This window comes from Sceloporus occidentalis, unplaced genomic scaffold, assembly GCF_023333645.1.
Source record: "Sceloporus occidentalis isolate IW3139 unplaced genomic scaffold, rSceOcc1.0.p SCAF_1, whole genome shotgun sequence".
NCBI classification, from domain to species: Eukaryota; Metazoa; Chordata; class Lepidosauria; order Squamata; family Phrynosomatidae; genus Sceloporus; species Sceloporus occidentalis.
Window position 1 is genome coordinate 117,388,440 of NW_028316981.1, and position 254,803 is coordinate 117,643,242.

General features: G+C 42.5%; 6 protein-coding genes across 21 annotated transcripts; 2 read left to right on the forward strand and 4 right to left on the reverse strand.

Moving 5' to 3' along the window:
• Positions 1-19,188: 19,188 nt before the first annotated feature.
• LOC149321999 (EVI5-like protein) lies at positions 19,189-89,865 on the forward strand. 3 transcript variants are annotated; one of them, XR_016281916.1, is made up of 21 exons: positions 19,189-19,413; positions 40,324-40,553; positions 48,731-48,920; positions 50,172-50,396; positions 50,591-50,665; positions 53,299-53,424; positions 53,577-53,720; positions 54,938-55,027; positions 58,296-58,393; positions 60,747-60,807; positions 61,400-61,453; positions 62,479-62,511; positions 69,411-69,551; positions 70,911-71,039; positions 74,403-74,543; positions 76,234-76,392; positions 76,811-76,957; positions 77,414-77,509; positions 78,549-78,644; positions 80,141-80,684; positions 89,569-89,865. XR_016281916.1 is itself a non-coding variant. In XM_089532732.1 (20 exons), exons 2-20 carry the CDS (start codon positions 40,372-40,374, stop codon positions 80,450-80,452), a joined length of 2,499 nt encoding a protein of 832 aa, XP_089388858.1. In that variant the 5' UTR covers positions 19,189-19,413; positions 40,324-40,371; the 3' UTR covers positions 80,453-88,277. The 3 variants fall into 3 exon arrangements, 2 of the variants coding, with proteins under 2 accessions (XP_089388858.1, XP_089388870.1); XM_089532732.1 differs by lacking the exon at positions 89,569-89,865 and having other exon boundaries at positions 80,141-88,277; XM_089532744.1 differs by lacking the exons at positions 62,479-62,511; positions 89,569-89,865 and having other exon boundaries at positions 80,141-88,277.
• On the reverse strand, positions 88,663-118,148 carry LOC149322000 (transforming growth factor beta receptor type 3-like). 13 transcript variants are annotated; one of them, XM_089532846.1, is made up of 18 exons: positions 117,973-118,141; positions 117,203-117,269; positions 114,082-114,209; positions 105,063-105,235; positions 102,009-102,125; positions 101,402-101,573; positions 100,609-100,768; positions 100,059-100,215; positions 99,533-99,722; positions 98,160-98,410; positions 97,357-97,536; positions 96,104-96,421; positions 95,300-95,432; positions 94,111-94,185; positions 93,387-93,497; positions 91,967-92,011; positions 90,718-90,812; positions 89,283-89,370 (listed from the first exon to the last, which is right to left on the reverse strand). In XM_089532846.1, the coding sequence occupies exons 3-17, from the start codon at positions 114,161-114,163 to the stop codon at positions 90,727-90,729; spliced, it is 2,250 nt and encodes a 749-aa protein (XP_089388972.1). In that variant the 5' UTR covers positions 114,164-114,209; positions 117,203-117,269; positions 117,973-118,141; the 3' UTR covers positions 89,283-89,370; positions 90,718-90,726. The 13 variants fall into 13 exon arrangements, 9 of the variants coding, with proteins under 9 accessions (XP_089388894.1, XP_089388920.1, XP_089388884.1 ...); XM_089532803.1 differs by having other exon boundaries at positions 105,060-105,235; XM_089532768.1 differs by lacking the exon at positions 90,718-90,812 and having other exon boundaries at positions 88,663-89,370; positions 105,060-105,235; positions 117,203-117,264; positions 117,973-118,142.
• Positions 118,149-120,158: 2,010 nt separating this feature from the next.
• LOC149322001 (dual specificity mitogen-activated protein kinase kinase 7) lies at positions 120,159-165,934 on the reverse strand. Of its 2 annotated transcripts, XM_089532859.1 has the most exons (12): positions 165,773-165,934; positions 157,729-157,776; positions 137,222-137,366; positions 136,407-136,473; positions 135,664-135,777; positions 135,204-135,323; positions 134,149-134,256; positions 133,177-133,356; positions 132,688-132,768; positions 131,498-131,640; positions 131,069-131,114; positions 120,159-129,182 (listed from the first exon to the last, which is right to left on the reverse strand). In XM_089532859.1, the coding sequence occupies exons 1-12, from the start codon at positions 165,894-165,896 to the stop codon at positions 129,045-129,047; spliced, it is 1,314 nt and encodes a 437-aa protein (XP_089388985.1). In that variant the 5' UTR covers positions 165,897-165,934; the 3' UTR covers positions 120,159-129,044. The 2 variants fall into 2 exon arrangements, with proteins under 2 accessions (XP_089388985.1, XP_089388995.1); XM_089532869.1 differs by lacking the exon at positions 157,729-157,776.
• Positions 165,935-170,334: 4,400 nt separating this feature from the next.
• On the reverse strand, positions 170,335-178,882 carry LOC149322002 (volume-regulated anion channel subunit LRRC8D-like). The gene is made up of 2 exons (XM_089506363.1): positions 178,804-178,882; positions 170,335-173,961 (listed from the first exon to the last, which is right to left on the reverse strand). Exon 2 carries the CDS (start codon positions 173,886-173,888, stop codon positions 172,722-172,724), a length of 1,167 nt encoding a protein of 388 aa, XP_089362489.1. The 5' UTR covers positions 173,889-173,961; positions 178,804-178,882; the 3' UTR covers positions 170,335-172,721.
• Positions 178,883-187,954: 9,072 nt separating this feature from the next.
• Positions 187,955-193,492, reverse strand: LOC149322003 (volume-regulated anion channel subunit LRRC8E-like). Its single transcript, XM_089506467.1, has 3 exons — positions 193,264-193,492; positions 191,346-191,484; positions 187,955-190,589 (listed from the first exon to the last, which is right to left on the reverse strand). Exons 1-3 carry the CDS (start codon positions 193,278-193,280, stop codon positions 188,340-188,342), a joined length of 2,406 nt encoding a protein of 801 aa, XP_089362593.1. The 5' UTR covers positions 193,281-193,492; the 3' UTR covers positions 187,955-188,339.
• Positions 193,493-233,696: 40,204 nt separating this feature from the next.
• On the forward strand, positions 233,697-249,671 carry LOC149322004 (CCN family member 1-like). The gene is made up of 5 exons (XM_089506568.1): positions 233,697-233,953; positions 236,212-236,425; positions 241,116-241,442; positions 246,447-246,652; positions 247,581-249,671. The coding sequence occupies exons 1-5, from the start codon at positions 233,897-233,899 to the stop codon at positions 247,887-247,889; spliced, it is 1,113 nt and encodes a 370-aa protein (XP_089362694.1). The 5' UTR covers positions 233,697-233,896; the 3' UTR covers positions 247,890-249,671.
• The last annotated feature ends 5,132 nt before the right edge of the window (positions 249,672-254,803 follow it).

Genomic DNA, 254,803 nt, shown 5'->3' on the forward strand with positions numbered 1-254,803 from the left:
CACTAATCTTAGCAACTTTAATTGGAAAAATAATTTAGCTGGATTGCCAATCAGAAGATTACAGGTCAATAATTTAAAATCCAAAAAGCACAATGGAGAATTCAAAAACAAAAAGTCTCTTTGGTCTTCACTAAAAACAATTGCATTTAAAAAAACATATATAAATTCCCAAAGGCACAACTTAAACTTCATTTTAAAAAACCCATGAGAGCATCTTGAGGCCAGAAAATAAAAACAAAATATTGAGCAAAAAGCTGCTTGCCTGTAAATTTAAAAATATCAAAAACAAGCTTGCATTCTCTGGTCAGATAGAATCCAGTCTGGCTGCTATTGATGTAATATGAACTCTCTCTACAAACACACACACACTTCCCACTCAAAGAAAAACAAACCATCTTAATGCAATCTCTTTTAACAAGCAACTTCATAGATCACCCTTAACAAGACATTTACTATTTTTTCATCTAAGTCTAAAGCACAACATCTATTCTATGAACTTAAGGGGAAAAAAAATCCTTTGCCTTTAAAAATAGTCTACAAAAATCTCAGCCAGAGGGGAAGAGAATTTTTTTTTTCCCCCAAACGTTTGGCCAAAACTCACCAAATACTTAACTTTCAAAATTACTATTAAAACCAATCACCAAAATCACACCAAAAGCTCTGAAAAGTACCCATGTTGGTGTGAAAGCCACCAGATTGGCAACACAAAACTCCATTCCAGGTTTTCTTTCCAACATAGCTTCTACTATTCTAGCTTTAGCCAAAGGAAAAGTTTTAAAATGCAAACCGTGGGCTTTCCCTAACCCCCCTTTCTCTCTCTCTCTCCAGCCAGAACTCAAACCGCTTCTCCATCTGCACCAAACTCATTTCTAAATCTTTCTCAGCCACTTAAACATACTCAAACCTTCTGCAACATTCTTGAGCCTTCAATTTCAATTCAAACCTTGTTTATACTTTCCTCTGTAAACATTTTCCAACCATTTTCCAAACCATTTTGCTTGCTAACTCGCTCCATAAGCTTTCTCCTTTCACACACCATCATTTTCACATCCTCATACCTTAAACATTTTCTTTTATCTTTCTCACAATTTTCTCCACTCTTAGATCAACTTCCAACCACAGTCCAGTTCACAAAATCAGGCCACAGCTTACTGGCTAAGCTTAAAACTCACTATTTTATTATTACTATGCCATAACAACAACACCACTATAAAGCACTTCTTTCTGCCCATCTTCTTAAAACTTTCACTGACAAAAGAATTTGCAATGTCTCTGGGAAGGCACAGGCTTAAAATTCAATTTAGATTTTCCTTTGGCTTTAAATGGGTATGCATTCAAATTTAGGGCGGAACTTTCCCAAAGGCACTGATCATTTAAAATCATGAAAACCTCAAGTTAAAACACCAATTTTCCAAAATTTATCTACAATACACACAAAGGCAATTTCCAATTTTTATAATTTAAACAATTTCAATTTCCCCAAACAACAAGTTTCTACCTCTGGGTTGCTCCTGGCCACTGTCTAACACACAAAGCTAATTCAAAACCCTCTTTTCTTGTCATGTGGGGGCCTTCTTCCCTGATTTGCACCTCTCTCTACAGAGTCTATCTCTATCTTTTCTATCACTTCCACAATTTGGGCCAAATCAATCTGAACCTTGAACACAGCTTCTTTAATACTAGTTAATCTCTCATCCTTTTTAAACACCAATTCTCTGCAACTATTCAACCCAGGTGGGCTTTTTCCAACAGTCTTATACCAATAGAAAATATACAAATAATCATTGAGTAACCCTCTTTCTGGCTCCAATGTTTTAGAATACAACTGCAAGACAATGTCAATATCTATACTACCCTCTCTCGGCCAATTTCGCAAAATCTGACTCCAAACATCTTTACACAAAAAGATTAATCGCTCCTTTTTCAAATGTTTCCCCATGCCTTTCCTAAACATTCATCAAAATGACCAACCATGTAATCCAAAGGAGTTTTACCTCCCTCAGCCATCCTTAGACACAAAACAACAAAAGACCACAAGCACAATTTAAACACTATAGGATTAGGATTTAAAAGTACACACTGGACAGATTGCAAAACCCACAAATCTCAGACACTACATACAGACAAATTCCACATGTTATGTACCCACGTTTTACTCTTTACTGGAGCTCAACAGTCTTTACTGGAGCCTCCACCACAACCAGACAGAATGAAACAAAATATCACAACCATAATTTATACTCACAATAGACCAATGCTCTCCTCCAACTCTCCACCAGCACCTAACTTCTAGCTATTTAAAACAAAATACCACAGAAGGGAAAGGTTTGCCACCACACAAAAGGTAAAACAATTTATTGGCACTTGGAGATCAGTAGATTAATTACCCCAGCACAACTGAGCAAGTGCCTTATACTTCCACATTGATCCCACACTTTGGCAATCAATACTTACACCACAATCTACCTCCTTTCAGTTCCCAGTTCCTTGCTTATGTTCCCTAGGGGCCCGGTTCCTGAGTTTTGGCAAGAAGGCTTCTCTGGGCAGAACCTTTGCTACTGGCTCAGCTAACACAGGGAGGGGGTCCTTTCTCCCACTCGCATCCAAAGATTTGGACCGGTCAACGAGGCTCCCTTTTTAGTGCACTTTTCCCTATATTTTTATACTTTACCTGTTCCTGAAGAGATGATTCTTTTTCTATTTTTTTTCTTTTCCCATTCCTTTTCCCCCCAGTGAATTTTCAAATTACTAAATGGTCTCACATAGGCTAAACTCTGTTCCTACCACTGAACCAATCCTTATGTTCAGCCCTTCCAATCAAGATGTTGGATGGCGCCAGGGCCTTCTCACAAGGGTCCGCTCAATGCCAAAAACACACAGAGCCTGCAGGAAGATAAGTTCTTCCACTCTTTGCCAATTCTTGCTTGCCTTTACTCCTGGCTGGCTCGCCAAATATGTAACAGAAATTTCAGGAAACTTAAATTTCTAGGATTGGCATAGCAATAGAATGGCAAGAGGACCTAGTAATTGAAAATCCATAAGTTTATTTCCTATTGTCGACAAAGGAAAACAATGAACTCAGTGGAATTCAAGTTCCAAAAGCTGAGACCCCGAACAAGACAAAATGGCTCTTTTTATATTATTCAAGACAAAGAAGCTTCTTCTATACACCTGATTGGCTAATTACAATTTAAACATACAGAATTCTTACAATCAGAACAGAAATACATGCATACATTAAAACTGCATCATCACTCCTTACCCCCTCCTGTAGGAATTCAGTAGCTTTCCTCCTAACCTTGCTTCTGAATGTCAACTATGTGTCCTTATCTCAGTAGTTTATGTTATGTCTTTTTACTGGTGCCAGCTTCCATCCAGGTCAAGATGCACTCCTTATTCCTTTGCTCTAGTTTTCTAAACTGCAAGCCTTTATTTCAAAAACCATCTCTCTGGCTGACAAAGGTGACTCCATCTTTCTATAGCTTTTTTATTTCAACAAGGAATATTTCCACCACACACTGAATTGCAATGAAAACCAGCCTCTGAAAGATATGTAGTGTTCTAAGAAGCCACTGTCTCTGATGAATCAAATCTTTGCTAATACATTAGAATTTGTGAATGTATCTCAGTTCTTCCCTTGAAATTCCTTTGTTCTACAACAGCCATTTGAGGTCACTGACTGAATATCCTGGAACACTGAAGTGTCTTGACACTGGCTTTTGTATGATGCCATTTCACATACCAGATTTGCATGCATTTATTCGCTTGCAAACAGACTGCCCTGTTTGTCCTAAGTAGAGTGCACAAAAGCATTGCTGACAGAAGATGGCACCTATCACATTAAAAGATGAGCGAGTAAACCCCTGGTGTTGTGGGTCACAAATTATATACATCTGTGTCTCCATAAATTATACATCCATGTCTACACACACACACACACACACACACACAGAGAGAGAGAGAGAGAGAGAGAGAGATCCAAGCCTAGTGGCTATACCCAACTTCTCATCAGTCTGTAAAAATTATATTTTAGTTTAAAAATACCTTTCTCTTGACAAAACCAGAACTCCAAATTCATTTATTCCAAATAATAAGTAACTTGCAATTATCCCTTTTTGCAATAAAAAAGACACATCAAAGATGCCTTACAATTGTAAAATAATGAGAGATAACTTCATTCTTTTTATGGTGTAAATGTAATGGTATTACATTTCTACTTACAGGCTATGTGTCCTCACTAAGTAATTTAGGTATGCTTTGTATCACAATCTAGCATTTGAATATTTTAATATGGTAATGAAAAGGCATTCCAATATTGTTATTAAAAGGAACTAATTTAACTGAAGAATTACCCTTTAAAATGGTAACTAGAACAATACTTAGAGTCCAATCCTGAAATGGCAATTGTAACAATATTTGAAATCAGCTTTACCACACTCTGTGTAATACAAGACCTTCTTTCTCGAAAAACCTGTATGCTTAGGTTCGCAAACATGCTGTTATTTGTCTAATAGTAAAGAACATTACATATGTACCATAGTAGTCAGAGTTTTTCTGTTTCAGTGCATGGTGTATATATCCCAGCAGAATTAATAACACTGGTGGTTTCTCCCACTCTTCCAGCAACATTATCCAAAGTGTCAACATGGTTTTAGAATTGAATCAACATATTTATTTGGAAAAATTTGATGACATCAATTTCTTGTTTTGTTTGTTTTATTTTCTACAGTTAATAACAACTATAACAATGTACTAGTACAATCAGTTACATCCCGTTCAGATTACTGCAGCACATTCTCTCTGGTGATGCTTTTGAAAAGTGTTCAGAAACTTCAGTTGCTCCAAAAACATGCAGCTAAAATGTTAACTGGGGCTGGTTACAGGGATCATACAACTCCACTATTACAACCAGTAATATCACTAGTGGGGTGCAGGGGGAGGGACCCACACCAGGTGATGCCTCAGAAAAGGGGCGATATCTGGTTGGGCCCTCCTCCCAATGCAGGGTGTGCTGTTGCTATATATTCCTTTTCTTCTGCACTGCCCTGACTCCCTCCAAGAGGAGGAAGCCAAGGCAGTGGAAGAGAAGGAGGGGCAGCATGCTCCCTCCCCTCCCCTCTCACTGCCTCACTTGCCTGTGGTGCCCACATTAAGCCTGGGTGGATGGCAGCTGGGTGGCCAAATGATGCTATCAGAGAGGACGAAGGGAAGGCAGGATAGGCCTCTGCCACTCCTGCCACTCGGCAGCCCTTTCTGGTGGCACAGTGGTTAAATGTCTGTACTGCAGCCACTCACTCAAAATCACAAGGTTGCGAGTTCAAGAAGAGCAAAAAGGCTTAAACTTGTCTCAGGCTTGCAACCTTCTGAGGTCGCTAAAATGAGTACCCAGATTGCTGGGGGCAAATTAGCTTACAGTTGTGAACCACTCAGACACTGCTTAGGCGGTATGAAATGGTATATAAATGAAGCTTGTTTGGGTGGCAGGCTGGAGTGGGGGAGGCAAGAAAAGAAGTAGTAGGAGGAGGAGAAGTGAGTGCACCCCTCCTGGCTTCACCATCACTGGACTTCCTCCATAGGAGAAAGCCCGGTGGCAGTAAAGGAGCAGGGGCAAGCCCAATCCCTCTGGCTTCATCATCACCAGGCACCCTCCTTAGGTGGAAACCATGTGGTGGCAAAGGAGAAGGGGCAAGCATGCCCCTTCTGTCCCCCTCACTGCCTTACTTGCCCAGCAGCCCTGGGTGAGTGGGTAGCCAAGCAAAGAAATGGGGGGAACAAGGGAAGCCACTGCCACCACACCCAGCAGCCCTGCACACCAGGTAACACCAAGCCTGGGGGCACCACTGATTACAACACCTCCACTGGCTCCCAGTTTGTTTGGGGTCTGTAACGGAGAGCACTCCCAGCTGTCCAATCAGAAGGCAGCTGAGGGCCAGCCAATAGCCTGTAGGCTGGAACTTTTGAAGATTCCGAACTGACAGTTGAGGAGTCAGTTGGAACCGGGAGAGTTTAGAACGGCAGTTAGGGTTTAGAATCTTGGGGAGAGAGGACTGAGGTCCAGGAGTTCCTGAGGGAATGTGTTAGTTAGGGGCTGGAATCCTGAGAAGGAGGGTTCCAGGGCTCGAGAAGGACGGTTAGGGGTAGAGTCCGAGTGAGAAAAGGGCTCCCTACCATTTCACTGCCAGACCTTTAGAAAAGGGAGAGGCTGGAGTGTGATATCCTGTGGGATATGGTTAGCCTTGGTGGCTGAGTTAAGAGAACGAACTGTCTAAAGAGAGGCAGGAAAGTCTCTAGGTGATAGAGGAACATCTAGGCAAAAGTGAAGTGACTATAGCCGAGTCAATGAATATAAATGTAACTAAGTAACCGGTGCCTGAACTAGCTGTTCCATAATATCATTCAGTTCAAGAAAGAGATGTTCAACCTTTTTGTTTAATAAAGTTTATATTTTGGTTTACATAAAAGTTTGTCAGTCATACATCTCAGCTCCACGCTACTATATAAAGAAAAGACCCTACTGCCAGCCATAAAAAAGAGGGTAACCGTTACATAATTGGTGGCAGCTGTGGGATAAGTAAAGCCCAAGCACCTACCATCTTTAAGAGGGGTTCCGTTACAGGGTCACAATCCAAGGTGCTAGTTATGACCAATAAAGCCCTATATAGCTTAGGTCCAGGCTATCTGACTGGCTGTATCTCCCAGTATAAGCCTACCTGGACTCTGAGATTCACAGAAGAGGCCATTCTCTTGGTCCTGCCACCTTTATAGATATGACTGGTGAGAAGAGAAGAGAGGGCCTTCTCAGTGGCTGCCCCAACACTATGGAACTCCCTCCCTAGGGAGGCTAGAATGGCCCCACCCTTGCTGTCATTCCATCAGAAGGGGAAGGCTTTTTTATTATTCAGCCAGGCTTTAAGAACTGAAAACGAGCTGTAAGTGCTGTCCTATTTTGATTGTATCGTTTATTTTTTTAAAAATGTTTTTTACACTGTATGTTTTAAATAAAGTTCTGTTTAATTCCATTTTAATGTGGCTTCTTGTATGTTTTTAATTGCAATCTTCTTAATGTATAAGGGCTTTATCACACCAGGATACTAAGGAAACTTGGAGTAGGAAACAGAAACATACCAGCTTGGGAATAGTCATTTTTGCACAAGTCTTCAAAAGTGCCGTGCTGTTGCTATAATCTATCTGCATTCTGTCTTCAGCATGCCAGCCTTCATAACCCTGCCTTTCTGCCGTATGTACTTCCCATCATGCCTTTTAGTCTTTTTCCCCCTCTTCAATTTCAATTTAAATTGTGTAGTCACACCAATAAAGTAAAAAAGAAAAGAAATTGGGGGAAAAGAAAAACAGCCTGTTTGGGAAGGGGTGGGAGAGGAATATAATCACACACACACACGAAAGCCAGCATAGCAGAATTGCAGTGGGAGGAACTTATCATACATGAATCAATAGTTGGAAAACAGTGTGATTGGGAGGTACTGACAGGCTTTGCCCATCAGTGAAAAGGAACACTTCAGAACAGATGAAAGATGAAGCAGCTACAGACACCGCATCATGTGATAACATACAGCTACAGATGCTACAATCCTAGTGCAATCCTGCTCTGGCGGCCTCATGTGATGGTCCTAAACCATCTTGAGAAAAAGGTGGGATATAAACAAACAACAATTTCTCTGTCCCCCAACACCATTCTGAGAACTATCAAGATGGTTTTGCATACGGAGACCTTATGAATGAGGAAATAAGGAGCCCCTTTTTGTTTAAGGTCTTGCTTGTCATTCACAGGGACATCATTTAGTAACAAATCTCTTCAGTGCGAATGTGTGGGCTACATAGTTCAAGCATGAAAACTATGTGAAAACAAAGAGTCTGATATATGCTCAGAAATGTTGACAACAAGGCCAACATTCTGGCTTCTAGCATTCAGGAAGAGTCCATTTGATTTGGTTGAGTGCTATACAAAAAACCTGGTGGGCTGAAGAAGAGGCTCAGAGGAGTGACTAAAAAATAAAACTGACTCATCATTTCTTTTCCAGTCCTACTCTTTTCACTTGCCATTTTAAAAAAAAAAGTAACAGCTAGAATCCAGACTAGCAGTGAAACCACTCAAGCATAAATCAGCATCTCACATTTACATATAGCATATATGTTTGAACTGTATAGCCTGTGCCTTTCCATTGACATAGGTTTGCTGAACTCAGCGCCATCTCCTTGCCATTTCAGCCATTATTGGACAAGAGACAGAATGATCTGTTTGCGTCCTTCTCCCATTGATATCCACACAAATTCCATTTGTAGCCAAGGGTCCGTTTAGGGGAATTTTATTATTATTGTTATTAGCTCAAATATTGCAAGAGGGGGCCTGCTACGACGGCCCTTGCAGAATCGTCTCCCGATATGTATACGGAGTAGACCAGGGGATCCCACTAAATGGAGCTGAGACAGACTTCTAGAATTAATAACCAATTTATTTATAAGGGGAAAAACACATACGATTCACTAGCATACACACACATATACAAGGCTCAGGAAAAGCATAGGTTAGCATGGAATAGGATTTTAGGCATCACTGGGGTGATACGTACCAGAATGTAGACTCCCTCCAGGAATCCAGATGGAATATGATGAGGATGGCATGAGGCTCAGCCATGGAATGACTGGCCAGGAGCCAGGAGCCAGGAGCCAGGTCAGGGTTCAAGGGGACAGAGCTTCCCCCTGAAGTACAGACTGGCCCAGTGAACAAGCAAATCTGGGAGTATTTATAGGCAAAATCTTGCTTCTGGCAAAGGTGCTTGATGGTGAGAACAAAGGTGTTGAATTACTTGCTTTTCACCTGGATGTCCCTGTCTGATTGTCTTAGTGGTCTTAAGCTGCTCGGACAACAGACCTGGGGAGGGGGCAAGAGCCTCAGGCAAGGCAAACATTTGCTCTTCCTGGTCATATGATAATCCTCTTATGCGACTCTCTAGATATGATGATGTGGGTGCCCCTCAGGGGTGTATGTACATGTCCTCATGCCTTGCTGGCAATGGTGGACAGGCTGTTAGAGTTCATCTAGGGGTCATTAAGGGTTATCATTTATACCAAAATATATATGGAGCAGCATGGGTAACACATTGAGCCTAGGGAAAGTAGAATTTGGAAAAGTTACTTCTTTGCTGGTAGATTCAACAGTGACCACATCTGAACACAGTGTAACAGATGACACATGGCCAGTGCAGACTCTCAGAAAACTCCTCCTTTCCTAGTCTCATATATGATTCTTTTCACACACGAACCCAATGGCATTTCTTCTCTCCCCCCCAATGCCCCCCCAAACAGTATTTCACTACTTACTTATACTGTATGCACATTAGGATTTATACATCTTCAGCCTTTTATTCCTTGTTTTTAATCCTAGTTACTTATTTTTTTTAACTTACAATATTCTTTATAGCCCATATTGATGTCATTTTGATATTTAACTGCATTTATTCCTAGTTTTTATAAGCTGTATATGATAATATAAATATAACAAGGAGTATATTCTCCTTACAGGGCACTGCTAATTCTTTACAGTCCACTAACATCAGCATAGCAATACTGTAGTATATGGCATCTCATGTGAGCCCAGTAACAAAGTTGAGAAGAAAATTCCAGGTTTTTTTGAGCAAGAGCAACATCAGACAAACCCAAAGCATCAACCACAATGTTGCCTCATATGCCATTCACACAGTGTGGAGTCAGGACCCCCATTTTAAACTTGGATAGAGAGTACCAAAACATGAACAACAGAAGATGATGCCATGCTGGTAGCCCATTGCACTGAAACTACTTGTTGTTGTTGTTGTGTACCTTCAAGTAGTTTCCAATTTATGGCAACCCTAAGGTGGACCTATAATGGATTATTCTTGGCAAGGCTTGTTCAGAGGGGTTTTGTCTTTGCCCTTCCTCAAGACTGAGAGAGTGTGACTTGCTTAACCTTACCCAGTTGGTTTCTATAGCTAAACAAGGATTTGATCCCTGGTCTAAAGTTGCAGTCCAGTGCTCAGACCACTATACCATGCTGGCTCTGCCCATACTACTACATCACAGCATCCCGAGTACCATCAACCACTGCAACATATTCAGTGTGAGCTTTACAATCTACCTTATTCAGGACACATCTGCAGCTCATACATACTCTGGTTCCTCTTTGGTTTTTTTCTATATACACACAGAGAGTGTGTTCCATCTTGCCCAGTATTATAAACTATGACAAGGGCTGCATCTACACTGCAGAATTCATGCAAGTTTTGATACCACTTGAACCGCCATGGTTCAATGCTATGACATTCTGGGATTTGTAGTTTTGTGAGATATTTAGCCTTCTTTCTGACTGAGCTCATGCCAAAACAAACCACAAATCCCAGGATTCCATGGGATGGAGCCATGACAGTTAAAGCAGTGTCAAACTGCATTAATCTTGCTAAGTAGCAGCAGCATGGGTGCATCTTCACAGGCATTTTCAGGCACAATTCTTTCCTAGCAACCCCTGGTAATCCCTGGCATTTTCCCATCCAAGTGTTAACCAGGCTTCGAAATCATATGAGATCAGGTGTTCTGAAGGGGACATGATGAGCTTATTTGAGAAGAAAGAGGCATGGAAAACATGTAGGCTCTTTCCAACAAAGATTCAAGTCCTACAAAGGAACGAATGCCTATCTGAAGCAATGGACTTCTTTGCCAGATCTAGAACTGGAAATTAGCTGCATGGGTTTGAATTCTGTGAAGATCTTTGAATGAAGAGAACCGGTTTGGATAGCATGGCCAGAAGCATTCATGTCAGTGGCAAAAGAGAGGATGCAGGCGAGGCAACACTTTCTCAAAGACATCTCCCCACCCACGAAGCCAGTGATCAAAGGGATGCAGTTTAGTCAACTATACAGTGCTGCAGCCAAGGCTAAAGTAGGTCTATAGGTAAGTAAGCAAAAGTTCTACAAGCGTGGAATTCTAGTTCTTGGAGGCAACCTGGAGAGACTGCAATTGCCAGGACTAATCAGATGATGTGAGGCAAGAACATGCCAAGTAAGCAGTTTGAGCTAACTGGTGGCTTCTCACGTGGCTTAGGATGCCCTTTGATCAATGTAGCCTTTGCCCACTCCACCCCCTGCACTAGATACTCACAATCACTACACTTCTGAGGTGATTGCATCTTCAAATGTATTTTTCCTCTTAAATGTTGAATGGAAGTGTAGCATTAAAAGAAAACCTCTTTTATGCTAATTTCATGACATAAACAGTCTCCATTTTACCACTAATGTGGCTGTTATTTGCACTGCATTTTACCTCCTGTAAGCAAATAGTATCTTGGTCATGTGTTGTGGAAACAGAACTTGGGGGGAAAATGTGAGAATCCCCCACAGGGGTGTTGCCCTGGGAGTTGTGCAAAAAATAACTTTCCCAAGTTCTGACATGGGACTCTTTCACATGAGGGGAAATTGGAGGGTTAAAGTGGTCCCAATGCAGAGTCATCCAGGGTTTCAGGACAAGTTCGCAGCTGCTTTTCACATGACGCTGCACGCAATCAGGAGAGATTCCAGAGAGAATGTGAATTCCATCAGGAAATAAGCAAATTCGCAAAATTACCAGATTTACGTTTCCATTTTGCTTGAAAATTGACTCCCTTCACGTAATGCACACTGTCTGAAAATGTAAGGCTCCAAATGCATTCGTTTTCCTGATTTCCCAAGCTCCCTTACTGTGCCAAAGAGGGAGAATCTTAAAGGGATTCACACACGCTTCCCTCGCTTTCCTCCCCTTTGCTGCTTTCCTACACTCTGTAGGCTCTAATTAAGGGAAGATCTTGTGGGAGAAGGCAGAGAGGGCATTTTGGAAGTCCTCCTGGACAGGAGGGAGACATGGAGGACATGCCCTGGAAAAGGAGGGCATGGAATTAGGCATGCTTATGGACCCAGTCCCCTCCTTTCTCTCTCTCTCTCTCTCGTGTGTGTGTGTGTGTGTGGTTTTGGAGTTTGCAAAGGGAAGCCTCATTCTGCCTTCCTCTGAAACACCTTTTGGGGCTTTTATGGCAAAGAGGATTCTGCCCCCCGGTATCCCCTCCCCTCTGCTCTCTGGAGCATGTGGGGGGGGGGCACTTGTGGGAATGACAGCTTCGAGCATGCATAGAAAAGTTATTTCTAAGCTGGCAATGGGGATTTATTTGTCTCCTTTTGATACCCAAATTCGCATTGGGCCCACTTTAATATGCTTTTAACCCCTTGTTGTGCTCTGTGTGTGTGATAACCAATAGCAAATGGGTTTGTTTTTGTGGGATGCCAGCACTTTAACTATTTTTGGGATGGAAGCACATAGGTCAACGTGTGATAAAGTCCATGGGAGATCTGCTTCAGAGGAGAGGTTTGAAGGAAAAGTGGTTACTTCTCCCTTGGTGCAGCATTCCCACTGTGAATCCTGCCTCCTCTGCCCTACAATTACTTTTAGAAGGCAAATATGTCAAGAGACCTATTGTCAGGCTGGTATTGTTTGACTTTGAGATATCCTAGCTGGTTTTAAAGCTGGGCATAGGATTGTACTATTTTACCACATTAGCATGGAAGAAAATCAGGACAAGTCCTTATAGACCATTCTGTGTCTTTTTTCTCAATATTCCTTTGAATGTCACATGTTCTAACTTGTAGCACTTAGCTCCAGCTTTCCAACCAGATGTGGACCATCTTACGACAATCCATTACTACTGTAGTTAGAATGTCCACTGTAAAACTCTATGGAAACTATACCTGAAGTCTAAATACATATTGTTGCATTGCTTAATCAAATCCCTTATCCTGTCAATAGTTTTTAACAATTGTTTACATCAAATCGTTGTTGACAATTAGGTTTCTTTTTCAGGGACTCTAAGAATTTAAGCTATTGAGTTTAGGGAAGGGAGTAGAGTTTAGCTGACTGGAAGCAGCTGGACGTAGGGGTGGGTCTCCACTGGGGTACCCTGATAGTCAACTTTATACCTATTCACTTTGATCACATTCTGTTTATATATCAAGACTACAAAGACATGATCAGTGTCCCTCTCATTCAAAGAAACATGTTACATTGTCTTAATTCATTAAGATGGCTAATATGATTTTAGTGTTTAGATCAGTTTTTACTTGATTTTATTTATTAGTTTTATTAACCAACAGTATGTTGAGGTGGGAGTAGGCGGTTGAATGCCCAGCTTTAGTGTAGTTCAGCATCTAAATCTGTTATGTGTGAAACAGCCACTAGCAAAATTAAAACATAGAGTAGGAACCAGCCAGGGGAAAACAGTAGATAGGATAACAAAGGGATAATGGCTTTAGGTTAAAGGAGCATTATGAATGCACAAGAACAAACTACAAGGAAAGCCCTTTAATATACGTACCAAGGGTAGTGTCTACAGAAAACAGTGGCAGAGCACAGCATAACCTTTGTTTTCAGTTTCAGCAGGAAACTATTACTGAATGAGCTTATTTCTGAAGCCTCACATAGCAGGCTATGGGGACCAGAAGAATTATTCCATGCAGTTATTCCCATCTTCTGAAGCACATCATGGATGAAGTCTGTGCTTTTGTTTATACACTTATCCACTCTTCTCTTTCTTCTAAAAAGTTATATGCCACTTATTACATAATGCAAGGTAATTGACAACCAACAACCTGATCTGTATAAACTGCCAGGAGAAATGAAAAAAGAAAGCAGCACAGTCAATCTGAGGAGCCACACACACACAAAAATACCACTGTACACTTTGCTAACACACAAGACACAGGAAGTAGAAAGCAGTCTCAGGATTTATGCTGCTTGAGCCCATACAGTAACTGGTCTTTGAGAAGCTGTTCTGAGGAAATTATTCAACATTAGTGCCACAAATGAGAAGGCTGTGATCCCAATGGAACTTCAAGTCATTTAGAATGTTACAGGTTAAAACCAGCCCCTGGAATTGGATCCAGAAGCAAACAAGGAACAAAATCAAAAATCAGATAAAATCAATAAATCAAATAATTCTGGTTGTCTCATTAAAGTCACCACACTGGTGGCAGCATTTTCTACTTGTCTCTCTCTCCTTCCCCTTCCCTGCCATGCAGGAATCCACAATCAAAGCACCCCTGATGGCAATCCAGCCTCTGTTTAAAAACCTCCAAAGAAGGAGACTTCACCACACACTGAGGGAGTGTGTTCCACTGTCAAAACAGCTCTTACTGTCAGGATGTTCTCCTAATGTTGAGGTGGAATCTCTTTCCTATAGCTTGCATCCATTGTTCCGGGTCCTAGTCTCTGGAACAGTAGAAAACAAGCTTGCTCCATCCTCAATATGACTTCCCTTCAAATATTTAAACAGTGCTATCATATCACCTCTTAACCTTCTCCAGGATAAACATACCCAGCTCCCTAAGTCTTTCCTCATAAGGCATGGTTTCCAGACCCTTCACCATTTTGTTAGTTTTATTAAAGTCATTTTAAATTATGGTCCTCTTCTCTGGGGTATTAGCTACTCCTCCTAATTTGGTGTCATTTGCAAATTTGATAAGCATGCCCTCTATTCTTCCATCCAAATCACTGATGTTGAATGGCAATAGGCCCAGGACAGAACCCTGTGGCACCCCATTGGTCACTCCTCTCCAAGATGAAGTCATTGCTGAGCACCCTTTGGGTTCAGCTGATCAACCAGTTACAAATCCATGTAACAGTTACCTTGTCTAGTCCACCTTTTACAAGCTTGTTTGCAAGAATGTCATGGGAAACCTTGTCAAAGGCCTTACTGAAATCAAGATATACTATATCCACAGCATTCCCTTCATCTACCAAGCTGGTAATTTTATCAAAGAAAGAGATTAGATTTGTCTGGCATGAATTGTTTCTCTGAAACCCATGTTGACTTTTTGTGATTATGGCATTGCCTTCTAGATACTATACACAGTATCGCTCCCAAGCATCCTTTCCGGCCTGCTTCCAATAAACAACCCTGGTATACGGAAGATCTCAGGGCAAGGAAGCGGGTCGCGCAACGACTAGAGCATAAATGGCGAAGACATCAGCGCTTGTCTGACAGGACACTCCTTCGCTCTCATTTGAGAGCTTATGGAGTGGCAATACGTGCAGCAAAGAATTCCTTCTATGCTGCACATATTGCGTCCGCAGAGTCGCGTCCGGCAGAGCTGTTCAGGGTTGTGAGGGAGCTAACTCGGCTCCCTCCCTCCCTGAGCCCTATTCTGGAGCCATCTAAAGCCTGCTGCGATGATTTTAACAACTTCTTTGCGGATAAAATCTCTCGGGTAAGGGCTGATCTCGACGTCAGTTTTTGTGCAGATCCTATAGGAGAGGTGTCCGAAGCATCCGTGGTCCCTGTTATACTGGATCACTTTGAGTTTGTTAGTACCGATGAAGTGGACAAGATCCTCCGAAGTGTTAGGAGGACGACTTGCTCTCTTGATCCCTGTCCCTCATGGTTGGCAGCTCAGGGGGGAGATGTGGTGCGACTAATGTTACATCACATAATTAACACATCTCTAAGTGAGGGTCAGTTTCCATCTAAATTAAAATTAGCAGTGGTTAAACCCCTGCTAAAGAAGCCCTCCTTAGACCCCCTGCTTCATAATAATTATAGACCCATCTCGCTGCTACCTTTCTTAGGGAAGGTGATCGAGAGAGCAGTCGCCTTCCAGCTTCAGTCGATCTTGGATGACACCGATTTTCTGGACCCATTTCAAACTGGCTTCCAGGCGGGCTATGGAGTTGAGACTGCCTTGGTCGCCTTAGTTGATGATCTCCGTCTGGGCATGGACAGGGGGAGCGTGTCCCTGTTAGTGCTCTTGGACATCTCAGCGGCCTTCGATACCATCGACCATGGTATCCTTCTGGGACGCCTGAGGGAGTTGGGAATTGGGGGCACTGCTTTGCAGTGGTTCCGTTCCTACCTCTCGGGCAGGTCCCAGATGGTGGAGCTGGGGGACTGTCGCTCCGATAGGAGGGCCCTGACATCTGGTGTCCCTCAGGGAGCAATTTTGTCCCCTATGCTATTCAACATTTACATGAAGCCTCTGGGAGAGATCATCCGGAGACATGGGACGCGGTGTTATCAGTACGCTGATGACACCCAGATAATTTTCTCTATGTCTCCGACTGATGCAGTAACTAAGGATGGCATCTCTCCTCTAGATGCCTGCTTGGCGTCAGTAATGGGCTGGATGAGGGAGAACAAACTCAGTGTGAATCCAGGGAAAACGGAAGTACTGGTGATAGGTTCCCCGGTTTCTGGTGGTGAGATCTGTCACCCGGCCCTGAATGGGGTCACGCTCCCCCTGAAGGACTCGGTGCACAGCTTGGGAGTACTCCTTGATTCGTCGCTCCAGCTGACTTCTCAGGTGGATGCGACGGTCAGGAGTGCCTGTTATCAGCTTCGGCTGATACACCAGCTGCGTCCCTACCTGGACCGAAAGGACCTAGAATCTGTTGTACATGCTTTGGTAACCTCTCGATTGGATTTCTGCAACGCACTCTACATGGGGCAACCCTTGTACCAAACTCGGAAGCTGCAATTGGTGCAGAATATGGCAGCTAGATTGGTCGCTGGTAGCTCCAGGTCGGACCATATAACACCTATTTTAAAAGACCTTCATTGGCTGCCTATTCGCTTCCGAGCTCAATACAAGGTGTTGGTTTTGACCTATAAAGCCCTAAATGGCTTGGGCCCAGGGTACTTGGAGGACCGCCTCTCCCCATATAATCCACCCCGCACACTCAGAACATCCGGGACTAAATTGTTGGAGGTCCCTAGGTCTAACCTTACCTGGACCTCACAGAGGGCTTTTACTACTGCTGCCCCTCTACTCTGGAATAAGCTCCCTGCAGAGCTTCGCTCCGCCGCCTCACTAGCTGTTTTCAAAAAACAGCTGAAAACATATCTATTCCGGATGGCCTTCCCACCTTAATTTGTCTTTCTATTCTCCCTGCCCCTTTTTCCCTTCTGACCCTGGATCGATGTAGCTTTTTGCATTCTTCCTCTGCCCCTGATATGTGTATTTTTCTATTCCACTGTTTCCTGTTCCTGTTTTTTGTTTTTTGTAGTAATGGTTTTAATTGTTATATTGAATTTTTAATCTGTATTGAAATGTTTTTTATAAATTTTGTAAGCCGCCCTGATCATTTCCATGGAAGGGCGGGGTAGAAATAAAATTTATTATTATTTTTTTTATTATTAGATGTTAACAGACTCTGTTTAATGATCTGCTCCAGAATCTTTCCTGGTATTGATGTCAGACTAACTGGACGATAATTGTTGGAATCCTCTTTTTTCCCCTTTTTGAAGATGGGGACAACGTTTGCCCTCCTCCAGTCTGCTGGCACTTCTCCTGTTTTCCAGGAGTTCTCAAAGATTATTGCTAATGGCTCTGATATTACATTTTCCAGTTCTTTTAATACCCTTGGATGTAGTTCATCTGGTCCTGGAGACTTAAATTCATTTAGATTAATAAGGTATTCCTCTACTATCTCTTTACTTATTCTGTGCTGAAATTCCCCTAATCTGTCCTCTGCTCCATTATCCTCAGGTTGAGCTCCCTTTAACCTTTTCTGAGAAGACTGAGGCAAAGAAGGTGTTGAGTAATTCTGCCTTTTCTCTGTCCCCTGTTAGCATTTTGCCATCTTCTCCACGCAGTGACCCTACCGTTTCCTTCTTCTTCCTTTTGCTGCGGACATATCCAAAAAAACCCTTTTTATTGTTTTTAACCTCTCTAGCAAGCCTGAGCTCATGCTGTGCTTTAGCTTTTCTGACTTTATCTCTACACAGGCTCGCTATTTGTTTGAATTCTTCTTTGGTGATTTCCCCATTTTTCCATTTCTTATACATGTCCCTTTTTAATTTTAGCTCAGTTGAAAGTTCTTTAGTCATCCATCCTGGTTTCTTGAGACATCTCCCATTTTTCTTCCTCACTGGAACTGTTTGAAATTGTGCCTTCAGTATCTCCCTTTTTAGAAACTCCCATCCATCTTGAACTCCCTTCTCTTTTACTATTGTTGACCATGGGATCACACTCAGTATTTCTTTAAGTCTACTAAAATCCGCTCTCCTAAAGTCTAGAATGCGTGTCTGACTATGCCTGGCTTCTCCTTTCCATTGTATAACAAACTCCAGGAGAACATGATCACTCCCACCTAAGGATTCCATCACTTGCACTCCATTAACTAGGTCATCCCTGTTGGTTAGGATCAGATCCAAAATAGCTGACCCCCTTGTTGCCTCTTCCACCTTTTGGACAATGAAGTTATCTCCAAGACAAGTGAGGAATTTGCTAGAACTTGAGGATTTGGCTGAGTTTGCCTTCCAGCAAATATCAGGATAGTTGAAGTCGCCCATCACTACTACATCTCTCCTTTCTGAGTGTGTGGTCATCTGTTCTAGAAGGGCATCCACCAATTCTGGGCCCACAACAAACTCCACCTCCCAGAATTCCATAGCCTTGAGCCAGGGCAGTTAAAGCAGTGCCAAGCCGGGTTATTTCCCCAGTGTGGATGCAGCCCCACTATCTCAGCGCTCGAACTGGGGGCATGCACCACTCTGCCTCTTCCGCAGCAGCCCTAGAAAGCCCTAAAGCGGGAGCTCTGTGACCTGAAAGGCTCCAGCAGAGCTGCCCTGGTTTCGTTTCATTGGCTGGCCGCCTCGTCACTCAGGCAAACAGTCCTCAGGAGCCCGCCCACAAGCAAAACCAGGGCTCCGCCGCGTCGAGGCCCGAGCAGACGCACTGCCTACTTTCCCTTCACCCAAACCCTCCTTTTCAGGCCTAAAACCCTCAAAACCGCCCCCTCCCATTTTAGCTCTTAAAACCCAAGAGCTGTCCGTCACGTCTTTCCCGGCCCGCTATTGGTCGAAACGACGATTGGTGGACAGCGGCTTCATATTCCCGCCCACCGCCGCTGCCACCTTCTTTCCTTCCTTTCTTTCTCTCGCGCGCCCTCGGCTGTCAGTCGCGTTCTCTTTCCCCCTTTCCCTTCCCTGAGCGGTGATTGGCTAGCCTTGGGCGAAACCCGGGTCCCGATTGGAGGAAACTGAAAAGGTAGGCGGGACCCCGTCGCGGAGTGGCCAGTCAAGGGACAGGGTGGGGGGAGGGGGCGGAGTCAGCCGGCCAGTCAGTCAGTCAGAGAGAGCTTTGGGTTGTGAGGCGTTTAATTGGGGTGGTGGCGGGAGGGAGGGAGAAGGAGGAGAGGGGCCTGTTAACGGCTGCTCCTCCTTGACAGCATCACCTCCGGCGGCGTCTCTTCCTCCTCCTCCTCCCCTCCATGGCCACTGCGGCTCCCGGCGTGGCCCCCTCCGCCGCGCTGCATGTGCTGCTGCTGACAGAAGGGGAGGCGGCGGCCGTCGAGGCCGGGCCCGGAGGCTTGGGACCCCCGCCTCCCTGAGCTGAAATGGCCGCCCAGGTAAGAGGCCCCTCCAGGAACACCTCCCCCGCCTTTTTGTGGCCCTTTTGTGGCGCTGGGCCTGGCTCCTTCTCCCTGGAAGCGTCCATAGACACCCCCACCGTTCCCTCCCTGCAGGGGAAGCCTTCCTCCTGCTCCGGAGTCCTGGGAAGCTTTCTCCTTCCCTCCCCCACCCCGCCCGAAGTCTCAGGACGGGGAGGCAGCCAAGTTCAGGGTCTGGCGCTTCCTTCCCATCCTTGCAGCCTGCGGGGCAGGGCCTGGGTCCACCCTGCTGTGCCTTGGGCTGTGGCGGTGGGCCTTTCGCAAGTCGTTCCTGGCGCGTTGCTTCAGATGAGGGTTGGGTTTTGTTTGTTTGCCGTGGCCGGCCCTTGGGGCTGAGAGAGTGTGGCTTAGAATCATACAGTCGTAGAGTTGGAAGAGACCTCAGGGGCCATCCAGCCCAACCCCATTCTGCCATGCAGGAACTCTCCCTGACAGATGGCTATCCAGACCTCCAAGGAAGGAGACTCCACCGCTCTCCATTGAGGAAGTGTGTTCCACTGTCGAACAGCCCTCACTGTCAGGAAGTTCTTCCTAATGTTGAGCTGGAATCTCTTTTCCTGCAACAAGCTTGCTCCCTCCTCAACGTAACATCCCTTCAAATACAGCATGCCCGCGTCATACGCGGGCGCGGCGCTCAAGCCACGGGGCGGAAGGAGTGGCGCGTTCCATTCAGTTGAATGGGCGCATGCGCTCATTGTGCCCTGCGCGCCGCCGTGCATGAGCCCCATTGTTTATAATGGGGCTTGAGCATAGGCAGAATTCGCCTTACGCGGTGGGATTCGGAACGGATCCCCGCATAAGGCAAGGGCCCACTGTATTTAAACAGGGCTATCATATCACCTCTTAACCTTCTCTTCTCCAGGTTAAACATCCCTAGCTCCCTGAGTCATTCCTCATAGGGCATGGTTTCCAGACCCTTCACCATTTTTGTCGCCCTCCTTTGGACACGCTCCTTTTTGAATTGTGGTACCCAGAACTGGACACAATATTCCAGGTGGGGCCTGACCAAAGCAGAATATAGTGGCACTATTACTTCCCTTGATCTAGACACTATACTTTTATTGATGCAGCCTAAAATTGCATTGGCCTTTTTAGCTGCCGCATCACACTGTTGACTCATGTTCAATTTGTGGTCTACTTGGACTCCTAGATCCCTTTCACATATAGTCTCCTTAAACCAGGTGTAGCCCATCCTATATCTGTGCATTTCATTTTTCCACCCTACCTTTCATTTCTCTGTGTTGAATTTCATTTTCTTAGCTTTGGCCCAGCTTTCTAGTCTATTCAGATCATTTTGAATTTTGATCCTGTCCTCAGGGGTATTAGCTACTCCTCCTAATTTGGTGTCATCTGCAAATTTGATTTGACTTGGCCAAGGTCACCCCCGGTGGGATCAAGCCGGGATTTGAAGCCTGGTCTCCAGAGCCATAGTCCAACACTCAAACTGCTAAACACTGGGTTTAGTGAAGCTAAGAGAATTCCGCATATACTCAACTATAAGTCGGCCTCATGTATAAGTCGAGGGCAGGTTTGGGGCCTAAAATATTGGATTTTGATATGACCTGTGCATAAGTTGGGGGTAAAACCTAGGGGCATGTAACGAAGGATGAAGCCAAGGAAAACGATGCCAAAGAACTTACAGAATTCCAGCAGGCATAACCATTTGAGCTCATACTAAAGACTGGATGGATGAGATGGTGGTTCCAGGGCAGATTACCTTGCCTTTCACCTCTTGCCTTTCTTTCTCCAGGGGGATGGTTCCTTTGTGATGTATAATGGGCCCAAACAGACAGACCAAAATAAAGCTGCTTCAGGTCACTTTGGAGGTATGCTGTTTAAATGATGCGTGCGTCCTAAGAAGCCAGAAGCCATGCCAAAACCTTGCTCCAGTCTTAAGGATTGAAGCACAGCTTTGGCACAGCATCTGGCCTTTTCAGATGCATATGTCATTTAAACAGCATACCTCTAAAGTGACCCGAAGCAGCTTTATTTTGGCCTGTCTGTTCAGTCCCAATGTTAAAGCCCAGTACTTTGACCTGTGGATAAGTGGGGTCGGATTTTTAAGGTCAATTATTTGACTAAAATTTCTAGACTTATACATGAAATTGGCCCAAGCTGCCTAATTGCCTCCCTCGGTAGGGCTGCCTACTTCTATGGAAGGGGTAATTAATAAGGCTGCTTTCCCCTCCCTCCCTTCCTTCCTTCCTTCCTTCCTTCCTACCTGCCAGTCTCCCCCAGTTTATTATGAAGGAAGAGGCTTCCTTCCCAAACTGTGAAGGTGTGTCACACAATCTGTGCTAATCCCCTGAAGTAATGGCTTCTCCTTTCTCGCTCCCTGCCAACTATGGAGTGGTTTGTGATTTCTTGCCCCAAGGCAGGTCACCAGTTATCATTTATTACATAATTCGAGAGTTGAGGGGGTTGTGCAACCCTTTTCATTTATTTCCTCCTCCAACCTGTGTGTGTCATTAAGTGTGCAGATTTTTGAATCCAGGCACTAAGGCTGAAAATAGGAACTTGATGGAGGGCTTCCAGTATGTGTTCAGCTGACCTGAGGTTTCAACCCTAGGCTCCCTCCAGAAGATAAGGTGAGAGTAGCTAGGCAAATAATGATGGTTACTTATGATGGCAGCATGTTGTGTGCAGTATTGGAGGCAATATAACACCCTATGAGCCAGTGTGGTGTAGTGCTTTGAACACAGGCCTGTGACCCTGGAGACCAGGATCCAAATCCTCACTTGTCCATGGAAACTTACTGGGTGACCTTCAGCAAGACACATTCTCTCAACCTCAAAGAAAGGCGAAAGCAAACCCCCTCTGAACCAATCTAGCCAAGGAAGCTCCAGGATAGGTTCATTTTAGGGTCACTTTAAACTGGAAAGGACTTGAAGGCACACTGCAACAACACTATGCAAATTGCTGGGGAAGAGAAGCAGGAGGATGTTGTTGTGTCCCATTGTCTTCTCCCCATAGTCAACTGCTTGACCACTGTGTGAACAGAATGTTGGATTGGGTAGGCCTTTGCTCTAATTCCTCCAGAGATTGTTCTTAAATTCCTATGCCCATTACCAACATCAGTTAGATGACAGACTTCCTTTTCTTTGGTAACTACTTCCTGACCCATCAGTGTTGTCATTTATTAGGAGAAGTAGTATACTTTGAGGCTAGAGATGCTCTTGGTCTAAAAGATTCATCTGTGTATAGCTTCTCTGTGATCATATTTTCATCTTTATCATTCTCTTCCATCAGAGAAAAGATGACGTGGCCATTGTCTTAATGTGAAATGCAAATTTGCAGACTTCAAACAAATTGAAGGACTGTGTTTGTTTTAGATGTTACCAGCTTTGTATGGGTTAAAGAAAATGTAATTAGTTTACCAGCTAGAATAACTCAGTTCTTCTGAAAAGAATCTTGACTCCTTTTGGTTCCAGACAATTTCACCTTCACTATTTCTATCATTCGGTCTCCTCATTGTCTCCTCTCCTCTCATTGAAATATGTTTTTTAGGTTGTTCAGTGATATTTCCATGGTCCAGTTCTAAGGCGGCAATTGAGCAGCCTTCCCCATGTTGTTGGACTGCAACTCCCAACATCTCTCACTTTTGGTTATGTTGACTAAGGCTGTTGGTAGTTGCAGTCCAACAACATCTGGAGAGCCTGATAATTCCTACTCCTAGTTTGACTGAATGTGCTCAGAAGATAGGTTGTCATTGTTTTGTTGCTTACAATGGAATGATCTTTATTATGTTCACTTCTGATGGATTTCAGTAATTAGGAAAGGCACTTACTGGTATTTTTCTTGATACAGTTTTTATACAGTGCAGCACCATTCAGCTATCTGTTCCTCACTGAAAGATTGCTGCATATATTTGGCTTTAGTATTAATGAATGTAAAATTAATTTGTCTAAAATAAGCAGCATTGTGAAGTTTATCTCCTTTAATTGTGTTTTGAATTGGGAAAAGAGAAGAGCTTTAAATAACCAAGTATTCATATTAACTGCCTAGAAGGCAGACAGCAGAGATTATCTATCTATCTATCTATCTATCTATCTATCTATCTATCTATCTATCTATCTATCTATCTATCATCTATCCATCCATATTTGTATTATACTTAAAGGAAAGCACAGCTGTTCTACACGCTTGCACACCATTAAATACCAGTGGAAGCTTTCTAATGTTATTAGGCAGTTGTTTTTAGCCCTAGTTGGAGTCCAGTGTTACAGCCTAAACAATGGGGGAACTGTTTCCAAACAGTATCTGCAAAAGAAGGAAGAAGTAATGTATGCATGGGTGCCAACTGTTGTTGAATGCCCTGAAAAATGTGTGGGGAGGGCATGCACAAAAATCTCAATTGACTATCATAGTTATTAAGTAGCTCTTGACTATAGCTCTTAAAAATGCATGTTACTGAAAATATTGTGGTACAAATGTAGTGTTGAAAACACTGTTCGACTTGGTAACACTGACTCATGAATGGTTTGTTTCTGGCTTCTCTCCTGATGTATAAGGCCATAGCCTAATAAACAGAAATTATAAAAGCTGTATCTGAGCTAGTGTTTAACATTTGGTGGCAAACAGTCATTTCTAGCTTCTATAGTTGAGAGTGAATGATTGCTTGGAATCTCAGCCTTCAGGTGCCCATAAGACTTAATATTTAACATCTTTGCTCTTGATGTCAGCAATGTGAAGTCATGTCACAACTTCACTGAAAATGGAAAGTGATTTCTTCTCTGAACTGTGGTAAACCTGGGATATGGAATCATTTTAGAAACTTAAGAGCTTTTTCAGCTATCGTTTTGACATTCACTGAGTGTTCGATTCTGTGGCGAACCAAGGCAGCTAACCACTTAACAAACTGGAATGTGTTGACAGTATCAAACTTTTATTATCACCATTTTGAGTCCTGTTAGCACTCCCAGTCCCCAGTATATTATATTAGCATGGCCAAGGTGTCAGATTTGCAGTCTGATTTAGGGTACATTTCACTGATACTAATACTTAATCTGTAGAACAAATAGAGTTGCCTGCTTGAAAGGTTGTTCTGTGCGTGTTAGTGCTTTTAGATATTGCCCATTAGAAATGAAATATGCAATTAGAATCATAGAGTTGGAAGAGACCACAAGGGCCATCCAGTCCAACCGCTGCCATGCAGGAATTCTCAATCAAACCCATCCAGCTTCTGTTTAAAGACTTCCAAGCAGGGAGAGTCCACCATTCCCCGAGGAAGTGTGTTCCACTATCAAACAGCACTTATTGGAGTTTTTCATTAAGAGTTTTTCATTGCTGTTATTCATTTTTGTTCAAATACTGGTTTGTTTACCATATCTTATTGTCTGTACTGTGGCTTAAGTGGTCTGTCATATATTACAACACATTAATCTACAGCACTAGTTGAATAGGTGAAGGAACTGGTCTTATCTATTTTAATCTCCTGCCATTAAAAAAAAACCAAATTATAAAGAAAACTACTTTACTTAAATTCTATAAATTATCCACTTTAATTTTGTAATTCTTATATGGTTGGGCAAGTGGTCTAAAAGTCATTACAGAACTATTTGCACCTAAAGGCACTGCTACCTATTGCTAGTGTTTATGCTGAAAACTCGTTATGCAGTAACACATACAAATTATTTTCAAGGGCATTGCAGGGTTAGTCTATTACAGTGAAAATACTGTTTAAAGATGTGATTTTACGCAGTGGTACACTCTAAAAACGAATGCAGATGCAAGATCAGTCTTCTTCAAGAGCAGAATTCTCTCATATTAGCTCATGAATAAATTATTCATGTTTGTCCCTGCTGAAAACCTGGCTGTAACAGAGTGAAATTATACACAAATTAAAATCCTCCCCTTTGCAATCCAGTAGATTGATAGTCTTTTTGTTGCTCCTTCTTGCCCAGATCTTGTACTACTACTATGCAGGACTTGATCTTAAGGGACAGGTAAACTACATTTTAAAAAGAATAGGGCGGCAGTATTGGGTATGACGCGTCATGAGGCAAGTCACACACTCTCAGCCTGAGAGGGATGGCAATGGCAAACCCTTTCTGAAGTAACTTGCCAAGGAAACCCCATGATAGGTTCGCTATAAGTTGGAAATGGCTTCAAAACTCACAGCAACAACAAAATCATATATTACATCAGTTTGCAATTGTTTTCAATGTTTAGGTAACTACTTGTTGACCTTTTTGGTAGAATGACTGAACTGTTAAAAGTTCAGTGTTTTGCATAACTTGTTTTTTCTTGAAAACATAGCCAGGGGTAGCCATGTTGGCCATATAGCAAACTACAATAACATCCAAAATCCACAAAACAGTACTGCCTTTATTGGGCCACCCAAAATGTATAAAATATATGTCGCAAGCTTCTGCATCAGGCAGAGGTGTTAAAAATAAAACAGGAGCAAAAATGACAATATTAGTCTCAGGCCTGCATTTTGTCAAGATGGTGGTGGTGGTTACTGTGCTTTTTCTTGGATAGCTTTTGAAATATTGATCTTGCTAGCTATGAGGGATAGCTTCCTCCTCCTCTAACTACAAATTGTATCTCTGCTGTGTTTTAGAAGATAGCAAACCCTCAGTAGTTTCTCCTGGTTGGTCAACAGAGTGTTCATTCCAGCATCTCCTCCCTGTCCTCTGTATACTGTGGCTGCCCAGAAGTATGCATATGTTTGAGACCGTGAAAAAAAGGAAAAGAGTGAAACCCGAAAATGGATACTCTTGCCTTGTATTCTCTTTTTAGTTTTTCCTGCTCCAGTGAAATATGTTCAGGCACTACTGTAGCATTAGTAATAGGTCTACAGAACTTAACAAACTCAAATGCTTACAAGCCCACCTGCAGATGCATACATACATAATTTTTCTCTTTCTTGGTAGAAATGGAAGGAAATAACTTGTGTAAGTCATCCTGTATGGTTGGCTGCAACTGATTGCCTACCTTAGGAGAAGAGTAGACTAGTGTCTAGTTATAGGCCTGCTCTACTGTGAACCAGTGCCATTAACATGTATTTAACCCTGCATCCAAAATGTTTGAGGTAAAGTTCTGGAGAGGTAGCTATGTAAGTCTGTTGTAGTATCAATGACACATAATCTGGTGGCATCTCAAAAATGAATTCTTATTGTTCCACAAGTATTTGAGCCTAGAGCCCACAAAACAAGAAGTAGTTTTTATATAGTGGTTAATAAAAAGTATCCTTACTGCCCTGAAATCTGCATAGGCTTTCTTATCATACACTAACAGTTGAAGAGCATCTACCTGTAGCTAAATGTGCATATAGTCTTGCAGTAACGTGTCACTGTAAACCTATCTTTTTAAAGACTTATTTCATATATCAAAGTGAGAAAATTGAGACAAAAAGTGTTGGCTTATATTCAAAATTGTGCATATAAACGTGCATTTAGTATTTTTATTTGGAGGCTAGCTGCAGTATCTGAGCCACACTGGTTGATGTGATAAATGACAGCTGCTGTCTCCTCCTGAAGCCATGTTCTTTCTCCAGTATGAGTGTTTTGAAGTAGTCTTGAACCAACTCTTGATGGCAAGGCTGCTTGCTTGTGCACTCTTCCATTTAAAACGGGGGTCGGAAAATGTTCTATTGCTCTTGAATGTCAAAATGCAATCTCTAGTGGGTGTGGAGGGTATTTCCACTATGTCTGGAGCCCTCCTGGACCTTCCAGGAGTCAAAAACATTTTTAACAAAACTTTTTTTTTGCCTCAAAATGCCATTTTGGCCCAGGGAGGCACCAGAATATGTCCCCAAGTCCCCTAGAGGGTGTTTGGGGGCAAAAAGTATTGATTTTTGTGGGGGATTTAGGCAGGAGGAAGTGAAGTGAGGAGGATGCAGCCCTCCAAATTCTCCCAAGGGGCTAATGCAGACTCCTAATATTTGAAAGTATGTGACAGCGAAGATGGAGTAAGTTTGTTTTCTTCTGCTCTAGGGAATAGGATCCGGAGCAGTGAATTCAAGCTACAGGAAAAGAGATTCCACCTCAATGTTAGGAAGAACTTCCTAACAGCAAGAGCTGTTCAACAGTGGAACACTCTCCCTTGCAGAATGGTGGTGTTTCCTCCTTTGGAGGTTTTTAAAAAGACAATCTGTTGAGGGTGCTTTGATTGTGTATTTCTACATGGCAGGGGGTTGGACTGGATGGCCCTTGAGGTCTCTTCCAAGTCTATGATTCTATTCCACTATTGCCCACCTTTAATCTAAAATGTAGAGATGCTGTCTGGCTTTATAATTTATTAAATTATTGAATTTATACCCCTTCCTTTCTCCTAGGATGGGATCCAAGGTGGTTTGCTGATCCTAAGTGGCTTGCTTACTTTCATATTGATTGCAGCCTACCTTTATTAGTGGTAACATAGTCTGTTGGTTTTAGCTGTAAGTAGAAATGAGAAATCTGTGTTTTCAAGCTGAAGGTATCTTAAGTACTTCCTATTGGTGAGAAGCTGGAAAAGGCAATAACTTCATTTGGGTTCCATAGCTAATAGTTTTACTTGAAGCAACTGTTTGCTCACAGCATCTGGCAAACTATGTATCAATGATTCCCAAACTTTGGTCCTCTAGATTTTTTGGACTTCAGCTCGCAGAATTCCTGACTATTAACCAAGCTGTCAGGGGCTTCTGGGAGCTGAAACCCAAAAGAACAAAGGACCAAAGTTTGGGAATCACTGCAGTACATAAAGACTTTCTAATTTAGTACAGTGGAACCTCGCCATACGCGGGGGATCCGTTCCGGATACCGCCGCATATGGCGATTTCCGCCTATGCTCGAGCCCCATTGTAAGCAGTGCGGAGGTGCGCGGGGCGCAACGGGCGCGCGCGCCCATTCAACTGAATGGGACGCGCCGCCCCGCACGCGCCCAGCAGCTTGAGCACGTACGCTCAAAGCCGCTTATAAAAAGTCCGCGTATGCGGAGGCCCCACTGTAGTCACTAGGTTTCTAAGCTGATAGGTGCATAATCTTAAACAGTGCCATTATAGTTTTACATATTAGCAGATATGGTTTTCATAGTTATGTTAGAATTCAAATTCTAACCAGACAAGGATGCCCACTTTCCCCATTATTATTTATATTTTTACTAACAGATATAAGAGAAGAAAAAGAGATTAGGGGAATAAAAATTAAAGGCTGTGAATTTATAACCAATGCATTTGCTGACGATATTGTAATCTCTTTAAGTAACCCTTCTGATGATGTTAATTTGCTTTTGGAAAAATTTGCACAGTTTAGTAAAATGACAGGTTTAAAAATAAATATGGACAATTCACTTTCTAGTTCAATACCCAGTAATATTTTATACACCCTTGTCACCATATGTTTCTGTCCCTTAAGCATTGTTTTGTCCAAAACATTTACTTCTGTTTCAACACCAGTGTCATTTTTATCTTTGTTATACCTTCCTTTTAATTTGTAGTAAAAAAGCCAGTTTATTTCAATTCCTTCTTTTTTTAGTTGTTCTTTTGTTTTAATTCCTTGTCCTTTTCCTATTTTAATGAGAATATCAGAATACCTAATCCATTTCTTTTTTTGGGGTTCCTCTGACCTGTAAAATGCTTCCTGGACCGAAGTCCATCTCGGTATTCCAGTATACCAAAACTTTTTATATTTTTCCCAGATCTTAATTAAAGTTCTCCTTATTATGTGTTTGTTCCATTCTTTAAGGTCTTTCCTTTCATAACATAGGTAAGCATGCCAACCATTTTCTAATTTAATTCCTTCTAACACCAACAGTTCTTCATCATTTAAGTTTATCCATTCTTTTATCCATGTTAGGGCACATGCGCTGTAATACAATTGTAGGTTAGGTAGCCCTAACCCACCTCTCTCCCTTTGATCTTGCAAATAAGTTATTTTAATTCTAGATTTCTTTCCTTGCCAGATAAAATCTTGAATATCCTTATGCCACAATTTGAATATTTTGCTAGATGTTATGACTGGAATGGTCTGAAAAAGAAAATTCATCTTCGGGAGCACATACATTTTTATTAATGCTATCCTTCCTAGTAGTGATATTTGTAACCTTTTCCACTTTTTTAGATTATTTCTCACTTTTTCCCATGTTGTAGTATAATTATTTTCTATTAGGTCAGAATTTTTACTTGTAATAGTAATACCTAAATATTTAGCTTTTTTTACAATTTTTAGATCCGTTTCCCCCTCTAATTCTTTTTCTTCTGTTTTGGAAACATTTTTTTGTCAAAATGCAACTCTTCTGTTTATTGATTTTAAATCCTGCCATCTCACATGCTTTTTCCAGAGTTGCCTCAATTCTCAAAATACAATTAGTGGGATTATCTACAAATAATACAATGTCATCTGCAAAAGCTCTTAATGAACTGATAGTTTTTAATCTGTACTCCTTTAATTTGATCATCTTCTCTAATTTTTTTAAATATAACTTCCATCATCATTATAAATAGGAGTGGGGACAAAGGGCAACCTTGCCTTGTCCCTTTATCTATTTTACAGCTTGCCGATCTCTCACCGTTGATTACTATTTGTGCATATTGATTTTTATAAATTATATTGACCCATTTTGCAAATTTGTCTCCAATTTCACTCTGTTTCAACACCTCTTTCAAAAAAAACCAGTTGGCATTATCAAATGCCTTCTCTAAGTCAAGCAATATAATACCCAATTTTTTCTCCTTATACAATTCGTGATATTCAATTATATTCATTAGAATTCTGGTATTGTTTTTAATCTGCCGATCTGGAAGAAATCCTGCTTGATCTTCGTGTATCCACTGTGATAAGGTTTGCTTCAATCTATCGGCCAATATTGAAACAAAAATTTTATAATCCAGGTTTAAAAGGGAAATTGGTCTGTAGTTGTCAATCACTTCACTATCTCTGTTTTCTTTTGGTATTAGAGAAATCAATGCATTGCACCAAGTTTGCGGGTATCTTCCCATTTCTATTTCTTTTATGGTATGATATAAAGGTGTTATTATTTCTTCTGCAAAAGTTTTATAATATTTAGCTGTCAGCCCATCTGGTCCTGGAGCTTTGTTTTCTTTTAATTTCTTAATTGCCACCCTTACTTCATCCTTTGTAATTGGAGCATTCATTATCTCTCTCTGTTCTGCCGTGAATTTGTTTATTTTCCCGCTTTTTATAAATTCTTTTATTTCTTTTTCTTTAATTTCAGTTAATTCTTCTGCTTTATAAAGGTTTTTATAATAATTTGTAACTATTCTTCTAATTTGCTTAGGGTGAATATGTTCTTTACCTTTCTCTTTCAGTTTAATTATAGTTTTGTTTTCTCTTTGTTTTTTAATTTTATATGCCAGTCATTTACCTGATTTATTGGCATGTTTGAAGTAATGTTGTTTTGTATATTTCACCCTTTCAGCTACTTGTTGTGTAATTTTTTGATTTAATTGATTTGCATTTGCTGACGATATTGTAATCTCTTTAAGTAAACCTTCTGATGATGTTAATTTGCTTTTGGAAAAATTTGCACAGTTTAGTAAAATGACAGGTTTAAAAATAAATATGGACAAGACAGTCATTTTGACTAAAAACCTAGACGATAAAGAAAAGGCGTTACTTGAACAATAAACAAGCCTCAAAATTGTAAAAAAGGTCAGATATCTGGGTATTGAAGTCACTAATAAAAATTCAGAATTATTTCAAAACAACTATAAGAAGGTGTGGACAAAAATCAAGCTACAGTTGAAGAAATGGAAAAATCTAAACCTATCAATGCTTGGGAGAATATCTACATTCAAGATGATGACCCTACCTAAAATCTTATTTTTATTTCCACACCTACCAATATTAACAAATAATAAACCCTTTAAGGACTGGAATAGAGACTTGGCGGACTTCATCTGGAATGGGAAAAAAACCAGAATTAAACTTAGATACCTTCAGGATGCTCAGAAAAGAGGTGGATTGTCACTTCCAAACCTGAAAATATACTACGAAGTGACATGTCTAACCTTATTTAAAGAGTGGGTTCAGCTAAAAGAGAAAGTCTTATTGAGGGTAGATCTAAAATTTGGTCTTCATGCTTTATGTATGGGTAGGGTTGCCATAATTGAGGACCTCCAAACCGGGACAAATGTAGGACAAGTTTTGAAAATGTAGGACTTTTTTTAAAAAAAAAAATTCCTGGCTAGGAAATTTAAAAAAAGGTCCTACATTTTTAAAACTTCTCCTCCTCCTACCGGACTGGGAGGAAGCCTCGGCCGGCTCCCAGGCCGGGAAGGAGGCGGGGGCCGCCCCTCATCGCGACGATCGCCGCGGTGGGAAGCGGCCTCCTCCTCCTGCCTGGCCTTGCGGAGGCCTTGGAGGACCCCGCGGTCGGAGCTCCGACCGCAGAGCCACCTCCAAGGCCTCGCTGGGGCCCGGGAGGGAGTGTCTCCGCGGCTGGAGCTCCAACTGCGGAGAGCCTTCCCAGGCCTCAGCAAGGCCTTGGAGCCGCCGCGGGGGCTGAGGTGGCCGCGGTGGGCGGGGCCGTCCCCGTTTGGGCGCCGGACCGGGACCGGGATGGCACCACCCAAACCGAGGTTGTCCCGCCCCCCGGCGGGATATGGCAACCCTATGTATGGGAAAGAAAAATCTAACAGAGCAGTCAATAACCACTGTATAAAAAAGCCCCTCCTACAAGTTTGGAATAAATATAAAAGGTATATAAGTGAAGGTATACCTATTTGGACATCACCACATGAAGCCTTGTATAAAAGTGACCCATGGTTAAATGAGGTTAACATACAAAAACTTGTTGAAACAGGAGGGGATGCAAACTAGTTTAAAAACCTTAGAACAGATTAGGGAAGATGGCCTACAATGTAGTTGGTTCCTTTACTGGCAGCTAAAACAAAGATATTATATGGACAATAGAAATATTGGGATAGACACAAATGAATCCAAACTGAGTTCCTTATTAAGTAAGAGTATTGGGCCTTTGTTATCTAAGTTGTATAAAATCATGTTAAAATATGAAATGGAAAAAGATGTGGTTAAAGATAACATGGTACAATGGTCTAGAAATATTGGATGTTCTATCGACTTTGAACAGTGGGAAACCACCTGGAATAATAGGCTGAGATATACCGCTAGCCAAGCAATAAGGGAGAATTACTATGAAGTATTTTTTAGATGGTACATCACTCCAGAAAAATTACATAAAATCTCTAAAAAGAATTCTGATCGGTGTTGGAAATGCGGTAAAGAAAAGGGAACGTTCTTTCATTTGTGGTGGACATGTGTAGAAGTTAAAAAATATTGGAAATTGATCCATATGGAAATGTCTAAATTGTTAAATATAAATTTAAAATTCACTCCAGAATTGTTTTTGTTAAATATTGTAGAGAAAGATTTGGAAAAAACACATGGTAGAATGATTTTCTATTTAATATCGACAGCTAGAATGACTCTGGCGCAAGCTTGGAAGCAGCTGAAAACACCTGAGATAGAAGAATGGGCAAAAAAACTGCTTGAAGCAGTTGAAGCTGACAAACTGACGAAAATCTTGTGTAGACAAAATACAAAGAAAATCTCAAAGGACTGGAATAATGTACTTAATTATATAAAACAACAATGGAATATCGACTATGATCCTTTTTGAAACTTTTTGTGTTACTGGAGGAAATAGTACTAAAGCAGAAGAATTAAGATTGTGTTCTGTTTGAAAGTTATGTATGCTTTATTGCTATTGATTTATAAATTTCAACCTCTGTATTTTGGTGTAGAAAGGATAAAGGTAGAAAAAGGAGGAAATACTTTATATAAAAGAGTTAATAAGCAGTAGTAAACAACAAGTAAAGACACAAGAGAAAGCAATTTTTTTTAATCTCAGGTGGATATAGAAATTTCTCTTCGGTAGTTATAGACGGAGGAAGTTGGAGAAAGTTTACCCTCCAACCGTTAGTTTTCTATGTTTAGAAAAAACATAGGGAAATATATACCGAGATAAAGTCCTAAGTTTATAATGAGCTGTCTAAATAAATGAGAAATGAGGAAGAAGTAAGTAATAATACTAAAGATGTCTGGGACATTACAAAGTTTATTATTTGAAGTCATATAGTAAAGTTTTGGAAGAACTAAGTACAAGCTAATATGAGATACAAATCAGGACAGAATGGAATTTATTTTATACTTGCTTAACGGATAGATAACTTCTTTAAGGTGTTAAGTATTTGGTTTATGTTATATGTATATCTTTTAAATTTCTCAATAAAAACTAAATAAATTTTAAAAAGAATTCAAATATATAACCATCTTAGTCTGGAAAATTCAGTATGCTGCATGAATTTGTGCAACTTGGTTCCATTCCTGTTCAGCAAAGAGAAAGGCCTTCTTTATTTGGAAGACTTTCTTGCCCCTAACAGCTTACATACTCTGCAGCTACAGAGGTTAGGACCCGGAGCAGTGGATGCAAGCTACAGGAAAAGAGATTCCACCTCAACATTAGGAGGCACTTCCTGACAGTAATGGCTGTTCAACAGTGGAACGCATTCCCTCGGAGTGTAGTGCAGTCTCCTTCCTTAGAGGTCTTTAAACAGAGGCTGGATGGCCATATGTCGGGGATGCTTTGATTTAGATTTCCTGCATGGCAGGGGGTTGGACTGGATGGCCCTTGCGGTCTCTCCCAACTCTATGATCCTATGATTCTACTGTTGCCAAAGAGGTACAATTCAAATACACAGCCATGTTTGTATGGAATATATCAGGTGTGGTACAGATGGGCAGCTCCGTGCTGCCCGTCTTTCCCCCTTGTCAGTGCCGCAGCAGCTGCACCATGCAGCACCAACACACTACCAAAAAGAAGCCACTCTAAGCGGCTTCTTTTTTGCGGCGCCATAAAACAGAAAGGGCACTGCCATGACATCACTTCCTGGAAGTGATGTCATCATGGTGGCCGCCGTGTAGATGGAATGCCAGCTTGATGGTGTCAGTGGCACATTCTAGGGTACCAGAGCGTGCGGTTGCTGCGTACTCCGGAACCCTAGAATTGGCGCTGCCATGCCACAAGGAGCCCGTGTGTACCAGGCCTCAATATGCTAAGGGATCTTGTAGCACCTTTGAGTCTGAGAGAAAGAAGTTTTTGCAGTTAAGTCTCAAGAGGTGCTACAACATCCATTTGTACATTATTGCCACATCAGGGAGCAGAGCTGGTTCACAGTATTGCAGTTTTCCTCCAAAGACCCTTTTATTATTGCTCATTATTGTCATATTGCTATCACTGCTTGATGATCTGTTTTAACTGATGTTATTCCAGTTAAATGTTTTTATTGTTATTATTTTGTATTGATGAGAGGGAGGGTGGAAGGGTGGGGTTTTTTGGGGAAATGTTTCCTTATTTTTTCTGTGACTTGTATTTGAAATTTTCCTTGCTGTATCCTTCAATCCTCAAATGGGAGAGGTGGAATACAAATAAATATTTTATTATTATTATTATTATTATTATTATTATTATAATGGAGACCCTCGACATGTTTTGGACTACACTTTGCGTTAGCAAGAGGCATTATTTAACACATCAGCTATCAGGCAATCTTTCCCCTGTCATTGTTATTAAATTATGAATTTAATATAAATAATGAACTGAGTGGATCTAGAATTCAGAAACATAGCCCTGTTACTCTAAAGAATCACTGTGTAGAGAGATCTTGTGGCACCTTTGAGACTAACTGAAAGAAAGAAGTTGGCAGCAGGAGCTTTTGTAGACTTGAGCCTTCCTCAAATGCAAGTCTACAAAAGCTCATGCTACCAACTTCTTTCTTTCAGTTAGTCTGAAAAGTGCTACAAGATCCCTTTGCATAGTTAAATTAGATTTTGTTTTGGAGCGGTTGTAAATACAGCTGCTGTCTTAGAAACCTTTACAGAGGTGTTAAGTTGATACTGCAGTTGGGCAAATGATATTTCAACATAAAATCATATCATGATGAAAGAATCAACAATGCCAAGCTAGCAAGGATTTCAGTTTGTGTTTGTATGTGTGTCTCCCATACTAGAGTTTTTTATTTGTTTTAGACAGTTTGCCAGCTCCTGTTAATTACCATACCCTCCCCTTGTAGGAACTGAGTACGTAGAAACTAATTTCTTTCAGCATGTCCACATACCTAGTGTTCAGTTCGGAACATCACTTGGATCACACACCAAACTAGCACACATTTTGCTGCCATTGAAGGTGTAATACTCATGTTACGTCTGTACACGTATGCACACACCTTCAGCAAAAATTATGTCATCTGATCCCATGTACTTAAGCACAATGAGTCCAAAGTAGGAGAGGAGTGTATAAATCCATATTAAAATTTTAATTTAATCATCATGACATGGGAAAGATTGCCTGATACCTGGTGTGTTAAATCATGCCTCTTGCTAATACAAGGTGTAGTCCAAAACATATTGATGGTCTCTGCTTTAATGAAAGGGACATTGGAAGAGAACTGCAATACTGTGAACCAGCTCTGCTTCCTGTTGTGGCAATAATGTGCTCAGGGATCTTGTATCACAAACTTAAGACTTAACTGCAAAAGCTTCTTTCTCTTAGACTCAATGGTGCTTCAAGCACAACACTTCCCGGTGGCATAGGACAGAAGGAAGTTACTGAGGTTGTCCTTTGATTCACCTTCTGTTGAATATATACCAAGATTCTCAGAGAAAGAAAGAAGAGAATCAGAAGCAGGAAGAACTAGGCAAGAAAGAGAAGTATGGCACATTCCGTTCTGTTTTCAACTTCATTTTTGCCTTTTCACTGAATTGTGATAAATTGTTTCAGCTTCATTGTTTGGTAAAAGTAATTCTTTAAAAGTGCCAGATAGCAGTAGTTAGAAAAGGTTTAAGAACTAATGTAATTTAAGAGCCTTGTTTGATCAGGTTAAAAGTCCATCCAATCCAGCTTCTTAACTGTCCTACAGTGATCCAGGGGAGACTGTGCAAGAAGATAGCCCTCTCCTGCTGCTGTTCCACTGTATTTGGTGGCATACTGCTTCTGAACATGGAGGTTCCATAAAACCACCGAGAAATTCATCCTCCATGAATGTTGCTAATGCTTCAAAGCTGTCTCAAAGCATTGTTCCCAATGGAGACATGCACGCGCCCACGCCAGTAGCCATGAACATGTCATTCTGCCATTGGGGACAGCAGGACTTGAGGTCCTGCATTTTTCTCATCCGCGAATACAAAGAGGTGACTGTACCATTGTGAAAATGTTGAGCTGAGTGAGTGAGATGTCATTGTTACGGTTTTTCATTACATAACTAGAAATATCTGCCAATATTCTACATTGGTTATTTAGTTATGTACAAGTAACTAAGTAACGTCTCATGGCCTGACCTCCCTTAACAGCCAGCAGCTGGATTGGGTAAAGGTCAGTTAGCTGCTGATTGGGGTACAAGGACGATGTTCCCAGCCTTTTCCAGCCAGCAAAGAAGGCTGTGACAAGGATGTTTGACAGGAGTTCTGCTTATTGCAGCCTCACTCGCTGGTGGTAGAGGGTTGAAAATGTCATTCTCTGTGCACCTCAATCAGTAGATGAACAGACTTGCTTCACCTGATCGGGGGGCAGGTTGATGGGAGGGGCATTTATATAATCTTAAAGTTCTACATAGTCTTACTGAATGTGGAGCAAAGTACAATTGAAAATCCACAAAGCAGTAATACCTTTGCACAAAATACATGATGCACGCTTTTGTAGTTCCACTGGCTTCTTCATCAAGCAAAGGTGTTAAGAATCATACTGGAGGAAAATTATAAAATGATGATGTTAGTCACAGGCTTGCATTTTCTCAGTACTGTATGTTATCGGTGTTCTTTGGAGGGATATTCACACAAGCAGGTCCCTCCACCAAGCCATGTGGCACTGGGAATGATTACAGATCTGTAACTCCAGGTTACAAATCTGTAACTGCAATGCGCATCGAAGCCAATATATTCAAAAAGATTTGCAAGGAATTTAAAAAGAGCATGAAGTGAGGATGGCTGAACAAACTCCTTCAGGATATTACTTTACTTATTTTTAGGTTCTGTGCAAAAGGCAACTTAATTAAGTCCTGTGAGTTTGACAGAACTGCTTAGTATACTAAGGAAAAGTGGTCTGACCTCTCTATTAGAAAGTGTTAGAAGCTTTTTCACAAAAGGACTTGTCCTTGAGTCTGAATTCTTTGTTAGCTTCAAAGTAAAGTGTTTGTTGCTATTGATAGGAAGGTCAGTGGTGCATTTGCAGTCTGAGAGAACACAAGATGTGATGTAGGGAAATCAATAAACATCAGCCTAGTTTTCATATACAGCTGATCTGTTGCATCTTGAAAGTTCTTCTCCCGCAGATGTCATCTTGCTGTTGAACCAGGAATTCATCATGTTTGTATTCTTTGAAATGTCCAGTTAAAAACTGATTTGTTTTGAGGCCTTGTTGCTCCAAAATGTTTACAAGATATGGCAGTATGTATCGGGGGCAGGGAGAGAGATTTGAAACTATACTGTCAGCCCTCCACATTTGCTGATTTGACTTTTGTGGATTTGATTATTTGAGGATTTGATTAATATGTTCTCTCTAGCAATCTCTAGGTCCTCCAGCATAACTCTACTGGAAGTTGCATAGTAGGACTTAGAGATTACTAGAGAAAACCCTTCTCTAGGCATTGTAGGTCTTCCAGTGTGATTCTGTTATCACCTTCTGGCAGATGTTGACCATAGAGTTGTGCTGCAGGACCTAGAGATTCCTAGAGAGGTGTTTTCTCAGCTAAAAACATAGAGGTTTTTTATTTGTAGTTTTCTCACTTTCACAAAGGTCTTGTGCCACTAACCCCAGCAAATGTACAAGGCCCACTATATATTGGAGCAAATAAATATCCTGAATAAAACATTAATCATAACTTCTTCTCCTGGTCTCCCTATATAACTTTTAAGTAAATTATTTGTATTGTTGTCGTATTAAAAAAGTACTAGTTCACCAAAGCTCACTTTTGCAAGTGCAAGGTAGTCCTGTCGATATCCTGCCTGTCTGGTTTGTACAGTCTGTCATGGTTAGTGCAATTCATCTGTGAAGGTCTTTTGTTAGGAATGAAGAATTTACAGGTCCTGTAAAGCTCAAGCTTGTGTATGGTTTTTGTTTTGTTTTTGAAATGGAGATGTCTGGATTTTACATTGTTCACAACTATTTTTTTCCTGGAATTCATATTTTTGCCCTTAATCTTACATTGGAAACTGTCATCTCTTGATAACAGTCTTGAATTGGTTTGCTTCTACCAGGCCTGCTATATGTACTCATGTATAAGTCTAGAAATTTTGGTCAAAAAATTGACCCAAAAAAACTGAGTCGACTTATCCATGGGTGAGTGTAGATACTGTACTTTAACTGTTATTTTAAAAGGGAAACATCACCTGGAGAAAGGCAAAAGCATAATCTCTCCTGGAATCACTGACCCCTCAACTATTCTCTCATCCATCCAGCCTTTAATGTGAGCACAAACATGCCTGCTGGAATTTTGTAAACTTTTTGCCATTGTTTTGCTTTACTTCATCCTTTATGGATGCCGCTAAGTTTTACACTCGACTTACAGTATTCATGGGTCATGTAAAAATCCTTAATTTTGGCCCCACAACCTGCCCTCGACTTATACATGAAGTTGACTTACAGTCAAGCATATACAGCAATATTACAGCATTTGCTTCTTAGTGAAAATAAGTTCTCATTCCCACTTACAAATAAATCAGTTTGCAATCTGAATTGATGGATTGATTTGACAGTGGAGCGTGGTTCACACTGCATTTGCCTCCATCTCGTTTTCTTGTTTTAAAATATATAGGTATTACTGTAATTTAGAAGCTTGATGAGTAAATTCAGATTGTTTGTCCCTTACTAAAACAAGCAGATGCAAAGCATCAACTCTGTCCATATATGTAATTATCTTGAGTGGAGTTAATTTGTGGCAAGTAATATACTGCCTACTCAGTTTGTGTTTTTCAGAAAGCAGAGTTTAACTTGCCGTGAGATCTGTAAATTCCTACTTGTGTTCAAATTAAGGTGATGAGCTGTCGAGTATTGAGTGCCAAAGTAAACACTTCAGAAATGAAGTGCTGATGAAATATCATTGTAGCATTTTATCTTCAGAAATGACATTGAATGTAAATATGTGTATCTCCTTTTTATTAAATGGTGAGAAGTAAACTTCAGAATATAAGAGCTGTGTTCAACCAGATCAAAGATCTGTCTTATCTACCATATATTATGTTCCCATTGTAGTCCATCAATTGGATATGGAAAGCTTTGTGCATATTTAGATGAGAATGTGCAATGCTTTCTTCTGTGTTGGTTGAACTGTGGAAGATTTAGCAGACTAGCAACTCTTTTATCTATAGGTACATCTCAGGGCCATATTTCTGTTTTTAAGAAACTAAGAGGAGCTGTACCTGATTGGGCTATAGGTCTGTCAGCATTCTGATTCCACAAAGACCAGTCAGATGCTTTTGGGAAGCTTTTAGTAGGCTGTGAGGCCCAGTATTCCTCACTCTGAAGGAGACAGGGCAGCTAGCAATAAAATGAAGCAACATTAAATGTTAATCTGTGATTTTATTTGTATTTTTAGAATTACAACAAATACTATAAAATAAACTAACAGCAGAGTTAAAGAACAATTAGTTTTCACTGTGCTCTGAAGGCTTGCAGAAATATATATGGTATAAACTAATGCCAGTCCATTCTCTGCAGACAGGGAATTCACCAGAGAGCCACCCTCATATCTTAGGAATTTGGGAAAAGGCTTCATGTTCTGTTTAATCGCTAGCAGCAGTTAAAGATCTCTTGGTCTGATCTATCATGGCAGTTTTCAGGAGACCATTGATGAGAGAATTGATGTAAAAGAGAACTGGCTGTTGCTTTAAGAGCTCTGTTTTCCACTTTCAGATGATACTTTGACTTTTCTGGAAACTGTATCTGAGGATTTTTTTTTTAATGAACATCCCTGTTACTCTCAAACTGCCTGAGATGGCAAGCCCAGCTATCAGCCCTGATTCTTCTTCCCATGAAGGACTCTCTTCTGTCAACTCTATGCCTGCTTGCTCTCCTACTTCTGATTGTGAGAACCTGAGCCCTGATGAGTTGGAACTATTAGCAAAGCTAGAAGAACAAAACAGGTGAGAAATTCTCAGCTTTCACTACTGCTATATTGCTGTTTAAAGCCAATAAATAGTAATGTCTCTGAACCTGGCATAAGCTACATTGATCGTATATCAGAGAAGATGAAACTAAAATGCTAATCCAGAGTTGTAAACCATTTTTCAAATGGAATCTTTCTAATAATAGAATCATAGAGTTAGAAGGGACCACAAGAGCAATCTAGTCCCACACATTGCCAAGCAGGAATTGTTGTTGTGTACCATAAAGTCATTTCTTATTTATGCTGTTCCTAAGGTGACTCTAAAAGCATACCATACATACTCAACTACAGTTGTCCCTCCCAGTTCACAGGGGATCCGGTCCTCCCCCCAGTGAATCAGAAAAACCACAAATATCCAAGCTCCATTGGCTATAATGACCACACGGTCCTACGCACACCTTTTTGTCCCTCCTGGCTTCCTGTCCATGGAATTTTTTTTTTTATATTGTAAGCTTGAGGGCAGGGAGCCTTTTAATTAAAAATAATAATTGTAAGCTGCTCTGATAGCCTTTAGGGCTGAAGGGCTGGGTATAAAAACCATAAATAAATAAATAATAAAATAAATAAATTCAAGACCACGAATGGGAAGTCTGAAAACTAGGAGGGACTACTGTATAAATTGAAAAATTTATGCCCAAAATTTTACCCTAAAATCCTGGGTCAACTTATATAAGGGTCAATACAGTAATGCTAGTTAAAAAAAGTCCTGAGAGAGGCACAACACCATGTGCCTCGGCAGTGATTTCTGAAAGAGCAGTCCAGGCAGGAGTGTGTGTATGTGTGTGAAAGAGGTGATTCTCTTCTCAGTCCAATGTTGAAACCTTTCCCTGTCCTCCTCCTCTTCTGGATCTCTCTCCCCACCAAACACCCCATTTAACTCTTCCTTCCCAATCCAATGTCAGAACCTTCTTTCCCCATCAAACACCCCATTACCCTCCACTTCCTTCCCTTCCCAATCCGATGTTAAAATCTTATCCTCTGGCACCAGGGAAGTGGTGTTAGGTGGTCAGGAGAGGTCCAGAGAAGGAGAGGGAGGGAAGGAAGTGCGTTTTCCCCTTTACATCCTTTGTTGCATACCTGTATGTTTTATCCTCAATTTATCCAAGAGACCAAAAAAAAAAAAAAAATTAAAAAAAATTCCATGATTTTGGCCCTAAAACCTTCCCCCAACTTATACATGAGGTCAGCTTGTACACAAGTAAAGTATACACAGTAAATACCCAAATACTGTACAGTGGACCCTTGTTATACGCTGTGGTTTAGTTCCAAGATCCCCCGTGTATAACAAAATCCGTGTATGCTCAAGTCCCAATAAATACAATGACATAGCAAAATGGTGTCCCTTATAAAAAATGGAAAATCAAGGTAAGTTTATACTTTTTTGGAACATTTTCAAACTGTGTATGCTTGAATCCGTGTATAAGAAGGGCCGACTGTATATGCTCATGTATAATTTTAGTAAAAAAAATTGACCCAGAAAACAAACCTGGGTCGGCTTTTCCACGAGTCAATGTAAGTACTGTACCTGAACTCTAATATATATATATATATATGAGCCATCCCTTTTCTCTAAACAGAGTGTTAAAAGGCAAGAGCTTAGTCCATCATGGGAGCGCCAAAAAGAAGCATGGATCCCCTCTGCTCTCTCATCCATCCAGCCTTTAGAATGAACACAAACAGTTATACCTGACAGAATTTTCTAAGTTCTTCGGCATCATTTTCCTTTGCATCATCCTTTACATCCTTTGTTACATACCCCTAAGTTTTACCCCCGACTTATCCACGGATCATATCAAAATCCATAATTTTGGCCCCAAAACCTGCCCTCGACTTATACATGAGGTCAACTTATAGTCGAGTATATATGGTAACCTAAAAGCACCAGATCCTGTCTAATCTTGGAAGCTAAGCAGGGTCAGCTCTTGTTAATACTTGGATGAGAGACCAGCAATGAATACCAGGTGCTGTGGGCTATGTTTCAGAGGAAGGAACTGGCAAAACCACCTCTGAGTATCTCTTTCCTAATAAAACTCTACAAAATTCATGGGGTTGCCATAAATTGACAGATAACTTGAAGGGGAAAACACACACAAGAGGACCCCTATTCTGGGGTTTACTTAACATGTTTTATTCAGAGGGAGTTTGCCTTGCTTTCCTCTGAGGCTAGAAGAGTGTGAGTTGCTCAATGTCAACCAGTGGATTTCAATGGCTGAATCCCAAAATCCCAGTCCAGTGCCCAAACTACTATATGTTCTGGCTCTCATAAAGAAATACATAAGTGAATAGTTTGATATGAAAACTGAAAGTCTATCTGATCAACTTTGGTAACAGCCTATCTCCATTTGATGGATGAGTGGACTAAATATAGGCATATATACTAATTTATTTAAAAAGTAATCTTTTTGAATACTAAAGCTGAAATCTGTATCCTGTTGTTCAAATGTTTTACCCAAACATATATTAAAGTGTTTTCTGAAGTCTAAAAATACAAATAGCAAACAGTTCTGTAACACCAAATGAATGATTTGCTGGTTTCTGCCTGTATCCTTTCACCCGCTTTGTTAATGTTCCTGCTAGATCTAATGCAATGGGCCCTTGCTAACCACTGGGATTTGGTATCAGGACCTCCCATGGATACCAAAAATCATGGATGTTCAAGTCCCGTTATATACACTGACCAAGTCAGCTCTTGTTAGTACTTGGATGAGATGGCAAAAATCAAGTTTTGCTTCTTGGAAGTTTTAGCTGTGATGGTTGAATCTGTGGATAAAGAATCCATGGGTATGGAGGACTGACTGTAATGTGAGTTTTTCAAGAAAGATTTTGAGTAAGACGTCCTAACAGACAGTAAGCACCTATTAGTCCTTATATTGTTCAAATGTCAGTGCTTATAGCAGTTTAGAGCCAGTGTGGTGTAGTGGTTTGAGGGCTGGATTACACTTGGAGCCCAGAGTTTGAATTCCCACTCCACCATGGAAGCCCATTGCATGACATTGGGCAAGTTAGTCTCTCAGTCAAGGGGAACCTCTGAATAAATCTTACCAAGAAACCCTGTTATAGATTCTCCTTAGATTCTCCTTTCTGTCAGAAATGGCTTGAAGGCACACATCAACAAATAGCAGTTTCTCTGCATGGGGCTAGGGGAGGAACTAACTTTAATTCTCCGTATTTGTGGATTCTGCATCCATGGATTCTATCATCCATGGCTTGAAAATGTTTTTTAAAAATCCCAAAAGTACACCTTGATTTTATATAAGGGACACTGTATATAATGGGATTTGAGTATCTATGGAATTTGGTATCCACAGGAGGTCCTGGAACCACATCTCAGTGGATACCAAGGGCCCACTGTAGATAATTTCAAAGAAGTAAGCAGGTAGACTAAATAAATAAGTAATTATAACTCTGCTTAATTTACCTTTTAGGTTTTTTTGTTCATGGATGTGATAACTGCTCAGATCATGTCAATGACTGTAGAGCTGCAGTTTCAGTAGCTCTGGGCTCCTTCTATTCTATGTCCTGCTTGATTTTCTGAATGGCCATAAGGTGGCATTGTAACATCAGATTATTATTACAGTGATAATGGTAGCCACCAATAATTGAATAGAGTAAACAGTGATTTTTGGGCCTTTATTACACAAGCAAAATTTGAAGTTATCCCAGGGTCAATGTGAAGGGAATGCAGGGGCAATCATAGGGTTTCAATCAGGAGCCATCTTAAACACAGTCGGGGGTCATACCAGGGTCATTCCAGGGTTGGGTAAATCCTCTTTTTCCCCCAATTTACCTAATCCTGGAATGACCCTGGAATGACCCCTGATTGTGTTTAGGATGGCTCCTGATTACATTTGGTGCTGTGTGATAAACAAACTTGAAACCCCATGATTGCCCCTGCATTGTCTTCACATTGCCTTCACATTGACCCTGGGATAACTTCAAATTTTGCTCATGTGATAAGGGCCTTGGGTATCTTGTTACTTGGCTGTTCCTTTGAAGTATTTGTAATAGCTATTTTGTTGATTCCAAAGCAATTTGATTTACCTGGCCACTTTTATCATGACTGTGATGATCAGAAGTGTGAAGTGGATAAAATGCCATGAATACTTTGCTGATGAGAAAGCAGAACTTCTGTTATAATCTGTGGAATCAAATTCTGCTGAGCTGAGAATAGAAAACAAGTTGTTATTATTATTTGTGTATAAGTGTACAAAAATGAATGACTGTGCAGAATACATTAAATGTAGGAAAATAGCCAGTTGATATATAGTTGATCCAGCAAGAGTATTCCCTTGAAAATTATTTGTTAAAAACCATTAAATTAGAATTTGATCAAATTCTTTAGTTCTGTGGTTGAACACACACCACCTTTATTTTAACAAAAGGATTTAAATTTAGAGGTGGGAGTGAACCTTTGATACACTTGGGACATGGAGCAAATTAGTATCCTGTACTCTTCCCAGATAAAGGGAGATTTAGTAAATCAAGGAGTGAGTTATGTCCTTTCGTCTCCTCTCCTACACCACTGAATGATTTGTATTTTATAAACAGACAAGCAAGTCCTGTTTATGTTTTGCATGCATTATAGTGACTTTGTGAATTCATCCATTCCACTTTTACTTCTGGGGATTTTTTTTAATTGCCTTACTTGTGGAGATATGAGAAAATTAGGGGGGAAACTGGGTTTTTCCTGTTTCCCTAGGCTTTTTTTAAAGAGAAATATATGGATGATGATTATGAAATACCTTTAGATTGTGAAGAATTTTTTAAGCTAAGTTGTTCATAGGGCTTAAATACCCTAATGGCACCAGATCCTGTCTGATTGCTAAGCATGGTCAGCCCTGGTTAGGACTTGGATGAGTGATCACTAATGCATACCATATTTTAGAAGAAGTAAATGGCAAAACCTCTTCTGAGTATTCCTTATCTAAGAAGATTATAAAACTATATATGGTTCAGGTCCAGACTCTTTGGCAGACTGTGGTGCGTTACAGACCGCCCTTTTGGTGCGGCCTGTAACCGGCCCTTTCCCCGCCGGATCGGGGCCTCAGCTGCCAGAACGGCAGCCTCTGAGGCCCTGATCCGCCGTTTTCCAGGCCGTGGGGAAGCGGCAAAAGGCCGCTTCCCCGCGGCCTGGAAGGAGGTGTCCTTGGGGCTTCAAGCCCCAAGGACACCCCAACGGCGGCGGGGACTCTCAGAAAGGGGCCACTCAGCCCCTTTCTGATTTGCGTCGCTGGCGCAGCCTTCACATGGGTGCGACAGCAATGCAAACCAGGAAGGAGCTCCGTTTCGGAGCTCCTTCCTGCTCTGCCGAAAGGGCGCACTAAGCGCCCTCGCGCAGTGCGACAACATCACGTTCGCGCCACCCTGTTTGGAGGTGGCACGTTCGTGATGTCGTCATGGCGGCCCCCATGTGGAAGGGGCGCCGCCATTTTGTACGGACTCAGTCCGTACTAGGGTTAGGGGCGTCCAGAAGCGACGCCCCTTTTTAACCCTAGTACGGACTGATTCCATAGTTTAAGGCACATCTGTAACGGGCCAGGATTTGGCTAGCCTGAAGAAGCAGAGCCCTCCCTCCAGTCCATCTGCCTTGGTCCAGGCCTCAGAGGGAGAGAAGATTGCTGGACCTGATCCCCTCACCATTCCCTTCTCCTTTTGTGTTGTGTCTTTTTAGATTGTAAGCCTGAGGGCAGGGAACCGTCTGTTATCCCCCGTCTATTATCCCCTCTGTTGTAAGCTGCCTGGATTCCCAGTGTTTGGGTGCCATATAAATAAATCCTATTATTGTTATTATTATTATTATTATTATTATTATTATTTCCCTGTATTGGCTGGCCCAGTCTCTGAAATCACCAGGAGAGGTCCTTCTCTCCGTCCCACCACTATCATAAGCATGGTTGGTGTGCATGTGAGGCAGGCCCTTCTCAGAAATTGCTCCCTTCCTTGGGAGGCGAGAATAACCCCCTCCTTTTTAGCCTTATTTTATTTAAAAAAGGTTTTTAAAACAAAGTTTTTAAAGAATGGGCTATGGGGTGCTGTATTGTTTTAGCTGAATGTAAGACCTTTTTAATTTTTTTAAAACTGTATTTTATTCATTTATTGTGTGATTTGTTGTGATCTTGTAATAGTTTAATTCTGTTTTAATGTTGGTCACTCATTTTTGGTATGTTTTACATTGCATTGTCTTTTAAATCATGAGTTGCTTTGAGTCCCAGTTTTACAGAAGGAAATGAGATATTGATAACAGTGAGGCATAAGGGGAGGTGGGGGGGAGGGAAAGGGAGAGGAGGAGGAAAAGAAAAAGAAGTTGACAGTCTACTAGAATCATAGAGCTGGAAGAGACTACAAGGACCATGAAATCCAGCCCCCTTACATGTTGCTCATATATTGCTGGCTGACCTTTACACCTTTAAGGTGATTTCTGAACATACCTAAGAAAGTGCCTTTCAGTTGATCCAGGAATGTGTTATAGGATTCTGTCAAGCATATCTTTTCTGCAACATGTTGGCAAGGCTTTTGCATGACATAGCATCTAATTCCTCTTGCTTGCTTGCTTCACATTCATCCATCTTGTACCACATGTAAAAGAAACTGGTCTGTATTTGGAAGTATGCTACACCATGAAATAGACACGTGAAAGGGTAGAGAGAAGCTTGTTCTGCTTTGAGGAAGCCTTCTGTTTTAGACGTTCATGACAATGACTAAAATAAAGGTTCCAAAAAACAGAAAATATTCATAGTAATAGCTGAGAAAAGAACACTAATTAGATAAGGTTTCATGTAGAGACTCTTGGCAATTCCCTTTTTCATCACCTCATTTTCTGAAAATGAGTGCTTACTATTTGTGCTTGACATATGGAGAAGACTAATTTGAGAATCCATAATCTCTTTTCCTTGGTGTTGCCATTATACTGATGGCATTTTTTTTTGCTATTTATCACAAAATGGAAAAAAAAGATTTCTTAGAGTTCAGCATTTGCAACAAAAATTAAAGATAAAGTAAAGTGGTAAATTTGTGTTTCTTTCTGCCCAAACTATATTTTCCACTTTAATATACAGTTGTCCCTCAGTGTCTGTGGTTTGCCATTTGCAGTTTTGATCATTCGCGGATGGCAAGCCCACACCATCTCCAGTGGTGGCACATGCATGCTAAGGACTTATGTTCCTTCCCTTGCTAACCTAAGCAAGCACAACCGAGCTAAGGCACGTGTATAGGAGTACAGAGACAGCAGATACTTTTAAAGAAAGGTATTTATTCTAAGTAGACAGAATAGAGCAATGAGATATCATTCATGCAAGGCCTCCTTGCCTTGCAGGTACAGAATGCATAGTTACAAGATGCTCATTTCAGGCAAGTCAAAGGATCAACATAACAAAACCTAGACGCACTAACTAACACATTTCCTAAGCTACTCACACAGAGATGGGTTCTGCAGTCCTTGATGGGTTTTTGGATGCAAGGAGCTGGCTGTCATTGCCTAGCTCAACTTGCATCCCTTAAGCCTCCCTTTTGGCACAGGCTCGACAGCTGGGCTTCCAAAACAAAAGACGATAGACCACATGGCCTCAGAGGCCTTTTAAAAACCTCTGGTGGAAGGTTCTTGGAAAACCCGGTCCTGCTCTACTGATTGGCCAGTTGGGCCTTAGGTGAGCTATGATGTAACTTCTCATTAGCATGTGATGTGAGCTCTTATTAGCATGTACCTCCCCCCAGCTTAACCCTTTGTGGTTTGAGAGGCGTCCTCAAATAACTGGTGGCCCAGTCATTACAATATGTAATAACTTTTCCCTCCAATTCATCAAAGTTTTGCAACTGTGGAAATGTACACTATTGAGTATGAGTATGTATAATATGCTGTGAATTATACATATATATGTGTATTAATGTCTTGCTAGTACTTACAGTATTGGACAAAGCGCCTCCAAAAGTGTTGGCATGACACAAAGTTTGGGTACAAGGGAACATTTATTTCATTTTATTTGGCAGCTCTCTGCTTATAACTGTATGGGTGTGAAATTTGTTTGTCAGCTGAAGAAGCAGGAGAGACCTACCTCTGTGGCACCTTCAATAGGTGTTGGGGTAACCTACACAAGTCTAAAGGTCAATGTCATTGTTGGCCTAGTAAGGATGTTATTGATTGTAGATGACATTTTCCAGGCTTCTGGAAGCAGATTCCAAGTCACTGCGCTCCATGAATGGCTCACGAAGGAACAGTGGGTCCTCTTTGGTCTCCAGTTCTTCTGCCTCATCCAATTTGAGCCATCTTGAAGAGGATACCTGGATCCTGTGGGGGAGGATTGTCAATGAATGGGAAGAATGGCGGAAAAAGAAGGAAAAACTGCTCAAGGTGAGAGAAAGGGTGTGTCTGGTGATGGCCATAGCTGAGGTGACATGGACTTATTCCCATTTTCTACAAGTTATGCTTGATTGGACTACCAATCTATTTTCCAGTTCTGTTTCCATACATTACAGTTGTAACTGTACAGTTGATAGCAGATGAGAAGAAGCAGATGCATTTTTGATCAATGACAAATGTTGAACGGAAAGAGATTGTTTCTGTAGTCATTTATCTATGTGAAACCTTACAAAAGATAGAATTGGAAATTGTGATTCAATAGTATAGAGCAAACCTGAATGACATATGACCCAGGGACTGCATGTGGCCCACCAAAGGATTTTGGGTGGCTTGTAGGGATGTGCAATGGCTTCAAGGTTTCTCTGCCACTTAGCCTTCTCCTGAGGAGGAGAGGAGGAGGAAGGGCGAACGCTCACCCTGCAAGGCTCCTCTGCCACCTGGTTTTCTCCTGAGGAGAAAGAGGAGGAGGACAGGCAAACACTTATCCTGCAAGGCTCCTCCACTGCTCAGCTTTCCCCTAAGGAGAAGGCCAGGTGGAGGAGGATGGACAAACACTTACCCTGCTAGGCTCTTCCCTTGCCCAGCTTTCTCCTGGCAAGGCTAGGTGGCAGAGGAAGAAGAAGAGTAAATGCTCACCCCTCAAGGCTCCTCCTTCATTCAGCCTTCTCCCAAGGAGAAGTCCAGGTGGAGGAGGAGGAGGACAGGAAAAGCTCCACTGCAGTTCAGCTTTTTCTTGAGGAGAGCGCCAGGCAGAGGAGGAGGGAATGAATATTAATAAATTCTAATATTAATTAGAATTATTAATTAATTAATATTTAATTAAAACCTGTGGCCTGAAGAAGTTTAGCCTATTTTAATTTTGGCCCTTACCTACTGCCAAGTTGTGCAGGCCTGGTATAGAGGTAAGGCCAGGGAACTGGATGAGAAACAAGGATTTTGCCCTAATAGCTGGCTGGTTAAAATATTGAAAACTTACATTCTTTGATTCTAATCTTAAAGGCAATCCTCAGTAAAAGAGAATTCAGAGCTTTTTTTTAAAAAAAAAAATACTAAGCTGACTTCCCAATTAGAAGCTGATTTCTGATTCTATAAAATTTTTGTTACAATCATAATAGAATGAACTCAGCATCTTCTTAGAGCATGACAAAGGCTAAATTAGCAATTGCCTTGTGATATAAAGTGGACTCTGGAGTTCTCATGTTTAAAGTCACTTGGAATTTTTCATGCTTTATTTTAATATAGGAGCTCATAAGGAAAGGAATTCCCCATCACTTCCGAGCCATTGTTTGGCAGCTTCTGTGCAGTGCCACTGATATGCCTGTGAAGAATCAATATTCAGAGTTGCTGAAGATGTCTTCTCCTTGTGAAAAGCTGATCAGGAGGGACATTGCTAGGACATATCCTGAGCATGAGTTCTTTAAGGGACAGGACAGTCTGGGCCAAGAGGTCCTCTTCAATGTCATGAAGGCAAGTAAGAGGCCCTGATAATAAACTTGCTTTGGAAAGTAACATCCACTGTTTGTTTCTTTGTGTGTAAACAGAGACATAGTATTTAATGTTTTTAACTTATGTGGCTCAGTAAATGCACTTGATGGCTGTGTTACTGAGCTCTGAGCAAATGGGTTTAAGTTTTCTCTTGCCTAAATTTCCATCTCTTTCAGGCTTACTCTCTAGTCGACCGTGAGGTTGGGTACTGCCAAGGCAGCGCATTCATTGTGGGATTACTTCTCATGCAGGTGTGTGTAATAAGAGATAGATGTTTGTCTGTGTTCAGGTGTTCATCATTACTCAGAAATTTCTAGGCAACTTTTCTGAGAAATTATTGCCATAGGTTCATTATAACATTCATAATCAAGTTGCTTGAATTGTATTATTAGTGTGGGCTACTGTGCAAGACTGGCAACATAGATCCTAAGCAGACTGGCTATAAAGGCCAGCCTGGGGGCGGAATCAGAGCATGGCGTCCACATGATGCATACCCCAACTCCATCCCCAGGGCAGCATGATTCTGTGTGCAGCTCTGCACGGCGTCATGGTGTTCCTCTGGCGCTGTGTCCACATGACGCAGCACCAAAGGAGTGCCTTAAAGTCGCAGCTCTGTGGCTGTCACACCCTTTCCCGGGCGCAAAAAGGAGCCGCTTTGGGGGGCCATGCTGTGTGGTTGCCACAGCCCTAATCCGGTGCAGCTGCCCCTTAGGGGCAGTCTGCACAGGCCCATAGTCATCAAGTTTTTAGTGGCAAGTATATCTAACCTCAGATGCTTCAAAGAAGAATAAGACTGTGTATTTTGAATTGAACTGTGCTAGGTGTGGTATCATTCATATGTCAATATAACATACAATAGGCATTTCTTAGACTTTGACTCAGAAAAGATTCTAAGGAATCTATAATCATTACTAATGAACCTATAATCAGGCACAACTTTTGTGGTATTGCTGCAAGTGAAAACCAATATGGTGGCTTAGGCAAGAGTAACAACTTCCTGAGAAACCCTAACATTATACAGTTGGCCCTCCATGTTTGTGGCTTTGACTTTTGTGGATTTAATTATTTGTGGTTTTAATTAATATGTTCTGTCTAGGAATCTCTAGGTCCTCCAGCATAACTACCAGAAATTGACCATAGAGTTTTGCTGGAGGACTTAGAACTTAACAGAGAAAATACTTCTCTAGCCATTTGTAAGTCCTCCAGCATGATTCTCTGATCAAATTCCGACAGATGTTGACCACCGAGTTGCACTGGAGGACCTGGAGATTCCTAGAGAGATGTTCTCTTAGGTAAAAAGAATGGTTTTGTGTTTTGTTTTTTTGAGTTTGTGGATTTTCCACATTCATAGGGTCCTTCACTCCTAACCTCAGCAAATGTGGAGGAACAACTATTCAAGGAAAGAGCAACTCTGTAACTAGTTGTGGTGAGTCACTAGGCAGAGTTGATTTCCCCAACAGCCAATCATGGTTCAGGCTGGCTGTAAAGGAGGGGCTGATGTGGGAAGAATGACTATAAAAGGGGAGGAGCCAGTCAGAGTGAGAGATATGTGGGTCAGTTTAAAAATCAGTTCAGAGCAGTTCCATTCTGAGAGTTGACTTTTGGGATTCAGGCCAGAGGACCTTAACAAAATTCATAATTCTGTTAAAAGGAAAGCAGTTTAATGGTGTAAAAGAAGGTGTTTAAAGGAAACAAGAAACAGTTTATTTTTAAAGGAGTTCAGTGAGGTAACTGAATAAGAAACAACTTGCAACTGTTAAAGTACTGTGACTACTGTAACCATATGATTTGTGAAACAACCTTGAAAAGATACAATCTTAACATACCATATGCTTGTAAATAAAGGTAAAGTTCACTTGTTTCAAAAGGGAGTACTGGCTGAATGAATTGACAAGAGTACAACACATATATCATTCTACCAAACACTAAACACATATAAGAGAAAGGCACTGGGGACCCCAAACATAATTCATTTAAAAGGAAGTGTAAAAGGGGTATATAAGGGGCAACTGTGAAGACCAAAGATTCAAGGGATGTTTCTGAGGTAAAAGGATTGCCTTGGAGCATTGGCAGGAAGACTACCTTGATCACGCTAGATCACATAAAATTAGTTGAATTTTATTCCTATTAGTTGAATACACTAATACAATCAATTGACATTTCTGTGTATTGACCAGGTTCTAACAGTATCATTCCACTGATGGGAGCAGTTCTAGCTACCAAATGTGGGGAGGGTCAGGATTCCCTCCACACACCATCCATCTTATCTGAAAGGCTAGGAAGCCCTCCAGAGCAGATTTCAGGGCAGTATGGAGACCTCCATAAGGGAGGTGAGGACAGTCCTTTAATGTTAGAAGCAACACACTAGTGCTGTGATGGATGCTGGTCTTTGCAAGCAGCTTGTACCAGAGATATTTTAAAAGTGTGTTCTTGCTCAATAGATCCTTTTTAGCTAAGACTCCTTGCACACTCCTGTGGCAATGTAGTGGTAAATGCTTAACTTGAACATTGTTCTAAATAAAGTTAGACAAAAAGAGGGGAAGATTGAGAAAGTCTTGTGGTATCTTTAAGAGTAACCAATTTAGTTCACCATAGGTTTTTGTGGACTGCAGCCCACTTCTTCAGACAACTGATGACTCTAATCTGATTCTGCACACTGTAATGGGATGCCATGCAATAAGTGTAGGACCTTTTGCAAGTAGAGAGTTTATGGTCCTTTCATGTACTCTTTCTGATTGGTTGGTTGGTTGGTTCTTTAAAATGGACATCCTGATGAGACTAGTGTAAAGCTTCTTCAGGTTTTGGCTTTTAGTACAGGATCATTCTGGTTTTATCCTTGAGTAAGCTTTGCAAAGACATATGCAAGTCTCTTGTCTGATTCTAGATGCCTGAAGAAGAGGCCTTCTGTGTGTTTGTACGGCTGATGCAAGAGTATAGGTTACGGGAACTATTCAAACCCACTATGGCTGAGCTGGGACTCTGCATCTACCAGTTTGAATACATGCTGCAGGTAAAATATTGCATCTGATGTGTTATCAAGAAGCATTTGGATCTTGGCTTACACAGCTGTGCAAGAGCTTGCTGCTTTGCGGGGCAGTTAGGCATAGAACTGTGATGTTAGGGTTTTACTGGTCTCAAGAGTTGTGTTCTATGTCTCTTTAGGAGCAACTACCTGAACTGAATATCCACTTCCGTTCCCAAAGCTTCCTTACTTCCATGTATGCATCATCTTGGTTTCTTACCCTCTTCCTCACCACCTTTCCACTATCTGTGGCCACTCGAGTGTTTGACATCTTCATGTATGAGGTAAAATGTTTGGTATTTAAAATGCAAGTGGGGACATAATGTGGAGAAGAGAAGTTACATAGCAAGTCAAGGAAATATTGTGGCTGTTCTTAAAATTACGCATTCCACACCATTGTATGGTATGAGATGGAGATTGCATAAGTATAGTGTACACATGTCAAAGACATTTTAGAATAAATTGGAATGAAGCTAGGGCCCCATACAGACAGGCCAAAATAAAGTTGCTTCAAGTCACTTTGGAGATATGCTGTTTAAATGATGCATGCATCCTAAGAGTCCGGAAGCCACACAAAAGCCACGATACAGTCCTAAAGACCAGAGCACAGCTTTGGCACAGCTTCCTGACTCTTAGGAAGCATGCATCATTTAAACAAAGTGACGCGAAGCAGCTTTATTTTGGCCTGTCTGTATGGGGCCTAAGTATGCTTTTTTGGGGGTTTGCTTCTACATCAGAAACTGATCTACTGCTATTAGACATTGCTGATACAGAGCAGATTCTGATTATTTTCCCATCTCCCCAGTCCTGCTAGTTGAGCTCTGTATAATAATTGTTGTTATTGTTGTGTGCCTTCAAGACATTTCCAACTTGTGGTGACCATAAGCGGGTTCCTTGGCAAGATTTGTTCAGAGAAGGTTTGCCCTTCCTTTCCCCTGAGGCTGAGAGAGTGACTTGTCTGTGATCACCCAAATGGCTGAGCTGGGAATCAAAACTTGGTCTCTAGAGTTGCAGCCCAACACTCAGACCACTACACCATACTGGCTCTGTAATACGGAGTGGATGATATATCTCTTCAAACCAACACAGAACATGAGAACATCACCATGTTTTTCAGCAGCTGGTACACAGAGACATGTTGCCTCTGTGATCATGACTAGTAGCTATAGCTAGCCTTATTCTCCATGAACTTATCTGAGCTCATTTCAAAGCTATCTACATAGCTGCCATCCATTTTAATATCTGTATGCTAGCACATACTTTATTTTCCAGTTTATATGCCAGTTCCTGCATAAGCAATTCATTCAGAATTATTTAATTCTGAGTTCTTAGTATGACATGACATTGTGGGGAAAGAGAAGCATCTTACTCTCCTGTCAAGTGTCTTCTAAGTTTGTTCATGTCTGTTCAACATAAGAAGTGGCAATTTGACAGTTATGCCAAACTATGAGAAACTCCCTTTGGAGTAGAGTCCATCTAACTTCTGTTGACTTATTTCCAGGGACTGGAAATAATCTTCCGTGTAGGGATGGCTCTTCTACAATTCAACCAAGCTGAACTGATGCAACTGGACATGGAAGGGATGTCACAGGTCAGCTCTACAGTGCACTGTGAGACTAGAAGTAGACTTGCTAGATGTCATGGGATGCAAAATTTTAGTTTCTTTTAGATTTCTGTATTGGGTTTGAGCAGAATGGTAGATTTCTGCGGGAGCGGGGAACTGAAATGGGGACCTGGCTTGAGAACAGTGACCCCTTTAACATCCTTGAAATACAGGAGGGCAACCAAAATGGTGAAAGGTCTGGAAACCATGTCCTATGAGGAACAACTTAAGGAGCTGGGGATGTTTAGCCTGGAGAAGAGAAAGTTAAGAGGTGATATGATAGCCCAGTTTAAATACCAAGGAGGGAGCTGACTTGTTTTCTGATGCTCCGGAGACTAGGACCCGGAGCAATGGATGCAAGCTACAGGAAAAGAGATTCCACCTCAACATTAGAAAGAACTTCCTGATAGTAAGAGCTTTTCGACAATGGAACACACTCCCTTGGAGTATAGTGGAGTCTCCCTCCTTGGAGGTATTCAGCAGAGGCTGGATGGCCATCTGTCGTGGATGCTTTGAGAGTTCCTGCATGGCAGGGGGTTGGACTGGATGGCCCTTGCGGTATCTTCCAACTCTGTGATTCTATACAGTCTCCTCAACCCAAACTATTTGGATCTGGCTGTTATGGCCAAGTGTCAGAGCCAGCTCCAAAGCAAACAAATCCAAAAGCCTAAGTATTAGCTGCTCCTCATTCCTTTGTAGTTTATATGATGAGGCATAGTCAGCTGTCTCCTTTATCACAAATTGGTATTTAAAAGCAGCTTTGGGGGGTGCAGGATAAGGTAGTATTGTTTTGTTCAGACACATCACCTGCTTATTTTATTCCCCTGTATCAGTATAGTGGTGTAAGGGATCTTCTGGGGAGGAGAGAATGATATCACAATAAAATAATCTACTGTAATAATAATAATAATAATAATAATAATAATAATAATAATGAGGAGGAGGAGCCCTGGTGGCGCAGTGGTTAAATGCCTGTACTGCAGCCATTCACTCAAAACCACAAGGTTGTGAGTTCAAGACCAGCAAAAGGGCCCAAGCTCAACTCAGGCTTGCATCCTTCCGAGGTCGCTAAAATGAGTACCCAGACTGTTGGGGGCAAATTAGCTTACTTGCTAATTAGCTTACTTGCTGTTCACCGCTATGATCTTTGGAATAGCGGTATATAAATAAAACAAATTAATAATAATAATAATAATAATAATAATAGGATTTATTTATATACCACCCAATCACTGGGAATCCGAGCGGTTTACAACAGAGGGGATAATAGACGGTTCCCTGCCCTCAGGCTTACAATCTAAAAGACACGACACAAAAGGAGAAGGGAATGGTGAGGAGGGGAGGGGATCAGGTCCAGCAGTTCTTCTCTCCCTCGGAGGTCTAGACGAAGGCAGATGGACCAGAGGGACGGCTTGTCTTCTGCCTGGCAGGCCTGGTGGAGCTAGCCTGCCTCTCTCTCCCTCAAGATGGAGGCTGAAGGGAGGGCTTGTCTTCTTCCAGGCAGGCCTGGTGGAGCTAGCCTGCCTCTCTCTCCTTAAAGATGGTGAACTGCAGTTCATAACTATTGTGCTGTGGGATTTGCTGTAAATAAAGTTAAAATGCTTAGAGGAAGAAGAAAATATTTAGTGAAGGTATTAGGAGCCTATTACCGTGCTATGATGACTAAACACGTTTTATTCCTTTTTTCCTACAGTAGTAGGAAATCTACTGTTGTAGATGCTAGAAGTGACATGATGAGGGTAGCTAGATACAGTATGGATGGGTTGGCTTATGCATTTTAGGTTGTCTCCAGTTCAGCTAAGTGACTGGCAGCTTGCAATGCTGAATTCCTGTTTTTCAAGCTTTCAGGGCTGCAGAGATAATGGTCAAGGTCCTAAATACATTGTGTTGCAAAAATCAGCTATAGAAAAATGCTAGTCCAAGGAGTAAAATGTATAAACAGTACATGACAGTGAAACAGATTCTAAATTGTTTTGCCTTCTGCCTTCAAAGCAGGGGTGGGCAACTAATTGTTGCTATTATTTTATTCATTTATGTCCCACCCTTTCCCCAATAACTCATGGTAGCGTACAACGTATTAAAACAATACAGACTAAAACTAGTGTTCTTTAAATTTTGTTAGACTGTGTCTCTCATAAGCCCAAACTACCATAATCAATTATGGAAGCTGCAATCTAGTGACATCTAGATACTTCTAAATACTAGATAGTGACTTGATACTTTCAAGTATGAAAGCTTCTTGAAAACTGATCCCCATTTCAGCTTTGTGAGTAGTCAGACAATAGACTTTCCCACCAATTAAATATAATTTGGGTCCAGTTTGTTTACTGGTCTTTATTACTGGTCTTTAACATAAGTCATTCTGGCCATCTTTGGAGTTGGTGGAGTAAAAGCATTTTTAAATAATAAACAGTCTTCCTATTTGACATTTCTATTGTGAGGCTTGTGCCAAACGTTTTTAAAAATTCTTGTGCTAAATTTAGCCTGCTTACACTGCAGGTACACCCAGCTTTTCCATGATGAATAATATTTTGTACAAGTTTCATTTTGTGTTGGGTGTCTTCCCAGACCACAAAACATCTCTGTTTTCTTAGGACTTTAATTCAGCAGCAGGATAAGATGGCTGAGGGAGAATGTTTTCTCTTCTGTTGCATTCTAGAGAACTAGAATGAGAAACAATAATATGATCTTGGCTTGCTTTAGTGTAGACCGCTTAGAGACTGCTTAGTTCAGTATGAAGTGGTATATAAATGAAGCTGCTATTGCTATTAGTGGAGCAGTAAGGATCTCCACTTGCTGCTTGAGAGAGCTTCAAACAGTGTAAAGACATGAACAGCTGTTGATTCTTTTGCATTGACTCTTGTGGATATCAAGAAGCTATGACCTACCTACTACAGTAGGAATTTCATTGCTTCATTTGTCCATTCTGGCTGCACTGTCTGACCCTTCCACATATCAAGTCAAGATATATTTTGTCCTATACTATATTGTATAGCCTATATAAACATATGGACCTCCCAAGTAAGCAAGGTTTAAAATTGCCTGAATGCTTTTGATAAATTATAATGCATGTGGTCAGTTATGGGTTTTCCACCTTCTTTCATTCCTGAATCCAGCTGATCATAATGTTGGAACTCTCTGAGAGTAAAATATAAGTGATCAGCACTTGGGCATCTTGTCACAGGGCATTAGAATCATGTTTGCTTTCAGAGAATGTAAGAGATCTATTCTGACTTGAGTATTATCTCTTTCACAGTATTTCCAGAAAGTAATTCCTCATCAGTTTGACAGCTGCCCTGATAAGCTCATCTTGAAGGCCTATCAGGTCAAATACAATCCTAAGAAAATGAAACGGTAAGTTTTAGCCCTCCATCATATTCAGCTTGATTGGAGAATACAGAATAACTTAAATTATCTGGAAAATAGAGAGACTAGGTAAAGGTGATGGGATGGATCAGCTCAACTAGAAGGCTACCCCAAAACAAATATGTGTAGGCAGTAAGCTACCCAAGAACATATAGGTGTAAGCAGTATTTGAACTTGTTAAGACACCAGAAAACCACCTGATGTTAAAATCAGTCTTTAGCAGGAAGAAATCCAAATGGCTCTTTATAAAGGGATGGGGTTGATTCAGTTCAATAGTTATTGGGGCAAGGGAAGAAGTGGTGGGGCTGTTTGGAGGTGGTTGAATAAATTCATAGGTCATGAATTCTACTTACTATAAAGTAAAGAGGGAGCTTGCCTTCTTTTAAAATGCTCATAGATTTGGGCTCTTGCTATGGAACAACATGAGAGGTATTCTAGAACAGGAGTGGGAAATGTACAGCTGCATGAGGCCCCAGTCTTCCTTAATTTAAAACCTTCCCTCCCACCACCACCAAAATTGGTGTTGTAGCTTTTCATTGAATTTAAGCAGCAAATGATCACTTTCGTGACATTTAAGCTCCACTTTCCCCCTTCCCATCAACCCTGGGCAAATCCTTCTGTAATTAGATTGCCTTTCAAAAATTTGTGTCTCCCTCCTTCCCTCCTTCAATCTTTGGACAAAAAAAATGCTGGGGCTACCAGCTAAAGAGGACAGGGTGGCACAACAATCTCACCTTTCCATCTATTTGTGTCATAAATAATAAAATAAATAAAACTTTTATTTCTACCCTGCTTTTTGTGAAAACAATCAAAACGACTTACAGGGTTAAAAGAATACACCATATATACACACACACATATATATACACATCATAACATGTTGCCACTGCTGGTATTAACAGCCAGTTCTACAGTAGATTAAAGCTAGCTATTTATCGACTGATCAGATCTCAGTTTTTAGAACTAGGCAGGGGGTGGTGGCTGGGGTTAACAGAAAAATTACCTGTAGTATAGCACAGATGACTTCCCTAGTCAGCCCTGTCCCACCCACATGGCCTGGCTCTGAAAGACCCAAAGCCAGGCAGTCAGGAAGCAGCCAGTTCCTCTGAAAGAACTAGCTGCTCATGGTAGCAACAGTGGCAACAGTTTATGAAGCGGGCAGTTGAGTAAGGCTGTACCTATTGCTGTTATAGACTAATATGTTGCAGAAGACTAGAAAATGAATGTGTCTTTGGGCCCGAATGCATACTGCTGAACGAAGTTAACTGTCTTCAGCTGACTTAATTGGAAATTTTGTTTAAACTTCCAAACTAGGGTCTCCTGAGTACATCTAAGGTATCCAAGAGAGAATAGTCTTCATTGGCATCCAGTTCCCTACCAAGATCAAGATAAAGGTTATATCACATGGCATAGTAATGAAATGTGATTAGAGAAATGTTGGAGTAGTATAATGCCAGCATAACTGTCCACAACAGTGGCTCTTCTAAACTCAGAATAAACACAACTGATTGCAGTTGTGGCAAATCAGTGGTTAAACATTGATTTTCCATCATTATATGAAAATCAGGGAAGGAATTCTGGCTCAGTGAAGATAAAGGGCCTACTAGCAAAGAGAGTTGAGCCTCCACTGCATCCGCACCAATTGCTTACCTTTCTACAGATCATTTCCCAGGCTCTAGTACCAAGACTGATGCTGACTGGGACAAACTGCTTAGGGCAAGGCTGGGGGGCTACATTGGGGAAGGAGGGGTTTAATCCTACTGTAACCCTGCTTTGCCCCTTACCCACATGCCATTGGATTCCCAGCCAAAGTGCCAGGTGGAGCTTCTTCACATGGTGCTTAGCTGGAACCTGGCTTTGTGTAGGAAGTGACAGGAGAAAGGGTGAGGCACTCTCAACCAGCTGCTGAGTCTTGATGCTGGCACCTGGGGAGGGCTGAATGAGAGTATGGAAAGGACACTTTATATTTCTAGTCTGTGATCAGAAATATTGGAGCTTCTCACTTGACCAACTTGAAGAGGCTTTGTGAAAGCTGTGTGCTGGATGGGAAACCTCTGCATGCTGAATTGGGCCCACAGTCTTAGAGAATTTGATCCTCCAAAATGTTGTTCAGCTATAACTTCCATAACACCTTGCTGTTGGTCATGCTGGCTGAGGCAGATGATAGTTGGATATTTCTTTTAACCCTAACCTGCCACTTTGTATGTGATTGCAGCAGGTGTCGATTTAAAAGCACAATTCTACTTCCTTCATATCAATTTTGACCATCAGGGTATGCTTAGAGATTAAACATTATTATGTAAGGAGAAGCCTGGTGAATTGCATTCTGCCTGCATTACAGACTGGAGAAGGAGTACACTGCAATCAAGAACAGGGAGATGGAAGAGCAGATTGAAATCAAGGTCAGCCCTCTTTCATGTAGTCTTGCACTTGTGTTGTGCACATTTCAGCAGAGCACAGTATTAGACTATGGGAGTTCTGTGTGCTTTGTTTCCTAAGTTACTATAGCCTCATATTCCACATACTACAGAGGCAAAACACTGGTCCTTAAATGATGGTTGATGTCTGTATTTGTTCTACATAGATTGTTGCATTCTCCCATGTCCTCTTATAGTTGTGCCCTGAACTTCTACTGTGGTAGTTTTTCCTTCTATCTATCTTTGTATTCTAGTTAAATACAAAAGAACAGTGACCTTGTTTTTTTAAAAAAAAATACTCATTGTTCAGTCAGTAGACCTGATAACCTTTTCTAATGGTAGGATACAGTGTATGATAGAAATTTAAAGGATTCCCACCTACTGAACTTCAGGTCTAGTCATTTCCATGTGTGAATGTGATATGATCTTTCCTTTCCTGGCTATTCAAACAGCTGATTGCGCAGATGGCTTTAGATTGGTATTCAAAATATCAATGTAATTTTGTATGCTGGCAATCACTTAACAAAAGCTCATGCTTACACATTAGAACACATGCTGATTTTGATCTTGCTTACAGAGGCTTCGTACTGAGAACCGCCTCCTGAAACAGAGAATTGAAACCCTGGAGAAGGTGAGAAGCGTGCCCAGCCGCATGAGAATCCACTTCCTCCGCTTCCAGACTAGTTTGACCACCAAAAATGAGACATTAAACAGCCATCACTCTCAGTTGACTATAGACACTATTCCAAGTGCCAACCATTAGTCTCTGCTGTGCATCTTCACAGGGACTGCTGTGGGCATTTATCTCTGAAGCCATTCCAAGGATAGAGAATGTGCTTTCCCAAGGCCGTACCTATTGACCTTTCTACATTGTTACCTTTGCTGGTAATGATGATGAAGTAAATCACTAGTGACCTGCTGCTTGGATGCTTTAAGATGGAAAAAGTAATGTGCAAGCCCTGTAGGAAAAGTTGCCAACTGGAAAAATGCATTCAGGAACATGGTAACTTGAACATACATAACTGACATTCTGGATAAGCAGCCATTTACCCTGCCTTCTGGCTGGCTTTATTGTGTGACAGTTGAACGTTAATTCTCTTCCCGCCATCTACCTCACATAATGTCTTTGTGCTAAATATTAAACTTTTACGTGAAAAATACCAAAAATCTTTGGCATCATTCTGATTTCTGATACAAATCTGAAGGAAATCTTGGAGAATTTTCTAGCTGCAGCAACTCCAGGAAGTCCTGACAGTAAGAGACTTGTGTCCATCTAGTTAAAATCTTTGTGTCACGCAAGCTTGGCTTCTCTAGTTTGGAGATGTCTTTGTCAGTCTGACATGCAAACAGAGTATAGGCAATCAGATGCAAGACTGAATTAAAATTCTTACGTGACAGGCTAATGTTTTCATTTATGGACAGGCAGAATTACATACATACACGTTCCACTGCTTCTCCCACGAAGAGAAGTGACACACTGCAGAGTTGGGACTGTTCTGGAATGGAAGTTCTCTTCTTGGGCTCTGTTGAGATCTTTGTCTTTTTCTTCTGTGTTTCTAGCTCTCGGTAGAGTGCTTGTGTGACCTTGCTGTTGTATCTTTTTTCTTTTCTTCATCTTTCATTCCTCTTCTGGATCTCCCTCTTCTGGGTCTATAGGAGAGTGCTGCCTTGGCAGATAGACTGATTCAGGTATAGTAAACCTTTTTGTTTGTTTGTTTCCAACTCTCCTCTTGGTGGTTCATTTCATTCCAGTCCAGCTAAACCACTTGCAACCTTCTCTCTATGCAGTGTTTGGAGTTGCTTGGCTCTTCCATCCAGACTAACCATTCTGTATTGGTTCTCAAGCTTTCCTTTGTCATCTTTAGATAGTCTTAGAAAGACACACACATTTTAAAAATTCTAGAATATTACAGGTCTGGTAGCTAATGCTGCAGGTGGCACAACCAGACATTGACACAACTCAGGATCCAGGTCATCTCCATGTAGTACTAACTAGAGCATTAGAATCAACATTAGAATCAGACTATATGGATTGTATGAGAATGCTGTACTAAACAAATAATATTCACTCCCTGCACACTAAGGATGAAATCTGTACATAGTTTTGCTTTGTCAATATGTGTTTTCCTTCTCCTGTGTTTGTGTTGATGTACAGATGATATGTTGAAAACACCTCATGCAAAACTACCAAGAAGCCTGTGCTGCTCACTAGTATGATATTGTTATGCATGTTCCTTGCAGGCATGTGTCTGAGTGTTGTGTTACCAAGTCTGTGACTTACAAGTATGTGTGCCGTCCTATGTTCCATGCAAACACATTCATGAGGGTTTATCAGATTCTGAGTAAATAGGTCTCTGGCAATAAGCGCCTTATTTGGGGGAGTGAAGGTGCTAGAGACAAGGATTTTCAAAGAAGAGTGATTTACATGGCATTATCAGTTGTGCCTGCACCTGTTAGCCAAGCTTTAGTGTCTAGCAGTCAGCTGTGAAGTCCATTCTCAGCAAAGATGCTTAGGATTATACCTTGCTTGAATGTCTAATACTACTTGTTTAATAAATATTGCTGTTGGATTTTCAGTGGATTTTAGACTATGGTATGTATGCATAGTATTGCAACCTTGCACAGCACTCATACTTAATTATTTATTGCTTCCCACCATTCCCAAGCCTCTGTCCACAGCAGCCTATAAAGAAAACAAATTTCAAGCGTCCTCAAAGGCTGTGTGCAGGGTTGCTATGGGAGTGGAAAAAATAGGAACCGCTCTTGAGTCTCTTCTGTTGTAGAGATTGCGGCTGCTTTCTTACTTTAAAGCAAACTACAAGAAGAGTGAAGTGAATCTGATGTCTTTCGCCTTCCCTTCCACTTTATAAGCTGATGCTTAGAAACAAATACAAATAATTACTGAGTAGTTTTCAGTGCTTGGAAAGAATCATCTTGTTGTGCTCTTCATCAGAGAAGCCTGGCCAGAAACAAAAGAAATTACCTGTCAAGTGTGCATAGTCTCTTCTTGCCTTTGTTTGGATGCTGCTCTTCTTTGTATAAAAGGCTAGGTGATTATCCCCAAGCAGGCATTCCTCCTACCAGGAGAGAAACTCAACCCCATGGCCTTAGTATTCGAGACACATACAGAATGCTACTAGGAAGGGTTCTCAACTAGAGTTCCATCTGCACTCCAGAAATAATTCAATTGGACACTGCTTTAATTGACATGGCTCACTGCTATTGCATTCTGGGATTTGTCATTTTGTGGGATACTTAGCCTTCCTTGCCAGAGGTCTGGGGCCACAACTAACTACAAATCCCAGGATTCCATATCATTGAGCCATGGCAGGTGGAACCTATGAAGGTAATGAAAATTCAGAACCATGGTGCATTAACTCCCCCTCTCAACAGTCCACAATAGGTTGTCATTGATTTGACTGCTGCAGTGATGCTGCTTTTTGTACATCTGACTTGTGTTTCTCAGCCCCTGGCATGTTGGATGCTGGTGATTTATTATAATCAAAGCATGACAAGGTTAAGCAGCTCGTTTCAAGCTTCTAATGAAATCTGAGATTTACAGAGTTAAAAACTAGCACAATAGACATTGACAGGCTGAGAAAATCAATTTAAAAGTATTTTTGGAAAACATTCAAAAGGGAACAAGCAGTGTATTTTCATTGTTGAGTATAAAGCCCTAATATGAAAGAGGAGAGCAGAGGACAGATGGACATGAGGTAAACCCATTTAGTAGGGTCATAATGGAGCAAGAGAATAATGTATAGCACTTAACTTTGAAGTGTGGTAGACAACCCTCCTTTGTTTGGGCATTCATTCTGCTGAGTAAGACCTTGGACCTGAAGGCACCACTGCAAGAGGGCGAAGAAAATGTAGGACTACAAGCATTCTGTGTTAATGTCCCCTTGTAGATTCCTTGGTGAAAAGATTCCCCAAATTCCTTTTCTGGGATTTAATGTGCACAGCAAAAATCTTCATTTATGGATTTCTAATCTTATCTTTGATTAGAATGTTAAAAGGACCCAACAGGTGCCATTGGGAGATTGATCCTTTGGTTTTTACCTTCATCTATGTATGGGGTGGAGAGTTACAACATCATACAGTATAAGCAGAATTTGCTATTGGCCAGAGGACTTCCTTTGGTAGCCTATGCTCAAAGTATATTCTAGCTCATGATGGGTGAGGGTAGGATAAAATGACTAGGCAAATGATATGATCATACACGCTGTGCATACATACAATTTCTGAACCTTTTTATGGAAAGCCATTTCTTGCCTATTTGACACTGGAATAGAATATTTCACTTCAAGTCAACTTCTGAAATAATGGATTTGATGCATATGGCAATAGATGTGAACTAATTCACACTGGTGCCAGCACCTTCCTCCCCTCTAGAAAAGAACCAGGAATGTTTTCAACAAGACTCCAACTGGGTAAATCCTGCATGTAGTTAAAGAAAAAGATGACATCCATACTGCCTCTGCCAAATGAACAGAGGTGCTTTTCTTCCTACATTATGCTCAACCTCAGGGACGTAGCCAAGGGGGGGGGGGGTTTCTTGGGGTCCAGACCCCACCCTTCCATGAGAAAAATGAATGGTGTGTGCTGCTGCGCTGCCGCGCCCAAGCCACATTATAATGGTGGCACTTAGTCTGGACCCCCCCCCCCTTCCTAAAATCCTGGCTACGTCCCTGTCATCCTGCCTGGGGTAATGTATGAATGAGTTCCTAGGGTGTTTTAAAGTCTATGCAACCCATATGCTAGCATTGTTATGGGAGACAGACCGTTCTCAATGTAAACATTTTTGCTTTACCTACTTCTCATGGAAAACTTCAGACATTTTCATTGATGCATTAAAAAGAGGGGTGACTAAAAGTTTAAAAGTATAAAGCTAGCAAACTATGACAGTTATAAGGCCACCCTTCTCATATGGCAGGGTGAAATCCTTGCTGTAAGTGACAGGAAGGGTAGCAGATCACACACTTGTGTGCCTTCAAGTTGTTTCTGACTTATGGATACCCTAAGGCAAAACTATCATCGAGTTTCCTTGGCAAGTTTCTGTAGAGGGGGTTTGGCACTGTCATCCTCTGAGGCTGAGAAAATGTGACTTGAGATCACACACTATACCACCCTAAAGGGTTGCCCATTGCTGGCTAGCCAGCTGTCACCAGCCAGACCAATACTGCACTCTGAGGACTCCTAGGCAGTACTGCTGAGTGCTCTTGTGTTCCTATAAATGCCACATCAGGAAAGAAACTGGTATGGCTCTTTAGAACAACCACCTACCATGCCTTGCTCAGCATAGATGACCACACTGGCAAATCTGTTGTAAATGCTGGAACAGAAGAATACAGACAGACGTCTTACTCTGAGGAGTCCTCAGAGTGTTGTCTTAGCCTGGCTGGGGCTCCAGAGAGCTCCATGGGAAAGCTGATAATACATTTCACCAAAGAGACCAACAAGCCCAAGTGACCTGTAATATTAGGGTCCTTCCTCAGAATGCAAGAGGCCATCTGAAAATTTCTGCTTTAATGCCATTTAGTCCATTCCTATTAACATTAATATATTTTGTTGGGCATTAAGTCCTTAGAGGTGAGGCAAGCTAAAAACTGCATGTAAGGATAGGACTGACAAGTTGATGGATAGGCATCTTCCCACCCTATTGGTTCACACTGTTCATTAACATGGTCCAAATGTGAAGTTCTTTGTGGACCATCTCATCAAACAAGATGGATCAGGAGATTATAGAAACAATGTAGTGGTGCTTCTGATGGGACCCAGACAGTGGGTACTTATAAAACCAGGTCGATGTGCTACTTGACATTATTTCCAGCAGAGGAACTGAAAAGGAACCATAGTATGTACAGATAATATTGTTCAGAGAGGCAGAGGTGTGTTCCATGTGGTTCAGTGACTAAAATGCTTGAACTGGGGAAAAGTTCATACTCCTTTCTGTCTCATTCATGCCATGAGTAAGTCAAAATATCTTATCCTAACCTACCACACTGGGTGGCTGTGAGCATAAAACTACTATTTGGAGCTCTGCAGAGAGGAGTCCAGATACAAAAATAACGTGAAGATGCCAGCCACAGATGCTGGCGAAACATCAGGAAGAAACTCTGCTAGAACATGGCCACATAGCCCGAAAAACCCACAAAAACTACAAAAATAACAACTGAAGGATCCATGTAGGAGAACATGATAAATACCAAATTAATCTGAGAAGTACAAAGACACAAGTTACTGAAGAGCAATGAATAAGCTGTGCTCATTCACTAGAATTATTTCAGTTTAAAGAAACAATATCTATGAGGCTACTTTAAAAACCCAGTTATACTGTATTGCCTTTACAAGATAGGTTCCTGCTTTAAATTGTTCCTCTTGGCAATTCTGTTGCCATGTGGTAGCTGCTGTTCATTTGCAGCAGTTCTTCACAGAATAAAGGTGATTTCACCTGTGCTACAGCTAAGATAATGGCAGTGCTGTGAAGAAACTTAGCAGCAGCAGCCACATAGTAAGTATTAAAACTACTCTCTAATAACACCCCCTTTTAAAAGGTTTCTTTGGAGCAGAGAGATTGGATTCTGTGTGAACTTTACTGCTGGCTGTAAATCAAACCTGACAATTTTGTTAACCTTTCTCTAAGTCTATTGCATTCCTTTTCTGGAAGAGCTGGACCAGATGCAAGCTTCCCTAGAACCCATTCCCCTCCCTAGTTGGAATAAGATTTATAGGGTTTTGTAATTCCCAACCCCCTTTACCTACTCTTTTCTTGAACCAGTCCAAATGTGTGACTTATTGCCTTATATTTAAATAGTCTGTTTCATATTTGTAGCCAAAACAGCTAGCAAGGCCAAAATGTGGCTAGATATTATTAGCATCCCCCCAGATAGTCCCCTAGCTATTATAAGCATTCCCCAATTAGTTTTCTGCTCAGCCATTGACTTTCTGTGACTTTGTGGATCGCTTTGGCTATATTCCCCTTATGACAATATGGTGGAGGACAAGTTCTGTCCAAATGCTTCTTCTGAAGACAAATACACTCAGTGTTACATTTTCAGGTGCTAACAAAAGAATACAAGTATTATGAAACATTTTCGTTCAGTACTGTACTGTCAGCCAAGCTGGGGTTCAAGGGAATCTGGAAGGCCACAGGATTCCTGCCTTGCTGCAGGAGGTGTTTTGGTATGAAAATGCAAGAGATTCTCTGCATACATTTCTGACTGGCTGACAGTCGGAGCTGATGGGAGTTGGAGTTCAGCAACATCAGGCGATAGTCTCAACTGCAGCTGTACATGCAACAGTGGCAGCTAGTGGTTTCCTGGCCAGTTTGGTAGTGAATCTATGCTGGGTTTTAGTACATTCTTTAAAGGAGCTTAAAGGGCTTAGGGGAAGGGTTAAGCAATTCCAATGATTCCTTTAAAGTTAGTTTGGGCTAAAACATGAAGCAGATTCTACAGTCAGGGAAGCCATCTGCTGCCACTGAGACTAAACTATCCCATTCAGATAAGGAAAAGGATACTACCTAAGCCTTCTAAGGGTGCATCTTCACTGTAGAAATAATGCAGTTTGATAGCACTTTAATTGTCATGGCTCCATCCTGCAGAATCCTGGATTTGTAGTTTTGTGAAGCACCAGCACTCTTTGGCAGAGAAGGCTAAAGACCTTGTAAAACTACAAATCCCAGGATCTCATAGGATGGAGCTACAAGACTTAAAGTGGTGTCAAACTTGATTATTTCTACAGTGTGGATGTACCCTAGATGCTAGCTTTTCCATACCCAGGAAGGAACTGACATGCTTTCCAGGGAGCAATCCTCCTCATATGCCTTGTGATACGGTGCACCTCTGTGCAGGATTTCATCACAGGTAGTTTTGAAAGAATGAATTAACCCTGAGCCAGGCTTTAAGTTTTAAAAAAATTCAGAACAAGTGGTAACACCAACTTTTGGATCCTCTCTGTGTGTCACTGACACCAGAGCAGTGATTTGGTAAGCCTCAATGATGAAGATGCCTGGTGAGAAATTTTACATTAACTGTTTATAGAGTTGCCAGAGTGAAAAGTGGAGAGGGCTCCTGCATAAAAGAGGGAAGTTCAGCAGGTGTTCCTTGTTACCTGGTTGCATGAAAAGCAACATTTGCTGAAATTCCCACCTATACACAAACATTAAAGTTGTGTTTAAGTGAGAATTTATACAGTCAGCCCTTCTTATACACTGATTTTTTTATACACGGATTCAAGCATAACACGGTTTGAAAATGTTCAAAAAAGTATAAATTTCAAATATCAAACCTTGATTTTCCATTTTTTATAAGGAACACCATTTTGCTATGTCATATTTAATGGGACTTGAGCATATACGGATTTTGTTATACACGGAGAATCTTGGAACCAAACCCCAGTGTATAATAAAGGTCCACTGTACTCACTTATTACCATGCTTTTCAACCTGGAAACCCTAACAGTTCAGGATTTTGCTTACTACCATGCAACAATTTTTCTGTTGTGATCCTTGTCTTTTATGTCATAGAAAAGCCTTGTAAAGATACACTTTTCTTCAGAAAATAGCTTCTAGTCTCTTTCCTTTATAGGGCCAAGTCACCCGAGCACAGGAAGCTGAGGAGAACTACATCATTAAGAGGGAGTTGGCTGTAGTAAGGCAGCAGTGCTGCACAGCAACAGAGAACTTGCAGAAGGCCCAAAGCACTATTCGGCAGCTGCAGGACCAGCAGGTAACAGGGTGATGTCACACATGATACCACAAAGTGGGTGGTGAGGTGGCAGAATTAAAGAGTTGTGGGTAAATTGGTTTGTTTTGGTAGTGGTGGTTTTCCTTGAGACAGGCCAGGCAAACCAAGGGCCTGACAGTTCTCCCTTCCCACTTCATGAATGTATTTATTCATATTATTTGTGCAGTTGTTTGAATTCTTATATGGCAGTCTAGACCTGATGGCCTTTGTGATCCTCCACTGTCATTGGCTGGAATGATGCCTCACAACAGCCAACAGCCGTAGCTAGCATTGCTTATGGCAGAGGGATGCTAGGAGTTGCATTCCAACAACATGTGGAGTGACATATATAAATACATATATGTACACTGTATAACATATGGGTACACTATATAAACATACCCATCTGTTACTAGTGGCTAATCCTAAACAGTTACAGTCTATTATGAAAAGCCAAACTACATATAATGTAAAAAATCTGTGACTAGTCTCCTCAGTTTTTACTCCCAAAATGCAACAATGAGGGAGGTTCCGTGGTAATTCAGCTACATTTCTCTTAAATCACATGCAGAAACAACACTAGATACTGAGAGACTGTGCAAAGGCCTCCCATGATATATACATGGGTGTCATTAAGGGAATGCAGAGCTGTAAAACTTACCGGGTGACAGCTCATGGGGGGGGGGGGGGTGAACACCCAGTGGTGTGGCTGCTCATTGTCTGTCCGTTTCCCACTGTCAGCCAGGTTGCTTCTGCAAAAGAGGGAAGGGTGGGGCATGGAAGAAGAGGATGCCATCATTGCAGAGCATTGCCCTGCCCTTCCTTCCCTCCTGCTGTCACCATCCCCCCAACAGACCTTTCTAGGTCTAGTCAGGTGGGCGAGGCAGTGGGGAGGCCACTGCCATCATTTCTCACCCCCGGCAGTCCTTTCTGAGCACCCACACTAGGTAGCACCAACACAAGTGACACCACTGGTTATATCTGTTTTGGTTCTGTCTTCCAGCTGTAAATATTTCACTTTATTCTAGTAAGAACTATTTGTTTTTGTGTGCCTTCGTTTTCAATTTGTGGTGACCCTCTCATGGACGTTTCTTGCCAAGATTTATTCAGAGGAGGTTTTGCCTTTTCCTCCTCTGAAAAGGCTGAGAGAGTTTGCCATCTTGGAGCCTTATGGGTTTCTATGGCTGAGGAGGGATTTGAACCTTGGTCTCCAGTGCTCAACTCACTACATCGCAGCGGATCTCAGTAAGACCAGTAGATTCTGTAAAAACAGTGAAGACAGCATTCTTTACTTCATGGCTTATGAATGGCTTCGGCACCTTGCAATTGTACTGATTCAGCAACGATCTTCCTCCCATGTAGGGAAATCCTCGCTACTCTGAAGAATTTGTGAGTCACCTGGAAACAGAGCTGGAGCAGTCACGCCTGAGGGAATCTGAGACTCTGGGTGCACTTAAAGAGATGCAGGACAAAGTGCTGGATATGGAGAAGGTACATTTACAAATGAAGTGGCATGGAAGGAAGGAAGCATGCATGCTTTAGGAAGCTAAAGCCTGAATTGGCTGGAGCTTCTCAGGAAAGTTCATTCACTAATACAGATTTCTTTGCATGGCTGATGTAAATGAAGATAGCAATACTGAAAACAACTTGCTTTCATTACATGTTTAATTATTCCATTGGATCCCAATTTAGATACATGTGAATGGGCTGGTTGAAGTGGTTTTTCCCCATCCCCACAACAGGCCTTCCAGCTGTTTGAATATGCTGCACAGAGGATTAGAGGACCCTGACGAATGGGTTGGGCTGTGGTGCTGGCAGAGAAGGAAAGACACCAAAAATGAGGCAAAGAGACCCACTCTTTGTAGAGCTGTTTCATCCATGGAAGGCAGGTCCTGGATCCCTCTGATAATCATGCCAGTAATACTAAAGTATGTGTTCAACATCTACTTTAATTTTACCACTTCAAAAAACTCTCAGAAGAAATCTCCACAAAACGATGATGTAGAACAAGAAACTTTGAGGGGGTTTTCCCCTCAAACATTGAACTTGAGGCTCTCTAGTGTGTGCTTTATTTAAAGGCATGCAGTTACCCACTACTTATTTATTAATTTGGTTTACATCCTCCCTACCTCCTGGCATGGGATCCAAGGCAACATAAACTATAGTTTTAAACAAAAGATAGCTAAAGGTGTAATAATGGACTGGATTTGTTATATGTTGGGTTATGGTGACAATTTTATTTGCTATTTTGTCAAGGTCTGTTTTTATTATAATTATTGTTACTGTCACTATTACTAACATTAATATTATCACTAGTATTTTCGTTATTACTATGATTACTTCAATTAGGCATTATCTATATATATGGCTAATAATAATAATAATAATTATAATAGCAACTCCTATTAAAAACAGTCACAAGAATCATAGAGTTGGAAGAGACCACAAGGGCCATCCAGTCCAACCATTCTGCCATGCAGGAAATTTCAATCAAAGCATCCCCGACAGATGGCCATCCAGCCTCCGTTTGAAGACTTCCAGAGAAGGAGACTCCAATACACTTCCAAGGGAGTGTGTTCCACTGTCAAGCAGCCCTTAATGACAGGAAGTTCCTCCTAATGTTGAGGTGGAATCTCTTTCCCTTTAGCTTGCATCCATTGCTCTGGGTCCTAGTCTCTGGAGCAACAGAAAACAAGCTAGCTCCCTCTTCAATGTGACATCCCTTCAAGTATTTAAACAGGGCTATCATATCACCTCTTAAACTTCTCTTCTCCAGGCTAAACATCACCAGCTCTCTAAGTCTTTCCTCATAGAGCATGGTTTCCAGACCCTTCACCATTTTAGTCGCCCTCCTTTGGACATGCTCCAGTTTCTCCACATCCTTTTTAAATTGTGGTGCCCAGAACTTGACACAGTATTCCAGGTGGGGCCTGACCAAAGCAGAATAGAGTGGCACTATTACTTCCCTTGATCTAGACACCATACTTCTGTTGATGCAGCCTAAAATTGCATTGGCCTTGTTAGTTGCCACATCGCACTGACTCATGTTCAACTTGTGGTCTACTTGGACTCCTAGATCCCTTTCACACGTAGTCTCATTTAGCCAGGTGTCACCCATCCTATATCTGTGCATTTTATTTTTCCGCCCTAAGTGTAGTCCCTTGCATTTCTCCGTGTTGAAATTCATTTTGTTAGCTTTGGCCCAGCTTTCTAATCTATTAAGGTCATTTTGAATTTTGATCTTGTCCTATAGGGTATTAGCTGCTCCTCCTAGTTTGGTGTCATCTGTAAATTTGATAAGTATGCCCCCAATTCTGTCATCCAAGTCATTGCTAAAGATAAATAGCACTGGGCCCAGGACAGAACCCTGTGGGACTCCACTTGTCACTTCTCTCCAGGATGAAAAAGAACCATTGTTGAGCACCCTTTGGGTTCGGCCAGTCAACCAATTACAAATCCATGTAACAGTTGCCTTGTCTAGCTCACATTCTATAAGCTTGTTTGCAAGAATGTCATGGGGAACCTTGTCAAAGGCCTTACTTAAATCAAGATATACTATATCCACAGCATTCCCTTCATCTACCAAGCTGGTAATTTTATCAAAAAAAGAGATTAGATTTCTCTGGCATGACTTCTTTCTTTGACACACGTGTTGACGTTTTGTGATTATGGCATTGCTTTCTAGATGTTGATAGACTCTCTATTTAATGATCTGTTCTAGAATCTTTCCTGGTATTGATGTCAGACTAACTGGATGATAATTGTTGGGATCCTCTTTTTTTCCCTTTTTGAAGATGGGGACAACGTTTGCCTTCCTCCAGTCTGCTGGGCCGTCTCCTGTTCTCCAGGAGTTCTCAAAGATTATTGCTAGTGGCTCCGATATTACATTTGCCAGTTTTTTTAATGCCCTTGGATGTAGTTCATCTGGTCCTGGCGACTTATATTCGTTTCGATTAACCAGATATTCCTGTACGATCTCTTCATTGTCACGTAAAACATTTTGAAATCCGTTTAAAACAGAGTGAAGATAATTAACATTAAAAAGTACCAGATGCCACATTAAAAGACCCTTCTGCCATATCTGATTAACAGCCAAAGGCCTGACTAAATGAAAAGATCTTTGTCTTCTGGCAAACATGGACCAGAGAGTGATCCAAGTGTGCCTCCTGTGAAAGGGAGTTCTACAGGCTGGAAGCAGACACTGAGAAGTTCCTCTCTCATGTTCCCACCAGATGTGCCTGTGTGGGTTGTGGAACAGGGAGACAGGTCTTCCCAGAAGATCTCAAAACATAGCCAGGCTCATATGGGACAATATAGTCCTTCAGGTAGCCTGGATTCAAGCTATAAGGATTTATAGCTCATAATCAGCACTTTGGCTGCATTCACACTATGGAAAGAATGTAGTTTGACACCACTGTTATGACTCAGTTTAGTGGAATCCTTGGGAATCGTAGTGGCACCAGAACTCTGACAGAGAAAGCTAAATGTCTCACAATACTACAGCTCCCAGAATTTCATAGCATTAAACCAAGAAAGTTAAAATGGTGTAATACTGGATTATTTCTGCAATATGGATGCATTCTGTGTGGAAATAGACTACGTGCCAGTAAAGCTGGTGCAACAAGGGTGTTTCTTGCAACCAGCACCTAGCTGCACTTTTTTGGACCTGTTGAAATTTATGCACATTTTCCAAAGGCAGACTCACATACATTGAATATGTTGAAACAATCCAAACAGGATGTTTGAAGCACGTGTCAGCCAGCTCTGACATTTTTAGAGTGGGTATTAGAAGTCTGAGCATGGGAGTTAGTCTGAACCCTTAAGTCATCTTTCTGACTTCCTTTCACTTTGCAGAAGAACAGCTTGCTTCCCGATGAAAACAATGTAGCTCGCCTGCAGGAAGAACTGAAGGCAATGAAGGTGCGAGAGACTGAGGCTATGAAGTCCTTCAGGGAGCTCCAGCAGCAGGTGAAGGAGCTCAATGACAACTGGCAGGTATGTTCTACCTAACAGAATGACTGTCTATTTGGCAGCTGTCTACTTCCTTGTTACGACTGGTAAGGATTTTCACTGTTCCCAACATGTATTGTTGATAAGCCTTTTAAAATAGAAGGCTGTAGGGGCTGAATATTTAAACTGCATAGCACTAATATCAAAGCAAGGTAACAGAGGTTGTTGGTTTTTTTAAATTAGGTACAAAAGTACTTATGTTGTTGCTTTGTGCTTTCAAGCCATTTCTGGCATAAGGTGACCCAACAGCAAACTTATTGTGTTTTCTTGGCAAGATTTATTTAGAGATTTACAAATCCTTCCTCTCAGGCTGAGAGAATGAGACTTGTCCAAGGTCACTGACTGACTTTCCATGGCTGAGTGAGGATTTGAACCCTGATCTCCTGGAATTCTAGCCCAACACTCACACCATTACACCATGCTGGCTCCCCTTATGACATATTAGGGAATAATAAACAGGGTCTCAAAATTTCTAATTTTTTTAAAGGTAGTAAACAGTGTGTGGTTATTTGGGAAAAGGAAAGACTGTAGCCCATTGAAAGTGTCCATGGTCTACATTCAGAAGGTCCCAGGTTCACTTCCCAATATCTCCAAGTAAGTCTGGGGAAGACCACTGTCTAAACCTCTGGAGGGATGTTCCAGAGTGTGGATAATGCTGAATCAGTGGTCCAACTCAATAGAAGGCTTTCACCTGTGCTTTTCTATGGCACTTGATACAGTGTTCTTTTATTTTCAGAAGATTTTTTTATATGAACTTTCTGCACTTATTTTAATAATAACCTGGGTTTGAATTCTCAGTCTGTTTATCTTGTTTGAAAGTTTGAAAGTAGAAAAGATAAAAATGAGACATGAATTCTAGAAGTATGTAAGAAATCTGTTTGGTTGCATTTTAATGCAAATTAATCAGATTTGTCCCTCCAGAATCTATGTGTCAATTGAAACCAAGGAACACAGTGACACACACACTGTGTTGAATTTTGTGGGGCAGTTTGCAAATCAAAAAATGTATACAAAAACATATAAAATAAGGAAACTTGGACAGAAAAATGAACTTACTCAGGCGAAAGTGTACACAAAACTGAATTATATGAAGGCAAATCAATCACAAAAAAATACATGTATTTGCATACAAATTGCCTGAATTTGATGTGTTTGAAAATATGAAACTGTGGCGTGTGGTTGCTGCAGCCCCGATCCACCTTCAGAAGTGGCGGCTTAAATCGTCCCTTAATGATGAAAGCCTGAGTTGAATTTCACTTCAGGGATTCCTCCATGTAAAGTTGGGCCTTTGAAATAATGCTCTTAGAAACTATTGTTGATGTAAAAGAAACATTCTAGTGTTCAGAATATAACATCACTTGGTGCCATCAAGTGGATTTTTACAGGAAGTCTAATACTCCATTATTGATTTGTATGCTCCCTTTTTCCTGTGACATATCAGTAATAGACAGAATGGAAACAAGAAATTGTGCAGATTGATTTCCAGTCTAACTCAAAACAACTGCTGTTACTTGTGCCAGTCCCTTACCCATTCTGAACAGTGCTTCAATAGTGTCATGTCCTATTCTGTGCTTCAGTAGTGTCATGTCCTATTCTGTTGTGTCCATATCTTGCATTGATCAGTACCCATGAAGACTTAGACTTGGAGGTTATCATTCTGGCTTCCCTAATCTAGGCCCATCTGAGTCGGACAGGTGGGAGATGGAAAGACTCACCTCGCAAGAACACCATGAATGACCTCCAAGATGAACTGATGAGCCTTCGTCTCCGTGAGACACAAGCTCAGGCTGAGGTCCGAGAACTGCGCCAGAGGGTAGTGGAGCTTGAAACACAGGCAAGTGAATATTATTAACAAAAGAGCATCATTTATGCAAATGCCTTAAGAAATTGTGCTTTTTCCTATCTATTCTTTTATGAAGAAGGCTTGAAACTTACTTAAGGTATGTCTGCCTGCTATATTAAGTGTGTTGTTTCCTTTCTTAATCAGATGAAACATGTGCCATTTTGAAGCCAGTGGAAGAGGACTGTGTGTTTTTCTGTGTGCACTGAAAATACTGAAGGGATCTAAGAGAAGGATATGCAGAACTTCTAAACATTACTTTTTTGAATAGCAACTCCCAGAATCCTTCAAATAGCATGTACAGTAAATTTTCCAGACTCTGGGGATGTGGTACACAGAGACATGTTTGTCATAAGTGTGTCTGGTTTTGAAAATACCAGATTATCAGGTTGCCTTTAACCCTGTCTTCCAGGATCAGATCCACAGCAACCATCTAAACCGGATGGAGCAGGAGTGTTCTGGGCTGCATGAAAAGGTTCAGTACCTTACTGCCCAGAACAAGGGACTGCAGACTCAGCTAAGTGAGACCAAGCGCAAACATGCTGAATCCGAATGCAAGGTGAGGTCTGACATGGTGCTGTGCAGTGGTCATATGCTGCTTTGCCCTGTTCTTTCATACATAGTGCAAATGAGCCTTATTGAATTAGTGCCCAGAGGACAAGAAGTCAAAGCAGAAACTGTGTGAGTTTCCAGATCTTTAAGGCTAATAATTCTTGTTGCTAGTGAGGCAGAGTGTTCCTTGTACTTGTTGGAATTATAGGCATTGGTACATGACAGTTTGCAAATCAACCTTATTAAGAAGATGAGACCTTACTTGGCTTTCATCATTGTCCTGTTTTTATAGAGTTCTCTCTGACCCTGGAAATTCTGGACAATGGTAATGATTCTTCATGGCCATCTTGTCATACAAAGCTGCCAGTCATGGGTTGTGATTGTGTCTGACCCTCACCCGGGGCTGATCTGCTTGATTAGGCTCTGCCAGGCAGCTGTCATTGATTTTAAATTTGTGTTGCAGAGCAAAGAAGAGGTGATGGCTGTGCGCCTGCGAGAAGCTGACAGCATGGCTGCTGTGGCAGAAATGCGGCAACGGATTGCTGAGCTGGAGATCCAGGTGAGGGGCAAAAGAAGATTAACAAGGAACCTGCCTTTGATCCAGCACGGCATTTTATCTCAGGAGTAGTTGGCCAGAATCCTCTATGGCAGTTACAAATGCATAACCTGGAGTTACACACTCATGACTGTTACATATTCATGATCTCCACGTACCTCCTAGTTTAGGGGCTATATAGATACCATGAAATTCCCTTATTCCCCAGTTACTGGGAAGCAGCCACCACAAGAAACGAAGGTCTGTTCCTCTGTCAATCAAGAAGCAGCTGGCTGATGGTCCTGATCTCCCTTTGTGCAAGTGAACTCTGGCACAAGGGAGAATTGCAACATACGTCCTGCTTCTTCCTGTTGCACCAGTGTTCACTCAATGGGAAGGGGTGGAAAAGGCACTCAACTCCCAAGTGACAGAGGAACAGACCTCCATTGCTCACAGCCGATGCTTCCCAGTAAGTAGAAAGGCATGTATACACAGTAAAGGAGTTCTTAAAAACTCAGAAGTTTCTTGGTTGATGCAGTTGTTTGAGCTAAAACCCTAAAGATACTGGGGCAGTGCCTCAATCCATATGTGGCTGCCCAAAGATCAAGATCTGCTGGGGGGCCCTCTTCTGTCCCACTGATGAGATCAATACACTGATAGGACATGGGAGAGAGCCTTCTCAGTAGTGGCACCCCAATTATGAACCCCCCCCCCCGACACCTTACTAGCACCAGCAGTCTGGTCATTCAAGTTAAAATGTGGGTATTCATCAAAGTCTTGGACCTCATTAATTCATCCCAAATATGGTTGTATATAGTTTTTAAAAACTTTTAAAACTTTAAGATCTGTTCTTAACTTCTATTGATGTTTAATAGGTTTTTAGTGTAATTAATTATTTTATTCTTTTAAACTGTTTAACTTGTTTTAATGCTATTAGTAACCACCCTGAGATATTTGATACAAATATATTAAAATAATAATAGCAACAACAACAATAGTAATAATAGTTTCAGTCAAACATGTGACTCTTCCAAATTCCATTTCTTCTTCATTCCACACATAGAGGGAAGAAGGGATGATCCAGGGCCAACTGAACAATTCTGACTCCTCCCAGTACATTCGTGAACTCAAGGATCAAATTGATGAACTCAAGGCAGAGGTGAGCCCAAGTGGGTGCAAGAAAGATGAGAAATCTGTAAATGGTCCATGTTTTACAACTTCCCAGTTAGTCTCCATGCCAAGCTATAGCCACCTATTTTTGATGTAAGTACCAAACTGAAGAACAACATCCCTGCAGGACTACTGTTTTCTTCCTGATCAGAAGACAGCTTTTAAGATGCCTGCCTACCAGGTTTGCAACATAAAATGTCAGAATTATGCCAAAGGAGCATGACAAGGGAGGATTCACACATTCTCAGAAGCTGCTTTTGTAAGAGCAGGCATTTAATAGTAATGAAAGGCATAGTATTCACATGCGTGTTTTAAAGATTCCCTCCAGTTTGTCCTAATAGTAGCTGTTCTTGCCTCATTCAATTCTGTCAACCAGTCTGCTCTTTCTAAGGCAGAGCAGGGATAAGTTATGACTCCTGAATTCCCAGCCAGAATAGGTATTATCATGCTCTCTGTGGGATTGTTGTCCAAAAAAGGGAACTTGGTTATAAAGAGTGGGGTTACTATTGCTGTGTATCCTTTTATACATCTCCTCTTTTAGCAACTCTAGAGGAACAGGAGGATGTTTGTCTACACCGGGGTCGGCAACCTCCGGCCCGTGGGCCGGATGCGGCCCGCGGAGGCCTGGCGGCCGGCCCCAAGCTGCTGTTGCCGCTGCCGCCACAGCGGCCGCCCATCACAGCTTTTCGCCGCTCTGGGCGCCGCCATTTTGGGTGGCAAAATGGCGGCGAAGTCTCGCGCGACCTTCCCCGCCATTTTGGGCGAAAAATGGCGGCGCCCATAGTGGCCTCTGGGGCTATGGGCGCCGCCATTTTTTCGCCCAAAATGGCGATGCCCAGAGCGGCGAAAAGCCACAATGGGTGGCAGCAGCGGCAGCGGCGGCGGGCCTCTAGGAGGCCCGCTGCCATCTCCGGGGCCCTCCAGGAGGGTTCCGAGGGCAACAGGGGGCCTCTGGGAGGCCCGGTGCCATCGCTGGGGCCCTCCAGGGGGCCCTCCAGCGCTGGCGGCCCCCCCCAGCTTTTTTGCCGGTCTCTAACAGGGCCTAGGGCCCCGTCAGGGGCCAGCAAAGATGGGGAGGCCTCGCCCCCGGAGGGTGGAAGCACCGCCCCCGGCATGCGGCCCCGCCCCTGGAGGGTAGAAGCTCCACCCCTGGCTTCGGCCCCCCAGTCGCCTGAGGGACAGCAACCCGGCCCCCGGCTCAAAAAGGTTGCCTACCCCTGGTCTACACAGACAAAAGTTCAGAGTGAGTACTGATTCTGCTGTTTGAATACATATACATTTACTGGGGAGGGGCAGAACATCTGAACACAGTAGTTCCACAGGAGCTTCAGGAGGAGCATATATTACACAGAAGCACAGAAAAGGGGAACATACTCTGTGGTGGATACCTGCTCTGCACTGGAATGCCAAGAAGTTACCCAGATACTGAGTGCCATGTCTCTGTCACTGCCCTTAACCTTAATACTTCCTGTCTGTCTCCCATAGATCCGGCTGATGAAGGGACAGAAACCTTTTGAGGATTCCATGGGCTTTGATGGCATCCATATTGTGAGTCATCTGGCAGTGGATGATGACTCGCTGCATTCCTCAGATGAAGAGCTGCTGACCAGCCCCATGGTAGTGGGTGCCCTGCAAGATGTCTTGTACCCACTGTCTCCCCATAATGCACACTTTCTACGGGGTGCTGAGAGCTCTGGCAAGGACAGTGATGGAACCACAGATAGTGATCCAGATGATCCTGCCTCTGCCACTGAGCCCAATGGCGAGATCATCTTTGCAGAAGCTCTGGGCAAATGAGGACAGAGGCCTGCCATCCCACCTGCATCTGGAAGGCACTTGGTCCTCTGACCAGGCTGTACTGAGGGGGCCAGAGATAGAGACAGATTGTGTAAGATGCAACTGAGCAGCCCCTGTCGGGATGGCACAAGGGAAAGGCCTTGTCTACAGCTGGCCTGAATTACTTGGACCTTCTCTATTGATTGATTATTGTCTGCACTGCCTCCCCCTCCCCCCAGCTCTATGGTCACTGGTGAGTTAAAATCCAAACCCATGTATTGGGCTCATTCACATTTTCCCCACCCCACCCCTGTTGCCACAGCTTTTTCAATTTTCTTTCCCCAACCCCAGGTTTTTCACACTCAAGAACCTTGAAGGGGCAACAGAAGGAAACAGTCCACTAGTTCCATCAAATGCAGTCCGGTACTAATTAATCTGTCTCCTTGTTGCTCCTTAGAGAGAGGAGAGGGGCCAGTCTTCCCTTTATTTATATATATGTCCGTTCACCTGCTGTTCTGCATACATAGAAGAAAATCAAATGCCTCCACACTTGCTTGTGATTTTCAGAGCAGGGAAAGGACAGGAAAGAGTGTGTGTAGAGTGTGCTTGTCAAAGGAGGATTGCGTGCTAGAGAAAAAAATTATATTTTTGTTCCTGCATATATTATTTATTTATACTGTGTGATTGCCAAACCTTCTCCCTTAGAGAAGCCTTGGCATAAAGCTTTAAGTTCAATGATTGTGAGGGCCTTTCTGGAGCAGCCAGAACTGCTTCTGTAGCTAAAAATACAGAATCTTTTCTATATAACTGTGTTGTGGTAAGGGAGGTGTTTAGTATTATACCTTCTGTGGTTCATTTTGCCTGCAGCTGTAATTCTGTTGTGCTGCAACCATAACAGGAGATCTAGATGCTCTCTTACTCCCTATGGTAAAACAGCAGTTTTTCAAGGATTCCTTGCCTGGAAATGTGTGGAATGGTGCTGTATTCTTCCACAACTCCACCTGTATGGCTGTCTCTTCAAACACTAGTTCCAGGAAAATTCAACCAGTACCAGATTTGTTTCAGGTAGGTGACAGTCCTTCAAAACACCTAGCAAATATATTTTATTTAGGGATGAAAGCGAAGTTAATAAGTTCCTTCCTGAACTTTTTATTTGGTTCATTATTCACTAGGTCAAAATAACTGGCTTAATTTTCAAGTATCTGAGTAAGTAAGTTGAAAAATGCTTTTGTTGTTGTTGAGAAGCAAAGCTAGCATGTGGAAAGATGGGAATTATTGGGCTGTCAAGACTTGTGACCTTCCCCAATTTTTTAAAATGGATATACCCATACTCTCCTATATGTGCATCTGCCCATGAAGCAAATATGTGATTCCCACCTCCAAGTTTGCTTTCTAACACTAATGGAGTTGGGGCTGCAGGAGAGAGTCAGTGAGAGGTGTGTTGGCCTCTTGTACTCCAATGGCTAGTCCCATGTAAATGGCCTCAGCCTCCCCCCACTCTCTTTGGCTGTATGATAACCAGAAAACATGTTTGATTGTAACATTGCTCCTAGAAATGTCACTTGCATCAATAGCTGGATTTTTTTTTCTTAATTGGTCTGGGGAAGAAGAAAAAATATTCCCTTCTCACTGACATCAGCTTCTCACCTTCACTTAACTTGAAATTTACTAACTCAGCCCACCAATAGAAATGGGCAAACTGAGAATTCCTAATTCACAATTAGTCACTCGTGGTCTGCTTGAGAACATTTTAAAGGGACTGTGGCATGGTCCCCAACCCAACTGAAAAAAGTGCCATAACAATTTAGATGTCTGTATTATAGGGTGAGCCCTTGCCTATATTCTATGTTGATTTTACACTCCCCCTCTCAACCACACCAGCTGGGGAAGATAATTGCAAGTTTTGGTGCTATACAGCAGTTGGTACTCATAGTTCTCTCTTTCATTTTCAGGGCCCAAGCCTGCTAGTTTGATTCTGCCCCATTCCTTTAAGTGTTCCTTTAAGCATTCCTTTAAGAGGACTCTTATGTATTATACAAGCAAACGTGTTTTCTAATTATCGTATAGTCACAGTCTGATTTTGCCCCATTTCCCTTAAGTGACAAAGTCATCGCTTAAAATCCATAAAGTCATTTAATGTAACATGGTAATTAAGGCCTTAGCCAGAGCTATCCTGCTATCAGATACATAGCCTTGCAAGGTATTTAAATAAAAGCATTATTACAAATGTTCCTGACAGGGAATGAAGATCAAGTGGTACAGTATTAGGAAATGCCAAGGACTTCAGAATGGCAGTGCTGGGGGAAGATGTGTTTTCCTCAGCATGTGGGCCCTAAGAGGTCTGGCTTTGACCCCACCAAGGTGGTAGGCAGTTCCCTTAAGCAAGTGCTGGTTAATGAGAATCTTGTGTGCATTGAATTTGTGGACTAGTTTCTGAATTTGCAAGTTGAATGTTTTTGCCTTCAGGGAAGGAAGAATGTTTCTTGTTATGGACTAACTTTCTCTTCATCCATCTTTCAATACTCTTTTCATACACTGTGCTGTTTACTAACAAATATGCCTTTTGATTTTACCTAATTTCTAAATCCTGCAACATTATTTATTAGTAGTGTTCTGTAACAGGCTCACAGATCTTTCTTTCTGAAAACAGCTTCCTTGGCATGAGTTTATAATTCATTTCATCCCTTGTGAAGGAGGTCCTTGGATTTTCCAAATGTTATTGTGTCTTATCAACACAGCAAGCAAGCTTTGTTGATTGTTTTCGACTCCTATGTTGTAGACTCCTGTCATGAGATTAAATTAGCATTTGCTGAATCAGGCAGGCAAACCTACACCAGCCCAACCCACCTCATTGGTGGTCCTGAAGTTATTATAATTATGTATTTATATAAATAGGCCTGAGGAAAGGCTCCAGTTTGGTATAATCTTCAATATTTTAATAGATGTATTCTGTACATACTTGCTACACTTTATTGCCATTATTCAGTCTGTCCTCAGAAATCAACAACACAATATGTCGTCCAAACAGAAATTCAGCCCTGCACCTTTGCATGGATCTGCTTGTGTTGTTGGTCTGCTGGTGACAATACTTTAATTTTCGATCTGCTACCTTCTCCCCGGCCCCCATTGCTAGCAGTGGGCACATTTGTAGTGTTGGCTGGCCTGTGAAACTGTTTGCCAGTTTGTGCATAATTCCTAGCTGTTGTTGATGTTTGTTTGTGTAGTGCTAACTTGAATGCTTGCTGCCTCCAGGATTCCATGTCGGGAAGAGTTTTAATCACTGCTGTTTCTAATTCTAAAGTAGCGCCTTTGGGGGTTAGGAGTAAATGGGAGAAAGCCAGACTCTTTTAGACAAACTCAACTCCAAAATTTTTCCTCAACTTGTTTTGGTCAAGGCTCCCTGTAGTTGTTTTTATAATCTGAAAGTCATTTGGTTATGAATGTATGAGTTTGGTTTACTCTGGCACAACCAACCAATGTTTGTAACATTTGACCTCTTCTAATCTACACTACAGTTATTGATTCCCACCGTTATTGACATTTGTTACAGCATTTGAAACCATGGCCATGAAACAGTGTGATTTATTGTTATCAGTGGTTACCCCAACTACTTCACAGCTTCTATAAGTGCAGTGTTGGCAGGCTAGCATACTTGCTATATGGTCCAAATGTGAGCTTTCTCCCCAAAGTATCTGATCTCTGAGACCAGGCCTATGCAATACCATGAGAATAAGTCAGATGAGGTCCTTGACTTCTGCTGCTTCCCAGCAGAGAATATTTCTTTATAACCTTCTGGAGCACTGCGTGAGTAACCTAAAACCATGTAGTAAAAATCACTACACTGGACAACATGCAATAAATGTTTTAAAACACTAATTTATTTCTAATTGAAACCTAATAAATTCCTTCCAGCCAGGGAAATAGTAAAGGTATTAAGGGACTGGATGAGAGATGGGAGCAACAATTCTCATTCTGCTACTATAGAGCACAAGGCATTCTTCTGATTCAAGATAGCATGAGTTTAGCTAAATGGTAGACAGGGAGAGAATTCCCAGGGAACTGAATGATAGTATGTCATACCTAAAAAAAAATCATAATCTCATTGCTTATGGTGGAGTGATGCTGATCTTTCTTGTGTAGGCCTAGTCTTCAGTCCTTGACAAATAATCTGTTCATGTGCAGATAACACCCCTCCCCAAACAAAAAAAACAATGTTTTAGAAACTCTAATGACATGTCCAAGAACTTGCAATTTTTTTGTAGTTGTAACGATTAGCTACATTGGTAATAATGTGTTCAGAAGCTCCTGAAATGGAAAACTATATCTTTTTGCCTAATATGTGCCCACAGAATGGCAAAAATTACATTGCTATTTCCAAGTAGAGTAGACCCATTGAATCAGTGGGACATACCATAGAAGAGTTGATTTGGTGGGTCTATTCTCTTTTGAGCCAAGCCAATGTTCCACCTGCCTTGTTACACTAGACTCTTCCTGGGCACTATTGGTTTTGATCCGTGTTTTCTGCCTGGCTAGAGTCCCTTACCAGCAGGAACTTCTCTGAATGTTAGCATGAGGCACTGTCATGTCAAGCCATCTGTCATCCTTGTTTCCTGCCCCACAATTTTTTTTTAAATACACAATTATTAGCGCAAAGTGTTGTAAAGGATAGTGTACATTTGCTTACATATCATGGCTTTTGTGAGCTTTCTTCCTATGAATTTCCCTTTGCAACTACTCCTGTGTAGTTCAAACTGAAGGTGCCAAATACTTTAGCCCACTCAGTGCCCTGCAGTATGGGACAGACAGCTAGAGTATCCCATAAGTCTGGAACCAGGTGAGAGACAGATGGAAACATATCTGTCCATGCAGACTGCTCTCTGGTGCCTACCTATTTCTGCCCAAATGCAAATTTGCACAGACTGCATGAGAAGCCCCAAGCCCATTTCATCCCTCCTTGGGCTTCTCATGTGGCCCTCCAATATTCTCAATAGCACTGGGTTATCAGATTTAGGACCTTCCCTGTGCTCTGTAGCAGGCTGCCCATTCTTACCAGGGGGAGGCAGTAGGTTAGAGCAGCCATTTGTGTGGACCCAGCCTGTTCACTTGGGCAGAACAGGCTGGAAAAGGTGCTTGTGTGTGACTTTGATAGCTGCTGACATGGTTCAACTTGCACTTTAATAGTAATTCTTTCCCTTCTTCATAGAGGGAAAGTAATGTAGTGTTGTGTTTACACCAGCATAAGGAATGCACCCACTATCCTTCCAGCTTTGACACTGGACTTCAAGTCACTGCCTGGCTTGAACACATCCTTCTCATGTGCCACAACATCCCCTTCTGTAGAAGCAGGAATTTTTTTTTTTAATAATAATATTTATTTCAGTTTTTCCATACCATATGAGAAAAGATTTTCACTTTTCAGGAAGCAGGAAATTTTTGAATTTACTACTGTGAATAACTTTGGGTGACACCCTGTTAATTACACCAACCCCAATTCATGCCAGCCCCAAGCACAGGATCTAAAAGACACTGTCCTCCAAGAGATAGAGTAGAATAGGAACCAGAAGTTTGAACAAACCAAAATGTAGTCCTCAAGCCCTTGTTTTTACTCTTTTATAAAAAACTAATGGCAAACACAGACCTCCACGTTTTAAAACAAGGTGAGTTACATTGAAAGTAATACTGCTATTCACCCCATAGCTGTTCATTTTCTCTTCTGAAAATAGCTTTGAAAAACAACTCATGCCTAGTTAAGTCTGAAACAGGGCACAGCTGGCTTTGGTTGGCACTGGCACATGGGCACTTCTGAAATGTGTTATTTGCCCCTCCAACCAGTTTGCAATAAAAACATTCATTTACTATTGGAGCGGGTATGTATTGTATAAAAACAATGGCCACTTTTTAAAAGGTAGGCTGCATGGTACATAAAATCGAGGATAAATATGAGAATGACGAGGCAAATTTCTCCTCCATCATTAATGTTGCTGTCTACAGACTGTAAATAATAGCAGTTGCAAAGCTGAGTGGAAATTTCACTGTGAGTGTTCTTAGACTGTGCTGCCAGTCTTTCCCTAAATTTGTTATCCCTTCCCTTAAAAGACAAAAGATCTTTTCACTATTAGATAGGTTGTTTTTTTTAAAATACCATCATGGTGATGGGGGAAAACCTTCTGATTTCTGTGGAAATCAGAAGGATAACCTTGCTTAGGATTTGTTCCTGCAAAGGCACTGAAAGATTGCACTGTTGGGATTCTGTTGCTTCTCACTCTTCCTGTAAATGGGGTGGGGAGGGGGCTGACATGATGGGAGGGAGATTTTGGTGGCACTAACATTAGGCAGGAATTACATTGCAGTGAGGCTTGGAGAAGGCTAGGGGACAGGTTAGTGGTTTAAAGGAAGGAAAAGTGAATTCAGGTGGTAGAACAGATGAGTTTTAGGCAGAGGTGGGCAATACATTCTTTTTAGCTTTCAGCTCAAATTTTATCTGGAATCAGGTATGTTAGATATCCTAACTGCAAGAATGTCAAATTAAAGGTTGGTATAGAAAAAGATCTTGCAGCACGTTTGAGACTAACTGAGCAAACAAAGTTGTAGCATGAGCTTTTGTAGACTGACACTGCTATGTCTCTAAATTAAAGGTTGGTTATTAATCTTATTAATTTTATTTTAAAAAAAAAAACAAAATTAGTCGCATCAGACTGGATAAGAGAGCATGCTTGGAAAATCCCAAAACAAGAATATGGTCATGTGCATGTAAAAGTATGAAGGATTTTTACTCTTTGGATGGTAGTTCCTGAAATTCATTCCAAAATTACAGACCATTCAAGTACAGTGGAATTGGCTGGCATAGTTAGTGATATAAACCTGCCACCCCTCGTTTGCATATCTGGCCTCGATTTGTGTCAACTTGTGAAATAGTATGCATGAAAGAATATAAGAGTTGGGGATCAAGGGGAAGGGGTAGAGGGCATTAAATGCTGAATTAGGCCTCTGCTGGGATTCTTACCTGTGCTACGGTCTCTCCTGGCAAAAGGGAACCTATCCACATTTCATCTTTGTATATTAATGTACCCCATAATCTGTGCAGCTAGACCACTCACTACTAGTAAACAGCAAGCTGCTTCTATCCAGGAGGAAATTGCAGGTTACAGTGTGTGTTTGCTTTCCAGGTTGGAGAGCACCTTTTATCTCCTCACTGGCCCAACTGTTCCTGAAATCATGTGTTTAGTGTAACTGTGTACCAGAGTCCCTTCTATGCTCCTCAGAGTAATAAGTTTCATTCTTTCTAGCCCGTGACCATTTTAAAACAAATACTATTGTACAAAATATCTGTAATTTCAAAAGCAAAATAAACTATTTACACTGTCTTAATAACTCCGTCTCAGGCCTTGCAGGGGAAGGGACTTTGCAAATATTTGAGGGAAGCATGCTCGTCCACTTGTTAGTGCCAGTATGTTCAGGGTAAAGTAGTCAAGTGCTAAATTACAGTTATTTGCCTGGAGGAAGATACATATGTGTTATTCACAAAACTCTCTGTATGGCTCCAGAAAATCCAGATTAATATCCCATTTTGAAACACTCAAGAGCTCATGTAAATAATCAGATATTTTCAAGAAGGTTGAGCTCTGGTCATAGCACAGAAATGGGAAACCTATAAATACCAGGTGGAAGATCATAATGCATCATGCATGCTGGTGGGGGCTAATGGGTATTGGACTCCCAGTATCATTCAGTAGGCCATAGGTTGTCAACCCCCTTGTTGTTACGGTGTGTCTTCAAGTGGTTTTTTACTTAAGGCAACCTATCATGGGGTTTTCTTGGTAAGATTTGTTCAGAGGAGGTTTGCCATTGCCTTACTTGCCCAAAGTCACCCACTGGCTTACTTGCCCAAAGTCACCCACTGGCTTTCATGGCCAAGCAGGGAATCCCAACCAAATTAAGTTCCCCTTTAATGCTATGTTGTTGTAGTTTATGGTGAAGTTGATAGTTTCTGTACATACTATGAGGAAAATGCACCAAGGACCATATGTAAGATTAAACAAAGGGCATTTACTTTGCCCTCTCATAAATCCTCAAGTACAGTAATGCAGCCATTAATAGTCTGGCCTGCTCAATCAAGCTTGTAAAGAAACTGCCAACAGAATGTGTGGCATTTTAATAGCACAGCAGTCATTGAAAGCCAGTCACATCTGCTGGCTGAAATAATCACAGTGGACTCTTACAAGTCTGCTGTATAGCAGTTTAATAAAAGGCTACATCATTTGCAAAGTAGAACACCAGAAATGCCCCCCTCTAAAGTATGCTTACATTTAATTCTTGGGTTTTGGCAGTCATCTTTGTTTCCTCAGGAAGTTGGGAAGCCTGTGCTTCAAAGGTGCATGAAAGCCAGCATCTCTCAACAGAGATTAACATTCATCAGAAGAGCACAAGATATTACTGCAGGCAGCTCAGTAAACCTGTCAAGTGTGATTCTGTCCAAATTCCCCTCATGAAATGGCAGCCCCCCTCCCTTCCCACACACACACCTGGGCCTTTTGTCTTCTCCTGCAGTGTGTCAGTTGGCAGTTTCCCCACCAGGCCAGGCAGGGGGAGCAGCTGTCCTGCTACTTCACTGGGGAATGTTATGTCCTCCAGAGACCAGAGCAGGAGAGTTCCTCTTTGTCCAAACATCAGTGCAGAAATGAAGAGTCAAAAGGGGGGGGGGGGGGGGGGGCAGCAGAAGTGCCCAAAATAAGGCATGAAAAAGCTGTACTACTGCTGCCTACAAACAGGTTACTCATTTAAGCTAAAGCTTAGAGTGAATGTGAGTTTATGCAGCATGGATAATACCGGTTTAAAGAATGATGTTAGGTTGACATCTTCATAAGTAGGTGGCTTTGGTACTGGGGAACACAGGTTTGCTGGAACAAATGCTTGGTCACAGGCAAAACACAGCTGAGAATCTACAAAACAGACGTAGAATCAGCATGAGTAAAAATACACCACTTCCATCTTTCCGGCAACACCATTGTGGGTCCAATTCACTTCAACCTAACTACTATAGATATATTTAGTCACCACTACTACTTCACTCAGCTAAGTGTTTTGACTGAATGTGACACAGAGTCACTAAGTACCTCATTCGGCCTTTTTGTCTGCAGGGCTGAGTGAGGCAAGCCCTTCTGCAAGCCATTCTGTCTATGGAGATGAAGAAAGCCATCTGAGTCTATTTCCCCCAAGATGTAACTTGAGACATACTTCCAAGATGATTCTTCAAGTTTACAGTCTCCATTCTAGGAGTTAAATCAGGGGTAGGCAACCTGCGGCCCGTGGGCCGGATGCGGCCCGGCGAGGCCTTGGGACCGGCCCCAGCCCGGTCCTGCTGCCGATTGCCACCGGGGCCTTTGACCTCTCGCGCGCATGGGCAAGGGGGGCAATTGTCTATAGACACCTCAGAAACATGCATTTATATTAACATTTTTTTAAAAATCAGCAAATTTTTTTGCATGTCCTCCACTTTTTTAAAAAAAAGTGTCCACCATTTGACAATGTTGTCCTACATTTGTCCCGGTTTATTTATTTAATTTTTTTAAAAATTTTATTTTATTTTTTGGCTTCGGCCCCCCAGTTGTCTGAGGGATAGCAACCCGGCCCCCGGCTCAAAAAGGTTGCCTACCCCTGAGTTAAATGAACTACGTATCTCGTGGCTACAATACTAGTCAGGATTATTTTTGAACTTTTACGTTATTCAGGAGGAGTTTGGAAGGACAAAACCAGTTCATTTTTTAAATTATATTTTAGTAGTCCAATGAAAGTATTGACACCACCAGTATCAATACTGCTAGCAAGGTATTCCCAAGCATTTCAGTCATGGACCACACAGATATTATAGTCCCTATCTAGCTTGGCCAGTGATGGTGGAGGAGGATAGTGAAATAATACATTACATTAACATCTGGAGTGCCATAGCTTCTCGAGATATGTGCCCTGGGTTCTGTATGCCCAACAAGAACTGTGCAAGTCCCCAAGATAATAAATATGGGCAACAAAATTAGAGGCCACTTTGTATATCAGTTAGATTTTCTTGTTAATTTGTATAATTTAGGAGCCTAAGCACCTACATTTTTTGTATTTTCATGCAAAAAATGTTCAAGAATGGAAGGAAACAGTAATAGAATCAGAGTTGAAAGAGATCACAAGAACCATTCTGTGCAGCAGATTTAACCATTCTCCTTTAAAGATATTGCCTCCTTTCCCCATGAAAATTCCTGACCATCCTTACTCTCATTAACATTTTTACATCCAGCTACCTGTCTTTGTTACGGCAGGGAGCCATGTGCAGAGCTTGCTGCAGTCAGGGCTGAGGAAACTTCTAGGGACTTTGGAATGGCTGTTTCTTCAAGACCTGTCAGGAAGAAAAGAAAAAAGGTGCAGGGGTGACACCTCTCTGTCTCCCCATCCCATACTCTTTTCTTCATGCTATGAAGAAAAGAGAACCAAGTGAACCTACCCTTTGCTTTTTGTATATTTATCCAAGGTTGGGCATTAAGTCTCCACCACCATACTTAACAACAGTCATGAAGGCTACTCCTTTCTCTCTGTGATCCCTTGCACAGCTATATTCCCTGGACAACTGATTGGCTATGTGGTGTATGTGGCTGAGGTCCAGCTGCCCTTCCACACCTGCCATCCGCAACCTAAGGCTGCTCCTTCTTCCCCAGAGTTACAAAGGAAGCCAAAATATGCCCACAGCCCATCGGTAGCTGGGGGAATGCAGCTAGGAAACCTCATCTACTGCTCTTGGTCATTTGGGGGAAGAACAATATAGAAAAAGATACCAAATATCTCTTTCTACAATTTGTTGTTGCTGTGTGCCTTCAGGTCATTTCTGACTTATGACCCTAAGACAAACCTGTCATAGGATTTTCTTGGCAGGATTTGTTCTCAAGGGTTTTGCCCTTGCCTTCTTCTGAGGCTGAGAGTGTGTGATTTGCCCAAGTTCACCCAGTGGGTTTCTGTGGCTGACAGGGAATGTAAGTCCTGGTCTCCCAGTGCTCTAGTCCAGCACTCAAACTACTACAACACAGTAGCTCTTCCTTTCACAATACCCCAAACAAAAAAGTATAGACGCTGGATTATACCAGCATGCATTGCCAAAAGGATTCTTGTCCACATCTTTGCATGTTTTTCTGCCACTAAGTACAGGGGACAGTGGTGGTGGTAAAACAAAACCAGCTCAGAGGCACAAGAGTCATGGTTTGGGAACCCTAGCCATAGAGCACTAAGTGGTTCTCTTGCATAGAGATCTGACCTTTTTGTTTTATCCCACCCCCTGAAATTCCCACCTCTGTGCGCACCAAGTGCCTTTTTACTACAACTAGGCATTCCCCTTTTTTCTTTGGGAATAACCACAACAATAAAACCAATGAATGTTTGCCCACACAGACGTTTCCTAAAGTGGTCAACACAACACCCTTTATGATCAGGGATAGAAATGAATACAGCATCATAATCTCTGCCACTGAGGCAAGATTTTAAATGTGTAGCAGTCCTCCTCACCTCTCTCAGCTGTCGGTCGACTTCTGTTTCTGATAGTTGCCTCACCTAAGAGTTCAAGGCTGGCATTAAAGTCTAGAAATGAATGTTTCTAGATCTCATTGTTTCAGAGAAAGGCATAAAATGCATGAGATATCTGCTAAAAAAACAAAACAAAAAAGAAGCCCATGGATGAGGGTCAAGACTTTGAAAGGCATACAAATCCTGATTCTTTCTCTTGTGATCTCCACTGTCTGTCAATTGTGTCACTGTTTGTCCTTTTATTCCCCCATCTGTTCCACTTCTTTCTCCATAGTGGGGTCCACAGACCTTGACAAATATGATTAGGCAAAGAAAGCATATTGCTGTACTGGTCATAATAAGCCAAACATCAAATGTGCTGGACACCTAATCCCTTCTGTGGCATGAGACTCAGGCCAGATGGCCAGGCCATTGATTCCAATCTCTGCATAATCTGAGTTCATCACAGAGCCCCAAGAACCATGGTGCCATTATCTGATCTTGCCCAGAACTGGCCTGCAAGGAAAACATTGCCTCAACTTCCTCCATCTAGCCTGTGTCCTACCAAAATCAAGTTGGAGTATTTATAACTGAATAGCTATTCTTCCCCAGTTTATCTCTGACTTCCTCCTCTTCCCTCCCCCTGATGTTTCCCCTATGTCCTATTTGAGACTGTAAGCTTTTGAGGCCTAACTTAATTTATCCAATTTGTACATCTGTTACAATCAGCATTCTTTTAAATGGTTTAAGATAGTTTTAAATAATCTGGTTCTAAGTGATAAATGACTTAATGTATTTTTTTTAAAAATTATCATTATTGTTATTTATTGTCTTAAACTGATATTATTGCATACTGCTTTGAGATCTTTGGATATAACTTGTTGTGTGCTTTCAAGTTGTTTCTGACATATGACAATCCTAAAGTAACCCTATCATGGGATTTTCTTGGCAGGGTATGTCCAGAGTTTTGGCATTGCTTCCCTTAAGGCTGAGACAGAGTGGCATGCTCAAGGTCACCCAGTGGGTTTCCATGGACATGGGGATTTGAACTCTGGACTCCTGGAATGCTAATCCACTACACCATGGTGGTTCTACTGGATATAAAGCAGCTTGAGTGTTGAATTAGGACCCTGGGAGACCAGGGTTCATTTCCTCTTTTATCCCTGGAAGCCCACTGAGTGACCTTGAGCACATCACATGCTCAGCCTGAAAGGAAAACATGAATAAATCTGACCAAGAAAACCCTAGGATGGGTTCACTATAAATCAGAGTTTATTTGAATGAAAGTGGGGGGGGGGGGGGAGCTGAGATCACACTCCTCACTGAATCATAGGCCACAAGGACCATTTAGTCCAATGCATTTGCCATGCACATTACTAAAGCATTCTCAAGGCCATCTGACTGCTTTTAGCTTCATACCTACCTGTCTGGGAATGAATGAACCAAAGCCCACCAGTGAGGGACACACCGATGATGAAGGCTGAAAAGGCAATGCCAAATACAGCTGGGAGCTCTAGGCCTGGTGAAGCAGCAGCTACAGAGAACCGGAAACAGGGAGGGAAATGCATAGGGAAGTGAATGAAAACTGATTCTGTGGCGTTTTTACAGCTCTAAAATGGGGTGGCACAGAATGATGTCCCAGACTCAGGACTCCTGCTACACCCAACTCCAGAAACATGGAGAAAAGTCATCTTGCCTCATGCAGGGCTCGCCCTACCATGCATGAGATAGCCACTCAGGCAGAAGATTTTGGCTATCATAATAAGACAGGGAAAATCTTAGTTATTTAATTTATTAATGTTCTATTTTTACTTCCAGGGAAGGGGAGGGATGCATCTGGGGATCAGTTTCATATTATTCTGTTAAATAATCTTAGCCTCATGCAAGCCAAAATAATTTGGCTGGCTTTAGATACTATGTGCCTTGACTTAGATGGGGAGACCACCATTTGCTGCTCTGCCTCAGGTGGCAAAACCATTTATAGGAAGCTCACTAATGCCTTTCCCACTTCCGCTCCACATGGCTAGACTAGTCCTTGACTCCACTCCTCCTAGAGTTAGAGGTGGAATCCGGGTTCAGAGGAGGTCCCAGTCGCTCAATCTCAGGGGAATCAGACTAGCGAGAGAGGGTAACCAAAATGTACTTACTTGGGACTGGCTGTGTCTTCCACGAGTGGAGTGGATCCTTCAGTGCTTTTCCTTGATGGCTGGGTGGGAAATTATCTACAGAAAAGAAGGGATTTGGAAAGGGGACACCCTGAGAGAGTGTCTGCTTATGGACAGCCATAAAAAAAATAATACACAGTTTTATTTTAAAACATTTATATCCTGCCTATTCTCCAGAAAGTTATAGGTGATTACTAGCAAACACTTAATAATTAAAGGAGAGACTAATGGAGCTGGGTATGTTTAGCCTGGAGAAGAGAAGGTTAAGAGATTATATGATAGCCTTGTTTAAATATTTGAAGGGATGTCATACTGAGGATGGAGCAAGCTTGTTTTCTGTTGCTCCAGAGACTAGGACCGGGAACAATGGATGCAGGAAAAGAGATTCCATCTAAACCTCAGGAGGAATTTCCTAACAGTAAGAGCTGTCTGACAGTGGAACACACTCCCTCAGAGTGTAGTAGTGTCTCCTTCTTTGGATATCTTTAAACAGAAGCTGGATGGCCATCTGTTGGGGTGCCTCGATTGTGAATTCCTGCATGGCAGGGGGTTGGACTGGATGGCCCTTTTGGTCTCTTCCAACTCTATGATTCTATGAAAAGCAACCCCCTGTAAAGCAGGAAAAACATCACACACAGGAAAACAATCTTTAAAAAAAAGAGACACTTAATTGAAGTCCCTTCTGCCCAGCAAATATCCTGAACTTCTCAGCACAGACAAGCCTGGCAAATTCTGAGTCTCCAGCTTGTTGAGATCAGATGTTCAGGTCAGTCTCATTCTTGCCGGCTCCTTCTTCCACTCCCTGATACTCTAGAAGTGAAGGCACAGGGCACTCACTGGTTTACAAAAAAAGTCACTGCTATGCAGTTTGGCATCCATTGTGCCACTCTGAACATGCCTTAGCTCCCTTGATTCTGGAAGCAAAGCACTGTCCAGTCCATTTAATATCTGGGCGTGAGACCACAGGAGAATGCCAGGAATCTCCAGATAAGGCTAGGAAAGAAACCTCTCTCAAGCTCCTGAAAGCCACCATTGCCAGTCAGAACTGACAGAATCAGGCTAGATGGGCCCATGGTCAGACTCAGGCAGCACCTATGTAATTGTGAAGCCACTGATTCCAACAGTTTTCTTCTGACTAGTCTCCAGAACGCACTCCAATCTTACCACCTACCTGGTCTCAGACCTGGAATGGCAGCTCTGAGCGGAGCCTCCACTGTCACAATGATGGGTTTTGTGACAGTGCGTTGGAAGTGACTTCTGGCCAGCTCCACTTCTCCTTTGCAGGCCTCATTCTCTGATGGGCACTGAAACATAAAAGAATGCTTCACCTCTGGCAGAAGGAAACAGCCTGGACCCAGATCCTCTCCCATTCTAAAGAAACCCAGGTTTAATAAGCCCATTCTAGAGTGCTTTCACCTCATCCAAGGTGCTTCACTATGGTCTTAATCCTATCCCCTCATTTATTAGTTTATTTACATATGCAGTATACCACACCTTTTCTCCTGTGAATTCAAGGTGGCATATATGGCTCTCCATACACACTTTATCCTCATAACAAACCTGAAAACTAGGTCCAGAACCTGGATTCCCCAAGCCCCTATCCACCACTCTAACTTACTACTACCACACCAGTTCTTAGACAGCACCCTTCCATCACAAGGAAAGGGGTGCATCTAAGATTACTGGTAGGACAATGGTTCAGTGGCAGAACACGTTTTCCATACAGAAGACCTCAGCTTCAGCATCTCCTAACAAGAAGAACAGGTGATGGGAAAAATCTCTGCCCAAGACCGCAGTGAGAGGCTGCAAGCCAGAGGAGAATATCCTGATAGTCCAACTTGGCAGGGCACAGTTTCTTACATAATGATCTCCCACCAAGAGCACCAAGTCTCTAACAGTACACAGGCAAGAGGTGGCACAGAGCCACTGGATAGCTGCTAGAGATCAGTGTCCCCTTGCCGGAGGAGTCAGAGACCTTTGGCATTGGGCCTTTGGGCTTGCTGGGATCCTGAGGGTCCCTGCTGCAGAGCACCAGGTGGCAGTGCAGGAACTGAATAGAGTCATTGAAGCGAGGCTGCAGCAGGAAGCTCAGTCGTTGGCGTTCCTGGTAACCTGGAGGCAATGCCTGGCCCTGGGTTGCCTGCTCCAACTCTGACATGTTGACGTGGGCATCAACAGCACACCCGTGCTGGACCAGCAGATATGAAGAAGCCACCAAAGGATCAGAAGAGGGGGAGATGAAGCACCGCTGGATGGTGAAGCCAAGACACAAGTCGTAGGAAGCTAAGGAAGCCTAGAGACAGAAGGAAGTGCAGTTAACATGGAAGCACAAGAGTGCTTGATTCTCGAACAAGCTGAAAGAAGAGACAGTGACAATATCATACAAGGCAGCTGCTGTGGCACTGTGAGCCAAAATGGCAACTGCTTCCCCTAATCCCCTTCAAAGGTATCATCTGGTCAATTGTTATTGATACATCATAGATGGTCAAAGGCAGGCCCCATTGTCTATACTTCAAATGCCTAGGCACCTTGGATATCAGCCTCCTTTTTCTTCCACAGAAAGCAGTTACATGGCCCACCTCTAAAGTACCCTGGAGTGAGCTCTTAAGTCCCCCAGACCCTGAGATCCCTCCACTACCAGTCAAAATCACTGAGCCACATATTAAGGGCTTTTCCCATATAACAGAGCTCTCCTGTTCCTTGTAGAATTAAAATCTCTATTATGGGGCAGAGTTGTATATGCCACCAACAGTAATAAAAACAACATCTGCATTAAGATAAACCTAATTCTGAGGCAAAGTATTCTGCGAGTTCTCTCTGCTTCAGTGGAATCACAGTGCACATGTGATGTTTTTTTAAAAGTGATGTTTATAGTTTTCCCTGGATAAATCTTACTTTCTTAAAATTGCTTCCTTTATCCTGTTTGGTTTGGTACATTCAGCAACTCCCATTGCTTCTTAAGCAATGAATGTTTTATTCTTTAGGACTGAGCTCTTCCACAAAAATAATGAGGTAAAACTTGTACAAATGCTGGGAAACTACTAAAGGTTGAAATTACAGGGGATGGATATTGTCTTTTGGGGAACCCATTGTGGACAGATTAGGCCGTGAGGCCTGAAATCCCCTACCTCTGATACCAAGGAAGCTTGGGCTCATTTAGGGAAAAGACTCCAAAATCTAGCATTGGGTTCAAAGCCAATTCCTGCAAGGTAGAAATATCAGCTTTACCTCCACAAAGACCCAGCTGTTGGCAGAGACTGTACAGGGTCCTGGCTGATTAGCAAAAGAGTCTGAGCTGTACACCTCTAGGCTGAGCAGAACATTACCATGGTGGAAAGGAAGATCCTGAAAGGCCATGGTGGCTTCTTGGGGAGAGGTCTGGGTTGAAGATGATGAGGCACGAGAGACCTGCATGAGAGATATCAGCCCACATGGGATCTTCATGCACAGCAGTAGCCAAGAGAACATCCAAATCAAGGGCAAACTGCTGAGCAGAAAACATCTCCATGTGGGGAGCTAAAAGCGAACTTCTGAGTGAGCATCACCAGCTCAAAATTCTCATACACTGCCGTAATAAGTATAAAGCTCACAAAGGGAACTCTGAATGCTAATGGCAGAATCCTGGGATGGAAAAAGATGCTGGTTCCATTCCCAGCATCTCCAGAGAAATGACTGTTGGGTGACAGTACTAGCATAAGCCTCTGCTTGGTATACAGAAGAACCAGTTCAAATAGAGAATCCTCAGCTAGCCAGCCAGAGCAGTCTTTGACACTGCATAAAAACTATTTCAGATGCTTATCCAGTCTCTTGTCATGAGATTCTTCAGTGGCAGGAGAAAGTCTGCCCAACCGCCTTATCATCTTAATTCTGTTTTAACCTTTGTACTAAGAAGTCTTTGTTTTAGTTGTATTGTATTTTTAAAAGGTAATCTGCTACCCTGAATCCCATGCTGAGAATAAGGCAGGATATTAAACAAGCAAACAAAACTGAGTCTCTTTGTCAATCTGATGATGAAAAACTTGGGTACTCACTCTCTGAAAGCCCTGCTTTTCCTGAAGGGGTTTCTGCTCCCCAGTAGGACACAGGGTAGATTCCAGTCCCTCTGTTTTAGATGTGGGTAGCAGGTGAATTACAGAACTGTCTTCTTCTGAGATCTCTGGCCTTACCGTCCAGCTTGTTGTGATAGCCTCTGGGAACTGTTGTCTTTTGACTAAGAGTTTTGGGGGAGGCAGAAACAATGGCCCAAAGAGCTTAGGATCTACTGGTATAGTGGGTGTGGCCTCTAAAAAGAAATAAGAGATATGCAAATATGATGGAGCTAGGTGCAACATATCCAGCTGTTCCCTGCTAGTCAGAAGATGAATTCTCCCATTTTTTCCTTAAGTGACAGGTGTATAAAGTCTGTCAGAAGACAGAATCCCTTCCCACCATCTCCTTTCCATACTCAACATTCAAAGGGAAACAGAGAAATGAAATAATTTCTATAGACAAAACTAAGGCCTTTAAAAAAACTCAACACACAGCAGCATTGTTTAAAAGGAAATTTTGCAGCAATTCTCATCTCCAACAACTATGTGGTTGTTAACTTGGTTGAAATATTCTAAAAATGAAAAAGAGTGCCTTATTATTTTCATGTAGTCAGATCTGATCAGTTATATGGGTCCATCTCAATAGATTTTAAAGAAATAGTGTCTTGCAGCATAAAAAGGTGAAAGGAAGGGAGATGAAAAAGAGAAAAAATGTGGCAGCAAGTTTTAGACTAATTAGTTTGTATTTTGGCATGAACTTTCATGGATATAAACCCACTTCTTCAGATGCAGTACTGAGTGGTATTAAGGTCTTAGACTTAAAGCATATTTACACAGTTGTAGGAGTGGGACAGAATGTAATAGGATCCAGAAAGATGCAAATCATGATCCTTGTTCTAAATTTTCAAAGGGCTATGTAAGATGATACAGGTCTTTCGGAGCTTTACAGTCAGTGTTGATGTGTGAAAGTAAAAAATCTGCTTACCAAAAGTTAATTTATTCATGACATGTTTCCTTATTGGCTGGGATCATATAGCTACTGACAAAAAAAAAGCATCAGATAGAGCTGTGACCAGGAAAAAGATAAAGTCAAGAACTAAAAAAGGTCAAAGGCATTTGATGACCACAGAAACATACTTTTAATACTGGAGATTTTTCAAAATGGTAATGGCTGATGTATGTCTAAAGTAAAATCTAGTTCAGTCAGAATTTGGCAGGAATAGACAAAATGGTGCAAGAGAAAGTAGAGGATGAATTTGCAGGACAGATTTATAACACAAGTGCTGAAACAAAATGCCAGGAACATCTAGTGGACACTGTTGCTATGCTCAACCACTCTAGCAGATGCCTCTTTGAATCCCCCATGTTACACTTACCATTCATCCCAACCACAAGGAGAAACCGATTCACTCGCTCAGCCTCAGTATAAGATGTGAAGGCAGGCAGCTTCTGCTTTGCTGCATACTTCAAGGGATCCCTGATATAAGCCAACCCAGGAGATGTATGCTGGGTCACAATCAGAGGTAGGTCTGCTTCTGTGCTGCTAACAATGACTTTGTGTGAAGCCTGGAACGAAAACCAAGCCTAAGTACAAAACAGATATATGGACAAAAGCAACAGACTGCCAAAAGGGGAAATGGCCCAGGGAATCAAGTGGTAGCTTCCAGACAGGCTCCTAGAAAAGCAGCTTTACCCTTCACCAACAACAGAGAGAGGACTGGAAAAAACAAGTAAAGAAGGAGAGCAGCTCTTCTTGGGCCTACATATACACATATATCTACTTATGCACATACATATGTACACACGTGCCCCTCCCCAAAGTTACTACTGCCACCCTTGTCTAGGGAAGAAGAAAATTCTAATTAGCCCAGGGTATGTGGCTGGCCCAGGTCCTACCCATACCAGTACGTGCAGTTGGCCAGTGAGGCGGTGTGCCTGAACCCTCCATTGGGCAGCTCCTTCACTCTTCAGTATCAACAGCAAAGCCTGGCGAGGGGATCTTCGGACATCATGAAGCTCCACAGTCAGATGAGCCAAACTGGGCCTAGAAGAGAGCATACTGCCATCCCCACCACCAATATCAGACCAGGGAACAAAGCACACGGCAGAGGCAAAAAGATCTGACTGCATACCCAAGCACTGCTGAGAAATTAGATAATACTCCTTCTGTCTCTGCTGTAACAGTACTGACTGACTGCCTCCCAATCCTAGGCTCAATCCCTGATTCTATATCCTTTTTAATTTACAGCATACTTCATTTATAAAGACAAATCTCATTTGAAAGCGTTGTATCTTATATGTGGTTCTTCCTATCCTGTTTGATTCCTAAGCTAGTCCCTTCCTCTTTAACATGGCAAACCATTTCAGCTTTCTGCATATGTCTCTCACCATTATGTGGTATGGTTCTTATATGTTCAGCCACAGATTCACATTGACAAGCTCATGCACACACCTTGGAGCAAGACCTTTACAGAAGATGATGTGAACTTCCAGGTCCTGGGAAGGGTAAGAATTCAGACAGATTTGCAGAGGCTGAAGCTGGCGCTCAGAGGCAAAATGCAAGGAAGTGAAGAAATTCCTGTGCAACTTGCAAGTGGCTGGTGCAGTCTCATCTGAAGGAGAAAGGCCAGGAATTGAGAATTGCGGTGGTCACTGGGGCAGAGTCACTTAAAAGAAAGCATGGTGAGTAATGCTATCCTTTCAACCGCAAGCAGCTGTCTAATTCAGGGGGGCAAATCATGCAGGCCCCACAATTGGAGGAAATCTACACATTCCGTTCTTGGTTTTTCTAGTGAAGATCACTGCAGGATTAAAAAGGTTCTCCCTCCCCCCCCCCCCCCCCACATAAACAAACACACCTTGATCTCAGAGAGAGTGACAAGGGCTTAAACTTCCCCATACTTACTCACCAAGAACCGAGTGGGTGAGAAGATTGCATGTGAGAGCACACCTGCAAAACTTGGAAAAGTGCCTTTTTACACTACAACTGCTCACTGATCATGCTGGTTCAGTGATTCCAGAAGTAAAGTTCCATAGAAAGTAACTGTTCCAAGCTCTGTGTGTAGGTATGTGTACATGTATGCTGAACCAGGTGACAGTGGATGTGCTCTTCAGTGCCCAAAAGGTTATGCTTCCTCGTCTACCAGCTTGAACAGCAGACCTTTCCCAAGCCTGGTGGCCTCATCCCTGCTACAGAACTAGCATTGGCTTACAGTGTCACCCCTCTCTCTTCTCCTTGCCCATACCAGGCCCCAGGTGGATGTAGACAGTGTTGACTCCATGGTACTCAGCCAGAGATGTGATCCCTCCATGCTCTCTTCGTGCCCACTTGAGCAGGCCTCGAAGTGTCTCTGGAAAGTTGGTCTCCTTAGTGAAAACCCCAGGCTCAGAGGCTGAAACACTAGAGCCAAGGGAGACCTGCAGACAGGAGGGAAAGAATGGTGAAAGATACTGCCTGGCAGACCTGGCATTTCTCTGATGCCCTAAGCCGAGAAGCACTAAGGATTAACCGTGTTGCAGCTTAATATGGGAAATTTAGATTGAAATCCCACCTCAGCAATAGACTCACTGGGTGGCATGTTTCAGCCTCAATTCTTCCATCTCTAAAGTGGGAATAATAGTTACTTACTACACAGAATGGTTCTGTAGACAAGGCTAGACAATAAATCATGTTGTATATTTTCAAAGTGTTAAGTAGGTAACAGGTGAGTTTTCATTCTTATCTTTCCTACCCATAGCCCACATCTATTGCTCTTGGTTTGCATAGGGCAAAGGACTTCAACCATCCTCTTGGGAGTCCCTGAATAATCCCCATGGTGTTCTCAAGTTCTTCTGTCTAGTAACTATTCTTACCTGGAAGGTCCAATTTTTTCCAGGGGGAGATGGCAGCATCCAAAGCACAGGTACTTGGGAGTATAGCATGAAGACAGGAGCTCCATCTTTTGGATCTGGAGCCACCACAAGAGTTATCTGAAATGGGGTTAAGCAGTTTCTCCATAAACAAATGAAAAGGGGGAAAGAATGGGGAGAGAAAGAAAAAATGGACAGTACAGAAGGTATATAATGTTCAGTATACAGTACAGTATAGTATAGTGGTATAATGTTCAACATGAAAGCCTGGCTATTGAGCCCTCTTTGGTCAGGGATGGGCAACTTGTGGCCCTCCAGATGTTGTTGGACTATAGCTCTTACCAGCATAGCCAGTTATGAGAGATGATGGGAATTGCAGCCCATTAATGTGGAGGATCACATGTTGTACACTCCTGACAATTGGCTATTGGCTTTAGCCAATATCAGCGTAAATGGATACTCCTCTGTGCTTCAGACTAGCTGACTGGCAAGACCTGGCTACTGATTCATGCACACATGCACAAACATGTCCATCCTATCCCATCCCTCCATCTTAATTTTTCTGTGACCCCGAAAGATTTCTCTCACATTCTGAGGGCTCTGAAGGTGCTGTATCATCATTGTTTCAAACTGGCTCAGTTTCTGGGAAATCTTTCACTGCAGCATCTTAGAATCATAGAATCATAGAATTGGAAGAGACCGCACAGGCCATCCAGTCCAACCCCCTGCCATGCAGGAAATCAAAATCAAAGCATCCCCGACAGATGGCCATCCAGCCTCTGAAGACCTCCAGGGAAGGAGACTCCACTACACTCCAAGGGAGTGTGTTCCACTGTCGAACAGCCATTACTGTCAGGAAGTTTTTCCTAATGTTGAGGTGGAATCCCTTCTCCTGTAGCTTGCATCCATTGTTCCGGGTCCTGTTCTCTGGAGCAGCAGAAAACAAGCTTGCTCCCTCCTCAATATGACATCCTTTCAAATATTTAAACAGGGCTATCATATCACCTCTTAACCTTCTCTTCTCCAGGCTAAACATCCCTAGCTCCCTGAGTTGTTCCTCATAGGGCATGGTTTCCAGACCTTTCACCATTTTAGTCGCCCTCCTTTGGACACGCTCCAGTTTCTCAATGTCCTTTTTGAATTGTGGTGCCCAGAACTGGACACAATATTCCAGGTGGGGCCTGACCAGAGCAGAATACAGTGGCACTATTACTTCTCTTGATCTAGACACTATACTTTTATTGATGCAGCCTAAAATTGCATTGGCCTTTTTAGCTGCCGCATCACACTGTTGACTCATGTTCAACTTGTGGTCTACTTGGACTCCCAGATCCCTTTCACATGTAGTTTCATTCAGCCAGGTGTCCCCCATCCTATATCTGTGCATTTTATTTTTCTGCCCTAAGTGCAGTACCTTACATTTCTCCGTGTTGAAGTTCATTTTGTTAGCTTTGGCCCAGCTTACTAGTCTATTCAGGTCATTTTGAATGTTGATCCTGTCCTCTAGAGTATTAGCTATTTCTCCTAATTTGGTGTCATCTGCAAATTTGATAAGTATGCTCCCAATTCTTTCATCCGGGTCATTGATAAAGATGTTGAATAACACTGGGCCCAGGACAGAGCCCTGTGGGACCCCACTGGTCACTTCCCTCCAGGATGAAAAGGAGCCATTGTTGAGCACCCTTTGGGTTCGGCCGGTCAACCAGTTAGAAATCCATGTAACACTTACTTTGTCTAGCCCACATTTTACAAGCTTGTTTGCAAGAATGTCATGGGAAACCTTGTCAAAGGCCTTACTGAAATCTAGATATACTATATCCACAGCATTCCCTTCATCTACCAAGCTGGTAATTTTATCAAAGAAAGAGATTAGATTTGTCTGGCATGACTTCTTTCTCTGAAACCCATGTTGACTTTTTGTGATTATGGCATTGCCTTCTAGATGTTCACAGACTCTCTGTTTAATTATTTGCTCCAGAATCTTTCCTGGTATTGATGTCAGACTAACTGGACAATAATTGTTGGGATCCTCTTTTTTCCCCTTTTTGAAGATGGGGACAACGTTTGCCCTCCTCCAGTCTGCTGGGGTTTCTCCTGTTTTCCAGGAGTTTTCAAATATGATTCCCAATGGCTCCGATATTACATTTGCCAGTTCTTTTGGTACCCTTAGATGTAGTTCATCTGGTCTTGGAGACTTAAATTCATTTAGATTAACAAGGTATTCCTCTACTATCTCTTTACTTATTCTGTGCTGAAATTCCCCTATTCTGTCCTCTGCTCCATTATCCTCAGGTTGAGCACCCTTTGCCTTTTCTGAGAAGACTGAGGCAAAGAAGGTGTATTTCTGACCACTAAAAGGGAAGGGAGTTCAGGACGGATGGGAGCTTCTCAAAAGGGAGATACTGAAGGCACAATTTCAAACAGTTCCAGTGAGAAAGAAAAACGGGAGGTGTCTCAAGAAACCAGGATGGATGACTAAGGAACTTTCAACCGAGCTAAGTTTGAAACAGAACATGTACAAGAAATGGAAAAAGGGAGAAATCACAAAAAAGGAATTCAAAGAAATAGCAGGCATGTGTAGGGGTAAAGTCAGAAAAGCCAAAGCGCAGAATGAACTCAGGCTTGCTAGAGAGGTTAAAAAGAATAAAAAGGGATTTTTTGGATATGTCTGCAGCAAAAGGAAGAAGAAGGAAATGGGAGGGCCACTGCGTGGAAAAGATGGCAAAATGCTAACAGGGGACAGAGAAAAGGCAGAATTACTCAACACCTTCTTTGCCTCAGTCTTCTCAGAAAAGGAAAAGAGTGCTCAACCTGAGGATAATGGAGCAGCTTCTCTGCTGAATCTCCCACAATGCCTTTCTTATCTCAATTATTTTGAGGGGAACCCTTATAAAAGAGAGCACCAATAATCTCTCCACCTCCAGCATCCATCTCACCCCCTCACACTGCAGCAAGATAGAAAAATGTTGGCCTCAGCAACCCAGGGATGTGTCCTTAAATTCCTGCACTATGGGGCTGGACAAAGAGTCTGCAGTAACAAACACTTATACATACTACCTGGCCATTAGCTGGTATGCCACTACTCAGGCTGACAATGTGAACTTCTTGCCCTGTGGCAGAGCGCTCCTGGCTGGAGCATCCTGTGCCTTTCCGCAACAGCTCCCAGAAGCCCAGCACAGGTTGTGGAGTGGAAACAGACAAAGGGAGACACGCAAGATGGTGCCCGGCTTCTGCAGAGAAAAGAAACAGATTTTGTTTGTTTGTTTATTGGAAGAAAGAGAGTTTCAGGGAGTACATTTCCTAAGCTGTGGGTATAAAGATATACCTCAGTTAATAAAGCAGATGTGTTCCTAGGCATTAACAAAAAAAACTGGTACCAGGCAGAAATCAAAGACATAGCTGTGATAGTCTGGAAAATTAGTGTGCAAAGAGATCTTGCAGCATCTTTGAGACTGAATGAAAGTTACAAGTTGGTAACTTCAGGCAGAAATAACATGGAAAGAACAGATATAGGTTCTTAGATAAAAAAAAAAAGAATGTTCAATTTTTTTAGCCAACATTTTATTCAAAACTGTCAACATGTGCATGAAAGATAAAAGAAACAGATCAGGTAAGCTTTGCCTAGGAAAACAAAAGCATTTTGAACCTTCTACATACTACTTGAAAACTTCCACCAATATGCATCTGGGGATTTTTTTTTCTACTTTTTTACAATTTCCATTTTGGGGGCCAGACTTATAGAACTATATTTAAATATGGTGGTCAGGCAAGCTAATCTGTTCTCCCCTTTGCTATACATTTTACTGTTTACACATGCCCAGTAAAGAATTCTGGAGACAGTTGCTGTTTGCCTTGCCTGTTGTAGGCAGGAACACACAGATAGAGTGTGCTAGAATTGGATCCCATTCTTTCTCAATTCAAGCTTCATTGTATTGTTTAATGCAGATGTGTTGCTACAACCTGGCACAGGAATTCTGTGTTTCTGCAACCATCTGTGACCAAGGAGCCCTGGTGGTGCAGTGGTTAAATGCCTGTACTGCAGCCATTCACTCAAAACCACAAGGTTGCGAGTTCAAGACCAGCAAAAGGGCCCAAGCTCGACTCAGGCTTGCATCCTTCCAAGGTCGCTAAAATGAGTACCCAGACTGTTGGGGGCAAATTAGGTTACTTGCTGTTCACTGCTATGATCTTTGGAATAGCGGTATATAAATATAACAAATTATTATTATTTATTATTATGTTTCCAATACTGATGCTACTAAAGAAAACCTTCCAGCTAGAAAGAAGAGAAAGAGGAAAGAGGGAATTGCCAGTGTAAAAAGGAGCTTCTTTGTCAGAGGCTTTGTTAACTGAGGTACAGTCAGCCCTCTGTATCTACAGATTCTTTATCCACAGCTTAAAAATACTCAAAAAATATAAAAGTCAAAAAGCAAACCTTGACTTTGCCATTTTATATAAGGGACACTATTTTACTATGCCATTGTACACATATAATGAGACTTGAGAATCCACAGATTTTGAAATCCACTGGGATACTGGTACCAAACTGCAGAGGATACCAAGGGGCCATTGTACTTTTGCATCTCTCTCCTCCCAAAAACAATTTCTGGGCCAAAACAGTCAAACGTGTGAGGTCCAGATTTTACATCTGTTTATTTCTTTGCCAGATTTATTACAAGATGCAAAGAACAGGGAATATTTGGCAATGCCAAATATGACAGAGGGCAAGGAAGAAAATAACAAATGAGGCAATAGGACACAAGAGTCAGCACATGCTTTCTGATGCACACAAGGAAGTCACTCCAAATTGCTCTGCAGTGTGACTGGCATCAAAATAGGGCTCTCAGGCTCATATTTATTTTGTTTTTAGATCCTACAAATGGGATCTGGCACAAAATGTTGCAACTGTAGTATGTACAACTCCTAAGAGGATGGAGTGCCCATTCCATTTTCCAAACATCAGGTAGCCATAGTCCCCTCCAGAGTTGGAAAAGCTACTTTGATTATAATTCCCAGAGCCCCACAAGCAACATGGCCACTGCCTGTGCTGACGGAGATTATGGGAGTAGCAGCCATAAAAGTAACCTTTCCAAGGTTATTCCAGCTCAGATATCAGGCCCAGAAAAGTCCAGAGAAGTGAAGACAAGCAACCACCCAAAGGGAAGGTATTTTTACATACATCAGAGGAGTCACAGGCAGAATAGGGAAACTGATGAAGAAACACAACATCCAAATGGTTTACAAACCAACCAAGAAAATCCAGCAAATGCTGCGCTCAGCAAAGGACAAGAGAGACCCTCTCACAGCCGCAGGAGTTTACCAGATATCATGCAGCTGTGGACAAGTCTACATAGGTATCACCAAACGCAGTGTCCAAACATGAATCAAGGAACACGAGAGACACTGCAGACTGAGTCAGCCGGAAAAATCAGCAGTAGCAGAACATGTTATAAACCATTTGGGGCTTAAAATACTGTTTGATAACACTGAATTTCTGGACCATGCCAACAACTATCTGGTCAGAATGCACAGGGAAACCACTGAAATCCATAAAGAACTGGATAATTTCAAACGGAAAGAAGAAACCTTTAAAGTGAACAAAATGTGGCTACCAGTCCTGAAGAACAGCAAAATGAGGACTCGGCAAATGCAAATGAGAAACTACCCAGGGTCAGGGGCTTTCCCAGCAGACAATGATCACCAATTAGCAGACACTAATCCTCTTTTGCATATCCTCCCACCCTGAGGAGGCCATCAACAACAGAACAATACACAGATTAACATGGAATTCCTCCAGACCCAGGGTCACACAGTATGTATATATATCCAGCTCTCTTCTAAGCCAGCATTCTCTGAAGATGCCAGCCACAGATGCTGGTGAAACATCAGGAATAAACTCTTCTAGAACATGGCCACATAGCCCGAAAAACCCACAAAAAACTAACCTTTCCAAGATTTGCCTCCTCTATAGTATTCTCAATCCAGCCAATAATGCTAACCTGTCTCCATTAGTTTCCTGGTTTTCTTTTCCAACCGGGAATTAACATTTCATGTCTTTTCTCCTACAGCCATGAGCAACTGATTGGTCATAGTAGGAAGAGAATGGTAGACTAAATTGGTCTTTGGTCTGATTCAGATAGAGCTTTCTTTGGTTTGTATGTTATGAAGTGTTAATTGGGTTATCAACTGTTAATTGGGGGTGATTTTGTTTGTATTTTTGAATACATCTGTTTCTCTCAAGTGTGCTTCTCAGTGATTTCTCAGATAGTTCAATGCCAACAGGATTGGATCCAGTCTGGATCCAATCCTGTTGGCATTGAACCATCTGAGTTTCCTTTAGAGGGAGTGATTATTCATTCCCTTCTCTGAATTACTGTGAATCACCCCAAATTTGGGAAGAAGTGGTGGAATATGAACAGAATAGATTAGCTTTTCTTCCACTGTCACTTCCAGTTGTGAAGGAGAAACAGCTGGAATTAATAATTTAACATGGTAGAGTGAAAGCTTCCGACTGTATACAGTGAACCATGAGGATAACATATCACCGGCCTTTGAGCAAAACCTGCACCATGTATTCATTAGAACTGGCTTCTACACAGACACCGAATAAAATAAGAATGAAAAGAGTGAAAATGAGGCAGAAATAGTAGACTGAGGTGTATTGGAAGGACACATATTTTGAATTAGTTCTGTATAAAAGTTTTTGTTGTTATTGTAGTTATATTTATATCCAGCAATTTTTCCAGGTTGGGACTGAAGGTGGCGTGCCACAGTTTAAATAAACGTAATTAAAAATTCAAAGCATACAAATGTTTTAAAAAAACAATTAAATAAGCACAAAATTTGAAACCAATTAAAGCAAATTAAAACAATAACAACTAAACATCTAGTGTACAAAGTCTGTTTCCCCTGAAAAATCAATTCTCAAACGCCTGTTAGAATAGGCTTTTTGTCTGTCTCTGGAAAGGCAACTTCTCATCAAATGTACATGAGAGGTCCAGAGAGCAGAGCTTCCCCAGAAGATCTCAAAACACAGGCAGGTTCAGGCAGATGTGTACAGTCCTTCTAATAACCTGCATCAGAACTGTACAGGGCTTTACAGATAATAACCAGCACTTTGAATTCTTCCTAGAAATAAATAGGCAATCCAGTGAAGCTGTTGCAATGAGGGAGTTGTGTGCTCCCTGTAGCCAGCCTCAGTTAAGCAATCTGTCTGCAGCTTATTGGACCTTTTAAAAGCTATAGCTCTCCCTCCATTCCAGCTGCCATCACTGTGATCTCAGAGGGGGAGAAGAACAGCCAGCTTCTGCCGGACGTACTGCAATCTCCTCCTCGACTGCCATTCCTCTTTCCTTGTGTGCTGTGTTTTATGTAGACTGTACATCTGAAGACTAGGAACTGTCCAATTAACAATTTGTAAACCATTCTGAGTGAAGAGCAGGGTATAAATACTTTAAATAAACTAATTAAAAATTAAGGCAGAAGGAAGGAAGGACAGACAACCCAAAAGACAAACAAATGGGTCCTTGAACAGATCAAGCCCTTAACTCTCCCTGGAAGCTAAGATGATTGAATTGAGGCTGTTGTACTTTGGGCACATCTTGAGAAGGCATGAATCACTGGAAAAGACAATAATGCTAGGGAAGGTGGAGGGCAGCAGAAAGAGAGAAAGACTGTAGGCCAGATGGATAGATTAAATCAGGGAGGTCACAGGCCTGAAACTACAAGACCTAATCAGAGCAACAGAGGTTAGGGGGGCTTGGAGATGTCTCATACTGAGGAGATTACCGCACTAGGGTAAAAGCGTTCCCCAATGCGTTCTCACGGGCGCGAGCCTGGAATGTGATGAGGGCCAGAACGCTAGTTTACCGCACAGCGGAACGCCGCCGTCGCCGCCGGGCATTCCAAATGTGTTCCAAATGTGTTCCAGGGAGGCCATTTCTGGGAACGGTTTTGAAACTGTTCCCAGAAATGGCCTCCCTGGAACACATTGGGAACACATTTGGAACACATTTGGAACACCCGGCGGCGACAGCGGCGTTCCGCTGTGCGGCAAACTAGCGTTCTGGCCCTCATCACGTTCCAGGCTCGCACCCGTGAGAACGCATTGGGGAACGCTTTTACCCTAGTGCGGTAATCTCCACAGAGTCACCATGAGTTGAGGTTGACTCAACATCAGCTAACAACAACAAACAACAGGAAAGGAAGGGGTAAAGGAAAAGAAAACTAGCATGGCAAGGAACAGCTGGAACAATTTATTTTTCACCAGTATGCTACTATTTTACTTGCAGGGAGTTTTATACATGAGAAGTGCTTCAAAATATTAATCCCTAACCTTCTATCTTAAATGGATAAACCCCCACCTAGCACCTGGAGGCTCATTCTGCTCTCCCATTTTGTTGCTTTTTTTCTTAAAAGCTCTACTTGTAACAGTGTACAGTTGTACAGAGGAAAGAAACAGGATGCTGTATAAATGCTGCACCTGTGTTTTCATTGTGCTTGTTCAGTCTTACAAACAAGAGGAGGACCTTTCTCAATGAGTCCCTTTTCCCTGCCATTAAAATCAAAAACTTTGACTCCTAGGCAACTTGGAAAACCTTGGCTTGTCTTTTTATAGAAGCCACCCACATCCTGCAGGAACTGAAGGACCTCCAGCAACACTCTGTACGTCACCCAGAGGAAACATCTACCACAAGGCTCTCTCAGAACACACATCCAGAGCTGGAGATTAAGTATGTCCTCAAGTGTACACACCTGACTCTCTAGGAACATATTCCACAAACAGATCTTATGCAATGGAAGCAAATACCACTACCACCACCACCCCAGACAAAAATCAAAACAAAAACAAGAAATATTTAGCAAACCCAAGCGTCTCACTCTCATATACTCTAGGAAAACTGAACAGAAAGTAGATTCACAGCACAGAAGATAACTCTATCAGAAGCATCCATGGTGTCAAGAAATAAATTCCTGTCCAAAGTATTTCAGTTTTTCAGCAGGTTAATCCAATTCATTCATCCTCCACTAGAAGGAAATGTGGCAATCTTCTTGTTTCCATTTTAGAGTTGGAGAGCTGGTAGGTGGAGAAGTTTATCTAGGTCAAAATTCTTCCTGTTCAATAAATACAAGTTTAATACACTCAAGGTTGCAAGTAAATGTGTATTTTTAAGTGTTGTGATTATTTATTTATCTATTTTACATATATTCCAAAGTAACTATAGTAGGCCCTTGATATCCACTGGGGTTTGGTTCCAAGACACACCCACCCCATCAATACCAAAATATGTAGATGCTTAAGTTCCATTACATATAATGGTGTAGTAAAACAGTGACCCTTATATAAAATGGCAGAATAAAGATTTGCTTTTTGAAATTAGTTACTGCCCCTTTTTTCCCTTTTTTTAAAAAAAGTTTATTTAAGAACACTCAAACATCATCAAACAAACATTTTCAAAAAAATTGACAATAACAAAATCACCAACAAAAACTTTCATAGTAACAGTAATAACAAATGTGACTTCCTGTCCTCTAATCTTCAGTTCATGCAACTAAGCTAACATTTATTATTTTCAAGCTACTGATGATTGATGCAGAATCCATGATACTGAAGGCCAACTGTGTAGTGTTCTTTGCAGAGGACTTGCTCTCTAACACACACACACCCTTACTTAGTGTAAAGAATAATGTTTGCGGCATTTGGTATTTAGGTACCACATGGTCCTTGTGAAGACACACCCAACTAAAGGTGATGGCTGGTTTGGGTGTGCAACACCGGTATCCTGGTGAGATCAAACTCTTTACCCAAAAAAGGCTCTGAAGCTGAATGTAAAGTTCAAAAGGGGGGAAATTTAATTTAAAGGACAAAAATAAAGAGTTTTCTCCTCCCCAGCTCTAAATAAAAGATACTTTACAGTTTCAGCAATCTTCCGGATGTCATCTTTCTGGGTCTGATGTTGGTTTGCTCTCCTCTCTCAGTGGAGCTGGTGCAGGGTCTTTCAGCTCCTGAATTCCTTTATTCGCTTGCTGTAGGTAACTAAAATGGCTAAAACCTGGTAACTGAAATGGCTAACGTGTAATAAATGCCCTTACGGGCTGTCTGGGCCTGTTTGCCACCAAAAGACAGCTCTCTGCCTGCTCACAGCAAAAACTGCTCCAAAACTAAAAGCTTCCAGCTACAACAGAGCATGCTGGGAAAGGGCAAACCAAACCTGGAAATAATGCAGGGGATCCTACAGCTCCTCCCACAACTAATACAAAGAACTTTTCCTACACTAAACATACTATGGCCTGAACCAATGTGAAAGAAAATGCAGGGGGAGATTCAATCAGTCCTGGCAGGACATCACTGTCCTTTTAATTCACTGTAACAATAATCACGATGTGTTGCAGTATCATTGGTTCACACATGAACAAAAAGAAAGGGGTAATGATCAGTAGGCTTGACAAGACTAGCAAATTCCTCTCTGGTCTTGGAGACAATTTCATTGTCCAAATGGTGGAAGAGGCAACAAGGGGATCAGCTATTTTGGATCTGATCCTAACCAACAGGGATGACCTAGTTAATGGAGTGCAAGTGGTGGGATCCTTAGGTGGGAGTGATCATGCACTCCTGGAGTTTGTTATACAGTGGAAAGGAGAAGCCAGGCATAGACAGACACACATTCTAGACTTTAGGAGACCGGATTTTAGTAAACTTAGAGAAATACTGGGGGTGATCCCATGGTCAGGAATACTAAAAGAGAAGGGAGTTCAAGATGGATGGGAGTTTCTCAAGGGGGAGATACTGAAGGCACAATTTCAAACAGTTCCAATGAGGAAGAAAAATGGGAGGTGTCTCAAGAAACCAGGATGGATGACTAAGGAACTTTCAACTGAGCAAAGTTTTAAACGGAACATGTATAAGAAATGGAAAAAAAGGAGAAATCCCCAAAGAGGAATTCAAACAAATTGCGAGCACATGTAGGGATAAAGTCAGAAAAGCTAAAGCACAGAATGAACTCAGGTAGGGCCACTGTGTGGGGAAGATGGTGAAATGCTAACAGGGGACAGAGACAAGGCAGAATTACTCAACATGTTCTTTGCCTCAGTGTTGTCAGAAAAGGGTGCTCAACCTGAGGAAGATGGAACAGAGGATACAAGAGGGGAAATGCAGTACAGAATAAATAAAGTGGTATGCAGGAATACCTGGTTAATCTAAATGAATAACTCTGGGACTAGATTAACTACATCCAAGAGTATTAAAATAACTGGTAAATATAATCTCAGAGCCATTGGCAATCATCTTTGAGAACTCCTGGAGAACTGGAGAAGTCCCAGTAGACTGGAGTAAGGCAAACGTTGTCCCCACAATTAAAAAAAATATGTTGAGAAGCTGGGACATGTCAGGAGGAGGGCAACCAAAATGGGGAAGGGTCTGGAAACCATGACCTATGAGAAACGATTTAGGGAGCTGGGGGTGTTTAGTCTGAAAAAGAGAAGGTTAAGAGGTGATATCATAGCCTGGTTTAAACATTTGAAGGGATGTCATATTGAGGAGGGAGCAAGCTTGTTTTCTGCTGCTCCAGAGAACAGACATGGAACAATGGATGCAAGCTACAGGAAAAGAGATTCCACCTCAAGATTAGGGGGTACTTCCTGACAGTAAGGGCTGTTCGACAGTGGAACACACTCCCTCAGAGAGTGGTGGAGTCTCCTTCCTTGGAGATTTTTAAACAGAGGCTGGATGGCCATCTCTTGGGGGTGCTTTAATTATTAGATCTTGCATGGCAGGTGGTTGGACCTTGTGGTCTCTTCCAACTCTGTGATTCTGATTCTATGCAGCATTTTGAACCAGTGAGCTGACCACAGAGGTGGCTGCTCCTGAGGAATTACAATACAAGATGTCTGATAACCTTGTCTGAAGAGCAGGATATAAATAATAATAATTATTATTATTATTATTATTATTATTATTATGAAAGTGGAGGGAAATATTATTCTTGTTACCCTTCTTGGCATCCCTACATCAGTCCTAGCAAATCACTGATGCTAGCCAGTCTAAATGCCAAAGCTATCTCCAATGAATAGAATTTACCTGTTCCAGAGCAACTCCAAAGGAAGAAAAGCAGCAGCTTCCACCTCCACAGGTAACTTCGTTGCTGGCAGTTCCCACACATTGCTTCCAAAACAAAATTCAAAACAAGGCTGCAAATCTTCTTTACTCTAGGTAAGAAAAGAAAACTAGATCAAGAGACCCAAGAGAGTTGAAGGGAACTTTGTTCCAGAACCTCAGAGCTCTGTGGAAATACTTTCCTGCCACTCCCCAGCCTCACATTCATTAGTTTAGTTTCTTTTCCAGATTCCAGGATGGGAGGTTAATTGTTTCTTTGCTTTGCCCACAGCAAACATACAGAGCATGTCATCTAAAGGCACATACTCAAGATCAGCAAAAACAATTTCATTACACTGTGAAGTCCTACAACCATCCTGTTGTCTCCACAATTGTCATGGTCGAGGGGAGAGAAAGCACAGGTGTCACCATCTCAGTGCATGCCAGATAACTAACTGATCTAGTAACTGTAAACACAGATCATGGGGATGCTTGTCTTTCCAGAGATGCTATTATACCACACAATTAAAGCACTATGCTTCCATTTTAATTACCCTGGCTTTATCCTATAGAATCCTGGGGTTTGTAGTTTGTTCAGAAGCAGGAGAGGAAGAGCTCCCTGGCTCAGGTTTCCTGAGACTCCTTCCTCCACTGCCAGTCCCAAGATCCCAGGAATATTTTTATGATTTTTATTTATTTATTGAAGACCCTCAGAGTGGCTTACAATTATTATTATTTTAATTAGACGGTTCCCTGCCCTCAGGCTTACAATCTAAAGACACAACACAAAAGGAGAAGGGAATGGAAGTGGGGAAGGGGATCAGGTCCAGCAGTTCTTCTCTCCCTCTGAGGCCTAGACCAAGGCAGATGGATTGGAGGGAGGGCTCTAATAACACTATGGCTGCATCCGCACTGCAGAAATAACCCAGTTTGACACCACTTTAACTGCCATGGCTCAATGCTATGGAATTTGTAGTTTGTTGTTGCACCAAAGTGCCTATGATTGCGTAGTTATGTGAGAAAGAATGATATACACTACAAAGGGGAGAAAAACTACAGCTAGCTAAAATAGCAAAATCCCCCCAACTGCTCCAAATCTTCTGTAATCTGTTTCTACTGCTTTAGCACAAAAAACTGCCAAATTTATGCTACTGAACCACTTTGATCCATGTTATCTGGCCTATCAGCATAACTCTTCCCCAGCATTGGCTTCCAGTTGTTCAAGATGCCTCGGACTGATTTCCACCCCCACCCCCCAAAAAAAAATTTTTATGCACAGTTACGTGTTTGACAGCTGAGTTATGCTCTGTCCCAGTCCTCTCCCACATGGTGTACAAGTGGTGTAATTAAAGACTTTATCTCCTTCAAACTTAAATTCCCCTACAATCTTCTATCCTTCTCAGCTGCAGAGTTTGCTTTCTGGTGTTTGGCTCTGGTTTGGAGAAAGATGTAAGGGTTGCAGGTCTCAATGGTGTTATGTTTTTGCATTGCCCACCACAGGTAAAAACTCTGAAATCAATCTGCAAAATTCCACATTTTGGAGAGGGTGCCCCCCCAAACACTTACCTTGCCTGACAGAGCTGCTCCGCTATGGTTTGTTCTAGATGCAGTTTAAGAGGAAAGTTAAACAGAAGTCAGACAAAATGCCACAAAGTGACCCAAAGAACAGGAAGGATAGCAGCCAGCAGTTGCACACTACTCCAGAAGATACAGAAATCACACACAGTGCCTCTTGTTTCCACATTGGTACGGTTTCACAAACAATTAAAAAAAATTATACAGGTCAACATAAGTTACAAGTCACAAGGGAGGATGTCTGGATTAGGTGTCAGCTGTTTATTATTAAGGGACTTTAGCAGTGGAGGAAAGGTGTCAGAGAGAGGCAAAAAGCAGACACCAGCCACAGCTGCATCCAGATCTCCTTTTGACTCTTTCTCTCCTCCTGCCTCCGATTTCAACACTGTCCTACCACTAGTCACTATTTCATCACTTGTCAAAGGAGGGAGATGGTACCTTCTCTTGCCCCACCTCCCCTGCACTAGCTAGAAAGGTCCATGGAAGCTGAAAGTCACCAAAAGAGTGACCTTCAGCCTGACAATGCCCCAGAAAATAAGAAACACAAGGCAAGGCCCTGGGTTACCAAGGAGATGGGTAGATTTATGATTAACGCAGACAAGAGGCGGCGGCTCCTCAACAGATACCAACAGGTATGCAGAGGGCCCCAAGCGGTGCCACACTCGGGTCAGCATGACCTGCTGCCAACCCCCATGAAGTGAGGCTTGGAAGGGGAAATTCTAGGTAAATGGCCTGGCTTTAATGGATCACTGGTCAAGGGATGGAGAAGGAATTTCAAAGAAACTTTCAGAGGAGGGGACGGGAGTTGTTCTTTTACACCGCCTTCATCTGTGGTACACAGGACACTGTGGTAGATTTTGAGACAGACTCAAAGGTCTAGAAGGAAAGGATTAAGACTCACACAGAAGACTAGGTCACAGAAGCAAGGGGATAGCTCCATGAAATGACAATGGCCATCCTCAGTTCCTCCAGACGATAAGCAAAACGCAGAGCATTGCAGCACTGTAAAGCATGGGTAGAAAACAGATTTTAAGAGCTAAGGGGCTGCAGTAGTTTGAGCACTAGACTGGAAGATCCGGGCAGAAGTCACCACTGGGTCAGTCACTCTCAACCTGACCTACCTCATAGGGTCATTGTTAGGATGAAACAGGAATGGGGAGAACAATGTATGCTTCTTTTAGCTCAGTGAAGAAAGAACAGATATATAAGTAATAAGCCAACATTGTTGGGCTGGTTCCCCCACACCCACTATGTCTGACAGTGGGTGGCTGGGATTGTTGAGAGAGTTGGAGCCCAAAAGCATTCGGAGGGCTCTGTCTTAAAAATCTAACAAATGTATTTTTGAATATATGTTCTGAATGAAGTAAAAACCACTTAAGCAGATGCATGAAACAAGCACATCAGGCAAGCAGCTCTTGGTAATTTTCCATTGGCTGGTAATAAACCCAGGCTGAAGACATTGGATAAAGCAAGGGTGGGAACCATACGGTTCTCCAAATATGGTTGGACTATAGCTCCCGGCATTCCTTACCATTTGCACAGCTAAGGCTTCTGGGATTTGCAATCAACACCATCTGCAGGGTCACATGATACCTAGTCTTGGGATAAAAGATTAAATAAGATAATATAGCAAACACTCTACTAGACTCAAGTGGAGAATAGAGATTGTCACTGTCCTCTGCAGAAAGGAGTCTAAACATTTTCTTGACGATCACCTACAGCAAGTAGGAATTGGCCATGCCAAGTTACATGCTCCCTGTGGCAATCTCACTGCTTTCCAAAACTGGCCCATGTGTGCTCTGACTAGTTCTCATCCCCTCTTCATCTAGACTGTGATTCCTGTCTCCTTTACAAGCTGATATCAGGCTTTTCTTTTGGTTCCTGGGGAGAAAATCTCACATTGACTGCCCTGAAACCAGAATCTTTAAAAATGCATATGTAAAAGAAAGAAAGAAAAACTCCTGAAACCACCTCAAAATCAGCATTTCAATCTAACTTGCTTACATAATTCTATATTAAAGTAGTAATTCTGCTTTATATTTCATCCCACACTCGCCCCTCCCATCTATTGTTCTTTCTTGTCTTTAAAAAACTTTTTGTTTTCCTAGAACTGAACACAAAAGTGTTGCGCAGTTACCTCTGGAGCACATGCTTTAGGCGGAGTTCTCCTCTGTCACAATAATGTAGTCTTGAAGCATTTATCTCAGGCTGATCAAAGACAGAGAGCCAATTTTGTTTAGATCTTTACAGTTCAGTCCCACCCCATGCAGAGATTGGGCAGTCTTTCCATTCCTTCCTTACCTGAAAATCCTGCTTTTAAGCCGCTTTCGCTATGCCTGATACATTTCTTGATCTGCTCCCATCCACCTTTGATATCCACTTATCAGGCATGGGGTGGGATGGGCAGAGACTAACCCAACTTGTAGTGTACTGGCTGGAATTCTGGAGAGGCAGAACGGAAAGAAGCACACACACAGAGGCTGCTGTGTTCCAGGGAACACCCACATTTATCTAACCTAAAACAAACATGCGAGAAACACCTTAAGTCATGGGGACTTCAAAGTATTGTGAAGGGTTATTGCTTTGCCACAAAGCATTACCATGCCAATGTAAATAAATTCTCTGAAGCACAATATATTAAATGGTCCTCCTCAGTTTGGCAAAATTAAAGGCTTTAATTTAGACTGCATTCTACAGCCGTTTCTCAAAAACAAATGAGCATGGGATCTTTATACTACAGCTGTTTACATGAGAAACAGCGCAGTTCAGGAGATAGCCTTACCATCCTGAGCCAGGGCCAGTGCTTCACCCCCTCCCCCCAATATCTAACAGGAATCAGAAAACAACAGTATCTCATGTCCTGCCAGGAGCTCCCATTTATGTGACTCAGCTAGGAAAAAACAGGGGAATCTCTTGCCAGCCAACATAATCTTAGTCCAGGATTAGGTAGACCAGCAATCTGGTTGAACAGACCAGCATCTGTTACCCTAATGTAGTACACTAGGCTAAGAGACAGCACCTTAGGTGAGTTTGCTGGAATGTCAAGACTGTAGCCAATTTCACAACCTGAATCTTCTGATAGGACTCTGATTCTTTTGGTCTAATTCACATATGACCATATTTCCAGATGTCATATGAATGCAAAGCCTCCCTCCATAAAGAAGTGATGACTCTGAGGATAGGCTCAAGCTCCATAAACCTAAAGGTATTTCTCTACATACCATTCTACCCAAGAGGTAGCGATACCTACCAGCACCACAATATATAATGGTGAGACAAAGTCAACTATAAAGCATCTAGTACCTCTGAGCAATAAAGTAAGTGTTAAAACTGAGTAAATGAAACCTGGTAAACTTGCTAAAGGAAAATGTTATCAAGGAAAGTTTAAAATCCTGATGCAGAAGTAGATTCTAAGATCTGATGCACATCTGCATTAGGCATACAAGGCATTCAACAGATGAAGGAACTGAACAGGGCATTTAATGTAAGCCCCTATTCAAGGGCACTGCTGCTTTGCAGCTGCCAGCACAAGGGAAAGAACTGTGTGATCTGGACACCTGATCCTCTGTTGCCAGAACACCAGCCACATTTCCAGTGTTGCTTGACAATGGGGATGTGGGTGAGCTGGATACAGAAGGCAGGAATATCATTTAACATGACTCAGTGCATCCACACACGTACATGTATGTGTGCATGCACGCACAGGGGTTATAAAGGATTTGAGTCTGGATAGTTGGCATCCAAATGTGTGGAAGAACATCTTGCTCATAAGTGTTGCTTATGAGCAAGATTTAAAAGAAACACTGACCATGTTCCTCAACTATGTGGCTGTGGCTGTGATATGCAATGGGGTGGCAGCAATTATTCAAAGCTGAAGCCAAATGAAGATTTCATAAAGCAATCACTAGTAATCACAGAACTTTTAGAGTTTCTTATGGATGCTTCCTGTATTATACTTTGGAATGTATGGTATACAATTGTAGGCTTCAGCCATGATTACAGAGGAATCAAGAGAAATCGCCACCAGTTCCCATTGTTCGTGATCAATAGCAAGTAACAGATGTATTCTCTAGTTTCTTGTAGAATCCATCACACTCTTTACATTTTTCACTCTTCGATTTACAAACCTTTAATATACATCCTGCAAATGATTCATTGCTGTTGTTGTTGCTGTTATTCAATAGTTGCCTGCTTTTGGTGTGTGAATGGGGGGGGGGGGGGGGGACAAAATTTAAATGAAAATGAAAATATAAAATAAAGTAGATACTTAGAAAACGTGCTGCTGATTTTGTTAAGTAACCCAGCACTTCTCATCTGAGAAACCACAAACAGGCCACTTGACGTGTGGTTTAGCATCATACCATTTTTTTAACTAATCCCCAAAACAAGCTGGTTCATGATTTTGGTTAGGATGGAAGCCTTCTGAGAAAAGGAGACAACAACTCTAGAAATGTAAATGAACTTGGAAAATAGAAAGGCACACACACTTAGGGAAAGAAAGTTTTATTTTTAAGCTTCTATGAGGGTTTTTACAGAGTAAAAAAAAACCTTTCAAAAATAATGAAGAATGTAATTTAGTTTACACTACTGTAGATGTGTTTTTAAATCTAAAAGATCTACTGAAATTGGCCAGACTGACCTGGCTACTTGGAGGCAGGCAACTACTTCTGACTGGTTGTCTGGACTACAGGCAGGAAGTGAGAGTGGTGACAAAAAAAAGCAAAATCCCTATTCAGAGTCTTAGCACAGGCCAAATAATAGGCAATGGGGTTCAGGAAACAAAACACACCCTGAGAGATGACTAGCAAACAAGACATGGAAACAGGTGACCAAGAGCTGTCCTATGCTGCTGCATTAAACCTACAAGATGGGTTCATTCCCACATGATACAGAAAAGAGCATTTCACACAGATACCTGGATACATTTAAGGAGGTAACATTTGCCAATTAACTTTTAAAACTGAAACTACAATTGAATTTCGAAGGGAACAGATATCTGCATGTTTCCAGATTTCTCCATCTATACAAGAAGCTGTGAGTTCAATCTAAGCAGCCAATCACACAGACAAAGTAATCAGAGGATCCAGAGCAGTATATTGTCTGAGTTTGAAATCAATTAAATGCAAACCACAGAACCAGAACATTCCCCTTCTCAGACAAACTCCTGTATCATTCATTTGAAGACTACTGTGCATGTTTTCCTTAGGATATGCCATTTTCATGTAGACACAGTCTGCACTCTGTTATAACATCTTGTATGCCTGGCACATGGACCCTTTCCATATCAGTGGTGGATGCTTTTAGGAACATCCAGTGTTGGTTGGAAGAATAAGATTGTACAAAACATTATGCTGGAGCAAAGAGACTTAACACACTCAAGTGGTTTCCTGTGTGGATAAGTAGCATGTAGACAGGCTCTTAGCAAAGAGGATCATGTTATCTGAACAGGCATTTCCAACCTCCACATCCTTCCAAGTAAATCACTGATGTACTCTGGCATAAACACCACTTACTTTTAAAAACAGTTTAGTTTCAGTGCCAATGTGGAACTAGAACCTAATAATTTTTTAAACCTTACACAATGCATACATCTACACAGTGGGCCCTCTCCCTACGCGAGGGGATCCGTTCTGGATCCACCCGTGTAAGGGAAAATCTGCCATGCTCAAGCCCCATAGGAAATAATGGGACTCATGCATGTGGTGGAGCGCACACACCATTGTTTTCCCTCCCCAAGAGGCTTCCGCCTAAGCTTAAAGCCGCATAAAATGCTTCTGCACATGGCGCAGGTGCACTGTATATGGTGTTGTAGGTTTTGCTCTTATACATAGTTTCCTTCAGGAAAGATAATAGGAAAGAGCTTCTCTTCAAATCTGGTCACAGCTTTTTTGAGTATTAATACAGTTTCGCTGAACAGTGTCCAGAATAACACAGTCTCACTCAAATCATGACTTGTCAAAAAACAATAGGGAACGAAGCCCTAGTTTCCTGCATCTCCCCAGTCTAAAACCTGCTTTATGCTGTTCACCACTTTAAACTGCTGTAATTTCTATGTTATAATCTTGGAAGCTGTAGATTCCACTGATGTCAGGTGAAATCTACTACTAACTATGGTAAACTTAACAGAGAAATAATGCTCTCGTCCTACTTGAGAATTACTGAAGGATATCGGCCATCTCTTCTTCTATCTTACTTACTGGCCAACGAATGCTTAATTATCATAGCTATCTTCAGCTCTTTTATAATGCTGAATGTTCCTCTGTTCCTGATTGCAACTTTTGTAAATCAAATGTTTGAAAGAAAATCTGAAACTGATTGCTCTAAAATGAAGTATTTTCCCCCTTAAAAGTTGTGTTGATTACTGAACACAGTGTTTGCTGCAAACCAGAAGTCAGAAATCAGTAGACAAGAAAAAAATAATAGAGACCAGCTTAAGGTTTTAAAGCAAATGTCATGATTCTTTGACAGAATTTGGTCAATCCATATAATTATGACTATTCCGACTTCCAGCCTTGGTCTTTCTTCTCATAGTGACTATAAACAATTTCACTGAACCCAGTAGGCTCAAAGGCCAGTAGAGCAGAAGCAGATCCACTGCTCAACCCTGTCCCCTTCTTTCCTTGTTTACAATCTACCTTTGTCTGGGTCCCCTGGACAGCAAAATAATTGCCCGCCAAACCTTGGGGATTTTCAAATTTACATGGTTCCAGCACATCTCCTGCCCACATATGGAGCACTGCAAATTTTCAACTTTGGGGATTTATTTGGAAAGGAGTCTGAAGAGTGCAGCTTGAAATTAAGTCCATCTGCTCATTTCCTCCACTTTGATTAACAGTCTACTTGGCAAACACTATTACTGAAAAATACACTCTCCAAAAGAAGTCAAAAAAGGGACATTTAAAAAAATAAATTAACACATACACACAGTTCCCCGTGGGCAATAAATAAATGTGCACAAATGTAGCTTTGATTACTTGGAACTAACAAGAGGGAGGTTGGCTGAACAAATAAAACTGAACTGAAACCTTCCAACTGCTCACAAGAGTATAGCATTGTCCAGGTGGATTTCAGTGGAACACAGCTCTCAGGAGTTTCCATTGTGTAGATTCCAGTTTGACAGGCCAGCAAAATTTCAGTATTTGAGAAGATGCACATTAGCCACAAGTTTTATGTTGGCTTCAATTCAAGTCAATTTTGCTGCTGCTGTTTAATTGCTCTGTTTTCAAACCCCTCTATAAAACTTTGGATAAACCATGGCCTTTTTAATGAAAAGGCAGCAAAGTGAGAGTTTGGTGGCTATCAAAAACAAGACAAATACAAAACAAAATCAAGCAGCTGCTAAAGCTTAAGGTGTTCAGGCAATCCTGAATCAAGACAAGTGACCAGATTTACAAGTAATCCAAAATTAAAGTCCCTTTCCATATAAGATAGAAGTTATTTCTATTTACTTTAACATGCAAATTTATAATATTTGATATATAGAGAATATAGTGAAATGCTAATGCCTACAATATAACCATCTACCCAGCTAGTCTCTGCCTTACCTTTGGCATGTTTTTTTTTACAGTTTTGTTTATTTTAAAATCCCCCATTTGAATTGCATGCATCACACGCTGCACACATGTGCCCCACCCAAGCCCAATATCCCCACACACTTTAAGAGCAGATGTCAGGCAGGTGATTGTAAACATTTAGCCACCCAGATTAAAAATAACATTAACAAAGATTTGTTCTAAATTAATACATTAAAAAAATAATTCTAAAAATGCAATAAAACTGCATTTTTCTCAATTTTACTTGAAAAGATATCCTGTGTTTTTGAATATTTTAAAAAGCCTTTAATACTTTCCAAAAACTAACCTCCCTCCCACCCAAGGCTTTCCCAACCATGCAAGCTAAATTTTAACCTGATTTTGAGAAAGGAAGACAACCTTCCACATTTGGAAGTTAACCAATCTCCTAGAAAGGAAGGAGTTCTTTGGTCTTCCAGACATTTGGGACATTTCCCATAATCCTTTATTTTATCGGCCATGGCAATTACAGGTTTTGGGAGATGATGTCCAAAACATCCAGAGGGTCAAAGGTTCTCTCTTCACTACTGTAGAAAAAATATTATTCTTGCTTTCTCTTGAAGTCAAAAGGAAGAGGATTTTCAAGAGGCTAAGTAATCATTTTAGGACAGTGTGCAGCTGGGAGTTTCAAATTGAAAAGGCAAAAGAATACTGCATTTAAACTAATTTCTGGCAGGGAACAAATACAGCACCTCTACATTTGCTTCCCATTTACAAACTCTGTAGCAATGGTCATATCATTCTGAATCACTCACTGAAACATATTTTTAAAAAATTTAAACCACATATTTTTGATCATGTCCCATTCTGCTTAAATAAGATACTCCTTATCTAGAATTTCATTCTTGGAGTACTTGCATAATTTTGGCAACTGAAATTTTTTTCTAATTAAAATTCTATTATTTGTTCTAGCATTTTACAAAGCCACTGCCTTTCCTTCATCACCAATTCATAATTATTCAAGCAGACAGACACTGCAGCCCCATTGTGACTGCACTGAAGGGCAAGACAAACTAATTCCCCTGAAATCCCTGATGCCAGTGGCACAATTTCTGCCTTGGACGACTGGATACCAAGCCCATGTGATATAGAGAACAGCTTAGTATCTCTGCTCTTAAAATCAACATGGAGAACAGATTTTTTTCTCCAAATGTTCCAAGGTTGTATGTGAAGCGTCTCTATATCTTGGAGGCTTTTGGTAGGAGTGCATGAATGAACACAACCAATGTTCTTAGTATTGGTTATTTAAAGTAACTCTTAAGTAATGTGCTGATTTACTAAAGTCCAAATTCAAAAGACTTGACTCAAAAATGTTCAAAAGCATAAATTAAAGTGTTTTTTTTAAAAAAAATTGACAAAATTGTTTTCTAACAAGGGCAAAAAAGAGGCATGTATTCACAGCAGTGAGCAATTCCGCTGCTTGAAGTCTTAATCAGATGCTTTACTCAGAGAGCTGCAAAGCAGGTATCTACAAATTCTGACAAAAGTACACAAACACACAATTCACAAGTCATCTTTAAAGAGAAGAAAACTCTAATTTCAACAAGGCCAATCTCATGACTAATGGGGCTTTGGGTTTCAATTAGCATTGGGCCATCTATTTATTTAAGAACATTTCTGCACAACCAGATGCCTCCCAACCTATCACCACTTGACTAAAATTTACAGGAACCTAGCAACCACTAGTGATCATCAGTGGCCTGTTCTATTTCTAACCAATTCATGCTGGTGACTACTAATACAAGTTTAAAGGATTCTCTGTGTTAAAAGCCATGCCATTCCTTTTCTATCAGGGCAGAAATCAATTTCACAGCTAGCTGCACCCTGAAGATCGCGTGGCAACTTTGGAGGGGTAGCAGTTCCAGCCTTCATAATCATGTGTCATCCCTTCTCTGCCAACTAGCATGTTTACTTTGCCAAAGTACATTCTACAGAGTAGTAAGATGAAGCCAAGCAGGAAACCCAAAAGAACTAAAAGTACATGGCTTCTCAACTGGTTCCCAGAATAAGGTTTCTATTAACCATTTATCCCTTTCCTTACCTTCCACTACACTCTGCACGTAAACTCAATGTTCAGATCTGAACGTTGTTCTTCTCCACACGGCCCAGTTCCACTCCCACCTAGCACATATTCTTCTTCAACCTGAATCTGGACTCTCATCTTTCTTTCTTCAAGATCTCTTTGCTCCTCACCTTCCCCAACATCCCGTTATCCAGAAAATTTCATTTCCCTACCAAAACAATACATGCACAGGACTCTGAACTTGACTGATTAATAATCTACTTTCCAAGATAAATTCCCCAACTGGACAGTAATATTAAGAGCAAATTTTATACAGTAAAAACTGGCAGGTGAGTGACAGTGTGTCACCAAGATAGCTAGTCTCTGTATTTAACATAAACACTGAAATTTCTATGACAACCCTACTAAAGCATTCTCCTGAGACCAGTCTTCATCATGGGCTACCCAGTGTACTCTGAATTTCACATCAAATTTGTTAGCTTCTTCCTCATGTCTTACAATACAGGTATTCATTGCATCTGACCCATCCCTTCTTAAACCTAAAATACTGTATTTTGCCACTTACAGTGCTCTTCTCATCATTTTATGGAAAGAGGCTGCACCCCTCTCTATACTCTTCCCAACACAATCACAATTTAAAAAATCATCTTTGTGGATTTAGTATATTAGAAATTTGGAGTTAGGGGTCTACAGTGACTTCTAACTAATTTAGTGGAGGAACTGCAGTGTAAGATAATCAAGATTAGTGTGCCAAATGGAGGGGACAGCAACAGCCCCACTTTTGTTCCTGGCTTTTTAAACTATGCATTAATCAAGCCAGAAAAATACATCTGGACTGAGCGATAATGCCTTTGGAAGATTTTTTCAGATGCTGGGAATTTTAGGAAGACATTGCAGTTAACTATTGTTCACAGAGAAGAAGTACAATATGAACATTTTTAAAGGAATTCATCTTGGAAGGTAAGCATCTCTAAAACAGACTGTCTGCCTAGCACTATACTTTTAAACATTCTTAGGACAACATATAACTCGGCTACTGCTATTTCATTAAAAAAAAACAACACACAAATATTCCTTCCTTGCTTCAACATAGCTTGTATCCACCTTAACCTTAAACCTTCTACCTCCACTCTCTGCACTTTATTTTCACCAGCTCTTCATTTCTTATCCTCACCCATACAAACGATCTCTATAAAACTTGCTTCATACTGTTTCCTTCTTGACACAGATCCACTTGCCTTGTAAAGTCTGTGTGTAAGACAAATGGCCTTTCAAAACATTCTGAAAAAAGGCTGCCATGTAAGCAATCACTACTCAGGCCATTGCATAAATTTGCAACCATTACCCAATCCATATAGATTGAGGCCCCCCAGCTTTCAATATAAGAACTCTGTCTCTTCGGTATCTGACATTCTTTGCCAAGCATCTGGCCAGTTCTGAAAATCCTAATAGCCATACATTCTACACAGATATTCCTCCAAGGCATGCACGTTTAACCACTCAATCCACAGCTCCGCCACAGTCTGACTGACATTTTGGATTCTCACTCCTAAGTGATCTTCAAGTAATTTCTGAGCATGGGTTAATTCCCCCCATGTGGACATCAATGGAAAATCTTTTTCTCTTTCCTGCCTATCTGGAGAGAGAGGGAGGAGCATAACTCAAACTACAGAAGGTAGGACCCTTATCTACTGAGAAACCTGCTCCTTCTTACACTAATTCTACCAGTGAACATATCTATTTTTTGCTGCTCCATTTTAGGAAACACAAATGCTCATTTTGGAAAAGGCCAGAATACAGATAAATTTTTAAATACATATTATGTCATCTCAAGAGAGTGGCACTAGGTAAATATTCTTGGATCATCAATGACTCCAGATGCAACTCCTTTTCAGGACATGCCAAATAGTTCATGACCTTGGCCTCAAGTTTCTGGAATAATTTTTAATTTTTGTTCTTTTAAAAAAAAAAAAAAAACTGGGACTGTAATGTTGATCTATGCATTTAGTATGCAAATATGATTCTCAGTAGAACATCTGAGAGTGCAGTGCCCCAGCATGATGAATTACTGCCATACAGAGTTTTTTCCTGCCTGGACCATGAATTACATAAATAATCTAATGGATTAGCTAAAGGAAGAACACAATACTCAAACCTTTCTTAGGCAAGAGAAAGCAGGAATACAACTAACTTTCAGGTTAACATGCAGCGCTGGAGGGTTGCATGCTTGTCTCTAGACTACCAGAAAAACTGAAATTATTACTGGGAGACTGACTCAAGAAAAATCCCAGGACACATTCCCAAAGCTTCTGGCCACCTCTCATATGCAATGCTGTTGGTGTCAATGAAAGATCATATGAGCCAAACCCTTTGGTTACTGTGTCACAGCCTGCATTTATGTGGGAATGCTTGTCTACCTAAGAGGCACCCTTGAATTAGAGGTTACTAGATCCTGTTCCTCCTCTCTTCTATTTGTGAAATACACTAGGAAAGAAATTCTGTTTGTAAATCAGATAGGACTGAGGCAGACTGTCTTCATCCTTTGAACCTTTTGAATTTTTCAGGATCACACTTCTGAAAATCTACATATTTTGTGAATGCAAAGACAGTGCAGGTTCTGTCTTATGACCTCCCAAGAGCAAACTGACTATTCTTCAACTGGAAATACAGAAGTTACCAGCTAAAAATCTAGCCCAGTAAGTGGACATGACTTACAACAGAATATAAATTTGTTACTATCTATTTGTCTTTTTTTAAAGAATCACTAAGACACAGCAGTAACATATCATTTGGGCTGAATCTTTTTTTTTTAATGGCTTTCTTGGTGCTAGGATTACCTTTAAGTTTTGCTTTTGCTTTTCTTAAAATACTGCAAGAAAATGAAAAAGCATTTAACCTAGCACCAAATATACACTTTGGTAAATAAAACACCACTGATAAAACTTTGTTCACACTTTAAAAAAACCAGGAACCCCTGAGATCAAAAAGAATTGAAGATGGGAAAAAATCACTCTAACTGAGCTACTCTTGGGTGAGAATAATTTTCAAACCTTCCCTTTCCTATCCTCCCAACTTTAAGAATAATAAAAAAAAGAAACCAAGACAACAGCAATAGCTAAGCTCAGAATCTAAAGCAGCAACTGATTCATCTAACCAAAGCCCCATTCCCCTCAGCAAATACAAACCTAAAACACCAACAAAAACAAAACAAAAGAAAACATATAATAACACAAGGATTGATGAACGGGTGCAGCAGGCAGCCCACAGCACCAGAAGTCCAAACTTAATAAATAAGTGGTAAAAAAAATATCTTTCTTTTTTTTCCTTTTATGTGTTTTGTGTCTGTTCACAGTGCGTGAGCAAGGATCACTGTTGCATGTCCTTGAGCCTCCAGTCGTGGTGAAGAGAGACAAGCAGGGAGCACAGCATCATTTGGTGGCAACTCCTGATGGCAGATGCTTAGCCCCTGAAACATACAAGCACAGGCTGGAAAAGGCCTTCTATTCTTAGGCTGCCTGGTGCCCAAGATGCGAAAGCCTCCACCATACACCTACTGTTCCAGAAAGACCAGACAACTATCCCATCTCTTCCTGGAAATATTGAAGGAGAAGATGAAATGGGCAAGGATGACAGAGCAGATGAAGCACACACAATTCATGCCACTGAAGAGCTGCTCTTGTGAAGACAGATGCCTGCTGTGGTGCTCTCTCTTGCCCCACCTCATGAGCTCTCTGGCTGCCAAGGGGCCCTTCCCTTGGCACAACAGCCACGCTACCTGGCTACCTGGTGAAGAATGGCAGGTGGTGTTGGCTGAGAATGCTGCTCGTGCGGGGAGATTCTGTCTTCGCCATGACATCTTTAAACCAGGAAGCCACATCCACTTCCAGTGTCTCATAACGTTTGATGAAGTTGTGTTCCTGTAAAGAAAGAGGAAAAACAAGATGGAAGAGCCCTCATTAGCTGTTTTGAGAACGTTTTTGGCTGAAGAGCAGGGTACAAATTGTTGTTGTTCCAGATGTTTCCAACTTATGGCAACCCAAAGGTGATCCTATCATGGGCTTTTCTGGAGTTGAGAGTGTGAGTTTCTATAGCCAAGCAAAATCCAATCGTGACCTCCAGAAACATAGTCTGGGCTGAGCCATCAGAGCACATGGCAAGGGGGGAGAAGTGGCAGGAAAAGGAGCTGTCAAATTTAGGACCCTGCTTAAGCTTTATGAGCTTTAGGAGTTGCACTGCTGTTTCTGCTTTCTTTTGTTGGACAGGCCAAGAGAAGAGGTAGCAGAAGAAACAGTATCTGGGGTGGGTTGAGGGGAACACTTGTAACTGTGGGGAAAGTACTTATTTGTGGAAGGAAAGGGAGGTCAATTCTTGGAAGGAGTCCTTTGCCTTGGAGAAGTTGCAGTTCTTATTTCCCTTTCCGTATCTATGCCAGTATCCAGTCTGGCTGTGCCCCTGTTCACCCCAACATTCTTCCTCACTGGGAAGAAACTTCTCCCTTTGTACCTGGTCACACTGGGAGCTGCAACTGAGCAACTGGCTGAGCAGCCACCAAGAGGCCTCTTGCCTACACTGGCCCTTGCCACAAGGCAGTGGTGTCATTAGGATTGGCATCACCTGGTGCAATAACTTATGGTGTCACCCTTTCACAGACCTCCTTCCCTACCAGGACATACTTAATAATATTTTTGTACTAATGTTACACCTTAATGATTCCATATATCATTGAATGTAATTGTGAAATAAACAACTCCTAAACAATTACTGTGTCCTCCTAATTCCTTAAACTGGAGGCTGCTGTATCCCATTCAGACAAGAGACTCCTGCTCTGGGAGTGGGATGTAGGAGGGATCCTGGGATTCTTCCTCCCCTTTACCACCGAAGCAGAACTGACTCAACAGTTTTCTGCTTTGGGAGTTAAGAGGTACAAGAATCCCTGGATTCCTCATGCACTCCACTCCTGAAGCTGCCTGCTTCTCCCTCTCTCACAGATGGGACTAGGCCATACTAGGAGTAGGGGAAAACCAACAAACTCCTGCCATGTCTCCTTCTCTTCTCCTAGAGGGTGTTTGAAGCTCAGTGGAGAGAGAATGGAGAGGCCTTCTTTGCTCCACTTTTTGGCCGCACCTTCTCTTCTGCTGAGCTCCTCGTATCTTACAAGGTATGTTAAATGGTATGCCCCGTTTCTTCCAAAAAGAAGCAACAGTGGTGTTGGTAGGATGACGGCTGTAGTGTCACCCAGTGTGGTGTACACACCCCTCATCCCCTAGTGACAACTATGCCATAACGCTGGCACGGGCAAGGGGCTTTTCAGTCAATGCTAACCCAGCCACTTGGTTGCTGCTCCCAGGGTGATTGGGTGGCAAAGGAAGCAGCAACTAACATTAGTTGTTTTGAAGGTATTTTTTTTTTTTGGAGGGGGGGGTGCTATTGTCATCCAAGAGGTAAGGGAGCAGCAATCCAAAAATGTTTGAGAACCACTGCTCTAAATAAATACATACATATTTTTACAGTGTGACGGAACAAATATTAGCAGGCATACTAACATGGAGAAATGACACTCCTCTACAATGAATGTAAGTGGAAAGAAAATCACAGAAGTGAAAAATGATCAAAGTAACCTTGCTTTAAGAAATACGTAAGATCACTGAGATAAGTAAGACTAATCTCAGACTCCAAGCCAGTCAGCACAAATGAGCACTGTAAAATGTTGATTATTTCCTGGAATGACCATTTCTAAAAACTGTAGAACTGTTTGCCAAGCTCTGAGGAAATGTTTAATATTTACAGTGTGTTGAATACTTACAAGTAGCTTGTTGTACTTTGGTCTCTTCCTGTGATCTTTAGTAAGGCTGCAAAGAAGAAAACACATATTCAAACCACGATTCCAAGAAGTCAGTGACATAGGACAATAGTAATAGTATTTTGGGAAACGAATCATAGAAATTACAGAGCTATCACTATGGCAGGTCTCCATCACTTATTTGTTTAAGTAAATAACCCACCCCATATCAACAGATCTCAGTGTGGAGTAAAATCCATGAAGCCCCCAGCCATGATTGACAGACAAACCCCAAATGGGTGAATAGATAAGCTTTGATCTGACAGTGAAATAAGAAAGATGCTGCTATCAGTCAGGGCTTCAAGTGAAGAGCATTCCATCGCTAGAGAACTACGAATTAGAAAGTTCTGCCAACCATTGTGCATTAAGTGGTGTTTGTGACACTGTACTCACCAGTCTTTCACAAATGACTGGAAATCAACAGAAAAACCCATATTGTTTGGGAGAAGAGGAGGATCTTCCTGCAAAACCTTGGTGAGGACCTCAAAATCTGTTTTGCAGTTCTTGTAAGGAAACTGCCCTGTAGCCAACTCAACCTGAATTGAAAATGAGAAGGAACACTATTGTTTGAGAATAGTCTAGCAAGAATCCCAAATCTCTCAGTACAGTTGATAGTTCCATGAGGGAAAAGGATGAAAAATACCCTTTACAGTTTCAGGTGAGGCTATATTTTTTGGAAAATTATCACATCAAATATTTATTAGTATCAGGAAATAATCCTATTGAATACTATGGAACTCACTTCTGAATAAACATGTGCAGACTGGTGTGCTGTATAAGTGAACTGTATTTCTTCTTGCTCTGTGCCTTCGAACTGTTTCCAACTTACGGCAAACCTATTCTGGGGTTTTCTTGGCAAGATTTGTTCAGAGGGAGTTTGACTTTCCTTGATGCTAAAAAGGTGTACTTGACCAAAGTCACCCAGTGGATTTCCATGGACAAGCGGGGATTCAAATTCTGGCCTCCAGAATCATAGTCCAATACTCAAAGCACTACACCACACTGGCTCATTGGGTGGCATACTGCCTTCGATACTGAACACAATAGGCTGCCATCATAACTAGCACTGGTTATTTGTCTAGCCACTCCCACATTATCTCCTGAAGGGAACCTAGTGTTCAAATCTCAGATCAGCTGCATGATGCCCTCCAACAAATTCCTGTTTTCAATATCAGTGCCCAGCTTCAAAAATCTGTGCACTGCTTAGGACATGAACTAACAAGTACCAAAAGACATAGCTGCATCTGCACTGCAGAAATAATGCAGTTTGACATCACTTTAACTGCCATGACTCAATGCTATGGAATTTTGGGATTTGTAGTTCTGCAGGCTATTTAGCCTTCCTGGTCAGCGAACTTTGGTGCCACACCAAACTACAAATCCCAGAATTCCATAGAAGTGAGCAATGGTAGCTAGAGTGTTGTCAAGCTGCAATATTTCTGCAATGTAGACACAGCCATAGTTAGGGTAAATAAAATTTCCTTAACTTTATGGAGATTTTGTATCATGCATACAACACAGAAGAATGCCTTAAAGCCCTTGGGTTGCCCATATGTACTTTAAAAACGGAAGGTTTCACGTACCAGAGAGATGCCCAGGCTCCACACATCTGCACGGATATCATAGTCTGGTTTTGAGGGATCAGGGGGGTCTATTCTCTCAGGCTAAAAATAAAAATGCTGTTAGAAACTCAAACAAAAGAACACTGCTTTGCTACTGGTTTCTCATCTGAGCTTATTTAAATTGCTCTTATTACATGATCCAAACCAAAATATAGTTTTGGAACAGAAAGGACATGTTTTTGTTAGTTATGATTATAGCACATTTTCTGAACACACAAGCAAGATTCTAGTGGCAATTTTCTGTAGTAGTATGAAAAAGAGATGTAAACCTCAGACCCAGAGAACGGTCTTTGGCCCATGCTATATTTCAGCTGTTCAAACTAAGCAGGTCTGGATCAGAGACTACAGAAGAATCACATGTAAGGCTAAGCAAAATGGATGAAGAAGCAATTACAACTCTAACAAATTAACTGAATCACATATCAGACACAGATCCTCTCTGATTCTTACCGCCATATACGCTGCACAACCAGCACTTCGTGTTTTGGCTTTCGAGTCTACTAGTCTCCCACTGATCCCGAAGTCACACAGTTTGATTTGTCCCCTCTCATCCAATAAGATATTAGAAGGCTTCACATCTCTATGAATGACACCATGCTTCTCTTTCAGATAGTAGAGTGCTTTGACAATCTGGAAGCATCAAGTCAGAAACAAAACACTACAAAAATTATCAACAATTTACTGTAAGCCAGGGTGAATGAAGCTCCTGAGCTCCCATGTGGCCTCTTTTATGGTTTTATTGTATGCATCTTCTAACTTTGCTGATTCCCATAGAGCTTTTCAAAGTGGCTACCCATGGACCTGGGCTTGTCTGCGATCTGTCAGTTGGCAGCCAGACCAAGTTTCCAGGAAAATAAAGCAAAAATAACTATAGCTAGTGGGCACAAATATGGAACTGCACTCTGGTATATTAAGGGGGGAAATTGCCAGTCATCCACATCAGACAGCCTGAGAAGCACTGCCTCTTCCAGAAGCCTCCAAAAAAGTAGCAATTAACCTTTTAAATAAGTCACAGGTATGGTCTGCACAGTTTAAACAAATACATTTCCAGCCACTCCTAGGATGGGGCAGGGGGGCTGTTTTTGCATTTTTGATAGTTTACACACCCTTATAGGGGGATCCCAGAGGCAGAAACTTGGCTTCTGGGCCATGCTGAAGAAGCCCATCCCTGCTGTAAGCGAAGGAACCCTCCAATGGTTTACAAGAGATGATGAAAACTATGGCCACATGAATGAAAGGCATGCAAGCAGATACATTCTGAAAACAAAAAGTATTCAATCACTCTGCACAAGTGCCCATCAACTACTATAGCATGAGTATAGTAGATCACTTTTTTACAGAACGCATTTCTCAAGTGGGAGAAGCCTTTTAAAACACCTTGTTGCCCTCTAGGATTCTGCAAAAGAGATGTCCAGCACTCACCGCCACAGTCATCTTTCCCAAGATCCTCTCAGGAATAGGTCCCTGAATGCGTTTTTTCAGCTTCTCTGCACAAGTGCCCATCAACTCCATGGCTATAAAAACATCAGTCTAAACAGCAAATAAGAAGAAACAAAGGAAACTGTTTTAAGGCCACAATGACTAGGCCAGTGATGGCGAACCTTTCTTGGTTCGCATGCCGGGGCGGGGCATCTTCCCCTGGGGGCAGGGACCATGTGCTGGGGGCGGGGTTTACACCCTGGGGGCAGGACAGTGTGTCAGGGGGCGGGGCTTTCTGCTCTCCAGGGGCAGGGCTTCTCCCTCCACCCTTTCCCTGGCCTCCAGCTGGGGCCCCTTCTCACCTTCCCAAACCCATGGCAGCGCAGCCATGGGTCTGGGAGGGCGAGCGGGGGAAGGAGAAGCTGGCATGGGGCCCCTTCTCCTGCCCTCCTCACCTCCCCAAACCCACGGCAGCGCAGCCGTGGGTCTGGGAGGGCGAGCGGGGGAAGGAGAAGCCTTGGGCCTGGGAAGGGGAGGAAGGAAGGAGAAGCGGGCACGGGCCGTTTCTCCTTCCTTCCCTGCCTTCCCAAACCGAAGGCAGCACTGCCTTGGGCCTGGGAGGGTGAACGGGGGAAGGAAAAGCCAAGGAGGAGGAGGCTGGGCACGCGTCCCAGCCTCATCCTCCTCGGCTTCCCTTTCCTCCGCGCGAAAGGGCTCCATGGAGCCCTTTCGCGCGGAGAAATGGGAAGATGGCTGGGAAGAGGAGACAAACAGACAGACGCACGCACGCACGCACGCCTCTTTCTCCTCCTTCCAGGCACCATTTTCTGGCTTCCCGTTCTCTAAGAGAGACAGCGGGAGGCCCGAAAATGGCAGGGAGGAGGCGGAACGGGCACGCACCCATTCCGCCTTCTCCCTCGCCCCGTGTCTGGCGAAATGGCGCCATGTGCCACCCATGGTATGCGTGCCATGGGTTCGCCATCACAGGACTAGGCTAATCACATTGCATTTAAACATAAAAATAAACTAGAAAAGATATTAACAATGGATTCACATACATTTGTGATAAAAGTCCCGAAGCACTGAACAATGTAAGGACAGTCATGGCTCTTCAGCACTACATCCAGGTCCATTAGGATCCTCTTGTTCTCTTCTTTGTTACCAGAACGACGCATTTGCTGAACACAAGAAAACAGAATGAGGCACATGTGAACAAAAGTGGGAAGATGGAGAAGAGCAGAGTGTGATGAGGTTTTACACTACAGTCAGTTAATTCTTTATGATAATTTAAGGAGTATCACCATTCTCCATCCAGGAAAGTTAAAGCCTCAAATCAAACTATTTCATCCCATCCAATCCCACCCCTTCAACTGCTGTAAAGAGAACCAAATCATCCTGCCTCCTTAAATATTTACCTGATACGCAGTGAATCCATGCAGGATCTTGCCCTCTCCTTTGCAAACGTTTATTTTCAGTTTAAGGTGCCTGTACCTCAACACTCAAGTAGATTTGCCTCACCTTTACAGCTATGATGTGTCCTGTCTTCTTGAAACGCATTTTCCACACCTGTCCACAAGTTCCACTTCCAATCTCACCCAGATTTTCTAAATCATTGATTTCTGCTTGGTATCTCTGTGAAAAGATGAGCACACAAATACAAATAATGATGCTGTTTATCAATCAGTTGTACACGGAGAACAAGGCGACTGCTTTTTAAATTAACTCTTAATCCAACAGATTTTGAGTTATTTTAAACTGCTGCACCTCTCACCTCATATGCTAAAATGTGCCCCATGAAACTACTGTGAACATAAAGAGGAAATAAAATACAAAGGCAACTTCAATGTGTTTTCACCGACATGGGCACAAATTTTGGGGTGCACAAGGAGAGTGGGTTTGTCTTTTTGAAAGGCATACCACTTCTTCCTTAACTCTTCGACTTATCATTTGCACTATGATAAAGACGAATAAAAGTGAAATGATACACAGGTTCCACAACCCCCACATTCTAAGGTGCAGACTGGGCCATTAGGCATCAGATTAATGGGATACCCAGCCTTCTGTCCTGTTCCTCAGTCCCCCAATAAGGCACCTGCCTTAGCTAGCTATTCAGCTTGGTATGACCCTATCTTGTACAGACACACTATAGACCCAGAAACCCTAGCCAGCACAGCCAATTGTGAAGAATGCTGGGAGCTGCAGAGAACAACAGTTGGAGGGCCACACAATTCCCACCTCTCCTCTAGATCAAATCATCTTACCTGTCCTCCAATGGTCAAGTAACCCGTTTGCTTCATAATTTCCTGTAATTTCTGATCAATCTCTATACTAGAAAGGGAGAGGGAGAAAAGATAAAATGTTGTAGAGCTGCTCCTATCCATGACAAAGGAATATAAATATATACTCTTTCTCATTGCCCCCCACAAGACACAGTGGAAGACTGCACACTTCCATCCTCAACAGGGGCATCTAGACAATCCTATAAACATGAAAAGCTCTAAATGAGAAAAATCTCTCACCATGTTGTAAATAACGATGATGCACATTAAGTCTTGAGTTTTTATTGGTGGTAATAATTAATGGTAAGCAGCAGTTCGTAGCCATTATAGATTTAAGTATCATAGCGATTATATTTAACATGCCCACTACTGCATACCTCTATGTTCATGCAAAAAATGACTCATTCAATAGGCGGAATTAGCCCATTAGTACATGATCTTGTTCATAAACATTAGTTTCAGCTTCTTATTATCTAATATAGGTATCACAATGAATTTACAAAAGGTCCTCAGGTAAACTAGCCTATTAAAGTAATAGTTACAGAATCTTTAGGTGTTAAGTGACAGCACTTTCAAAACAATAAGAGAGCAGTTGGGGGGCTCCAGAATTCAAGCCTTCACATACTGCCCAGTGTGAAATAGTCACTATGTTGTAGCAACAGTAATAAAGAACCACAATTAATGTGGAGAAGCCATTCAGGCCCAAACCTGGTTTTATCCAAGGCTGTACAGTCACATCTTTCTGTATTAAATTCAACAGAGAACACCAGCACCTATTTTGGTCCAAGTTTTCTTACCTCTCCATGCTTCTGTGCATGAGAAATGGTGGCTGAGGAGGCAAGCCCAGCATATTTCGGGGGCGTGATGGATGAGTGTGCTGGGGCGAATTTTCCAAAGAGGAGGAGCGGCTGCTGCCATCATTGGCTAAAGGAAGCTGCAGTGCTAAGGAGGAAGAGATCAAAAGTCAGCAAAGATGAAGCAATACTTGGACCTAGTTTTAAGCAGGATCCGTTGCACCCTAAACCCCAAAGGTTTCTGAAGGCAGAGGTGCTGAAGAACCAACGCAGCAGCTCCATGAAAAATGTACTGGTACCCTAACTAAATTCTAGGATCAAGATGTAGAATTCAGACATTATCCTAAGTTCTGCTTGGCACTCACCTAGCTGCCCTCAAATCTCATGGCTTTCTTTGTATAGCAAGTACCTCTGCATGAAAGCCATAGGTTTAAAGAATATCCACATGAGGGTGAGCCAGACTTAGTTTTGAACTGAAGGGGATTATAATACTTGGCAACAATTCACACCCTCCCTATTTTATGATCTATCTACAGATTTTTTCTTTGGCTAACCAATATGATACATGTTCACAGTTTTAGTAGACATTATTTTCAGGTCTCTTTGAAAATGAATGGGAATAACTTACCAGTTTATTTCAAAATGTGTTTGATAAATAACTTCAAAATTCTGAAAGCCTCTCCTTAAGCAACAACATTGTTATACTGTGTGAAATCACACCAATAACTAATTGAGAGATATTATCTGTTATCTTTTCTCACTATGTTCTGTAAATTGAGCACACAAATCCAGTGTGGAGACCACAATGGGAACTATCTTGTGGGTGGCTTTTGAAGCAAGACCTAACCTAACTTGCCTTTTCATCATAGCACTCTGGGCCCAGAAACAGTAGTTCCTCATGCAGGGCCTCCACACAGCACATAAAGGTAAAGGTATTCCCTGTTGACAAGGTTGTCAAGTCGTGTCCGACCATAGGGGGTGTTGCTTATCTCTGTTACTATGCCGAAGAGCCAGCGTTGTCAGAGACTACTCTGTGATCATGTGGCTAGCATGACTGCACAAAATGCTGTTTACCTTCCCACCAGATTGGTACCTATTTATCTACAGTGGGTCCTTGTTATCCACTGGGGTTTGGTTCCAGGATCCCCTATGGATAACAAAATCCATGGATGCTCAAGTCCCATTAAGTATAATGGCAGAGCAAAATGGTGTCCCTTATATAAAATGGAAAAATCAAGGTTCATTATTTGGAATTTATACTTTTTTGGAATATTTTCAAGATGTGGATGCTTGAATCCATGGATAACAAAGCCGTGGATAAGGAAGGCTGACTGTACTAGCATTTGCATGCTTTCAAACTGATAGGCTGGCAGAAGCTGAGACTAGTGATGGGAGCTCACTCCATCATGCAGCACCCTGGCCTCAAACTGCCAACCTGCTTATCTTGCAATCAGCAGAGTCAGCATCTTAGCCACTTGAGCCACCATATCCCCACAAAGCATGTATCTCAGCTTAATCAAGTTGCTGGCATCTATGCATGTAGCTTCAGAATATTAGTGGTTTACAGGCTGGGAAAATGCCACACTGGTTTATTAACAGTGTACAGATAGGAAACGGATGGCCTGCTATAGCCTCAATAATGCCTGCACGTACACTATATGGCAAGGGAACTGAAGGTGATGCCATCTATCCAGAACCCTCTACTTAACCCAACAACGGCCTGCTGAGACGCTTTTAACAACTACTTTGCAGACAAAATCTCTCAGATAAGAGCCCATTTGGATGCCAATGTTGAAGAAAAACTGACTATTGAGGTGTCCAGTAAACCCGTTTATGAGATTAAACTGGATCAGTTTGAGCTTGTGAGTACTGATGACGTGGACAAGATCCTTGAAAAGGTAAAAAAGACAACATGCCTTCTTGATCCCTGCCCATCATGGCTGGCTGTCCAGGGGGGTGAGGCATTGATGGCACTTCTTAGATGTATCATCAATGCTTCCCTTGGGGAGGGTCATATACCTTCCACTTTGAAAGAAGCGATCATTAGACTGCTCTTGAAAAAAACCCTCCCTGGACCCCCTGGAGATGAAAAATTATAGGCCTGTTTCTCATCTGCCATTTCTGAGCAAGGTGATCGAGAGGGCAGTTGCTCTTCAGCTCCAAGCGCTCTTGGATGAAGCTGATTTTCTTGATCCATTTCAAACGGGCTTCAGGACCGGGTATGGGGTGGAGACTGCCATGGTCGCTTTAACTGATGACCTAGTCATCGACAGAGGGAGCGTGACCCTGTTGGTGTTGCTGGACCTCTCAGCGGCATTTGATACAGTAGATCACGATATCCTTCTGGAACGCCTGAGAGAGTTAGGAATTGGAGGCACTGCTTTGCTCTTGGGCAGGTTCCAGAGGGTAATGCTTGGGGACAGTTGCTCTTCAAAAACAGAGCTTAATTGTGGTGTCCCTCAAGGCGCCATCCTGTCCCCGATGCTATTTAACATCTATATGAAGCCGCTGAGAGAAATCATCCGAGGATATGGGGCCGGATGTTATCAATATGCTGATGATACCCAAGTATATTTCTCCATGTCCCAGTCATCAGCAACAATGACAGATGGCATCTCTCCCCTCAACCAGTGTCTTCAGGCAGTAATGGATTGGATTGGATGAGGGAAAACAAGCTCAAGTTGAATCCAGACAAAACGGAGGTACTTATGGTAGGGGCCCCCAAACCAGGGATTGGGCTGCAACCTCCAGTCCTAGAGGGGCTCACGCTCCCCTCAAAGGACTGTGTTCGCAGTCTGGGGGTGCTTCTTGACCCGTCGCTTCAGATGAGGAATCAGGTGAATGCAACGGTCAAGAGTGCCTGCTATCAGCTTCGGCTGATATGCCAGCTGCACCCTTTCCTGGAACAGGGTGACCTCGAAACTGTAGTACATGCACTGATAACCTCAAGACTTGATTTTTGCAATGCGCTCTACATGGGGCTACCCTTGTGCCTAGTCCGGAAACTCCAGTTGGTACAGAATATGGCAGCCAGGTTGGTCATGGGAACAGCAAGGAGTGACCATATAACACCAATACTGAAGTCACTCCACTGGCTGCCTATCAGTTTCCGGGCACAGTACAAGGTGTTGGTTATCACCTTTAAAGCCCTACATGGCTTGGGCCCAACCTATCTAAGGGATCGCCTGCTTACATATAATCTGACCTGTACACTCAGGTCCTCTGGGAGGAATTTATTACAGCCTTTAAAGACTAGGTTGACGGCGACCTCCCAGAGGACATTCTCTGCAGCCGCTCCCAACTTATGGAATGGCCTGCCGGATGAGATCCGCCAAATTACCAATCTAGAGAGCTTTAAAAAGGCCATTAAGACGGATCTCTTCCGGCAAGCCTTCCCAGAATAAAATGCTCAGCCACAAATAAGACTTCCCATCCAGTAAACTCTGCCCATGATGATTTTTATTTAGCTTAGTCGGTTTTAATATGTAGTTTTTAATCTTACATTGTTTAATCTTGTTTTAAGGGGGGCATTATGTATATATGGATGTATTTTAACCTGTTGTACGCCGCTTTGATTGCCTGGCAAAAAGTGGGATAGAAAAAAAATATTATTTATTATTTATTTAAGGTGACATGGCTTTAAACTGAGCCAAGTGAACAGAAGATCAGGAAGGAGGACAAATATGACTTAAAGAAGTTTAAGCAAAAAGGTGTATGACATGGGTAGGGATGTAGGATGAGCTTATTCTTCTTCCCTGGTATGTTGATCAAGACCTTGAACTAGTGCTGGGCAGTGGGAGCACTCTATGAGCTTAAACCAGGGACATTCTTCATTGTTGAGTCTTACTATAAATATCCTCAGAGTAAAATTTGTGCTAAGTCTGAAGAAAGTGTACCAAGGACAACCATCTACCATAAGACAGACATATAACTAAAAGAAAGAACTCTTAAGGACATTTACAGATGGATCAGGAAACTGCATTATACTGGGAGTATTACATGCAAGCCAGTATAGGAAGTCATGCTGGAATTGTTTTAGCAACAATGGTTAGTAGCTGAATGGTTAGATCTCATGTCTCTAGCACAATGAATACAATTATTTGATATTGCCCGAAGCACCTCTTGTCCTTCGCAACAGACTTAAACCCAAAATAAATAAGGAGAAAAAGCTGCAAAGATGCTACAGCTATGTAAGTTGATGGTGTACAAAATGCCTTGTGCAGAAATCCTAACTTGCCTTCATCTGACACTGAGGCTCAGCAAAGTATCATTAGATCAATCAGAATGCAATCTAATAGCTATGCTGCAATTCATATTCTGTGTGTCACAGTTCATGTCTTAAAATGAAACAGGTGCATTTAACCATCTAATAAAGATCTCAACTACACACACATGTATTCATTCACACACCTGAAGAATGCAATAAGGTCTACAATCGCCAAAAAGAGAAGTACTGGCTTTCACACCAGGATTCTGAAAAGGACAAGGATGCACATCATGATTTGCTAATACCATGATTTTTCCCCCTATTTTCAGAAAAATAACTGGCTATTTCCCCTCAAAATTGCAGAGAAATGTTTGAGAATAAATGCCTCCACTGTGTTACCATAGTTACCATAGGCTATTAGTACTAGATTAGTGTCTCTCTTGAATCTTCAGGCATTTGTACATCTCCTGTCCTTTGGGCACAAGAACAGCGGGTTTTCAGGCAGTGACTCTGCTTCAAAAGATAATCATGTATGACTCTGTATGGTCTCATGGCTTTCCCTTAAGTTCCACTTTGAAATCACTTGTGCTGGCAATGCATTATGGATTGAAATGCAATGCCTCACATGCTTACTAAGATGTTGTGCTGGGGTCCAAAGATGAATGAGCTCCATCCACTAACCCAGTGGAATCTGACCTTTTTTCTCTGAACAGCTGCCCCATTAAAATATTCACAAGCTGCTTTTGAAATTCTTTTCAACTTCAAAAACAATGTGTCTCATGATAAGGAGAGGAGGGGAATTATGCTTTGAAGAAACAGGAAAAAAGCATCCATGGCCTCTGAGAACTGATCTCACAATTCTTTGGCTCCCAGCCCTGAGACTGAGGTGCATGTGTATCAATTATCTGAGGTACTAAACACACTGCAGAAACAATCCAGTTTGAGACCACTTTAACTGCCCTCGCTCAGTGCTAGGGAATTCTGGGAATTTTAGCTTATTGTGGCACCAGTGTTCTCTGACAGATGTCCCACAAAACTACAGTTCCCAGAATTCCCTAGCACTGAACCAGGGCAGGTAAAGTGGTCTCAAATGGATTATTTCTGCAGTGTGTTTTGGACCTACATCAGCTAGAATAAACGACACCACTCTATGAGTGGAATGGTCTTTGACCCATCAGTTGGATGAGAAGGGGCAATTTTCAGTAATTCCTCCCTCCCTTCTGAATCCCCTTGCATCATCTCCCACACAGATTCTAAAGAGGGGCTCCACACCCTGCTTCCCCAGCCTGCTCCAAAGGGTGGTAGACTTCATGAAACAGGGTTGGAGTGGCATAGGAGCATGATGCAGGGGATGAGGGAATTGCTGCAAATTATCCCCCTGCGTATTCCCTGGAAGCCTCCCCTGGATCGAACATTTTCAGCGGGTTACAATCCAGCTATCTTTTAAAAATATAAACACTCCGGCTTCAGGACAGGATATGGAGTTGCAAATGCTATGGTCGCCTTAATCAATGATCTTCGTCTGGGCATCGACAGGGGAAGTGTGATCCTGTTGGACCTCTCAGGGGCCTTCTATACCATCGACCATGGTATCCTTCTGGAACGCTTGGGAGAACTGGGAATTGGGAGCACTGTTATTGCGGTGGTTCCATTCCTATCTCTCAGGCAGATTCTAATTGGTGATGCCTAGGAGACAGCTGCTCCTGGAAAAGGGAGCTAAAATCTGGTGTCCCTCAGGAGCCATTCTGTCGCCTATGCTATTTAACATTTACATGAAACAGCTGGGTGAGATAATCCAGAGTAAAGGGCCGGGTGTTATCAGTACACTGATGACACCCAGATATGTTTCTCCATGTCTCGGACTGCTTTGTGACTAAGGAAGGCATCTCTCCTCTGAATGAATGTCTTAGGTCAGTAATGGACTGGATAAGGAAAAACAGACTCAAGTTGAATCCTAGTAAGACAGAGGTACTCACCATAGGGAACCCTAATCTGGTCTTGGAGATATGCCAACCAGTTCTGGACAGGGTCACACATCCCCTAAAGGACTGTGTTCGCAGCTTGGGGGTGCTCCTGGACTCATCACTCCAGTTGTCAACTCAGATAGATGCGACGGCCAGAAGTGTCTGCTATCAGCTTTGGTTGATACGCCAGCTGTGACCCTACCTGGAGCCAGAGGACCTAGAAATGGTGGTACATGGGCTGGTAACCTCTCATCTCAACTTCTGCAATGAACTCTACATGGGGCTAACTTGGTACCAAGGTGCAGAATATGGTAGCCAGGCTGATCACTGGTAAATCCAGATTTGACCACATAGCACCTTTTTTAAAATCTCCACTAGCTACCAATCAGCTTCTGGGCGCAGTACAAGGTGTTGGTTATGACCTTTAAAGCCCTACATGGCTTGGGTGCAGCTTACTTGCGGGAGTGTCTCCTTCCTTATAATCCACCCCTCTCACTCAGGTCCTCTGGGAAGAATTTACTGCAGCTGAAGAAGACCAGATTGGCCACACTTTTTTTCATCGGCCACTCCAAAAATGTGAAATGACCTGCCAGAGGAGATCCGTCATATTACCACCCTTGATGCCTTCAAAAAGGCTGTCAAAGACGGATCTCTTCTGGCAGCCCTTCCCAGACTGATTTCCCATCAAAAGATAACCCCGTCTGCCCCTAGTTGTTGTTCTCCATTTGCCTATCTCTTAACTGTTTTTAATTTTGTATTTGTAATTGACTATTTGAATTTTATGTTGGTGGAGTGTTAGGGATTGTGTAATTTATGATTATGTCATATTATGAATTTTTATGTTTTTACTGTAACCCGCTCCGATCCATTATTATTATTATTATTATTATTATTATTATTATTATTATGTAACAACAAAACATACAAAGAGCTTCACAGATATGATATTTCTATTTCCTTGTCACACCAGTTTTCCTTTTTTTTTTTTTTTTATTACAGTTTTCCATGTCCAGGGATTTTTTAAATGACAGAACATTTATTAAGCTGAAGTCTAAAAAGACAGTTCAGATACAGTTTTTCATACATGCTACCTGTGTGAAGCAGTGCTATTGTCTTGCAAAGCCAAACAATCCAGAAGACTAACTATGGTTTTTTTTGTGGGTTTTTCGGGCTATGTGGCCATGTTCTAGCAGAGTTTCTTTCTGACATTTCGCCAGCATCTGTGGCTGGCATCTTCCACAAAAAACTATGGATGCCAGCCATGAAAGCCTTCAACTTTACTATGGGGTCTAACGGCCGCTGCCATGGTCCAGAACAGACCACCGGCAAGGAATAGTTTTCTCCTGCTCCTTTTGCGGATGGGTTTGGGCTGTGTTGGCCAGCCTCCAGCTTCTGGCCAATCCGAGGGCATGTATCCACCACCGGATTGGCCCGAAGGTGAAGCTTTTTGCCCATCTGTTTTGGGCCTATGACACCCATGAAAAGTTAACAGCTAGTTGTAAAAGTGAAGAGAAAAACCAAGGAGGAAGCTGCATAGCAGAGATAGGCAACAGCCATGGGTGAGAGGTTGTGCTGGCCCCTCTTGGTATCTTGGAACCAGAAGCCCCTACCCTTTGATTTTTTTTTCAAATTATCCTCCCCCCCCCACCCCACTTCTGAGGCAGGTAAGGAGAATTACTACCAAGTTTGGGGTCTTCCCTGTATTGTTCTCAGCCCCGGACCACCCTTTCTTTTAGGCAGGAAAAACTGGCTGAAAATATTAACTATTTCTCAATTGCACCCAACACAGGCATGGGTGTTGTTGTTTTTTTAAAAAATTAAAAGATAAAAACTGTAGGGCTGGTGGCCCTTGAGGGGCTCAAAAACTGCCCTGGGGTACACATGCAGCTCACAGGCTGTACTTTGTCCACCCTTTCTTTGTACCAAAATGGATGTTCAAATACAATGAAGCACCCAAGAGTGCAATCTCAAGCTACTTTGACATACCATTTTTTTACAGAACAATATTCTAGCCTAGTTTCTCATATTTTTCACAAACTTTGAACTTGCTCATAGAATAGCTATGATGCATTGACACTTTACCCACACTGTCGTGCCTAGCCTGGAAAAGGACTCAGGGGATGAGCCAGAGCCTCTGGGACCTGAATCTGCAGTTGTGAAGCCTGAGCTCGGTCCTAGCTCTGCTGTGCCCACTCCAGCCTGGGGCATCTCAGGAGGCTCAGCAGAGTCTCCCTGTGGTAGAGTCTGTGGACATGGAAAGGGTCAAGTGAGTGTGCCTACCTTCAGTCAGTGTAGAGCCGAAGGGGAGTGCCTTCATAGGTCACGGAGGCTTTATCAGAAACGTGCTGGTAATCACACGCACCTGAATGCCTGCAGCATGCCCATATAAGCAACTGTAGGATGTCTGTCTAGTTGCCAGTGATTATTTGACCTTCTTAGGGAAAGTACTCTGGCTCCCGTTGATCTTTGGACTGAAACCTTGTTTCTTGGACTGCTGACTTGTTTTGTCTTTCTGGAACCCTTGACCTTTGGACTGCCTTATCTACCTGTCTATTTGATACCCTAGACCAGTGATGGCGGACCTATGGCACGTGTGCCAGAAGTGGCACTCAGAGCCCTCCCTGTGGCACATGTGCCATTGCCCCAGCACAGAGTTTGCCAGAGTTTGTCACTAGAAAGCCAGAGGAACATGGCACTTTGCAATAAATAAGTGGGTTTTGGGTTGCAGTTTGGGCACTCGGCCTCTAAAAGGTTCACCATCACTGCCCTAGACCTTGGACTTCTTGACAACTCTTTTGGTAATACCCCTTGTGATACTACACTTAGACTCAAAGGCTTTGTTACTTAGCACTGGCTCTGCCAGCCAGTGGTTTATTTGTTTGGGAGCTGAGCTGGTCTTATTAGCCATTTGACCGCTTTCCCAGACAAAGACAACTATTTCTCTTAAGTCCATAGATAGCGTGATAGATTTCAGACTTTGTTGTTAGCTGCCCTGGAGTCAGTTTTGACTCATGGCAACCCTGTGGATGAGACATCTTCAAGAATCCCGATCTTCCACTTCCTTGCCCAGATCCCGCAAGTACTTGCCCATAACCCCCATGATTGAGTCTGCCCATCTGGTTTGTGGTCTTCCTCTCTTTTCTTCCACCCTCCACTTTTCCTAGCATTATTGTTTTTTTCTAGTGATCCGTACCTTCTCATTATGTGGTCAAAGTATGATAGTCTCAACAGGATAATCTTTGCTTCTAAGGAGAGCCTTGGCCTGACCTATTCAAGAATCCATTTGTTTGTCTTCATGGCTGTCCATGGTATCCTAAGTACTCTTCTCCAGCATCACATTTTGAATGAGCTTATTTTCTTTCTGTCTGCTTCCTTCACTGACCAGCTCTCACATCCATACATCGTAATTGGGAACACAATGGCCTGGGTGATTCTGATTTTGGTGCTCAATTGTATGTCTTTGCTCTTCAGTATCTTTTCCAGTTCTTTCATAGCTACCCTTCCCATTCCTAGTCTTACATGAAACCGCTGGGAGAGATCATCCGGAGACATGGGGCGCGGGGTTATCAGTACGCTGATGACACCCAAATAGTCTTCTCTATGTCTCCGACTGATGCAGTAACCAGGAATGGCATCTCTCCTCTCATGGCCTGTCTGGAGTCGGTAATGGGCTGGATGAGGGAAAACAGACTCAGAGTGACTGAATCCAGAGAAAACGGAAGTACTCGTGATAGGTTCCCCCGGTCCAGGGATGGCTGTGGCTCCACCTGTCCTGAACGGGATCACACTTCCCGTGAAGGACTCGGTACGCAGTCTGGGGTGCTCCTTGACTCGTCGCTCCACCTTACATCTCAGGTGGATGCGGTGGTCAGGAGCACCTGTTATCAGCTTCGGCTGATACGCCAGCTGTGTCCCTACCTGGCCCGGAGGGACCTTGAAACGGTGGTACATGCTCTGGTAACCTCTAGACTGGATTTCTGCAACGCGCTCTACATGGGGCAACCCTTGTACCATACTCAGAAGGTGCAATTAGTGCAGAATATGGCAGCCCGACTGGTCACTGGTACATCCAGGGCCAGTCATATAACACCAGCGCTTAAAGATCTTCACTGGCTGCCTATTCGCTTCCGGGCGCAGTACAAGGTGTTGGTTATTACCTATAAAGCCCTAAATGGCTTGGGCCCAGGGTATCTGGAGGACCGCCTCTCTCCATATAATCCGCCCCGCACACTCAGATCATCTGGGCAGCAACTTCTAAGAGTTCCAAAGGCTAGATTAGTTTCCACCTCTAGGAGGGCCTTCACCATCTCGGCCCCCAACCTCTGGAACTCGCTGCCCCTTGAGCTCCGCTTAGCCACCTCCCTAGCCCAATTTAAGAAGGGGCTGAAAACCTACTTCTTCGAGCAGGCCTACCCCTGACTATTTCGCCCCAGAATGCTCTCCCCTCCCCCCCTGTCCGTCAGCATTGTCAAGCTGGCACGAATTTTATTGTTTTTATTGTACTGTACTGTTTTTAAATTATGCTTGTATTATTATATTGTTGTATGCCTTTTGTTGTACACCGCCCTGATTCTAAGAAGGGCAGTATATAAATAAATTTTATTATTATTATTATTATTATTATTATTAGTCTTCTTTTTATTTCTTGACTGCAGTCTCCATTCTAGTTAATGTTTGATCCTAGATATGGGGATTCTTTAAGTATTCCAATTTCCTTGTTGTCTAGATTGATTTTGTGTATTTCTTCTGTGGTCATTATTTTTGTTTCTTTATGTTCAGCATCAGACCTGCCTTTGCACATTCATCTTTGACCTTCCTTATTAACTGTTCCAATTCCTGGATATCTTCTGCTAAGAATATGGTGTCATCCACATATCTTTAGTTGTTAATATTGCTTCCTCCTATCTTAACTCCTCCTTTTTCTGATTCTAATTCTGCTTTTCTTATTATGTTTTCAGCATATAAGTTAAACATTAGGGATAGGATGCAGCCTTGCCCGACTTCCTTGCCTATTGGGAACCACTCTTGTTTCCCAGAATTCTGTTCTGACAGTGGCCTCCTGTCCTTGGTACAGATTTCTCATTAGGACTATAAGATGTAGTGGCACCCCCATGTCTTAGAATGCATTCCCTTAGCTTTTCGTAATCTATACAATCAAATGCTTCGCTGTAGTCTATGAAACACATGCTGATTCTTTTTTGGAGTTCTTTGGTGCGCTCCACTAGCTGTCGTATGTTTACAATGTGGTCCCTAATTCCCCTTCCTTTTCTGAATCCTACTTGGGATTTCTCTCTCCATGTATGGTTGGAGTCTGTGCTGCAGAATTTTGAGCATTATTTTGCTTACATGTAAGATTAGTGCTATTGTCCTATAATTGCTGCAGTCTTTTGTATCTCCTTTCTTCTGAATTGGTATGTATATTGTTTCCAGTCTGTTGGCCACTGCTTTGCTTTCCACATTTGTTGGCATATTTCAGTTAGCACTGAAGCTGCATCTGTCTGTAAGGCACTGTAGCAGTTAAATTGGGATACCATCTCTCCCCGGTGATGATTTTTTTTTTCATTTCCTTTATAGCAGATTCCACTTTATTTCTTAGAATCTGGAGTTCTTACAAGGAGTTTATTCTAAAGACCTTTTGTGGCCACATATGTCTCTCTGTAGCAGAGGAGATAAAGAGCTCGCACAAGAATCACACACAAAACCCATCCAACAAGTTATATGTTAGAAGTTAACTATTATATTTCTCATTAACCTTAATGATTTAGGTGTTTTCCCACTTCAAAGAGAACAGATTAAAAAGTTCAAGCTATAGTCAATAAGTAATCCACACATATTATACTTGTTTCTTATTGCAGGGATGAGAAACATTTGACCCTGGACTGCAGATGCTTCTGGACTGCAACTCCCAGCAAGCTTTACCGTTAGGTATGATGATAAGAGCTGATGGGAGCTTCAATTTAACAATATGTGGGAGGGGCATAGGATGTCCATTTGTGACATAGTGTAACTAATCCACACTGGTTGGTTTTAAGATATTAAATACCCACAAAACAGAATGTATGGCATTTCAAAGGTTTATTGAACACAGTAGTTTAAATGCCAAGGTTCCAATTTCCCAACATTTATGACTGCCTAAAAATATCTATATAAAGCCTGCAAGTATACTGAATCATAACAATGCTTTCTTAATAAGTCTAATGACCAGGGGCTAAGTCTTGATTTAGGACTGATTTTTTGCAACTGAAAAAACAAGTGGATCAACTGCAGTTATGCCAATGGATTTTAACAAACAAGAGTTTATAGCTCTGATATCAAGGAAAACAGGGGCCAAGATGACCATGGGAAGGGTAGTGTCATGTTATAAACACACAAAAATTAAAAAAGCAATTACTGGTATAAATCTAAAATACTTTTCACAGATCTTTGAGGGCCAAAAGATAATAGTTTTTACTGTACTATTCATATGCTTCCCCAAATAGTGGAAGGAGCCTCTATCTTCAAAGTTCAATTCTTATTTCAATTTGTGCAATTCCTCCCACCCTTATAAAATTCAATCTACTGGAACATAACAACTTCCATATTATCCTCTAAGTAAAAATAATAGTTTGGAGCCGACTCCTTTTAGGAACTCGTTGGCTGGCCACAACATGCCAAGCCAAATTAGATTGTCTACAACTTTTTTAACACCCAAACTGAAACCAATAACTAATTAAATGGCATAAATTAATTCCAGTGGGGAATGAAGTAACGGATCCTAAATTATATAAGTACAAATGATCGGCACTCCTCTCTCTATCAAAGTGTGCGCTGTCTTCCATCCATACTTTTAAAGACATCATACAAGGCAATTGCATGGTTCCAACAGATGGGAGTCTTCTGGGAAAGTGTTTGGCTTGGAATCAAAGGTCCATGATGACCATGTAGAAAATTATCAAGCTTGTTGTGCAGAAGTTAAGTAAGGGTAAAAACACAATCCTAGATGTATTCTAGATGTCTATAATACCTCAATGAAAAAACAACATCACAGAAATAATGCTTGCACAAATTCTGCATCACTACTGCCCACCAACCAAATTCAAGGAAATATTTTAAAGATATGCCAAATACAAATCCATTTTTGTAATACTGCTACCCATTCAAGCTCTCAGTCCAAGAAACTTGCATGCTACTCTATAGCTTGATCATGCAAACTCATCAGCTCCATCTGCCAAACAGATAACCACAGAAAAGAAGAAAACATGCTACAGAAAAGGTCACTCCAGCACAACTGAATCAAACTACAGAAAAGGAGAATGAAATAACTATGGGGGAAAGACAGGGCATGGGAAGACAGATAGAGTGGCAGCCAAAAAAGCACAGCAAAGTAGGAAGATAATATAAATGGAAATAAACAGGTAATGAATAGAACTAGGAAGCATAGAAAATGGAAGCTTTACTAAGCTTGTTGACGATGTGATGTTCACCAGATATTTCAGATTTTTTGGATGCTAGATTTCTGCTGAAATACAAAACCCTCAAAAGTAGCCCAAGTTCAAATCAAGCTACATCCACATTGCAGAAATAATCCAGTTTGACACTACTTTGACTGCCATGGCTTAATGCTATGAAATTCTAAGATCTGTACTTTTGTGAGACACTTAGCCTTCTCTGTCAGAGAGCTCTGATACCACAACAAACTACATTTCCCAGATTTCATAGTTGAAGTGGTGTCACCCTTTATTATTTCTGAAGTGCACATGTAGCCTCAGTGTGACCATGGCCAAGTCTTCATTGTTTACAATTCTCAGATGTCCTTTAAAATCTTGGTAAAAGGCATCTACTTGGTGCAAGCGGCGTCCCTTTAAAAGCCGGCCTGCCGGCTCCGTTGGACCCTCAGGTGCCTGTGCCACTTGAACACCATCCCACCCACCAGTGGGGAGGACGCGGAGGAGGGGAAACGCCAGTGGGAGCGTTTTTGTTGGCAAAAATAACTACCTTTTGAGAGACAGGAATAAATAGTACTCAGATGCCTGATAAAATTATTTTAAAGGTTACTCTTATTAGTAAGAAAATATATTTGAGTATTACAAGGATTATAAATATGATCAAGAATCTCCAGCAACATTTGTTGAAATCTTCCTGTTGAGCTCATATACAGTTCCCATATCTGTAACAACAAAGCATCTCTCAAAAATCATCAGATGATTAAGAAGTACCTATTTCAAATCAAAAATGCCCCAGATATTTTTATTTGTTTTTACTATCCAGAAGATTCAGGTAGCACAAACAATATAACCGTTTATGAGACTAATCTTTTAACTGAAAGCATGTCAGCTATTCTGAGAAGCTGACATACTTTCGCATACATGACACTAATGTATTAAAATGGGTGCCTCCAAACTATGTATATTTTCCATATTTCAAATGGACTGGAATATATTTTGGAAATGGTGATTTTCCACTGCCTCCTCTTGACACTTATTGCCTTGTTGAAGTGCTGAATAATTGACATCAAAATGAAACGTCCAAGCAAATTTATGCTTCATGAACAGCAAGGGCTATTAAATGCCAAAGGAAGAAAAAATAAGGCTAGTTGTTTTTAAGGTTGGTTGTTGTTGTTGTTTTTAGTAGCTTTCTAGCTCGCCATTTATTTTAAACAAATATTTTAAGTGGACAGAAAATGACAATACGAAACAGGAATATTTATTGAAGGCAGTCCTTTCAATCTACAATAAATATAGCAGCCTCTATACAGCAAACTCCTACAATCTTTACAGGAACCTTAAGTGTTTGGCCTCTGTCTCCTCTCAACAACTCTAGCCATACAAACTCAGTCCACTGCTATCTCTGGCAGCACTCGATAGTGATTAACACAGGGGTATATCACAGGACATTTACATTTCAGAAACACTGTGGAGGGAGAACAAGATCAAGTTAGTCTTGCAGAAGAAGGTTATTTTGAATCTGAGAATCCAAAAGCTAGTATGGTGTAGTAGTTTGAGCACTGGACTACAACTCTGGACACGAGAGCTCGAATCCCCTCTCAGCCATTGAAGCCTACTGGGTGACCTTGGACATGTCAAACTCTCTCAGCCTCAGAGGAAAGCAAGAGCAAACCCCCTCTGAGCAAATTTTGCCAAGAAAACCCCGTTATAGGGTTGCCTTAAGCTGGAAACAACCTGAAGCAAAGAACAAGAAATCTTGATTTCTGAGCTAAAATACCAAATTATACAAGCCAGTATTCATTATTGTGGAAGAAAATGTGCAAACCTCAAAACAAATGCCATGTTTTGACATAAATGTTTGGCTTATGTAGTTTTGGTATGTTCCATAGAAATACTTTTTTTTTTTTTTTTTTGGGGGGGGGGTTATGTTTTAGTAGCATATGGAAAGTGGAACGGGAAAAACAAACAACAAAAAGCAGGGGAAAGAACCAGAAATTTGTACTAAGCAAAAATGTGCCACACTACAAGTGCATTATCAGACAGTAGCCAATGAGAGATTTGACTTCCAAGGATATGCCTTTTTCATCCCAATCTTGCTTTCAGTCTATAGAACCTCTAATGGTATTCATTACATTCCACACCATTCAATATGTGGGGATTTGAAAAGCTCATTATACCCAAGAAATGGGAATGTAAGAGCTAAACATACTGAATCTTTTTAGAGCAGAGTGGGAATGATGCACCCTTCTAGAGGCTGTTGGACTACAAGACCAAGCAATCCTAATCAGCACAGCCAATGCTGAGAATGGGGGAACTGCAGTCCAATGACATCTAAAGTATTTTGTAGTGGTACCAGAGCAACAATTCCCAGAACTATAATTCTGAGATTTTGATAGCACTGAGCTACAGCAGTTAAAGTGGTGTCAAACTGGATTATTTCTGCAGTGCAGATGCAGCCTAGGTGAGCCAATGCTTGATCAAATGTGGAAGAAATAGAAACTGTTAAATACGCATCTTAATTAAAGTTAGGATGATTAGTATCTGCCTAGAGGGAACAAATATTTTAATAAATTTCAGCCCAAAACATTTCATTGCTAGACTGCAATTACTTCTCCATCTATTTTTTCAGAGAGTACACTCATTCCTTGACATTTGCAGCTTTGACTTTTGCGGATTTGATTATTCATGGATTTTATTAATATGTTCTGTCCAGGAACATCCAGGTCCTCCAGCACAACCCTATGGTCAACTTTAACCAAAAGTCACACTGAAGGATCTATAGATTCCTAGAGAGAACACTCCACTAGGCATTTGTAGCTCCTCCAGCACAATTCTACTGTCAATGTCTGGCAGGTGCTGATCAGAGTTGCACTGGACGACCTAGAAATTCCCAGAGAGTTGTTCTCTTAAGTAAAAACAGTGTTTTTGTTATTTGTGTTTTTTTCAGATTCATGGGTATCCTGTGCCCCTAACCCCAGCAAATGTGGAGGGACGATTGTAACTGATGGTCTTTTAAAACTATAGGTCAGTGATATATTGATCTTCAGGCCTCGCTAAGCAGGCAGCATCTGAATGAAAGAGGTAACTAGAGCACTGACAACAAAGAGGTGCTAGCCTTCTGCAGAGGGATACAGGCATGGGAATGGAGAAACTACAAAATCAGAAATGGTTCTGACAACTGCACTACCAAATGAAGCACAGAAATTGCTTTATATGGTTTTATTTTCAGTAGCTTTATTTCTTTTTCTTGAAGTCTACAGCCATACATTTTTCAGACAATGAAACTGGAAGGGAAAATACAGCCTACTTTGCTTAAAAAATGATTGCACTGCAATAATGGATGAAATATGTGAAGTTGAAGGTTTTCATGACAGGCATCCATAGTTTTTGTGGGGTTTTTGGGCTATGTGGACATATTCTAGAAGAGTTTATTCCTGACATTTTGCCTGCAACTGTGGCTGGCATCTTCAGAGAAATCTTGAATAACACCAGGAATAAACTCTTCTAGAACATGACCACAAAAAACTGGATGAAATAACTCAAACCCATCTACCTGCCTCTTTTCAAAAAGCTATATAAGCTGTCTGAAGATTTTTGGATAGACAGTACTTCTCTACTTGTATGGTCTTGCTTTCTAGGCAGGAAATTCTGCTAAGGAAATATGAGTTTCTCTCTCCTTCAAAAGGGTGATCTGGATTCAGCCAGCATCAACAGTGGTATAATACAGCCAAATAAACGTGGGTTGTTTAGTCTGCTCCTGAGGTATTAAGTCAGTACTGTATATTGCAATATGGGCTAATTTTTCTTGTACCCCTTTCTTTTTGTTTTGAATGCATGTCTGAAATGATACTTACTATGAGCAGTTGCTGTTTGGTATAATGCAATACCTGTGTGCAATATTGCAAGTCAAATGGACAAGAATGCAATCCATCAATACAGCTTTTTATCATCATTCAATGAGTAAGAACAACAGATCAGAATAACCTGTCTGTGTGCACACATAATAAATGCCCAACTTTGAAATTTGTGTTCATAGGAGTCCATGGATTGGTTTCAGTGGGTCTAGAAATTATGGGGAAAAAACCCTTTTGGCTTCCATTCCAGTAGTTTAAAAGGCCAAGAATGTTTATTGTAGGTAGTTTCTTATAGACTGAAATTTTAAAAGTTTGCAATCAAAAGAGGAAAGACAGCCAGGATAATCTTTTCTTTTAGTTACATCTCTACAAGAACTAAAAACAAAGAGCAAGAGCAATAAGGCATCTTTAATCCCAACAGTTCTTACATTCAGCCATGCAATACACAAATTCCTCCAAAATTCAAATAATGAAGTATTATATTTCTCCCTAAATATATCCCTCTATAAGGAGGCATGATAACATACACCATAGGTGATACTGCTCCAATCCCACAGCAGTAGGTTTTACTCAGATTGAGGGAAAGCATCTATGCCAAGCGCTTACAAGGATCAGTCAGTTTCTTCTTCTGTTATTTCAACTAATAGCTTGCAAAATAATGCAATACAAGGACACTGTGTGTATTTATATTTCTGGGCAATAAAAGAGAACACGGATTATATTTTCAAACATTTTCTTCTAAAATCCTAACAACTAAGAACATTTTGAAAGGCTAAAGCTCAAATTTCCCTATTAACTCAAATTCATGAGAAATGAAAGATTTTCAATAAAGAAGAACTGCAGCCAAAAAGCTGGAGCTAAGAAAGGATTTGGTGGCCCTGCCTGACCTGGTGTGCAGCCTCAAGTAAAAATAACCCACCTTGTCCAAGGGTTACCCTGATAGCATACTTAGCCATTGTCAAGATTTAATTGCCTGTATGACATGTATTTCCAGATGGCAACAATAACATAGCAAAACAAGGGTAATAATATGTTTAAACCCTAGAGTCATACAAATAGTCAGTATGTTCCCTAGAAAAAAAAAGTTAGGGTCATATCTATTTTAAATTAAATGGGTCCAATTTTCTGTTGGGTGATAACTGGAAATAACAAGTAGCATCTCACAAAAGCACAAGTAAAAGCTAGTGGAAGACAAGTTGGAAAGCACTGGAAGGTAAACTAATTAAATATATTCCCATCCTGAAAGACATCAAAGCACTATTAGGGAGTCATACAGTAGATAAAATGACACATGTTCTCTTTGCATTTTCTGCACCAAACTACTGTTGCCTCTAGGGTAGGGAAAAAAACCACAGGAGCAATGTCACAACACAGTCACAGTAGATCACGACATAAGATAAAGAAGTCAGTTAGTGTAAACTAAACACAACACTTAGCAAGGCAAGTTGTGCAAAGACTACCACTGCTTTAGTATTACAACAGGTTCTTTAAACGCTGCATCTAGCCACAATATATCATCCATGCCATATTGTTAAGAGTACAACACCAAACCATCTTCATCAGGGCTAGCTCAAGAAAAAGAGCCCTCCCTCCATGGCAACTGTCATCTTCTAGCCTGGGAGGGAGTGAAAAGGCTGGCCCATCTTCATCAGGGCTAGCTCAAGAACAAGAGTGTATTTTTATGTATTTTATATTTATGTATTTTTATTGCTGCAACCCACCCGGATTCCTTGTGACTGAGTGGGCTATAAATAAATAATTTATATTATTATTATTATTATTATTATTATTAAACTAACAAATCAAGTGTATCCCTTTGTATTAGGCACAGAAAAGTCTGGTACTATAATAGAACAAAAATAGATTTATAAGTACTATTTTCTACTCTTTATTGCAGAACCCTACCCATTTTCATGCAAGATATAGAATTAAATATGTATTTTATTTAATTTTATTAGTTCTATAATAAAAGATCTTGGCCAATAAAACTCATTCTTATACAACCTTTTAAATTATCCAATTATATGTTATCTAGGTACTGATTACATCTTTACTGCATGCATGTACAACAGCTAAGAAAATGTCTGTATAAATCTCTAATTAAATATTTGCAATTTGAGATTTCTCCCACCATCTGTAAAAGCTATGTTGCCGTTAAGGGGATAAGTTGTTTTCTTAATATGAGAAATGAAGAGGTACAATCCTATGCAACTGACAACTGCTTCTAAGTAAGATGGTTTAGTATACATTTCACCAGAAATATACAGTAGCCTAATAAATGCTACAGTGAAAATATCCATGCAGAAAATAATTAGATAATTATTTAGCTTACTGCAAAGGAGCCTGCCTGGGAAAGGCTACCACTTCGTTTGAAGAAGAAAGGAATATAAGGTAGTGAATACATATGCACTCATACTAAGATAATCAATAAATTTCATGCACTGATGTCAGATGCTGCAAAATTATCTTATTTCAGAAATTCTTGCCATTTCCCCTTATTACTGAAAGCCTCATACCAATTTCCTACCTAATTCAACAGAATTGACTGTTTGCTACCTCAGAATAACTGCACATCACAAATGAATGATACCACTTAATTCTTCTAGGTGCATGATTGACATATCTATATTGTCTTTCCATCCAGAAATATCAAGGGTTGTGTATGAAAAGTTAACTTCCACATTCCACCTGTGATTGCAGGCACAGAACACGGAAGAAGGTGGCAAGTACAAGGTCCAACACAGCACAATAATTTAGTGGTTACCTGTTTTTATAAAGTGCTTTGACATCATCAAGAAAAGAAGGCACTAGATAAGCAACTACTGCAGCTGTGGGCATTCAAAACATGTTTTCATGCATGGCTTTATGCAATGCTTTGCCTAGCTGATCTTGGTGAGTTAGGCTAGATCAATAGTAAAGGATAATATCAAAGTGGAGATAGAAGCAAAGTCAGACACACAATTGAAGAAGAAGCAGACAAGTGGCAATTCTATGCAGTTGAAGGAAGCATTAAAGTAATGATGCAAGAAATCCAAGCTGCGATGATAAAAAGTTCTGGTACCTGCACGTTGGGATGGAGCGGGAGCAGGGCTTAGAGTGATCACAATAACTGGATTGGGAAAAGGAAGAAAAAAACACGATAAATCACAACAGAAGCAATCAAGTCATCAAAATGAAAATAAATCATATTCAAATCAATTTCAGGATAAGGAATGGAAGTGGTGAAAAACCAACAAAAGGGATAGACAAGGTAAAAAATGAGATGCATCAAACAAGTAAAGAATCTGTTTCATAAAGTTTATGTCTCTATAGCTCATAATGGGAAGGTAGCCACTGCATCTTTCGTCTACTTGTATTATATGAGCTTGCTCAATTAAACATGGTAGGATTCTAATCCCTTATGCAACAACACTTCTGTTGATAGATGTTCTTCCTTCCAGGAGGCAGAGCCCATCACTAGAACTACACCAATCAACCGCTCCACCACTTCACAATCATAGGCATATATTAGCAATATTTAAAATCACTGTTTATTGTAATTTTTTCAAGAGTCAGCATCAATTTTCAAAGTACAAAGATTGCACAGGACTGACTAAATTTCACATTCCTCAACATTTTTAAAAACAAGTACTTTCTTTCAAACTCCTAGATGTCCAAAAGATCATCTCTGATATTCCCAGCCCTTACCATAGCATAAGCATTTGCTTTAAATTTCATGATCTTACTACACTCTCTCAACATTATATATATATACTCATACGGGTCTAAACCAGAAAAGGTCCTTACAATCATCTAAGCCCAAAGTAATGAATCAAAACTTTTTAAATTCCTGACTTTAGCAAATATTACACTTCTAGCCCAGTACAACACATTTTGGTAAGTTGTCAAACAACGGATTGGCTCAACATCTTTTTTTTCTCCAACTAGTCATGTCCAGTTTGTACCCATGAAAACCCTCTTTAAACTTAAATATCACAATTCACTATCTCAGAATGTGCTCACATGATAGTAACATTGTCTCATCTCGATGGATATTCTTAAAATATTTCTGCTAGGATTTTTTAGATTAAACAGCAGTTTATAAATAAAGTGATGATGACGGTGGTTATAATAATGAAGTGGAATCAAAGATGCCACTAAGTCACTTCAATGGTCTGGGCATCAAAGAGTCACTTCAACTTTCTTTTAAACAGGACTATGACTCAGGAGCCCAGGGTTCAATTCCCAGCTCAGCCATAAAACCCATTGGGCGCCCTTGGCCAAGTCATATGCTCTCAGCCTCTGGGGAAGGCACTGGCAAACCTCCTCTGAACAAAACTTGCCAAGAAAATCCCATGATAGGTTTGCCTCAGGGTTGCCATAAATTGGAAACGACTTGAAGGCACACAACAACAACATGGGGCCCTGAGTAACCAGTAATTCCTCACTTTATAAAGTGAAAGAACTTTGTAACATTGTTACAGAGATGCCCTATTATGACTTAGTTTTCTACACAAGCGCACTGTTGTAAAAAGTATTAAAATGAACGGTAATACATGTGTAATAATCTGTCAAAATTCAACTTTATTCATTATAATGCTTTAAATTTCCATTACTATTGTGCTAATAGAAAAAGCTAACACTGCATTTTGAAAAGATCTGCATATTCTGCTAATTTTGGCAAGATAACATTCAAACATCATCATACAAATTTGGGAGAAAAAAGCTAGTAGCATAAGGCAGAAGAGTTACAAATAACGTATTCTGCATCCTTAAATTAGCAGCTACGTAGCAACCATCCAACATGTAAAAAAATTGTTTTGTAAGTGATCTATTTTAGGAACTGATTTTACAATTAGTTATAATACGGATTCATCTCGCTTATTTCCAATTTTTCTATCCAGTTATTGGGCAATTCCCATCATCACTGATCACAGGCCACACTAGCTGTAAACAATTTGGAAATATTCAAAGAGATAAAGACAAGAAAAGTTGGTTAGCTAAATACTGTCCACTACTTTGCACCCTTATCCTGAGTCAGCAGAGACTGTGCTTTACAGCCCTTTCTCAACATCTTTTTTTCCTTCTAGAAACTATTACTTATCCTCCCACAAAATGTTTATAAAGATGAAGGCATGGTCACAAACTCATATGTCCCAACTTCCTTTATTTAAAAAGCAATAGCACTGATCTCCCTATGTACAAATTCCATTTACAGAATGTGGATATTCTCTATCAGAAGTGCAAGAATCAAGACAAATACATCAAGAAAATAATAGCTTTATATTCCTTTCAAGAAAATTGTTGAGCAGAATGAAAAACAGAGCCTTCAACAAAAGTTTATTGTTCTGTGTACAGAACACTGAATGGAAGAATAATCAGTTGAAATTTGTGGTAGGATGTAGCTTCTGTCTATCTGTTTTGAAAAGGACATTTGGAAATGTGACATAGATTTGAACTTTTGCTTCTCTTTTAAGGATCTATTCAGACGGTGAAAATAATCCATGATGAATCTGGGTTGAATCTGTTGCTCACATGCAACCCGAATGCAATCGATTCAGAGTTTTTTTTGGGGGGGAGGGCTACCAAAAAACCCCACTCAACCTGGGATACTTGATGCCATGTTTCTTCTTGAGTTTTTTAAAAAGAGGTTTGCATCGTCAGCAGTGTGAATAACCAATGTGAGTAGACTCAAGATAATTCAAGATTAAACTCTGCATGCCTTGAATGCATTTCAAATACATTTGCATTTTTGTTGACTCGATCTTTACTTGACTGCTGGCACATGTGAACAACCCAAGATACAGAGCCATGCATAGATGAGGTTCCATAGTGCAGACAACAAACCCAGAATGCATAAGTGAGGTTATTCGTATCGTTTCACTAAAAAAACACGTCTGAATGACCCCTTAAATGTTGTATAACTTGACCCACTTGAAAATTGCCTATCAGAGGTCTATGCCTACTTGTGGAACTATTCCAACTGATGTTCATTATGAGGTCCCTAAAAACTTAAATTTTCACCAAGGCTTATTGCTGTACTAACTTACCAAGTGACTTTTGCAGATGTTGCCAGTTAGTTTTAGTTCTGGTGCTTTATTCCAATTCTCCCCCCCACACACACACACCATTTTTTTATTGTGTTACAATGCTCTTATGCTTTTATTTTTGGGGATAAAAAGTATAAAGGAATACATTATCAAAGACACACATCAACACACACACACACTCTGAATATGTATACAGGACTCCAGAACAACAGAACAACAGAACAACAGAAGAAAATCAAGAGACAAGCAAACATTGTAAAACACTGTCTAAAAAATCTAAGAAAGGGGCATTTTAGTAAGTGAGCTTCAGCTGACTCCCACCCAATATACACACATTTAAGAACACATAAAGGAGTGTGGAGGTCTTTGTGGGCCAACCCCACTCCAAACAACTTAGAAGGTTTCACAGTCTCACCCTTTGCATGATGTGAGATGGAAGTACATGTGTACCAATAAATAGGTATCAAACTGGTCCGCACAAGGATGACCCAAATAGAATCCCTCTTTATGTGTTAAAGCTCTATTTACATACATCAATATGTACATAGAGGCCTTTCTCACGTGGGCAAATAGTAAGAATATGGCCACGGGTTGCACTGGCAGTTGATATGCAGTACAGCTCCACAATCTTCCTCACATGTTTGTATGGTGGGGTCACCAGAAGCTAGCCCTAGGGATACAATCCCTTACCTGCATAATCTTGCAAAGTCAAAGAACAACAAAGAATTCTTAAATTATCTCCTTATATGTGCCAACCCAAGTTTTAAGATCCTTGAGCAAGGAGTTTCTCTCAGTCCCCACCCAACAGGTATGGTTGTTGAAGTCATAGAAAAGCGCCTTCTTGGAGGCTGCTCCCAATAGATCTTTTAGTTGAACAGGCATTTGTTTGATTAACTAGCTGTGCAGTAAAATATTTTAATGGAATGTGTGCAATATACTGTACTTTTATTTATATTGTCAAGTTTTAAAAATGATTTAAAAAGGTATTAAAGTAGTGATGTTTTACTATGATTGTTCATTTCATTATCTTTTAACATTTTTATCACTAAGTTTGTTAGATGTACCTTGTTTTAATTCACATTAGCCATTCTAGAAGAATGGCAGGCTATTACTGTAATTAATTAAAAAGCACCACACACTCTTAGCTTTCAGCTACCAAGCCATGGTCGAATATATGCTCTGATTTCCATTTTCTGGCTTCTATATGCAAAATTTAAAATAAATTGCCCATAACAAACAAAATCACAACTGAAAGTGGAGTTGAAGACACTACATTCTCATTTTAAAAAACAAACACAAGCACCATGTAAGTATAAGGAAAAACATTGAAATGCTCCTTCTCTTCTTTTTCTTTCCACACATTCTACTTTAGGTGGATTTATATGAAATGAGGTTCCAAACTTAAGTAAACATTTATTTGAAAAGCAGTGACAAATGAATGCGTTTGCACTCTCCCTTTCAGCTGATCTTAAAGGGGATTTCCCCCCCCCCCCCTGTCAGTGATATATCTGCCTCCAGGTATCACATCAATAGCTTAAGTGTGCATTCAGGGTGGCCCTGCTCTTTCAATTTCAGTATCAGGAAATGCCTCAGAACTTTGGACTGTGGTGCTCTAAAGTGCCAACCACAATAATCAGAACTCTACATGACCTGAGAAGTCCTATCAGAGATACTGACATCAGTCTATTTATCTTTCAGAAAGTATGTTCTGGGGTAATTTTACCATACCCTTACAATTTCACCATGGCTACATTACTATTAACTTGGCCTCTTACTTCTGGAGGCAGAATCTCTCCCCTTTCCTTGTGCATCATGTCTTTAGATCAATGTTTCCCAAACTTTGGTCCTCTGAGTGTTTTGGACTTCAGTTCCTAGAAGCCCCAGCTATCTTGGAAACCTGTTGCCTCCTTATTTTATCTAATTCTATCTTGTATTATTATCTATTGTTTTATATGTATTTTGTAGAACGTATGCCATTGGCAGGTTTAATTTTTATCGATTTTATTGTCTGTACGTACAGTGCTGTGTAAATCTACAGTGCTATATAAATAAAGTATAACAACAACAACAACAACCTTCTGGAATTATGGGAGCTAAAGTCCAAAACATCTAAAATACCCAAGTCTGAGAACCACTGCTTCAGACTGTAAGCCTGAGGGGAGGGAACTGTGTAGTTACCAATTTGTAATCCACTCTGAGAGCATTTCTGAAATATAAATACAATAAATAAATAAATAAGCCACGAATCACCTGTAATTTAACACTGAGATCCTGTACAAACCGGCCTGAAAGGCCAGCCTGGGGGAAGAGGAGGGGTGTCACGTCCAGATGATGCACGTCCTGACTTCACCCCCAGGGCACAGTATCATGGTGCTCCTCCAGCGCTGCATCCATACAACAGAGCACCCAAGGAGAACCATATAGCCACACTGCTGTGGCTATGGCGCCCTTTCGAGGAAGCAAAAAGGAGCCGCTTTTTGCAGCTCCTTTTCGCATCCTTAAAATGCCAGATTGGGGCTGTGGCGTGCGGTTGCTGTGGCCCCAATCTAGTGAGAAAAGGGGAGGCCTGTAGAACCCCTGAGTAAACAGATTTAAAAATTATACTAAGCATAGACAGCTACCCAAGGCCACTTTCATTGTAACACAATCTCCATGTTACCTATGTGAAACTAAAGACATGCCACAAAAACTGCCTGGAATTCTGACCTCTGCACTAAAATAATCCACTAGCTGCCAAAGGTAATAGTAGAGAACGCATATAATGCCTCCATACAACTCTAGCACAATGCCTTCATAAAAATCTATGGTGTGACCACTGACTACTGTGTATCACCTGTGTCACCACAACTCAAAAAGAATACTGTACAGCTAGAAAAGGAGAAAAGAAGCAATCAAAATGATAAAGGAGCTGGAACCACCTTCCTATGAGGTTACAGCATTTGGGTCTTTTAAAAGATATAACAACCTTGAAACAATGCTTAAGTAAGAAGGCCCCTGAGAGATGTGTATATGCAAATTATACAGAAAGCAGACAGAAGAAGCTTTTCACCCTCACATAATACTAGAACTCTGGATGATCCAAACATACTGAATGCTAGGAGATTCAAAATAGACTGAATAAAGTACTTATTCACATATCAGATAGTTAAATAATAGAATTTGCTACAATAGGTAGCAATCGCTATAAATTTGAAAAGCTAAAAAAGGAATTAGGCAAATTTATGGAAGACAAGGCTATCAATAACTACTAGTCTTGGAGGCTCTATGTTATTTCTAGTATTAAAGTACTTAAGTTTCTGAAGACCAGTTGCTGGGGAATACAATACTAGTGTGAGAGCACTGCTACATTTACATCCCCATTGTGGGTTTCCCGCAGGCATGTGGTTGACCACGTGAGAACTAAGTGCTACATTTGATGATCCAAACAGCCCTTCTTAAGTTCTTTGCTTATTCTACATCTGGCTGCTCCACACAGATCACAGGAATTGTAATCCAAAGAAGCCCTTCTAAAAGGGAGTCTCTTACTCCAAACGAGGCTGCTCTTCAACGAGAATGCCTTACCAATGTTTCCAGAACTCAAAAATCAGGATGCAGGTATGCAGTGTCTCTTTAATTTCAATTGAGGGAAAAGGCCTACTGGTATATTCTAGGTAGGAGAGCTCTGGGGAACACTGCTTCACATGTACACTCAAGACCTCTCTTATATTTGGGTTAGAGCTTAGTTCATTTTGACCAGGCAAGAATACTTGTGAATCCCCATCCAGGGGAAAAAATCAGTTTAACAAGAGACCATTACTCTGAACTGAACTTCACCTGTAGACATTTTACTTTTACCACACAAGAATACTTGTGAACGTCTATCGTTAAAAAGAAATCAGTTTAAAAAGAGAGTATTATTCTGAACTGAACTTCACTGGTTGACACTTGTATGCACACAGGCTTTCAATCAACTGCTCCCTCCGGCTTTAGCGCTGTGATCGAAGGATCCCAAACTCATTTCTCCCAAATACTGTAACAGCTTCAAGGCTGGCACTTGTTTCTCCACACCTCCCTCTGCTCAGAATATATGGGGAATCTGCCCACCAAAGCAGGCGATGACCATTTCCCTCCTCTTCAAAGAACAAGAACTCCAGAGAACCAGCCGATTGCAACGCCAAGGCCCAGGGGTCCAGGGCAATAACCCATTTCCCTACACCACACGCCTCCTCGCACCCAGGGTCCCCACGGCCTTTTGCTCTTGCCCCTCCTCACATTCCTCGTCCTTATTGTTTTGTGGGTTTTTGGGCTACATGGCCATGTTCTAGAAGAGTTTCTTCCACATAGCCCAAAAAACCCCAAAAAAGCTATGGATGCTGGCCGTGAAAGCCTTTGGCTGCACATTCCTCTTCCTTCTTGCTGGATCCCCCACCCCAAAGGGACGTGAACCTTAGGGATTCAGGCTCCAGGTCAGCCTCTCCAGCTCCCTTTCGCAGAATCCCAGGGGTATTGGAGGGGTCTCCCAAAGGTCATCGAATCCAGCCCTGTTCTGCCAAGCAGAGACACACACCATCAAGGCACCCCAACAAATGACCACCCTGCCTCTGTTTAAGAGAAGTCTCTTAAAGACTTTCCTCCTTTCCTAATCCATTTCTCCCCCTCAAAAAAGAAAAACAAACCCCACACACACTTTGCTCTTGGGCTGCATCCACACAGGAGAAATAACCCGGTTTGGCACTGCTTTAACTCGTTGTCTGGCTCAAGGCTATGGAATTGCCCACAATTCCCCACAACAAACTCCAACTCCCAGAATTCCATAGCCTTGAGCCAGGGCAGTTAAAGCGGTGCCAAACCGGGTTATTTCCCCAGTGTGGACGCAGCCTTTCTTTCTTTCTTTCTTTCCCCTCTTTTCCTTTCCCCTTTTTTATTTTACCTTTCCCCCTCAGGACCTGAGGCTGCCGCCGCCGCCGCCTCCTCCTCCGCCACCTTCCCCCGCAACCCTTCCGCCCACCATCGTCCCCTGAGCCCCGTCCTGCCCAGGCAAGGCCTCCCCCGGCTGAGGCCCTCCTCTCCTTCCCCGACTGTCCTGCCCTCCCTTACTCGGCCGAGCCCGGGCCGGGCTGATCTCCAGGTTGAGGTCGATGCGCCTCCGGGCCTCCCTGTTCTCCTGCTTCAGCTTGGCTTCCAAGCGGGACAGCTTCTGCTCCAGCGAGGACGCCGCCATCTTGGCCCTCCCCTCCCCCGGAGACGCCGCCACCGCGCAGCCAGAATACACAAACACCGTACTGCGCAGGCGCCGCATGGACCAACCAGGCCACCGTAGTTCCTCCTCCTCCTCCGCCAACCAGAGTCCGTGTTTCTCCGACTTTGCCCGGCACTGCCGCTGCCTCATTCCCCTCGTGCGCATGCGCCAGCATCTGCGTGGGTCTGTACCACAACCGTCTCTGTACCTAGTTGGACCGCTGTGGCGCATGCGCACAAACGGCATGCCTGGAAGGAACTAAGGCGCCAACCAAGCAGCCTCCTCCGAGTCCTCAGACAAACAGCTCTAGCCGGCGTCAAAAGCGGACCGATATTGCCTCCCTGCCAGAAGGGGGAGCGGTTTGCTGTGGGATGGCTTTTTTTGGCTCCTGTAATTCTTCCTCCATTCCCAATTTAGCTTCAGTGACCCATGGTTACTATGACTGTGGAGACCAGATGCAGCAAATGCATCTGAGGAAGTAGACCTTTAGGAAAGCTCCTGCTGCCAATTTTTTTCTTTCAGAGGTGCTACAAGTACTCTACCTACTGATTCTACGGATTAACAGGGCTATATATTTTAATAATACTAATACTTCAAATACTAATAATATACATCTGAGGAAGTAGACTTAGGAAAGTTCATGCTGCCAGTTTGTTTCTTTCAGTGAGTCTCAAAGGTGCTGCAAGGTCTCTCTGTGTACTGATTCTACAGACTAACACCATGGCTATGTCTTTCAATTCTGCCACTGGAGAGCAGAGTTCAAATCCCTGACTAGCTTTCCTTGCCCTCAGAGAGAGTTCGCTTACTTTCTGTGCCCTGACCGCAAAGAAGACAAGGCATTGCAAAACGTAGGTAAAAGAAGTACAGGATATACAACTAAGAAAGTGTTGTTTACAAACTTTTGTGGGTGAGAGGATAAGAGGGGGAATCAACACAAATGCGACAGATACATATCAGCAGATACCCCAGCATAGTAATGAAGTGGACTTATGCGCCTGATTGAAGAATTATATTAGAAATGTTTTATAAGCTCTTTGTGGTCGTGATTTTGGGTGAGACTAGATGCTGACTTGAGGTCTCAATAGAAGCTAGAATTCGGCTTTTGCAAAGACTAATTTCAGAGTGAGCAGTTCTTGCATAGGGTTGTTTTGAGGACACAGTGTTTCTTGATAAGGTGAAATATCCTGAACAGAAGAGTATAAACAATGTCACCATGAACTAGAACAATTTCTGCTACTTCAAAATGTATAATCTGCTCATGTTCATCTGCTAACGCCATAGAATATATGTATTAATGCAATGGGTGGGGTGAGAGTTTGGGGGTCTGGTTTTCCTGCATTGCGCTTGGGCATAAAACCTGCTGTAAAGAATGTTCATGGTCTCTCTTGCACCTTTCGATGCAGGAGGGTCCCGGCCGTTATAAAACTGTGCCTTCTGTGACAGTGGGTCAGCTTGGTTGTTTATCCCAGCCAGTGGTTTCTGCTACAGTAGAGTACAGGATTTGACGGTTGAATCGGAAACACAGGGCCAGCCCTACTATTCAGCAAGACGAGGTTGCGGATGCATGGGACAGAAGTGGTACCTTCTTAGTTGTTTCTCAAGAACTTTTGTTTTTGGCCTCCAGCAGCAAAATGTTTTATCTACTGCCTTTGATATCCCACATAAAGGAGGAATTCTGATTTTGTAGCCAAAGCAGGGTAGCAGAGAGACATCAGCTTGCTTGGGAGCCCCAAAGTTTGCAGAAGTACAAAATCTATGTTTGAAACCAAATCACAGAGAATGTTGAATATCAACCGGAAATTAAAACCAGAAAATCAGAATGGAATATCATAGGTAGCTGTTCTTGTTAATAATCCCGAAGGACAGCACTCCTGAGGTGAAAGTACACTGTAACAGTTTGTTCCAAGTTCCACTTGATAAATTACAAGGCAGGAACTACAAATGAAAGAACAACTTGGTATTATTTTCAACCGCATTTAGTGTCACTGGATCACTGTTTGTGGTATTTTTTTTTTAAATCTGCTTTATATGTCCAGCATTCAGCTGCACGCATTATCACTTCCACCCACCGCTCTGACCACATCTCTCCTGTGTTGGCATCCCTTCACTGGCTCCCCCTCCCTTTCCGCATTCAGTATAAGCTCCTGCTGTCGACATTCAAAGCCCTCCATGGACTGGCCCCTCTTTACTTATCAGACCTTCTTTCTCCTCACCTTCCCACCAGGGCCCTCCATTCTGGTAGTCAAGGTCTGCTGTCCCAGCCCAGGATTTCCTCTGCCCCATCTCGGATTCACCCCTTTTCACTTGCTGCCCCTCACTCCTGGAACCTTCTTCCCTCGCAAGCAAGAGCCATCACTTCTTTAACCAGCTTCAAAATGGAGTTGAAAACCATCCTGTTCAGAGAAGCCTTCCCAGGCATTGCATAATTGTTGCTTACTATTTGATGTTCTTTTGGTGTCTGTTTATCAAACCAATTTCTGTATTGCTATGTACTGTATATGCATTATCCTACTTGAGAGTATGTATTTTCCCTGGAAGATTAACCATCCATTATGAAACCAAGCCCTCCCTCCAGTCCATCTGCCTTGGTCCAGGCCTCGGAGGTAGAGAGGAACTGCTGGACCTCTTACCCTTTCCCTCCACCACTCCCTTCTCCTTCTGTGTCATGTCTTTTTAGATTGTAAGCCCGAGGGCAGGGATCCGTCTAGCTAAAATGATTGCATGTACAGCGCTGTGTAAATTTACAGCGCTTCATAAATAAAGGTTAATAATAATAATAATAATAATAATAATAATATGTCAGTATTGTGAAGTACATAAGACACAGATGTTTCAGTAAGCATTTTGTGTGACATCGTGATTAGAGAGTGCCAGTTTGCATGCCCAGAGAACAGGACTCTTGTTAAAGTTGCTTTGGAGATCAGACAAATATACAGACTTACCTCAATGAACAAAGCCTCTGGCAAAGGAACTCCTTTTTACAAAATATTTCTACAAGAGCTCAGCCCCACCCCTTTTCTTATGTTACATCCAGCTGGAAGTTTTTTTGTTTTTGGTATTGTTTTGTTTTGGGTTTTTTTGCAGCATTGGCATTAGAAAGATGATGAAGAAGATTTTCTACTGTGTTGCCACTGCATGTCAAGAGTAAACAATGCAATAAAGCTTGTGCTGGGGAAGAGCAGGCTAAGGTAAGCAACATCTGCCTCCAGAATCTCTGGCTTTGCTTCGCGAACGAAGATTCAGGAAGGACTCATCCCACGCTTTGTACAAGCACGTTGATGACTAAAAAGGCCAATCTGGGACAAACAGGTCAGGTTGCAGAAAGCACAGCGGAAAGTCTCTTTGGGTGATGTTTCCGGGTTGTGGTTCTTTCTGTGTTGTCGTTTCTCTTCGAGACTCATTCAGCGTGAGTTTTCGAAAAAGGCTGCAGCATCGTGGATAGTGCGTCTCCATGCGTCCCAATGCGAGGCCAGGGTGGACCATTGTTGGTGATCAGTTTGGCCAAGCCTGAGATGTTGTTTCAGGGAGTCCTTGTATCTCTTCTTTGGGGCGCCTCTCTTACGCTGACCCGTGGCGAGTTCACTGTAGAATACTATTTTTGGGAGGCGATGGTCTTTCATCCTAGAAACGTGTCCTGCCCAGCTCAGCTGCATCCTCAATAGCATGGCCTCAATGCTGGTGATCCCTGCTTGCTCAAGGACAGCAACATTTGTCACATAGTCAGTCCAGTGTATATTTAGAATTGTGCATAAACAGCGGTGATGAAAGCGTTCAAAGAGTCGTAGGTGTTGGCGATAGGTGACCCATGTTTCAGACCCATAGAGGAGAATAGACAGTACAATGGCTCTATACACACTGATTTTTGTGCTTCGCCTCAAGTGTTTGTTACTCCAGACTCTTGTGAAGCCTTCCCAATGCACTATATGCCTTTGCTAATCTGTGATCGATCTCCTTATCAATCTTGGCGTCTGAGGAGATGATGCTTCCCAGGTAGGTGAACTGCTGAACAGACTTGAGCACAGAATCTACCTCCTCCAGAATCCCTTATTGGGCAAGCATGAGCAGCAAAATAGGCCAGTCTCACCAACTAGCCCCAGCATGTTAAAAAAAAATCCTAGATATATTAAGTGGCCACCAAAATGGAAATCATAAGAAATGTGGAGGCTGTTGAAAGAAAGAGGGAAAAATAATCCTAGGATATATTTTGGAGGAAGCTTTCAAGCAGTATCTAGATTCAAAATGTTTTTGTTTACTTAGGCAAGGCTTACCTAACCTGGTTATTCAATTTTACATAGACATAGTGTTAGTTTTGAATAAAAAGTTTGCTCAAACATGTTGAACTTTTTTTGTGCGTATGAGCCTATCTTTCCATGTTATTTCTACCTCTAGTTAAAGAAGAAAAGCCCAGGAATATATCTACTACATTTACTTAGGTATACCAGCAAAAGCATGTTAAGAAATAACACATCCTCCAAAAAAAGAGTTTTTATTACAATCCCTTAGCAGCTGGTAACATCAGGGATATCTGCTGAAATACCTATCTTCATAGATAGCCCTCAATTTTTTTAACACATATGTCTACAGACATGGAACATAGGTTCTAGCACAAGTCCCATTTAAATGAAGTTAGTAGAAAATTCAGAGTCTTTAAAGAATTCTCACATCATCCGAAATGGAAGGTACATTGTTTAAAAAGAAGAGTTAATTTACTTTTTTCACCTCATTACTTCCCTAGGCTAGGTCATTAACAGCATTTAAAGAAGCATTTCTGTGGCCTTAGCTACAATTAAGCATATCCTGGATTTATTCAGAATATTCTAGTGACATCTGAAAATGCTATACTGTGCTATGCTAAGCTATAACAGGGCACTGAACTCCTGTGTAATAACAGTGCTTCTTTCTTCATTGACAGTACACTTTTCCATTAAAATAACAGGCTTTCTAATATGCCTGTAAAATAAGGGACATTTAACAACAAAGGGGCTGTGCAAACAGCCCTGAAGGGGCAGCCTCCTGCCACCCCTTTTACAGCCAGATCAGGGCTGCAGCAACCACATGCTGCACCCCCGCTCTGGCCTTTGCAGGGCACAAAAAGGAGCCACAAAAAGCCTTTGCAGGGCACAAAAACAGCTCCTTTTTGCTCCCTGCAAAGGGTGCGATGGCCGCGGTGCCACAGCTTTCGGTGTTCCTTTGGTGCTGCATCATGTGGACACAGTGGCAGAGGAGCGCTGTGATGCCGTGCGCTGTGTGGAGTGACGAACAGTATCACACCACCCTGGGGGCGGAGCCGGGGCGTGCATCATGAGGACACCATGCTCCGACCCCATCCCCAAGCTGGCCTTTAAGGCCGATCTGCACAGCCGCAAAATTAACATTTAAGCAGTTATTTTATACCAAAGAGTACAGGTCAATTTGTAAGATGTATCTTTGCCAATCTCCTTACCAATAGCAATAACAAGTACATTTCTGTATCATTTATCAGTGAACTAGCACTCCCTAAGCAGTTTACAATGTATAAGCCAATTGCCCCTCAAAAACTGGGTACTCATATTACCGATCTACAAAAGGATGGAGGGCTAAGTGGACCCTGGAGCCCTGCTTGGGAGTGAACTTGTGGCTGTGAGTGGCTGCAGTACTGGCATTTAACCACTGCACCAGCAGGGCAATTGATAGTCTGTTGTGTTGTTGTGATACCATTTCTTCTTATGATCTGAAACTTGTGTTTTTCCCTTTTAGATGCTTCAGTGACACACCTTTCATATGTCTTTCTCTTGCCTATTATCTCATAAAACATTTCCCTGAGACTGAGGGAAAAGGAAGACACAGGATGCAAGCTTCCTGTCTGAATCTCTAAACAGATCTGTATCTTCTTGTCTCTGCTTTTTCAAATGAATTAAACTGTCCTGCCATATAGTGGCATCCCCACCTTGGGTGTCAACTGGTGCGAGGGCTGTTGAGGGGTGCTACTGGAAGGGCAGCAGCAAAAAGGTCACATTCGCCCTTCACCACAACACCAGCTGCCTCCTGAGAAGGGAGCCACTGCTTTGACAAAATCTAGAAGGGTGTGCTCACCCTTCTCATTTGCCACAGCAGCGTCCTCACCCTCAGGAGGAAGCCACCACGATGACAAAACCTGGAGGAACATGCTCTCCCCTTCTCTCACACACACCCAGTGGGAGGAGGGCGCAAACAGGCATCACCCCTCTTCTGGGATGTCACCTGGTGTGGGACGCACTCCCTGCACCTCCCTAATGATGCCACTGCTGCCATGTTGTCCTTCTTGAAATTTGAAAATATAGGTTTGAAAGGAAGTTTTGAATGTTTATCCAAGAGTTTGAAAAAGTTACTTTTTGGACAGCAAGTCCCAATCACGCACACACACCCTGCCAGTCACAGATGGGGGGTGGGTTCTGGAAGTTGTTGACCCATAAAGTAACTTTACCAAGCTCTGATTTTGTAAGTGCTTGTGTGTCTACTTTGAGACTAAGGCAAGAAAAGTATGTCCACTCCAATCTATGGTGGGATACAGACCGCCCCAAAAGGGCGGTTTCCCGCTGCCCTGGTTTGCTCCGCAAGGGAGCCGCAACGGACAAACCACGCGGCTCTGTTGCAGAACAAAAAGAACCTGCAAAAAGCGGGTTCTTCTTGTGGCACTAGGCATCTGTCCCGTCAAAATGGCGGCGCCCTATGTACAGGGCACCACCATTTTGGGCCGCCAGTACATACTAGGCTAACCCTATTATGTACTAGGGTTAGGGAGCGTGTGAATGGTGCGTGCTCCCTAACCCTAGAATCGCCACTGCCACGCTACAAAATGGAGGTATGTATCCCACCTATAATACATAATTCATGATCAAGATCCATATCTGGTGGGCAACTCTCACTCATGGCTGAAAGGAAGATGGCAAAACGCCATGAGTATAATTGGTCACACTGGTCAGCCATGTGCAGCAAAAAAGCAAAATCATTGTATACCTCTGGGATGTCAATTATGTGATTGTCTTCATGCATTGGCTTAAAAGAATACCTGAGCAATGGCTGCCGTACAAGCCATAAGAGTGGGTACGTCGCAATAACCCCATAGAGGAACATTAAGAAAAGGTAAGTAGCCATCAGTTTCTGCAGAATGGAAGCCAAGCTATGGGTACAGAGGAAAGTAGAGTAGCCAGTGAGGTTCTCTGTGTCTAACCAGCAAACATGTTTAAAGGAGATGGATCCTACACAGTTGGAAGTATAGCCCAGCACAGTTAGGACCTTTGCAACTTTGAAGATGATTTGTCCCATGTAGATTTTGTAAATCAAAGAAGCACTTTCAGTGTGCGCTCTAAACCTGCAGATCTTCTCAAAGAGTGCCCGGCCTTGCTCTTTGTCCTTCCATTCAAGGAAAAGAGAAGATGAAGGTGATATCAGTTGGTTTTGGCTCCCTCCTGCAGCAGTGGTTTTGGGCAGGCCTAGGAAATGCTGGCAAGCCATCTCAGAGAGAGCTTTGGCAGTCCAAGGTGACTCAAAGCATTTCATGAGGATGGATAAAAACTGTTCAATCTTTGATGAAGTCTTAGGATACCTGAACCAGAAGTTGCTACTAGCCATTAAAAGCATTGAGTTAACAAGTGCAAGATAAGGGAAATATTTGGAAAACCAGGGCAAAGCCTTTTGATAACAGATATGACTGATGTACATGTACTGCTGGTAGTCAAGGCTGACTGGATGGCCACTGTGTGTAGCAGGAAATATTTCATTAATGGTTGGATTTATAACTCCAGGTGTGGGTATAGATGTTGCTGTCTCATTTAGCTTGTTATTCAGAGGCAGACATGTCACTTGGTCAACAGAGATTAGCAGAGTCCCTGATAGAAGAGAAACCATCAGCATTGCTAGTACTAAGTAATCCATCAGGACATCCCACCAAGGCTTTAGAGTCTGGAACTGAGCATGGCTGTTATTGTGGAAAGTCACTTCTGACAGAGTAAACATCACTTTAAAAAATTAAGTATGAATTCAATAATGCCACTGAGGTTTTTTCTCCATTTTTCACTGATAAAGAAACCTGTGTGAATAAGGACACACATTTGAGTTTACAGCTGGATTTTATATATTTTCAAAATCAAACTTCATTGCCTTTCTTATGAGTTAGTGTTTGCGCAATCTGCTAGAACCTCCTTTGAAAATCTACACACTCCTCCCTGCTAATTCCATCAAAAGACATCATGCAGAAGACATCATGGGTTAGTTTAACATCAAGCTAGTTTTATTTTTAGTTTCTTGTGGATTTTTTCAGGCTATGTGGCCATGTTCTAGAAGAGTTTCTTCCTGACGTTTTGACAGCATCTGTGGCTGGCATCTTCAGAGAATGCTAATCTGGAAAAGAGTGGGTATACAGTATATATACTGTGTGATCCTGAGTGAGGAGGAGTGATTCCCATATTAATCTGTGTATTGTTCTGTTGTTGATGGCCTCCTCAGGGTAGGAGGATATGCAAAAGAGGATTACTATCTGCTACTTGGTGATCCTTGTTTGCTGGGAAGCCTCTGACCCTGAGTGATTTCTCATTTGCATTTGCTGAGTCCTCATTTTGCTATTCTTCAGGACTGGTAGCCAAACTTTAATTACTTTGAAGATTTCTTCTTTCCTGTTGAAGTTGTCCAAGTGTTTGTGGATTTCAATGGCTTCCCTATGCATTCTGACCTGATAGTTGTTGGCATAGTCCAGAATTTCAGTGTTCTCAAACAGCATTTTATGCCCAGGATGGTTTATAATGTGTTCTGCTAATTTATAATGTGCCCAGGATGGTTTATAACGTGGGTATATATATATACTGTGTTCAGGATCACACAGTATATATATACCCACTCTCTTCCAGGTTAGCATTCTCTGAAGATGCCAGCCACAGATGCTGGCGAAACATCAGGAAGAAACTCTTCTAGAACATGGCTGCATAGCCTGAAAAAATTCACAAAATACTATAGATGCAGCCATAAAAGCCTTCAACTTCACATTAATTTTATTTTCTTTCCTCCCACCAATTCCATCATGAAGAGCTTTGGAGATCTCGAAAGCTTACGGACATTTTTGTATTCTGATTCGTCAAATAAAGGCATTGCACTAATATCAATTTTGGAATCTTTCATTGGCTGTTGCACTAAAACAAGGGTGCCCCAGTGGAAGCTCTACTTTTGGTTTGTGTTTTTTCTCAAAGACACAGTTCTACAGAAAATTAAAAACACCAATTCTTGTGTATAATTATCTGTCCTGAAAGTGAAGAATAGATTGTCTTATTAATAGAGGTACAACAAATAAGATTTCTGGATAATGCTTGTTTGCCATTGTTGTTGTGTGCTTGCAAGTCATTTCCAATTTACAGAGGCAAAGCTATCACGGGATTGTCTTGGCACGATTTATTCAGAGGGTGGGTGCCTTTGCCTTTCTCTGAGGTTGACAGAGTGTGATTTGCCCAAGGTAGGTTTCCATAGCTGAGCGGGGATTTGAACCCTGGTCTCCCAGTGTTCTATGCTCACACTCAAATCACTATGCCACACTGGCCCTCCCTTCCACAATACCCACACAAAAAAGTACATACACTGCCTTATATCAGCATGTACCACCAAAAGGATTCCAGCCTACAACTTTGCATATTTTTCTGCCACAAAACACAGGTGTAAAACAAAGCCTCCCTCCTGATGTGAGTTATCTGAGGAAATAGACCAAGTCTACAAAAGCTTATGCTACAGCATCTTTCACACAGTATCAAAGATGCTTGCTACAAGATTCCTTTGCATATTCATATTGATGTATTTAAGGAAAATCTATGTTCTTTATTCCACAGATTTCCCATACGTCCATTGTCACATTTCTCTCTGTGCTTTCTGCCCACTTCCCCAGTGTCACTTTGTTTGCATGAAAAGCAAACAGGTCTGAGAACAGCTTCTTCTATAAATGTATGCTCTCCACATGAGCCAGAACTGTAAGAAAACAGAGTTCTGGCTCATGTGGAGAGCCTTCATGTATTGAGGAGTCCCTTCTGTTCACAACCATGGCTTTTCAAGCAACAACGAAAAGATAATGAGCTCCCCTCCTCATGTTGAATAAACAAGTTTAAGAATGTCTGAACAAGGTTAAGTATCAATGATCTAACTAACTAATATGGGGCAGATAACTATTTTTATAAAGAAATAAGTAAGGGGAGAAATTTGGACTTCCATGTTCACAATTGATAGAAAGAAGAGTTAGCTCCAGTTTGTCCAAAACGCATCCCCAAACTGTGTGCCTCTAGAAAAATGAGATCACAGCTCCCATCAATTCCACCCAACATGGTCAATTGGCAGGGATGATGAGAGTGGCAGTCCAAAACATCTGGAGGGACCTGGGTCAGAAAAAGCTGCTCTAATGGCAGCTCTTGCTTTAGCTTTGGTTCCCTTTGTTCTGCTGCTGACACTACAGTGCACAGACTTTAAGCATCTGCTGTATAAATAGAGCAGACACCCTTTCCTTCCTCTATAGATAGATTTACCAAAAATATAGTTGTTGCTTGCCCAGAACACTTGCCCTAAACATTGTGGTAACTAATTTCTGTTCTGCTAAGAAAACATGTGGAGTCCCAGCCCTGATCTCCTGAAAAGGAGGACCTGAGGGAGCACTTCACACTACTCTTGCTGAGCGTACATTTAGAAGTATAGTTTCAGCATTCCTATGCACAGCCATTTCTGTGCATCCAACATTTCACCAATGAAAATTAGAAACTATACCGCCAGGCAGTATCACAGTGTGTTCAAGATGACAAAAGTTATTAATGAGGAAGCTGGAGAGTCTGTAGCAATTTATTTTTGTCAAATCTACTGGCAATGGCAAGATTCTTCCCCTTCCTCTCCTCTCCTGTCTGCTGAGTTATTTGAATACAAACTACTACACTTGTCCCTCCACATTTGCAGCTTTGACTTTTGTGGATTTGATTATTCATGGATTTTATTAATATGTTCTTGCTAGGTCTTCCAGTGCAACTCTATGGTCACCTTTAACCAAAAGTTGCACTGGAGGCCCTAGTGATTCCTAGAGAGGTATTTTCTCAGGTAAAAACAGTGTTTTTGTTATTTACATTTTTTCCACATTCATGGGGGTCATGTGCCCTTAACCCCAGCGAATGTGGAGGGACAAGTGTATTGCACTTTAAATTCAGTTTGCAGCAATTTGGTACCTTGCAATAGTCCAGGGATGGAGATTTGTCAACCAGTCCTGGATGGGGTCACACTTCCCCTAAAGGATGAAGTTTGCAGTTTGGGAATGCTCCTGGACTCATCACTACAATTGTCATCTCAAATGCGTGTGACAGCCAGGAGTGCTTGGTATCAACTTCGGTTGATATGCCAACTATGCCCCTACCTGGACCAAAAGGACCTAGAAGCAGTGGTACATGCACTGGTAATCTCTCGTCTTGATTTCTGTAACGTGCTCTACATGGGGCAACCCTTGTACCAAGTTTGGAAGCTTCAACTGGTTTAAACTGCGGCAGCCAGACTGGTCATCGGTTCATCCAGGTATGACCATATAACACCTGTCTTAAAATCTCTTCACTAGCTGCCAATTAGCTTCCGGGCGCAATACAAGGTGTTGGTTATTACCTTTAAAGCCCTACATGGCTTGGGCCCAAGTTACTTGCAGGAACGCCTCTCCCTACACAATCTGCCCCGTTCACTTAGAATAACTGGGAAGAACGTGTTAGAACATCAATCAACCAGGCTCACATCAACTTCCCAGAGTGCCTTCACAGTAGCTGTTCCGAAATTGTGGAACAGTCTCCCGGAAGAGATCCATCTCATTACCTCCTTGGAGTGGTTTAAGAAGGCACTTAAGACGGATCTCTTCCGGCGAGCTTACCCACCTGACCTTGTGTAAGAAACACCTCCAGACCATTGACTACTGCATTTCCACTTGATGATGAGTTAGTTTTAAGATTAATGGTATTATTTTTATTGATGTATTTTATATGTATTTTATTATTGATGTATGGGTTTTAACAGACTGTAATCCCACCTCGATCCACCTGGGAGAGGCGGGAAAATATAAATAAAAATTATTATTACTATTATTATTATTATTATTATTATTAATTTAAATAAGATGAGGGCAAAGGAGGAAAGCAGGAGAGGGAGAGAAAAGCTGGGTCATTTTAAAAGCAGTGGAGAAAGTGGAACTACAAAGGATTAATCAGGATTGCCCAGGAGTCTCCCCACCTGCCTATTTCTGTGCTGCCCAGTCCAACTGCCAGGCTACTCTCAGTTGTCGGCAGCAGCATGGCAGCTTGGTCAGGCAGTACAGAAGCAGACAGGCAACAAGAGGAGGCCAATTGAGCCACTGCTGCTGAAGAGTTGGAAGAAGTCCCCCTGAAGTGCCCCTTCTTTTGTGGGGGTCCTAACCTCTCCATCCTTCCCTCCCAAGTGCTCACCCACCCAGGCCCTGCCTAGGGTGTCCCACCTTGGGAAGCAGTGCCTGGGTTTGGGAGATGTTTTGAGGGAGATCACTGCTGCTGTCCTCCCTTGACATTCCCACACTGGGTGACACAAACTCTAGTGATGCCAGTGATGCCCCTGCTAAATTGGGACAATTGGAGGGTATGTTATAGCAGTTGCCATGGGCTGCATGCCAACCAGGTTTCCCTCAAGGATGCCTGGAGGGTGATAAGGAGTGGAATGGGGAAATTTGTACTGTATTGAGGAAAGCAAGTCCTCTGTCTTCTGCCTCTTTTCCAATGCCTGCCACATTGCTCACAAGACTACCACATACACATAAGTCTTTGTACAGGGCAGTGGCAGGGTTCCCATCATCACACCCTGTAAGTGTAAATCCTCCGGGTATCTCTCCTCTGTTCTCCTTTTTACTTTCCTCAAAGATCCTCACCTGCAGACTGCCTGGCACTTTTCCGGCACACCCTTTGCTCTGATCCGCAAGGTTTGTCCTCTTCCAAGCCTCTCTCCTTGAGTTGTGGTTTTAGTCGGCACACAAATCTTTTTTAGTCCTGCTCCCTGTGCAAGATGCATTATTCTGTTTCCATAGCAGCTGCATTCAAGAGGAAAGGGCTGGAGGGGAGAGAGGCTTTAAGTTCTTGAAAACAAACCTCATTTACTTTCAAAGGGACTGCTTGACACATTTCCTTGATATTCAGGAAGGAAAGAAGCTATTAAAATAATTGAGTGAATTAATCACGCACCTACTGCTAGAACATTTCATTCTTCATGTTTTAATCAAGAGCTTTAGAGCACATTTTCCCCTAATTTTGTCCTATCAATCCTTCAAGGTAGAACCTTACTTTCCCATGCCTTCTTAAGACTCTGACCATGTAGATTACACATTTTCAATATCAGTCAACTTACCCCCACACCCACACTATTTACTTTTTATCATCTTTTGCCTGGCCCATCCACACTACACAATTACAGAGTTATGAATCCAGTTTAACTGTCGTGGCCTATGAAATCCTGGGATTTGCAGTTTGGGGACTGGAACCAGAGGAATTCCCTGAGTGGGAATTCTAAAGGCTTCTCCCTAAACTGCAACTCTCAGGATTGCATGGGATAATAGAATCATAAAGTTGGAAGAGACCACAAGGGCCATCCAGACCAACCCCATTTTGCCATGCAAGAAATCTAAATCAAAGCACCCTTAGATGACCATCCAGCCTCTGTTTAAAGTCCTCCAAAGAAGAAGGCTCCTAACAGTTCATACTATCAGAAAGTTCCTCCTAATGCTGAGGTGGAATCTCTTTCCCTGTAGGTTGCTTCCATTGTTCTGGTCCTATTCGCTGGAGCATCAGAAAACAAGCTTGCTCCATTCTCAATATGACATCCCTTCAAATACTTCAATAGGGCTATCATATCGCCTCTTAAACTTCTCTTCTCCAGGCTAAACATGCCCACTTCCCTAAGCCGCTCTTCACCATTTTAGTCGCCCTCCTTTGGACACGCTCCAGTTTGTCTCCTTTTTTGAACTGTGGTGCCCAGAACTGGACACAGTATTTCAGGTGAAGCCTGACCAAGGCAGAACAGAGTGGCACTATTACTTCCCTTGATTTAGACACTATACTCCTATTGATGCAGCCTAGAATCACATGGGCCTTTTTAGCTGTCGCATCACACTGTTGACTCATGTTCAATTTGTGGTCTACTTGGACTCCCAGATCCCTTTCACATGTAGTCCCGTTCAGCCAGGTATCCCCTATCCTATATCTATGCATTTCATTTTTCTGCCCTAAGTGCAGTACCTTATATTTCTCCATGAAATTCATTTTGTTAACTTTGGCCCAGCTTTCTAATCTATTAAGGTCATTTTGAATTTTGTCTGTCTCCTCTATGTATTAGCTACTCCTCCTAATTTGGTGTCATCTGCAAATTTGATAAGCATGCCTCCTTTTCTTTCATTCAAGTTGTTGATAAAGATGTTGAATAGCACTGGGCCCAGGACAGAACCCTGTGGGACCCCACTGGTCACTTCTCTCCAGGATGAAAAGGAGCCATTGTTGAGCACCCTTTGGGTTCGGCCTTCAACCAATTACAAATCCAGCTAACAGCTGCATTGTCTAACCCACATTTTACAAGCTTGTTTGCAAGGTTATCATGGGGGACCTTATCAAAGGCCTTACTGAAATCAGGATATGCTATATCCTTTTTTGTGATTATGGAATTGCCTTCTAGATGTTCACAGACTCTCTCTTTAACAATCTGCTATAGAATCTTTCCTGGTATTGATGTCAGACTAACTGGGCGATAATTGTTGGGATCCTCTTTTTTTCCCATTTTTGAAGAATGGGACAACATTTGCTGTCCCCCAGTCTGCTGGGACTTCTGTTCTACAGGAGTTCTGAAAGATTATTGCTAATGAGTTTTAGATTACATTTACTAGTTCTTTTAATACCCTTGGATGTAGTTCATCTGGTCCTGGAGAGTTAAATTCATTTAGGATAACCAGGTATTCCTGTCCTACCTCTTTACTTATTCTGTGCTGCGTTTCCCCTATTGTGTCTTCTGCTCCATTTTCCTCAGGTTGAGCACCCTTTTCCTTTTGTGAGAAGACTGAGGCAAAGGTGTTGAGTATGTCTGCCTTTTCTCTGTCCCCTCTTAGCATTTTGCCATGTTCTTCACTCGGTGGCCCTACCATTTTCCTGTTCTTTTTGCTACAGACATACCCAAAAAGCCCTTTTTATTATTCTTAACCTCTCTAGCAAGCCTGCGCTAATTCTGCACTTTTGCTTTTCTGACCTTACCCCTACATTTGCTAGCTATTTGTTTGAATTCCTCTTTGGTGATTTCCCATCTTTTCCATTTCTTATACATGCCCCGTTTAAAACTTAGCTCAGTTGACCGGCCGAACCCAAAGGGTGCTCAACAATGGCTCCTTTTCATCCTGGAGAGAAGTGACCAGTGGGGTCCCACAGGGCTCTGTCCTGGGCCCAGTGCTATTCAACATCTTTATCAATGACCTGGATGACAGAATTGGGAGCATACTTGTCAAATTTGCAGATGACACCAAATTAGGGGGAATAGCTAATACCCCAGAGGACAGGATCAAGATTCAAAATGACCTGAATAGACTAGAAAGCTGGGCCAAAGCTAACAAAATGAAATTCAACACAGAGAAATGTAAGGTATTGCACTTAGGGCGGAAAAATAAAATGCACAGATATAGGATGGGTGACACCTGGCTGAATGAAACTACGTGTGAAAGGGATCTAGGAGTCCAAGTAGACCACAAGTTGAACATGAGTCAACAGTGTGATGCGGCAGCTAAAAAGGCCAATGCTATTTTAGGCTGCATCAATAGAAGTATAGTGTCTAGATCAAGAGAAGTAATAGTGCCACTGTATTCTGCTCTGGTCAGGCCCCACCTAGAATATTGTGTCCAGTTCTGGGCACCACAATTCAGAAAGGACATTGAGAAACTGGAGCGTGTCCAAAGGAGGGCGACAAAAATGGTGAAGGGTCTGGAAACCATGCCCTATGAGGAACGATTTAGGGAGCTGGGGATGTTTAGCCCGGAGAAAAGAAGGTTAAGAGGTGATATGATAGCCCTGTTTAAATATTTGAAAGGATGTCATATTGAAGAGGGAGCAAGCTTGTTTTCTGCTGCTCCAGAAAACAGGACCCGGAACAATGGATGCAAGCTACAGGAAAAGAGATTCCACCTGAACATTAGGAGGAACTTCCTGACAGTAAGGGCTGTTCGACAATGGAATGCACTCCCTCGGAGGGTGATAGAGTCTCCTTCCTTGGAGGTCTTTAAACAGAGGCTGGATGGCCATCTGTCAGGGATGCTTTGATTTGGATTTCCTGCATGGCAGGGGGTTGGACTGGATGGCCCTAGTGGTCTCTTCCAACTCTACGATTCTATGATTCTATGAAAGTTCCTTAATCATCCATCCTGGTTTCTTGAGACACCTCCCATTTTCCTCCTCATTAGAACTGTTTTAAATTGTGCCTTCAGTATTTCCCTTTTGAGAAACCCATCTGTCCTGATCTCCCTTTTCTTTTAGTATTCCTGACCCTGGGATGGCCCTCAGTATTTCCTTAAATTTACTGAACTCAGTAAAGTCTAGAATGCATGTCTGTCTATGCCTGGCTTCTCCTTTTCACTGTTTAACAAACTTCAGGAAAATGTAATCACTCCTGCTTAGGGATCCCACCCCTCTCTGGCTTTTCTTCATGAACGAAGATTCAGGAGGACACATCCCGTGCTTCTACAAGCTTGCACCCCATTTACCAGGATGTTGTCACTGCAGTTAGAATAGAATATGGTTGTCAATGTGTCCTAGTGCAGACATCTGAAGATCCCAAAATATTGCATACTATCTTATGACCTTTGAGTTGGCCTAATAAAAAGATTGCCTAAATACGGGAATTTTTCATATGGCCAAGATGGCTAGATCTGCTCAGAATTATAACAAGAGCTTCCAGCTCCTCCTCCTCCTCATCTGACCCTTCCATACCATAAGGTTTACCTTTCTTATGCAGCTCAGACAAAATGTAGGAATCCTAGTTTCCTGAACCTTTCTGTCAGGGCTGGTACAAATGGGTAGGGAAGCACCATCCTGGCGCCGATTATAGGTTCGGGAGCGTGCAGCAACCACATGTTCCCAAATTCTAGTCCGTACAGATGCCGCCATCATGGCAGCCTCCCGTCCCCACGGGGACCGCCATGATGACATAAGTGCAGTGCAGTGTCCGCACGATGCGGCGCCACTCTCGCATCATCGACCCATGACAGTGTGCCAATGGCACACTCATTGCGTCGACCGTGCGAACCTAAAAGAACCCATTTTTTCTGGGTTCTTTTTGGTGCAGAGGGATGTCACATGGTTTGGCTGCTGCGGCGTCCCTCAGGAGAAAAAACGAGCAGCCCACCCTTTTGGAATGGTCTGTTGAGCCCCTCAGCTGATCCTGCTGTTTTTCTCAAGTGGTATGTCTTTGCCATACCCAGCAGTGCAGTTAGGCAATTTAAAATTTCATCACACAAGACTAGAAAAGTGGAATTTCAACAGGTCCCGTTTCTCCCTTGCATTCCCTTTTTTAATATAGGTCCAAAGCACACTACAGAAATAATCCAGTTTGAGACTGTTTTAACTGCCCTGGCTCAGTGCTAGGGAGTCTTGGGAATTTTAGTTTATTGTGGCACCAGAGCAAGCTAACAGAAAAGGCTAAATGTCTCACAAAACTACAATTTCCAGAATTCCCTAGCATTGAGCTAGGTCAGTTAAAGTGGGCTGATTGGAATATTTCTGCGATATGTTTTGGACCATAGCACACCTTTTCATTGATGGGCAAAACCCACTAAAAGGCTCTCAGTCTCACTGCTATTCCATTACAGTACTGACTTCATGTGATAGGTCCCTTCCACTGCAGTTCTGTTTCTCAGGCAGTCATGCAGTGTGAGAGGGTATAATTCTGCTCCTTTTCACCTCCCCCGACAGCAGTCGTGGCCACCAGAATGTTCTCAAAGCTGGCTGCTGTGCACATTCACACAGAGGCCAGCTTTGGGAGGAAGTTGGTGGTCACAAAGACAATGTTTGGCAATGTGGAAAACAGATCATGCAACCATGGATCGCCAAAGAGCTATGGTGGGGGAAATTGTGTAAGAATTTATGCCAAACTTGTTTGCTTCCATTCTTAAACATTCACAGCAGAATGGTGTGATAAAGTTCTTAGACTCTGGACTTAATTAGCCTGAGGGTGTATTTTCTTGGTCACATTACTTTATTCAAAGTAAGCTGCACCAGCCCAGTTTCCTTTAGGATCCCTTCTGCTGATTCTGGTTGGTGGCACCCTGATTAACAGCCTTGACAGCATGACCACTCACTGCACCTTAGTTTACCTCATAATAGCTCATGGTCTATATAGATCTGCATAGATCTTAGCCTGCATAGATCTTTGGATGATATTGAGTGCCCCTCCTTTGTTTGTTGTGTGTATGTGTATGTGTGTGCCTGCAAGCTGACTGTCAAGTTATGGTGACGCCATGAATTTTAGGGTTTTCCTTGACAAGAAATACTCAAAGGTGGTTTTGACTGTTCCTTCCTCCAAAATATAGCCTACAGCACCTGGTATTTGTTGGGGGTCTCCCATCCAAGTAGTAACTAGGGATGACCCTACTTAGCTTCCAGGATCAGAGAGGATCTGGTGCCTTTAGGGAATTTAGTCTTCCCATAATCGGGTTCTTAGGTCCACACCTATCTGTGTCAGGTTGCGCCTCCAGCACTTTGTGATTTGTGGCCAGGGTTTACATGCAATGTCACATTCCTAAGGGATGTGGTTCAGCTGAGCTGTAGAAAAGCTTGAGTCCAAATTAGGAAAAAGACAATGATAACTAATTAATTTAGTTCGTATATAGCTGCTTTTCTTGCCCAAAGGAAGCCAACAGCTAATTGACAGCTTAGGGAAGCAAACCTCAGATGTGCATCACCTCTCTCCAATGAGTTTTCAAGAATAGGCTATTTGTGTTACATTAAAACAAAATATACTAGTGCCTCCTGAAGACCCACACCCACGTCTCACCTCAAATAAATGAAGATAATTTAAAAATATTATTTTATTTAGATTTGTCTTGGAGTGCCTTCAATAGCATCAACCACTAGGTGGCAATGAGGCACAGACAAAGAGAAAAAGCTGACTTTGTAAACAAATAGCAAGTAATATTTCAGAGAGAGGAACTAGCAAAACCACCTCTTCATATCCCTTCTCTGAGAAAATCCTATGAAATTCATGGGGATGCTATACCTCGACAGTCAGCTTTGAAGGCCTATCACACCACACAAACGCTGGGGGGGGGGGGGAGCGCTCTGCAATCCTGGGCAGAGAAGTCACTATCTGCAGCTCCTCACCTGAAAGCCAGTGTGGTAACCACCCATTCCATGCCTTTGTTACTTTTGTTGTTGCGTCTTGATCAGTGATGAGAGGTTTTTTTTTTAAAGTGTTTAAATCTTAAAACACCCTGCACAGATATGAGCTATGGCTTGTGAGCCAGTAAATTCTTGCATGGAACTGAACAGCCCATAGCCCTTTCACACTACACAAAGATGGTGCTATGATTCCCCTTTATCAACCACGGCTCCATCCTATGGAATCCTGGGATGGGCATTGGAGGGAGGGGCTTTTAGAATTCTCACCCAGAACTCCTTTGGTGCCTTTGACCAAACTACAAATTACAGCCATGATAGTTAAAGTGGAATTGTAGCACAATAATTGTGTAGTGAGAAAAGGCCCCAGGAAAACTGTTGCACGGGGGACTACAGGCTGGCAGAGGTTCCCCATTCCTGGAGTTATGGTTATGTGATATTTCAAATTATCATTAGAAGACCCAAATGTCTTCAGTGGTGAAGAGCATTTAATCGAATCATAGAACTGGGAGACCACAAGGGCCATCCAATCTAACCCCCTGCCATGCAAAACACAATCAAAGCATTCCTAAGAAATGGCCATTCAGCCATCTTATGGAAACCTTCAAAGGAGACTCTACCACACCCTGAATCAGCTTATTTCACTGTCAAACAACTTGTAATGTCATTTATATTCACCTAAAGTTGATCCATGAGATATAACTGTTCCTGGACTGGTGGATCTTGATCACATCGGCCTATGCTTAACATCCTGTGATTAGACAACTGTAATGATCTATTACACAGGGATTCCTCAGATGACAGTTCAGAAGCTGAAGTTGCTTCAGACAAGGGCAGCAAAGCACACTTCGTGCATTCCGAAATCTCTGTTGGCTGTCAATGAATCACATGGTGCCACTGAAGATACAGCATTACTGGAGAAAGCCCTAAATGGCTGGGAACCAGTTACTTTAACTCTTCCCTGATCCACTACCAACTTATCTAGCTTTTAAGATCAGCTTCAGAGGTTCTGATGATGGTAACCCTGATCAGCGTGGCCCAAAAGGCTAGGCCTTTTTTTAAAACTGTGGTGACATTCAGTTATGCAGCTCACTTCTATCAGTGTTCCAACTGTATCCCCATCCTTCAGCATTATATTTCTTCTTCTTACAAATTTCGTGCATCTTCTTACAAACAACATCTTCATGGGGGATTGTTCTGAGCTGAGACTGCATGGCCTGCACTCCCCTAATGCTGTCCATCTACCTCTGGAGGGCAACATGTTCTCTACCTTTGCATTAGGCTAAAGAAATGTAAACAATTTGCAAAATAGCTTTGTTTTAAAAATTATCTGTAAGTATGGAACAGAGAAAAAGCAAGATTTCATCACTTGACTCAGCCTGTGCTGTAGGGATGCAAAGAATATTTGAAAATATTCATAAAATGGTTCAAAAACATGTTTTTGAAGTGTTGAGTAACCCTGATGAACAAAATCTGAACTGAAAAGAATCCTTGCAATTTGGGACTTATTCTGTGCAAAATTCACATGTCATTGTTTTAAGCAGAAAACAGCATTTTCTGCACAGGTATTGTATTAATATTTCAATAATTTTCTACACAGAAAATGTTTTCTGCACAAAACAATCATAAACATAGATCTATAAATATGGCCACCAAAACTAAAATCATAACAAAAGTGGATGCTGTTGAGGGGGGAGGGGATAATTCCAGGAGCCATTTTGGAAGAAGCTTTCAAGTGATCTCTAGAAAATACAATTTTTTTGTTTACTTATGAAAGGCTTACCTGACCTGGTTGTTTCATTTCACATTGTTTAGTTCTGAAAAGTTTGCTGAAACATGTTCACATACTCTTTTTTTGGGAGGGGGGTTGCAAACGTCTTCTGTGCTTTTCATGTTATTTCTGCCTCTGATACCAAATTTTCTGTTTGCCTGGGAATACATCTACTTCATTAATAGAGGTATACTTGTATCTCTACCATAATTCCTCTTCCTTTTTCCCCCTCCAAATGAAAAATCCTCACATATTGCAAAGGGGAACTGGTGAAATGATTGCAAAGAGGAATCATGTTCCTCATGCTCTACCATGGTAACAGCCCATGACAGGCCCTCTACAGTAAGGTTATTTCTGCCAATGGAGGAATGTTAGTTAGGATTCAAGCCAATGTGACAAAAAGTCAATTTGGAACAGTCCAAGGTAAATAATACCATGAATTTTGATAGGTCAGAGTTCTATTAAAGCTTTCTGCTCTGGCTCTTCAACAGCAAAGAACACAACTCTTCTTTTAAAAAGTAAAAGTGAATACAAGTGGGCTGTCTCCCTGTGGTAAAGTTAGTCTCACCAGCCCCCACCACTCTGTAGCCAAAAAAGACTTCTAATAAAATTAAAAGTGTATTCTGGAAACTACAGCCATGCTGTAGTTGGGCAGAAGGGAATGTATGAAAACATTTGAACAAAAACTATCACAAAACCCCAGAATATTTTTTTAAACTTACAAAGCGCTCTCCCCCTTTTAACTGTTTGCTTTTGAATTTTTGTGTTTTTTTCTTGATTTTTCTATTGCTTTTGTAATAATTTGTTTTCTTTCTGTAATAATCACACTTTAATAAAATTATTTTTAAACTGAAAAAAATATACACAAGTACACACATATACATATAAAAATAACTATAATTAAGATTTGGTTTGATACAACAAATTCTCTTTCATGAAGAATTTCTGCTACTTGTCCACTCTGAAAACTGTTTGCTCTTGTTGTTAAAAAAGACACTTGCTACTTTGTGTTATTTGGACCTTCATTCTACCTGAATTCTTTGGGTTTCACAATCCCTCTCCTTGCTTTTGAGGAAACACTTTCCATTCCTGCCCTGATTCCAGCCAGTGATGAAGCTTTGGTTCCCTTACCAAATCCACTCTAGGTGGTACAAACAAAATAGAGTAACATGCTCTTTAAGACATATGGGCACCAGACTTACTCAGATCTCTATATGTACCATTATCAATGTGGCCAACACCTGAGAGGGGCCCCACCTGACATCTCTGCTCTGATTTGCCGCATCATTCTTCCTCCATTTTCTCCCTAATCTCTAAAGGCAATGTCTCATAAAGGTTGCTCTCCACCACAAGGCCACTATGTTTAAGGGCTGAGCACTGGCCGATTTCCCGGGGCAGGATGTCCAAGTGGTTTCCCTTCAGTTCCAGCCTGGAGAGTGAAGGCAGCCAGCTGACACGGTCAGAGAGGTGGCGCAGTTTATTGTGCCCTAGTTTGAGAACCTTAAGCCTTTTGCAGAAGAAGATTTCAATAGGCAACACCTCTACAAAGTTGTGTGAAATGGCAAAATACTGGAGGCTTTGTAGCACGCCCATCCCAGGAGGGATGACCTGGATATTATTGTGGGAAAGATCCAAATAGTTTAGCTTAGTGCACAGGAACAGCTGGGGAGGGAGGGCCTCAATCCGGTTGTGGCTGAGGTCAAGCTGCTCTAAGGTCTTGAGTTTGCGGATATGGTCAGGGATGCTGGCAATGTGGTTGTGCCAAAGTCTGAGGCATACTAACTTGCGGCAGTGTTGGAAGCTGATAACCTCTTCAATTGAATACAGCTGGTTGTCCCTCAGATCTAACTCCTGCAGGTTCACCAAGCTGAAGACAGCATGAGGGATGCGATCCAAATTACAATTTATCAGCTTCAGTTCCTGCACACAGAAGAGCTTCTTGAGGGTATTCAGAGTCACCAGCTTAGTCCCATCATTGTGAATCCTGAGCTTCTGCAGATGAGTGGCAAGATCAGCCACACTGGGTGGCAATTTTGACATGTTACTATGGAGTGTCAGGACTTTCAGGCTCCTCAGTTCACGCATGCATTCTAGATTTCCTGCCCGGTTCATCTCTGGGCTAAAGTGTCCCACAATGTGCAACTCTTCCAAGCCTCTCAGGTTGTATGTCCATACTGGTATATCTTTTATATCATCAAACTTGACAAGCATCACCTTCAGGTGTTCACGAAAGAACATCAAAGATGTGAAATTCAGCTTCACAGGGCTGTTAATCAGTGCAAGCTCCTGGAGGTTGACCAACTGAGTTACAGAGTTTGGGAAAGTAAAATCTTTGAGGAGCTCCAGCTTCAAAGCCTGCACCTCAGTCAGCTCAAAAGTGGTGTCAGGCAATCCAGGCAGCATGAAGAGATGGAGTTCCAGCCGGTCATGTGCATTCTTCTGCAGCTTCTGCCGCAGCTTCTCCACAGTCCACTCATGGCTGAGATTGAGCTGCTTCAGCTTGAACTCACTGGCCTCTGAGAGGAACACAGCAAAGCGCTTGGAGTAGAGGGAATCGTACTGGTCGATGAGGTGAAGCATGAAGGCAAAATCATTCTTGACATCAGGTATGTCCCAGATCCCCGTTTCCTCACGGGCAAAGTCAAAGGAATACTCTTTGAGTGGCCGGTGAAAGAGCCAGTAAAGAGTGTAGAGACAGGTCATGCCATAGATGCCAAGGAAGCAGATGTAGCAGATGGCCAGCTTAGAGAAAAGGTGGGCTTTGGTGTGATTGCAGCAGAAATGGTCATAACCTGTCATGTCCTCCATCTCAATACTGCATGGCACAATGAAGCTAATGTTGGGAACCAGGACTGCATTGTAGATAGTAATAACTAGAAATTTGCAGACTTTGAGAATAGTTTGGCGGATGTACATGGTGTAGAGGATGTCCCCTTGTTCGACATGGAGCCGGAATTTCTTAACCTTTTCAAACAGAGCCTTGGCCTGCTCACCTTCCTTTTTGTCCAACAAGCTAATGGAGGAGGGGGACTCTGTGACTTTCTTCTCTGAAAGTGAACCCCTCAAAGGGGAAAGTTCTGTTGTCTCACTAGTAGTGCTTATTTTCTTTCTCCGGCCCATTTTCTCTGAGGTCCCATTCTCCTCCTCAGAGACTTCTGAAATGGCTCGAGTAGTCCAAGGTGAGTCAAAGCATTTGCTCAGAATGGAGATAAAATGTTCAATTTTTGAACTGGTACCAGGAAATTTGAACCAAAAAGAGGCACACACCATGAAGATGAGGGTGTGGATGACGACAAGGTAGGGGAAGTACTTAGCATACCAATGGAGGGCTGTCTCATAGCAAATCTGATTGATGTAGCTGTACTGTTGCAAGTCTAGGTTGTTCTGCCGCCCACTCATTTCCTGGTAGGCAGAGGTCTCAGTTGGTTGAGAGGCACTGATTCTCCTCTTGGTGAAATCTTCACAGGCTACATCACTGGAGGCTGTGCCATTAGGAACATGGTTGGGAAGACAGATAATCTTATCATGTATCACCTGTCATGCCATGATAGAGAAGAAGAGAAAGGAAATATGACTGGGCAAGGTCCTGTAGAATATAATGATTTGTAATAGGTTGTAAAGAACTGGTTGTGCAACCCCCCCCCCGGCAAAAAGGTTGAATGGGCTATACCATCTCAGATTTTAGATGGAAGATTATATTTTTGAAAGGTTATGAAACATCCTCCTTATAGGTAGAAAACTAGCATAGCAGGGAGTGGGGCTGGGCTAGACCTGCTCTCCCTGACACATCAGATAGTTGATTTTATTTTAAAGAGCACTAAAAATTGCATTTCCCCTCAATAGCAACAGTCCATTGTATCATCTCAGCTTTATTGCATGTGAAGTCAAAGCCAGACAAATTTATACTAACTGATGATTTAGGATTTTGTATAGCTATGAGTCAGGGTGAGTATACAGTACTTTAATATCTGCCTCTGTATTTTATACAAAAACTCACTCTTCTTCCTGCCTTTCTAGATCCTCTTTGTGCAAGTTCCTGAACCAGTACAGTGTCATCTCCAGAGGGCTTCTGCCCTCCACAGAACTGGCTGCATGGAATCCAATCTGCAGTGCTTTGCCACATTTGAGCTGAAGAAGCTGACCATCACTGCACCAGGCTATCAGTTCTTTCCCACACCTCCCAGAGTGTTTCCAAATTCTAGAGTCTTCTCTGCCATAGCCAATACAATATTCTCTGGTGACACTGTACTCCCACTAGAGTTTCAGGAAGGTTCCCCTATGCATACTTACTTGCAGGGTGCAACCAAAAACTCCTATCATCAACATGGCAATGGTGATGTACTCAGCCAATACATCCCACCATGGCTTAAGAACCTTGAAAGCAGGCTGCTGGTCTGTGAAGTGCTTGAATTCAGCCACCGGGATCATACTGTCTACCAAAAAAGAGGGAGAGGGCAAGAGGTTAGAGTAGTTCATTCCTGGGTGGTCTCTCTCTTTCAGAAATGCCAGATCTAATAGGTTGTTGGATAATCTTGGCCACAGAAGATACAATCTATCCCATTCGACTGCATTCTAGGTGTCTGTTGTTCATTCTCCCATCCAGTCATAACAAAAATAAGACTTGCTCTGCAATACACATTGGTGTACCTTTCAGTCTTTTCTAACCCTTCTAAATGTGCTGGGCTACAGCTCCACTCATCATGTGAGCATGACCAATGGCTAGGTTGCTTGAAGAGGGTAGAAGTCACAGTCCAACAAATCTGAAGACTCTAGCATTGGAGAAATCTGCTCTAGGGAATTAAGTTTTTTTCCATATAACTCCTACCCGAGTTTTTTTTAAATAACTCCTACCCTAGATCACTTACACCTAACATAAAAAGAAAGCCAAAGTAGACAAATCTCCTCCATTTGATACAATAATGTCTTAGCACTAGCAGTTATTCCAATAAGCAGGGATGAGAAACATGAGGCCCCACTGAAGTTGTTTGATTCCAAGTCCAATCAGCCTTAGCAGTATAGCTGACAGAACATGGGAGCTGCAGTCCATTTGGAGGGACACAGCATCTAGCGGCAAGGTTGCTTATCTTAGATTCAGGAAAAACTTGTTCATTTAAGGCTGCTAAAATCCAATTAAATGCAGATTTTATTTATACACAAACATAGGCCAGCAATGTGGTTGCATAGGAAACTCCAAGGTTACCCCCATAACACAGAAGAAACAGCCACACTTCAACTCATCACTCATATTTGATAGTAACTTCAAATATAGCAGAGATGGGAAAGGGAAACTGAACCTCTAGATGTAATTGTGCTACATTTCCTATACTGCCTAACCAATGGCTGTGCTGGCTGGAGCAGAGGGGCGGTAAGAGTCCAACAAGATCTGGAAAGCCTGATTCCACATCTCAGAAATACAGAAAAAGCAAATGCTTCTTAACACAGCAAGAATTGTTTTAAAAACTAAATTGGGGGTGGGGTGGGGGTTAAAGAAAACTTGAATGGATGTTCTTCAGTGTTTTTTAGGAACCTCTTGCCTCAAAATGAACTGTAATAGTTAGATCACAAAGAAGTCAATGCTAGATAATATCAACAATTTGCAAGGCATGGTAATAAAACATGAACAAAAGCAAGAATGTCACAGTTCCAGCACTGATGGAACCACAGCCATGGAAACACAGGCAGTTTACTTTGTGATCTACCTGGAAGATTAGAGATTATAATGTCTGGTAGTATCACGTTGCAACAGTCATGGGGGTAACGAATTTTGGGCCCTGGTGATGCTTTGATTCTGAACTCCCCCTGGCCACAGCCACTAAGACCAGTGGTAAAGAATTGTAGGAGTTATAGTCCAAAATAACCTGGAGGGCTAAAAGCTCCACCACCCTGAAATAGTGGGTAGCAGCAACGGCTTATAGGTCAGTAAGATATTGAAATCCCCCATCTACCCAGGTTTTACTTTCAAATAATGGAGCTGTTCAAGATGTTGAACTAAATAGATTAACCATCTTGTGCCTCCTTTAACGACTAAAACCCAGAGCAGGTTTACCACCACACTGACAGAGAGCCAACATTCATGACTGCTGATGGAAACTGTCCATGAACATAAACCCACAGTTGACACTGACAGAGCCTTCTACTCAAAAACTTCACAGACCTCCAGGCACTCTCAGATCTTTCTCATTTCGTTTGGCAGGAACTAGTCACTCACCCAGCTATAGTATTCATGATTATGGTTGATCTGTCCTCCAACACTACTGGTACAAAGATCTAATCCTTAGTTTGAACAGAAGAGTGACTTTCCTTTCAATAGCATATGCTGAGTTCCCTTTCTTTTTGGTTCAGGATCAGATAGCAGTAGGCCTAACTCAGGCATTACAGATATATCTGGACTATGGATGAAGCCTTTGGTAGGGATCGCAAACAGCTGAACCCCTAACTTCATTGCAGTTAGATTCTGCCCAAGTGATGCCCAGAGAATGGAGCAACCCATGGAACAGAATGGTCTTCAAGATTCTGGTCGCCATAGTAGCTGTTTTCCCACTACATTGGCCCAGCCATAACAGATATCAGGAGATGGGTATGAAATGTGCCAAAGTTAATCAAGGAGGTGATAATGTTTACTTCCTAAGTCATCACATTAACATTAGCCCCAGCATCTCAGAGCAAGTATTAGGACACAAAACAGTCTATATTCATCTCCCTTTTTGCAAATCTAAGTGTTCTCTTGAAATGCACTGAACCCCTGCTTGTAGTGTTCCTGACCACTATTTCACCCAATCCTTCTATTTGACCTTGAAAAGTGCACTGCTCAGTTTTGGGGCAGCAGAAAGCAGCCCAGCAGGAAACAGGCAAGAAATCTGGTTCCTAAGGCTTTAGGGCCACAACACCATTCACTGTCTGACTGAGTTAAGCCTGTTGATAGTGCATGAGAAGTCTGCTAGCTGTGGATGCTTGCTAAAATCCAAACCACGCTTGTGCTGGGGCACTTCCAGGCAAAGTCTATTTCAGTAAAGAGAAATAGGTGGCCCTTCAGGTATTGTTTAATTACAGTTCCTATCAGTCCTAGCCAGCACAGCCAATGATGAGGGATGCTGGGAAAAGGAGCCAACATTTGGAAAGCCACAAGGTCCTCATCTCTAGGCTATTAGAAGTGGTAGGGAAGCAGACATCCACAGTCCTTTTTCTGACCATTCATAATCTAAATGGATGACTGAGGTCAGAGTAAGACAACCAGCATGGTGTAGTGGTTTGAGTGTTGGACTATAACTCTGGAGACCAGGGTTCAAATCCCCACTAGGCCGTGGAAACTCACTGGGTGACCTTGGGCATCTTACAGCCTCCAAGGAAGACAAAGGCTAGACTCCTGTGAACAAATTTTGCCAATAAAACTACATGATAGGGTCAGAAATGCCTTGAAGGCACACACAACAACAAGATGAAAGCAACTATGGTATAAAATCAGCAACACTAGCAACAAAACTCTACATTAAATGGTACCTTTTGCACCAGAAACAGAGAAGCCCATCTGTAGACATGGATGATGGAGAGAACACCAAATTATGAACGATTATGAACTGGACCTTGCAGTGTCTTGCCTGTAAACTTTCTGCATATTTTTCTCCTTTGTTGTTCATTTTTTCCCAAAGGGCTTCACTGTCCTTCAGAAATAACAGAATGCACCTCACATACTAGGAGAAAAATCTTGTCTACAAATGTAATAACAAAGATATTATTTATACATATTGCCTAGGAGATACGTAAGGATAGCTCAAGACTAAATACCAGAACATCTCTGCTATTAGATTCATAGTTTCTTTCTCCAGTAGGAATACCTTTGCTTAGAGTGTGCATATGCTCTTCCTCAGGGATTCCCTGGCACATTTTGTTGCCTAAGTCAAAACCATCAAGACTTATGTGTTCAAAGCCAGCTAAATTATATTGGCCAATGATAAAGAAAATCCCATGAGTGCTTCTACTCATTCTTGTCATTAAAATACAGTAACAACAAAGTTAATTAGCTTATTTGCTAATTAGCTTGCTTGCTGTTCACCGCTATGATCTTTGGAATAGCGGTATATAAATAAAACAAATTATTAATTATTATTATTAATCACAATGTGCTACCATTTTGTGTCATCACATTGTGATTCACTTTGTCGTTACTGTATTTTAACTACCATTTTATGCCAAAAGCTGGCATGGTGCAGTGGGTTGAGAGTTGGACCTAGGATTCTGGAAACCAGGGATTGAATCCTAGCTCAGTCTCATTGGGTGACCTTAAGCAAGTCACACTCTCTCAGCTTAAGAGGATGGCAATGGCAAACCCCATCTGAAGAAATTTGCCAAGACAACCCTATGATAAGTTCACCTTAGCATCACCATAAGTTGGAAACAACTTGAAGGCACACAACAAAAAACAACAAGCTATTTTGTGCCAGCCAATAATTGCTGCCTGAGGCAACTGCCTCATTCTACCTAATTTTAGGCCTAGCCCTGTCTGAGGTGCATAAGAACTTGTCTGGACATCTGGAATTGCCATTGTCTTCATAAGGTTGTGGTCGTTCATGTAAAACAGCCATGCAAATATTTTGACAGATTACAATTAAGAGGGAGATGGCAGACCAGCAATAAATAAATAAATAAAGGAGGAATCCACTTTCAACAATTAGGATAATCCTGTCTTGGAAGACTTGTAAAAGTAAGACTCCCAAGCTTAGCTGGGGAGAGTGGGCAAAATGATGGCATTCCCCCCTGAATAAGAATCCTGTCCCCCATGAAATTTTCCTTCACCCCAAAATTTCTAGCACTGCAGTAATTTAAAATTTCAGTCAAGCATTTAAAATCAGAGGTTAGGCTTCCAAAGAAACAGGGCAGGCAAAATGACTACACAGCAAATAGCCTAGTCTGACGTATGAATGATTTTCAATATCACACACTCTGCAAGGTTAAGAATTAAGGGATGGAAAGAAAAATTCATTTGGGAAGACAGGATTCTTCTTTGCTGGGGACCAATGCCCTCATTTCGCCCTCCCACCAGAGGCTACACCCATGGGAGACTCTAAAGTTAGACTCAACATAGCACAGCCACAACAAACGAATCATAAGTCCTTTTTGTGCAGAGCAGAGAGCTGAACGTCTGATACAGTCGGCTCCTGGAAACACAAGTATCTGGCTACCTGTGGCTTTTGAAAATACAGGTGGTTACTTCATATAAGCTTCCTCTGAGAACAGAAAGAAATGGGTTCAACTTCCTCCTGGGAGCAAACAACGCCTTAGCCTCCTTTCAGCAAACTGTTTTTGCTAGGTAAGCATAGCTTGTGATTGGTAAACCTCCGCCCACAATTCAAGTACAGCCTCTCTGCTCCCATGTTTGCATGGGGTGTGTACCTTTCTATGTGCCTTCAAGTTGCCTGTCAACAGGGCAAACCCATACATTTCAGTGTGTTTTCTTAGGCAAGGAATACTAGTCAGATGAGTTTAGCCAGTTCCTTCCTCTGAAATGTAGACTACTGCACTTGGTATTCATTGCTAGTCCCCCATCGAAGTACTAACCAGGGCTCACCTTGCTTAGCTGCCAAGATGAAGCAGGATCTGGTGCTCAGAGATGGCACACATCAGGTTGGAAACCAAAAGTGGAGAAGAAGCAAAATCCCTTTCTGCTTGGCTAGATTCCTGATATAAGTAAAAAGGTATCTGTGACTAATTGTTTTGCATGGATGAGGCTTCCTTGGAACACTGTGAACATCTGATGGGCCCCTTCTGAGGAAGAAAAGCAATTAAAGGAGTGTGTGGGATGGGGTGGGGACTGAAATCACCTTAGGTTTGGAAAGATGACTGGCAGAGCACTCCTGTCTATATCCTTTAGAGGGCAGCAACATGCTTAAAGCCCTTAAATTAAACTACAAATGCTCACACAGCATCCACAAAAGGTGAAGGTAAATTAAGGTATACACTCAGCTCTCCGTATCTATGGATTTTTTTATCCATGGATTCAATAATCCACAGCTTGAAAATATTCTGAAAAGATGTAAATTCCAAAAAACAAACCTTGATTTTGCTATTTTATATGAGGAACGCGGTTTCACTTTGCCATTATATTTAATGGGACTTGAGCATCCATGGATTTTGGTACCCACAGGGTGGTGGTGGTTCAGGAACCAAACTCTAAGGGCCTACTGTACAGTATTATGAACAGGCATGTCAATAGACCAGTGATTCCCAAACTTTAGTCCTCCATGTGCTTTGGACTTCAACTGCCAGAAGCTCCAGCCAACTTGGCAAACAGTACAAAATTATGGGAGCTGAAGACCAAAACATCTGGAGAACCAAAGTTTGGGAGCCACCGGATTAGATAAACTGTACTGGCGCTTAGCTCCCCCACTCAGCTCAACTTTGCCCACTGCAGAAAAACATTATTATATGATACTGTATTTATCAGTCCAGTAGTTGTCCAAAACTCTGTAAGCAAGGAGGCCCACCTAGATGTTGTTGGATTATAACTCCCAGCATTCTTCACTAGGGGCTATCCTGGCTAAAGCTGATGGGAGCTACAGCCCAACAATATCTGGAGGGCTGCATGACTCCGACTCCTACAGTAAGATAATTAATGGGTGAACTAGCCTCTGAACACATGGAAATTACCCACCTGTCCCCATGATCCACCCACTGCAGATTCTAAATGTTCAGAAACAGGCAGGGAAGAAACAGGCAGGGATCATCAGCAAATGATGAGAGAAGGAAGTTTTAGCTCCTTTTCCCCTCAGTTACTCTGCTTATCAACTCATTTCCTCCTTTACTTCTCCTGCCTCAGCCAGTAAGGAAAATTAGTCCCTAAGCAGAAAGAAAAACAGATAATCACCTCCCATTGATATACAAAAGGAAAACAGCCTAGTTTACAATATAAACTTGTTGTCCATCCCCCCATTCCCCCTCCCCCATGATCTTGCTAACATCTGGCCTGAAGAAGAGATCTGGAGAGCTTGAAAGCTTGTACACAATTTTGTGCCTTTTTGGTCAGCCAAATAAAAATATTGTCAACAATATGGATTTGGGAACCTGTATTCAAATTCTCAAAACTATCTAAAAGTGGCAACTTTTCACACAATCGAGTCAAACTAGGTTTAAAAAAAACCTCTGTAGCATCAAGTTACCCATTTTCCTCTCCTCTTCCCAATCCAGTCCCTGTACTTGATAGATGACAGATCTGAGTAAAAGACAGAGTGTTGAATGTACCTTTTTAAGTTGTGATAGTCCTCAAACGTACTCCTGGCGTGAGATCTCTGGTCACTCTAGGTCAAATCTTCAAAAAAAAAATCACTGTGTTACCCTAGGAGAAGCCCAGTTGATACTATGTCAGTGGCTGAAATCAAATATTCAAGCTGTTTTTAACTGGACTGCATTCTCTGCTCCCACCAAATCAAAACTGCCTACACACATACACACATGCATGCACGCATGCATGCACGCACACACACACAATGCTCCCGTCACATCCCCCAATTTCCAGGATCCTTCCTTCAAAATCACCACCTTGAATCCAGCTGGCACAGCCCCAACTCATTCCCTGCCCTCAGGCTCACCAAACCTGTTTTTCAACACCATGAACTCAGAGCATCCCTGGATTCCAGGAAGGAGTCATTCTGGAGTAGCTCCTCTGAGCATGTGCAGATGTTGTGCCTTCATAGCAGGCCAGCAAAGAGGAAGGGCTTCTTCCAGAGCTGGGACACCAAAAGTCTGGCATCCAGGAGTTGGAATTATGGAGCCCTCCAGATGCTGTAGGACTGCAATTCCCAGCATTCCTCCCTATTGACTATGCTGGCTAGGATTGCTGGGAGATGCAGTTCAACAATATCTGGAGGGCCACAGACTTCTCCATTCTTGCCAATGATTCCAAAACTTTGACTTTCCAGATGTTTTAGACTTCAGCTTCCAGAAGCCCCAGCCAATTTGGCCAGCAGTCAAGAATTCTGGAAGCTAAAGTCTAAAACATCTGGAAGCCAAAGTTTGGGAATCACTTCTCTAGTTCCTTACACCTTTATAGGCCTCTGCATGACTTGGGAAACTTATGCTTTGGACTGCAAGATCCAGAATCCCCAACCAGCATGGACTTCTAGTCCAAAAGTGCAATTTTTCTAAACTCTTGGTTTTTCCACCACATTACTATATCACCCAATAGTTGCATTCTTGATAGGACAAATGGGGGGGGGGGGGGGAGGAGATTTTGAGAGATTGGCCATGCTGTTTGGAGCATTCTGGGAGCTGCACTCTGAAATGCTAAATTTCTCTAAATTTTGCCTTATCTGGACTCAAGGCCCTTTGAATTCAGGGAGATTTAATTCTGAATGAGTTAGGATGGCACTGTGAAGGTGGAGAAATCCAAAATTACGTCCCACAGGAAACTTTTCAGGAGCAAAAAACGGGGAAAATTGACTTCATCCAACTTCCTTCCCACTTTTCTGGTTTGGAAAACTGAATCCCAGAAGGCAACCAATTTCCCATCCTGCCCACTTTGGTTGCTGTGTGCCTTCAAGCCCTTTCCAACTTATGGCAACCCTAAAGAGACCCTATAATGGGGTTTTCTTGCTAAGTTTCTTCAGAGGGGGGTTGCCACTGCCATCCTTTGAGGCTGAAAGACTGTGAATTGCCCAGGGTCACTCAGTGGGCTTGCATAGCTGAGCAGGCATTCAGATCTTGGTCTCCAGAGTTATAGGCTGCATCCGCACCATGGAAATTATTTGGACTGACACCGCTTTAGCTGCCGTGGCTCAATGCTATGGAATTCTGGAATTTATGGTCTTGTGAGAGATTCAGCCTTCTCTGTCAGAGAACTCTGGAGCCGTAGCAAACTAAAAATCCCAGGATTTCATACTATTGAGCCAGGACAATTAAAGAAGTATCAAAGTGGATTATTTCTGTAGTGTGGATACAGCCATAGTCCAACACTCAAACCACCACACCAGCTCTCCCACCATGCCCCCCCATCCCCAAAAGTTTGTCTTCCTGAAGGATATAATCCTTGAAGGATATTAAGTGCTTGTCTTGAATTACATAATGCTTGACCCTACTGCCTTACCCAGGGGGCACAGTCCATAGCTACCAGACCCCCAACTAAGCAGCACCCCTTTGCAGTTGATGGAGGCCTAAACCCTGAGAGGCAAAAAGATGAAGGGGAGCTGGTAATCTTCACTGGGCTCCCCTAAACATGATGGGTTCCTAGAACTACCACTTCCAATGGACATGCCTGTGTGGGCCTTCCAGTCCGTCCAGCTTTCCTTTCTGCCTATTTTCGAGGAAGTAAAACAAATTCAAAAGAATGCAAAGATATAGCCGTGTTCGTCTGTCGAATCAGTATGTAGAGAGATCTTGTAGCCCCTTTGAGACTCACTGAAAGAAAGAAGGTGGCAGCTGCCAATTTCTTTCTTTCAGTGAGTCTCAAAGGTGCTACAAGATCTCTCTACATACAAACTCAGCCAGAGGCTGGCTTGAGAAGTGATTTGTGCCTCTACACGACAGAAATAATGCCGCTTGACTCCACTTTAAGAATACCGTTCAAATGAATCCTTGGATCTGGAGTTTTACTAAGTCATTAGCCTTTTCTGCCCAAGAGTGCTGGGGCCTCACCCAACTACAAATCCCAGGATCCTGTAAGAAGGAGCCATGGCAGATAAAGTGGTGTCAAACTGCATTATTTCTCCAGCATAGATGCACCCTGTGACTCTGGAAAGGAGGGTTCGAATCCCAGCTCGGTCATGGAAATACATGGGGTGGGCTTGGGTGCAAGTCACACTCTCTCAGCCTCAGGGAAAGGCAATGACAAACCCCTTTCTGAAGGAACTTGCCAAGAAAACCCGATGATAGAGTTGCCTTACGGTTGCTCTAAGTCGGAAGTGACTTGAACCCACACAACAACAGCATGAAAACAAACTTGATGCAAAGCCAAATGCTCCCCTCAGCCTTTCCCAAGGGACAAGAGGTCCACCTGAGGGTGACCAGGCAGCACAACCCTAAGGAGGTCAAGGCACCACCACAACATGGAGGAGGAGGGCCCTCAAGGAAAACGGAGGGCATGGCCGAATAAAAGCTAAACCCACGCGGAAGAAATACAAGTCCATGCTTCTCAGCCATTCTCCAAAAAGGAGAACATTTTGCAATTCCTCCTGGACAGAAGAAGGCGGCTGAAATGGAGGGCAGGTCCTGGAAACAAGGAGGACATGCCTGGTCACCCTGCTCTTAGTCCTGCTCCAAATGGAGGACATGATGAAAGAAAAGCTAAAGATGCTTCAATAGAAATGTGAATTCAGTTCCAAATGGAGGGGGTCTGGGTATTCCTCCTGGGCAGAGAAAGGCTGAAACCAATGTAGGACGTGTCCGGGAAAGGGAGGACCGGTCTCCCCCACCCCGGCTGACCTCCTTCCCCGAAGGGACCTACCTAGAAAGGCTCCTCTTCCCTCGGGGGCCTCCCTCCCAGTGGCGCCAGGGGCCAGGGAGCGCGGAGGAGCCTCTCCTGGGATGGCTCCCTGCCCTGCCTCCCTGCCCATGGCTTTGGGATGGAAGAAGGGAGGGAGGAAGGGAGGGAGAGAGGGAACCTCTCCCCGCCCCGACGGCAGCGGCTGAGGCATCCCAGCAGGAGGAGCCGCCCAAGGGGTTTTGCTGCCTGAGGCGCAGCAGCCAAAGGCCCTTCCAGGACAAGGTTTGCAGCCAGGGCTCCCCACAGCCCCAGTGGAGGACCCTCGAGAAGAAATGCAGAGACAGGGCCCAGGAAGAGCTCAAAGAAGTGAACAGTAAACGCACTTTCCTGCAAATTCACCACAAAACAGAAGGCACTCCAGAGTCAGTGGAGAAACACTGCCCAAGGGAAGCCCAAACATTCCTAGAACTCCTCATCCATTTCCATGCTTTTCCCCCAGAATAAAAAGAAGAAGAAAAACTTCACAGCATTTATTAGATTTACTCTGTTAAAAACAACAACCCTGGCGTACATTAAAAGTCTCTCATTTAAGAGAGAGGAGGAATGAAAGTGACCCACCCAAAGAAAATTTACTGTACAAATTCAACTCCATGCAACTGAAAACGGCTTAATCTTAAAAGTGTAATCCAATTAGATGGAAGACTAGACACTTGAGGGCCTGGACAAGGAAGCAGAACACCCTGAGACCTTCTGGAGCCTTGGACTGCTTTACATCCATAAGAGAACCAGTTTTCCATGTAGTCAAGGACATGGGTTCGCCGCCATTTCAATGTCAATTCACCACAAAATGGAGGGTCTTCGAGAACAAATGGAGGGACATGGCCCAAGGAAATCTCAAAACACTCCTAGAAATCTTATTTCACCGCAAAATGGAAGACCTTTAAGAATAAATGGAGGGACATGGCCCAAGAAAAACTCAAAGCACTCCTAGAAATGTAACTTCATTTCAATGGAGAGCAGAGGTCCTCCTTTTCCAGGACATGTCCTACATTGCTGTCCAGGAAGAATTCCAAAATGTCTTCCATTTGGAGCATGACTAAGAAGCATGTATTTATATTTCTATGAGTGTTTAGAGCTTTTAGTTGGCCATGCCCTCTATTTTTCTCAAATGTCCTCCATTTTGCAGTGCTTTGTCTTCCTTTGTGGTGAGGACACCTGGTCAGCCAGGCAAGGGAGCTTCTAGCCCACCTCTTCTGATACCCTTCACAGTTCAAAGACATCCTGGGGAGGTGTGGGGAGGAGTTGGAAGGTGTCTCAAAGTTTGTTTGTTTTACTTGGTTTAACCTCAGTGTTCCCACATGTGTCAGTTGTGGCTTTGCCATTATTATTATTATTATTATTAACCTTTATTTATAAAGCGCTGTAAATTTACACAGCGCTGTACATACAATCTTTTTAATTGGATGGTTCCCTGCCCTAAGGCTTACAATCAAGACACGACACAAAAGGAGAAGGGGAAGGGGATGAGGGCCAACAGTTCTTCTCTACCTCCAAGGCCTGGATCACGGGAGATGGACTGGAGGGAGGACATAGCAAGACAAGAAACGATTCAATCAAACAGGCAACAAAATTTATCCAAAATTATGATAATATATATATAAAATTTATATAAAATTTTCCAGGGGGGAAGGCTTGACAGAAGAGGAAGGTTTTAAGCCTCTTTTTAAATGTTTCCGGGGGGGGGGGGGGTGATTATTATTATTATACTTTATTTCTAAAGCGCTGTAATTATACACAGCGCTGTACGAAGTCAGTAAAATTAAGGAATATATAAAAGCCTGCCCAAGGCATACACTCTAAAAGTAATAACAATTAGATAGAGGAATAGATAAAATTACAATGTAGGAAAGAATGTAGGTGATAAGACGGAGCTTGTCAGGAAGACTATTCCAGATTTGTGGGGCCGCCACTGAGAAGGCCATCTGGGAAGTAATAGCATATTTAAAAGGTGGAATTTCCAACAAGTTCTTCCCGGTTGTTCTGAGTGTGTGGGGCGGATTATATGGGGAGAAGCAGTCAAGTAACTCAGGCCCAAGCCATGTAGGGCTTTATAGGTAATAACCAACACCTTGTATTGCGCTTGGAAGCGAATAGGCAGCCAGTGCAGATCTTTCAGAATAGGTATTATGTGGTCAAACCTGGACGCACCTGTGACCAATCTGGCCGCCATATTTTGTACTAACTGAAGCTTCCGGGCTTGGTACAAGGGTAGCCCCATGTAGAGCGCATTACAGAAATCTAGATGAGAGGTTACCAGAGCATGTACCACCGTTTCAAGGTCCCTTTGGCCCAGGTAGGGTTCCAGTTGGCGTATCAACCGAAGTTGATAGCAAGCACTTCTGACTGTCACATCTACTTGGGATGACAATTGCAGGGACAAGTCCAGAAGCACTCCCAAACTGCAAATTGAGTCCTTCAGGGGAAGTGTGACCCCCTTCAGGACGGGTGGACAAATTTCCTTCCCCGGGCCTGGGGAACCAGTATCACCAGTACTTCCGTTTTCTCTGGATTCAAACTGAGTTTGTTTTCCCTCATCCAGCCCATTACCGACTCCAGGCAGGCATTCAGAGGAGAGATGCCATCCTTAGTCACTGCATCAGTCGGGGGCACTTTATATTAGGGAATAAACTCTACTCAATGCAGTGGGTCTTCCCATATATACTTGACTATAAGTCAACCTCATGTATAAGTCGAGGCAGGTTTGGGGGCCAATGGCTTTTCATAAGACCCATGGATAAGTTGACAGTAAAACTTAGGGGCGTGCAGCAAAATCTAAATTATGAAGCAGAGGAAAACAGTGTCAAAGAACTTACAAAATTCTTGCAAGCATAACTGTTTGGGCTTTCCCTAAATGCTGGATGGATGAGAGTAAAGGGGGTCAATGCTTCCAGGACACATTACACTCTTGCCTTTCAGCAGGAGATGGTTCCCTTTTTTATGGGAGTTAAAAGTACAGTATTTACATTGACTCAACCCAGGTTTTTAGGGCCAGTTTTTGACTAAAATTTCTAGACTTATCCATGAGTATATACAGTACTTCAGAGTAAACATGGATGGGATTGCATTGCAAGAGACGACACACACAGCCAGAAATATGGTGTTCAACTCTTCGTTGCTGAATAACTGACTCATCCTTGGATGTGCAACTATGAAAGTTGAGCAATTCAAGTTTCCATCAGGCGGGAAAAGGCATCTGTTGTGATTCACTGCCGGCCCTCTGTGATGTTGGACTCTAATGGCTGATTCCCAGACAGAAGTAAACATTTAGGGTGGCACCTGCCAAGGCTTGAACTTGTCCCCAGTGCTTACCTACTGGGCTGAGTTTTTCATTCAACCTGAGCGGTACTTTACTGCACTGAGACTGGATACTATAGAAAATTGAACTGGCATCTCTTCAGATCAGGGGTGAGGAAATCTCAGACTGCCAGATGTTTTGGTTTGAGCTTCTGTCCTGTTTTATGTTGCATGGTCAGTGGTAAAGAACTATGGAAACTGAAGCCCACCACAGCTGAAAAGCCAAAACTTTTCCACCCATGTCTTAGATTCTGCAGCAACAGCTGCTAACTCATGTTACTCCAGTCAAGTTTGCAATTTGATTCTTCCCTCAAACTACTTCCAATTAATTTAGGACTTAACCAGCGCTGTTGAGAAATTACCTTATTTAGACTTCAAGTTAGGTCCACTCTGGCTGGAAAGGGCCTGTTGTCCCTTAATCCTAAATACAGACAGGTGAAACAGATTTTTTGCAAGCTCTGAATCGCATTGTAGGAGAAAGGTGGGATATAAATCCTTGAAATAAATAAATAAATAAATTGCGAGCTGTGAAAATGTAGCCCATAAATGCTCAGAGATACTCCCTTCATGATTACTTCAGACATTCTGGTGTCATCTCATGTGTACTGAAAACAGGTTCTGAGGCTAAGCCCTTGAAAACCCAATTCATATAAACTGGAAAGCATGATTTTTAGCAACCTGGGAGCTGTGGTTATAGGAAATCCTATGCATAGCTCCTATGACATTCCTCACAGGAAGTCCATACTACAGATTTAAAATATATATATATATTTATTTATTTTCCATAGGTTTGGTGCACATCCCAAAAGCATACTGTGTTTTTGCATCAATTGCATTTATACACATTTCACCACCTACCAACCACCTTGTTGCTGCTGTTGTTATGTGTCTTCAAGTTGTTTCCGGCTTATGGTGACCCTATCATGGAATTTTCTTGCCAAGATTTGTTCAGTGGAGGTTTCCCATTGTCTTTCCCTGAGACTGAGAGCGTATGACTTGCCCAAAGTCACCTTGTGGTTTTCATGGCCGAGTTAAAAATAGAACCCTGGCCTCCACAGTCATAGTCCAATACTCAAACCACTATGCTAGCTCTTGGATAAAAACTACAGCGGTTGGTCCAGCTTCCTCTCATTGCTCCTATGGTAAGTGTCCCAGAAATACAGGTTGATGGATGCAGCCTCCTCTTGGGTGCATATGGCTTTCTGTTGTGAGAAGATGCTTTGGAGGAGTCCACTACAGGGATGTATATTTCTGTAATGAGAAGCTAACTATGCATTGTGAACCCAGACTAATTTACAAGGATTTTTGGGAAATCTCAGCAATCTTGGCCTGGGCCAAACCACTGTTGTTCACTTGACTCAAATGGCTGTGTGGATTCACCATTAATTCCCTGTCAATGAAACATATTTTAAAAGGGCCCAACTATCACCGGTCACACCATTTCACATCTTGTCATCAGCATTTAAAGCCAACTCCCTAAAATCTTTCAGGCACTCAGAGTTCTTATTCCCAGGCGGGAGATGCTTTTACACACCTGCAGTGATATGAATCTCCATAGTTCATTTTGTGCCAAGGAAAAAACCCCAAAACAAAAGGCCTTTTCATTCAGTGCCAAGGGCCCACATTCCACTTCCCTGGAGTAGTATGCCAGCACACAAAGGCACCAGCCACCTATGGTACCCATCATGAGTAATCCTGGGGCACCATTTGAGACAGGGGCTACCTAGAGATCATTCAGTGCCCCTGGAAAGCAACTACCTTTGGGGTTCAGGTCCTCATTGTAGCTAATCTCCAAATGCAGGAAAAAGAAAGAGAAAAATAATAATCTCCTTGAGTCTAGCCATTACGTAAAAATGTTTGTGGCAAGTTTGTATAGACAACCTCTTGGGCTAAATTCTGCCTTTGGTGACTGGAGGCAAGTGACCTATAAAAGTGCTTATTATGTTCTGGAGAAAGCTGATCTTTAGTACTCTGAATGGGCTGAAAGCCTTTCATTGTCTGGAGGAAATTCAGCCAGCCTGGATTTACCTCTAAACAGACATGGTCAGGTTGTCTGTGGGGTTTTGCAGTTTTCCAGATGGAATAGACTGTTTTTTCTGTGTGTGGGCTGGAGAGTTGGGCTTTGTGATGTTGCCAGTTTTTCCCTTGCCAGAGTCTACATAGTGCCATAGATGTTTGTGTGAAGACCTGTATCCCGGCACTTGATAGAAACTGGCGAATGAAAGTAAGTCAGCCTGACACCAGTGTTCCAGAGTTTGAGAAACATGGCAGCTTGTTACAGTATCTGTGATACTCTTGACTCCTGCTTCTAGCTTTGGGATTACCTGACCCCCCTCTCCTACTTGCACTGATACTCATCCCAAGGAGGAGGTCAGGCTTAAGGCACTTTGTCCTTTTATTAGCTGGCTAATTTCAAGAATTCAGCTAGTATTGGGATAAATCCATCACCATGGATTTGCGATGTGCAGCTGTATGTTTCCTCTGAAGGAGGTCCCAAAATCAGAGAAAATCTATATATGTTTACTTAGATGGAAGGCTTACTAAATTCAAGGGATGTTGTTGTTGTTGTTGTTGTTGTGTGCCTTTTCAACTTAAGGTGATGCTAAGACAAACTTATGGGATTTTCCTGGCAAGATTTGTTCAGAAGGGGTTTGCCTTTGCCCTCTCAGGGTAAGAGAATGTTAGGTGCAAAACAGACTGCAGAAATAATCCACTTTGAGACCACTTTAACTGCCCTGGCTCAGTGCTAGGGAATCTTGGGAATTGTAGTTTATTATGGCGCCAGAGCTCTCTGACAGAGAAAGATAAATGTTTCACAAAACTACTGTTCCCAGAATTCCCTAGCACTGAGCCAGGGCAGTTAAAGCAGTCTCAAACTGGATTATTTCTGCAGTGTGTTTTGGAACTTTCTTGCCCAAGCTCACCCAGTGGTTTTCCATGGCTGAGCATGGTTACAAACACTGGTCTCCAGAGTCATTGTCCAACACTCAAACCACTACACCACACTAGCTCCCTTGTAAATGTATAAAGGGTGGCAGCCTGAGTTCATTGAGACTTACTTTCAGAAAGGAGACACGGGATTGGAGGCAGAACCTCAATCCTATCAATGTCTGTTTACTCAGAAGTAAGCCTCACTTTTATACTACTCTCTATTAAGGGAATACAGGATTGGAGCTTTCACTTTATTTCAAAGTAAGATTAGCATTTGTTTAGCAAAAAAAATATCAGTATACCTCAACCTACTCCAGGAGTATGATGTTGCATGCCTTTAAAAATATTCTGACATAGCAACCATAATGTGAACATATCACATTTTGTTGACAAGATTTGTTCAGAGGGAGATTGCTCTTGCCTTCTCTGAGGCTGAGAGAGTGTGACTGAGGTTGAGAGCATGTCCAAGGTCATTCAGTGAGCTTCCATGAGTAGGGATTTGAATGCTGGTCTCCAGAGTTGTAGTGCAATGTTCAAACCACTACACCATGCTACCTCAAGTCAGTGATATTTGGGGAGAGGGAAATTCCCGTTCATCCATTCTGCAGCCCTCCATGGACAGGATGATAGGAAAGCCCATTGCTATTGTCAGTTTCTGGATGAAATGCCATGTGTGGACAGGAGCCCAACTTTGCTTCTCTCCTCACTCCCAGAAAAATGGGAGAAAGAGTGAAGCATTCTCAGCCAACTTCATATATCCCACTCCCTCCCATTGCCATGTCAGTCAGATACCCAGTCCTGCTTTCATCCAACTCTCCGAGACCTCATACCATGGAAAACAAGGGCATCTTTATTTGGAGCTCCTATGGCACCTAGCACAGCATGAGTGTAGACGGGAGCTTCCGAAACATCACCACAAACATAATTACTCACATTCTGGCACAGAATGAGTGACAGTCAAAGAACACATCATACTCCAGATGAAAATGGATGGATGACATGAGGCAGGCCCAAGTTGACCCTTGCCAGATGTACATTTCTGAATGTACTTTTTAGTAGGAATAACAAGCATCTGCCAAAATCTACCTCTCTGTCTGTCACCAGTAATTATTTCCTTCAAGAGGTGAAGGAAACATGAAGTGACCTGCTGAAAGGGTGTGTAGGTGGATGTTGTGCTCAGCAGAGTCATAGGTTTTCACTGCTGGCCATAATTAATGTGGCACACCTTCCAGGAAATAGCAGAGTACCAAGGAATACTAAACACTATGGGTTATATTTCAGAGGAAGGCAATGGCAAACCACCTTGGAGCACTCTTTGCCTTTAAAAAACCCTATGAAATTCATGGTGTCACCATAAGTCAGGGGTAGGCAACCGTTTTGAGCCGGGGGCCGGGTTGCTGTCCCTCAGACAACTGGGGGGCGAAGCCAAAAAATAAATAATTAAATAATTTTAAAATAAATAAATAAGCTGGGACAAATGTAGGACAAAATTTTCAAATGGAGGGCACTTTTTAAATAAAAAATGGAGGACACGTGAAAAAATTTGCTGATTTTTTAAAAAATGTTAAGATAAATGCATGTTTCTGAGGCTTCTATAGACAAATGCCCCACCATGCCCTTCGCGCGAGACACCAAAGGCCCCGGCGGCAATCGACGGCAGGACCGGGCTGGGGCCGGTCCCAAGGCCTCGCCGGGCCGCATCTGGCCCGCGGGCCGCAGGTTGCCTACCCCCTGGCATAGACCATGAAAAGGTATGGCATGTTCTTAAAGGCATGGAAGTACTACACTTGATAGTCCTGATGAGAAATCTGTACTTAGAACAAGAGGCCACTGTTTGAACAGAATATGTGGAAACAAAATGGTATCCAATTGACAAAGGGTCAGGCAAGGCTGCATTTTATCTCCCTATTTGTTTAACTTGTATGCAGAAAACATCATATGAAGAGTAGGTTTATAATCAGAAGAAGGAGTGAAGATAGAAGGAAGGAACATCAATAATCTAATATGTGTAGATGACACCATACTACTTCTTGAAAGCTTCATAGACTTGGAACAATTACTAAGAAAGGCAAAAAAAAAGTGCAAAGGCAGGCTTACTGCTGTACATAAAACAAAAATAATGACCATGACAGATCTATCCAAATTCAGTTAAGAAATTGAAACAGTTAAAGATTTCCCATACCTTGAATCAAAGATTGATCAGAACAGACACTGCCATCAAGAAATAAGAAGACTCGGAATGGGAAGGGCAGCCATGAAAGAACTAGACAAGACCCTAAAGCAGGGGTCGGCAACCCCCGGCCTGCGGGCCGGATACGGCCCGCGGAGGCCTTTCCGCCAGCCCCTGCCTTCCCCGGCTGCCGCCGCCGCCACTGATTGCAGCTTTTCCCGGCTCCCGGGGCCCGCCATTTTGTTTTCCAAAATGGCGGCGAAGTCTCGCGTGACCTTCCCTGAGGTTGCGCAAGACTTCGCCGCCATTTTGGAAAACAAAATGACGGCGGCCTAGAGGCGAAGTCTCGCGCGACCACAAGAAAGGTCGCGCGAGACTTCACCGAGGCCTGCTGCGGCTGCCGGAGCCCTCAAACAGGGCTCCGACGGTAGCAGCGGGCCTCTGGGAGGCCGACGGCGGCAGCGGGCCTCTGGGAGGCCCATTGCCGTCGCTGGGGCCCTCCAAGAGGGCTCCAGCAGCAGCAAAAGGGCCGGCAAAGAGGAGGAGGCCTCCAGTGCTGGTGCCCTCCGCTGGCTTTTTTGCTGGCCTCTGATGGGGCCTGGGGCCCTGTCAGGGGCCGGCAAAGAGGGGGAGGCCTCCTGCGCTGGCGGCCCCCGCTGGCTCTTTCCCGGCCTCTGACAGGGCCTGGGGCCCCATCAGGGGCTGGCAAAGCGGAGGAGGCCTGGACCCCGGGGGGTGGAAGCTCCGCTTCCGGCATGTGGCTCCGCCCCCAGAGGGTGGAAGCTCCACCCCCGGCATGCGGCCCCACCCCTGCCCCCGGAGAGTGGAAGCTCCACCCCCCAGCTTCAGCCCCCCAGTTGTCTGAGGGACAGCAACCCGGCCCCCGGCTCAAAAAGGTTGCCTACCCCTGCCCTAAAGTGTAAAGATATACAGCTGAACTGAGCACTAAAGTCAGAATCATCCAAGCCATTATATTCCCCATCACCATGTACAGATGTGAGAGCTGGACAGTGAAGAAAGCTGACAGAAAGAAAATAAACTCATTTGAGATGTGGTGCTGGAGAACAGTGTTGAGAATACTGAGGATGGCCATAAAGACAAACAAATTGATCCTAGAATCGATCAAGCAGCCAAGATGAAAAAACTGAGACTGTTGTTTTTTGGGCACATCGAAGACTTATAGAAAAGACAATAATGCTAGGGAAGGTAGAAGGTAGTTGAAAAAGAGGAAGACTGCATGCCAGATGGCTAGACTCAATTAGTAAGGTCGTGGGCCTGAATCTGCATGATCTAAGCAGAGCAGTGGAGGACAGAGGGTCTTGGAGATGTCTCACCTACAGGGTTGCAATTCAAAGGCAGTTAACAACAACAAGAAGAAACAATGTATATATTTTCAAAATCAAATGAGTATCATCAGTACATAATAGTTTCTCAAATTCTGTTTTAGCCCTCTCAACATTAATTTTCATATTCTCCTTAAATTTCTCCCTCAATTGAAAATATATTAGCCATTACATCCCCATGGTCACATTAGATATAAACATGAAGATGTTGGGATACGGAACTTTCACACACCCTTTTATAGGCCCTTGGTTTCATCTTCAGCTTGCTTCTTGAAGTCTGCCCTTAATGCCACTCTCCTATGGCTATGGTTATCTAATATATTATCTACTTCACTATTTATTTGCTCACTCCAGACTGCTGCAGTAAGTAGTAATTTCTGAGCTCTGTTCTGCACTCCAGGAATTGGCCACAGGGATACTGTAGCTGAAATGCCAAATGCTGAGATAGATTGGCCCCACTCAGAACCTCCTGGATGCAAAAACCTGCAAATTGTTGTTGTTTGTCATTGCATCTTTTCTCCTCGCTAGCATAATTCATTGAATGAATCCTGAATGTTTTACTATGGGTTTAGGTAACAGGGACAATGAGAAGCTGCAGTGGTTACGGTGTGTCTAGTCTGCAGTCCAGGGGCATCACTAGTGAGGTGTGGAGGTGTGGACAACACAAGGTGGGTTTCACCCAGTGCACTGGTGGGAAGTAGCTGCGTTCCAGGTCTAATGGTTATGCTGGCCAGGTGGGAGAGTGAATTGCCTTCCATTACCATTTACCCAGAAGCTATGCCAGACCCAAAAAAGGCAGCTGGGTGGCAGGAGCAGCACACCCCATGAGCAGCTGCTGGTGGAACTGGGCTTCCTTCCAGGTCTGATGACTCTCCTGGACAGGCAGTAAAGAGAGTCACCCCCTTTTGCCACTTGACCAGCAGCTCTACCAGACCAGGAAAAGGCTGCAGGGCAGCAGTGAGGTAACTAATATTATCTTAGGGGAAAGTCTGTTTACACAGTACTTATATCAAACTCATAAGACAACCTTACTAATACAATAATTTTTAAATTCAGAGTGCACCTTAGTTTTATCATACCAAAACTAATCATGACAATGAAATCTTAAATTACGGTCTTCACGTTTCAAGCATCTCATATCTCTAGCCAATATCCATTTTGTTTTACAAGATTCCTGATCCTGCCAGGGACTGGGAAGAAAGTTATCCTCCCAGACACTCCAGTGGACCTATGACAATGGACATTTAACTGGTTTGTAGCGCAGATTCTGGACTGAACATATTTGGGGAGAACATGTAGCTCTGTGGCAGAGCATGTCCTTTGCATGAGAAAGTCTCAGTTTCAATCCTTTCCATCATAAGACCAGCTGAGTGAACCAATAATGTGACTAGAATCAGAAAAGGTGTGTTGTACTACAATTCCCAGAATCCAGTAGGGGCACACTGGCTGAGTTATTACAAAGATTGTGGCAAAAGAATGACTTTTCCAAGCTCTGTATCAGTATAAGCAATGGCAGCTGGTGATTTCCATGTCAGTGGAGACAGTGGAGCCAATCGTTTAGAATTCTCATTTGGAGAGCTTTTCTTCTGGTGCCACTGACCAAACTACAAACCCCAGAGTTCCACAGGAGGTAGCCATGACAATTAAAGTGGAAATACAGAATCATGGAGTCATGTAGTGTGAAAGAGACCAGGGGACCCCTTTTCCACTCACCACCATTTTAACAAAATAGTTAATGGACATGAAACACCATACTGTAATTCTTCCTTAAGACATACTACCCCCTCCCAAGCCATTACATGGGCATATTGCTCACTTTGTTGTTAACTATACTCAAGTCTACCCCAGCTCATGGCGACCCTGTGGATGAGATAGCTCTATGACTCCCTTGTCCTCTACTGTTTTGGTTAGGTCTTGCAAATTCATACTTGTGACCTCCTTAATTGAATCTATCCATCTAGTGGTCTTCCTCTCTTTCTATTTCCCTCCACCTTTCCTAACATTATTGTCTTTTCCAATGAGTTGTGCCTTCTCATGAGGTAACCAAAGTATAATGGCCTCAGTTTGATCATCTTGGCTTCCAAGGAGATTTCAAGCTTGATCTGATCTAGGACCCCTTTGTTTGTCTTTTTGGCTGTTCATGGAATCCTTAGCACTCTTCTCCAGCACCACATGTCAAATGAATTGATTTTTTTCCCTATTCATTCACTATCCAGCTCTCGCATCTGAACATGGTGATGAGGAATACAATGGCTTGGAAAATTCTACAGCTCACTAGAATGGTAAATCCACCTACTCGACCTGTAGCTTCAGAACCCTCCTCACCAATCCCATCATGTATGCCTTCTCCAATCTCCCATCTTGTATTCACTTTGCTGGTGCTGTTGTTTGTTTACTACAAATGAGACTGTCACTCTTGTTTTGCTTTAAAGCAGGGGTAGGCAATGTCTGGAAGACAGGTAAATGAATTAGAACGAAAAATGGAAGCCACCAAAGTCCACATTTGGTTTTGAAAAAATAAAGAAGTTCAACAGTGACCTATTTAAAGCAAATTAACACTTTTGAGAGTTTCAATGGATGCAATTCACTTTTTTCACTTTAGGATCACCATACATCAGAAATGACTTGAAGGTGCACAACAACAACACAGTTGGCCCATGGACTAACACTTTTAACTGCTACAGCACACATGCTTTCTTCACAACAACTTTCAGAGACATTCCAAGAGGAAAGAAGTAAACAAGAATTTATCAAGAGATTCAGCTCTTATCTCCTGCAGCTTGAACATGACACAAAAGCTTTTTATCTCACCACATGTGTTAATCAGCTCTTCTATACAAGAATGTCTGTTACCCCCACCCAACTTTTGTTTGTTTAATGATAAATGTTTAGGTAATATTCTTTGCCTGGAACTTCTGCATTTCTATTCCTTTTGGCCCTTTTGATTTCAATGCCTCATCCACTACAAAAGTATCTATAGGTTAAATACTACAGATGAAAAGTCTTTGTCCAATCAAGTATAAGAGATAGTGTTTAACCAATAGATACTTGTGCTAATCCGGTTAACAATGGAAGGATGCCCTAATCAAGGGACTGTTAAAGGAACAAAAGATCCTCACTGTGCTAGTAGCTTCTGCAGTTCTCCCCTCCCTACCCCCTCCACAACCACCTTAGCATGTATGTATGTATCTGCCAGTTCAGGCTAAACTCTATGCATCTGGCAAAGTGGGATGCAGTCCAGGAAATATGACAAATAACACTTGTTTGTCATAAGATGTCAAAAGGCTGTTGTTTTTCCTGTAGCAGATTAACATGTAGATTTCTGCAACTTCGTGGTATGTCTCATTTGATAGTTTACTAGTTGGGTTTCTAAGATGTCTAACTGTAACATGAAAATCTGGATCAGGAAGGCATACCATAACATTCTGTCAGGCAGAACCATGGTACATTTTCTCCCTCAGTTCACTTTTAGCTGATGCAGTACAATAGCTGAATGCCACCTTCAAATGGCATGATTCGATCTACTAGCATGGAGCTGGATGCTCCTCTGTGGCTGCTCCCTTCCTCATTTTTATTTGGCTGTTAAATAGCCTTGGATATGTATCAGCTAAAAGGTGAGCTTTAAAGATGCTAGAGAGGACTGATAGTTCAGCCTGATGGAACTTTACAGTGCATCTTCCTGATGCAGGGTCTGCTGACTATCACACCTACAGGAACCCTGCCCTGTACTGAACATACAACTTTATTTCCTCTCTTTCTACTCTGTTTCCCACTCAGTTTCTTTCTTGTAAGCCACATGCAAGTAGGGACTGTCTATATTGCTTGCATGACATTAAAAGTGTTTGGGGCCAGGAGTGTTTTGGATTTTGGAATATTTGTATTTCATATGCATTCATAATGGTCTGCTTATCTGAAGGGCTGTCACAGAGATGCTTAAGTACATTTGCTTTCTATCGGTAGTACTTGAAGCAGCTTTAGGACCTGAACCAATCCATTCACATTTCAAGAATGGGAATGAATTTCCTGGTGATACAGACACTACCACAATGGAATAGACTGTCTTGGAAGGTAGTGGGCTCTCCTTCATTAGAAGTTCTTAGGTGAAATAGGCATGGCCTTCTGTGGAGCCTGTTGTAGAAAGCAGAAAGCTGATCTACAGTTCCTTCTAGTTCTATAATTCTGTGAGTGCTAAGCATTATATAGTCAAAATGGGACCATCTACACACAAGAGGCCTGGGATAATCCCAGGGATTGTAGAAATACAAAAATAAAGTCTTTGAGTGATTAGAAAAAAAGCCCTTTAAGGTGCCACCCCACCTTTACCCCCAAACAAAATGGTCCAGCAAAGACTCAGTATGATGAGAGTCTGTGAGGAAGGGAGCAAAAGAACAGAGTATCCTGGAAGATACTCAAGACTATAAATCCCAGAACTGCATAGCATTGAATCACGGCAGGTAAAGCGGTGTCAAACTGAATAATTTCTGCAATGCGGATGCAACCTATGGCTCTGGAGGCCAGGGTTTTAATTCTGGCTCATCATATAAACCAACTGGGTGACCTTGGGCAAGTCACACTATCTCAGCCTCAGAGAAAAGCAATGGCAAACCTCCTCTGAACAAATCTTGGCAAGAAAACCCCATGATAGGGTTGCCATAAATTGGAAATGACTTGAAGGCACACAACAACACATCCTGGAAGAAGCCATGGCTTGGATGACCTGCCTGAAAAGGAGTGTCCTGCACTTCTGTACATGCTTTTAAAGTGCCACATTCTATGTTTTGGTGCAGATTAAGTGAACCTTTGCACCCGCTTTGGGAGGTACTGAGAGAAGAAATAAGAATAAGCTAGAAAATGAAACCTTGGAGGTTCTTACCTATTGGCAGCATGATGAAGTGCCCTCGCCACCTGCTGGTGGAAAAGTGACTGTCAAACAAAAGCAAAGCAGGATTATCTCCCACCAGTTTGGCAGGTGGGTATCATGGTTGTCAAATTCATAATCTCAGCATTACTGCAGTGCTGAATGTGTTCACATAAAACAGATGGAGAAAATTTCTCTTGTCTTTCTCAAAGATTCTTGGGTTCCAAACCTGAGCATTGGAAATATGTTCCAGGATACACCAAGCCCTTAATTCTTTTACACAGGTTATTTGCAACCCAGTAGCAAATTGGAACCTCATTATTGTCCAGTATTATACTGGCCAAAAAGAAAACAAAAGAAAGGAGTGATAGGACAGGTAGACTGCAGAAAATGTAAATGAGCCTCACTTGGAAAACCATGACACTCCTACAAACAAAATCCCTCTCCCACATTGAATGCTTACATGTCAAGGTAATGGGTGAGGGTGGCTTCACTTAGTGCTGCCACCATGTGGAAAATCCGTGAAATGGACTGTATTGTTTCTTCGCACATCTGTTCTTTGCCACATGTGTGGCAAACATGTGTTTCTTCTAAGGCAAAGGCAAAACGTAGAACTCTCAGCTACAACCAAATATGGAGACCCATAATTTTATCTCCATCCCAGCAGGTATGGTTAGGTGTAATCATCAAGCCTGGATTGCACATCTTGTCACCAGATTTCTGGACTTCCATGTCCCCACACCCTTCCAGCCTGATTAAAAGTTCCAACTAATATGGAAGTTTGCACACCATTGTGTAACTGTACTTGGCCCTAAGAAACTTGTCTGCCTGTGCATTTGGGATTTTGCTTTATTCATGTAGGTCTACACAATGACCTTCATGCTTGATATGGAGCTCCAGCATGGTACAGTAATTTGAGCATTGGACTGTGACTCTGGAAACCAGGATTTGAATCCTGGTTCAGCCATGTAAATTCACTAGGTGACCCTGGTCAAGTCACACACTCTCAGCCTCAGATGATGGCAATGGGAAACACTCTCTGAAGAAACTTGCCAAGAAAACCCTATGATAGGTTTGCTTTAGGGTCACCATAAGTCAGAAATGAAATGAAGGCACACAACAACAATGACTCTGAGAACCATGGTTCAAATCTTCACTCACCCATGGAAGCCCACCTTGTGCAGGTCACACTCACTCAGCCTCAGAGGAAGCCAAAGCAAACCCTCTTTAAACAAATCTTGCCTAGAAAACCTTGTGATAGATTCACCTTAGTGTCTCCATAAGTCAGAAACAACTTCAAGACACACAGCAAAGATGGAAACAGTGGCGCAGTACAGAGTGCCAAAAAGAGGCACCTCCCCGGCGCCTCTCCTTGCTCCTCAGCAGCACTGCAGCAACCAACTTGCATGGTGCTCCTGCGCAGCAAGAAAGGAGAGTGCAGAAGCAGCTCCTTTTTTGCAGCACACTTCCACCACCCCAAAGTGGCGCTGCTGGCACGTCATTGCTGCGCGCACCATCATGCTAGAGTTGCGGGGCATGTGCACGCCCCGCCCCCGAGCAACCCTAGCACATTATGGGTGTGCCACAAAGGGCCCGTCTGTACTGGGTCAATATTTCTATGACTACTTGATTTCCTTTCATGTTCCTACAAATGGATGTGGGGCAATCCATGTAACATACTGCTTCATTTTGCTGCATTTTGCCATATGACCCCATGTATTCCACATAAAGCAACTTCATGTGATTTCCTTCATATGACAGAAGGCAGTCAGAGAACCTCTTGTTTAACTCCTACTCTGCTAACAGAATGGCAGGACCTAATTCGGGATTCTTTTGGCCCATTTGACCAAATTACCTGAAATTTGCAGTGCTATAATAATAATAATAATAATAATAATAATAATAATAATAATAATAATAAATGAGCTCTCTAGTCTTGGCCATCATCACCAGTGTCATTCTCCTGACAAGCTGTAAATAGAATATTGCCAGGCAAGAGATGCAGTTGAGTAGTAGATTCAGTGTGAGTCAACATAGTCGTCAATGACTGCAATCTGAAGCACACTTAACCTGGGAGTAAATACCATTAGACTCTGTGGGATTTACCATGGAGGAATCATGCCTAAATTGGTGCAGTCTGTCAGCCCTTTCCCCAAAGAAAATGTTTTAAGTGTGTCAGAGGTACCTGAAGAAGCAGAGAATATAATGTATATACCAGAGCAATCATATATGTGTCTTCTGAGGAATACAGCTAATCAAGTTCAAAAGGATTTACTCTCAAGTATGTATGCATAGGATTGCAGTGTTTAAGACTGTTTGTCTGTCATAGCCCACTTTCCCACAAAAGAAACTATCAATAAATTTTTAAAAGTCAGTTAAAATCAACATAATACACATCTGTTAAAAGGCATTTTAAAACATCATTTTAAAAGAAGTAACCAAAAAAGAAAAACAGCATTTCTCAATGAAAACCAGAGCCTGGAAAGTTACTTTTTCAGAAGTTATTTGTTCCAGTACACACTGAAGTGTTTGAAAAGTCATCTGTTCCTGTTACTCATTAAGATGATGAGAGGCGGGAGTTCTTATTTGGTGCCCTGCTTGTTGTTTTTCCATTACTTTCTGTTACTTTTTGAAGGGGAATTTTTTTTTTACAATTAATATGGGAATGGCATAAAACTTGGAAAACAATCTTTCAAAACACCTCTTAAAGTACCCTTTGAAATTAGTCTTTGAAAATCATGAGAAACTGTTACTTTTTATACCAATAAAATAACCTTGCTCTCACATGTTATGTAGCTTTTCAAATGTAACTAGAGCTAATAATGCTACTTGCCACTCATTGTTCACAATCACAGGTGAAAACCTAGCTCAGCAAGAAGATGGGGCAGTGGCAGCCAGTACCACCCATGTTACTAGGCTGGTCAAGCTGCTTTATACTGTGGACTACACAGGATCTGTCCAAGGCAGTAGACCTATTTCTGGAATTAAGATCCAACATCTTTAATATCCTTTCAGGCCAAAAGCTGGAATAGATTCACCACCCCACTCATACAAAGGCCACCAATTGCAATCCTTCTGCACGTTTACTTGAGACCTAGGAATCAATCCCATTAATTTAAATGTAATTTACTTCTGATTAATTATTCAAAGCAAAGGTGAGGAAATCTCTTTTAGGCTGAGGGCCAAATTTAGCTTCCGGAAAGTTCTGGATGGGCAGGGGGACACATTCCAGGGACAGACAGGAATATATTTTAATTGATATATATGACTTTATTTTAGCCCCATTGCTTTCAGTAAGCAAGGGTTAGGAGCAACATTTCAACCTTTCAGAATGGAGCAGAGGCTATGCAAAAGCTGGGAAACCACAAGATGATTGTGCGATGGGGAAAGGGATCTTCCCTTCTGCAGAATCTAAGATGCTACGGCTAGCATTTGGGAGTAAGTAAGCAAGCATGGCTAGAAGGATTACTCCTTCTATTTGTGCCCTCCCATCCCAGCTCAAATCCTACAGAGGATTCTTAAAATTATTCCTGTTAACAGATTTTGTCTCAGCTTGGTTTTAGAGCTATCCCTGTCATTAGGCAGATTGGGGCAGCTGCCTCAGTTGGCAGATACATGGAGAATGGCAGCAAGGTGTCAGAGGACATGGTTGCATGTGCCATATGTCACTATTCTCCAATAACTTGCTTTGTTCCTGAAACCTTAGGCATCCTGTAGGACACTACAGGAATTGAAGAAAGGGACTGCAATGTTCATATGACTGACTTTCCCATTAGGGAGCAATAGAGGAACAAGCAGCTAGTTAAGATTTCCTGTAGTGCTCCCTCTCTCGATTGTTTCCTTGTTTGGCATAGCAGTTTCCTTTTACTTACTTCCTCCAACACCGTTTTCTCTCTCTTTCCAGCTTGCTTATTTATTTGTTTATTTATTTATTTATTTATACCCCACTTTCCCTCCACAACTGGGACACAAAGTGGCTTACAAATTTTTTAAAAATACAATTAAAAACATACAAAAGTGGTCATTAAAAAAAGAACTAGGATAGTATTAAAATACACCACTCATTAAAAAATAAAATGCAGTTTAAAAGATGAAAGTGTTTAAAACAGTACATTTTAAAACAGCTAAAATACTAAAACATTAAAGCAATAAAAATAAAACTGTGTACAGACCCTTAAACCTTCAAATCCAGCACCACAGAGCATTAAGAATGCAAACCTAACCATCTGTAAACCTCTTAGTCATATAGCCAGAAATGGGAGACTTTATCTTTTTCTTCAGTATACATATTTCACTATATTGAAGGTTCTTTGTCACTGAAGACAAACTTGACTGATAATTACATCCTTCACCTTCCACGTATGCTAACCATTGTCCCATCTCCACTGTGGCAGTAAGATTCATTCGCCAATGAATGAATTCTGTATGTAGAACGCCTTTTGCCTCAGGCAGCCAAATGTCTTGGACAAACCCTGCTTGTTATTTTGGCTTCTGTTCCGCCATTGGCTGCATTTTGATTTCTGAAATAGGAGCAGCCACAAGGTGGGGTCCACAAGCCACAGTCAAGCTGAGCTGTGGGCATGTGCAGGGAAGCTGATGGTGGAAGGTCTGGGAAGATCAGGCCTGCTCTGGCTGAGCCAGTAATGTGCAAAAGAGACCATCCCTCAGAGGTTCCCAAACTGTGGCCCTCTAAGAGTTCTGGAGTTCAGCTCCCAGAATCCCCAGACAGCTTGGTGGACAGTCAGGAATTCTGGGAGCTGAAGTTCAAAACATCTGGAGGACCAAAGCCTGGGAATCACAGCTAGTCTACAGTAATGTGCAAAGGAGGCCATCCTTCTACAGTGACCATTCCCATCCTTGGAGCTAGAGATAATGACTGCTGGCTTTTGGAGTCATTGAGGGGATCCAGGAACTAAATCCTTACACTTTGGAAGATACTATGATCTAGCCATTAATGTACAGATAAACTGACACATGGATTTTCCAAAAGAAGGTGCTGCAAGGGCCAAATTCTGCCAAGTGTTAATAGTGTTGTCCTGAGTGCCATGCTGTTATTAATAGGCAGCGTGTTTATCAGGGCCTGCTTTTGCAGGTAGAGATCAAGTGACCAGGCTCTGCTGACTTGCTGCTGATGCCAAGGAGCAGTAATTAGATCCTTGGGCCAAGCTCCCAACATGCCCCATTTTTATCCTGTTCATAGGAAACCTCAAAACACAAACACTGTGTGTACTGTTTATAATGGTTACAGGGACCAAAAATTTCACGGACAAAATAGAACCAACCAGGCAGGAGACTTTTTCCAAACTATGCAATGTTTCTGGTAAGGCTGTAATCCTATGCCCACTTCCCCAGGAGTAAGCACTGAGCTAAATGGGAACTGTTTCTGAGTTGGCATATGTTGGATGTCACTGTACATCAGAGGTAGGGGACACATGAACCTCCAAAGGATTTTACATGGTAATTTCCCTCAGTTCTTGGCAGCATAAAGCGATGGTGGAAACTGCAGTCCAACACCATTGCGAAGCTGTGTATTCTCCCAATACACATTTTGTCATGTAAATATCCAAATTGTTCCTTTTTAAAAACAGCTTGGAAGTAACTAGGTACAAATAACTACTTATTTGTCATAAATTTATTTTATCTAAATAACTACATTCAATTATAGTTGTAACTTCATTGGGGATCTCTTCATTACTTTTGTGGAATAACCTCTTCTGGGGTGACTTTTAGTTACCTTTCTAGTTGTGTAGATGTGGCACTACTAAACAGGGAAAGGGGGTATCATATGGTTCAAGGGCTGGCTGATGCTGTGCCTTGGATTCTGTTGTAGTTGTGGAGGCCATATCAAGGTGGAGGCATGAAGGTGTGTGTTGTACCAGAGATCAACAGCATGCAGATTTATTTATTTTTTGGAAAAGATAATTAAAGGAATTATTTTGGATACTTCTGAGAAGTAGAAGCAAAGAGTCTATTTGAAAATGTAACTATCAATGTAACTAACTATCCTGGTTGGAGTACTATAACAGAAGCTAATTACATTTAAAGTAACTTTTCCAGCACTGCTTGTGAATGAGGGATTTCTTCATCGCTTCAAATTTTCATCCAGTTCCTGGCCCTTGGACATTTTAATACCTTGAATGAAAATGGAAAACTGTAGAGATGGTTGACCAGGAGAAAGAAAATGGCAATCCTGCTGGAACCTGCTTGCCATCACCTCACAATCTGTGTTTGGCTTACAGGATGAGTAAAAATGTGCTGCCCTAGAAATACCTTATTGTCACTGCTTGTGATCTCATAACTTTCCACCCCTCCCAAAACCTGCCTGCCCTGCTTCCACCTGTGCAGTTCCTCCTGGGCTCTGCTTCTGATCTTGCTCTACCTTCCTGCGATGACCTCCCGCTATACAGCCTAGAACTACAGTAGGTTTGCTCCTCTGCCCCAGCCTAAAGGAACCCCCCTTTTCTCCTTGTTATTTGAGCCTCACTGATCCCCATCAACCCCTCAATCTTGGAAACATCCCTTCTGTGGACTATAACTTGCAAAATCTTCCAGCCAACATGCATTTTTACATTCAGAAGATTCTGGGAGTTATGTGATCAGAAAAGTGAGAGGAACTTTTCCAAGTTCTGATGAGCCTTCTACTGCTGCTTTCTTTGCTCTGTGCTCTGTGCTCCCAAACTGCCCAGTATCTGACAGCCCTCTTCATGTGGTTACTGACATGCATCCCCTTCCATTCCCTAGGAGCAGTGATGTTTACACACATGCACGCCACAGACGAGGTGCCAGTGAGCAGCAGGGGTGGTGGAAAGGAAAGGAAAGTTTCTTGCACACAGGCTTCTTTGTCCGGTTGGAGCTTTGGCCATGGAGGAAGCTGCCTGAGGGTTCTGCAAGCATCCCAGGAATCCTACAGCACACACAGGCCGAGGGATGCATGTTTGCATTGAAGTGTGAGTGTGTGTGTGTGTGTGTGTGTGAGAGAGAGAGAGAGAGAGAGAGAGAGAGAGAGAGGCAGAGAGAGAGGGAGACAGAAAGAGGAAAAGAAGCATATGGATATGGAGAATTTGGGCTGCTTCTTATTTGTATCCATTGCCAAAGGGGGTATCCATCTTAGACTGTTGCAGAAAAAACAAAATAATGCCATAGCACCTAGAGGACTAACAATTTGATTATTACATACTCAACTATAGCCCACTACTTCATCAGATATTTGAGAGATCAAGCCATTTCCACTCCTATCATGAAAACTCAGGAGGAGTAGATTTAGCGGTGCTTCTAAGTGAATTCACCAGTCTTTGGGGTTGCTCCCACTAGGTGAAACCCCGCGTTCTGAATCGAATCCAAGGAGTGGCGTTCCTATTAGGATCCGATTTAAACCTAGAACGGTTCTAGAGCAACCCGCAATCGTCCCCACTACAAATCGAATCGTAGAGCGGGATAAAAATTTAAATCGAATTTTCCTCATTTAACGCGTGTTAAAAAAACACTAGGGTCCGACTTACGTTTTTCCCTTGATTCAAGTTAGGAACCGGAGTATTTAAATAGGAACGACAGCCTTTGAATCGTGTTAGATGGATGGGAGGAGCGGACTGTGATGGGGCTGGCCTTGGGGGAGTTGCCCTTTCTGTCCCCATCTGTCGTGGCTGTGGCCATTTTTGCTTCCCTCACCCCTTTGTCCGCTGTGGTCTTTCAATAAGAGGTGGATTGCAACCTCCCCTCTGTGTGGGGAGAGCCCATTTCTAACGGAGGAGAGGCAGGAAGGGAAGGCTCCTCTCGAAGAGGCATTCCCTGCCCGCTTGGGCTCTGATCTCGCCCAGACAGGGAAGGGAAGGCTCCTCGCGAGGAGGCATCTGATCTCGCCCAGGCAAGGAAGGGCTCTGATCAATGGGGGGGGGGGGGGGATAGAGCCTTTCTCCCTCCTTTCTCAAATGGAATCTGCCTTCTCCTCCAACCCTAGAAAGAGAATCTTTGGGAAGAGTGCTCCCTCCCTGCTTTTCCAGCAGCCTCCTTCATTGATCTCTGGGCTCTCTGAAGGGATTCTCCCTGGCTGTCTTTTGGGAGACATGAAGAGGGGATGCTGTCATGGAAAACCTATCCCATAGTTCCTCTGGAAAGAGCTTGGGTTTCTTAAATTCGCTTTGCCAGAAGCCTCCCCCATTGATCTCTGTGCTCTCTGAAGGGATTCTCCCTGGCTGTCTTTTGGGAGACATGAAGAGGGGATGCTGTCATGGAAAACCTATCCCATAGTTCCTCTAGAAATAGCTTGGGTTTCCTAAATTCGCTTTCCTAAATTTGCTAAATTCACAAACAGTCAATGAAATGGAAACGATGCCAAAAGATAAATCGCTTCCAAATATTCCGGATTAACGTTACGTCATTCTGACGTACTATTGATTGACAGCTCCAAATAAGGTATGGAGGAGAAGAATCGCTTTATTTAAACACCGATTTCATGCCAAGTAGGAACGCTTGCAGGTAAAAACTTTGATTTAAATAACCAGATGGGAACGATGAACAAAGCGATTCGGATAGCGGGATAAGAACAGTGTTATTTTGAATCGATTTTATTAAAAACGTTGTATGTATTTTAAATCGTTTCAAATCTTAAGTGGGAACAACCCCTTTGGTGCCTTGCAGGAGGCTAAAATCTGTTTTCTGAGTAGTCACCAGCCACAGCATTGTGTTCTGAAAGACTCTCTGAACCATACTCATCCCTGAGAGACCCTGCTTGCACTTTCACACCTTAGCCTCAGAAGAACTCTGACCTCATCTGCTCCTAATAGCAAGCAGATTTCTCTCAGAACCCTGCCTCAATCTCCAGATTCCTAGACTCCCCCAGAAATATTCTGGGAATTTCTCACTCTGCAAAGTCACAGCACCCAACCTTTGCTTATTATGCCATGGCAACTCTCAAGACTCCACTTCAAGTGGAAAACAACAACATCCTGTATTTGTTGAGTTGTAGCGTGATCATGGATATGGTACAATCTTATTGAAGGAAAAAGAAATGTGCAGAACTAATGCACAAAATGACATTTATTTCAAAATGCTTTGGGCATGTGCAGGAGGTTCTAATTTAGGGTGTGGAATATTTCACCACACCCAGTCCATACAGGGTAGACACTAAGAGAGATTTGGATTATAAAATTAATATAAATGTGCTTGCCCAGAAATACCCTGTTGTAACACATTTATATGTAGCAATACATGTATTTTGGCTTTAACTTTAACTTGAGATAGAAGAATAAATTAGTGGGAATACCCCTTATAGTATGTACTTTTTTTAAAAAAAAAATAAATTATTTTATTCATTGTTGTCTTTCAGGATAAACTGACCCATCTTCCTTCCTTCTTTTTCTTAAAAATATTTATGCCATTACATATTCAGAAGCTTTGACCTACAGTGACATATATCTCAAGCTATTGGCTTCCATACTGTGTAGGTGATAAGGATTAGGGATGCAAACAATAACATTAGAAATGACTATTGAACAGTGCAGTGGGTTTACTGGTTTGCGGGGGAAAGCTCCCCCAGGTTCTCTGCTGAACCTTCCGGGCTAAAAGTTTTTAAAATGGACAATTAGCAAGAGTGACTCCAAATAAAATGAGATAGAAGGGAAGAAATCAGGTCAAGTATAAACTAGTTATTTCTATATTTAAAAGGCCGAAAATGATAGCAATAAAAACTGACAGAGAAGTCTGTGTGTTCAATGCAAGCTGGTTCTCAGAATAAAAGAAGAGAACAATGGTGCAGGTTCTAAAATGCTACTCCTCACCAGCCTAAGGGGACTGGAGGGGTGTATCTTAATTTAAGGGACTACAGACTAAGGCACAAATGATGAAAAAGATCCTTTTCTCTGTCTCCTCCCCCAGGAGGAGGTGGATGATACTAGAGTATGGATGACCAGCATGTTAGCATGCCTAGATCAGACCCACATTCACAGCAAGAAACAGTCTCTGGAAAGCTTTTCCTTTGAAATAGCCAAACATATATTGGGATCTCTGTAACAAAATAAATACTCCTAGTTTTTGAAAAAGTAGATTCCATAATGTGAATTCCAGAAAATTCCATATCAATGCATTTTTTTTTGTCAACCTCCTCTTTTTTATGATGGTTCAAGTGATTCCTTTCTCTCTGATAGTTGTGATAAAGACCACATAAAAATCGATTTGTTGTTGTTGTGTACCTTCAAGTTGACTTGAACTAATAGTGACCCAATCCTAGGGTTTGCTTGGCAAGATTTATTTAGAGGAGGTTTGTAATTGCTTTCCTCTCAGACTGAGAGAGAATGAACTGCCCAAGGTCACCCAGTGGGTTTCCTTGGCTGAGTGGGGATTTGAACCCTGGCCTCATTTCTGATAGACATATGATAAACAGTGCTAGACTCAATCATTACCCAAGGTTTATTCCTGTCTCAGTGTTTATGAGATCTGGGTTTATGCCCCCATGGCATCAGTTCTGAAGAATGGGCTCATAGCACCAGGTGTCATCTATCCTTCCTCACCCCAGAAGCCCTTTTGCCTTTAAGGCAGGGGTAGGCAACCTTTTTGAGCCGGGGGCTGGGTTTCTGTCCCTCAGACAACTGGAGGGCCGAAGCTGGGGGGTGGAGCTTCCACCCTCCAGGGGTGGGGCCGTGTGCCAGGGGTGGAGCTTCCACCCTCCGGGGGCGGAGCTGCACGCCAGGGGCGGAGCTTCCACCCTCCAGGGGCCAGGCCTCCTCCTCTTTGCCGGCCCCTGACGGGGATCCAGGCCCTGTCAGAGGCCGGGAAAGAGCCAGCAGGGGCCGCCAGCGCTGGAGGCCTCCCCCTCTTTGCCAGCCCTGACGGGGCCCCAGGCCCCATCAGAGGCCGGCAAAAAAGCCAGCAGGGGCCACTAGCGCTGGAGGCCTCCCCCACTTTGCCGGCCCTGACGGGGCCCCAGGCCCCGTCAGAGGCTGGCAAAAAAGCCGGCAGGGGCCGCCAGTGCTTGAGGCCTCCTCCTCTTTGCCGGCCCTTCTTGGAGGGCCCCGGCCACCGCAACGCCCCTCCTAGAGGCCGCCACCAATGGCGACAAAGTCTCATGCGACCTTTCCTGTGGTCACGCGAGACTTCGCCTCTACGCCACCGCCATTTTGTTTCGTAAAATGGCGGCGAAGTCTCGCGCAACCACATGAAAGGTCGCTCGAGACTTCACCGCCATTTTGAGAAATAAAATGGCGGCACCTGGAGCGGCAAAATGCCGCAATCGGCGGTGGCAGTGGTGGCAGGAGTGAGCAGGGGCCGGCCGAAAGGCCTCCGCGGGCCGCATCCGGCCTGTGGGCCGGAGGTTGCCGACCCCTGCTTTAAGGCCTTATTCAGATTTAGGTTTTCCATCATTGTTACATCCTATCCTGTTACATTGGATCAAAGCATCTTTCCTTAAGATTTTTTTACTGCAGGTGCCCAACCCTCCCCCAAATGCATTCCTACAAAGTTCAGACTACCCAAAGTGATGCCATCCAGATCAGAACTTTTAAGAACATTTTTTTTTTAAGACTACAACTCAGATTCTCCAGTAAACATGAGCAATGGCCATTCTGGCTAAAGGATTCTGAGGGCTGTGACTTTACTAAGTTTTCTTCCAGTCTATAACTTCTATAACTTCCAGTAAGTATAGCCAAAAGTGGACATCATGAGAGTGGAAGTACAAAATGTCTGAAGGGCATTACATAGAAAAATGCTGCAGTTATGCTGTGAAATGTGCTATGTGCAAGTGTCACAGCCAGGTGGTCATCTGTGATGCGTGCAATACATGCTGCAAATGACTTTGTCATTTGTGTCTTGGGTAAATATTATAAATGCCCTTCTTCAGTGACTGAGTGTTTCCCCATTCAAGCAGTGGAGTAGGCAGTTTTTTAAAAAAGTGTAGAACAGGATCAGAAGCAGAAGTGCATCCTCCCTGGACCCCACTCCAAACAATTTACAAACTTTTTTTTTTAATTCCAGAGCAGATGCACAACTGGGAGCACAAGTTCATCAGAGAGCAAGGGAGAGACTGAAAGCATCAGAGGAATATCTGTTAAGAACCATCTGTGTTCCTTGGATCAAAATGAGGGAGAATGAACAGCCCCCATGGCATCAGTACTGAAGAATGGGCTCATAGCACCTGGTGTCACCTGTGGGTTCCTGTCCGTCCTCACTCCAGGGTCCTGCCAAAGCTTCCTGGCGATCAGACTGCAGGTGATATCTAGCCTCCTCCCAAAGCATCTTTGGAATTAAAGGAAAACCTGGCTGAACAAGAAATGTTTTTGCTTTCTTCACATTATCCCTTCAGCCAGTTCGCAAAGGCTTCACAGAGATACTTTAATATCCCTGGTACAAACTAGTGTCCTGCATCACCCCACAGCATAGGATAGTAAGGGGCTGAGGATGAACACTTTCTAATACTACCCTCTGAACCCAGCCCTGAAGATCTGACCAGACCCATTGGAGAGTGACCCCTCTGATCCCAACTTGTGAAGTCCATCCAGGAGAATAAAACGGTCTATAGCAGTGATGGAGAACTTATGGCACGCATGCCAGAGGTGGCACTCAAAGCCCTCTTTGTGGGCACATGCACTGTTGCCCCAGCACAGAGTTTTTTACTAGAAAGCCAGAGGAACATGGCACTTTGCAATTAATAAGTGGGTTTTGGGTTGCAGTTTGGGCACTCGGCCTCGAAAAGGTTCACCATCATTGGTCTATAGTGTCAAAAGCCATGGACTGATCCAATAAGAGCAACAGGGAACCACTCCCTTTGCCCTCTCACAGTAAATGTCCTCTGTCAGTCCAGCCAAGACCAATTCACTCTTCAAACCAAGTTTAGAAATAAGTATAGATCTGGTATCCTTCAAATATCCTTCAAAAAAAATCTTCAAAGACCCTCTGTACATCTCCTGAGAACCATCCCATATCAGGAGGGAGGGGATAGAATTGGGCCCAAATTTATAAATCATGGTGGTTATAGCCCTGGTTGACTTTGGGCCCAAACAGACAAGCCAAAATAAAGCTGCTTCAGGTCATTTTGGAGGTATGCTCTTTAAATGATGCATGTGTCCTAAGAGGCCAGAAGCTGTGCCAAAGCTACACTCCAGTCCTAAGGACTTGGGCACAGCTTTTGTGCAGCTTCTAGCCTCTTAAGATGTGTGTATCATTTAAACAGCATACCTCCAAAGTGACCCAAAGCAGCTATATTTTTCCCTGTCTGTTCAGACCCTTAGCTACCAAACTAAGTCTCAGTAGTACTTAGTGACCATTCACACACAAACACACACAAATCAGACATGGCAGCTAGAAGGAACTGTCCAATTCAGATAGTGCTGAACTGTAAACCCTCTCCATTTGACTTCTTGGCTCAAGTTTAATCTGTCCTCTTCTTTTCTTTTGAAATACCTAAGCAATGTATGCCTAGCTGAGATTGGTTTGTCAGACTCTTCCTGGAATAATGGTACATGCCTCCTAGGTCTGATCTTGCCCATTTTATGAGTTGTTTGCAAAGGTGGCTTAGCCCATCTCTGAAGAAAATGAGCCAGCACTGCTGTGCAAAGCTTACTCAGCTTTAACAAGAGCCTTGGGTCACCTGGCATTGCATATTTCCCAGTGTAACCAGATAGCACATGCTGCATTGAATAAACAAGTGATAAGAATTGGAGAGAGGAATTCCTAGGTGTCCTTGGAGCTTCAAATCAAAGATGGATAATCCCTTTGGTTGCATCTCCCCTTACAACTGGTGAAGTGCTCATTATGCCACAGCTATTCTGGAAGCCAAATTAGCTGCAGGGAAGGGCAAGGAAGGAAGCCAGCTAAGAAAGGTGCAAAGCTCAGACCTAATTGTAGCCTGCCCTTTACAAAGATATTAATGGACATTGGCTCCTATCTGTAGGGGGAAGGCAGGTCAACAGGAATGTGTAAGGAAACACACGCCCACAGTATTTTGAGGTAGCTGGGACCAGGAATAAAAATTAATGCTGTGTGCGTTGTTAGCAACCAGACAGTTTATTGTATGTGGTTGATCGATCTAAGATATTTAAGGAGGCAGACCATCCTCATTTTCCTTGCTTCATTCTGGGGGGAAATTGTGATGTACCAATGATATATGGAGAAGGTGAACTTTCAATCTATCAGCAAATATAATAAGGAATCATGAAAAGTGCTTGGGACTGGCATGGGAGATAGTGGGGATGCTACCCTATTAATTTCATGGATGACTGATGGAATTGTGTCTTTGAGCCAGACCCTGTTATGGTCAGTGATAGGTGGGATTCATGCCAATCTTCAAATGTTGTTGGACTGCCACTTCTAGCATCCACCACCATTGGCTTTGCAGTCAAGGGTTTGTGGGATCCAATAGCATTTGGAAGAACACAGAGTTTCTATCCCTGATTTATGAAATACTGCTGAGAAGAAACCCTGGTCAGATCCAGTGCAGTGAAACCAAACTCCCAGCAGCTTCAGTGGAATTAAGGTGCTAGACATAATAAAGGGGGGATTTTGTCCATGGAGGCTGAAGGACCACCACACCATCATTCTGATATTACAAGTTGTGTGATCCCTGGGATCATTCTTGGTACACAGATGTGATTTTTTGTTTTGTTTTGTTTAAAATGCCTGTTGAACCCACTGCTGCTGGTTAGGTTGTGTGGGTGGGTGGTGAGTGTGTGTGCACGCATGCACCTTTAAGTCTCCTGTCAACCTATGGTGACCCCATGAATTTCATAGGGTTTTCTTAGGCAATAAACACTCAGAGGTCGTTTTGCCAGCTCCCTCCTCTGAAATATAGCCCACAGCACCTGGTATTCTAACCAGGACTGACCTTGCTTAGCTTCCAAGATCAGAGGGATCTGATATCTTTAAGTTATTTAAGCAGTAGCCATATTTATTCAGGAACAAACCCCACCTAATTCAATGGGATGTAATTCTTTCTAAGTGTGGATAAGATCGTAGTCTTAAAATAAGGGCTACGATAAATAGTTTAAATAGTTGAAGCACCACTCCTTTCTCCACAACCTGGGGTGGGCAAAGTCTGGCTATAGGGCTACATGTCGCCCTCTTAGGATTTCATGACCCACAGTTTCTTCAGACTCTCCAGACCATCTTTTTTGTTGCACAAAAGGTGATTGAATCTGCTTTCCTGAAAGCCACAAGAAGCAGTTCCTCTTTTAAGGAGGTTACAGCCCCACTGGCACTGTTAAATATTTTGCTTTCCAAACTGGACTAGCCACTTGGGAAGTTGGAGAGGGGCAGAAGCAGAGAACTGGCCACCGGACCATCTGCAATTGCCCATCCTTGCTGTATCCCAAAGCACACTGGAGCTTGATCAGGATGGGGTGATGTTTCTGAATGTTAAATTTGTTTATATCATATCCCAATTACTCAGCTCCAAAAGCTGGCCAGTGATAACTCTTGTCTCCACAATGAGGCAACCTGTCTGACTACAAATCGCATCCCATCCTTCCATCTGCAAAACAGGAGCCTTGCTCTGGTCTGTCCACAAGGCATGGTTTGGTCACTCTCACTTCCAGAGCTCTTCTGGAGTAAGTCAAGGTGCCAATTGGCATCACTAGGGTTGATGTCACCTGGTGCGGTAACTCATGGTGTCACACCCCTTCCATTGACCTCCTCCCATACCACACAATACAGAATCCTCAGTAATGTTTTTTGTATTAATGTTACTCATACATTGGCAAGAGTTGTTACTTAACTAGCAAGATTAAAATTATACTTTACAATATCACAATATCATGCACACAGCCTAAATGTCTTTACATGGACATTGTTTCATGTGGTTAAAATGAAAATTAAACATTTTTAGTTTAAATTAAAATTTAAAATATAAAGTTAAAAAAAACCCTGTGGCCTCCTCTTTCTTCTCCCACTGAGCCTCACCCCACTCACACCATCTTTTCAGTCTTTTAATTCTATTTTGTAATGCCTTCCATTTCTGTAATGTCCTCCATTTTATGGTGCCTTGTCCTCCTTTGCAGTTAGGACATCTGGCCACCCTGTCTTCCCTTCTCTTCCTCCTTGTCTATCTAGATTCTTTCCTTCCTTCCTTTTTAAATTGTGTGTGTGTGTCCTGGAAAAGGAGGACATCTGGTCATCCTGTTCCTGGTGCCTTTGATCTGACTCCAAAAGCCTGCCTTGCCTTCTTCTACATAACTTGCCTTCTTCCTCCCTGGTTTTATTTCCTGCTGCCCGTCTGGTTAATTCTGATTTGCTCTCTGCAGTTGTAGTCGCACTGCATAAATAATCTGGTTTGGTTGTTGTTGTTGTGCGCCTTTGTTTTCAACTTATGGCGAGCCTAAGGCGAACTTACCACGGGGCTTTCTTGGCAAGATTTGTCCAGAGGAGCTTTGCCATTGCCTTCCCTGGCAGCTGAGAGACTGTGACATGATCAAGGTCTAGACTCACAGAATCATGAAGTTGGAAGAGACCATCCAGTCCAACCCCCTTCTGCCATGCAGGAACTCTCAATCAAAGCATCCCCGACAGATGGCCATCCAGCCTCTGTTTAAAGACCTCTAAGGAAGGAGACTCCACCACACTCCGAGGGAATGTGTTCCACTGTCGAACAGCCCTTACTGCCAGGAAGTTCCTCCTAATGTTCAGGTGGAATCTCTTTTGCTTTAGCTTGCATCCATTGTTCCAGGTCCTAGTCTCTGGAGCAGCAGAAAACAAGCTTGCTCTCTCCTCAATATGACATCCGTTCAAGTATTTAAATGGGGCTATCCTATCACCTCTTAACCTTCTCTTCTCCAGGCTAAACATCTTCAGCTCTCTAAGTTGTTTCTCATAGGACATGGTTTCCAGACCCTTCAACATTTTAGTTGTCCTCCTTTGGACACGCTCCAGTTTCTCAATGTCCTTTTTGAATTGTGGTTCCCAGAACTGGACACAGTATTCCAGGTGAGGTCTGACCAGAGCAGAATAGAGTGGTGCTATTACTTCCCTTGATCTAGACACCTTGATCTAGGTCACCCAGTGGGTTTCCATAGCTGAGTGGGGCCTTGAACCCTGGTCTCTGGAGTCACAGCCTAACACTCAAACCACTACGCTTGACACCATTGTAATTGCTGTGGGCCAGTGCTATGGAACCAGGGAGCCCTGGTGGCGCAGTGGTTAAAGGCTGGTACTGCTCAGGCAGGGCTCCAGGGTCAACTCAGCCTTGCATCCCTAAAATGAGTACCCAGATTGTTGGGGGCAATTAGCTTATGCTTTGTAAACCCCTTAAGGAGTGCTTAAGTGCACTGATAAGCGGTATAGAAATGTACTTGCCATATTGCTACTGCTATTCTCCCTCCCTTCCTCTCCCTCTCTCTCTGCCAGCAAGGCTGGAGGCGCGCGCTCACTCGCTCTCTGCCCGGAATGCCTTCTAAATTTATGAATGACTCTATTCATTCGGCCCCTCCCACCTCCCGCAAAGCCCCTCCCCTTGGAATGTTGGAAGTCCGCCACCGTCGCTAATTGGCCGGCCGGGAGGTTCCTATTGGCTCGCAGCCCGGTGGGCGGGGCGCCCCGGGGGGGGGGGGAAGTATATAAATACAGGGAGGACCAACGCTGCTGCTTTGAAGGTAAGGAAGCAGTAGGGTTCTAAAGCGTGGCGAAGGTTCCATCCTGATGGGGACAACTTTGCAGCAGCAATTCTAAGCTACGGATATTTCCTCCAGCAGCCATTCCTCCTGGATTAATTTCCCTGGTCATTTTAAAAGATCTAGTTTGCATAACAACAACAACAACAACAACACTGTCCCACTTTTCCTAGTCTTATTTTTGCATCACCCAGCAATGAGGGTCTCTGCTTTGCTGCTGGTGCTGCCTTTGCTGCTTCTGGGGGTCTCTCAGGTGAGTACCTAACCCTTAGGCATCCCTTCCTCCTCCTCCTCGTCCTCCTCCTCCCCTCCATCGGCAAGGGAGCTCAGCTTGTTTCTGGGGTCCTGGGGGAGAAGAGAGGGGATCAGGGTGGCCCTCACCCCGCAAAATGGAGGACATTTCAAGGAAAAGGGAGGACATGACCCAGGGAAAAACCCTCCCATGAATTCACTTCGTGTGGTTTATTTAGAGCTGCGTGACGCACGCCGCGGTTTTTGACCCTTTCATTTAGTTATAGTATGTTGTTCTCTTTTATTCCCCTCCTGTCCTCGCTGCAAAAAGGGAGGGGAAGGGTCCTCCTTAAAGGACTGGAAGATGGAGGACGTGGAGGAAGAGGGAGGACAAAAGCTTTTAAAAAACCACTCCTGTAAAGGAAAACGCCTGCTGCTTAATGATGCTCAGAATGGAGGACGGTTTGGGATTCCTCCCGGACAGAAGGCGGAGGTGGAGGGCGAGTCCGGAAAAAGGAGGACGCCTGGAGGGGGGTCCCTTTAAGGGAAAGACTGGAGTCTGTGTGTGCGTGGGTTTGTCTGTGTGTGTGTCTGTCTATGTAGAAGTCTGTGTTTGCTGTGTCTGTCTCGTGTGTGTGTGTGTCTGGGTGTTTGTGTATCTCTGTGCTTGCTTCTGTGTGTCTGTGTCTGTATCTCTCTCTCTCTCTCTGTGCGTGTGCCTCTGTGTGTGTGTTTGTCTGTCTGTTTGCAGGTTTGTGTCCATGTGTCCGTGTCTCTGTATGTGTGTTTGTGGGTCTCTGTGTCTGCGTTTACTTCTGTGCGTCTGTGTCTCTGTCTGTCTCTGTATATGTATGTGTGTGTGTGTCTGCATCTCGTTCACTGTGTGTGTGCCCCTGACTGTTTGTGTGCCTAGGTGTCTGTGTGTGTGTGTGTGTCTGTTTTCAGGTGTATGTCTGTGCCTGGGCTCCTCCAGCCTCAGGGGCTGCAATGCCATCTAGGAAGCTCTGTGTGTTTGTGGGGGGGGGGGGGTACCACCTGTTTTGACCCAGAGCCGGGGCAGCGTTGCTGGTGGGCGCATCCCTTCATCCCAGCTCAGGAGGGCAGGGGAATGCAGGGCACTTTCTGTGGGAGCAACAGTTGTTGGGATCAGTGCTTTCCCTGGTGGCACAGTGGTTAAATGCCTGTACTGCAAGCAGTCTCTCACAAACCACACAGTTGTGAAGTTGTGAGTTCAATCCCAGCCAGGGGTTCGGGGTTGACTCAGCCTGGCATCCTCCTGAGGTGGCTAAAATGAGTACCCCACTTTTATTACCTGACACATTGTAAATTGTTTAGGGAGTGCTTAAGTGCACTGATAAGCATTATAGAAATGTACTTGCTATTGCTGGTCCCTGGGCACAGGCAGAAGGAGTGGCTCTAGACTGGTGGTGGTTCCTTGCCTTCCAGTCCACTGCCACTCATGGCGACCCTATTATGAATGGCCAGGGTGACCTCACTGCCAGGGACAACCAGGCACCTTCCAGATGTAGGACACTCAAGAAAAAATAGAGGACATGGCCAAAATAAAAGTCACAAACACTCCTAGAAATATAAACCCATGCTTCTTAGGTCCAAAACACACTGCAGAAATACTCCAGTTCAAGACCGCTTCAACTGCATTGGCTGAGTGCTAGGGGAATCCTGGGAGTTGTAGTTCGTTGTGGCACTACAGTTTTGTGAGACATTTAGGGTGCTACAACAAACTAGAATTCCCAGGATTCCCTAGCATTCAGCCAGGGCAGTTAAAGCGGTCTCAAAATGGATTACTTTTGCATTGTGTTTTGGACCTTTAGTCTAGAATAGCTGAAAAATCTCATATAAATTCATTTCATATGGTTTATTTACAGCTGTATGACAAACTGTATTTTGCGATCCCCTCATTATTTTTATTTTATTCTATTTTGTTTTATTATCCTGTCCACACTGCAAATAGGGGGAGAGAAGGGACCCTTCTAAATTTCTTTTTTCCTAGGAACAGATGTAGGCTATTGAAGAAAAATGTAGGACATGACCAACCAAAAGATAAAAACACTCCTATAAATGCATGCTTCTTAGTGATGCTCCAAATGGAGGACCTTTTGGAATTCTTCCTGGACACATGTGTGAAATGTAGGATGTGTCCTGGAAGGGGGGCATCCAGTCTGGAGAAACATTATTATTTGGATGGCAATTCCCCAAAGGTGACTTTTCCCAAATGCTGTTCTCACTTCTCCCCTTCCTCCCTCGCTTCTTTATATCCAGGTGGCCTCCCACTGCCCTTCCACCTGCCGTTGCCCCCCAGGCCTGCCTCAATGCCCCCCTGGGGTCAGTTTAGTGCTGGATGCCTGCGGCTGCTGCCAAGTCTGTGCCCGGCAGCTTAACGAGGATTGTGACAAGCTCTCGCCCTGCGATCACCACAAGGGCCTGGAGTGCAACTTTGGGGCCGACCCTTTGGCTAACCGGGGCATCTGTTGGGGTAAGAGGTGCAGGAGGAGGGAGGGGATCCTGGCACACCCAGGTGGCACCTCTGGAGTGCCTACAAATGCCACCTTGAGCTGGGTGGGAACGCTCTTTCATACACTACCTTGTGGCTTACACTGAATGTGAGAAATGTGTTGGTTGTACTTAGATATTTGGTTTGTGGGACTGTAAGAGGGTTGATGTAACCCCTTTTACAGTACTTTGAAATAAGAAATCTCACACATTTTGTAAACTGCTATGTTACTGCCTGACTCTGTTCTTGGTAGCAGTGGGAGTACAGTGGGCCCTTGGTATCTGCTGGGATTTGGTTTCAGGACCTCCCTGCAGATACCAACATCTGTGGATATTCAGGTCCCATTATATATATACTGGCATAGTAAAATGGTATATAAATGGCAAAATCAAAGTTTGATTTTTAGAAATCTTTAAAAAATATTTTTAAGCTGTAAATGACTGTATCCATGGATAAAGAATCCATAGATATGGAGGGTTGGCTTTAATTAGATTTAATGTGTGGTGCATGAAATCCACTGGGTTATGGTGGGCAAGTCACATGCTCTCAGCCTCAGGGGAATGCAATGGTAAACCTCTAAACAAATCTTGGTAAGAAAACCCCATGATTGGTTCACCTTAGGGTTGCAATAGGCTGGAAACAACTTGCATCCACCACCGCGCGCGCACCCACACACACATGCCATCAGAGCAGAACTTTAGCGTCCCACTCAGCAGAATGAACAGGGGAACAAAATATATCCCAGGACCTCATTGGTGGTGGTTCTTATTGTCAAGGGCTGAGTTTCAATAGATCCCAGCAAAGGAGGGTCTGTGTGAAACCCTGGCCCAGAATCTGTGAGTTAGATCCAGCTTCACTGCAAACATGGTGGCCACAACATCTGAGAGGCAGCCTCGTTCTGGCCATTCTGTGCTTCCGAGATCACCAGCTCTACCCCAGGCCAGGCCTTATTGTGAACTGCATTTTAGTCGTATGTGAGCTATGCAAGGAAGTGCTGGAAAAATCCTTGTGTGATTTAGCAACAAGTGCTGTATGGTTGCTGACAAGTGACAGTCAGCTGCATTCAGTCTTGGCACTTTAGCTAGGAAACTGGCATCTCAGTTTAATTGTGGGCTCGAAGCCAGACACTGTAGCAGAAGACAGAGGGAGCTGGCATCCGCTCACCCAAAGCATACGCACAATGTTCTATGTTGCTTCCAGTCCCACAAGGGACAAACTGCCAGGTGGTGGCAGTTGTGGAGTCTATTGTAGGCCTTTCATACTAGTAATATTAGTAACTGTGCTGTATTAGGATGGGTGAAATAATGGAGACTTTAAGATCTAGAAGAAGAGGTTGCTGCCCATAGATATGCAGGCACCAAGCAGGGAAAGAGAGAGAGAGAAATCTGTGGGCAGTAAGGCAATAATACAACTTGAGCTGTGTCTCCATTTGACTTTGAGTGAATCTCTGTTGCTTCCCACCCCATCCTAGTAGCAAATAGTGGTGTAAATTTTCACAGTGTGAATAACCGGTCATTCAGAGGCAGGAAAAGGAGGAAGATGGACCCAACCCTGATAGGCAAAACATGGGAAGGTGATTTTTGGGAGGTGGAAGAGGGGAAGGGGAGCCTGTACATTTAAACAAGAAGATCCTTTTGTGAGCTATTCTCAGTGTTAGGAGAATGACAAACTCAAAAACCCTCAACCAGTCAATCAATGTGGCTACTACAGCTGACAACAAGTTTTTGATGGGAAAATTATTTTGGGCTGAGCCTCTTTCATCTCAGTGCTCCGCCAGGAAGCAGAACAAATGTATGTTTCATCTATTTTTAACGTCTGTATGTTTTAAAACCAGTATGATAGTATTTCATAGTGTTTTAATGTGGTGTTCTTAAATTGGTCTTTTTGTAACATTTTAATGTGTTGTGGAAGCCGCACTGTGTCCCAGCCTGGGAGAAGAGCAGCATACAAATAAAGCAAATAAAATAATTAATAAATAAATACATTTTGCAGCACATACCATTTCTTCCCTTTCTTCCTGTGTGGTAGAAAATGAGAGTGTGAAACTGGAATTGGAGGAGGGCCACCTGTGTGTGTGTGTGTGCGCGCGCATATGTATGCCTTCAAGTCACCCCATGAATATAGGCAGTCCAAAACAGAGGCAATTTCTTCACAAGCTATTTTGCAGAGGAAGTTGCTGACAGCTGGATAGTCATATGTGCAGAATGCACACCCAAGGAGCACAGTTGCTTTGAAACTGTGCTTCCCAGTTAATCTGGAGTAGCTGCCATCCTGTGACTCCATATACGCAGCAATAACATCTTCCCCCAATATATGCAGTACAGATATGCATGTCTTCTCTTTCTCTGATGTTTGCAATGAAATTGGAGGTAACACTATTCTCATGGCCTTTTGTGGCGGTGACATCCATTATGGATAGGTATCAAGGCTGTTGTATCTGAAGGCCCTTCATTTCTTAGGTAGAAGCTCTTATTGGAAAGTGTGAGAAGGAAAGTCAACTCAGGAGGATATGTGCCAAGGAGAGCTTGGGTAGAGAGAGAGCAGATGAAGAGAGGGCTGAATATTGGCAGAGGAAGCAGGGGAAGGCAACATCTCCATCGGCCAGGATGTACCGTACATTCCACTAGGATCTACATCCAGCAGAAGGCTTCCCAGTTCCAGCTCATACTCAGACTGCCCCTGCTGTTGCTGCTGCAACCTGATTCCAGCCTATGTGAGCTGTCACATCCTGTTTTCACGTGGCTATTTTAAGCTCCAAACACTTTCCTCTTGTTGATTTGGTCCCTAAAAACCTAATTTTGCAAGATAAATGTCTTTCTCTCACTTGGCATGTTGGCAGCCTAAGGGTGTGTTCTGTTTTTCACAACTGCAAACTTTCAGACATTCAGGTTCAGGCCCAGGCTGTTTGAAGGACCATATCTTCCCATATGAGTCTGCCCAAGCTTTTAGATCTGCAAGGAAGGACCTCCTCTCTGCCCCACCATCTTTACAGGGACAGTTGATGGGAATGTGGGAGAAGGCCTCCTCTATGGCTGCTTCCACACTTGAAAACTCCCTTTCTAGGAAAATTAGGATAGCTCCTACTTTGTTTTCCTTTCCACTACAGGTTAAGACTTTTCTTTTCCAGGAAGCCTTTGGAAACTGATTTTAACAAGAAAAGCACTTTTATGGTGCTGTACTGTTTTTAATCTGTTTTAAAGTAAGTACTGTATTTAATCAGTTTTTGTTTTGTTATTAATACTATTTTAATTTTGATTTTTATATTTTTAAACTATATGTATTTTATTGTATTCTCTGCTTTTTGTAAGCCACCTTAAGTCCCAGAGTGGGAGAAAAAGGAGGATGTAAATAAAGTAATGGATGGACAGGCTTTGAGATAGATCAAGAACGGGTGGACTTGCAGAATTTACCTTGTGTTTCTGTTATTGCTTTTCACCAAAGAGGCCCTATGACCCACCAACCACAGTTTGATGCAAAAGAAATACCTTTAGAATCAAAGAATTCTGAGCCCAGGGAACAGCCCATCCACACAAAAGTCTCTTCCTGATTACCTTGACCTTTAGTAACACAGAAAGCTGCCTTGTACTGATTCAGCCTATTGATCAGACTATCCCATTATTGTCAAATCTTATTAGCAGCAGTGGCTCTCCGGGGTCTTTGGCAGGATTCTTTCTTTGCTCAAGCTGGACATTTTGTGGTATAACCTAGAAGACTTGCATATAAATATTAACTAGGCTCATCCCAGTTAGCTTTTAACATCAGCTGAGAGGTAGTGTGCTAAGGCCAGTGAAATTGAATGTTTGCTTAATTTCTTTAGTATGATTGAGGGCTGGAAGGGAACTCTATTTGGGAGTCAGAAATCCTTGCCAATTTATTGAAAATGGCCCAGAGAGTTACCAACAGGTCTTTATCTGTGTTCTGCACCCCCTTCCTGTAGATCACTCCTGTGGTAACCCAAAATGGTAGGTTAGAGGAGAAGCGTGGGAAATGGCTTCAATAGTCCTACTGCTTCTATCCCACTCTCTGGCTATTTTCTGTGATCTATTGTGCTATCTTCGCCCTTGTGATGATCAAGGTCAAAATCTAAAATGGGACTGGACAATTGCAAGGGGGGGCAGTTTCACCCTCTGACCAGCAGTCCAAAATCATCCATCCCATCTTCAAAGTACTTCCATATTTAGCCTGTACCAGCAAAAATCATGACTATATGTGACGCATCATTTCCAGTCCCTAATTTGGCTTATATATGACTGAATACCAAGATACTTTGGAGCAGGTTGAGGGGTTAGAAATCTGAAGGGGAGATGGGAGGGTGCTTGATGCAATGAAAATCACCCAAAATTGCCCTAAAAATTGGTGCTTCATGGTATTAGCAGGGGGCTTTGAGAAGGGGGGAGTGACATTGGAGGGGGCTGCAAGCCATACTTTCCCCTCTTCTAAAAAAGGACACCAATTGGGTGGATGCTGTGCTAAAAGTCAGAACAAGACATTTCTTCCAAAGGACCTACATGTTCCCACAAAGCACTAATGTCTAAGACTAGTGCTGTGTACATAAATGGACATTATCCAAGAGCTTCTGGTTTTTTGTCCTACCTAGTAGATACCTGGGTGCATGGAAATCTGTCTGCTAGGACATTGTAACATACATCTTTCTTTATCTCTTCCTTTTCAGCAAAGCATGAAGGCCGAACTTGCGAATATAATGGCCGTATCTACCAGAATGGGGAGAATTTTCAGCCCAGCTGCAAACACCAGTGCACTTGCATTGATGGGGCTGTGGGCTGTCAACCGCTCTGCCCACTAGAGCTGCCTCTGGTCTCCCTTGGCTGCCCCAGCCCCCGGCTCCTGAAGGTACCTGGCCAGTGCTGCAAGAAATTTGTGTGCAGCAAAGGGCCCAAGAAGTACGGAGGGGTCACTTTTGAGTACAATGCAAATGGAGAAGCCAATGGCAATGAGCTCATCTACATGGGCAAAGGTGGGCACTGGAAGAATATGCCAGGTGAGTGGGCTGTCTCATTCAGTTAAGTGACTCTGATATGGCCTTTCCCAACGTGGGACTCTCCAGGAGCGGTAGACTACAACTCCTATCAATACAAAATATTAAAAATACAATATTTTAAAATACAATATTTTAAAAACCATTAAACAACTTATAAAATTAAAAATATTAAATATTAAAATAGTAAAATATATTTAAAAACTATACAAACCTTAAAATCTGAATTGTGCAGCATTTAAAAGCACAACCCTTGTCAGTATGAAAAAAGCCTGATGGCACAAACATGTTTTTACCTGATGCCAAAAGGGAGAGAGTGCCAACATCTGGGAGCAGCCACTGAGAAAGCTCTCTCTCTTCTTTCCACCAAATGAGCCTGAGAGTGTGGTGGGACAGTGAGAAGGGCCTCTCCAGATGACCTTAGAGCTCTGATTGGCCAGTGTGGCCAAAAGATCTACTATTTTGGGGTGGCCAGTGGAGTAGTACATGATATGTTCAATGTGCCAGGCTGGGAAGGTTGCATGGGGAAATATTTTTTTGTATACACTGTACAGTACATAAATGTTGATGGTGCTATACATACAGCTGTGTTTATTGTTAACAAGAGCAGCTGGCAGATCATGACCAAGGCCTTCTTGTTGGTCCTGACTAGAGAAGAGCCATTGAATCTATTGGCTTTACCTATTGTTGACTCACCAACAGGTTTCTAGCCCATATTTCCAATTCTTTGTAAATCTGGAGGGAAAATTTAGGGGGAAAGGGGAGTACTACAGTTTTAAAGTTGTTTTGGGAATATGAAGGCAGGTCATTGCGTGATACATCCTTGTAGGGATTGCATGATATATCCTTGCAGGGATTCAGTTCTATCAGATCTCGGCAAAGTTAATGTTCACTGGGGAATTTTGAGAGTTGTAGTCCAAAGAAAAGGAGGACTGTTTTCCAGCTTTGTTTTTGACTTGCAGCTTGAATGAGAACCATGCCATTCTTCAGATGCTGCTGAGCTTCACCTCACAGCACTGGCTGTGGTGTCTAGGGTTGCTGGGAGTTGTAGTCTAGCAATATCTGAGGGCTATGTGATTTCCCTCCCTAACTAAGAGTGAATTATTACAAAGCTAGCATGAATGGCATGCTAGTAACTTGTATTTGCCCTGCAGGAAAAGTGAGTACGGTCATACGCAAGCAGCAGTTTTGGGTTCCTACTAATGACTGTGCATTTACAGGGCTGTCCCTACCATTAGGCACAGTGAAGTGGCTGTCTCATCTGCAGAGTTGGAGTATCTTGAATAGACAGCAAATTCTTAGCTATTTAATTTCTTACTATCATATTTTAATTGCCAGAGACTGAGGGGGGCACTTGTAAGATTTTCAGCCTTATGTGCCAGAATAACCTGGCTTGCTTTGGGAAATATGGACCTTCCTTTTTCTCTGTGTTGTGCTGTGCTGTGTTGTGTGGGTGGTGTAATTATTTATTTATTTATTTATTTATTTATTTATTTATTTATACATACCCCGCTCTTCAGCCAATATTTGCTGATCAGACAACACAGAGTCTTAGGCTGGGCTTGGGCCTCTGTCAATAACATTCTTCCTGGTAGGATGTCAAAGCAGGGTGTTTATTAGTCTGCCACATGGCAAGGCTTAAAAGTCATCTGCTCACTGTGTGACCTTGCTCCCAGATGACCCAGTTGCTCCTTAGATTGGCTGGTGGCAGCATCCCATCTATGTCACCTAGCTGCAGTATCACTTCCCAACTTCCAAACTAGGCTTACAAAGCCAATGCAGGGAGGAAGTAGCAATGTCTTCTAAGATGTGGCCCTCAGTGAGCTGAACTGAGGAACTTGCTGCCGGTTTGGACCAGGTGCCTCAGTCTGCCTTAATTGTCAGATCCAGCAACAACTTTCTCCTAAGTGCAACCTGAAAAATGTGCTGTCCGTAAACCTTCTTCATCTTAGGTAGAGTCCTGACATCTCTCTGCCACCAAACGTCTGGGAGCCCTTACCTCCTGCCCAGTCTTCTAATGGAGCCAGGGCTCTCAGGGTGAAGCACCAGGAAGTTTTTATTAGGTGGGACAACAATGTTACCGTTCATTCTCTCCTCTGTGTTTCTTATTCAGTACAGTTGGCCCTCTGTATCCACAGATACTTTATCTGCAGATTCAACATGCATGGCTTCAAAATATTACACAAACACACAGAGTAAATCTTGTTTTGTATAAGGGATGCCATTTTACTATGTCACTGAATATAATGGGACTTGATCATCCACAGATTTTGGTATCCACAGGGGGTCCGAACCATGCCCCAGCAGATACCAAAATATGTGCTTAGAGCTACTCTTTAAGTATTTTGTGGAGGCTTGATCTTGAATGGACAAGCGAGACCCATTAGATTTACAAAAGACCTAGTCCTGGTGGAGATGAAAACTTCTGGAATTGTTAGGGTGCTATGGATCCATGCAATCACCTGCATCTTTTTCTGGACTCCCCTTATGGTTTTAGCTAACAGGACTGTTAAGGTATGAAAGCCCCCACTTCAGAACAACCACTACAGCACTGTACTATAGCTAGGCTGTGCTGTGGCAGTTGGGAAAGCCTCGCACTTTGGGGAGAAATGCACAAGGTTGAGCTTAAAAACAGCTTTCCTCCAAGGCCCAAAAATGAAAAACTGCCTCACCATGCCTGTGTCAGAAATGGCACCTAAGCGGAACTGAAATGCTGAACAAAAATAGGGATAGTAAGATTGGGAGTAGTCCTTTGCCCTTTCAGGATCTAAATCTGGTGCTCCTGAGGGGCATGAAACATGATCCCTTGCGTTTGCTTTGGTTCTGAGCTGCTATTTTTGCTAAGCCCAATTGTGTGGCCATTATGGGAGGGGATCAGAAAGCTCAAACATCCTTGGCAGGGAGCCTTCACCTGATCTTCAGGCAAGATTTTCAAGGCCCAAGCTCTCTGGGGTTCGTAGGGAGAAGGTGTCACCCACTTATATCAACTCTCCTGGCTGCACGGCTAAATGGAGAGGGTTCCTTTGCAGCTACTGGGACCATGGATGCTTGGTGACAGACATCACTAGAGTCAGTGAATCTGCTTTAGATTTTAAATAGGCATTTTAAAGCTCTCAAAGGTGGTTTAGTCGTTAAGATGCCAATTCTAAACTCTGTAGGGTCAGAAAGGTTGGTAGTTTGCCTTGTGTCTAGATTCTGCTAATCTAGCAGTTCAAAAGCTTGCAATGCAAGTAGATAGAGAGGTATCACTTCGGTAGGAAGGTAACAGCATTCAGTACAGTCATGCTGGTCACATGACCATCAGAGTTGTCTTCAGACAATGCTGGCTTTTCGGCTTAGTAATGGAGATGAGCACTGCCCCCTACAGTCAGACATGACTAGACATTCATGTCAAAGGGAAACCTTTACCTTTAAGGTGCTGAACCTATTTGGAGGACTGGGTTCAGCACCTTGGAGAACTGCTTTAGTGTTTCTTTCACTGAGGACATTCATGGCCTCACTGGCATGGGAGTAACCATTTGCTACCAACTGGGACCAAGAGAGCAGGAGGATATAGCCATTTGGCTGGGGGTGATATGGCCAAAGACTCTTAGTGGAATTCCTTCCTTATACTGTACCATCCCACATCCTTCCAGCAGCAAGTGAAATTAAAATATTTTTGTGCCTCTAGGCCTTTACAAATGGTTGAGGTTGGGCTCTCAATACTGCTTGGTGCAGGTTGTGAAGTTTTTTAAGGGGCTGTATATAGTTTTCTTTTTATTGTTTTAATGCATTTTAGTATTTTTAATTGTTTTAACATGTACCTTTTAAAATCAATTATATGTTTTTAAATTCATTTTAAGGATGTGTTTTAATACTCTATTTTAATGTTCACTTTTGTATTGTTATTATTATTATTAATTGTATTTATACCCCATTTTTTATAAATGCTCAGAGTGGCTTGCAAATTGTTAATTAGCTAGATCCCTGTATGCTTTTAATTTTTGTCCTCTTTTAATTTGTAAGCCACTTTCGTTCCCCAATCTTGGGGGAAATGTGAGATTTAAATAAATATAGTAATAATATAAGTTATTTTGACACACAAGATAGAGAAACTCCCAAGTATTGATCCGCATATTGGGGGGGGGGATTATAAATACAGTGGGCTGTCACCATCCACTGGAGTTAAGGGCATAGGACCCCTGTGAAAGTGGAAAAACAGCAAATAAAAAACCACTGATTATTTTTATGTGGGAGAATACCTCTCTAGGAATCTCTCGGTCCTCCAGTGCAACTCTGTGATGAACATCAGCCAAAACTTGCCCAAAGAATCATGCTGGAATATCTAAAAATGCCTAGAGAAGTGTTTTTTCTAGGAAATAATCAAATCTGCAAATGTGGAGAGCTGACTGTATAGTTAAGAACTAATGATTTTCTGCCCTTTCCTGCAGGGTTTGGAAATGGTGATCTTTTAAATTATACCTTCCAGTGTCCCCAAGCAAACATGGCTGCCCCCTAGCTGGTGGATTCTGGGAGATGCAGTCCAAAAAGTCCCAGCTTCAAGCTCTGTTTCCATGACACCCAAAGGATATCTGTCTCACTGTAAGGGCTGTCCCTGTCACAACAATGTTGAAGTCTAAACCCCTGGCACCCCAGGGGTTTTATTTGTATTCCTCCATTTCCCCTCCTGCAGCCCTCTTTTCCATATTTCTTCCCCAACAGATGGTTTTGCCTCCCCCTTCTCCTGCATTTACCATGTTTGGATAGTGGAGCAGCCAAAAGAAAAGAGCTCTTCTGGATCTAGCTGCATCTCATTCAGCCTTCCCATTTTTTTCTTAACATGGCTAACTGTATGCTTCCACCACTGTTGTCCATTTATGTTTTAATTCCATTCATTTGGTTTAAACTGCCCTCTCAATCTTATGGTTGCTTGCCAGGTGCAGATGCTGGCAGTACATTGATTTGCTCATTGTTCCTTCTGGAATCAGGTATGGAAGCAATGTAATGGGGCTTTTCTTCTCTCTCCAGCATGGAGGCCACACTTCCAGGGTCAGGTTGCTAAACAGCAGCACAAATGCTTGGCTCAGACCTCCAGCTGGTCTTCATGCTCCAAGACCTGTGGCTTTGGCATCTCTACCCGTGTCACCAGCGACAACCCTCAGTGCAAACTGGTCAAAGAGACCCGACTCTGTCAGATCAGGCCCTGTGGCCAACCTGATTTCACAAAGCTAAAGGTGAGGTTGGGGCAGGGAAGGAAACAACTTTCCTTGCAACTCAAAATGAATTTTCTGGGTTTGGGCAGCTTTCCTGCCATCTAGAGCTAGAGGAACCAAAACAGGGGAGGGCAATTAGACCTCTGGATGTCATTGGATGACAACTCCCAGTATCCCTCACCATTATACTGCCTAAAGCTGATGTGAGTTGTAAGCCAGCAGTATCTGGAGGGGCCACATGATTTGGTTTAACGGGAGGGGATCCAAACCAAGATCCTGAGATGCCCTGCCCTGAGTTTCCCAATAGAGAATGAGCCCTCCTGGGTTACTGCAGAAAGTAAATGTCTGCCTATAATGAATGGAAGGGAGAAGGGATTCCTCAACTGTATGCTGAGATTTGCTTCAAATTAAGTAACTAATTCACAAGCAGGTAAATCTGATGTCTTGTATAGATATCTTGGACTACACTTTCCATAACACCTGTTATTGGCCTAGCTGGCAGGGGTTGTTGGGAATCCTGTAGAAGAAGGAGCTAGCTTGCTTTTTGCTGCTTCAGAGACTAGAGACAAACCAGTGGATTCAAATTACCAGAAAAGAGGCTCCACATAAACATTAGGAAGAACTTTCTGATGGTAAGAGCTATTTAACGATAGAATAACTGCTTCAGAGGATGGTGGATTCTCCTTTTTTTCAGGTCTTTAGACAGAGGTTGGGTGGCTATATCTGGAAATGCTTTAGCTGCATAACAGAGGGTTGCACTCAGTGGGCCTTCTGGTCACTTTCAGCTCTATGATTCTGTGAGTTGTAGTCCAAAATAAGGCACCAGGTTTTCCCACCTACTATTTTATCCACAGTTTTCCTGGGCCATGTTTGTTCTACCCACCCACCCCAGTCCAAGAGATCTAGGCCAATATAAGGGCACTAAATATAATTTCCTTTATTCTTTTAGAAAGGCAAGAAGTGCCTGAGGACACACAAGGTACAGGAGCCGGTGAGGTTCACCTATGCCGGGTGTAAGAGCCCACGCCGTTTCCAGCCCAGTTTCTGTGGGGCCTGCCTAGATGGGCGCTGCTGTGTGCCCTTGCGCACTCGCACGCTGAGTGTGCCCTTCCATTGCCCTGATGGCAGCTCATTTTCCAAGAACATCATGATGATCCACAGTTGCCAGTGTGGCCCAGCTCACTGCCCATTTCTCAATGAAGCTGCCATGGGCCCTCAGTACCAACTCAATGGAGACATTCACAAGTTCTTAGAGTAAGGGAGCTGCCTGCTGCCGCTGCTGCTTCTGCTGTTGCCGCTCACTGCTGGTGGCTCTGGACCCAAGTTGATATTTCAAATGACTTTGGGACATTCCTGTAGTCCCTCTGCTTGATCTGTTTGGGAACCAGGATGCTGTGTACCTGCCCTGCTCTCATGAATACCATGACAACTAAAATTCTGAAGGCAACATGGATTTTGGAGGCATACCAATTTATCCATATTGCAGGGGCAGGGATTACATTGTGCCATTTTAGGAGCTTAGATATTCTGCCATTTTGAGGAACAGATGTCACGGCACTGGGCTCCATCTCTCCATTCGATCTAGCCAGGCTCAGGCTGGACCTGAGCCTCAGATGAGCAGAGTGAGAGTCAGAGAAAGAACCCCCCTCCCCAACCACCCCATATCCAACAGATTTCCAATTGTTTTTGGCTACTGTGCTAGGAGGAAGCAAGAAGCATGACCCCTCATCCTAATGTGTTACAGGACCTCTGGTAGGATTTCTGGTTCAGGTTGCCACTTTCTAAGATGGATCCCGCCGACATCCTCCTCTAGGTTCTGATGTTGGGAAGAGCAAAGGAGAACCCAAACTACAGCTACACCGGAATGAGGGGCTTGGGTCTGCAAGAGGTGTCTCCAAAAGAACAATGCATGTAGTTTCATTCAGATCAGCATCTGGAAATACAGCCCCATGAATATGGAGTGAATCAGAGTTCTGGCACAAAGCTGAAATTCATGGTTTTGGTTTTTTACTCTGTAGATTTTCTGAGGAAGTGGCCAAACAAGCACAAGTCAACCAGGACCTGTTTCCCACTAAACTCCTACTGCCTGCCTCTGTGGCTGTCTGCCTTCTGTCCCCTTGCTCCACTGTTGAAAACATCCTTCCTTTGCAAGCTTTTCTGTCTTTAAACCAAAGGGCCACGTTGCTTCTTGCTCACAGCACAGCACAGCAAATCCCAGTGGTGAGCTGTTTGCTGGGAAAACCCATTCACAATAATCCTGTAGAAAGAGAAACCTGTATTTTAGAAAACATTGGATATTCATGATGCACACTTGATCTCTTTCTCCAGTTTTGTGCTTTAGCAGTTCCCCACCCCTTCCTATGTGGAGATGGAAATCTAGCTTTGCAGTCAAACTGGGGTTTGATATGGGGATACTTTCAAAAATGGAGGAAAGTTAAAGTGCGCATGGAGATTTTGAACTTTACACAAAAACTTTTTGAGACTTGAAGTAGGTTTGAAAGAGGAATTGTTGTTGAACATGGGCATGTACTTCACCCTCTAATAAGCAGGTTGGGAAGGTTTTCTGTGCTACCTCAAAAACCTGCAACAATCTGTTTGTTCAGAGGTGACAGTAGCACAGTACATATACATAAAAATTAACAGGAGCAAAGCTGCTCACAATCCCCATTCAGTCCCTTTTGAAGTCTTACCATCTGGCTTCAGTCTAACACATGTTGATTCAGGTTTGCAAAAGGCAGTCACTGTCTGGGCAAGATACCCTTTTTATTCCAGCAAATTGGTCTGAACCAAAGCACACCTTTTCCTACAGTTCTGAAAGCACTTTTAAAATGTATTTCTGTTCCCTGTATGTTCCTGGTGAGCAACAAAAGTGATGGTGAGAAGAAAAGGGTGAAATGCTAAAAAGATATTTGAAGCTGTTTAGTCATTCTTGTACAGTTGCAAGGGGGGGGGGTGTCTATATTTATGGATGCAGCAAAGTAATCTTTGCTACAAAGGAGATTTTATTTTATGTACTTTTTTGCATAAAGGAAAGCTTCAACACTGGTTTGGAGTGATGCCTGTTTAGCTTCGTAATGAAGCCCCTGGTGTTTTGTGTCATTTTAACAGAGCAGATTCCTCCGTTCTATCTTGGATTGTAGTGTTGCTGGAGCGAATAATGACATGTCTGTCATGTCATTCGGTGCTTTGTTTTTCTTTCTGCCAGACTGGCGGCTTTGGTGTGGGGAAAATCAGGACCTCATTCTCTTTTGAAAGGGCTGACAAATACAATGGGTTTCATATAACTCAGGACACAAGGGAGAGTTACTTACTTGGACTGTAACTCACAGAATTTCTCTAGCTAGACTGGCCACTGAACTTGTATCCTTATACAAATACTGATTATTTCATATGTGATATAGCAGCAGCTGCCAACACTTCTACAGATTGTTTTGGAAATGAATTCTAATTGCTTTCTCTCAAATTAGTTTCTCTCTTTTTCCCAAACTGGTATTGTAAACCAGAAGAACTTAACTGGGAAGCTCTCTTGACTTTATATTCATATTGTAAATTTAAAGCTGTCATTTATCTCAAATAAGATTTCAAGACAACAGTCCCATGCACACTATCTTAAGGGTTGTACTCACCAACTGATCTTTCTGGAACTCACTTCTGAGTAAACATGCAGAAAAGCAACTACATTTACACAGTACTTACATTTCACACACTTGATTTTTAACGAGAAGACTGAGATGCAATATTTATACAATCATCATTAACAGCACCAAGCTTGTTGGTTTAGAAGCAGTTTTGCTGAACTCTTTAACCTTTCCTTTTGTAAATTAACTAGTCTGATAGATTAAGGGGAATGCAGTAGCTATAATAGCATTTCCTTTCAGTGCTACATTCATTCATGTAAGTGAAATAGAATGTGCTGTGCTCAATGCAAACAGCAATAACTATTTTATACTGATCTGAGGTGATTATCTTGGATCTCTGCTGATCAGTGTTCTTACTTTGAAGCAAAGAAGGGTATGGCTAATCAACTGAATATAACTCAGTGTCACGTAATTTGAAATATTAAAGACCGGAGGGGTGTGTGTGTGTGAGAGAGAGAGAGATGTTCTTGTTCGTGTTACCTGCCATCATGTCGATTTTGACTTCCAGCAGCAATATGAATGAGAGACCTCCAAGTCCCCCTTTCTTCAACTGCCCTGCTCAGGTCTTGCAGACTCATACCCATGGCTTCCTTGAATTAGTCTATTAATCTGGAATGCAGTCTCTCTGTTTTCCTACTGCCTTTCACCTTACTGAGCATTATTGTCTTTTCTAGTAAGTCATGTCTTTTCATGATATGGCCAAAGAACAACAGCCTCAATTTAGTTATCATGGCTTCTAGAGAGAAATCCCATCATACCTGACCACTTGTATTGGTGCCTAGAACTGATGGGAGTCAAAGTCCAAAAAACATCTGAAGGACCACAAACATATCAAAATTTAAACTGGTGGTGCCAAGCCATTAAGTGCAGAGACACCTTGATAGATCTTGGGCTGGTTTTCAGACCAAAATTCCCAGAATCCCCTAGTGAATATAAAAGATGGCGGATCCTGGAAATTTTTGTGTAAAAAAGCAATCCTTTCAAGTTTGGTGTGGCTGATGACAGCTCAGGAACCATTTAGGTGGGACATTGAGGTGAGGGGCAAGATAGGAGGAAACCAATGGAAAGGGAAAACAAAAGATGCTCATCTGCAGAACCTTTGAAGAGGAGACCAGCAAAGACATGACAATAAGGCCAAAAAGAGATTTTTGCAACATATTTTGCTTGTTTTACTCACCGCATGATTTTAGATTTACAAGGACACTGTTCTATAACCTCATTTTGAAAACACAATTGTTAAACAGGTTCAAGGCCTGCAAAGATACCTGTGAAAAAAAGGAGATTTTACAGTAGTGTGGCTCTGCTGCCACCTCGAGGCCTCTAAGCATGATTCTATGATTCTATGACTACCTCAACCATGGCTTCTAAAATCAGAGCACGGCTTCTTGGCTTCTCTACCCATAGTGGAGTGTTGGCTCATTTGAGTTGTGTCTCAATGACCACCCAGTGCTGATCTTCTGAACATATTATGCACTTCCCTATGCCCAAGGTTCATCCGAACTAGCAGTACCTTTGTGTGTTTTTTTCTTTTTAAATGTTTTATATCTCTTTTGCTGCATTAGGTGTAAAAAGAAGGGATCTGATAGGACAAGAGCCCAGTCATTCAAGCCTAATTCAGTACCTCTACTTTGCAGCTGGGTTAAGTGCTGCCCCTCCCAGCTGTGTTTGCATCCCTCAGTGCTCAGATCTCCCAGGGCAGGCTATTTTTTCTTCTTCTGGGAAATGGTGATCCAGCTTTTAAATAGGTCAGAGGGCTTCACCATACTTTTTTTTAAAATCATCCCCCCCCCCAAAAAAAAAAAAAAACAACAACTCAGAAGGTACAGGAGAGGATTTGGGATGCACCTATCAAAGTATTATGTAGGTGGAGGACTAGTCCCCAAAGCTGCTTAAATTGCCCACTCCTGATCTGCTTGGAAGCACAGCATTTCCAAGGGAACAGAACAAAAACCACCTGAAAGGTAAGTACCTTTCTGGTTTCAAACCATGAAGTTTGCTTGCAGGTCAAACCTGGAAGCTTTTTGGTAATATGCAACTTAGGAGTTCTTACTCTCTCTAACTTGTGAGACTACACCATAACCCTGGTACTGCTAGTCCTGTGGAAACAAGTTAGTGTTTCTTAATCTCCTCTTTTGGGAGTTGTAAAGTTTGTGGGAAGGACACACACACCCAATGGCCAGCTCTGAAGAATATCTCATAGGTGACTCCTTGAAAGTGTGGGAGAAGGAATTGCATCAACTGTGTTACTTTTCCTCACAATCAGGTTGACCATACATCCTCCTTTTCCAGGGCATGTCCTACATTTCAGCCTTCTGTCCAGGGGGAATTTCAAAATGTCCTCCATTTTGAGCATGACTAAGAAACATGAATTTATATGCATGTTTTTAGCTTTCATTTTGTAATGTCCTCAAATTTTTCTTTAATGTCCTACATTTTATGGTGCCTTGTCCTCCTTTGCAGCTATGACATCTGGTCACCCTGCCCACAATCAAATAGTTGGTGCCACTGGAACTAGAAGAGCCTTGATCATGGGCCCTTTCACATTACACAATTGTAATGCTATGATTCCACATTAACTGACATGGCAACATCCTGTGGAATCATGGGACTGCAGGGATCCTCTACTAGGGAGCTCCTCTGTGGCCTCAGACCAAACTGCAAGCCCTAGAATTCCCTAGGATGCAGCCATCACAGTTAAAGTGAGCCCATAGCACCAACATTGTGTAGTGTGAAAGATCCTCGTATCTGGTAAGCATGTGCATAACTTTAACCACTGTGGCAAATGTGCATTTTGTGGCTCATTCCACTGTATTTGGTTTATGCCTTGGAATGAGATCTCCATGTCCTGGGCGGGGAGGATGTTGTTGTTTTGTGCGTTCAAGTTGACCCTAAGGCAAAACTATCATGAGATTTTATTGGCAAGATTTGTTCAGAGGTGATTTGACATTGTCTTCCCGAGGTTGAGAGCATGTGACTTGTCCAAGGTCACTCAGTGGGTTTCATGGAATTGAACCCTGGTCTCTAGTTGTAGTCCAACACCACTATGTCATGCTGGCTGTCTATAGCCATGTATAATAGCCACTTGAAACTACTGACAGTCAAGGTTTATCCATTTTTCATTATATTTTTCATTATATTTTTCAGTCATGCTACAGCCGCTATGGTTCTCCTCTTCCTCTGTTCTTTCATCAAAGTATTACTGGATTTTCTTTTTCAAATATATCTGTGAATGAAAGTGAAAGTGTGGTGAGTTTTCGATTTTTAAGATGTTTTGACACCTTTTATTTGCATTTGTTTAATTATTATTACAAAATAAAACAATTATTCCATGAACAAGTCTGGAGCCAGCAAGTTTTCCAGGAGTAAGTGTGAAGACATTTCAAGTGAAGTAAAGCATGATGAGAGTAGCAAATGATTTTTGCAAGCTAGGGACTCTGAAGACAAATCTCTCATAAACAGAAAGAGCTGCCCGACAGCATGGCTTACAGAGATGAAGAAACGAGGCAGTGATTCCCAGGTGTTGTGGTTTGCTTCTACCTTAAAGGTTTCTACTGAAAAGTGTCACCATACAGTCTCTTGGTAGGTACCACACATTAGGAGAGAGCAGCTTCTTGCCATCAGCCAAAGCTAGGTCAAGGATTCAAATCAGGAATTCGTTTGTTATAGACTCTTGTGAGAAAAGGGATAAAGGCAACGAAGACATTTCAGATGCACACTGTACATACAGTTACATTGCACTGCCAGGAAATGTAGCCTGGAACAGCCTTTATAGTTACATGCAATGTTCCTATGGCTACCATAATCAGTCAGCAGCTGAAGTTGGACAGAGAATCCATCTACTTATGCTTCCAGTTATGCTCTCAGAACATATGAATTAATTCATGCATGTTCTGAAGTACACACCTATAAGGGATCTTGCAGTTTTGACAAAATAGTATGTCATGCAAATTGAACTCAAAACACCACTTCACACACAACTCTTTACAAGGGGGATTGTATAGAACATACAGCAAGCAAGATATACACAACAGCGGCACTGGCGAATAGCAAATATTATGGCAGAGCTTCACAAATGGCAAGAGTACAGAACAGCAACCTTGCAAGGTGTGAATAGTCAGAGTATATCCCAGTTTGTTGGCCCCTTTAGAGGTCAAAAACATGAAGACTGGCTGAATGTGTTAGGAAGCAGCCTTTCTTTAGCATAGTTAGCAGAATGATGTGCCTCAATCTTCCTTACCGCCCAGACTGTGACTAAAATAAAACAAGAAAGCAGTATCAAGTTACCAACTGAAAAACTTTGCTAATTGCTTTTAGGATGTACATATGCAGTACATCCCAACTAATGGGGGAAAAAATAGAGCTGCAGTGAGCTTAGCCTTTCAACTCACCATCTCAGGGAGCAAAGCAAAAAGACATGGGAAGGGGAAGTTTTTATATGATCACTGACCCTAAAAGTTTCTTGGGTCACATGGTCTAGCTGCGTAGATACACAAAGTATTTATGACCATGCAACTGTTTAATCAGTTGGTTCATC

Bases quoted from the DNA above. Each gene is read 5' to 3' on its own strand.
- LOC149322002 (XM_089506363.1), bottom strand. From the start codon at position 173,888: ATGTTTACTCTGTCAGAAGTGACTTTCCACAATAACAGCCATGCTCAG.
- LOC149322003 (XM_089506467.1), bottom strand. The intron at 190,590-191,345 runs GTAAGTATGCAT...ATGGCATGACAG, and splicing joins TTTTTGGTTGCACCCTGCAA to GTGATACATGATAAGATTAT.
- LOC149322001 (XM_089532859.1), bottom strand. From the start codon at position 165,896: ATGGCGGCGTCCTCGCTGGAGCAGAAGCTGTCCCGCTTGGAAGCCAAG. The intron at 135,324-135,663 runs GTGAGGCAAATC...TCTTGTGTTCAG, and splicing joins GACACATCATAGCTGTAAAG to CAAATGCGTCGTTCTGGTAA. The intron at 131,115-131,497 runs GTGAGTACAGTG...TCTTCTTTGCAG, and splicing joins CAGTCATTTGTGAAAGACTG to CCTTACTAAAGATCACAGGA.
- LOC149322004 (XM_089506568.1), top strand. From the start codon at position 233,897: ATGAGGGTCTCTGCTTTGCTGCTGGTGCTGCCTTTGCTGCTTCTGGGG. The intron at 241,443-246,446 runs GTGAGTGGGCTG...TTCTCTCTCCAG, and splicing joins GCACTGGAAGAATATGCCAG to CATGGAGGCCACACTTCCAG. The intron at 246,653-247,580 runs GTGAGGTTGGGG...TTATTCTTTTAG, and splicing joins CTGATTTCACAAAGCTAAAG to AAAGGCAAGAAGTGCCTGAG.
- LOC149321999 (XM_089532732.1), top strand. From the start codon at position 40,372: ATGAACATCCCTGTTACTCTCAAACTGCCTGAGATGGCAAGCCCAGCT. The intron at 40,554-48,730 runs GTGAGAAATTCT...GACATTTTCCAG, and splicing joins AAGCTAGAAGAACAAAACAG to GCTTCTGGAAGCAGATTCCA. The intron at 62,512-69,410 runs GTATAGTAAACC...TTTCCTTTATAG, and splicing joins TGGCAGATAGACTGATTCAG to GGCCAAGTCACCCGAGCACA.
- LOC149322000 (XM_089532768.1), bottom strand. From the start codon at position 114,163: ATGTGTGGGAACTGCCAGCAACGAAGTTACCTGTGGAGGTGGAAGCTG. The intron at 102,126-105,059 runs GTATGTATAAGT...ACCCCATTTCAG, and splicing joins TACCAGCTAATGGCCAGGTA to ATAACTCTTGTGGTGGCTCC. The intron at 101,574-102,008 runs GTAAGAATAGTT...TCCTGTCTGCAG, and splicing joins GAAAAAATTGGACCTTCCAG to GTCTCCCTTGGCTCTAGTGT.